The following is a 236,588-nucleotide window of genomic DNA, read 5'->3' on the forward strand; positions in this document are numbered from 1 at the left end:
TAATGACGTTGCAATTATTTAATACAATAATAGATTTATTAACTTGACGACATTGAATAGTAAATTCAACTAAACTAAATATTTCTACTAAAATCAATTAGAATCCTGAATTGAATCCTGAGTGGATTTGTAATAATACCGCATAACGATGTTTGCAAATTAGTATAAAATAAATAAATTTGACGACCTCCCTGGTGCTGCAGTGAGCGCGTCTTAAGTGGGAGCAAGTTAGGAGTTTATAACTTCTCAATTTTCTCTGGTCTGGTCTGGCCTCCCAGGCTTGGGTCTCGGCTAGTTAGCCCGTGGCCAATGGCCCTACCGACAAAGACGTTCCGCAAAGAGTTTTAACTTTCCGGAACTATGTCGCGTGGAAACCAACGGAGTTGGCGTTTAATGTAACTGCCACACCCCCGAGCCAGATTAGCCTGTTACCATCTCAGACAGCATCAACACTTACCACCAGGTGAGCTAAGTTGTAGGGGAATAAAAAAACTTACACATTGAAAACTTACTGTACGTTGAACACGACGTCAGAGTAGAAATAAAATTAGTTGGAGCACTCTCCCAATACATTTCAACCTGTACCGCAAACTATAAATCGAACCCGGGTGTTAACCAAGACAAACGCTTCGAAGCGAACTATCGAAACAAACCGACCAACTCTAAAACTTAACATTAAGAGATTTGGCACGGGATATAGGTTACCATGCTAATAATATTTATAATTTGATTTTAGCATTTAGCATTCCCAGCTCTAAGCTGTACCGAATAATTATTGGTAGAACAACATTCGTCGTTTGACCTTGAAATCCTAGCACAGTTTACAACATAATCATCAACATCACGTCAGCCCATTACCGGCCCATTATTGGGCACGGTTGGTGAGAAAAGTTTAGGCCTTAGTCCACCACGCTGACCCAATGCGGATTAGTGGACTGCACATGAGAAAGACGCCTTTGAGAACATGTATCACACATATGACACTAATATCACTAATATCACACACACTTCAGTTTAAAGTAATCAGCGCGTCTCCTGATGCCTCCTCCAGGTGTTTCCATGTGTACCGGTTCCAAGCTTCCATTGACCATAGTATGCTGCTTGATAGCATCAAACCATCGGTTTCTTTGTCTACTCCGTTTTCTTTTTGAGCCATCCCTAACTTCCTATTCAGTCAATGCTTTTGTCCATTTGACAGGAATTCTCAATTTCTGGTAAATTTCTTGTTATACAGTATTTTTGTTTTTTCAGTTCGCGGATATTTAAATATGAACCAAATTTTTTATTTTTATGGGCACCCTACAATAGCTCTCGGCTGTTAAATTTGATTTGGTTTTGGTTTTGTGGTTTCAAAATTATCCCAATGTTGCGTAAAGTTTCCTCCCGATTCCTTTATCAGAAGCAAATGATATTTTGATTGCTTAAAACGCACATACTCGGAACTTAGAAAAGTTAGAGGTGCGTGCGTAGATTAGAACTTTGCCCCCCGGAAGTGAAGTCGAGGTCCCAACCCCTAGGCTATCACAGCTCTTAGTTTGCAACAAAATTTAATAATTATCGTTAGAATCGATACAATCTTGGCTAGCACTACATGCCCATAAAACTTATCGAACGTGATGTTACGTAGAGCCACTTAAATTACGACATCAAACACTGTTGCACTTATCGGTAAACTGACAAATACTTGCATTTTGGAGACACGCTTTCGTATCGTAAAGCTTTTACTGTCAGTAAACTTATGAGTCTTCCCATTATGTTTAGTTTCATTTAAGACTTTCCGAGATAAACTGCTTACCGGTGTGGAGTCGTCATTTCTACGCCGCAGGACCTCAGCGTCTGCCTCTATCAGTTCTTGAGCTATGTGCCTCGACCATTGCCACTCCAGTGTGTGTGTGTGTTTGTTTGTGTTTGTGTACGTTTGTCTGTTTGTTGCGTCATACCGCCCAAACGGATGAGCTAATTTTAATGAATGAGGTGAATTAACGGGAGTGTTCAAAGTTGTTTCATTAAAATCGTTCTAAAAACGCCACACGAAAATGGCAGTTTACATGTTTTTCCAAAAATCCCTTCATAACTGTATACAAGTGAGAATTACTGTGCACTGTGACAAATGTAAAATCCAAGATGGCCACGAAATGGCAAATTACATTTTTCCATTTTTTTCACATCTTGCTCAATATGGCTGCCAAATTGAAAGTTGGGGTCTTTTTTTGTTATTTTTAATTTTATTAGTTATATAAATTTGTATAATGCATATAAGAAATTCGGAACCGAACTTAGTTAGAGCCATGCTGTTAGTTCTTGCCACAAAGTGTTTTCGTATGGATTTAAGATTATTAGAAAAACTAATTAATATTTTGTTTGTCTACCAAGTTTCACTTTACGAGTCTCTAAAATTTTAAGATCAGCCAAATCTGTGTCGTAACTTTAGATGACGCCTAACGTCGTTAGACATCACAAGAGTTCATGAAATGACGGCCGAGTGGGTTCGACTCCCACAACTGGAAGATGTTTGTGTGATGAACATGAACGTTTTTCAGTGTCTGGGTGTTTATCTGTATATTATAAGAATTTGTGTATATTATTCATAAAAAAATTCATCAGTCATCTTAGTACCCACAACATAAGCTACGCTTACTTTGGGGCTAGATGGCGATGTGTGTATTGTCGTAGTATATGTATTTATTATTATTTATTTAAATGTCGTCCGATTAAGGCGATTCCTAGATTTAGTGTAAACGGTCATTCTTCAAGCTATATCTGAATGCTTACTACTATAACTAAAAGGGAATTATAATCCTTATTTTAAGGAAGCTAAGGTAAAAGTTATGTTTTAGGATATTTTCATTATAAACAGATAAAACTGCTTTATACGATGACAGTAGGCCCCTCGGCACCACTGCAGCGCTTCTTCAAGCCTATAATTTGAAGGCGCCTTAATAATAGCATATTACGTTGTATAATGTGCTAATAGAGTTCCTTAAAAAGATAACGTTTCTAATAATAGCTTATTACGAGGCTCAATTTATGTAAGTGTTAGAACATTGAACACGCCATAAAAGGAGATTAGCCCGGCCGTATATCACGACCTAATTCACAAACTTTTAACAGTTGGCCCTTGTAAAAAATTCAGTGGCAGGCGAGTCTCAATAGGTTTTAGAGGAAAAGTTACAAATTACGTCGTTGGAGACGAAAATGCTTTTAAAATGTGGTTTGACGATGCACAGCTGCGACTCCGCTGCGAATTTATCTTTGGAAATTAACTGGTATTTGAGAGCCGAGCTGCGTTGTCTGGGAATATGATATGTAGCCTACTTCCTTACATTCACACTTACACACAGCACTTATATATATATTATATTATTTACAATATTAGTATCTATTTACACAACATATTAAACACTATATTATACACGGCATTCAAATCGTGCAATGGAAACACGCGCGATCGCTTCCTTAAACTCGTTTCACATACGCACACAAGCGCGCGTCGGCCACCGGCCGGGCGCGCGCGCCGTTTCTGTGGAACTTTAGTATGATCTCGATACTTTACGCAACACCTGTGTCGCTTGTCGCTATTCGTCATTGCTCTGCCATATTTTCGTCTATTACCGCTAATCTTTGCTTACAACTGTCACTCTATACTCCTTCTGCTTATTTTCTATGGTGTTTATCTTCTTCTGCCTATTTCTAACTTCTGTGCTTGTGTTTACTGTGTACCTATCACCGTGTGAACATTAAACGGATTTATCTCTGGACTACTTGTTTTCGTGAATCCCATAGAAGGTATTTATTAGAATAATTATATATAACTAACTATAGAAGAAGACAACAACCACCATAACTGGTGACCCCGATCAAACACAAAGATGAGTGATAGCAGTGATTCCGTAAAGACGGTAGGATCGCGAAAAGATACCGGGCATGTTACTACGCGACGTATGCAGCGAGCGCGCGTTTCCACTGAACGCGAGAAAAAAGACGTCCGTCATTTAAAAATTAAAGTTCCTCCATTCTCAGCCGAGGATCCTGAACTTTGGTTTGCCTTACTGGAAGGACAATTTGGAAGTTGTGACGTCACTGACGACTATTTAAAATTTACTCACGTCACAAATAATTTGGATTTGCAGTACGCGAAGACCGTGAAGGATATTATTGTCAACCCCCCGGTGAATAACCGCTACAATAAAATTAAAACCGAATTAATCAAGCGACTTTCGGCTTCTCACGAGAAAAAGGTGAAGCAATTACTCACGCATGAAGAACTTGGGGATAGAAAGCCTTCACAATTTTTAAGGCATCTCCAAGACCTTGCTGGCCCATCCGTTCCTGAGGATTTCATACAGTCAATATGGAGCAATCGCCTGCCGCACAACATTCAGACTGTACTGGCATCCCAAACGACTCATTCCCTCGAACAGCTGGCAGACCTGGCAGACCGTATACAGGACCTGACGTCATCGGGTACTATCGCCGCAGCGTCTTGCAGCCCACATGCGTCCCATCAGTCGGACGAGATTGCAGAGCTTAAGAAGATGGTGCAGCAGCTCACGTTGAAATTGGACGAGCATACCCGAGCATCATGTTGTTCCGCCGGTCGTTCTAGATCGCACGAACGACGTCGTATACCACCACGACAGAGAAGCCGTTCAAACTCGAGCTACAAGAGGTACCCCGTATGCTATTACCACAACAGGTTCGGGGCAGAGGCCCGCAGATGCGTAAAGCCCTGCGACTTCAAGAATGCGGAAAACTCCAAGGGCAGTCGCTAATGGCGACAGACGATTGTCCCTCATCATCAGGTCGCCTCTTCGTCATGGACCGCAGCACGAATACCCAGTTCCTGGTGGATACTGGCAGTGACCTTTGCGTCTACCCTCGTTCTGCGCTTCGGGACCGTCGAGCCAAAACAAACTTTGAGCTTTGTGCAGCGAATGGAACTGTTATTGACACTTTCGGCTTTATAAACCTTAATTTAAACTTAGGCTTAAGGCGCGACTTTCCTTGGCAATTCATTGTGGCTAATGTAACAAAACCAATAATTGGCGTTGATTTTCTTAGCTTTTATAATTTAATAGTAGATTGCCGCAATCAACGCCTAATTGATAATACCACTTCTTTGTCTTGTAATGCTTCTTTTGCTCAATCTGATCTTTTTTCTGTTAAGGTTTCGACAGGTGACACACGTTTTCATGATGTACTGAGTAAGTTTCCAGAAATCACTCGACCTTCAGGCACGCCCGTGATTCCAAAGCACAACACAGTACACCACATCAGAACCACGCCAGGACCTCCTATCTCAGGTACCCCTCGGAGACTCGCACCTGATAAACTCAAAATTGCCAAACAGGAATTCGAGCTTATGCTTAGTAATGGCACAGCTCGTCCTTCTGAGAGCCCTTGGGCTTCACCCTTGCATCTTGCACCTAAGAAGGACAACGGCTGGAGACCTTGCGGGGACTATCGTATGCTTAACGCACGGACTATCCCAGACCGTTATCCTATTAAGCATATCCACGATTTTTCCCACAATATTGCTGGTTGCACTGTCTTCTCAACAATAGATCTGATGAAGGCCTATAACCAAATCCCTGTTTTCGAGGCCGATATTCAAAAAACCGCAATTACCACTCCATTTGGCTTGTACGAGTTTCCCTTCATGACTTTCGGTTTGAGAAACGCAGGTCAAACATTCCAAAGGTTTGTTGATGAGATGACGCGAGGCCTAGAATTTTGTTACGCTTACTTGGATGACTTCTTGGTGTTCTCCAAGGACGAGACCGAGCACGAAGCCCACCTTCAGATACTTTTCACTCGCATGAAGGAATATGGCGTCTTGGTCAACACCTCAAAGTGCGTCTTCGGAGCATCCGAAGTAACTTTTCTTGGTTATCGTATATCAGCATCCGGCACCAAGCCTCTGGAAGCCAAGGTGCAGGCTATTAACGACTTTCCTGCACCCAAGACAGTCAAAGAGCTCAGGCGATTTCTTGGAATGCTTAACTTTTACAGGCGATTCTTACATCACTCTGCCTCCATCCAAGCACCCTTGAACGCCTTATTGACTGGCAATGTTAAGGCATCTCAATCAGTCAACCTGACTGGTGATACCCTGCTAGCGTTTGACCAGTGCAAGAAGAGTCTCGCTAATGCAGCATTACTCGCACACCCAGATAGTCAGGCTGAACTCGCTCTGGTAACAGATGCTTCTGACCTGGCAATGGGTGCAGTACTGCAGCAACTAAAAGACCAAATCTGGCAACCATTGGCATTTTTCTCACGAAAGTTGAGTCCCTCCCAACAAAAATACTCACCTTATGACCGCGAACTCCTAGCTATATACGAAAGCATCAAACATTTTCATCATATGCTGGAGGCAAGGCATTTCGTAGTATACACCGACCATAAGCCGCTCAGTTGTGCTTTCAACGAAAGGAAAGCTAACTGTTCGCCTCGACAATATCGTCATCTCGATTACATCTCGCAGTTCACCACCGATATAAGACACATTTCGGGTAAGGACAATGTCGTCGCCGACCCACTGTCACGTATCGAAGAACTGCAGATGCCAATCGACTTAGACGTGCTGGCTTCGTCGCAAGCTACTGATCGAGAGTTGACTCAAATTCTAGAAGGTGAATCATCACTCCGTCTGGAAAAATTAAATATCCAAGGCTCTCGTACCGAACTTTATTGTGACGTCAGCACCCCCTCACCCAGGCCCTTTGTCCCCAAACTTTTGAGGAGACAAATATTCGACAGCTTTCATAGTCTCAGCCACCCAGGCGCTAACGCCTCAGCCAAGCTGGTTGCTGAGAGATTCGTCTGGCCTGGTGTGCGCAAAGACTGCCGAGCTTGGTCTCAGCAATGCTTGGCCTGTCAACGCGCCAAGGTTAATCGTCACGTGTCATCTCCATTGGGCACGTTCTATCTTCCCCGCGCCCGATTTGCCTTCATTCACGTCGACATTATTGGCCCCATGCCTATTTCACAAGGCTACCGATACTGTTTTACCGCTGTGGATCGTTTCACACGTTGGCCCGAAGTCGTACCTATGGTGGATATGACAGCGGAAACTGTCGGAAGAGCACTGATATCGTGGATATCGAGATTTGGATGTCCAACAGATATTATCACCGACAGAGGGCGACAGTTTGAATCTTCACTTTTCCAATACCTTGGCAAAGCAATTGGATTCAAACACCGCCGAACAACAGCATATCATCCTGCGTGTAACGGCCTTGTCGAACGATTCCACAGGCAGTTAAAAGCGGCAATAATGTGCCATGCCGACGGGAATTGGGTGGATACGTTACCTTTGGTGCTGTTAGGAATTAGAAGCGCATTTAAAGATGACCTACAAACGTCATCAGCCGAGTTGGTCTACGGTGAGCCCTTACGTTTACCCGGAGAATTTTTCCAGGCAACAGTCCCTCACTCCACCGATATATCGGACTTTACCACTCGGTTGCGCCAACTAACATCAAAGCTACAACCCACACCTGCTTCTCGTCATAACAAACACAAAATCTTCATATATAAAGACTTAACTTCGTCTAGTCACGTATTTTTAAGGGACGATGCATTGCGTGGTTCTTTGCAGCCTCCTTACACCGGCCCCTACGAAGTACTAGAACGTGGCGACAAAACTTTTAAAATTTTAGTAAAGGGTAAGAGTGTCACTGTATCCATAGATCGACTCAAACCGGCCTATATGCAGACTGACCCATCTCCCACCCCTGCCACTACCCCAATTAACCCCGGTAATCCTAATCTCTCTTCTCCGTCTGACCCTGTTCCTTTAGCACGGAACACTCCAGTTCAAGATGACGTCAAAAAGTCACGATCAGGTCGCATAATTCGCTTCCCGGATTACTTTCGCCCGTAGTGACGGTCTCTGGAGGGGAGTGATGTAGCCTACTTCCTTACATTCACACTTACACACAGCACTTATATATATATTATATTATTTACAATATTAGTATCTATTTACACAACATATTAAACACTATATTATACACGGCATTCAAATCGTGCAATGGAAACACGCGCGATCGCTTCCTTAAACTCGTTTCACATACGCACACAAGCGCGCGTCGGCCACCGGCCGGGCGCGCGCGCCGTTTCTGTGGAACTTTAGTATGATCTCGATACTTTACGCAACACCTGTGTCGCTTGTCGCTATTCGTCATTGCTCTGCCATATTTTCGTCTATTACCGCTAATCTTTGCTTACAACTGTCACTCTATACTCCTTCTGCTTATTTTCTATGGTGTTTATCTTCTTCTGCCTATTTCTAACTTCTGTGCTTGTGTTTACTGTGTACCTATCACCGTGTGAACATTAAACGGATTTATCTCTGGACTACTTGTTTTCGTGAATCCCATAGAAGGTATTTATTAGAATAATTATATATAACTAACTATAGAAGAAGACAACAACCGCCATAGATACATATTATTAAACAGTACCTAAGTAGAGTTTTAAAATAAAAAAAAATGAGTCATGCTTTGTTGTGAGCTTCTTCTTAGATCAGGGCGTTTTGAAACCTTGTAATTTTTAAAACTCATATAAAAATATGGAACCGACAGAACCTGCGACAGTCTGGCAATCGAAAAAAAAGTGCCATCCCTTGTTTCAAAAGTATACACTGTAATATGGACCTTAAAAAGAAAATCTAAGCTAATAGATTTTCTACTAGATGGCGCTACAGTCGCTATAAGATTGATATAAAAAAGCGTACACTAAATTCGGTAACGGCGGTACGAGAGCCGTAGCTTCCTGGTCAAAGCGCTCAGACCGCGATTGTCTAAATAATTTTTTAATAGTAAAAAAGTAAATAATATTCTAAAAAGTGTTAGGCCGAAAAATATTCTTAGTACCAGCCAGGAGTTGGGGAATTGGCAGGGTCAACTCCCGTCCCTCGGGCACATTAAGCCGTCTCGTTTAATATAATATTCGTAAAGCGTGGTGGGTCTATGCACTAAAACCGTCTCGTATGAGACGAGGCCTGTGCCTGGTACGTTAATAGGCTGAAGATGATGATGAAGCTCTCAGCAAAAAAAAACGATAGGTTAAATTAAGCTAAAGAGACACTTCCGGCCTAAAAACAAACGTAACATAAATAGTGTTTCACGATCTCACATTTAACGGCCGACTGGCGCAGTTATCCTACTTTCTGCCTACGTTTCCAAACGCCGTGGGTTTGATTCCTACATCTGTAAAATGTTTGTCTGATAAACATACATGTTTTTTAGTGCCTGGGTGTTTACCTGTATATTATAAGAATTTATGTATATTATTCATAAAACAATTCATCTGTTTTCTAAGTACCTATAACACAAGCTACGCCCAAAGTAATTGGGACTAGATGGCGATGTGCGAACTGACGTAGTATATTTAAAGGTGTTCCCAGTTTAAATGTGACAAAACACTGCACAAAGTATTCCAACGTTATGTCAAGTTTACAAACAATGCCCAAAGCTTATTTTTAGCTTTAGCTGTCTAGGAAATAATAAAACCAATCGTTTATCTAAATTGCCGTCAATATATCACAAACAGGCTCCACAATGGTAGCACTAATGGCTTGTACAGCTTAAACAAAACGAGATACGGCACCTTTATCGTAAACGAGAGCTTTGTTCCCATCGGCCCTCGATACAAGAGACATTTTGAGCTAACTGCCGACTTTTGTGGCGAAGTGGCTTAAGGGTTCTTTAGAAAGCTACGTCACACCTACAAAGGGAGGGGACATGCAATCAATAGCCCTAAAGGGCAAACTAAAGGCCAAAAAGGCTGTGGATTATTGATATCTGTATTGGTAGACATGAGTAGATCGGGCGCCAGAAAAATAAATGTACTAGATACTTTATTTAAAAAATAAAACGTACCTTTCTATTTAAATAAATGAAGAGAAATTCTTCTCCAGCTCAGGCAATCCATATTTGATTATCATTTTTGACGCTTACGACGTAATTCAGAACTTTTGGCTAAAATTTATATGTACGCCTTATTCATACCTACTGGAACTATTTCCTACTGAACAATTAAATAAGAACCATTAGAAAAGGTACGTGAGTGAAGTGACTGCATGCATCGAAATAAATTCAAGGGTTTTTATAAAACTAGAAAAATTTAAAACTATAAAAGGTCCAATTCGGTTTACATAAAAGATATTTTGAAAAACAATTAGGGGAACTCTTTCTTCAAAGTATAAATGGAAGTGCTAAAGTTCGTAAAGATCGGTGCAGTGGTGGAGCTGATCATACACGTTGTTAAAAACAAATAAGCAAATGGAAAAACTTTCTCATCTATAATATTAGTACAGATACCAACGTTGATAATATCCAAAAAACAGCACTTGTATCAAGAAGTGTCAACGCCACAACAAAGACGTGTGTTTACTTATGTAAACACACGTCTTTGTTGTGTCATATTATGAGGCGCCATCTAGTAAGCAAGCGGCGCTCTATGGTATCGATAAATCACTAACAGCTGAGGCAAAACGATATTGCTTTAAGTGCTAAGTAATACCAACACACGCCAGTAAAAACACGTGTAAATGACACTTTATACACCAAATATAAAAGCTAATAATTCCAAAGCGTATCACTAGAGGGCAATATCATACTATATCAAACTGCGAACCATAAAACATGGAGGAAATACTAAATGCGCTTAACAAAATAACAAAAGAACTGGACATGCAGAGACATGAAATTCGTGAAACAGGAAAAAATGTGACGGAAAAAGTTACACAAAATATTAATCAAATGTTGGAAGAAAAATTTTTAATATTGGAGGAAAAACACGAAAAACTTAAGGAAATCGTGGAAAATCAGGAAAAACGACTCTACTATCTGGAAAAACAGGCTAGAAAACGAAATTTAGTGATTTTTGGTATAGAGGAGACTGAAACATCATATGAAAACCTGGAAACGAATATTATGAAATGGATAGATCAATATTTTGCTCTCAAGCTCACGTACAGTGACATCCAGGAAGTAAAAAGAGTAGGAAAGAAGGAGAAAAGACCACGCCCAGTAATAGTTACTTTCTTAACACTCGGCATGAAAATCAAAGTTTTAAAGCAAAAAAGAGCACTGCAAGAAACACAATACTATATTAAAGAGGATTATCCAAAATATGTACTGGAAAAAAGAAAGGAACTACAAGAGCAACTGCAGTTGGAAAGAGAACAGGGAAATAGAGCCCGAATTAAGTATGATAAACTAATTATTTCAAAAAACTTCACTAAACGAAAACTACCTATTTCACCAGAAAATGTCACAGCATCAAATATAGAGACAAATACACAAACAAATAAAAAGAACAAAATACAACAACGGAGCACATCAGTAAAAAGGTCAAACAGCATCTCAGAGGGTGTCATAAAACCGGGTATACTAAATTTCTTAGTGAATAAAGATACAACCAACATAACCAGAAATCAAGACAATAATTTGTAGCAGAAAATCCCCTCCTCCAGCAAAGATGTGACAAACAAACGTACTAAAGCAAAAAACATATATTATCCTCCAACCCGACTGGCCCTCGTGGAGGATTATGGCCAAAACCCTTCAAACGAAACCAAACTATTAAAAAGCGAGAAGAACAAATGTCATCAAATTCAGATTGCAACATATAATGTCAGAACTCTATCCTCATACGAGCGCTTATTAGAATTAGAAGAAGCAATAAAAATAATTAAATATGACGTTATAGGACTTTCGGAAATAAGAAGGCTTGGTACAAAAATTGAAGAACACAATAATTTTATACTATGCTATGTTGGTCAAACGCCTGGAAAATACGGAGTAGGCTTTATAGTAAAAAAGTCTCACAAAAACAACATAGAGAGCTTCACTGGTATAACAGAACGAGTTGCAGTACTAAACATGAACTTCCAAGGATACATGTTCACCATTATACAAGTATATGCACCGACGGAAGCAGCAAGCGAATATGAAATAGACGAATTTTACAAAGCAATAGGCAAATCATTGGAAAATACGTATAAAAATATTATAATAATGGGAGACTTCAATGCGAAGATCGGAATACCCAACAAGGAAGAGCACTTGATCATGAAACAACACGGTTATGGAAAAAGAAACGATAGAGGGCAGAGACTTGTCGACTTCGCTCTTGAGCATAAACTCACAATAATAAATACATGCTTCCAAAAGAAGAAAAACAGAAGATGGACATGGAGGTCGCCAAATGGAGAAGTTAAAAACGAAATCGACTTTATATTGTCTAACCAACCTAGAATATTCCAGAATATAGGTACTATGAATCTAAATTATCCATCAGATCATAGAATAATCAGAGCAACAATTAAACTAACAAAACATAAAAAAAGTAGAGTCAATTATACAAATAAAAAATTAATTAAATTAAATACAGAAGTTGAGATTACAAGATACAAGAATATCCTGTCGTCATTACTATCTGATCCATCTGTCCGCCAACAAAATACCTTAGTGCAAACCTTCTACGACAATATTACAAACGCTATCACCAACAGCTTAAAATTAACCCGACGAAAGAGAGGTGAACAAAAACTTCATAAAATACTATCGATACGAACATCAGCTTTATTGCAGCGAAGAAGAGAGTTACAGAAAACAAAAAACAAAACGCGGTCTATGAAAAACGAACTCTCCGCACTCTACAAACTCGTCAACAAAAACATAGTAAAAGATTATGAAAAATACAGACAGAATGTCATAGAAAAACACCTATATCACACCGGAAGCACAAAGAAAGCCTGTAGAGAACTCAGAACTAATAAAACTTGGATAGAAGGTTTGAAAAATTTAGACAAAGACACGAACAAACGAACTGACATCATCACTACAGCAACTGATTTTTATAAAAAGCTTTATAGCGACAAGACTCGAAAATCCAACAGTAACATACATGTCACTTTTGAAAACATTGCAGCAGTGGGCGAAGTAGAGATCATAGAAGCAATAAAGAGATTAAAACTAGAAAAATCACCCGGACCCGACAACATTACAAACGAAGCATTAAAAACAGCACACACAATTTTGGCTACACCATTAGCTGAACTATTCAACTTGATACTGCAAAAATCTGAAACGCCTACACAATGGTCTGAATCTAACATCATTTTATTATATAAGAGAGGCGATCCCAAAGACATAGGCAACTACAGACCCATAAGTTTGCTACCGACTCTATACAAGTTGTTCTCCACGATTATAAACGCTAGAATTAGTCCCACAATTGGAGCTAGACAACCTGTAGAGCAGGCAGGATTCAGGAAGGCTTTCTCTACAATCGACCATATACACACCCTTGAGTTAATTATTGAGAAATACCAGGAACATCAAAGACCCCTATATCTCGCATTTATTGATTACCAAAAAGCGTTCGACACTGTAACACACGCAAGTATCTGGGAAAGCTTAAAGAAACAAGAAGTTAGCGAGGTGTATATAGAGGTCATTAGATGCATATACAAAAATAATACGGCTAAAATAAAGTTAGAAAACCTGGGCCCAAGTTTCCCCATAGAGAGGGGTTTAAGACAGGGTGATCCGCTCTCATCTACAATATTTATAACCATTTTAGAAACAATCTTTAGCAAGTTGGACTGGAACAAACTAGGACTCTATATACATGACGCTTTCTTAAGTCATTTGAGGTTTGCAGATGACATAGTGATATTATCCGAGACAAGCTCACAGCTGCAATATATGATAAAATCTTTACAGTTAGCCAGCGCAGATGTAGGTTTGGAAATCAATCTCACAAAGACTATGACGATGACAAACAGTTGCAAGATACCAATATTAATTAACGGAAGCCCACTAGAATACGCAGAAAAATACATATATTTGGGAAAAACAATTAGTTTTGATAAAACAAATAATGACATAGAGATAGGAAGAAGAGTTCAACAAACGTGGAATAAATATTGGAGCCTGAAAGAAATTTTTAAAAGTAACATGCCTGTAAAAATAAAAACAAAGATCATGAACTCTAGCCTCCTACCTTGCCTGACATACGGCTGCCAGACATGGAAATTTACGGCCAAATCAAAACAAAAAATCAACACCTGCCAGCGAGGACTAGAACGCAGCATGCTCAGCATAAAAAAACTTGATAAAATACGCCATACAAAAATAAGATCCATAACAAAAGCAACAAATGCCTTGAGCTATGCATTAAAACTGAAGTGGAAATGGGCAGGTCATATAGCGAGGCTTACAGACCGGAGGTGGACCGTGAGAGCAACTATGTGGAAAGGCCCGGAAGGCAAAAGAGCCAGAGGGAGACCAGTGACACGGTGGGAGGACGAGATCAAAAAAATAGCCGGCCCAAATTGGGCTAAAGTAGCAAAGGATAGAGAAAAATGGACATCGTTGGAGGAGGCCTTTACCCAATCTGGGGTTCTTGTAATAAACTAACATTCATAATAATAAATATTAAGTAAACGAAAAATAAAATACTAACTTTAAACTATCTTAGGTATGTCAATGTAAGTTACAGGAAATAAAAGGCTTTTTTATTTTTATTTTTTTTATTTTATTTTATTTTATTTTAATGTTTTTGTTTTGTTTGTTTTTCAACGAATTAGTTTGGCCATCCAAAGGGGCAATGCTGCCAGCATCTTGGGAACTGTGCCTCGCTGCGGTGGTTTCGAGGACGTTTTAGATTTTATTTAGTTTTTAAATAGTTTATTTTAGGTTATAGTTATGTATTAATAAAAATTATATTTTATTTAATAAATACAATATGTTAATGTTTCAATTTCACTTAAACAAACGACTTGTTGACACTATCTCATAGCCAATCGGCTGCAGGTTTTTGACCAAAACTGCAGGGAAATGTCAATTATACGTTCGGCCAGTATATCTTGTGCTGAGCGAGGAGTGATTTTAAATTGAATTTCCGAGAAATACGAAAATTTTCCAGGGAAAATGGAATATATCGTGTACAATTAAGTTGTTACTCGTTGAAACTTTACGCACACAATGGTCTCGCTGAATATCAAACTTCGACCCTCTTAGATATTTTGTACTCGCTATTGTTATAAATACCTCAATAAATATATTTCTAAATGTTCACCGAAGCAACTGTGACGTTTTAACTTGTTCCTCAATCAAATTCAGAAAGCTTTTAAAAAGTGAATCCACTTAACTCGAATTTATTTTTCGTATCATTCAATTATCATTGATTTCATTCTTGCTTCTTTTGTTAATTATTTTTTAATTTATCTTCGAGATTGATTGAAATAATAACAGCATGCTTAATACTCGTATAATATGTGATAATGATCGTCAAAGCACACCAACCTACATTAGATCAGCGTTCTATTTCGTTCATTCGTTCTATTTTCTCTCTTCTCTCTCTCTCTTTTATAACTGAGGGGTCTTGTGCCCAGCATTTGGATGTTAATAGCGTGAGCGAAACTAATCAGTATCGATTTTTACTTCATTTGATAATACCTACTAATTTTTTGAGTTATTAGTTAGCGTGTTGTTGTTCTGACTGGCGACCCTGGATATGCAGTTCGTACGATATGCAGTGTCCCAAAATCACCATGGAGTCTGATAAAACCTCTGCGCCTCCCCGGGAACGCGGGGTTATCCTCACAGATAAAAGAAGCAAGGCTTTATAAGTGCTGCAATGTTTTCGTCAACCCGAGGCTTAGAAGTTGAGTCTCGTATGCCTGCAATTACACCGGCAAGTAATCCTTCCAGACCGGAACATAGCAATGCTACTTGGCGGCAGAAAAACTTGTACTAGGAGTGCAGACTCCAAGTTTCATGTTTATTAGTTTCATAATTTTTGTTTATATAACAGTAGGCATTTTTTTTTTTAATTCTTTTGATTATGTTTTTATTTTTATTATTTACCTCTTACTTAGATTTTGATTGATTTAGTGTTGTATGATGTCCTTGCGGGGTTAATAAGCTTGTGTTAATGTAAAAAATATTTTTCGTTTGTTTATATATTATATTCTATGTCATTGTCCTTTTAATGATTATTTTCTTATTGTTTAGTCCCGAGGATTCAGTGACGACGAAGATAAGGGGGCTCGCTGAAAATCAGTGCTGCGCTTTTTAGTATGAAGCTATACTGAGCCAGCTCCTTTGTCACACTTTTTTTTTCTTTAGCAAATTTATGACACAAATGTGTGACAATAAAGACTTCGACAATAAGTTTTTCTTTCTTTCTTCTTTTAAATGAATTGGGATAGTACCCAGAGAAAAGAAATGTAAAAAGTCTAGTAAATCTTATTCTACTTCAAACCCTACACTCGAGAAAGGTATAAGATAGCTTTTAGATGTAGACTTATTGGCAACTCACTGCATATTTTTGACTGCAACAGTGAGAGAATACCAATTATTTGCAAGGCCGATACAGCTCTCGCCGTGCGGGAAGCGATTCCAAATTGAATCTCCAAGAATTACGTGGATGATTTTCTGGGTATGTAACTTGTATCTACGGTTCCACGCCGTAGTGTAAAGTTGAAAACGCTTTTCTTCTGACGTATTTCATAAAATCCAATCTCGTTTTTTTCAAAAATACTCGGTTATCCAATTTTCAGCTCGAATAAAGGGTGTGGTTTACTCATATTGTAAAGCGAACTAGTTCTGACCGCGGCTCGGCTCGCGTGTACCGTGATGATTATATAGAATTTGTTTAATGTTAAACCAAAATAATTCTTCTACACATGATAATTGTTAAAACTCAAAATTGGATAACGAATGAGATTATTAAACACCAGGCTCGACTTATTTGTTCTGTATTTTTTTTTGTGTCTTATTATGTTAGAATCTTCCGATTACTTTTTAATGTGCAACACGTTTAAAAATAGAAAAAGAAACAAACGGTTTTTTACAAATTCCGTGGAAACCGTTTGTTTCCTCGAATTGAAATTAACTTATGTTATATTATCTTAGGTACTCCGGTCCATCCTTTATTAGCGCTATGCCAAAACAAGTCGATTGGTTGCTTAGGCCGAATGAAGGACAAACCAAAAAACACACTGTTGCATTTATAATACTAAGTAATCACTGGCGTGCACTTCATACATGCACAAAAGCACTGCCTACCCTAAAATTGGTACATAGAAGGAGAACTTTTGCCCTTTTTATGCAATTGACCTGCTGAATGCATACCCTGGTAAGTATCCCGATGCACGCTATGATAGTAAGGATAACAATAACGAAAAAGTTTGTACAGATTATGATCTGAGATATTACCTAAAACCTTGAAAATAGAAACACACTTCTGAAATGTAACACGGTACGATATCACGAGAGTAATCAGGTTGCAAGGGAATACTGGTGATCTAATTATTGGGGAAGTACTTATATGTTTATTTAATACCAAAACATTTTTTTTTTAATTTTATATTACCGCGAGAGTAGTTGTAAATCGAAAATTAGCTGCAATATATTAATAAAAATAAACCCCACGTCTCTATATATCATGCATCAAAAAATCATATTTGTGTTACTATATCTTGCCATAAATAAATTTGGCACTTTTTTGGATCACTAATTTATCGCGTATCTCTAGGTCTCAGGTCGGGACACACTATGCCACGATTAAAGAAGTCCGTTTGGAAAGGAGGTAGGTACATTTCGAATTCACGGACTCTCTTGCCGTGGCATGGTTATCTAAATGACAAATCAAAGGGGTCTTGGCCCCATATATATTCCTGCTCTCATTGAGCTATCAGGAATACTCCGGGAGAATGGTAAGAGACCTGTTGGATTGTCGCTGACGCAACATGCTTTGACACATTTGCCTCATCTCATCTATCAGGGAGACAGCATCAAGACCTGCTGCTGAGATGGCTGAAAACGCAAGTATGCCTCTCTTATAGAGAGCCACATATTTGTTCTGTGTGCCGTGGAAAACCTGAGGCAATGGAGTCTACAGTGACAGTCTTAAGAGCTGGTTCATTTTGTGCGCAAAGAATCAGCCTTGCTGTTCAGTGCGGAAATGCAGCCAGCTTTCTTGGCACCATTCCACCCGGATATGAGTTTTTCAGTTATTAGTACAATTATAAGTTTTATTGTAACAGGCTCTTTATAATATCAGTATCTAAGGAAGATAAGATTGTATTTAGTAACGTAATAAATCTATGGGTTACATTATTGTATTAGTCAAGCCCTTTTAGCCCACTGGGAGCTACAGTGCCATAGGCCTACACACACAAACACACATACACACAAAAACACACACCCACACACATAGAAGCGTCAAACTTATAACACCCCCTCGTTTTTGCGTCGGAGGTTGTAAAAGTAAAGGACATGCCAAATACACTTTATTTCTTTCTTTCTTGGACGGTCAAAAACTAACCCACCCTTAGGGTATTCATGGAGATAAATTTATTGAGAAGTAGATCAACCATTTTGAATAGGAACAAGGTGAGTTTATTTTACATCCATTAAATATCTCACAAGCAGGTTCAAATTCTTACCGGAATTCCGAACGGTAAATTTATATCTTTCAAATAGAAGCGAAATTGGATCTGGAGAGAATTTTTTCTTTGGTCTAGTGGTAAGGATGTTCAACTATAGATCACGAGATACAAAGTTCTATTCCCAAGACGGGCTAAGAAGGTTCACTGGGGTTTTCTGTAAAAAAAAACTCATCACCAGCCCGTAGTTAGAAAAATTGGTGATGTCCACCCCCTGTGCCTTAGACCACGTTACGCAGCCGGTCCCACGTATTTTCACTAACATGACATTCCAGCAGCGTCATTGGAGCAGCCAACAAGGGATACGAACAGTTAACATTTTGGAGTAATAGGTCCCCCAAAATACGCTATCAGCGTAGCCTTTACAACGAACAATTGCAAAGACTTGGCGATTGCACGTCCTTTTCTCTAAAGTAGCTTTTGCCCGTGCCTTCGCTCGCGTTATGATCTATTAAAGACCCCTGTTTTAACAACAAATTTTCAAAAATCCTTTCTTATCGGACGCTTACGTTGTAATAGCTATCGGCATGCAAAATTCATTCAGCTTAATATTTTATGACAGATATTTTTTTTTTTACACATCGCAACCTAGCCCCAAAGTAAGCCTAGCTTGTGTTATGGGTGCTAAGATGACTGATGAATATTTTTACATAAATACTTAGAATATACATATAAACACACAGACACTGAAAAACATTCATGCTCATAACACAAACATTTTCCAGTTGTGGGAATCGAACCCACAGCCTTGGACTCAGAAAGCAGGGTCGCTGCAAACTGCGCCAATCGCCCGGTCAATTAAAGATGTTCACTAGGAAGCAATAGGATTTTGCTTTTTTGGTCACAGATGTCATTTATTTATTGTCATTATAAGTATTATTATTACTACTGCAATTGTATTATTTAGTTTTTAATTTATTATTAGTAAAAATGAATACATTTATTACAGCAAATAATATAACTCGCTAAACTAATTAGAATAACCCTTTCATTAAAGCAATGTAAATATTTCGCCCCAAAAATTAAATTAAATTGGTAACGAACTCGGCTATCTGTTTCTATCTGCTAACTCATACATTGAGGGGCGAATGAAAGGTAAATAGGCTAGAAGCGATGTTTCAAAATGTAATGGCCGATGGGCCAGGACTTTGTACAGTAAATTAAAAAAAAATCTCTTAAAGTCACAAAATTGTCATTGGACATATTTTTGGTCTAGAATTATTGAAAGTCGAATTTCAAGAACGCGACTCGTTTAGGCTCAATTCGTTACATGAGAAAGACAAAAGATAGGCGGAATATTATGTCTTATATACAAAAATTGGTAGTGAGACGTCATTACAGACTTTACCAATTGATAAAAATGATATACTCGTACCAACGAATTTAATAAATGTTTGTGTATATAAAATATATGTGCTACTACTAGGTTCCGGTTGCGAAAAAAAGATGCAACTACTACTAACTTTGATACAAAATTTGGGTATTCGCCGTTATAGTGAATACGATAACATAACATAACAGCCAATCATGAATTATGCCTAAACATGTATAAAGAAACATCCGAATTGATAACCTATTCCTTTTTTAAGGAAGGCCATTGACAGCAAGTATACATTATACATCAACCGACACACCAACTATATTATATTTATAACCGACGCTAATACTGTATTTGTATGAATCTGACCAACATTACGCACAGTGACATGATCCGATCCGATCCAGAACGCTGAAAACTAAAACGCGACGTAAAAAGGCACGTGGCTGCCCTGCACTTTTCCTAATAAATTTTAATTTAACCTATATAATTAGTCAACCCTACATATAGTATTTTTTGACGTGACAACGTCTTATAAATTGGTTTGCCGGGTGACACTTCAAGAAACTGCGTTACGCTCCGCTCACGTTATGCGCTCACAATGAGAGCGAGTGAGAGGCACGCGTCCCTTCCACTCGGGCATGGTTAGCCCGCCTAAGAGCGAGAGAGACAGACATAAAAAGTGAAAGGCACGCGTCCCTTTGTAGTAAACGCTGTTTCATTGTACGCAAATGTATTGCAAGTTATTGTATGTATATTTGTATATAAATACGTATGTATGTGTAAAGGTAAAAATAAAATTTTGTTAATATGAAATTCAGTGCGAGATTCTTTGTATAAATTAATGTTTTAAATATAATTCTTTGTATAAATAAATGTTTTAAATTGTTACTATTATTTCATCCTTCTTCCTACTATACGAATGAATATTCACATTAAAATTATTTTACCACTCAGAGTCGTTGTCACGTAAAACTTTCGCCCGTATACCGACTTTACAGGCAACCAATTTTATTTATTATAACCATTTTTGTTTATTAAATCCTAAAGAAAACCTCTTTGCAAATTTTTACATAAGTACAGTCAATAACCTTTTGAGGCAGAAATATATTAAATACAATTTTTTTTTCATTGTAAAGGACATCATAGATAATATTTGGTTTTTCGAACCTTTTTTTAGGATACTGATCACGCACCCTCAGCTTATTGACGTCCTACTACTGGGAACAGGCCTCCTCTCTGATAGACTATTGAGGCTTTAACGATCATTGTCATAAGTCAATCATTATAACCGGGACCGATGGCTTAACGTGCTCTCCGAAGCACGGGGTTTGACACCGCCCATTAACGCTATCTTACTGATAACTGTTTAAAATAAACACCCGATACTTAACAAGTTTTAGCCCGACCTGGCATTCGAACCCAAAACCTGTTAGTTAAACATGTCTAACGGTAGACCAAAGAGGCAGAATACTCAGCATCTAGCTAGTTACCACCCTACCGACAAAGATGTGCAGCTAAGCGATTTAATGTTCCGGTGCGCGTAGAATCCGATTAGGGGGTGTGAATACCGTACTCCCTAACAGGTTAGACCACTTCTATCTCCGACTGCATCATAACTTACCACCAGATAAGATTGCAGTCAACAGCTAACTTGTAAAGTAAAAAAAAAAGTTTTAATGTGAAGGCTCACTAACTGAGTCGTCTGATCAGGCATTCAAACTTTGTTCTCATACATTCGCGCGAAGTTACCTTTGTCTGAGATCATTTTAATAATTTCCAAAGTTTAATGGCTATGTAACGCTTCTGAGCCCCGGGGCTGTAATAAAATTTAACGTGTCGTTCGTGCAGTATTGTGACTTGGCGGAATTTATTACAGCAGAACTTTTTCGCGCAATCTATTTGTTAATCTGTACGAGTTTCGAACAAAAATAATATTTGCGAAGGGTGAAAAGTTATGCAATAGGCATGATGACAGTAACAAAGAATCGCTAATATATTGTGTTTATCTAATGATTTATGATTCATGTATTATGAAACACTCATTTTTATTTATTTTCGTTGTGAGATTGGTATTTATTTTCAATTTATAAAACTGAATAATTCTAGCTATTACGTATTAGTATAACTGCCGGGGAGTAATCAGGTTAGCTCACTACCATCTTGCGATTATTAACTTTAATTTATTTAGAACCAAAAGAAGTGGCAAAATCATGACACAAACATCTTCTAGAAAATATTTAGGTAAGGAAACACTTATCTATATTAAAGATCTCTACCAGCGAACCCTAAATAGTAAATAAATAAATATATAATATACTACGACAATACACACACTGCCATCTAGCCCCAAAGTAAGCGTAGCTTGTGAATTTTTATAATTAATATACATAAATACTTATAATATACTTATAAACACCCAAACACTGAAAAACATTGATGTTCATCAAAGAAACATTTTCCAGTTTTAGGAATCGAACCCACTGCCCTAGACTCAGAAAGCAGGGTCGCTGCCCACTGCGCCAATCAGCCGTCAATTGAGGAGAGCAATAGTAGGAGAGATGGAGAGAAAAGAAGAATAGGTACAACTATACCAAGACTAACTACACTTGAAAGCGATAAGCTGCTGCCTTTAGTACTCTGCTTCTGTCTTTTTTTATCTATTCTTGGACGGCTGATTGGAGCAAAGGCCAGTAACCCAGCTTTCTGATTCCAAGGCTGTGGGTTCGATTCCCACAACTTAAAAATGTTTGTGTGATGAACATGAATATTTTTCAGTTTCTGTCGTATAAGTATTTATGTATATCATTTTTAAAAATATTCATCAGACATCTTAGTACCCAAAACATAAGCTAAATTTACTTTGGGACTAGATGGCGATGTATGTATATTTATTTATTAATTTATTGTTCTTTCATTATTATTTATTAATATCATTTCTTAACTAATAGTGTTGTTTACGAACTAGACTAATCAGATTAGATTAGAAGTGGAATAAATTAAAAAGTTCAAACAAACTAAAAAACAAACTTGGGTTAAAAAACTAAACTAATTTCTACCTTTTAGTTTAGTTTATTAAGCGATTTTTTTTAGTTTTTCTTGATCTATAATTTTTATTAGAGCAAAATTAATCGGTAACCCTTTCACCATCAAAGAGACAATTAGAGATCAAAGAGAGAAGTTAAAGATAATGGTTGGAGATTAAAATGAACATCTTACCTGCCTGATAGCTGAAAATTATATAAATTAACAAAAATCTTATTTTACATATTAAAAAATTGCATAATCTTATCAAATTAGTATTTTGTCATCGGTTTTCGATATATCTTCAAAGTTTGAAAGAAATCAGACCGTTTGAGGAGGGTCAAAATCAAGTCCAAAGGAGTCGGTTACAAAAATACCAACAAAGCTATTATAAATCTTATTTTACATATAGAAAATTGGAATAATCTTCTCAAATTAGTGTATTGTCATCGGTCCTCGATATGTCTACAAAGTTTGAACGAAATCTGACCGAAAGTGGTTTAAAATAGCGTCCGAAGAAGTTGGTTACAAACATACGAGTGAAGCTAATAAAAGCTTGTAATATAAAAGAACATATATTACATAATCATTCTAACATAACTGCCGAACTTTTATAATGTAAAGGTACTTGCCATCACAGAATCTGATAATTTCAAACGAAGAACTTGTATAAGCTTCATGCTGTACGTCAGTCCTAATTAACTCGAAACATAACCTCAGAAGTTTATAAACATTATATACATATTAATATGTAGACACCCCGCTACCATATTTAAAGCTGTTTAGCATAAAATTTGAATGTTTACGGTTAGGCGCAAAACCGGAAACATTTAAAACTTTGATGGGGTGCAATAGTACCCCATTTGTCAATAACTCTCCATGTTATGCTAATAAATAAATAATAAATATAAATATACTACGACAATACACACATCGCCATCTAGCCCCAAAGTAAGCGTAGCTTGTGTTATGGGGTACTGAGATAGCTGATGAATATTTTTTTATGAATATAATGCACATAAATACTTATAATAAACAGATGAACACCCAGACACTGAAAAACATTCATGTTCATCACACAAACACTCTCCAGTTGTGGAAATCGAACCCACGGCCTTGGACTCAGAAAGCAGGGTCGCTGCCTACTGCGCCACTCGGCCGTCAATAATCAAGTATTGACGACCTCCCTGGCGCAACGGTGAGCGCTGTTAATTTAAGTTCGATTCCCGGCAGAAGAAATTTGGGAATATATAATCTCTGATCTAGTGGGAGGCTTTGGCCGTAGCTAGTTACCACCCTACGTGACTCAGGACTACGGGAGTCGTGTGGAAACCGATTGGGGTATGACTTCCATACTCCCTAACAGCTTAGCCCGCTACCATCTTCGCTTCATCACTTACCACCAGGTGAGTTTGCAGTCAAAGGCTAACTTGTAGTGGAATAAAAAACTCAAAAAAGTTTAACAAATCTTGCATATTTGACCAAGCAAAGTGATATATCTCAGGGTATGCTCAGGGTATGCAGATGATATCAAATGAAGAAAATCTCCAGTACGAGTTATAAATACTTAAGAGTAGGCTTTTTATAACTTTTACCATGCCTATCTTAAATTTTTTATAACTAGTACTTACCTGAATTTGAACTTTGTCTATCTGTGCGACCCATGGAATAAAACTTGTGGGACCGCAGAAAAACACAATATTCTCTTGTAATTAATACGCTTTGTAATGAATTCGAAATTTTAAGTGTATGTTACTGTACGTTTTTTTCTTAATATGAATTATCTTACTTCATTTTTTATCTTGACATTTAATTAAAGATATCGTGACTGTAATAATCATTAGATTAATTAGTAATAATCATTAGATACTAAAAATTAAGGCTTTATTAATAGTGTTTTAGTCAGTGTACCTGTACGTTGCGGAATGTGGCTAACATCACATGGATGTAAAAAGCAAAAGCTGACGCTGTAAAGGTAGGTCTTCTTTACCTTCTAAAGATGTGTAATCAAATCGAGCAACTTGGTCTATCGTCACCACCACCTGACATAACCACCTGGTTTTAAAAAACATAGGTATAATGAAAAGATAATTTATATGATTTTCAAGAGATCCCTAAAAAGTTTCGTTTCATATTAATTTAAAAGCAAATCACATTCATGCCCCGATGGGCCCGAGCCGCATCTGGCCAGTTAAAAGTTGCCAGTAAATTGGTATGAATACACCGCACAACTTTGTTAACAATACGGTCTAGATTGTAAGAGAAACGCTCTATTTTTCAGAGTATAAACACACAAATAACTAAAAAATAACTAAAACTTGGTGGCTGATTGGCGCAGTGGATAACGACACTTCTTTTCGAGTCCAAGGCTGTGGTTTCGATTCCCACAACTAAAAAATGCTTGTGTGATGAACTTGAATGCTTTTTATTATTTATTATTCATTTTTTTTGCCAAAAAATGGCAATGATGGGCACTAAATATTAAAGTAAATGATTAATAATTCTTCTTTTTCTTCAGTAACCGTTGTTAGTTAAAACAAAGCCTGTATCCAACAGTAGACGTATACAAACTTATGACTTATTGATGTTTTTTTTTAAATTATTCTAGATAAGCTTTTCCAAAACGCCAAAAATAAAAACTTGCTCTTGACAACTATCATGCCTGATGGAAAGCAATGATGCGGTCTAAGTTGGAGCGCGCTAGAAAATTGCCTATTCACACTTGCCTTGAATGTATATGTCAGGAAACACCGATGCCGGAAGAGCGTTCCAAACCTTAACCACAGCGTCTTCGCCGGCGAAGACGAGGTCCCCGACTTCTAACGTCAACCGGACGTGGGCTCGCACCACGTTCTCGGAAGCGTGCGGATTAATCACCGTCCGTAACCCTTTCACTCCAATCGTCGCCTGAGCCGAGGTTCGGCCTCACATGAGGCGCCCTCAGGCCGACGATCCCTTCGCTTCTTCGAGCCCTAGGGTTCAAACTCTTCCTGGCAGAGCCCCATTCCGAGGCTCGCCAACAGTTTACGCTGTTGAAATCATTAGGGTTAATCAGCTTCACACAATCCGAAAAAAAAAAACAAACCTTAGCGGTATATATCAGATGTGATCAAAACCGCTTTCACCTATGATTTATACCACAAGCTTATATAGTATCTTGCTCAGAGTTACTTCGAAGCTTTAGCCCGTGTTGTTAGTTTGAAAAGATATGAAAATATCTTGTTATTTCAAAATATCTTAAGCCAGCTTTAAAACAAAGTATTACTTAATAATGCTTTATTAAATGTTTACAGTCATCTGTCATCCCCTGACAAAGATGCCACCAAGCAGTTTAGTGTTACACTAGCCCGGAGTTGGATTCGTGTCTTCACCCCCGTGCTTCGGAGAACACGTTTAGCTATCGGTTGCGGTTGTTATCATTCACATGTGATAATTAGATAGGTTAAGCTCGTTAAGCCGAGTTTAAAGCGGTTCTCCATAATGTTTTCCGCACTTTGCCAGCGTGGTGGACTACGGCCTAAACTCTGCTCATCCTGAGAGGAAACTCGTGCCCTGTGTACCCACAAATGTCTAATTCCCTCTCTTGAACGGGAAAGGCTTGTGCCAATAGCCAAATGACAATTTTTACTGGGGTTAAATTTTCGGTATCAAACCGGCGTTTTGAATTAACCTTGTTCGCCCTATATATACTAGATGTCTACGCCTATACTAGATGTGCGATGCGGCTTCGCCTGCGTAATTTTGGGAGGCAGCGTAATGCTACATAATCCACACCAATAGTCATATTGAGATTTTTTTCACAAACATTTTTTTATATTGCGTAATTTTTTTTTTCAATGAAAAGTATACTATATTATTTCTAATACCTCCAAGAATAGGCATACAAAGTTTCATGAAGATCGGTAAAGTAGTTTTCGTTTGAAAGCGTAACAAACAAACTTATTTTCACATTTGAATGAATGAATCAATGAATATACTTTTATTGCACACCACAAAAAGTACATTGAACAAAAAGAAAAGTATAACAACACAACGTATACAATTTACATTTATAATATTAGTAGGGACGAAAACCTTACCCCTAATCAATACAGAACACTAAATCGCTCGGTAACAGGTCTCTTTCAAAACAAAATGGTAACTCGCACGATAAAAAAAATCGCAAATGTTTTAAGTTGGTTTTTAAATGAACAATTTAATGGATGAGTTAAGTAACACCCGTTAGGGTTATTGTGTTCTGTGAGTGAGCGTGTGGTTGTACTGGAAAGTGGTATCCTCACCCGCGGCGGGTATTTTGGGTCGTTTTGAAACTCTTAAAACCGAAATTTACTTTTAAAGGGTATTTTTAGGTACTGGATACCCAATACCGTTCTAAAGTCGCAAGTGAATTAAATTCACACAAAATTAAGTTAGCTTGACATAAATACTTGGATATTATATTTAAATAAGAACAGCTTTTTGTTTATTTAAAAATTGGGTCCGCTTAGTCATAGTTTTTATTCAAGCAATCTTTTAGTTATGCTCTAGCAATTCTAAACAGAAGCAAATCGTCTAGTGTTAAAAAGCTGTAATCTAATATCATAATTATATTAGCCGTGAGAAGATGGCATATCCGATTTGAGTTGTTACAACTCCTCTTCTTCCATCGAGTGTCGTACGAGACGACTAAGGGACTAAGAACGGGGAACGGGCAGCAGCTTCCAAAGTGCTACTACTACCATTTACTGCGATCACCAAACCGTCTGCCAAACGTGGTGATTTCAGGCAAAGTCGCCCGTTTGGAAAGGCCTTTTTTGTGTTATGATTGGTAGGTTATTCATATTTTTTTATGTAATAGTTAATCAACCTTATCATCAGCAGTAGCGTGCTTAGAGGATATGCACAGAGTATAAAATGAAGAAAATCTCTAGTACGAGTTATGAAACACTTAATGATAGGCATTGTAAGAGTTATAATAAGCGTTCCCTTAAGTATTTATAACTCGTACTGGGGACTTTCTTCATATATATATCATCTGAATACCCTGTGCATACCCTCTATGCACGCCACTGATCATCAGACCTTGCTCGTTTCAGTTTTTTTGATTTCGGTTGGGAGCATTTGTAGGAGCCAACTTCGCTGTCTAGTGTCAAATCCTAGTTTAAATTTAACAGTAGACATAGAGAGTGGTCAGTTGAGTGTCGCTTGACCCAATAAAAATAACCAAAAACAATAACATTAATTTGCGTGCGTTAATATTTACGCCAACCTGAATTTCGAAAAGCGGGCTCAATAAGTGAGTGTTCGCTGTAAGTGGATTTGGACCCACGACGTTATAATTTAGGGTCATTATATTATACCTCTGTACCTTTTGATAATTGAAAAGGGTAAAAAACCCTTGAAAGTGGTCGTATTTAATTGAGTACAAATAAGGAAACTTGAGCAATTTAATCACATGTTTTACGTGTAATAATGAAATCTTTAAATCGACACAATTACGTGAAATATACATCCTTTATATTAGAAATGTCAAGCATCTGCTCATAGCAACTCTACCCACAAACATGGAAAGCAGATTCAAATGAGCCTGTGTTTTTCTTTCACAATCTCAAAATTTTTCTACATGATAATAAATATCCTACTGCACAGACCAAAAAACCCAATGCTTGCTTGCAGCTGCTATCAAATACTTTCTATGACTTCGTTTGCGTTTATTTTGGTTTTACAAAAATCCCGCAAGAACCATTTATTTTTTCTGACTAAAAAGTTATGTACGTCATACTCAGCTGTTAAGCCAGGTAGAGAAAACGCCGAGCTTTTTTTGTTAGGAGCAGGAATGTTTCCATAGTTCTTTTCCGAACTAAGTAGTATCCTACGCCCATCTAGGCAAGCTACAAATGATCCATAATTCATCTTAATTGTTGCAGTGGCACCGAACATAGGTACACGTAAATAAACGAACAGACATATTTTCGCATTTATAATTTTAGTATGGATTTTCTATCTTCTGCAAACCAATTTCTTGTGTATTTGTGCACGCCACTGCCACTGCAAATACACCCCCACTACCGTTCTTAAGCCGTCGACTGCTCTATCTTTACCCCGGCACAGCGTCATGCTCCGAAATATAGCTTGAGCCAGCTGAAAATCAGAGCTGCATTCTTATGTAGCATAATGCTGGGCTGGCAAAAGGCGTTATCCTGACGTTTCAGCTAGTTGAGCATTGAGTTGTGTTCAATTGGCTCAGGCGTTAGGTGGCATTTTAGGTGCATGGCGTTAAAACACTGTAATGTGTGGCTTTTTTAGTAATACAGATATTTTCTTTCTTTCTAACTAACAACACTTTAAAGTTGTTCTTCTTCTCTCTTTGGCCTATTTGCCCCACGTAAACGTCACATTGTACGTAAAATTCATCCTAGCTGGGATAGCTGTTAAACCTAAGCTCGTTCCAGAACCGTCCCAAATAGGCCCCTAGTAGTCGATAGCTTCAGGAAATGACACCGAGTATCCAAAGTAGATTCTGCTTTGTCTTGCTACGTCAATGTACTTACAGCAGCACAAACATTGTTTCTCTCACTTCCACGCATGCTCTGCCCAGAAGGGTCTCAATGACACCTATTAAGGGAAAATTATTAAAAAAGCTGTCTTCTGTTATTAGTCTTACCCCTTCCTATATCCAGGCGAAGTAGTTTGCTAAAAAGTTGGTGGTTTAGATGAGGGGATGACTTCCATAGTGTGCATGCAGTGACTTGCAATTGTTTAAATTTTTTCTAAAAGCGTCAGTTCAGTTGGTTTTGAACTGGCTGAAGAGTGCCGCGCCGCTAGGTTATTTTGCATTTGTTTTTTTCAAATTTTATAATGCATATAATAATTTTCGGTTCAGACAGGATTTGAACCTGCGACTCTACTCTTTCAAAGGTCCATATTACAATGAGACACTTTTGAAACAAGAGCCCATTGCTTTTTTATAATTTTATAATTTGTTAAAGTGTTGTTTTAGTTACCTAAACATGGAGGAATTATCAATTTAATAAATTTAAAATGCATATAATAATTTTTAGAACCGACATAATTTGAACCTGCAACTCCCAGGTAATCGTGGCCTCAGTGCTTTAACCAATTAAGCTATGGCTCTCCATCAGTCTAATAGTGACTGTAGCGCCATCTTGTAGGAAACATTGCAGTTGCGATGTACTTTTTTTTTAAATTATGATAATACATATGCATTTTAAATTAAAAAATTGATAATTCCTCCAAGTGTAGGTAAAAACTAATAATAAATATGAATAAATATATAAATATTATTTTGCACTATTTTTATAATAAACTACGGACTGATTTGAAGAATGAATACACTTTTACAGCATACCAATACAGAAATGTAGTAACGAAAATATGAACAGAATACAAGATAGAGTTTACATAATTAATTTTATCGTTTTTTTTTTGTGCTATCGCGATCGTTAACTTAGCTAAATGCCATTTCTGTCAAATAACACAAGATATTAATAGGTGCGCAACCCCTCATGTGTTATGTATGAACACCCTGAACGCACTTGTGGGGGCATTTCCAAATCCTAATACACAGTGTAAAATAGAAGAGGCCTAATACGTTTTTGCGCTAATGCGTGTTGCATTTATGTACGTACATTGTATACACCTAAGAAGTTATACTTCTTTGGTTTCTTTACTTTCCACTGAAGTAAATCACAATGTCAAATCAAAATCCATTTAAATTATAGATAACATAAATGACAGGAATTTTGACCGCAGAAGCGGTGAGTTGGCGGACCCCTTACGACATGATACACAGACATATCACATGATAATAATTGAATGGATGGTAGTGAGTGGTCTTAAGAGTGGGAAATCCCGAATACGATCCTCGGCAGGGTACATTCGGAATTTAAACTTTCTGACTGTTCTCTGATCTGGTCTGTAGGAGGCTCCGGCCGTAACTTGGACAGTTAAGCGATTTAGCTTTCCAGTACGGTGCCGCGTTATAGGTTACAACCGATAAAACCGATAAGGGTTATAGGTTTGATACAACTGCCATACCCGTAAAAGACAAGTCCGCTACCATCTTAGACTGCATCATCACTACTATAACATAACATAACTTGTAGAGGAATAAAAAAACAACTGCGGCTTTCTACTAAACATGTTTCCTAACCTGAGCCTGGCCTGTGTATTTCTTACCAGAAAAAAATTTACAGTTATATTGGGTATCAAGTCAACCTAAGTGAACTACATATATTTATGTAAAATATTTTTTTCTTTCAGCATGGTAGTATTTTTGGAAGTTTGTAGTAAAATACATAATCATTTGCAGTTTATGACTTAATAGGTAGATTACCTTTTAAGTCATAAACTGCAATTTATTAAGTCTTAAGAGGCAGATTACCACTGATAATAATATAACCTAGAAACTTATAACAATGTATAACTATCCAGCCAATATTCTGACAATTATCATAATCTTGAAGTGATGCGGGTTTAATACATTTCTTATATCTCTGACAGATATAGTGAAATGTTATTTGGCTCTCTGCCAATTTGTTATTTTGTGGCTTAAGCCACTTTTGTTTTATCAATGTTATATTTAATGTGACAACGTGAACTGGTTTCCCCGAGACCGTTTCGCAAATTGGTAAAAAAACAACCCGTACGCGAATATGATACGTAAATAAAATAAAATAAAGATTCCTTTCGCATAGCAAAAATAACTTATTTATATTTGAAAACCAAAAATCTTTGGAGGATTTAAGAAATAGCCTGTAAGTACATGTTATGGTTCTGTTATGCGGGTGGAATTGTGCGAAATTGAGAGAAATGTACATTTTTTATTTATCTTTAAAATTTGTGTACTGAATCACTCGACCTAAATACAGTTTTTCAAACTGTTCTCCTAGTGAAAAAGTAAATATTCGTCTCCATACTACATGAATTTGAACACCAAGCAATATCTTTGCAATATGCCAGCCAGTTGGCGCAGTGGGCATCGACCCTGCTTTCTGCGTCCAAGGCCGTGGGTTCGATTCCCACAACTGGAGATGTTTGTGTGATGAACGAGAATGTTTTCAGTGTCTGTGTTTTTATTATATTTATATAATACATTCATGCCCATCACACAAACATTTTCCAGAAGTGGGAATCGAACCCACGGCCTTGGACTCAGAAAGCAGGGTCGCTGCCCATTGCGCCAGTCGGCCGACAAAATGAAAGGATTACGTCTGTATCGCTGTAAAAACTTGGGCGAAAATACAACCAGTGATAGAATAGCGACTGTATCTTTTTGCGACTGAATTGCAACTGAATCGCTGCAAGAAGTAGCATTCTTTTAATATTTAATTTAAAGTATTACCATGATATTGAAAAAGAACAAAATCAACTAATTCCCGGATTTGATTTTAGAAGTGCTGCAAAAACTTGGGCGACTATATACGACCAGTGAAAGGATCGCGACTGTATCTTCTTGTAATTGTATCGCTACTGAATCGCTAAAATGTGGTTGTAAGCTACCTCCGTTAATTTTAAGTTAGAATTATCACCATAGTATTAAAAAGAACGCAGGTAACTCAAATGCGTGACATTCCCGGATTTGATTTCAGAACATTAAGAACTACCTATAACTGCGACCGCGATATGACGTGGCCGCTCCACTTATCAATTTCCACCTTTTTTTCGCAATTTTAAGCTGCGTGAATGAAAGTAAACATTAACAAAATAATTATTAAACTTCTATATATTAAAATTCACTTTTATTGTACACCAAAGAAAAAAGTAGTTATAGAGATATAAACATAGAGCAAGAGTGTACAATTGTAGTAGAAATATAAAGTTTTTTTTTTCAGTTTATCCAAATATTTTAATGAATAACTAAGATTGCCTTACCGCAAATTTACGTTAGACATTTTGTTCCGTCGAGAAGATTTTAATTAGTCGTGTACAGTGGATATCCTTAGAGTCATAAACCAACCTTTTTTCGCTCTAAAGAATTTCATAGATTTTATATTAGTTTATGTTGATTTACCCTCTTTTTGCTACGCTCAGCATCTCAAGAGCCCAGCCATTTGCCTATCTGATTAAAAAAGATTTGAGTTTGAATTTATCATACGAAATCCCATTATTTTGCTCTCTGAAATTATTCAACAAAACTAAAAAATCTGAGTTTAATCAGGCCCGCCAATAATAAAAAGGAAGAACTGTGCGAGAAAAAGGAAAAAAAAATAACAATAACGGGTTATTAGGGTCCGTGCGCAGGACAAAAGGATGCTTTAATGAGAGGGACTGGAAACTCATAATGCGGGCTTAGCAAATAATTTACACTAGTCCGAGCCTGCGGCGACACTTATGCGATTGCTATTTTTGTAAATGTATGCATAATTTCACCTAGTGGTAATTATAAAGTAAATTTTGTTTTCTTGGCACTTTGGTATCGTTGTGCCAAATTTCACAAGAATATTGTTTTTGTGAGACAAAAACTATATTTTGTCTATTACTAGGATGCAGGTATTTTACGCTATCAACATCGCTGCAGTGGTTAAGCTGAACGGATAATGAAACAAACAGGCAAACTTTTGCATTTGTAATATTAGCGTGGATATGAAATTGTGCTTTAACGCAGCAACAGAGCAAAGTATGACGTCATTTGTTATAAAGTTTATGGGGCGGTTTATTTCTTTTATTTGCTAGACGTTGTCTGCAGTTCCATCCGCATTTCTATCGGTTTTTGGAAAATCCGTCCGTTGGAAAGTCTGTCCGTCTCCAGGCTGTAACATCGCTTTGCAATATATATTCAAAATCTATCTGGAAATTATACCCTTGCACTTGTAAAGAAAAAAAGTATTTTTATTTCGATCTACAAGATGCAAGCTACGAAAACTCTCAAAAATTATATTTTCGTAGCTGTTCGTAGATATCATGCTACGCGCCTGCACCACATCCATGCGTCGCTTCCATTTTACACGACTTCATGGGGAGTATTATATTTATCATTCTACGAACTTATAGGTGGTATAGTGGCAACCCATTTGCCTGATTTTATTACAAGAGCTATTCAAAAATCCTAATCTATACTGTATATAACATAATCATGGACTTTCGGTATCTGTACATTACATATTTTTGCAAAAAGATATCAAGGAAACGTTAGAAATAAATTACAATTTTTGACTTAGGAAGCGTGTTTGCGCATTATGCAAATAATATTGAAGATTTAACTGAAGTTGGTGAGCGATGGAAGTATGAATTGTTGGTAGAGTACGTTGCGAAGCGTGGTAAACTCGGGTGAAATCGCTGGGCTCTGCTATTCTTAACTAATGTAATAAATGCGAATGTGAGCTTATTTGTTTGTAACGCTTTCACCTCAAGTACTAAACCGATTATCATGCTCATAATATTCAGCAAACATTTTGTCCAGGGTAAAAGACAGGTGTGACAGGTGGACTTTAAAGTACTGTTTTTAAAGAAGGGAAAAATAGCTTTTAGAAAATAAAAGCCCGAAATTAATCATCAAAATCTTGTTTTGAATGGAGCCGCGGGCAAAAGAGTATAACTGTAACAACAACATTAAGTAGTTAATTTAATCGACAGAAAATAATCGTTGGTTGGAATAATTATTCTTTTGAGTTTATGCTTACACCTTTAAATTAAGACCTGTGATGTATATTATGTGTAATGAGTTAATAAATAAATATATAAAATATAACATTTAACATTTAACAGCTTTTATATTGTTTAAAAAATCTCCCCTAAAATCTCTTAATATAGGCTTTAAACTAGCAGTGAAATAAGGCACCACGGATTCAACTTTACCAAGCTGAGGGAATGAATGCATAGTTCCTGCGAATGATTTTCGTGAAATAAAGCTTTTGCCTTTATAAAATGCCTGATGAAAAAAATAAGATATAAGCAGTAAAGTCCTATGAATAGTCCCAGATAATTAATCTTTTGACGTGAGCCACCATTCTGGCTGCGACATAATCTGTAATCTTGAGAAATGCCATCTCTTTTTATCTCTTTTCGTTTTAATGTACGCATTTAATGGAAGCGTCCGGAACAATAATGGTAAAACAAAAAGTGGTTTCTGATCTGCGTGGAGGCGAGGTTTTAATAAAAAGGGTTTACTTGTTAAAGGGTTATTCGTATTTAAGACAGATTGTGGTGCGACGAAGGGATATTATATATATATTACTTATATTTATTTTTCGACACAAAAAACAGAAATATAGACAGACGCGAGCATCTAACATGTACTCTTTTCAAAACTTCCGATAAAGACATGTTACTAAGCTATTCAACGTTCCGTTACGCCGCGTAGAACCCGATTAGGCGATATAAGTTTAATATGGCTGTCATGTCTTTAACAAGCTAGCCCGCTACCATCTTACACGAGAATAATATGATATTGGTGGTAAAGTAAATTTTTTCTTGAATATTTTTTTTTTATTTTTTTGCATGTATGTATTATATATTTTTTTATTTACCTGCAATTAGAACGTCGTTAGCCATAATGCAATTAATTTATGAAGAATTAAAGTTCTCACTCAAGTATAGTAGCGGCGATACAGTAACACTGTAAGCCCGCTGGGCATACAATGGTTGCCATGATCGCAGTGTAAGACCCACATATATTCTTAGAGATAATTTGGATAGAGACACTAGTGTATATGGCTGCTCAACTAATGGTGCCAATCGGTATCGTTGTTAGTGTATTTAAATATCTGTGTGATTAAAACAAATAAAATACACCGTGCGGATTTGTCTTATGTAGCGGATTATAGGAAATTAAGCTTTCTATTCAATGTTTATTATGAACTTTACTAAATTAGCGTCTACTGCTATGCTTTGCTCTCTGTAAAACTAAAAACAGTACCTCGAAAAAAAAGTTTCCACAACATGAAAAAATATGTTTTACAATCAAAACTGTAAACCGGCAAAAAATGTGAGGCAAAGGTCCATATTTCACATTCACAGAGGTCTGTTTAGCTTAAAGAGAACGTGAATAGAGTTATCTGTTGAAAAATTAAAAACTCTATGAAACGTACAATGTGGAGTTAGTTTTTTATAAACCGGAGCGGTAGCAGGGAGATATGGAATTGAGGCAATTACTTAAGTAGTACAGCTATAAGGCCTGCTGTATACCTAAGACAGACAATACCTTAATAATCTACGACTTTTTAATAATCTTTATCATCATTAAGAAAGTGTCGTGCCCTAACACTGAGTATGCCTTTCCACAAAAAATATATTTATAAACATGAATTTACCGTATTATATTAGCCATCGAATTGTGGAATGCGCTTCCTATGAACCTAAGAACATAATGAATGAACACTTTCGATATTCTAAAAAGCCGTTAAGTGTTATTGTATGTCCAAACTAAGGCGAGGTTTGATAGTATTTATTTACTCTTATCTAAGTATTTATTATTTTTTCCATATTTATTATAATTTTATGTATTAGTATTTAGTTATTCGTATGTACGTATTTTACATTTTGTACCACCTGCAAAGAGACTGCTACTAAGCGATTAGGCCGCCTTTTGTATACCACTTCTATTTATATGTTTTCTTCTTCTTGTATAATTCTTTTACTTCATGTAGTGTACAAATAAAAAGTAATAATAATAATAATAATCATCGTTATCTGCCCTCAGAATGAGAACGGCTTACGCTAAAGTCCACCTCTCTGGTCAAGTATGGATTGGTGGACTTCACACACATTTGAGGAAATTATGGGGAACTTATAGACAGGTTCCCCACAATCCTCGTTTATTACTGTTTACAATCCCGAGAGAACCGTTTGTTTTGTGGAAAAAAGTAGCCTATATTAATTTCCGTCCTTTTAGGTAACTCCATGTCTAAGGTCCAGTTAGTTTCTTGATAATTTAACGTGAAAAGGAAGGACAAACAAACACACTTTCGCATTTATAATAAACCCATCAAACCGCATATTCAAGTAGCGTGGAGAGTCTATGATCCAAAATACTCTTCTATGAACGAGAACTGTGACCGTTACAAGTGACGTTATTAGGCCGGTGACGGTTATATCTGGAAAGCGAATCCACGTGGATTAAGTTGCAGCCTAAAAGCTAGCAGTATCTGTATTTAACTTAATAACGACTTAACTACGCTGCCATGGTAACTCATCACGAAATGCCGACTAACAAGTTTGCAAGTAGTTCATGTGTGCTCGGCCTTAAGCTCCATGTTACAAATTAATACCGATTGCAGGAAGCGATGCAGGTTTCCAGTTATTTAACGTTCACGTGTAGATTTCATTCCATTTTGTAAAGATGTTGGAATTGAAAACATTATTTCATTACTATCGAGGCGAGAGTTTCTTATGTGTAATGCTGGAATAATGGAGGAAGTTATAAGATTTTTTAGCCTCTTTAATTTTTCAAGCCGTAGATTTATTTTATTACTTCATACGTATCGATGTCAAAGTCAAAGTCAAAAATATCTTTATTCAAGTAGGTCCACAGGTGGCACTTTTGATGCGTACATAAGAACCACACGGTAGTGAGATGATGGCGATAACCACATTCGTAAACTTAAAACTAAAGCTACGAGGGATCCAAACGCGTCCTGGTCTTAGAAGAAGCCCACAACAAACTTAGCTGGGTGTTTTTTTTTTTTTTGTTATCACCATCTCACAATGTCATTTTAAATTATTAGAAGAGCAACCTGGTTAGAGCAATAATTTACACCCAAGCTTTTTTATCGTTTACGTAGTCCTTTATACTATAATAGGACTTTTTAATAAGCTTACGTTTAAAACAAACTTTGAACTTCTTAAGAGACATCTGCAAGATGACAATTGGTAGTTTATTGTCGAATTGTATGCAATTTCCTTTAAACGAAACGAAACGAACGATGCGTAAAGCATTCAAACTTCATAAATATCCGAAAGCTTTTTCTATCTTATTGTTGTTGTCTTAGATGGAAATAAGCTGATAACCGCCTTCAAGGGTTATTGCTTCTATCTGCCGCTAAGCAGCATTGATGATGTACACAGTATTGGAACAATGAAAACGCACAAACTTACAAGAAATGGTCATAAATTAGTGACATCTGCATATCGTCTGCGAAAGGTGCAGAAGTCATTTGTGGGATTGACAATACGCTTTTATAATATGATTCCTAAGGTAATTTTAGACCTACCAATGCATAAGTTTAAAGAATGTGTTAAAACACATTTATTACAGCAAGGGTATTAAACAATTGATGAATTTCTTAATGACAAGGTTGCTTGGAAGCATCAGGCTCCGCTTTCATCTCTCACAAGATAGAAAAATTAATTTTAAAATGTAAAATATAAATTGTTGATATTGGAGAAGAGCAACTGCTGAGTTTCCTGCCGGCTTCATCTCGGTAGAATCTGCCTTCCGAACCGGTGGTAGAGTCACTACACACAGACAGACTTGACGTTTCAAAAGTGCTTATATTAAGCCTACTTGAAATAAATGAATTTTGAATTTTGAATGCTGTTCCGGTCTGCTCTGGTCTGAAGGTCGAGGTTGCAGGCACATGAGGCTTAGCACCTTCTAGGCGGCACATTACAGGACGTGCATGCTCTGCAAAGTGTTTCTCTGTTTATAGACGATGGGTTTCCACTTACCATCAGGTGGGCCATATGTTAGGTCCGTCAATTATAACTATAAAAAAATGGTTGTAACAGCTTAGTCCTAGGGCTCGAAAAGTACAAACAGCTGATCTTGCCATTACGTCGATTCTGAGTGCTTAGTGTAAGACTTTCAACTTATTCGATCGCGTTAAAGTTAACTACGATTTGTATGGAATCGAAAGAACGCCATCTAGTGATGTAGCGCCCAATACTGGGAAACGGTTTTGTCACTCGACTACACTCTTTAGATTTACCTCGCCCAACAAAATATACATACATAGATACCCAAAATTTCCACAAGCTCATTAGCTATGAACAAGGAAACAACATTAACCTGCTTGCACTGTCGAAATGAACTTGCACTACAAATATACATCCTTAACGTAACTCGTATAATTTATTATTATATTAATATCTATTGGCACAAGGGTCACAACCCAAAGGGGGGCTACAGACCTCTACATTTGGTTGGTTGGGGTCACAAGATCATGGGGTCTAACGGTTAGCCCGTTAGCCCCCGTGACCTTGGATAAAACCCACGGCTGTATGACGTCAGAAATCCGGGACCTCTACGACAAAGACGCTTGCAGAGGTCAGTATTTAATTGCCTTGGTCGTAAAGTACGCTTTGGGGCGTCTCCTGATAGCATTGAAATTGAAATCAGGAGTGTGAGAGTCGTAACCACTACCGGGTTGGGGTTAAGGGTGGATGGACGGATTGGCATCGCTCAAATCTCATTTTAATACAATTCAACTAATAAGCTAAGTCTAACTCATACCGATATTTCAGCAACAATAAATCCTATCCGAAATCTAGAAAATGGTTATTTTGAAAGCGTAGGCATCAAAACAATTATACGCAAATATGTAGGAAAGGAAAATATTATGTCCCCGACCGAACAGGTACTTAAGTATCGCTTAAAACAAAACTTAAAACCCAGATGGCGATAACTGTAACCACTTTATAACTCCAAGTCCAAGGTTATACTTGTGCTTTAGCGGAAACCGACCCAGTAACTTATCAGTAAATAAAGTATAATATTATCCAGAAATACTTATAAAATTTTGTGTCACGTGACATAAGCACTGCGTCGTTATGAATTTGACACCACCGCAATGCTGTCTTTAAAGGTGGGATCACACAACGCGTGATAGCCAGAGCCCACAGTAGCCTTGTGGCCCTGCATTTGGTTGCACATGCAGTTGGTTTCTATAATCGAGTATCAAAACACTATCAAATAAAGTTAAAAAAGACCTAACATTTCTGGTTTTAAATTACCAATTTTCTTTTGTTCTCATCTTTGTATAACAAATAGTTCCATAGGAAGTACTGACTGACGGAGGATGTGGACGTAGTGTTATACACGCGAAAAAAGGTGACGCACGCCTTACGCCTGTAAACTTGCTAAGGAATGAATTGACCGACAAAGCCGGGCTATATCAAGCCAAGCTGTTTAAAGAGCGCGCGATTTGCTCGGCTTGCAGTTTGCAGTTTATTTTGAAACCTGCCGTGGTATCACTCCGCTTTTTTCTGAAGAAAAAGCCCTGTCAAGACATCTCTTAAGGCCACAGAACCCATTGCCACCCACAATTCAAACACGTAACCCAATAAATTTCGGGAACCTTAGCATAAATCAGTTTCAGGCTAGCATGCGAGTTTTAAATACGTCGTCTGCATTGCGGCCCCGTTTAATTCCGTAATATGGTGGACGTTGTATATAAAGCATGACATCCCTCTTCCCTTCGGAATAAGGTTGAGATTTGGTTAAAACTCATATCAATCTGTGGCTTATCCTTCCACCGCATATATTATCATCAGAGAATGCAATTGCACAGGCTTGTTGGACAAAGAGCACTTCTACAAACTCCATTACAATGGTCCTATTGTTTTTGTATGCGGAACCAAAATATGTGAATCCTATTTCGCTATGGAAATTGAAATAGGTCGACAAGTAGATTTGGGGCACTGAAATATTTATTAACGTAACCAATTTGAAAACTACTTCAAATGAGATCACAATTCCAAGGATCCTAGAAATGAATTCGAGATTTTGTCTAGTTGGTTTTGGATTTAAAACAATTCACCGGCTTATTGGCCCTGACTGTCGGTGTACCCATTTGCCGTGTTATATTTATATATTAATATATATATATATATATATATTTATTATGTCAAAACTCACAAAAAGTTTGACGAATTTCTTATCGAATTCTAACGTCGACCCATTACCGCCCCTATATAGGGCACGGGTCTTCTATCAGAATGAGAAGAGCTGGAACCAAAATCTACCACGCCAAGTGTGGATGGTTTCTTCACCAATTCAAGCAAGTGCCATTTAAATTGCTTAAATTGTAAACGCAAGTAACTCCGCAGTGGTGCGTCTATTCAGTGGTGCGTGCCGGGACTTTAACTCGGTCTCCACGAAAGGAAATTTATCGCCATCATCTCACTACTGTGTAATTTTCATGTACGCATCAAAAGTGCCACCTATGGGCCTTCTTGAATAAAAATATTTTTGACTTTGAAAGCCGAAGCCTTACCCACAAGGTTATCGACTCGATTCAGCACCTTTAATGAAGAGATGAAAGCAATTCGGTTCGTTTTAATTTTCCATGTGTAAAATGGTAAATGTTTGGAAAAGAGCAACTGAAAAGTTACTTGCCAGCTTCTTCTTTGTAGAAACTGCCAGCTGAGAGTATACACAGTTCAGACACACAGACGTTTCTAAAGAGTTTGAGACCTGTAGGATAGGTCTTCTTGAAATAAATTAAACTGTACTTGTATCTATTAGTTACGAAAACGTTAAAACAAACATTAAAACTACCTATATAAAAGCAACGTTATTATCTTTAATGCGCACCACCGAATCCAATAAACCCTCGACTGTTAGATTATAGGGAACACATCGATACAACAGTTTATTACTGTACTCGTCACGTATAAAACAGGGGCCCAAAAACTAATAAGAGTTAGCCGGCACCTTGACAGCAACGAGCGATATTATGATAAACAGCCTACCCTTGTCAGTATGGGACGTGGGGGTAAAAGTAGGAGACTGCGACTAGTTGTACATAAGTCACGGCTGGAGTTTGGCCGTGGAGGAGAAATGTCGATGACCTTGACGCAATTCAACCTGAAAATAAAATACTATAACACTAAAATGGCATGATCTAGTAAAGTATATCGTCATCAACTCAACCGATTAACGTCCACCGCTGGATATAGGACTTTTGTAGGGAGTTCTACAAAACACGATCCTGGGCCGTTTGCCTCCAGTTTGGCTCCCAGCTACTCGCCTGATGTCGTTTGTCCACCTCGTTGGGGGCCAACCTACGTTGCGTTTAACGGTGCGGTGTCGCCATTCCAGCACCTTAGGACCCCAACGTCCATCAGTTCTCCGAGCTATGTGCCCTACGTATATGTTTGTGTAAGATATATGACCATTACAAATTATAGTCGCTCGAATAATCTCAACTCTATGCACTCTTATGGATGTTAATTATAACAAACTCGCAGGCATTAAATTTTAAGCAGGGCTATATTGTTGTATGACCCCTAAACTACAACTATGTAAATACCATAGCCCTCTCTCTTTTAAAAATAAACTCTTGTTCACTGAGAAACCAAACAGATCTATCCTACGGAATCTGTACAATTTTCCGCGATATCGCAGCATATGGGCTATACCATACTAACTCTGTTCCAAATTTCATCCCGTTCCGTTCAGTCGTTCTGGCAAGTAAAAATATTTATCCAAACTTTCGAATTTATAACATTAGTAGGTATACATTATTATAGATTCCACGAAAGTAGGGCTTATAAAGCTGCCAGCTCTTTCAATTCAATTCAATTCAATTAGTAGGTTTTTCTTAAAATAGTGCTGTCCTTTTCCATTAAGAAAATAATAAAAGGTGGCATTGTTTTTAGACCTTTCAATTTCGTTTCGTTTAAAGATTTGTGAACTACAAATTCGACACGAGTACGGTAGTTTAGAATTCCATAAAACAGAATGTGAAAATCCAATTTCGAATAACGCATATTAAATCTTGCATAATTCAATTTCCCTCTATACCGAAACTGCTCCAATACAAAATAAATCAAAACACTGAAATGTCCCTTGCAAGAGATATCAGATTGGCAATGCGAACAATCTAGCTGTAAATTTTTCAATAGGACACTTGATAGTCTCGTGCGAGATATTTTCAAACTCTCAGTTCTTTGATCTTGTTATGATTTATTTTTCAGCAACTTCTATAAAGTGTGATGATAAAAGTTTAGTATTAACGTTTCCCTATCAACACTTATCAACACGCTGATAAACATTTATGTCCGTCACACAAACATTTTCCAGTTGTGGGAATCAAACCCACGGCCATGGACACGGAAAGCAGGGTCGCTGCTCACTGCAACAGTCGGCTGTTAAGATAATAAAGAGGATTCAATTACTACGCCAATGAAATCTATTAGTGTACAATCACTAAATAAAACAACATAAAATTCTACCAAACGTTCTGAATTGATGCGTGTCTAAAAAATTTTTTTTTATAATCTGTTGACACAACACAAAATAGTCGAAAAAGGAGTTATTTGGCAAACGTTCATTAAGCAAACAAAGAGCGTAGCTCGGGGGACAGAGAACTAAATTCGACGCAACAACGCTCATTTCTCTACATTTACAGAATAAACTTTTGTGTACGTGTAGTACAAGAGATAGATATTTAAATTTCTTTATAATTTACTTTGAAATTAGTACGAGTATATTCGTTTTGTCAGAGCCTACCTATAAGCGGTGATAGCGCATTGGGTAGGAGCTTGACTTCAATTTCAGGTGGCCGAGTTCTAATCCCAGCACGCACCACTTACTTTTCTAAGTTTTGGTGCGTTTAAAGTATTTAAAACATCACTAGCTTCAACGGTGAAGAAAAAAATTGTGAGGGAACCTCATGCCGGAAAGTTTTGCATAATGTTCTCGAGTGTGCTGAGTCCACCAATACGCACTGGGCCAGCGTGGTGTAATACTGCCTTAACCCCTTCTCATTATAGGACGAGACTCTTGCTCTGTAGTGAGCCGGTAAAAGGTTGATGTGATGACCTACGGTTGGTTTACAAGAAGCAGACTTTTCTTGTACACAAAAAAAAATGTGAAATTAGAACACACATTCAAGTCTCCAGACTCTACAAGCCTACGGATAAATTAAGTTGAGACATGCTACGCAACAAAAATGCTAATTATGTGTAAAAAATAAATTACTAAAGTGCAAATGCTGAAGTTTTACCATAAAACAAACACACTATATATAATATATGAGCATAACAGTGACTCGCAAACACTGCAATTAACATTTTCCGGATTCTAAACCACTAACAATTAATAGTGGTTTAGAATCCGGAGCTTAATAGAAAGAAAAAAGGAAAAAAACTTTTATTTGGGTATACACACTCTAAAAATAAAATACAACTTATAGTTCACATAACAATTATAAGTACGGTGTGATCTCGAAATGGTCTCCAGACAGCATGTTTGCTGTGTCTGTTAAGACCCAGCGCTGATCTTTCTTGAAGCCAGAACTAAATATATGATACGAGATAATTTTTCTTTAAATACCTAAGATATTAAATAAGGTAGGTAAAGTGAGCAAAGGTATTTTTTTGTTATAATTAAAGGACTAAACAGATGGCCCATCGAATGGTAAGTGAAAAACTATCGCCTGATAACACAGCAACATTTCGCAGAGCATGCAAGGAACATGTCCTACAACGCGCCGCAATATGTCCATCAACCTGAGTTGCAGGTATTTAGCCTCATGTGCCTGTGATTATTCTAATAAGGCTGTAGATAAGGCTTTAAATATATTTACGTGAATTTCAGTTTTTTTTAAATCGCACGGGAATCATTTTTCAAAAGCAGCTATGGGTATAATTTATATCCATTTCCAATGTTATAAAAATTACTGAGCTAAGTAATTTTTATGTTGAAGAGTAAACAAACATTCATCGTTATCGCTTCAACCGAATGACGTCCACTGTTGGACGCTTTTTTAAAGAGTCTTAAAATCCACGGTCCCAAGCCGCTTCTTTCTAGCGACTCGTTTGATGTATTCGAAGGTAGTAGGTGTTAGAAGGCTACAGAGTGGGCGATGGAGAGAGCTAGAATCGAGAATCTGGAGATCCGTAAAAGAACCAGGGTGTTTATCTGTATATTATAAGTATTCATGTATATTATATTCGTAAAAATATTTAACCATAACACGTGTGTATTATAGTAGTATATTTTTATTTATTTATTTATTTAGAGATACCGACTTAGCTCAACGAGTCGCGAAGCTAAAGGGGCACATAATTCAGAGAACCGATGGACACCGGGTGCCAAGGTGCTGGAATGGTGGTGGTGGACCCCCAACGAGGTGTACATACGACATCAATAATCAATAAATCCTCACAAACGTTCACGTTTATAGTAGTAGTAGGCTATAGTAACCATCTCCTACACTAGAAATAGCCCAGTGATACATAATTCAAAACACATACCGGCACTGCAATGCAGTCGGTCACTAAGCGCACCTTCTGAGTATTCCTTTAATTCGCTTACCTTCCTGAGGGACATAGTATTAATTGCGGTACAGCAATCAAATTAAGATACATCGCCTCAGCCCCTATCAAGTCTCCACTGCGAGGAATTCTCTCATATTACTAATAGCCAATAACTTAGTAGGATCGCTGCGGTGGATTAGTTTTAGTATTCCTTACCGACTACGCTACCCATGTTATAGGATTTTGTATTTGGCATTTGATTGCATGTCTGTTTGTTTGTGTTTAACTACTAAGTATACTTAAATACTACGACCATACACACATCGCCCTCTAGCCCCAAAGTAAGCGTAGCTTGTGTCTGGGTACTAAAATGAGTGATGAATATTTTTATGAATAATATAAATACATAAATACTTATAAACACCCAGACTGAAAAACATTCATGTTCATCACACAACCAATTTCCAGTTGTGGTAATCGAACCCATGGCCTGAAAGCAGGGTCGCTGCCCACTGCACCAAAATAAAACAAAAATAAGCTGATGTCAGTGCGTTTTTTGCATACATTCCACTTCTGAGGTGGTTCAAAAATATATTTGTAGTTAGTGTTTTGTATTTACCTTATGATATATCTGGAGCACAGATAGAGAAAATAGCCTGTATGATCGATTTATAGACTTAGATCAGACAAAACTCTCCGTGCAAAATTTGAAGAACTAGGTATATTATTATGATATAATCTTTATAAAAAGAAACATCAGTAGATAAATTTTCATTCTGAACAAAAATTAGTTAATTGAAAACATGTTGAGTCGATACTGAAGCAAGACACCGCATCCCACTTCTCCTGTTTTCAAGGGTTTCGTACTTAAAGGGTATGGACCTGTTACAAAGACTCCGCTGTCCGTCCGTCTGTCACCAGTCCTTCATGAACCGCTATAGTTACACTTTTATAACGGTTTTTCACAAATCCCGTATATGAATCCTATGTTACTACCGGTTCTTTCAACTAACTCTATGCCAAAATTCAAGTTGATCGGTTGCTTGATACGGGCGTGAAGGAAGGACAAACAAACACGCTTTCGCGTTTATAATATTAGTATGAATTGGACTAGCAAAACTTAGTCTATCAACTAGCACTCAGCTAGTCGATTACGAAAGTTGGGAGAAACAAAACCTAACGACAATTCAAGATTTGAAAAAGGCCCGAAACTTTTCCGCTCAAGTTTGGAGACCCCGCGTTTTATGATCGCATTACCGTCAAACCTTTTGGTACTAGAATCTGGGGAGAGGTCTGAAGTTTCTCATTCGCTCCGTATTTTTATAGGGAACTATAAAATTCCCAATTTTGAGGGCGGCTGGTTTTCCTTAATACTGGCTTGTTAGTGTCTACCTGATGATGTGAGTCGTGATGCCTTAGCATATAAAAAGGTTGTGGTATCTCTGTAAGAGGACCCTCACTGTCTATTATGTTCTACATAATTGTAATACATTAATAACCACAATTTATTCTGTTACAGTCTTTGTAAGAAGAGATCTCGTCTTATGACCTCCTTACAAAGACTTTAACAGAACAAATTTCAATCTCACGCCAGTTAGTAGTATATAGATATTTAGGCAACAATTGAGAAGGGCTGAAATCCACCACGCTGGCCCAGTGCGGATTGGTGGACTCCCTCAGTCTTTACTAAGAGACCCGTGGTAAGCCGTTAATGGGTTTATATGATGATTGTGATGGAACTATTACGTAATGAGGCCGAACTAAGACAAGCTAAATTACTGTATAAAAAACCCTTTAAAACGGTATGAGAACACAAGCAGATTTGCCTTTATTTTTTTTTTGTCGGGGTGGAAATTTTTTATGGCTACCTCTGTCCTTTTGGGCAGGACAGAGGTTATGCGGGACTCGTTTACCCGAACTAAAAACCACCACGGCATGTCCCTCTCGTTGGCTTTGTTGGACGTCCGGGGAACCCGTTGTATACTTCCCAGAAAGCAGATTTAAACTAAACTAGCTGAAGCCCTCGACTTATTCCGTGTTTGTTTGTTTTTTTTTAAAGCATCGTGTGGTAAAAGTTTATTTGAGACGTGTGACATTTTTTAAGTTCTGTTTTCTTAGGTATAAAAAAAAATGGATGTAATTTTTAATAATAAATGTTTAAATACACTTAATACATAATTAAAAACAAAAAAAAACCTTTATAAAATACGGGACCCCCGGACTACAGAGGCCCCTAACGAGTGTAAGAAAATTAGTAAAATGATATTGTTACGAAAATTAGTAAAAGAGCAATCTGCTGAGTTTCTTGCCGGCTCTTCTCAGTGGAATCTGCCCTCCGAACCGGTGGTAGAGTCACTACAAACAGACTGATTTGACGTTTCAAAAGTGCTTATTAATTAAATTTCAAGTAGGCCAACTACTTGAAATTAATGAATTTTGAATTTTGACATTGTTCACTTAATCTCGTGATACCCGGGATGAAAACCAAATAAATAAATTTGTACAGCTAAAAAGTAAGAAATAAATACTTTCTGCAACATTTTAAAATCGGGGCCAAGTAAAATGTCGAAAATTACTTTAATATAGATATTTTTTACTTTGACGTTGATTTAATTAATAAATATTTATTTTAATTCAATGCAAGTATATTTTGTGTTAAATCCAAACCCTTCTTTTAGGGCCTCCCAACTAATTTTAATACAGGGCACGTCAAGGCACGCAACGCCACTGACACTGAGCTAAGTTATATTTACGTCAGACCCTATTCCGCAGAACACGGCTTCAGTCTTCGTTAATCTTATGAATACTACTAACGCCATCTTTTATTATGCGTAACGTACTAGCGCGTTTAATGAATGAACCAGCGCGCGTGCGTATTTGGATCGATCCAAAACCCGCGTGTAAATAATGTATTTGACGTCAAAAATATGGAGACGACATAATTTTAACGGAATTCAGGCCTTTGTGCCTAATAATTACATGCTTTTGTATAATAAAGTGGCTTTTAAGTGGCTAGTGGGCAATTATTCGTGTCCTAAATTCTAGATTAATTATTTATTTAACACTGCACTCTGTAACTTTATTACCCTATATTTAAAACTTTGTTTTATTTTAGCATTTGGGATCTACCACCTGATGCCCAGTGGCGTGCATAGAGGGTATGCAAAGGGTATGCAGATGATATAAAATGAAACAAATCTCCAGTTATAATAACTTAAGGGTAGGCTTCTTATAACTCCTACAATGCCTATATTTAAATTTTTTTATAACTCGGAATGGAGTATTTTTTCGTTTTAAATCATTTGTCCGCTTAGTGCATACCCTGTGCATACCCTGTATCCACGCCACTGTTGATGACAAATGGATCCTATTTGCTTGGCCGTTTTGAATTCAACGCGGGAACTGAGCTAAAGACTGTAACTCTCTTAAATTGTCTTAGTAGAGAGGTGTATCCAAGCCCTTCCACTATTAATGACATATTATAACGCACTACTATTTTTTTTAATTCCAAACACCTCATAGTAAGTGATTTATGCAGTCTAAAATGGTAACGGGTTAATCTGCCATACCCCCTGGCGGTTATATTAAATAACCTAATCGTAAACCCTAATCGTTTTCACGTAACATCGTTCCGGAACGCGCAAATCGCTTGGCGGCACTTCTTGTCGATAGGGTGGTAACAAGCACTACTTAAATAAATACACCTTTACTGTACACCAAAGAAAAAGTAACAGAGGTATATACACATAAAGCAAGAGAGTACAAAATGGTGGCTTTATCGCTACATAGCGATTTCTCGCAGGCAAACAAAGACGCAAGAGGAAAAAAATATAGAAAAGTCGTTATTCTTCAGAAATAACATTCTAATTTAATTCTAAAACACTATACCTTCATTACCATGTATATGTATGAAATTCTATAAAAATATACCTATTAACCACAATAAATTCCAAGGCATTTCATTTTAATCCTTTTTTAAAGACTTCGAACTAAATAACGAGCTGTATCGTTAACAGTTCGAACGCTGAAAAAATAAAAGCATCTCCGACTAGTCTGGGCTAATAAAAGCTGGATTCGGCGCAGAACTCAGCAAGTTAATGCTGTTTCACGCCAGTAGAGGCGCCACTTTCGCACAGTGCGGGCGTAGCTGTCAAATTTCCCATAAAAATATCGCTTTTAGTGTTTATTACAAACGATTTATAAACAACAAACTTCGGAAATGACATTCTTAATATAAACAGCGTAAGATAAACATATTTCTTGTTGTTTTTAAGAGATTCGGGAGTTTTGAGATGTCTGCAACAGTGCTATTTCTTTTTGTGGCTACAAGTGGTGTTGCTTACGCGAATCCCGATGCCAAGAGGCTGTATGATGACCTGCTCAGTAATTACAATAGACTTATCCGGCCCGTTGATAAGAACAACAACACTGTGCTTGTGAAACTTGGACTACGTCTCTCGCAACTGATCGACCTGGTGAGAATAACATTAAAAGTGAAATTAAATGAAAAGTATTTATTTGAATGAATATGTGACAAAATGTTCTTAGCAAAATAAAAAGTCGCTACATATCCGGTCAGGCAGCCCCAACATACAAAATTTGGTTAATTATATATAAACAATCTAGTTCTGAGGCTTAAATTGCAGAAATTCATCAATTGAATAAAAAAGATTCCTCAATAGCCACTTTTTCTATGTATTTTTAAATTGTTAATGCGGTAATACGGCTATTGATTTTGGAATTACATTAAATATTTTTACACACATATTCTTAGCAAAATAAGCGCTTCGCATCTTTGTTTCTGATCCGCACCGCTAGGATCTGGAATGCCCTTGCAGCTTCCATTTTCCCCAGTACCTACAATGAGTACCTTCAAATCAAGAGTGAACAGGCATCGTCTAGGAAAGCGCGCTCCACCTTAGGCTGCATCATCGCTTACCATCAGGTGTGATTGCAGTCAAGCGCTCGTCTATAAACATAAAAAAAAAACAGAAAGCCTCCTATTGGTGGCAACACTTTATGTATTCAGTATCTTTAAGCCTTTAAGTAAATAGATAAATATACTACGACATTACACACATCGCCATCTAGCCCCAAAGTAAGCGTAACTTTTGTTATGGGCACAAAGATAGCTGATTAATATTTTGATTTAATTTAACACACATTTATACTTACAATACACAGATAGACACACAGACAGTGAAAAACATTCATGTTCATCACACAAACATTCTTCAGTTGTGGGAATCGAACCCACGCCCTTGGACTAAGGCGTAAGCAGGGTCGCTGCACACTGCGCCAACCGGCTGTCAAGTGAGGGGTTTGCTGCTGTCTGCTGGGGAGTTATTTGTTGTATCTCCAATCATTTTGATCATGTCTAGACGAAATTAAGGCAAAACTAAACTACTTGAACCTATCCAGTGCAAAAAGGATTATTAAAATCAGTTCAAATATGACGGAGGTATAATGTAAAATCGATGAAAACTTTTACTATCTCTTCCAAGTCAACTGTGCTAAAGAATTTTATGTTCTCTTCTCTTCTTTCACGTTTATTTAAATTCATTCAGTAGTTAAGGCATGATGCGTAGCAAAGGTACAGACAGACAGACAGTAAGACAAAAATGTAAAATTTTACAGTTTTATAATAATAATAATAATAATTAAAAATATTATAATGAAGTATAATAATAATAATAATCATTTATTTGTGGTTTGGCTTCAATATCGATTAAACAACTACAAAACCCCAGAATCGGCTCTGTTACAGTTTTAATAAGAAGGTAGGTACGATAGATAATCTTACTTTTTCTTTTTTACGTATTTACTATAAATATGATTCGTGAAATTATATAAAAACTTTTAGAAAACTGATTGAATTCATCATATTCATCATTGATCATTTGAATTTTCATGTTTAAAATAACTATTTAAAACTTATACTATAATTTATTCCATTTTTAAATATTTTTCTCGTCAACTTCGTCAACCTCCTTGGCACAGTGATCAGAGCTGTGATTCCCGGGATCGATTCTCGGCAGGGAAAATTTGGGATTTTACGTTCTGATTTTACTCTGGTCTGCTCTACTAGGAGGATTTGGTCGTTGCTTACAGCCCTACCTAGAAAGACGTGCCGTAACGTAGAAACCGTAAGGGTATAACTGCCATACCTGTAACAGCCCGCTACCCAGTGGCGTGCATAGAGGGTATGCACAGGGTATGCAGATAATATAAAAAAAGATGATCTCCAGTACGAGTTATAAATACTTAAAGGTAGGCTTTTTAGGTAGGCTTACAAAGGCTATCCTCAAGTTTTTATAACTGGTACTGAAGATTTTCTTTACTTTATATCATCTGCATACCCTGTGCATACCCTCTATGTACGCCGCTGCCGATACCATCTTAGACTGCATTATGCCTGACCATAATTAAGATTCCAGTGAAGATAAAAATAAACATAAAAACTCAAGTAACTAACGAAGTCTGATTTTTACTAACTTAAATAATTACACCCAGTTATCCTCTGACATGGTGTCAGAGACCTTCTTTATGCTCTGAATAATTGCCAGCTCACGATTGTCGTAATATGGTTATGCTACATTGCTTTTTTTTTTTCTACTGCCTTTTAACTTTCCTTCTACTTTCTACTTATGCGTGAGTGGCGCTGTCTTCAGTAGCCCTGAGTGCTTTGTCAAATGTTATATTTATATGTTTATAATGTAAAATGATTAATTAAATTCAAATAAGTATAAACTATTTAAAAACTAAATAAAATCTAAAACGTCCTCGAAACCACCGCAGCGAGGCACAGTTCAAATAAAAAAAAATAACAAAAGTTATAAATTAACAAAAAATAAAATAGTTACATTGCATTAAAGTAATTGGTTAATAATTGTTTTTTTTATTTATTTTTTATTTTTTATTTTTTATGTTAACTGTTTTAATAAGTGATTAAGTATATTTTTTATTTTATCTGTTATAATAGGTAGTTAAGTATTCCCAGTCGATATTGATATATTTCATACGTATATATAAAAGTTGCAGTGTTCTTTTTTTTTTTTTTTGCTACATACTCTGGTTAACTTACTTAGCTAGTTTAGTAGTTTTAAATTCCCAAATTGACACAACTGGAACGATTCCAGGCTGGGCTTTGGTAATCGAAATCCTTCGTTTAAGACCAGATTGGACTCTTTGAGCAAAAAGAGATCGCCAAACTTGTTAAATGTAGACACGTGGTGAAGTTTACCGACATTTCAGTTAAATCTGTCGACTCAGTTAATTCTGAATCAGTTACCCGTTAATACACAGACAGTTCGTTACCGAGTTCCTTTGATTGCTTTCATATAATTGGCACATGACCTGATTTGCAAGTATTTGGCACATTCATCGTCTATCGGATTTCATGAGTCGACTTTCAGTTCGAGATCATCTACACTTAATTACAACTACCATCATCATTATCAACAGACATTAGAGAATATACCCACCACGCCTTAAAATGCGGGTTGGTGGGCTTTAACGACTATTGTCGGAAATAAGTGACAATACCGGCAGGGTGATAACGTATCTCGCGACAGCAATGCGACAGGCGTAAATCTTGCAATCACTGCTGTCAAACGGCACTTTTCCATACATAAGAATAGACAGCAGTGATTCCAAGATTTACGCCTGTCGCAAACCTGAGATACGTAATCGCCCTGCCGGTATTCGAACCTAGTACCTCGTGATACGAAGTTAAACATACTGACCTCTAAACACTATCGAAGGCACACCAGGATCGTGGCCTTTCAACTCAAAGACTCATCTCCGACGGGCGATAGAATCCCCGTATCTATCGCCCTCCTCAAGGGGACAGACGTCAGCTGTCTACGCCCGACTCTTCTGCGGCAGAGAGAATTAAAGTCAAGATTAGAGTTTTACTAACCAAACTTAACTTAGCCTTAAAAAGGAGAAAGTAAAGAAAGAAGAAAGGCTAGAAGAATAATTAGTAATTATGTTAACAATTAAACAAGAAAAAATGTCAGCGCATTTTTTGTTGAAGGTATACATGCGAGGTGATGCGGTGGGTCGGAGTATATAGTGTACTGTGTAGGATAGAAAGTTTATGTGGGAAACTTATCAAAATTTGTAAACAGACGAAGTCGCGGGTGGACCGCTAGCAATGAATTAAAATGCTTGCCAGCAGCTTTCCTAAACTAGTCTCTCTAAAGTTAAGACCGTAGAAAATACCTACCTACCCTCTTAAAAGGGTTATATTATCAACATATAAATTTCGTTACAAACTTAAAAGGCGAATGCCTCACGTAGCTCATCTGTAAGGTTACTTGGAGAATGTTAACTGTGGGCCCAAAGACAAAGTGGAATACAAAATATTTACTCTGTACGTACTAAACGTTGGCTTATCCATATTATATAATGTCCTACTTTATACAGCTATCCGAAATATTTTATGTGTTCCTACAAGACTGTTTTTTTATTCTACTACTTGTGGGTCGACCAACGCTGCCTTTGTAGGCCACCATTCCAGTACCTTGGGTTGGGAACCCAAACGTCCATCAGTCAAGCCAAGCTATGTGCCCCGCCCATCGCTACTTCAGCTTCGTGCCTCATTGAGCTATTTTTTTTTATATATTAACTAGCGGTTGCCCGTGACTTCGTCTGCGTTTGATTTTGATTTTTGATGTGGCATTTTAGTTGTAGTTCTAAAAAAAATTAAAGTTATCAGTATTGCTAAGCATTAAATGAGGGGTTCGCTGCTCTCTCCTCCTCAGCGGAGAGTTCAGTCCAGTATCTCCAACCACATTCATCAAATCTACACAAAGTTTGGGCAAAATTAAAAACATATTATAACTTCTATCGTACAAAAATAACCATTTAAATCGGTTACAATTTGTCGGAGTTATGGTGTAACATTAAAAATTTAATGATGTAAGTTTATTGTTTAAATAAAATAAAGCAAAAGCTAGCCCGGCAAAGCGGGCTGGGTACGCTAGTGTCACTATAAAAAACAAATATTTCATTACCCTCTGATAGTTATACTATCAAAGGTTGTTAGTTCCACATAAATGCGTGTTACTTCATAGAATATCATCCAAGTTGAATGTTTCTGTTTTTTTCATATGCCATTCAATACTGTAAGATTTGACGCAGCTTGAGGATTTCTTGGAGAATAGCCAGCTACGGTCAATCGATTGGACGGTGAAGGCAATAACACTCGGGTATTAAAGCTCTCAGGCTTTATTTACCAAAAATGTACTAACAGTATAGATGGACCTTTAACTACTATGGACAAAACATTTTGAATCGTTTAAAGTTAAACTTCAACTTTAATTACATTAGTTTTTTTGTTTGTTTTTAAAATATCTTTATTAATTAAATAATTGTATTACAGTTCATATCCTAGTAACTAGCCTAAATTAAACAAATTAATAATATATTACTTACAGTTTAGCAGGTTACAACACCTTTTTAAAACTTTACAGCATATAAACTAAACATTTTTAACAACTTATTGAGCCACATAACAGATGATAATAACTTGTTTTACGTAGAACTTAGTACAGATGTACGTTAATAATAAAATTAAATGTATTTAATTGTTAAAGATATTAATCCTATATTTATAATTTAAACGAGGGTAGAACTCGGAACTATGCAACAGTTACGTACAAAACATTCACTCAGTCGTTGAGGAAGTAGTGATGTGGTAGTTGGTACCGATTGTACTTATCGATATATGATAAGATCTTTATACCGGCTTTTGCCAATTGCGGACACAAGCGAATTTTTATGTTTTTTATTACAAACTTTTTGGATTGCCCCATTATGAAAGCTTTCAAGGTAGGTAACTTAATTAATACGATTATGTAAGGACGAAAGATTGTATAATACATTAGTAATAAACAATAATATGTAATAATACGCGGTGATAGCGAAATGGTCAAGACTTCACCTACACTTCGGAGTGCCGATTACGAATCCCAGCTAAGTTAAGTGCGTTATAAGTAATTAAAAAAGCACGCGTCAAAGGTGAACGAAAACATCGTGAGGAAACCTGCATGTCTAAGAGTACTCCAAAATGTTCTCAATGAGTGGGAAGTCCACTAATCCGAATTATGCCAGCGTGGTGGGCTACGGCCTAAACCCTTCTCAGTGTTGGAGGAGACCCGTTCCCTGTAGTAGGCCGGTAATGGGTTGATATGATGATGAAACTATAATACAAAAAAGAATACTATACTATCTCCAAATTTTATCTTCTATCTTATATATATATTACAAACCTACCTACCTATATTTTTTTTAATTTTATTATTATGACGTATACATTGCAATACCATATAATTTAAGTGAGAGTCATTCAGAGTTCTGACATAAAATAGCTGCACCTCGCAGTGGTATTCATGACGACTTCACCGAGGCAACAAAAAAGTGGCACTGTTTTAAATCAATCAAAATGAACGTTTGCTTAGTTAGGGCGTAAAGGAAGGACAAACCAATAAACAAGCACACTTTCATATTTATCATATCCTATTAGATCAATAATGTTACATGCCACTAAACTACGCCGCTTGGGTTAATATATTAAACGCATGATTAAAATGACTTTTAATTGTTACAGAATCTGAAAGACCAGATCCTAACTACAAACGTTTGGCTCGAGCACGTAAGTACTAACTCATATTTAAGTATTTATGGTATGTTAAAATATGTATTAGTATATTTATTTTTTGTATTTATCAATAGTATTGTTGTATTTGTGTAGTCTGGTTTATGTATTAGTATGTAGATATTTGTATGTATGTACTAAATAGTGTACCCCACATATTCGTTTTTCTTTTTAGTTTTCCTATTCCTAAGGTTGCCTGGCAGAGATCGCTACTAGCGATAAGGCCGCCTTTTGTATCCTGCTTCATTCTTCATGAGTTTGTTCTTTTTTTTGTCTCGTTTTTCTGAGTGGTGTACAAATAAAGAGTATAAATAAATAATTAAAATAAATAAGTATATCCTTAAAACATATTACTGTAACTAGATTAGAAATGTACCTTAATTATAGGATACGCCAATTTACGAACTCATTTAATTTTAGTAGTTATCAGTGGAGCTTTTTATGACAGCTCTACGGGGAAGTGCTACCGCAATGATTAATTCTACATCCGAGCATCATTGCTGTGTTCTGGCCTTATTAAATTACATCCCCCGATGATATCCCCTGACAGGGGATATAATTAACGTGTCCACCTGCTAAAGCATGGGAACATGGCATAGGAGAATTCTACCCCCGTTTATCACACTTATATTATTTCAACTTGTGCGCCAGTGCTCTGAGTTGATACAGCTGTGGGAGAAGATACATTTTTATCCTTTCCCCAGGAAGAGAATTGACTCCTGCCCATGCTAGCCCTGCTGAAGGATGCATGGGGCTTGACACCTACGCTTTAGGTTGATGGACACGGGGTGACACGTTGCAGCGCCGTCTTCCTTGCATATCCTGCGAATAGCTACTCTGTTTAGACGATGGTTTTGCACAAACCGTCGGTTGGTCCGACAATTCATACTTTTAAAAAACTGAAGCTATTATTTTATTGAATTAAAACAAAAACAATTTCATCCTGAGTCATGAGAGACCGACTAAAGAGAGAGAGAGAGATTTATGATAGTACGTTACGGGTGCGATAGCGATCGCGAGTTTTTTACCTATTGCTTCCCTTGCATAATGTCCAAATCGTATACGATGAAAAAATATATTATTGTAAAAGCTTATTTTAGACTCCCTTAGAGTTTTTAAGATATATTATGCGGTAGACACAATATTTTGTTTACAGAGGAAACAGCTTCACTGGATGAGGCTCTTTCTATACCATATGCATTCAAATAACTAAACTTACTCGTAGGTAGAAAATCTTAAACTTCCGGACACAAATCCTGAAGTGGGCGAGTAATAGTTTGATGATAACGACGATATTATACCACTGATTCTTTAACCAATATAATAAAGGATCAGTGGTAATTTCTTAAGCTATAAGCAATGGCTTCCGGCTCAATCAAAGCCGCGAGTCACTAAGATAATGTCTGAAATGTTTTAGGAATGGGAAGACCACAAATTTAAATGGGACCCCTTGGAATACGGCGGCGTGAAGGAACTTTATGTGCCCTCAGAGCACATTTGGCTCCCGGATATCGTTCTGTATAACAAGTAAGTGGATACAAAAAGCCTTCAGCATTTTACTTTATTTATAGTCTTAAGGCGTTCCTTTTGGGATTCGCGAGTTATGCTTGTATTATAAATCGCTTCTTTTACGCATACTCGTTCGCGGTTTTCTTTTCCTATTTACTTGTACTCTTTTTTTCTATTATAATATTATCTTTTTCTCGGCAGAATCTTTTTTCCGAACTAGTGATAGAGTCCGACAAACTTTTAGACTTAACGTTTCAAAAGTGATTTAAATATATATAAGGCCTACTTGAAATAACGTCGAGCTCCCTGGCGCAACGGTGAGCGCTGTGAATTTAAGCAGGAGTTCTGGGTTGAACTCCTGGCAATTTGGAAATTTATAATTTCTGAATTTTCTCTAGGCTGGTCTGGTGGGAGGCTTTGGCCGTGGCTAGTTACCACCCTACCGACAAAGACGTGCCGATTAGGGTTATGCCTACCATACTCCCTAACAGGTTAGCCCACTACTATCTTAGACTGCATCATTACTTACCACCAGTTGAGGTTGCAGTCGAGGGCTAACTTGTAGTGGATAATAAAAAAAAAGAATTTTGATTTTTTAATTTTATGATGTGTTACTAGAGAATACCATAAAATAAACTTTACTGTGAGAGAAAGAAGCAAATTCTTTAGTTTGGATAGAAGCAGGCGTTACTTTGCAGAAATCCATGATATTTTATCAAAATTAAGCTTAATTTGCTATACTCCGCGAAAAGCAGGAGAATCTGTGTGGTGTAATTTTGAATTTCTTCAATCCTTATACTTCACACCAAACAGATCTTCGGCAATGTACCCTCTACGCACGTTTCGCTCCGAAACCGGAGCATCCTCAGGAGATGTTGACTTCATTGTAAAGTCAACATCTCCTCCTCCTTCGTATTCTGAGCTAACGTCGCCACAACCATTTTTTTTATTAGCATCAGTTAAATATACGTGTTAAGCAGTGTCATATTATTATATTATATTAATACTTTTTATATAATTGCAACATTTTATTTATTTATAATGTAATTTATCACTTTGATTACTTTAATGGGAATAACCTGTGCTTCACTTTATTTATTTATTTAATTTTTTTTATTTATCTATTTAATTTGCCGTATCGTCACTCGGGTCTCATCTGAAAATCACCGGCATGCATGCACCTAAAATGCATGGCAAATGCTGACCTGTACACCCTTTCTGTCGGGTGTTACACACAGACATTGTTTACTGTGTTGTTACTATATTATTATAAGATGTATTGTTTGTTACACTTAACATGAATACATGTACTTTCTTTCTTTCTTTTTATAACCCTTTACAGTTTTATTATAAGTATACATTATACATTGTTAATACTTTACTTCAATTTTATTATTTGTCTATCATTTATTATTTTTCTTTTTTTTTTTTTCAAATTATTAACAATGCTTAAGAATAAATTAAAAAACACTATTAAAAATTTATACAAAAAAAAAAAAAAAAACTTCCACCCTCCGCTTGCGGGGCTTTTGAATGCCCAAGCAACAGGTGGTCAGGGCTCCAGAGTGGGAAACATTAATTAACATTGTTAATTATTATTAATAACGGACTATTTACGGCGCTTAAGCATTTGAGCAGATTCGGCAGCTGCACCCGCTTTTTGGGACGTACTCGGTACGTCACAAACTGCCAACGTATCAACGCAGGTCGCATCCTACACCAGCGCACGCTATATCGATCAACGGTACTATAGTCATTCCGTGGATGGAACATAGGATGGAAGCGGTTATAGCCCAGTGGGTAGGACTTGGACTTCACTTTCGGGGAGAGGCGAGTTCGAATCCCAGCACGCACCTCTAACTTTTCTAAGTAATGTGCGTTCAAAGCAATCAAAACATCGTGAGGAAACCTGCATGCCTGAGAGTTATCCATAATGTTCTCAAAGGTGTGTAAAGTCCACCAATCCGCACTGGGTCAGCGTGGTGGACTATGGTCTTAACCCCCTTCTCATGGTGGAAGGAGACCCGTGCCTTGTAGTGGGCCGGTAATAGGTTGATATGATGATGATGGACGGAGAGGCCAGAGCGCGACTGACGATATCATTGTTAGCTTCATGGCGATACAAACGGCCAGCACTTTGATTACAAGTAAGCCCATGGTGCCCAAATTGATGCCAATATATATGTATAACTAACAGTTAGTTAATTACTAAATTAGCCCAACTCAAAGTTATTTGTCATTCCATCAATTTTAACACAGAAGTCGATGTTACCTTTCCTAATTATAACAGTTTGAAACAAGTTAGTTGGTACAATGCAATTTGGTGCGAGGTAATGTCCTAATGAATGTTCGGGAACTAAGTTCGGTGGAAGGCTGTTACGCGCCAATTATACTCTCCCATATGCCTCACATCGGATGTTGGCGATCCAGAGCAAATTGTTTGCGAGATAAAATAATTGCTTATAAGTTCGTCAGATATCAAGATAGTCATATTATGTAGAATGGTAATAGATATTATGTACACATATATCTATAAATTGTTTATATATATATATATTTCTGGATTTTACATGTGTATGTATATATATTTTTTAAGTTATTCACTCGTTTTTTTCGTACGTCCGAAGGTTAGTTGGTAGAAAATGCTTAAGCCTTAATGCTTAAGCATCCGCCTTCTGTAAAACGTTTATTTTGGTTGTGCAATAATAAGCCTAATATGTTTGTATCCTCTCATGTGGAGTTTTAATCTGGAATTTCTCTAGTCTGGTAAGATCAGAGGCTTCGGTCGTGATTAGTTATCCACCTGCTGACAAAGACGCGTAATTTAGCGCCCGGTACGATGAAAATGTACTGACACATATTATTGCACTTAGCCTAAGCACGTTTACATTGTCGTTGAAAAAGTGGACCTACCAGGCAAACATAAAAGTAGGTAGAAGCAATAAAGTTAATTGATAGCAAGTATCGACATGAGAGCGCCGAATGATACATCATAGTGTGTCAAAACAGGCCGGCAAACTATTAATCACGGACCAGAACGAGAGACGCACGTGCGACCAATCTTATGCTGTACCGGCTCTGTGGTTGGTCTAAGCCACAGGAGTCGTGGTGTTAAGAGAGTGACATCATTAGATTCGATTTTAGAAGGTTTCTATCGAAAACGCTTCCTAAAATGCTACGTTTTAGGACGCTTTCGCATTTCCATTGAATTTTTTTTTTTTGCTATTATAGTAGTTGCATACATAAATTAGACATAACCAAGATTTTTGTGTCTTCCTTAAATTCTAATTGTAAGCTATTAGAGTTTTAATTTATTTTATCATTTTTCAGATATTTTTAAACATTGTTTTGCGCTTAACCCCAATCATGCCTGCTGTAAAGCAATGATGAAGTCTAGATTTAAGTGATTACCTACTTAGATAATGTATAATTACTCTCGCCTGGCCAAGGCAGGAAACATCGAGTGATCCACACCTTTGAATCCGCGTTTTGAATGACCAACTATATATGAAAACTACACTTTTTCTGATAGATTTTGTATGTCTACGGTTCACTATTCCATAGTTTTTTGATGGAAAACGCTTAATCATATGATTTGGCCACTAAAGTTTGCAGAGCGTATGTACTCCCATTTACGTGTGAGTTGCCTTTTGATGGCTCTAGAGCAACTGTAACGACGGGAGATCGTGAAGATATATTATGGTATTGATTCCCCTAACACACGCGTATTTTCAAATGGTGGGATTTCCAGGATAGATAGTCTATTAGACGGTTAAACGACACGCTCTTTATCTTGGGCTTTAGCGCTTTATTTTCTAGTTATATCTATTTATTATCAACCTATCCAATGGTTTTATAAAGAAAACCGCGTTCTGTGCCTATTGCGTGCTTAAGGCAGGCGATATATAAAACATAAATGCAAGATCATATATCACTTTTTTTTTATAAAAACACAGTTCTTGAATATGATAAATATCAGAAATTGTCACTTTAAAAAATGCGGAAATGTAAATAAACTTAAAAATGAAATGGATTATGAAAGGGAGACTTCATTTTGTTACCAGCGCCGACGGAGAGTACGTTGTGACAACGATGACCAAAGCAGTTCTCCATCACACCGGTAAAGTTCTGTGGACTCCGCCCGCCATCTTCAAGTCCTCGTGCGAGATCGACGTGCGATACTTTCCGTTCGACCAACAAACTTGCTTCCTCAAATTTGGATCTTGGAGCTATGATGGAGATCAGGTATTTGAAGATCATACACCTTTGTTTCATCTACTTGCCAAGCTTATCTAAGTAGGCAACACACTCAGAAATTACTCTACAATCTATATCATGAACTACTAGTATCTAAATTAAACCTTCTACACCAACTCCTTCCCAGGCATGTCGTCTTTCCAACTCAAAAAATCTTTATAACTATTATTAACCAATAAATTCAACAGGTAAGTGGTTTGCCAGAATTCGTATTGTGGAGATAAGAATTTTTAATTTAATTTTTATCACACTTCCTTTAATTTTGCGCTACCTCGCACATCGTTAATATAAAGACAGGTTACTTACACGCTATATTTTGGTTCTTTATTTATAATAAGAATGTTATCTTTTAGATTGACTTGAAGCACATAAACCAGAAGAAAGGTGATATGGTAGAAGTAGGTATCGACCTTCGGGAATACTACCCATCAGTTGAATGGGATATTCTGGGGGTACCAGCTGAACGTCACGAAAGATACTATCCATGTTGCCAGGAACCTTATCCAGGTAAGTCTTGCTGTTCTTCTTTTCTTCTGAACTAGGAGGTCCTAGTTTAGAGCAGTATGTGTTTTTTGTATTTACTTTCCACCTGGTGTTAATATGCAATTTTGAAAACTTATTTGATGACAAGCTTAACTTTTTGTTTTACTTGTCAGAAGTTACATAATTAAGCAGCAGATACCTCTCTGCTCTGTGTTATTTTAAAGTTGTTTTAGTTCAAATCATGTTAGCTAATAACGTGACAACTCATAAGCGGAATTATTAAATCGATAAAATTCAATCAAGATAAGTCACGTGCCGTTATACTTACGAGTAAGAGTGTAAACATGAACACCCCTTTACGACGTAATTTTATCATAATATTCAGGATATTATGATAAAACCTTCAACATCGCTCGGAAGACCCGTCTTTTTAATCAATCTTTTGTCGAGTTTCAATATCTAGGTACTGCTTTTTAAATGACTTCAAAAAAATTAGAAGTCGGTATTCAGTATTTGTTACACTCTAGCTAAACCGGGCGACATTTTACTGTAGCTTAATGAGATATTTTAAGCGATAAAGATATATTCTTAAAATTAAAATCCCACTTTATGTAAATACATCAAGTCAATCCATCAACTACTTTGTGAGTTTTGACATAAATCTGAATTTAATAAATATCGTACATTTAACACCGAATTCATCTAATTTCACCAATCAATCATTCATCGCATAGTTAGGTAACACAGCGTGCCAGGTTCTTAAATACCATTTGGCAGGTCATTTATATAAATAATAAATAAGTAAGGTCCTAACACGCTTCCTTGGGGTACACCGGTTCGATTGTTCTTTATCTCTGATCTAAAAGAATTATTAATGTGAAATCACGTACTTTTTGATTTCTGCGTATTGATAACCATATATATGTTATATTTCATATAACATTGGAACCATTGAAAGGGTACCATTATGTTTAAAAACAATGCTGCAAAACAAAACTAAATTTAAACATGCCCAGATCATTGGCATTCCAACTATGGTATGGAAATACTGCATCATGACTAATTTTTAAAAACTGCCCTATGTTATTTGGAATCTCAGTTTATTTTTTTTAATTAAAGGTTTTGTTAATGTAATTTGCAAATTACATTATAGTAAACTACTTTCCTCTTGTGACGTCATAGGCAAATTAGACCTTTAACAAAAGTTCTTGTTCTTTGTCCTAATTTAAATTTTTTTAGTATTTTTAACACAAAACTGAGCTAGTTTGTAATCACAAAATACTTGATATAGGTGCGTATATGAAAATAAATATCAACTTAGAAAATCAATAAAAAATACATTTTCATAATATATGAATCACATGATATCATTAGATAAATACAATATTTTAGCGATTGTCTGTTACTGTTATCACGCCTATTGTAAACAAATCATGATCATACTTATTTAATCACATAGATATACGCCGAGTAATAGCTCTTTCCATCGTCAATTGTGTAACTCTGAGCCTACAGCCAAGTCCTATAGAGTATGCTTAATAAAGTGGCAAGTGGTGTATGTAATGAAAATTTTAATTATATGCAGATATAGTGTGGGTATTTTATTTATTGTACCGCCTACCATGCGTGTATAGCATTTTTCATTACGCCTTTGGTTGTCTTCTAAAATTTAATTTTGCAATTTTTTTTATTTTTGTGTACCATAACATTGTATTCAGTCATCCATTTATTCATGTACTGAACAAAAGTTTGGCAGAACCCAATAAAAAAATGTTACTTAGCTCGATCATTTATAGAGATAAAAACAAAGAAGTGGGATTCCATTTGAAACGGTCGCGAATCCTTCGTAAATATCCTTATTTCTTTCACGCAATCCTCTACTAAAAGAAAGGAGCCTTTTTCCATTAATCAGTGACACTTGGTATCAGTATTCACGCGGCGTCCCGAGCGCTCTTTGCGGGCATTAACAAAACAACCGTTTAACCTGTTAGGCGGTGAGCAGTAACTTAGCATAGATAAGCATTGTCGACGCGCCACGGTATTTACGGCTGGTGTTAGATTACAGACTTAGTAGGGTCACGTTTTTAGAAGTACTTATTAGGGGAATTCCATCCAAGTATATCTTTTTTTTATTCAAACCCTTTATTTGGACACCACTACACAGTTAAGAAAATAAAGGACGAATAGAGAGAAACACAAAAACTGGAGTAGAACACAAAAGGCGGCCTTATCGCTTAAAAGCGATCTCTGGCAACCTTAGGATTAGGACAACAAGAGCGAGAACAAATAGGTGGTGTAAAAGTATTATCTGTCGATGGGTAGATCATTTTCAAAATTCCGCTTTGTGTTCTTTTTTTTTTTATACCACCACAAGTTAGCCCTTGACTGCAATACCATCTGGTGTTAAGTTATGATGCAGTCTAAGATGGTAGTGGGCTAACCTGTTAGGGAGTATATTGTAGCTAGTCATACCCATAATAGGTTTTTATGCGACTTCGCACCGGAACACTAAATCGGCACGTCTTTGTCGGTAGGGTGTTAACTAGCCATGGCCAAAGCCAGACCTCGCCATCTAGTGCCAAAGTAAGCGTAGCTTGTAATATGGGTACTGAGATGACTGATGAATATTTTTATAAATGAATACTTATAATATACAAATAAACACCCAGACACTGAAAAACATTAATGTTCATCACACGAACATTTTCTAGTTGTGGGAATCGAACCCACGGCCATGGACTCAGAAAGCAGGGTCGCTGCCCACTGCGCCATTCGGCTGTTTTTTTGTTTGTTTGTTTGTCCTTTTTTTATGCTCTAACTAAGGAACCAAAAAACTTGATTTTTGACATCGAGTTAGATAAAAGGATGGAGAGTAACAAAGACTAATTTTTGTCGCAGGAAAATAAATTTTTCAAGTGGGATTTGTAAAAAACTGTAACAAACACAGACGCGGACAACAGCTAGTTAATATATACATAATAAACAATTAAAATGGTATGTCCTGTCGTTCCCGTTATGCACTGGCCAAAATGCGTTTACGTTCATTTATGAAGTTTTCAAATCACATAAACCTGAGTAGACATACTCACACGTTATGTTTCGTTTCCTACGCCCGTCTCCTATCATTCCTCACCTATGTCATTTCGCGTCACATCTAATGTAATCTCGCAACCTACAAGTGACATTCGTGTGACACATTTCATAAATGTCACGTGGCTTATTCCAAAAGTTTTCGTAACAGTTATTTTAAGTTACTCTGATTTTTTCTACATTTTTTGGTATTTTACGTTAAGACGGAAAAAAACTTTAATTTATTATGGTACTACTAGCTAGCATGTTAGCTACAACCGGGGAACAAACAGGTTCGATTCCCGGGTGGGGTCAAAAATTTGATATACATAATTAAGCATAATTTGCTATGCTACGCGAAAAACAGGAAAATCTGTATGGTGGTGTTTAAATTCTCTTCACTCTTTATAATACACACCAAACAGATCTTCGGCAAAGTACTCTCGCACGTGTCGCTCCGACACAAGAGCATCCTCAGGAGATGTTGACTTTACAATCTTTACAATGAATTATTGATAAGATATAGGTAATAATTATATATCTTGGTAATCCGTAAGGTAACGCCTGCCTTGCTCCAAAATTAATAGATAGTATACCATTTTTCTGCCAAAAATTTAGTCCCAGTACCAGCTGGGAATGAATTCACATTACCAGATTTCCCTAGTCCATTCCCGTTTCTTAGCAAACAGTCGGTTCTGGACCCGTTTTTATCGCTTCTGATCATCAGCATACCAACTGGTGAATAATATTAGTTACAAATTCTACTGTACTAAAATATACGCCTTTTTTAAAGTTACAATTAAGTTACATAATAGTAATGTCTTATTTCAATCTGTCTATGTATGTTCCGGGGGCGAGGGCTGTTTATCCTTAACACAGATAAAATTTAGCTAGGGTAGCCAGTTCGTCAACTCATTATATGTGCAATTTTTATGAAAGAAATAAACGATATTATTATTATTATTAAACCAAAACAACAAATCTGTCTTCAAGTTTGAAAAAGACACGATGTGCCGACCCCACAAGAAGTGCGATAATAGCAAAAAGAAGAAACTGAAAGAGTGTAATGCTGGCAGTGCGCAACAATTTTAATAAGACTATAAGTGAAAGTGCGTCCTGCAAATCTTTGCTACCACATCATCATCATATCAACTAATTACCAGCCCTCTACAGAGCACGGTTCTCCTCCCATTATGAAAAGGGTTTAGGTAGTAGTCACCCACGCTTGCCCAGTGCAGATTGGTAGACTTCACATGTCTTAGAGACCATTATAGAAAACTCTGAAGCATTCAGGTTTGCATATTGAAAATTATCCGATATAAGCGATGTTTTCCTGTCGTTGAAGCAATTCATATTATAATTACTTAAAACACACGCAACTTAGAAAATTTAGAGGTGCGTGCTGGGAATCGAATTCGGCCGCCGAAAGTCCCCGAAGCCGAAATTCTAACCACTGGGCTACATGGAAACGCGCCAGATTGCTTGTAATCTCCGAAATCGGATTCGTTTTAGGATAAATAGGTTTCCTGGGTACCTAAGAAAGCCAACTAGAGGGACATGCCGTGGTTGCTTTTTGGGGTTTGGGGGAGTCCCATATAAGGGCCGAAAATATGACATACATCACATGAAATTAAAAGATTATCATCAGGTGTGTGCAAGGACAGCAATTTGGCATTCGTACGTGACACGACGGAATATTTACGATGCGTTAAGATAAAGATGACTAAATAGCAGTAGCTTTCCAGTTGAGTTTTATGATATCCTAGTCGCCTGCGATATTATTATGTGATTTTTTCCATACAAACATTCGTACATTAAACCCTTTTTTTCTTCCATACATTAATCTACACCCAATCCATTTGATTGATAGCGCTGATAACCCAGTGAGTAAGACTTCGACTTCACTTTCGGAGAGCCGAGTTAATGTGATATTTTGTTCCAACCTAGAAGAAAAACATTGTGAGGAAATCTGCATGCCTGAGAGTTCTCCATAATGTTCTCAAAGTCCACCAATCCACACTGGGCCAGCGTGGTGGACTACGGCCTTACCCTTTCTCATTAAGGGAGGAGACCTGTGCCCTGTAGTGGGCCGGTATGGGTTGGTAAAATGATGATGATAACTCCGATTTTTATATAAGTACATTCCATTGAATGCAAATACAGAATCTGATATCTTCGATCAGGAAGAGATAAAAAGCTAAAGACAAAATCGCGGGGTTTAAGCTTACCTACTGGTTCAATCCAATTTAACTGAATTCACCGTATTCGCATTAATAATATGAAATTTACCACCTCAAACATATTTTATTATTTTTAATGTCAGTAACTTGAAAAACATAGGACTTTCAGATCATTCTACAATCCCTTTAGGGGATTACTTAAGTAAAACCCTGTTAACCATTTTTACCATTTTGACCGGACGCTTTATACACATTTTAACTAGCTGTTGCCCGCGACTTCGTCTGCGTTTGATTTTGTTTTTTGATGTGGCATTAAATTTAGTTGTAGATCTAAAGAAATTTAAGGAATTCAGTATCGCTAAGCATTAAATGAGGGGTTTGCTGCTGTCCGTTGAGGAGTCCTGTCCTCTATCTCCAACCATAGTTTCCGCAAAATTAAACACATTATAACCTATATAACACTCACCCCCTCTCCCAAAGAAACCGAGCTTAATGTCGGGATAAAAAGTATCCTATATTACTTCTAACACTTCCAAGAATATGTGTACAAAGTTTCATGAGGATCGCTTTAGTAGTTTATGCGTGAAAACGTAAAACTTACATTGACATTTATAATATTAGTAGGGATAGGGATTAGTAGGGATGTCTTAACCGTTAAATCAAGTGATATTTTTAATTGCATAAAATAAAATGCAGCAACATCTCAAAACCTGCTGAGAAATGACACGTACATAGTGTAAAAACCACAGTCAAATTGTTCCATCCGTTCACAAATACAAAGCGATGAAGCTTATAACCCCTCATTTTGTGTCGGGTGTTAAACGACGATACAGGGTCACCGATGTACAGCGCATATTACTGTCAATTGCTTGTTTATGCTAAACAATGCAACAGTATAATGTCGGCTACATACGTTCAAGTATATTGTCCAATTTGGATAGGCTTGGCTGTTTTGAACGATTAAAATTGAAAATACTGAAACTGACAAATGCGTGTCTCAAAGAAATTCAAGATATATTTAAAAAAAATCTAATTAAGTGCATAAGGTTGAAAAATAATTATAATAATAATAATCTTTATTACAGGCATTGCCATGTTATTGGTGCAATACATTTAAAAATTACTAAATTAGAGAAAAAATAAATTTGCAATATATGTTTAAGACAGTATTGCGCAACTGGATTAAAATCTAGTTGACCTGTATACGCGGATAGCGGTATAACTTCGGCCGCTACCAATATGCGGGGTTCGGGGAGAAACAACGCGCCGAGCGGTTACTTACGAATGCTACGGACATTGCGCGTCTTACCTTCATACGCATAGCAATCACATTATTATATTTGTCGGATAACCTTATGTGAACTGTGTTACTTAGTATTTCTACAATAAACAAATCTATTACTACAGTGCTACTATTATTTGGGACAGCGAGAGGTCCCTCGAACCTAAACAGGGTACTGGCTCCACCAATATACAATATCAAATTAAAATTAAAAATTAAAGTGCATTATCAATTTATTAAGATGGCATGTCATAATTATTAACAAAAAAAATAGTACTGTAAATATTAATTATAATTAAAAAATAAAGAGTGCTAACTCGTCATCCTGTCCAGTTTTGCAAAATACTACTTTTAAGTTTATTTGTCCATCAATGTAATAATAAATATTATAAATAGTGCCATATGAAGCTTAATATTTGAATCAAGATAGAAAAGTCCTATTTTTCTTGAAGCGACGATTAAGTGGCTCCGTTTAGTGTAGATTTCTCTTAGACTGACTGCATTTCGATCCTATGTAGTCAGTGGCGTGTTCTAAGTTTCTTACCAGGGTATGCATACAGCGGAAGATTGCCAAAAATCCTCCTACAATACAAGTTATATATCAATTTTAGGGTAGGCAGTGCTTTTGTGAATGAACGCAGTGCACGCCACTGTGTGTAGTTCTAGTTGTATGTTAACAAATATAGTTCTTCTGGCCTTTTTGTGCTACGTTATTTTTACTATGAAACACTTTACAGAAGAAAGCCATCGGCAGATACAAAAACCATCAACTTCTTAGGGTCAAATATACTAAACGAAGTCTACTTGATCAATCGTCAAGCCTCACGCAAATTAGACAATATAATTGAGCGTGTATATCCATCATAAGTATACGATAATAAAACAATACCGTATAGTCAAATTGTCGGTTAGTACCCCAGTCGGAGTTTCCAATCACTTCAGCAGTTTCGCACTGCGGAAGCTATTTGAATACGAGACCAAACAATTAATATCAACAATTTCAGTTTATTGGACTTTCAAATACAGTTTGTGTTGAATATATTACCGTCATGACACAGACCACAGCTTTTGACCTTTTGTCGAAAGTTGTTTAGTGTTTGTTCTGACGATTTTGTCGTAAAATACCCATCTTACCTACATTCTTATTATATTTCTCTTTTGTATGTTTACTAATGAAGCAAGTAGCTGTGATAGCCCAATGGGTAAGAACTCCCCTACACTTTCAGGGTGCCTAGTTCGAATCCCAGCACGAACCACTTACTTTTCGAAGTGATGTGCGTTTTAAACAAATAAAATATCACTTGCTCCAAATGTGAAGGAAAACAACCTGCATGCCTGGGAGTTCTCCATAATGTTCCCAAAGGCGTGTGCAGTCAGTGGCGTGCATAAAGGGTATGCACAGGATATGCAGACGATATAAAATGAAGAAAATCTCCAGTACGTGTCATAAAAAACTTAAGGATAGGCATTGTAAGAGTTATAAAAAGCCTACCCTCAAGTATGTATTACGCATACTGGAGATTTTCTTCATTTTATATCGTCCGCATACCCTGTGCATACCATTTATGCACGCCACTGTGTGCGGTCCACCTTTGTGTCCACTGGGCCAGATTTGTGGACTATCTAAAGTATTGATGATACATAAAAAATATGTACTACATGATTAAAGTACTCATGATTACCTACGAAAAAGTCCGCGAGGGAATACATCTAACTATCATTTTAGGTAAAAAAAAGTAGCGTTTGTGTTCTAAAATTTAATTAGATCGCCGGTAAAAACAAGTATTTTTTCTTTTTAGTTCCAGGGCTTCTGGTGAAGTAGGTTTTATTTTTTAATTTATTAAAACCACATTATGCTGGTATAAGATTTCCTTAGAGATAAATTTCCGAACGAAATTATCATGCTCATTTTAAAACATTGTTTCAGATATTTTCTTCAACATTACATTGCGAAGGAAAACCCTCTTCTACACCGTGAACCTGATAGTTCCTTGTGTCGGTATCTCATATCTATCTGTCCTTGTCTTTTACTTGCCAGCTGACTCTGGCGAGAAGATCGCACTGAGTATATCCATCCTGCTCTCGCAGACAATGTTCTTTCTTCTGATTTCGGAGATTATTCCATCAACATCCCTCGCTTTACCGTTGTTGGGGAAATATCTTTTATTCACCATGCTATTAGTCGGCCTCTCTGTTGTAATAACCATTGTTATTCTAAACGTACACTATCGAAAGCCAAGTACTCATCAAATGGCGCCATGGGTCAGGAAGTTCTTCATAACCAAATTGCCGAAGCTACTCCTAATGAGAGTGCCAAAAGATTTGTTACGAGACTTGGCAGCTCAGAAGATAGCGGGGAGAAGTATGAAGAAGAATAAGTTCAAGGATGCTTTAGCTGCCGACCAGACCAACTCGAATGCTTCAAGTCCAGATTCCTTGCGTCACCACTTGCCCGGTGGATGCAATGGATTGCACTCAACTACTGCAACAAATAGGTAAAATTTATTTTTACTTCAAAACTTTAAAATACTCTCGGTAAGTAGAATTAAGTATTAGCACGCTATAAAGAAGTGGTACAGAAGGTCCACGCCTTTGATCTCGTGGTAAATGCCGACAATGTTAAGATAGCGTCACGAGTCTTATAACTGATAAGCTTTAACTGAATGATAAATTTGAGGTTTTGATAGCTTTCTTTATTGAAAACTAGCTAACCCGCGTAACTTTTTCTGTTTTTAATATCTTGAAAAAACCTAAAACCTAATTCAGCGCCACCTACCGTGTTCAGTTTTATTCCCGAATTATATTATACGCGGCCGGGCGGCCAACGGATTTATTAATGTTCTTATTTTTTTTTTTAATAAATATTTGATCAATGTATCGACATTGGATTAAATAATTGTGCAAATTCTGTCGATTTTTTTTTTAATTGTCCCTGAATTATTATATCTTTTGATATATATCAAATGCATATAAGAATTTCGGAATCAACAGGATTTGATTCCGCATGTTTCCGGTACCTAATCACGACCTGAATGCTTTGCCGACTAAGCTACGGTTCTAATGCCAACGATACCGAAATATTTATATGCGTAAATTTGATATTAAATGTGTAAATTTGATATTTCCATCAAGTGTAAATCATTTTAGTAAAAAAAAATATAGTAATGCAATCTGTCGTTTCTTGTTTTTAGTGAACCTTTAAAAAAGATGATCGAAATAGCAATGTTTTCTAATTACGCTACAGTCGTCTAAGACGTATAGATAGGACGGGTAAAAAGGCATATATTAAAGCGGTGGTATCAGAGCCGTAGCTTAGTTTGTAAAGCGCTCACGATTGCTGGAGAGATACAGGTTCAAACTCTTCCGGTTCCGAAAATTTCATAATACGCATTTTGGATTGAATTGATTGATTGTGGTGACCTAGGCAATAAAAAACTTCAGAGTTTGGAGTATCGTCACAAGGCTACCTGCTTTCAGCATTCTATAAGATATATTTCGGAGAGTGCTCAAGAACTGGTTGATCTAGTTCGCCCCTCACTTTTTAACCTTCGAACCGCGAGGCACCGTAAGGATATGCATCCCTTCGTGGTTGATATACCTGGCTTTGAATCTTCGTTTCTCATTGGCACCGCAAGGATCTGGAATGCCCTTCTAGCTTCCAATTTCCCAAGTACCTACAATAAGGTAATGCAGTCACCTACAAATCAAGCGTGAATAGGCATATTCTAGGCAAGCGCGCTTCACTTTGGGCTGCATCATTACTTACCATAAGGTGTGATATCAGTCAAGCGCTCATCTATAAATATAAAAAAAAATTAAAAATTACATGCCCTCTATGTTGTTAAAAATTGTAATGATTTATATTTTATATCAGGTTCAGCGGTCTAGTCGGGGCACTAGGTAGTCTCGGGGCAGGTTACAATGGCCTGCCATCAGTCATGTCAGGCTTGGATGACTCCCTCAGCGACATAACTCCCCGCAAGAAGTATCCGTTCGAGCTGGAGAAGGCCATTCACAATGTCATGTTTATACAGCACCATATGCAACGACAGGATGAGTTCAATGCGGTACGTATTATAATATTTATCTTGTATAAACTTATAACATAGCATCAAACAGCGCCTATCTTCTGCAGTTCAAGCGCAAATTCTTAGTTTCTTAGAAAGGTCACCGATGAGATTGACGGACCAAGTGAAGGCCACAATCGAGGCTAATCTACATGAATGCGCAAGAAAGGCAACCGTTAGAGAACCGAAGAGTGGCGAAGGATTGTAAAGCGAGCCACACCACCCAGGTGACGACCACGAACAGTCTGTCAAGACTGTAACGATTAAGAAGATACTTATAAATATCCGCAATAATGGATGGACCAAGGAAATGGCCGACCTGATTTTACGTGGAAAACCATCGCCTATACAGAGCAACTCCGCAGGAAACACATCTTGGATAGAAGCAGGCGTTACTTTGCGGAAATCCATAATATATTATGAAAATTACCCTACTTCAAGGAACATTGCCAAGGATCTGTTTGGTGTGGAGTATACGGATTGAAGAAATTATAAATTTCACCTAACAGATTCTCCTGCTGTTCGTGGAATATAGCAAATTAAGCTTAATTTTCGTAATAGAAACACGTCTATTCTAACGTTTCCCTAAATCAAGAATAACTGTTGTTACTTTTTATGATATCCTAGTACCTTCCACTTTTGAACCAGGTGTTATCCGTTTTATATATAAAGCAGATGGCCCCCAACTAATGTTAAGTGAAAAGCCTATAAATAAAGTAACATTTAAGAAACATGTCCTTCAAAGTGCCGCCATGTGTCCCATCAAACTAACGCGTAGGTGTTAAGCCACATGAGCCAGTAATTACATCGGCAACAACACCCTTTAGTCTAGAACACAGCAAAGCTGCTTGGGGCATAAAGCTAGGAAATTCGCACTACAAGATTTCAAGTCACAGTAATATACATTAGTACAGCGAACTTACTAAAGGTCTTAGCTAGCAAAACACAAGTTTCCTGACTTCAATTTAAATGATTGGATTCAACCCTTTAATTTTCATGCAAAACTTAAAAAATTGCAGACGCAAAATCGCACTACAAGATTTCAGGCCACTCACCGTAAGCGCATACATTAGTATGGTGAACTTTTTAAATTCCACGCCTAAACACGTATAACAGATTCATCTAGTTTGCCACCACTTGACCTGACACGTAAATGAGACCTTTAATGACGTAGCGTGCACTTTGAAGAAAACACTCGCGTAGGATGTTATTCAACTTCGGGTCAGGTGTATTAAGTGAAGCTTTAGAAACTAGCGTCAAAATTAGATTTCTTTCATGAAATCTTATTAAACAACCTTAAAGGTTCATTTATAGACATACACAGATTATAGACGACAAAATAAATGATAACGATAAAAACTCCAGTAGGGTAGTATACGTGCCACAAGAAGACAATGGCCAAGATGCGCATTACTCGTATTTTGTCTATAGGGATAGATGAGATAATGGTAGAGATTATTTTCTCGTGATGGCGTGCTAGCCCTGCAGTAAAAATCTGTGCGCCGCCTGAGTCTCGCAACAAGACTCAAGTGTTTCGCTAATACACACGTAATCACGTCAAAACATTCACAGACAATATCATCAACATTCGCTGTGAATAATGTAAAATTTTAATTACTTCTTGAAACTATTTAATAAAGTAATTTATATTAATATCATCACATTTATGAAAATGCTTATCAATTTAGCAAAATATCTAGCAGATATCAAGTAATAGTTATCAAAAGTTGAGTAGTAAAGTACTGAATTAAGTAACCACTTTACAAAATGATGACGATGTGTATATTTGCAATATTCATTTTAATTATTAGGTATCCTTGGCCTATTAACATCCCACAGCTGGACACAGGCCTTCTCTTAAAGAAGAGAGCGTACAAGAGCATAGACCCACCACGCTGTTCATTTGCGGGCTAGTGGGCTTTAACGACTTTTATTCTAAATTAGTGACAATTACTGATAAATTATTTAAACCCCTATTATCACCAATAGGAGGACCAGGATTGGGGATTCGTGGCCATGGTGCTGGACCGCTTGTTCCTCTGGATCTTCACAATCGCGTCCATCGTAGGCACGTTCGCCATACTCTGCGAGGCGCCGTCTCTCTACGATGACACCAAGCCCATTGATATGGTGCTCTCTTCTGTGGCGCAACAGCAGTTCCTGCCCGTGGACAGCGGGGACTCTTAGATGAAGGAACACATTACTTTAGAGGTCTTGGGTTTCGTATATCAATGAGAAGTTATGTTAAGTAAAAAAAAGTAAATACAACATTTTAGCAATTCTTTGCTACTGTCATCATGCCTTTTGATAAGAGCGTTTACTCGTAAACGTAAAAGTTATTAACAAAAGGTATGATAAATAATAATAAATAAATAAATATACTACGACAATACACACATCGCCCCAAAGTAAGCGTAGCTTGTGTTATGGGTACTAAGATGACTGATGAATATTTTTATGAATTATATATACATAAATACTTAGAAAATACATATATGATGACAGTTACAAAGAATTGCTAAAATGTTGTATTTATCTAATTATATATGATTTTGAAAAAAATCTTTTTATTTATATTCTTAGTGAGATTGGTATTTATTTTAAATAAATAAAACTGCATAATCTGGCGATCTGCCATGACAAGTTAAAAATTACTACGTTACATATAAACATAATTTTGTATCATTGGATCTACAAAAATCTCTGCGTAGGTATATCAAGTATTTATATTGATTTCCAACTATCAGTTGCTAAGTTGTTTGTTGTATTTTACGGCCGATTGGCGCAGTGGGCAGCGACCCTGCTTTCTGCATCTAAAGCCGTAGGTTCGAATCCCACAACTGGAAAACGTTAGTGTGATGAACATAAATGTTTTCCAAAGTCTGGATGTTTATATCTATATTAAAAGTATTTATGAATTCATCAGTTATCTTAGTACCCATAACACAAGCTACTCTCATTTTGGGGCTAGATGGCGATGTGTGTATTGTCATGGTATATACGAGTATTTATTTGTCTATATCAATACCAAAATCAATAATATTTAGCTATGGAGTAAGGTCTTACTAAAGCTCTAGTTTGTCTATGAGATCACGAGTGCGTCCATGACACCCGGCGAGCGTTTTAGCGGGAAACATTCATTTTGAACATAATTTGCAATTTATTTCTGCAGAATTAAATATTCTTTGGATATTTCCAAACATCATATGGCAGTAAAATCAAAAATTGTATCTCACGAATACCGTTTGCCAAAGCTTGTAGTTGTGTATGCTCGAGCTATATAATCTTTATTAATACATTGTTTATTATTACAATTGTTGGGTTCCATCATTGCACTAATACATTTAAGGATTCAGTGCGGCATTCTTATAACCTTCACTATAGGAGCCTTATAGACAAAGCAACCATCATTTTCTGTTAAAGTCAATTTATTTAACTAAACAAGAGGCCTTATTATTATAATAGGAAGCCTATCAATAAATTCCTGAAGCTGAAAAGGAAAAAATATCGAAGTACTTGTACCTTGCTCACGTGCCATGTGGAGTTTTGAGTCGACCGTTATTGTTCTGATACCGTTTCAGTCTTCTCGCGAAAAGCTTCGACCAAAATCATAAGAAGCTTTCTTGGTTTTTGGATCAAGGGTCGGACACAGAAGGCAGTTGTCTTTGAAGCGGCACGTATTGTGCGAGGTTCCTCACTCCGGAGCCCTGATCGCCAGTTGCTTCGGCATACAAAAGCCCCACAAGCGGAGGGTGGATGTTTTTTTTTACAAATTATTAAAAGTGTTTTTTTTAAATTGAGCATTGTTAAGAATTAAAAAAAATTAAAATCAATAAATAATGGAAAAAAGAGAGGGTGGGGATCCCAATCAGATATCCCATAGCTACACCGCTAATAGATTGATATATACTATTGCGACTTAAAGCGTCTTATTTTTTTATATGATTGGACAAAAAATATATACACTAGTAAAAAAGAGATGAACTTGCTAATAATTCTCTACTAATTTATCGCCTATTCATAATCTATTAAAATGTGGAATAAAACCACTACAAAACAATACTTAAAGCAACTTAAAACGGTATTCGTGAGATAGCGTAATATACCTACGCACAGTTGTCAAAATTAAATGTTTGTAAAAAAAACGATTATTAAAGCCAAAAAAAGGCTGTGATTTGTAAGCTTATTAAATATTTTAGTTATAAGTTAGTATAACATTAATAATTCAACAAAGCTCTTTTACTATATAATAAAATAACGTAGCAATAAAATTCAATAATCCAAAGTGGCAATTATAAAAGATGTTTTTAGGGTTTTGTCCGAATTTTCTTTTTTTCTGAGTCCGGCCGTGGGTTCGTCGTTCCCACAACTGGAAAATGTTTCTATAATGGACATGAATCATTTCAGTGTTTGGGTGTTTATCTGTATATTAGTATATTATTCTTAAAAATATACATCAGTCATCTTAGCACCCATAACACAAACTACACTTACTTTGGGGCTTGATGGCGATGTGTGTATTGTTTAAGTTTATTTATATTTCTTTATATATTTATTTACATCACGCCTGTATTGAGGCAATTAAGCAAAAAAAAAAAAGATCAGTCCAGCCATTTTCGCATTTTTGCTGAACACACGTATGGCAATAATTTTTCAGTGGCATTAGAGCAAAAAGGTACTTTCTTTTGGCCTTTTTACTCAGGTACTTCTTAATCCAGCGCAACCCGCGCAAAGTTGTGTAGTGTTAATGTGTTAGAAGTTTTTAGACCCCTAATTTTTATAGATATAAGAAAGCTAGTTAATTTAATCACATAATCATGGCTGTGTTAGTGTCAAAGTTTAACGTTTAGTAGTTTTAAGGGTTTATTCAAATTAGCCATAACGTACCGCCGTTTTGCTGCATTGCAGTTACAGAACTGTGGAGTGTGTACAAGTTTATATTAGTCGCGTCGCACGTTGTTGCTAGGCTAGATGTTAAGTTGATCTTGAGTTAAAACTAAGAAATGGACTTAAAGGTTTTGATTTTTAGACTTTATTTATGAATTTTGCAACAGAATAGATGGTACGACCAAGATGATGATAATGAAATGATGTCTACATAAACCAGTGATGTTTTTCTCTGGTCTGGTCTGGTCTGGATGCTTTGGCCGTGTCTAGTTTCCACCCTATCGACAAGGACTTGCTCTAAGGTGCCATACTCCCTAACAGGTTAGCCCGCTGCCATCTTAGACTGCATCATCGCTTTCCACCAAGTGAGAATGCAGTCAAAGGCTAACCTGTAGTGGAATAAAAAAAAAGAAAAAAAAATATAAATGTTAACAGTTTACATAATAAAGAAATAGTCTATGGTCCAGTGCCGATTGAAGACCCCGTATGAAAGGCGCGTAAGTGACACATTTTTTATACATATGAAACAAATTAATTAATTATTTATCTTAGAAACACGATTATATACTCATTGTTAAGGATTGCATAGACGCGGGGTCTTTAGCGCGTTACATGTTTAATCCGAATAGTCAGGATGCTTGTGACTCCTTCATGTAACAATGGCATTTGGAGAACAACTTAAACTCTGATTAAGATATATGCTGTGTTTTATTCCAAAGAAAACAAAAGTTTCCTCAGGACTTTAGCGAAATTCGATGCATACTTAGCCGCAAACAAAAGCAAATTTTTCATCTTAATCATAATCATATCAACCCATTTTTCTTCTTCTTCTTCGTCTGCTTGCGGCTCAGGTTCGTCTGGTCCCTGGTGTCACGTCGACCGGCTACGATCTATTGTGACGCCGCTGTCTAGATCTCCCAGCAAGCGTTGGTCGCCTTCAGGAAAAGCAGCCCTTTCCTTGCTGGAAGAAATTTAGCATCCTCTGGTTGCATTATGTGCTTCCCCAAAAGAGTGCTGCGTTTATGCATCAGCGCGGGGCAGGAACAGATCAAATACAGCGGCGTCTCCGCAGCCTCCTTACAGAGTCTACATAGATCTGTGTCCTGCAGCTTTAGGTTGAACATGTGTCTGTTAAGCCCACAGTTCCCCGTAAGCGCTCGCACTAGGATGCGTAGGTTTTTTCTGTTGAGTGCTAATGCCTCAGAGGTCTGGTCTTATTAGCACTCGAGAATGGTTCATTCCTTGGAGTTGTCTCCAGCGAATGAGTGTGTGGTAACTACATCAACCATCAACCCATTACCGTCCCACTAAAGGGCACAGGTCTCCTCCCACAATGAGAAAGAGTTTAGGTCGTAGTCCACTACGCTGGCCCAGTGCAGTTTAGTGGACTTCCCACGCCTTTGTGAATATTATGGAAAACTCTATGCATGCAGTTCGTTCGTTCGTTCCTTGCCCGAAAGTGAAGCCTGAAAATTTCATTTACAACAATCAATAACTTGGGAATTTTAAAAATAATGGTAATTTAATGTCAATCCATTTGACATTATGCAACTCATATTACGGAGACACACAAGCATTTCAGATAGTTGATGGTAGACTGCACTGCTACAATCTAAGTTGGACGGCCTTTATGTGATAGAGACACTTCCTTAAACTTTTATATGTAATTCATTCATATCTAGATATAACTGTAATAAATTCCCATTGTCGTTGTTAAATGGTGATATTAAATAAAAAGTATCAAAGAAATATGTATGGTTTTCTTTTTACAAAATAAGTAGTTTAAACCTATATACATCCGCTCATATATAGGTCGCGTAGAAACCTTAATCATCACTTGCCACCAGGTGAGACTGCAGTCAAGGGCTAACTGGTAGTAGAATAAAAAAACCTATAGTGAGGGAGATGTGAAAAGAAATGTGATTTGTCATTTTTTAATGGCTTCGAAGTACCATCGACAAATTTCAAATCCTCGAAGAGCCTTCGGGTATTTGAAATTTGTCAAACAGTATTCCACTAGTCAAGCCCTTTTATTTGATACACATATTGAATAAGTATTGGAAAAATATGTAATCCGCCATTATGTGTCAGCGGCCATCTTGGGCCGATTTTGATCAAACATAACTTAACCCATTCATTCATGCTGGCCAAGTGGGCATAAGTAGACTTCGCCACGCCCTTTAGAACATTATGGAAACTTCTTCGGCATGCAGAAATCTTCTTGATGTTTTCCTCCACCATTTCAATTGTTTAAACAGCTTAAATTGGAATTATGGTTTATTCCTAGGTTCATCCCTAAGGGTTTCAACCACTCCTGGCTAATTTAACCTGCAAGCAAAAAAAAATCGGGAGAAACGATGCCACTGTCACAAACACACACTCAGACACATCAAACTTATACCACCCCGTCGTTTTTGCGCCGGGGGTTTGTAAAAAGAGCATCGCAACGCCGAACGGTGACGAATGCAGGCTATAAAACTGGAATCGAAACAGTTAACGTATGAGAGATCCATTTAACTTTTCAACGCGAGAAAAATATTGCTCACCATACGTATGGAAGTCATCCATAAAATCTGTATGAATACAGAAATCATGAATCAGTGTTAACTACAACTATCTAACTGTATCTTTCAAAAGATATTGTACAGACGACCTCAATGGATTTTATATAACAGTCGACAATGAGACTTCGTTATCCAACTATCCGTCCATCTGTCCGTCTGTCAGAGTGTCTTTTAAGTTATAATTTGCCACTATGACAATAAAAATCCTACTATAGAAATAGCTCTTTGTATATATATATTTCTTGTGTGCGTGTGTCTGTGTATGTCACTGAACTCACTAAACGGCTGGACCGATTTAAATGAATTTTTCGGTATCCATTTGGATCGCACCCTGGATGGTTTAGAATCACATATCAGCCCGACAGATGGCGCTGGGGTCCGCTAATAATATTATAAATGTGTAAGTGTTTTTTACTCAATCACGCAAAAACAGCTGAATGGATTTGTATGAAATTTAGCATGCATGTAGCCTTTGACATGGAAAAGAACACCTTACCTTTTATCCCGATTGCTTAAGTAGTTCCCGAGGGAAAATTGAAAATTGTTAACCAGCTTGGCCGCGGGCAGACAACGTTGAAATTTGGTATGCATGTCACCTATGGAAAAGGACACGTACTTTCTATACCGATCACTCAAATAATTCCCGTGGTAGAATTAAAAATTGTTAACGAGCGCTGCTTAAAACCCAATTCTGAAGTCCACACGGACAAAGTCGCGGGCAGAAGCTAGTTAAAAATAAAGGAACCACAATAGATGTTTGGAACTGAAAACAGCATATGTTACTTAACACCTGTGACCTATATCTATGCAAATAACAGTTCAATCCATGGTGTGTTGAGTGAGAGATAAACAACTAACAAACCATAAAACGTACATACATTCGACAGATAATAGTATAGATAGAAATGCCGAAGTTACTAAAGATGCTTGTCAGAAACACTTGTTATATTTACAAATCTCATACAGAGTCTCAATCAACTGAGGGCTCAATAACAAAGCTTAATCAATCTGCGGTCGATGAAGAAGATGACTTTAAAAAGCTAAATTGTTCTCAGCTACATATCTCGATGAGTGACTATGAGTTTTAAAGAGGCGTTCAGCTAATGAAGGGTTGTGAGCACCTGCACCATTCTCAGACGATGAGATAAGAAACTAGAGCATACTCTAGCCTAGAGGCTATCACCGCTCAATAAATTCAATGCTCTAGTTAGTAGGTTAGTTAGTAGGGTAGGTCTGGTAGAGTAAAGCTTCAGCTCCCTTTTGGTGGGAACCGAGTTCGATACCCACGCATGCAGCTATTACTCTTGAGTTGGAGTTTTGAGGAGTTATGTGCGTTTTTTATTTAAGCAATTAAATAGCACTTTCTTTAACGGTGAAGGAAAACATCGTTAGGAAACCTGCTTGAGATTCCATAACGTTCTCAAAGACGCATGTAGTCCACCACTCCGAACTGGGCTAGCATGGATTACGGCGTAAACCCTTCACATTCTGAGAGAATTCCCGTGCCCTGTAGTTGGCTGATAATAGTTTTATAATGATGATGAATTTTGGACCTAGCAATGCATAAACTTCTAATTTACATAAAGTTAAGATAAATAGAAAAACATATTTTCTTATGCTAAGGCGATCTTATATTAAGATTCACATAAAATTTAATAAATTCCATAATGACAATGTTCTTTCGAATAATGTTAGGTAAAGTTAGCTCGGCACCTGCCGATTTTCTTGCTGCTGCTTGCTGGTCCCGTTCACCATAAACTCACCGTTCACATAAAATAAATAAATTGTAATTTGTTGGAATAAATGTCTAGTGGGAGGCTTTAGCCGTAGCTAGTTACCACCCTACCGACAAGGAAGTGCCGCTAAGCGATTTAGTGTTCCGTTGCGATTTCGCGTAAAAACCTTTTAGGGATATGACTACCATTCTCCCTAACTGTTACCCCGGATACTTCTTAGACTGCATTAGCACTTAACACCGGGTGAGATTGCAGTCAAGGGCTGACTGGTAGTGGAAAACAAAATAATAAGTCCTAGAAAAACAAATACACTTTCCGCAGTACAGAATAAAAGATACAATTGCAAACCGGTGACGAATGCACGGAATAAAACTGGGATCAAAACTGCTAACGTATGAGCGATCCATTTAACTTGTCATCGCGTGAAAAATATTGCTCACCATACGCATGGAATTCATCCATAAAATCTGTATAAATGCAGAAGTAATAAATCAACGGTGTCTACCACTATCATGTTTTTTTTTACCGGATATTGTACTGATGACCCCAATAGATATCGTAAATCATGCAGTTTCCCTTTTTTATGGTGAATGTGGAGTTATTCAAACACCAAGTAAAAAGCGTGTTTGGTTCATAACACCAAGGGGTATCATTAACAACAGATGAGGTACTGTCTCACTACTTTCTTAAATTATTGCCATAGTCAGAAAGGTTCATAGCTACTAACACAATACTGGCAGTGGCGTGCATAGAGGGTATGCACAGAGTATGCAGATGATATAAAATGAAGAAAATCTCCAGTACGAGTTAAATAAATAAATAAATATACTACGACAATACACACATCGCCACCTAGCCCCAAAGTAAGCGTAGCTTGTGTTATGGGTACTAAGGTGACTGATGAATATTTTTTTTTATGAATAACGTACATAAATACTTATAATATACATATAAACACCCAGACACTGAAAAACATTCATGTTCATCCCACAAACATTTTCCAGTTGTGGAAATCGAACCCACGGCCTTGACCTCAGAAAGCAGGGTCGCTGCCCACTGCGCCAATCGGCCGTCTAAACTTTGGTTGGTTTGGTTGGCTATAGGCCAGAGCCTGTCAATTATTACTGTAAAAAAATGGTGGCAGATTAGTTTGGTATCATTCGTATCATAATCTTTACTTCAATCGATGGTTGGGGTTCGACCAACGCTGCATATCACCGACCATCGGTTCCCAGTGCTGTGCGTGACGTTGCGTTACAGATTCGCTTTTCGTTGATCTATATCGGTATCTCTGTCATAGTAAGTGTTACTTGTATCTAAATCGTATCGCCCTACTGATCCTTACAATATTATGTGGATAACAACACTATCCATATATATAGATTACATATTCACCCCATTTTTTCTTTTTGTTAAATTTAAGAGCTATTGTTGTAATATGTATATAAATATCTGTCCCAAATAAATAAAAATAAAAATAAAATAAAATAACTCTAAGTCTTTCTTCTGATCCCCTCATTCCATTTTAGATCTCGCAGCTTGCAGCAGCAGCTAGCAGCTCTGTCTTTCACTCACTAAGTGCAAAGCACTTGTTTCAAAGCTTACAGTTAAGTTTTCTACAGTCCTTGACTACCAAATTGCATCCATTTGCATCACTTAGTCGAATAAAGTTAAATAAGCCGTCAAGACCAAAGTACGTAAGTGAAAAGTACAAAACTAACGGATTTCAAAGAACACATCCCTGATCTTTGTGAACACACACACAAAGATCAGGGAAAAAACATAAGATCTTCCTTTCCTTAGTTGGGTTGCCTGGCAGAGATCGCTTTTTAGCGATAAGGCCGCCCATTGTACCTGTGTTTTCTTTAGTGTTGTTTTCGTTTATAATTTCACTAGTTTATAATTTCATTTCTGTTAGGTTTACAATAAAGTGTATTTTCATTTCATTTCAAGATCTTGAAGACATCGTATTTTGATGAAGGAAGCCTCTATGGACACAATTTGAAAAGTTGAAAAGGCAAAAAAATGGGTGTACGAATTCCATAAGCTTTTTAAAACTAGAGTAAGTATCTAAAGGGCATTCGGAAGCAGTGTAACATTTTTTCGTAGTAGCTTATGTCCAAATAACGTCCAAACCAAACATTGGATAACCCCATTTGTGTGTGAAAGCGATTTGGAATATTGCCAGTTGCATGTACATAGTAGAAAGTAAGCTTTTTGCCGTACATGATTGAGTGTCAGCAAAAATAACTGTTCTAACTCGGTTTTTATTTTTAATAATTTTTGAACCCAACAGAAATTAAATTCATCAGAAAGAAGCTTTCAAATAAATCATTTGCAAATTCCTGCCTTTCTTTTATCTGTTATTCAATTATAGTTGTTAAAATAAGAATAATAAGATGTGGTGCGTGCTGGGATTCGAACTCCGCAAAAGTGAAGACGAGCTCAGCCCACTGCGCTATCTCAGCTTATATTTAATTATATTGTTATAATAACAATAATTAGATCTTTATTTCAACATTATCGTCATATCAACCCATTACCGGCCCACAACAGTGCACGGACCTTCTCCAACTATGAGAAGAGTCTAGACCGTAGTCCACCACGCTGTCCTAATTCGGATTGGTGGACTCCACACGCCTTCGAGAACATTATGTAGAACTCTCAGGCATGCAGGTTTCCTCACGATGTTTTGTTAGAGCCAAGTAATATTTTAATTACTTAAAACAATATTCACAATGCCATTGCAATATTTCACTTTCGGGGGGCCAAGTTCGTATCCCAGCATGCAACTCTAACTTTCCAAGTTATGTAAATTTTAAGAAATAAAATATCACTTGCTTCAACCGTGAAGGAAAAGATCGTGATGAAACCTGCATGCCTGAGAGTTTTACATAATGTTCTTACAGGTGTGTGGAGTCCACCAATCCGCACTGGGCCAGCGTGGTGGACTACGGCTTCTCATTGTGGGAGAAGATCCGCGCCCACGGCACGACTCTTTCAGAATGAGAAGAATGCTGGCCAAGTGGGAAGTGGTAGATTTTAACAAACCTTTGAGAACTATTATGGGGAACACTAAGGCATACAGCATTCCTCACTAGGATTTCTTTTACCTTTAAAGTAATTGATATTGATATGGATATTGAAATGAAAAGCTACGAGGTGCGTGCCGAGTGAATTGGGACTGAATTTTGAAATCTTAGTCCACGAATGTGATTTGTACTTGACTAGCTTTTTTGAAATAGTTAAATTTATAAATCATGGTGCATTTTTCAATGTTAATCGTACGGTTTAGACAGCTTTCGCCTATAAACCTCTGAAATAACTGGCTTTTTGCAGACATTATCTTGTCACTTCACGTTAATTTCAGAAATTAATTGAGGGATTTTTGTTCGATTTTCACCAATGAATTACGATTTATACGGTGAAGATCGCTATATTTTATAGAAGCATACTTGATTCTTCTATAAAATGTAGCTAAGCTTTACTCATTTTTTCAGTCTTCGGGCTTACTCTGCTGGATTATGTCGTCAACGGATTATGTCGTACCTTTACACCATGTGTGTCCATCTGTTTGTCCGCCGCTTAGATGAAAGAATTAGAAAATGGCGTTTTTCAGTGGCACAACACGGTCAAGATCCTGAAGCCTTCTCGTCTTTCCAATTTCTGTAGCTCTATTTATATCCCGGTTGCAAAGTTTAATGTGTAGTGAAAGGTTAACTACACCGTCTCATTCCTTTTTTTTATTCTTCTCTTAACTGATCCGGTAATGATGCAGTCAAAGATTGAAACAGGCTAACCTGTTAGGCAAGTTTCTGCGCAACATTGTGCCAATTCTTCCTACCAGACCAGACCAAATTCGCAAATTTCAGCTGCTAAACGAAGGATAAGGTGAAAAAGAAGAAGATGTAATTGATAAAGTTCTCTCTTACGATCTTAATGAAGTTCTTAATGGTCAAGCTACAAAATTTAATTCTTAAAAACGTACAAAGTAAACATGGGATTATCCCAGTCAGTAGTGTCCAAACGATTTGGAATATTGCCAATTCCATGTACATAGCAGGGAACTGGCTTTTTAGTAGTCGAAATGTCACTGACACAATATGATTGAGTGTCGCGGAAATATTTAAACCCTACTGTTTTAAAAACGTGTTAACGTGTGCGATTATTAATGTATTGTTTTGGCCTTAAACATTAACTATAAAAGAAACGAGTTTTCAAACCATGCGGGAGATATTAATGTGCACTCTGTCTTTGCTCACTCCCAAAGTCCCAACGGACAGCAGCTCCAACAAGACCAACAGGACCAGCTTAACGTGCTCTGTGAGGAACGGGGGCGGTGCGTCACCGCCAGTCAATAACTATATATAATAATAAAAAACTCAATAGGTACTTTGATTTCGATCGGCCGGGGCACAAGTGCCTCGTGATCTGCAGTCGGACATGCTCACCACTAAACTTACGAGACAGTAAGTCGATAAATAATTATTCTGTATAATTGCCAAAAAATGGCGCTGTGACCATTATACATCACGCAATCGTTTTGTTCTTTGCTATTTACAATACAGTGAAAACCGCCGCACATCTCAACCTGCTCGTAATTTTGTTGTCTTTATATTCTCGCTCCCAGTCACTCCCCTCAGGAGACTGGTGGATAGAGACAGGATACATATGTACCAAGCCAACCAAAAATAAACAGACAGGTTTTTGCATTAACACTTTATTTATTAATTTTTAAATTCAAATTCAAATTCATTTGTTTTTATTTAAATTCTTACAGTTACCTACTATTTCTTGTATTTCATGGGTTTTGCACAGTGCCTGATTAGACATAGACGATTATTTTTACTATTGTTAACCATATATTAGCTACTTTTTTACAATTACTAGTGCGAACTTATTCACCGCGGGTAACACCTATCACAAATATAATCTTCTATATATATATATATATATAAATCATAATCTTTTCACAAATCTCGTGGGAACCATATATTCTTCGGGCTATAAAGTAGCCTTTTTTTAATCTATCTCTATTTCAATCAAATTGGTTCAAAAGTCAGGGCGTCAAAAGTAATAGACGTACACACTTGCATACAAATTTCTTTATAATATTAATAGTGTGTAAACTGAAAAATAGGTTCATCTCTGAACAGCAAGTTAGTAAATAAAGTAAAAGAATTTCTATGTGAAATGTATTCAATAGATTCAAACGCAGCGATGGTTTTAAAATTTCCGGAATTTTCCAGTTTAAATAGCGGTGAGGACTCCATTAGTAATATCTTTGCGGTACGTGGTCTGAATCGTAAGTTGGGGATCTGCCTTCCTTAGTCTTAAACGTGCATCTTGGAAATTCCCCTGCTTTTACTGAATTAGACACTCAATCCAATTTGGATTGTTAAGATGTTTAGGGTTCCCCTGTAAAACCCTCAACGGCATTGGAAAAAGCTGTTCAGTGAAAGTTCTCAGCAAAACCCATGGTGTTGCTTGATCATCAATTTATCACAATTTAGGGCTACTTTGAACGTGGCTAGTTATCACCCTTTCGATGGAAAACGTTGCTTACGTCTTCCGGAACGAAGCCGCTTAAAACCAATTAGGGGTAAAAGAGATAGATAGATAGATAGATAAATTCTTTATTGCACACAATTTATAATATAAATTGAAAACATAAATACAAGAAGAATAACAATGCAATAACATGAATACAAGAAGAGGTGTAAAGAAGCCAACGAGGTTGGCCAAAAAGACCAAGAAACCTATTAATATTATTAATCTTTTAAATATCTGAATTGGCGTCAACTTCTGGACCACTTTTGTTGCGAGTTCAAAATTCCAGCTCTCTACATCTTGCTAGATACGTCTGCCGACTTAGTCGGGTCTACCAACGCTGTATCTAACCGATGCCGGATAGACATTCTAGGGCCTCGGTCTATCGGTTCTTGGAGCTATGTGACTCCGAACATCGCTATCTCGATCGTCCGCTGAGTGACTGAACCTTCCCATGAGGCCCTTCGTTAACGATGATGTTCCGGTCATGGTGAGTTATTGGTAACACGCACTGTTCGAAAATTGTGGTCTTTATCCACTGAGGGATTTTGGGTGAAAATATGAGGTTTCCCGAACCCGACCCATCCGGATTCTGAAAATACTAATTACTTAATAAATTACGACGAGGAGATATTAAATGACTTCAATTTATTTAATTCTCTTGCATCTGTGAGTAAATTTGGTTAATTATATCTAACTGCGAAATATAAGGAGTTTAAACGCCAGGGGCTGATTCCAGCTTGCTTGTTTATTAGTGTCAAGGCGTCGAGATAATTTGCCGTCCGAATGGCAAATCAGATTTCCCAGTCGGGCTGAAATAGAGATGCTACTATTTAAGGGCCCGCCAAATGAATCGATGCGACTTTTAAGGCAAATGAACATTTTAACTTACTTTTTTGTTTACCGTGACCTTAAATAATTCATTAATACATATTTGGTACCATCAAATCAAATTCCACGACTATCATAATAAATGTCATTAAAATCCCTCAAAAGCATAATATAGATTCTTAAAATACAAGAATTGTCATACGTTTACGTACGATTTGACGCAGCAATATTTGCACCGAAATAACACTTTCGCAATTATAATTTTAGTAAGTTCCTAGGATCAAACCTATTCATCATCATCATCATCATCATATCAAGCCATCACCGTCCTACTAAAGGGCACGGGTCACCTTCCACAATCAGAAGGCGTTAAGGCCGTATTACACCACGCTGTACAAGTGCAGATTGGTGGACTACAGACACCCTTGAGAACATTATGGAGAACTAACTCTTAGGTATGTAGGTTCTCTCATGGTGTTTTTCCTTCACCATTGAACCGTTAAAGATTTTAAATAATTCAAACTCGGCTCCCCAAAAGTAAACTCGAACTCCTACCCACTGGGCTATCACCAAACCAAACGTTTTCATTTAACCCTGTTTATTAAATAAAACCTGAGCACCTTTTTAACTAAAACAATTCTACACTTTTAATTGAAGGATTTTAGAGTTTCTCGGGAAAAAAATATTTCTCTTGCAATCCAATGCCAAAAATCACATCAGTTTTTTTTTTGCAAACCAACAAACACACTTTCACACTTAATATGATTTCAAATTTGATACAATTTACTCTTGCTTTGATACCTGTTTCCAAAATTCATACCTTTTTCTTTACCGTGCTCATATTCTACTTCAAAGGTAGGCCCTTAATTTGATAATACAGTTTATAAAGATTTTATAATAATAATGCTCTCCACTGTTTTTTTGCGATAAGTGATTGTTCGTTGCAATTATTTTTGAATATAAAAAATCAGTTTTGTGTCTGAAAAAAGGGTGGCGTCATACAGACGCGCGAACGGACAACCAGTCAACGGAATTATGCTATTATCAGTGTCATGGAATTTAGATTTTTTTTTTAGAACCTAAAAGATATAATATACTGCATAACCTAGAAAAAATTGTTCTTAAACAACAAAATAGAACTAATCAAACAATAAGTACCTAGGTTGGTCTCAGAAGTTGGTGACAATTAGCTAAGTCCGAGAGAAAACTTACGAAGTTAAATATCTTCGTTCAGGAAACTGACAAAAACAGAGTTCTGTTAATGACTCTTGAATCCTAGTAATTGAATCTCGTACTTTAACTTCCAATTTAAAATACTAATAACTTTCATCACACTTTTAATATTATTAGAGTATATTATAATTTTTTTAGGAGTATATGTTTTTTACGAAGCTTCTCGGGAAAATTACTGCCACTTTGCATTATATGTCGCTTAGCAGCATTAAAAAAAGGCATTATTGCCAGTTTAGTTACGTAATATTTAACTGCCTCTTACACATAAGACTTCGAAAAGTTAGAGGTACGTGATTCAAACTCGGTCCCCCGAAGGAGACTCCGAAGTTCTAGCTTTATAATTGAAATTATATAAAACTTTGTAAATAGGTTTTTTTTGCACGTTATTTTTTTCACGTTTTTTATATTCACCTATTTCTAACTTGATGTCTTACTTGGTTAACCAGTAGTATAATTAGCATAAACTCAATAAGCTATTTACGAATGCACTGCTTCAGAGATAAAGGCATTGTTCCGAAGACCTCTTCCGTTGAAGACATTGTCTTCGCATTTTTAATCGAATTCATCTCATTCAAAGCGCTGGCGAAATTAAAGACGGTTCGCATAAATTAAGAAGGCTTAGGCAAACTTCCGACCACAAACCTTATTTATATAGATGACCCCTTTTGATGGTATTCAAAGATTCCACAGACTTTATATTCACTGAGACTATTTATGTTAGCGATATCTATGCGTTGAACGAGTCTTTGAGATTTATCCTAACAGGCTAAATTAAGAAAAGAGAAAAAGAGCACCTTGGAGCAAGAAAAACAAATGATTCAACCTTATGAGAGTTGAGTGGACATAATAGGTATTACAGAAAGGGTAGTATTTAAACAAGCGGATATGAAGTTAGGAGCGAAATTACCGAATATGGCTTACTTAAATCTTAAGTGAGCGAATGTATTGCGTCGATTACAAATCATAAAACCGCTACTGTTAATTACCCAACAAAACAAGTTAAGATATTAGGTATTAGTAGCACAGGGACAGCGAGACTATACTTTCTTGGAGCACTAACTATCGCTTTGGCTTCAATCGCTCACATGGTATAATATTCGTCGACTTTGTATTTATCCATCTGTTCCGTTAATTTGCTCAGTATGCTTTTAATTATTATCAATTCAGATTCATTATTCACTAATCATTTTAATTTCATTTATTTTTACTGAAAACTAGTTTTGTTAATTTTTCGCTATTACAAATGTTATGTTATTTTAGTTAATAATTATAAGCGATTGCCCAACAATGATATGTTCGCACGATTTATAAAAAAATTCCTTCGAAAATAAAAGAAATTACAGTGTTTTCTGAGATCAATACTTTTTCAGTGTACAAACTTGTCATAAAAATATCGTGGACTTCAGCTGTGTCTCATTTATTGTCAAACGAGGTCACAGATTAGGTACTATGTCAATATTACGTCAGTGATGTCAACGGCAAAAAGTTTATGTCGATATTAAAACAATTATTCACACACGTTAAAACGCATAAAACGTGATACCATTTTCCCTTTATTTTTATTTCATAAACTGGATAGGAAAACTTACTTAGCTGATAAAAAAAAGATGGAGAAACAAGTACAGTAGTAGAGTATTGCCAATTAAAAGTTGCCACCGTTAGGTTTAAATTATTTATATTATAAAGTTTTGCTAAATCGAGAATAACTAGTATAACTTTTTATGTTATCCTAGTATCCTCTTTGAACCAGGTATCCGTTTTTTAAAATTGACGGGGCAATCAGATGGCTCAACGAATGTTAAGTAAAAAACCATCGCCCACGGTCTTGGACTCAGAGACCCTGGTTTCTGAGTCCAAGACCGTGGGTTAGATTCCCACGACTGCAAAATTTTTGTGTGAAGAACATGAATCAGTGATTATCAGCGTCTGGGTGTTTATCGGTATATTATAAGTATTTGTGTATATCTTCTGATATATATAAAAGAGAAAGTGTGTGGGTATGTTCCGTATAGGCTCCGAAACGGCTGGACCGATTTCAATGAAACTTTTAGGGAATCTCCGGATTGACCTGGCGAGTAATCCTGTAAAGTTTGTTGACGATCGGAGCACTCCTATTTTGGAAATGTCAAATTGTCAAATACAGCTTTTATTTACTATGATGATATTCTATTGTTGGTTGTACAAGGGTGTAGATCTTCACCCGCTCGAGAATAGAAGAGATAGAAGGGAATGAATACGGAGAGAAATAAATGACTTAATATATTATGAGACTTAAATTAAAAATTTAATTTATAAGTTATAAATACTTAAGGGTCGGCTTTTTATAACTCTTACAAAGCCTATCTTTAAGTTTTTTTATGACTCGCACTGGAGATTTTCTTCATTTTATATCCTCTGCATACCTTGTGCATGACCTCTATGCACGCCACTGACGCCACTGAGTAGGTAGTCACGGGCTCGAGTCATGGCAGGGGATAGTTTGGAAATATATAATTTCAGAATTTTCTCTGGTCTGGTCTGGTTTGAGGCTGGGCCGTGGCTAGTTACCACCCTAACGACAAATACATGCAAGTGTGATTTATTGTTTCGGTGCGAAACCGATAGATAAGCTGACTACCATACTCCCTGAGAGGTTAGACCGCTACCATCTTAGGCTGCATCATTACTTACTTATAGAACTTATAGTGGAATAAAAAATAACTAATATTATAAATGTGAAAGGCTGATTTTCTGTCTGTTTGTTTATATCCCCTACGCCGCAACCAAGCAAACAATCAACATGATTTTCGCGTAGAGTTAGTTGAAAAGACGGAACGTATATTGGCTAATTTTTAAACAAACGGCAGACAAAAGATACTACTTAAATAAATAATTTTTAAATCGGACACAAGAATTTCTTGACAAAAATCCCTATCCTACTAATATTATAAATGTCAATGTAAGTTTGTTTGTTACGCTTTCACGCAAAAACTACTAAACGGATCCTCATGAAACTTTGTACACATATTCTTGGAAGTGTTAGAAGTAATATAAGATACTTTTTATTCCGACATTAAGCTCGGTTCCTTTGGGAGAGGGGATGAGTGTTTGACGATTTTACACCATAACTCCGACAAATTATAACCGATTTAAATAATTATTTTTGTTTGTAGGTTAATATGTGTTTAATTTTGTGGTTGGAGATAGAGGACAGAACTCCTTAGCGGACAGCCGCAAACAACCTCATTTAAGGCTTAGCGATACTACATACTTTAATTTTTTTTAGATCTACAACTAAATTTAATGCCACATCCAAAAACAAAATCAAACGCAGACGAAGTCGCAGGCAACAGCTAGTATCCAATATTTATTACTTTTTAATCGAAGCTTGTTAATCTATATACAACGTGTAAATGAAAACTGTACTAATACTTCACAGGATTTAAAGGTACATTATTTATTGTCTCTGAAGTCTCAATATCTGTGAAACCGAGAGCACAATAGTTTTTAAGTAAACCACTGAGAACACTGAAAGAATTCAGATACAACCCTAACATCACACGCAGAATTAAAATCCTGTGACTCCTGCCACTTTATTAGATACACGTCGCGTAGCGTAGGTACTATGCGCGTGTCGGTCTTTTATATTCAATAGGGTTCTTATAAGTAAACGTTCAAAATGTTTTGAATTCGTTTGTATGGGAAAATAAATATGCTTCTTTTGATTTAAAACTATTACAGGGTGACTCCTTATAAAATGTACTTATGCATCCTTCGATATTATTTCGCAATTCTGTAACACGTTGTATAGTAACTCGTCGGCATGTTAAGCACTGCACCAATGTGAAATTTCCTGTCAGAAATTACAAATTATTATTATAAATTTGCGTCTAATTAACTCGGTTAGTAATGATTTGTGAATAAATTAATTATAGCGTTTCTACGGGGTTTTCCTGGGATAAAAAAGTAGTTTATGTTCGTCTCTTCTGCGTCCTTTCAACTAACTCTATTTTTTTCCGCTAGGCAGCATTATTGCAAATCTGTGTTTTGGTCTTTATTTTTATTATTTTATTTATTTTTCTTACAATCATAAGTAGACAGGTATACATAGGTGACTTGTCCTGAAACTCCATTGAGTTTGTATGGACATTGCACAATCCTCTACTGTTATACAAAATTTTAAAATTTAAGCGGGTAGGTGACCAAATACGCCGCCGGCAGATCTACATACCGCATCATATAATGCAATCACACCGCCAGCTGACAAGCGGCACATAGGCATATACAGGTTACTCCCAGAACACGATTTCAATATTCTTCCAATTTCTGGAAATACTTTTTGCCAACATTTTTTATATTTTCCCCTATCCCTAAGTGGTAAAGGCAGGCAATTCATTAGTCTTGGTACGAGATAGTTAGTCGTTCGTTTTCCGTAGTAGTTATTTGCTCTTTTGACAATAACTAACTCTGACTCTGACTTAAGTCAAGTCTGACTCAAATTGATGGGCACAAGGTGGCATGTTGCAGACGGTGTTCCTTGCATGCCTTGTGAGATGTTTATAGGCGATGGGGTTTTCCACTCCGGTGGGCCGTCTGCTTGGCCCGAATGAATGTATGAATGATTTTTTTTTTAATTCCACTACAACCGTCTTTGTCGGTAGGATGGTAACTAGCCAAATCCTCCCACAAGACCAAACCAAGAAAATTCAGAGACTATTAATTCCCAAATTGTCCCTGCCAGGAATTCAGCCCGAGGACTCCTGCTTTTAATTCACAGCGTTTATTAGGGTAGTGGCGTGCACAGGGTTTTGACCAGAGTATGCATAAAGAAGGAAGATGGCATAACATGGTAAAATCCTTCCCCTTTATGAATTATACAAAAATGTGTGTGCATTGCTTTTGTGCAAGTATGAAGTGCACGCCACTGCCCCAGGGAGGTCATCAAAGTATACTAAGGGCCAAGGACTAAGGGACTAACCCATTGCTGGTCAAATTTTTCGTCAAAATCTGCAATAACTTCTCTAGTAAATAGTAGATAATGCCCTAAGTCTAGAAGCATTGTTAGTATAATGCAATCTTTCCTAATCATATAATGTTATGATTTGCCTCTTACACATCATTACGCCCCTCTAGATACCATTTGCAGCCCATTGGGCTACAACACGTGGCGCAAGCTCTGCGACACGTCTTCTCTTGTGTGTAGTACCTACATTATTTCCCAAAGTATAGCGACGTCCGTTTTAAGTATTTCATTCTGAGCCAGTTCCCAGACTCCTTTGATGTGAACGCGCACTGAATTCGCAGGATTCCGCGAATTTCTAAGCACATTATGTATGAATAGTTAATAACAAGTACCGAATATTAAACTTATTTCTATTTGCTTTGTGTTTTACTTATTAATTATATTGTTATCATTTCATGAGATAGAAACGGTGATACTCCAGGACTATACCTATACCCAAGACTTTAGCTTTACTTTCGGGGGGCCGAGTGCACCTCTTTTCTTCCTTTTTCAAGTAATTAAAATATCGGAAAAATTGGATAGAAGCAGGCGTTGCTTAGCGGAAATCCATAATATATTATGAAAATTAAGCTTAATTTCTATACTATATTATTTCTATACTATACTCCGCGAACAGCAGGAGAATCTGTATGGTGTAATTTATAATTACTTCAATCCGAATACTCCACACCAAACAGATCCACGGTAATGTACCCTCTTCGCACGTTTCGCTCCGAAACCGGTACATCCTCAGGAGATGTTGACTTTACAATGAATAATTGTTAAGTGTACATTGCCGAGGATCTGTTTTGTGTGGAGTATACGGATTGAAGAAATTATAAATAACACCAAAAAAATGTAGGAACAAACTAAATTGAAAAAAATATTTTTAAATACTTTACAAGATTTTTTATAAGAATACACCACTTAAAAATATGCTTTGCTATGCTTTTAAAAACAAAAATAAACGAACACGAAGTCGCGGGTAACAGCTAGTAGTTCATAAAAAATGAGGAAGAACCAATTACCTATAGAACTAACAGTTATTCGTATGACCTTTTATTGATATCCCGTCCACGCGTCATTATATTTTACTGTGATAATGTTCCTGATCATAATTTGAACAAATATTTCATATTGTTAATTTCCTTTAAAGGACACCACAGACAAGCACGGTTAAGCCGCGCGGCTTTATTTACGGATCCGCAGCGGGACTTGGTGGACAAAAGCCTTACCCCCACCTCGTTGTGGGAGCAAACCCATGCCCTGTAGTTGGCCGGTAATGAGTTGATATGATAATAACAATGGTCGTCGGAATAAATATGCAGTGTCTAATCACACTCTGACATTTTGAAAGTACTCTAAGTTGAAGTCTGGCAAAACGATATCTTACGATATCTCATCGATATCTTCCATGACTCACCCACAGCTTTTAGAAAAAAACTCACAGAACACTTATCGGTGAGTTAAATTTTGTGTTAATTTTTTTGCAAATTAAGTTTATATGACACTTCGTCAATGCTATGTGCACTTGTCATTGACGTACATATTAGTGCATGTGTTTGTGTGTGTGCTATAAATAAATAAATAAATATACTACGATAATACACACATCGTCATATAGCCCGAAAGTAAGCGTAGCTTGTGTTATGGGCACTAAGATGACTGATAAATAATTTTAAGAATAACATACATAAATACAGATAAACATCCAGACACTGAAAAACATTATGTTCATCACAGAAACATTTTCCAGTTGTGGGAATCGAACCCACGGCCTTGGACTCAGAAAGCCAGGTCACTGGCCACTGCGCCAATCGGCCATGTTTTTAAAAAACGTGTAATATGCATGTTGTTAGTGCTCTTAAATAAATAAATAAAACACTGCGTTTCTATTCTGACTTTTCGCAATTTTTTCTACAATAATATCAATTGACGGACCAAGCAGAAAGCCCACCTGGTAGTAAATGGAAACGAATTGCCCATAAACACAGCAAACCTCCACATATATATGGATATATAGGAACATACCTTATATATCCACATATAGGAACATACATATGGATATATAGGGTATATGGGAACACTAGACTTGATGCGAAGTGCCGCCCTTTGTCCATCACCCTGAGACGTAAGTGCTAAACGTCATGTGCCTGAAATTACACGGTCAACTACGTCATTAAAACCGGAACACAGCAATGTTTAGTTCAGCCAATTTATCCGCGGCTCAAATTAAAAAAAAAATCAGGTTGTTTACCTTGTGAAGTGTATAAACAACATTCTGTTCAACAATCAATTTTAATTTTCAATAAAATGGGGAAAAAATACTAAAAAACCTAATCAAAACTGTGCCTAAACTAATCTGAATTGTTAAGGACCTATCATTTGTTTGCTTACTCTTGGTCTGTGGTTAAATTGACCGTACTTTTGGCGTTAGTATTTTTTCGGACGAGCTCTGTCACAAAAAGCTCTACTATTACTTCTTATTAATCAAATATAATAATACTACTTATTATTACTAATCATTATAATTATTAATAAGGCAGGGTAGGCTTTTATTCAGCAATAAACCATGGACTTCCGCAAAGTATCTGCTTCGATCCAATTTTAATGAAATTTGTTTCGGAGCATGGTGCAATCATATAAGGAAGATGTTTACGTGTGGCAAGGCCTTAACCTCGGTACATATAACGTTGCTGTAACGGCATCATATTATTCACAGACAATAATTAATTAACACTACTCGTTATATAAATGTGTTTTAATAATATGTATAGTTTATTGTTTTCCCTGCTCATATGTTTTCTGGGTAAGAATTATATTGTTAATGTTCTTTATTTTACAATAACTCTATAATATAAGGACTTGTGATGTGATGTTGCTGAGGGATTAAACAAATAATTAAAGAATCCAGTAATACTCTGTTCTCTAGTGTCACTGACACCAACTGATGGTATTAAAGGCCTTTAGTGTTCAGTCACCACACACACATTTTAAGCAATTAATTTTATTTGCTTAAAATGTGTGTGTATTTTTAACGCCTAAGGAAAATATGTTGTGTCCTTGTGAAAAAATGTCCTCAAAGGTGCAAAGTCCACCAATCTGCACTTGACCAGTAAGGGAAAGGAGTTAAACTACGAGGTTTCCATTCTGTATCCTGTAGTGATCCGGCAATGGGTTGATAGTGATGAGGGGATAAAGCACCGACATTAAAAACGCATTGTTTTATGCACTAAGTAATATTATTTATAATATACTAGCTGTTGCCCGCGACTTCGTCTGCGTTTGATTTTGTTTTTTGATGTGGCATTAAATTAAGTTGTAGTTCTAAAAAAATACGCTTAAATGAGGTTTAAGCGAATTTTTTTAGAATTAGTTTGCTGCTGTCCGCTGAGGAGTTCTGTCCTCTATCTCCAACCACAGTTTGGGCAAATTTTAACACATATTATAACCTCTAAAGTACAAAAATAATTATTTTAATCGGTTATAATCAAAATAAAATAAATAAAAATCGTTAAACACTTTCATCCCCTCTCCCAAAGTAACCGAGGTTAATGACGGGATAAAAAGTGTTCTATATTATTTCTAATACCTTCAAGAATATGTATAAAAAGTTTCATAAGGATCGGTTCAGTAGTTTTCGCTTGAAAGCGTAACAAACAAACTTACATTCACATTTATAATATTAGTAGGGATAGGGATTATAATGTATACACTAAGTAAATTTATTTTTTAAAAACTATCCACTTTCAATATCGTGTACATTATTCTACTAGTCAAGCCTTTTTATATGATACCTATACTGAGGCTACCACTGGTTGGGAAGGCAGACTATCGACATGAAGCTGGCGAGAAAATCTGCGGTTGCTCTTTTCCAACATCAACAATTATTCAATTTAACATACATTCTTATCAAAACGGATCCGAATACTTCCAATCAACCTTGGCATTAAGAAATTCATCAACTGTATAGTAACCTCGCTGTACTAATGTGCTTTAGCACATGGTTTAAACAAAGTACAGTTTTAGTTGAAAGGTGCACTAAGACTAGCAGTGCAGCCTCATGGAAATAACCCTGCCTAATCTAGTTGGACCAAGAGTTTTGAGTTCATTTCAGTACCCTCAGTACAAGATTTGCTCGTACGTAATCGAGGAGTCGATTTCCAGTATCAAAATACTTTAATATCAGAGTAAAATGGATTTTATTAGTATTGTACTAAAACTCAAATTTGGCTACAATGTTTCAGCTACACTATAAATTACATGCGAGTAAAATAGCGTCGGAATTACAGGTTTTGCGATTCCAGCTAGTGAAAGTAGGTCCATTTTCCTTTGACGATACAGAGTTTGATATTAAAGCGACCTATGGATTGAGAGCAAGCAAATGTACTAAAACTACTTTTATATCGTGCAGTTGCAGAAACGACGCCATTTTCAATTACAATAACAATCGACACGGATCAAAATGAAACTGTGAAACCAGTAGAAAAAAGCTTAAATGATACGAAAAATTCAAGTTTATCAGCATGCGGTCCATACGAAATACCGGACTTTTCGTCAGTTGCACCACTTATCAGCGAACAGAGTAAGTGTTTCTAGTTTTTAAAAAGTATTTTATAGGTAAGTATTTTTAAGATGCCATCATTCTAATTTTAATTATATTTTTACCATGAAAGTTAAGCTTAATTTAAGCCTAATTTGCTTTACTTCGCGAAAAGCAGGGGAATAATTTCTTTAATCTTTATACTGCACACCAAATAAATCTTCGGCAATGTACCGAAACCGAAACTATTATTGATGGTAAAGTCAACATCTCCTGAGGATGATCTGGTTTCGAAGCGAAACGTGTGTTGAGGGTACATTACCGAAATCTGTTTGGTGTGGTGTGTAAAGATTGAAAAATTATAAATTACACCACAAAAAATCTTCTGCTTTTCATGGAGTATAGCAAATTAGGCTTAATTTTCATAATACCATGTCATTTCGCAAAGTAACGCCCGCTATCCAATTTGTCTATACCAGAAAAAAAGTGTGTGCGTGTAACCTTTACGCGTAAAAAAGTAAAACTTTTATTATTATTTATTGATGATAGAGTAAAATGTCCCTGGGACTCCGCCATTTCATTTAATATTCACTTTTTTATTTTATATTCCATTTAAAATTCATAAACATCACTTTCACATTTTATATATATTTTCATTTGTTAAATAGAATAGAAAATTAAAGGTTAGATAAGCACATATCAATATAACCTTGTCATTGAATATTATAGAATGTCGCAATAGTCAGAAAATTTATTAATAATTTATTTGTTACAAAAGTAATAAATAAACAAGTATATTTAGAGATTTTCAAAAAACTTTGCAATTTAAAATATTTGTTTTTTAAAACTGTTAAATTTTTACTCACTTTGCTATTCACAATTGAAATAAATAATCCTAATTGATTATGATATAAGCCACTAGCTGGCGTATAAGTCAAGAAGCGTGGAGTATATGACATATACTTCCGACCAATCCAAATTATTATTTTTAAATAGCGGAAACTACACAGACGTTTGACGTAAGCGTTACTTCCGTCAGAAAAAAATCTGAGTTACTCCCACGCGCCTAAAGAAGTTTTACTTAAAAAAAAAGGTTTTTTTAATTCACTACTAGATAGCCCTTGACTGCAATCTCACCTGCTCAAGAAGATGGTAACGGGCTAATTGGTTTCTACGCGACATCGTACGGCTAAGCGATTTAGCGCTTAAGGACATGTCTCCGTCGCTAGGATAATAACTAGCCATGGCCATAGCCTCCCACCCAACCAGACCAGAAAAAATTCTAATATTATAAATTGCCAAATTTTCCCCGCCGGGAATTGAACCCGGTACTTACCGCTTATAAGACTATAACCAGTGCGCCAGGGAGGTCCGCAAAAATGATGAGGATGATAAAATTTAATTGTTATCTTTGTTTATTTAGAATGCATGGAATACGTATACCAAATGTTGAAAAGACAGGAAAGGGACCTGCTACGTTGTAAGTATAAACACTTTTACTATTGTTTATTTATATTAGTTGCATTTAAGCGCCATATAAAATTCACTTGAATCATTTGAACTGTTTTTTTTTCATTTTTTACATTTTCTTTTCGTTTTATAGTGTGCATCTTCATTTAGCGTCGACCTATTAAGCATGTTTTAGCTACCTGTAAGTTGAATCATATGTGTTAGAAAGCTATTACATATATATGTTATATTATATTATATTCGTGCTACGTCCTCGAATTAGTAACGTACAAATATTATTTAACACATGTAGTACCGCATAGGTGTCACCACTTCAGCACTGTAGTTTAGAGTTTTTTTTTTTTTTTTTTATTATACCCACAAAATGGACTACCTCCTTTACTCGCCTCATAGCCGCTGCTCCACCGCTTCTCATTCGCATTTTAGTGCTCAACCACTTCAGTTATTCAGTATTTCGCACGTGTTAAGTATATAAGTAACTATGTCGAAACGTGCAAACGAAAGTAGTTTGGAATTTATAGTGAAGAAATTAAGAAAACTAGAAAAGGAAGTGAAACGTTCACGACAAGAAAAACGTGACTCCTTCACGTTAAGTTCTACATCGTCATCAAGCCAATCCTCGGAATCTTTGTCAAATTCATCGAGGTCAGCCACTTCTCAGGGAATTATTGCTATTGGTAAGTACCTAATTACCTGCAATTATAACGATAAAGAAAAAACTTGAAAATGTATCAAAATTCTCTGCGGGGTTATTTCAAAACATTCGTTCTACCCTTACATGCTATGCTACGGTCTAACTAAAAATGCATCAGAATAGTCTCAGGGACTATATCGCCGCATTTAAATTACTAGCCGTAAATTGCATACATTTTAAAAAATGCATCAGATTAGTCTTTAGGACTATATCGCCGCATTTGAATGTTAACGGCTGTGATAAAGCTTTGTTTTTACAAATTGCATCAGAGTAGTCTGTAGGACTATATCGCCGCATTTGAATATTAACGGCTGTGATAAAGCTTTGTTTTTACAAATTGCATCAGAGTAGTCGTTAGGACTATCTTGCCGCATTTGTATCCCACAATAATTTGGGCTTATCTTCCATACCTTGTTTTAGGTGAAGAAGCCACCTCGATCCCTATGGATCACAATGATACAATTCCTCTCGAACAACCGACACCAGTGGAAAATAATGAGCAAAACGTTGTATCCGATAACGTATCGGGTGATCCGATTGCATCGAGCGTTCATGATGAAGGTGCTGCTAATGCCGAAATCCTGGATATATTGGGTGCAGACCCATCAGTAGCTATCGAATATGGGCCCGATATTAATAAGGATGTGGCAACAAGATTTACCCACGTGGCAACAGTGGGTTTAAACAAAGATGTCCGTAAGGAACTTTTGAAGAAATTCTTAGTTCCGGGGAACTGTACAAATATAGCTGCACCACAACTTAATGCCGAGATTAAGGCCACAGTCTCTGAACAGGTCGTCAAAAGTGACAAGGCTATTGAAGCACGTCAGAAGCAAATAGCAGCCGGCATTTCATCACTCGGAAAAATAATATCGGATCAGCTATGTGCCACCGAGAAAAACAACGATTTGATCAGAGATCTGATGGAAGTTAGTCGAATCTTATGCGACATCCAACATTCCGAGTCGGAAGCACGGCGCAGCTTTGCACTGTATTCGGTCAAGAGGGAATTAAAGGACCAGTTGTCGGCTACTAAGATTGACAAATTCTTGTTCGGAAGCAACTTGCCGGAGACCATTAAAACAGCGAAGGCTGTTTCGAAATCTAGCTCGGACTTAAAGCCCGAAATTCCCAAGAAACCAAAAGCTTCCACATCGGCAAATACATCTGGCAAGAATTTAAACTGGAAGGCGAGGGCCGCGACTCGCAGGCAGCCGACGGGCCCGCCGCCGCGTCACCATCCGCCTGCCCAGCTGAACGTGCCGCCTCGCGGGAACTCGTCGCAAGGCTACACGCAGCGACCCAAGCAGACTCGCCGCCAATAGACCCGGTACGTTATGCTGGGCGCCTGGCCCATTATTATAAGCAATGGTCTTTGATAACCTGCGACCGTACCGTCTTGTCCTGGATAAAGGGTTATCAAATAAAATTTGATAGACCAGTTCATCAAACTTGCTTGCCCAAGCCAAATATATTTACGGATGCTGAGAAACGTAATGTGATAGATACTCTTCAAAATCTATTAACAATCGGAGCAATTTCTGAATGTGAACCATGTCCTGGGCAATTTGTATCACGTGTGTTCTTGGTACCGAAACCAAATGGAAAAATGAGATTTATCTTAAATTTAAAACCTCTCAATAAATATATTAATACACAACACTTCAAATTAGAGGATATTCGTACGGTCCTTAAACTTATATCCAAAGATTGCTATATAGCAAGCATAGATTTAAAGGATGCATATTTGTTCATTAAAATTCATCCGAACTCACGTAGATATCTCCGTTTTATAATTAGTGACAAAATGTACGAATTTAATGTCCTACCATTCGGAATTTGTACGGCGCCATTTATGTTCACAAAACTGATGAAGCCGGTTGTAAAGCTATTACGCTCATGTGGGTTTATATCATCTATATACTTAGATGATCTATGCTTAGTTGGCTATACTTACCAGGACTGTATGCAAAATATTGAGGCCACTCAAAAGTTACTTTTGGCATTGGGCTTCATTATAAACGGGGAAAAGAGCAACAGGATACCTTCAAAGTCTTGTAATTATTTAGGTTTTAATATAGATACCAATAAATGGCGATTAAGCTTACCAGCACAAAAACGAATTCGTATAAAGTCAGAACTCCAAACCATCATAAACTTAAAATGCTGCAAAATTAGAAAATTTGCCAAGCTATTAGGGTTGCTGGTCTCAGCATGTCCTGCAATAGAATACGGGTGGTTATATACAAAACAATTAGAACGCTGTAAGTTTCTTAACTTACAGCGTTCCGGTGATAATTACGAAGCATTCATGACTGTGCCACAATATTTACTACCAGATTTAAATTGGTGGGTGAATGCTATTGACCATTCGGATCATAGAATCATGAATGACAATTATGTATTAGAGATATTTTCTGACGCCTCAAAAACGGGGTGGGGAGCAGCATGTAATGGTCAAACCGCTAGTGGTCGCTGGTCTTTTAGTGAGAGTCTACTACATATAAATCTTCTTGAACTTTTAGCTGCGTATTTTGCACTAAAAATATTTGCAAAAGGTTTTTACTACTGTCAAATATTACTTAGGATTGACAACACTACTGCAGTGAGCTATATTAACCGCATGGGCCGCGTTAAATACCCTCACTTGAACAAGGTCACAAAGGACATATGGCAGTGGTGTGAATCTCAGAAGATAATTATAGTAGCCTCATATATTAAATCGAAGGATAATATTATTGCTGATAGGGAATCTCGTCAAACACACCCTGACGTTGAATGGGAGTTAACGAACTTGGGCTATCAAAAATTAAGGGCAAAATTTCCAGCCCCACAAATTGATTTATTTGCTTCCCGAATAAATAGTAAATGTGATAAGTTTGTCTCGTGGTATAGTGACCCTGATGCCTTCGCAATTGACGCTTTCACATTAAACTGGTCCCAATATTTATTTTACGCCTTTCCACCTTGCGCTGTTATACTTAAAGCGTTACGAAAAATCGTAGTAGATAAAGCTGAAGGAATAATGGTGGTACCTTATTGGCCCACTCAACCATGGTACCCTTTATTCATGCGTTTGCTAAAATCAGACTTAGTCAAGTTAAATTCTAACGATGTTGTAATACCTTGTTCCAGCAATGGCAACATCCGAACCAACATTACCCTGGTTGCCGGGGTCTTATCCGGACTGCATTGCTACAGCGATGCGTGCCAGTCTCAGCCGTAGAAATTATGATGGCTTCGTGGTCAAGTAACACTCTTAAGCAATATAATGTTTACCTCAAACGTTGGTATGACTTTTGTACGGAAAATTCAGTAAACATTTACGAACCATCAATTCCAATCGTTATAGAGTTCCTCACACAGATATTTAATAATGGTGGTCAATATAGAACTATAAACAGCTACAGAGCCGCTCTCTCCTTAATTGTTGGAAATATGTCGGATGATGATAGAATCACAAGATTTTGTAAAGGGGTTTACAAGCTAAGACCACCATTACCTAGGTATAATACCACGTGGGATACAAACATAGTTTTAAATCACTTAGGCTCTTTGGCTCCTAATGACAGTCTGACACTAGAACAGCTTTCAAAGAAATGCACAACTTTGCTCGCTCTAGTTACAGCACACAGGGTGCAAACGCTGTCTAAAATTAAAACTGATCAAGTAATTTTTTCTAATGATCAAATAATGATAAGAATTACCGATTTGATTAAAACGTCCAGAGCGGGTACAAGACAACCTATCTTGTACTTGCCTTTCTTCAAGGAACGCTCAGAAATAGTCCCTGCAGAGACGCTTATTGTATACATGGACAGAACCAAAAACTTACGAAATTCTGACAAACTATTTATAAGCGTACGGAAACCTCACAATTGTGTTTCACCACAAACGCTCAGCCGATGGATTAAGGCCACCTTGAAAGATAGTGGAATTGACGTCTCTGTGTTTTCGTCCCACAGTACCCGACACGCCTCAACATCCATGGCGTTTAAGCTTGGCGTCAATTTAGATATTATAAGACAGACAGCTGGATGGAGCGGCAGTTCCACTACCTTTGCAAAGTTTTACAACAGGCCGATAGTTAATAATGATGATAACTCGGCCTTAGCAAGAACACTATGTTCACTTTAATTAAAATTAGTCACATTTTTAACATGTTAAAATTTTTAATGATTACTCTTGTACGAGTTCCTAATACTTTCTTGTTAATAATAATAAATGAAAAATTTGTTTCTTTCATCATTCTTATTTTATTGCTCCGTTTCCTCCAGGACTCTCAACATCTACATGTGTTAAATAATATTTGTACGTTACTAATTCGAGGACGTAGCACGAATATAATTAATGATTAAACGAACTTACCTGTACGTGAAGTTCTATCATAATTATATGAAGTGCTACGTCCGAAGAATTAGTAACACCCGCCCTCCCTATTAGCCCAGAATGTTGTGGAAACGTCGCATTTATCTAAACTAAATGAGAAGCGGTGGAGCAGCGGCTATGAGGCGAGTAAAGGAGGTAGTCCATTTTGTGGGTATAATAAAAAAAAAAAAAAAAAACTCTAAACTACAGTGCTGAAGTGGTGACACCTATGCGGTACTACATGTGTTAAATAATATTTGTACGTTACTAATTCTTCGGACGTAGCACTTCATATAATTATGATAGAACTTCACGTACAGGTAAGTTCGTTTAATCATTAATTATGTGCATTACCAGTGGTTTGAATAATTAAATAAATAAACTGTCGTATTCCGTTTACAGGCTCAGATGTTAGCATTATACATGGAAAAACAACGAAACCTGCGGAGTACCCACACATGGTTTGTTTGTTAAACTTTTTTATAAACTTTCGAATTTAGCGTCTTACTTTTCCTAGGCGAAGGTCCTTCCTTCTACTCCCAATAACTAATACCACTCGGCCATGACCATTACGGTAATTGCATTAGCTATAAGTTTTATTGTAACATTATAAATAAAACTCTAGTTAATTTGACTAATCATAAATTTTCAGCGCAATATACAGAAAATAGTAATGCAGAAATTACAGATATTATGTCAAATCATATTCCTTATCTGAATTGTAAATCATTTTATAAAAAAACTATTTACAAATTTATATTTTATGTAATTATTTTAGTCTATCATGTATTGATTTTCATTTTCTATTTTAATTCTTAACTATGTTAAATTATATAAATAAAAACAGTACTATATAAATTTATAAAAAAACATCCATTTCCACATCCAGTCAAGAAGCGTGGAGTATATGACACATACTTACACAGACGTCCAACGTAAGCGTTACTTACGTCAGAAAAAAATGTCCATAGAAAATTCAGCGTTACTCCCTAGTCGCACCTAAAGAAGTTTTACTTCAAAATTTAGCTTCATATTCATAATGACAGGAAACGGAGGAATTTCTTCCATAAACCCCGGAATATGAGAATATTTCAATTTAAAAATTCAAAAAAAAAAATGAAAATTCATTTATTTCAAGTAGGCCTAATTAATAAGCACTTATTAAACGTCAAGTCTGTTTGTAGTGACTCTACCACCGGTTCGGAAGGCAGATTCCACTGAGAAGAGCCGGCAAGAAACTCAGCAGATTGCTCTTTTCCAACATCATTTTAAAGTTTAACAATCTTTAGAATTTTTCTGTTTTGTGAGAGATGAGAGCGGAGTGGCCTGCTTTCAAGCAGCCTTGTCGTTTAGGAATTCATCAATCGTGTAGTAACCACGATTTATTAAATGTGTTTTAATATATTGTTCAAATAAAATGAATATATTGTTAAAGATAAGTATGTAGGCAGGTACACGAAGAAAAATAGAACAAAACGCTCACAAAAAATAAAAACAATACACAGATAATATAATATATATTATCTATGTACGACTACTGTAAATCGAACTATTTCCTGTTTTGTTTCAGGGTGCCTTGGGGTGGCTGAACTATGCAACAGGGGATTTTGATTTTCTGTGCGGTGCGTCTTTGATAAGCGAAAAATTTATGCTGACAGCAGCGCACTGTACCATTCAGTCGTCGAAGCGAGGTTTTTCAAAAAGACCGACTATAGCAAGGCTTGGTACCAGGTATCTTGAGGTCTGTACAAGGTTAATATTTCATATACTGTTGTACGTAACATCTTTCATAAGTCACAAATTGCTAGACACCTGCGCATCCTACACCAATAGACTTTAAACGAATCGACCGAGTATATGTAATATCGGTGCCAAGTATTCTAAGATACATTATTACTTGCTATTTTTTTTTTGGAATGAGTCACATAGTAAATGTTTTGACTATTTACAGGTTGTCACAGCATGCATTGAAATTTAAAAAGTCATTCCTGTAAATTATTATTAGTCTGTTAATATTTAAGACCTTTAAAAGTATAAACATAAAATTATCCAAAGCTAAGTTATAGTGAATAATTTATAGGGTTTGTAAAAGGTGACAACTTTTAACTACTGTTGTTCAATAACATCTTTGAACCAATGAACTATGGCAACAGCACCTCATTGCAGGTGTGCATTATATACCAGCACACTTAATTGAATCGGCCAAGAACTATAACTATGCTATACTGTAAGAACTATTTTGAAATGTCAATTTTTTAATACAGTTTTATGGAACGAAAGATCTATGATAAGAGCACAATGCAAACCCGCAGACTATTAACGTTCCACTACAGGGCATAGGTCTTTATCTCAGCGGTAAGACGATTTTAGAGCATGAACAACCTGCCCCAATCAGAGACGTGCACTTCATATATGCACAAAAGCACTGCCTACCCTTAATTTGTTTTTTATAACTCATTAATGCGAAAGTTTTCTCCATTTTATGCCATCTTCCTTTTTTGTGAATACCCTGGTCAAAAACTCTGTGCACGCCACTGGCTCCGTTGCAGGTTGTTGGAATTTAACGACTATTATACACGACTAAAATGGAGTGGTTTGGATGCTTCAATATTATTTAGTCGTGCAGATCTGTATGTTCTCAAGTCTCTGTCATTTGTTTCCAGGGATCTCCAATGGAAACAGCTGAAAACATAGGAATTTGGAATCTGATAGCCCACCCTGACTTTAATCCCGAACATCACTACTATGATATAGCTTTAGTCGAATTAGAACGAGAAGTCATATTTTCTAAATACATTCAGCCTGCCTGTTTATCAACCAGGGAATATGATATATCCAGCAACAAACGGTTAACAGTTACAGGATGGGGACAAAACGGTAAGCATATATTTAAAAGTCCTATTATAGTATTAAGGACTACCTCGACGATAAAAATGCTTGGGTGTGAAATATTGCTCTAACCAGGTTGCTCCTTTAAAAGTTTTAAATGACTAGACGTTACAAAAGTGCCTACATTATGCCTACTTGAAATAAATGAATTTTGAATTTGGAATTTTTGGATACCGATTAAGTTTATTGTGGGCTTATTCTTAGACTAGGGCGCGTATGGAACTTTCGTAGCTTTAGTTTTAAGGTGACTAATTTAGTTATCGCTCTCAACTCACTTATATGTCATATTTTACATTTAATGTATGCATCAAAAGTGCGATCTATGTGTATATGTATAAATAAATACTAGATTTGTACTTTGACTTTGAAATTCAAAAAGGTTTTGTTCATGTAGACCTATTACAGGCACTTATGAAGCGTTCATACATATATACCAATTACCACTAACTACACTCGTTAAGTTAAGACTAAATCTAGGAGAGTTCCAAACGCGCCCTGGTCTAAGAAGGGCCCATAAAAAACTAAGCAGGGTTTTTTTTTTATCACCATTTGACAGTCAAATAAAAATTTAGCCGTAAAGTTAGAGCAATTCATAGCCAGGCTTTTATGTCATTTTAGTAATCCTTAATATTATAATAGGATTTTTCTATAAATTTACGTTGAACACATTGAGAGACATTGAACTTATAAAGAGACATCTCAAAGATTTCATACGGTAATTTGCTATAAAATATACAATTCCCTTGAATGAATTTTAGGCAGCCTAGTCTTCTGGCCCACAAGTTTGGGGTGACAACAGTATATTGACTTGCCGTCACTGCACGGCACTATATAAATTAAATATCACAACATAATCTGACAAATCATAACTGATTTCAACTCGATAGAATTTTTAAAGCAAAACTTTAATTACTTTTGTTACAGCACCAAAGAGACCTAAAAATTCTAACCAGCTGCGTTATGCAGATATTAACATCTATCCCGAAAACGAATGTAACAAATTTTTAAATAAATATGATTTATACATGTTATCTCATCAAATGTGTGCGGGCGATAAGGATGGCTTTATGGATACTTGCCAGGTGAGCCATGATATTGCTATTTAAAGTACTTTGAGCTGCTAAATCTACAGTCGCTATAAGAGTGATGTCAAACGCATATACTAATTTCGGCATCGAGGGTAGGAGAGCCGTAGCTTAATTGGTGTAAGCGTTCAGGCCGCGATTGCCCGAGAGTCGCAGGTTCAAATCGTGTCAGCTCCGAAATTTTTTATATGCATTTTAAATTTATAAAATAGCTAAATCTAGTTGAAAGAACTTAAACTTTTATAAACATTATTTTCTCGTACAAGCTGTCAAAATGCGCTTCCTATGAGCATACAATTTATTACAAATTATTTACCCTCATTTTAATATTTATTATGATATATTATTTTTATTTTAAGTCTCTATAATATTTTAGGTGCCGTTGTGTAGATCATGGATTAGTTTGTAATTATTCGTATGTGTGTGTTTATATTTTATGCCAGGGCAGTTTATTCTCCTCTATTATCTCCTAATTCTAGTTTTGTTTGGCAGAGATTGCTACTAAGCGATAAGGCCGCCTTTTGTATTCTACTTTTATTTTCATGTTTCTATTTACTAGTGTAAAAGATAGGCACAGATTCTTACTTCGAGATTATTATTATTATTATTACACTCTCAAGATTATATTTTATTATTATTTTTAACATAGTTTCGTAAGACTGAATATAAACCAATTTTTCAGTTAGTAGAATGCCAGCCAATATTGTACTTTAAATTAGGCGCTTGCTAGGTGCTCGCAAGGTGCTTTATTTAGAAACCTAAATGATTACCAGGATATCTACAAAAATATAACTAACCCTCAATTCCGTGTTTCGATATATATAAGTTATTTATTTAAAAACAGCCTGGGTTTTTGAAATTATCAATATATGACGTTAGTAGTAGAATAAGTCGCACTGTAGTTTGGTGTTTTCGAAACTATAACAGATTACTATAGTAAACGTCCCTTTCATCTTCTTTTGTTCCTGGGTCTGTGTCTGTACTTAGCCGGAACCATCAGTTGTACGTATAGCCGCTGATGCGGTGCCTCGCTGGGTCTTATCAGCTTCAGCATATAATTACTGGTCTACGGTCTCCGGTCCCCGCTTTATGACGTCATCAGTACATGGGCCTCAAAGCACGATCTCTGAATTGTATACCAAACATACAGTATTATTACATGTGCGCAAATGCAGGATTCAATGCATAGGATACGATTTTTAGTAGAATTTGAGCTTTTTGTGATAGAACTCGCCTGGAGAAATACTACCGCCATGCTTTTTGCCGCTAAGCAGCATTTATCAATGCTGAGTGTCTGAAGGCCGTGGTATAAAAACTACGTCAACGATAAAAAAGCTTGGGTGTAAATTACGGCTCTATCGAGGTTGCTTCTTAAATAGTTTTTAATGACAATGGGTGATAGCAAAAAAAAACAGCATAGTTTGTCGTGGTCTTCTTCTAAGACCAAGGCACGTTTGGGACCCTCGTAGCTTTAGTTTTAAGTTGACTAATCTAGTTATCGCCATCAATTCACTTCTACTAGTATGTCATCTTTTACATTTAAAGTACGCATCAAAAGTGCCATCTATGTGTCTATTTGAATAAAAAAAAATTTACTGTTTGATCAACCTAAGGCGCAAAGTGTTAAGCCACATGTACTTTTTACTACAGGTGCATGAGGTTTAACACCTCGCCTTAGGTTAATGGACACCGGGCACACGTTGCCGGACGTGCTCCTTGCATGCCCTCAAAAGTGTTGTCAATACTTCATTGCATTGATGGGAATGATCACTGTATTCTATTTTGTTTATTTCGTATTCTACATATTTTTGAGGGTTCTTTTATTTTATTTTTTTATTTATTTTTTAATTATGTATTTGTATGTTCATATTTTTGTACATATGTTTAATATGTACTATGTTTTATGTTTATTTGATGTTAATTTAGTTTAAAATCCTAATATTTCACTAATGTTCATTGTACCACCTACTAGTTTCGTATAGCATTTTCTTGTATGCCTTTGGTTGCCTGGAAGAGAACGCTGTTTAGCGATAAAGCCGCCAAATCGTACGTTCTACCTTATTGTGCTGTTGTATTTGTATCTCTGTAAATTTTCTCTGTAAATAAAAGTGTATTCATTCATTCATTCATTCATACTTTGTTTGTCAATTATTACTATAAAATAAACTTCTTGCGTCTGTCTTGTTCCAGGGTGATTCTGGTGGTCCATTGCAATACGAACTTGCCAATACAACGCTGGAAGGCACTATCCATAGAATATTGTCAGTCACATCGTTTGGCTTAACCGCATGTGCTACGATGAACGCGCCCGGAATTTACACGAAAGTATCTAATTTTATAGGTTGGATTGAATGTAATGTTTGGAAACAAGAAAACAGGTGGTGTTAATACGAGACCGAATGTGTTAGCCATTCATCGTTATTCATTCTTTGGCTAGTAAGCTGAGGATGGCCAGACTGCTGGGCAAAAATCTCCTCACGTTCATCATTTTTTATTTCAACATTTATTTTCTTGTTTTGAACGTTTAATCGTGGTCACTTAATTGTTTTTTTACATTACAAGTCACCGTAATAGTAACTCCCTAAAAACACCAGCAGTTGACGTCCATTAATTGGTATGATTAATATTATGAAAGTAAAATATGCCTAAGGTACATAATATAAATTTGGAATCAGGAAAAAAATCGCGTCTATCAATATTTTTATTTTTTGCCCATGAGCTTCTGTTTTTTATTATAATATCCTCATTCTTAATCCACTTCTTAGATTTCTTGTTGCTATGCTATGCTAGGTATCTAGCGGACTAAAACTGTTTTTATTAAAACTAGAATATGATGTTAAATGTGAAATAAAATTTGTATAGACATTAATTAAATTTTTTATTTCCTCGCAACCAAACATAAAACCTGGACGGTTCTATCGTTGTCTTCTTAACTTGCTTTCGTCTAGGCTAGATGAAACAGCTTGTTTTATGCACTTGTTGTATAATCTTCTATTACCTCCTGGCAAGAATACATTTTCTGACAAAATAACGCTTCTAATTACTAAAAAGTAGTAGTATTTTAACATGATCGTTTAAAATGATAAACCCTGACGTCTCAGAAAGAAGGATTATAATTCTGAGACTAAGTAGTTAGACTAAGTTAGCCCAAGTCTGTTCTAATGGTGAAAGAATTATTAAAATCAGTCCAGTAATTTCAGAGTTTATCGATCACAAATAAACAAACTAAAGATAAATTAAACAAGTCTTTCTTCTACATAATATTACCAGTTGAACCCCTCGGGGATAACCTACGGTGATTTAGTCTGTACACGTACCTAATTGGAATAAAAAAATGAATTATTTGTCCGACTGGAAGCTTTATATGTTCCCTCCCTCGCGAATTTAATGTTAATTCAGGACCAAAAATAGCCTATGTTACTCTCCCTCCTTTCAACTAACTCTTTGCCTCAAATCAAGTTGATAGGTTGCTTAGTTTATGGCGCGAAATAAGAACAAATCCAATATATATTATTATATAAAAAAGGTCTAACACTATTTTCGTGCTGCAGAAGAGGGCTGTTCGTTCGATCTACAAAATGAGTCCGAAAGAGTCATTGAGAGATAAATTTAAAGATATTAAAACAATGAAACTGTATAATCAGTAAATATTTGAAAATTTAATATATTATGTTCATAAAAACATTCCTTAATTTAAGAAAAAAATATTACTGCAATAATTTTAACATTAGAAGTAAGAATAAACTTACAGTGCAATATACTAGGTTACATTAAATGTTTTTTTTTTTTTTTTTTAAATTAACGATAGGCCAGCGTTTGACGACAATCATGCCCGTTAGAAAGCAATGATGAGGTCTAGGTTGGAGCACGCTTGCCTAGAAAAAGCCTATTCACTCTAGCCTTGAAGGTACTTAAATTATACGTGGCAGGAAACACAGTTACCGGGAGGGCGTTCCACATCTTAGCGGCACGTATCAGAAACGTGGATAAAAAACGTTTCGTGCGTGTTGATGGGATATCAACCACATAAGGATGCCACCGCTCTCGGCGTCTCGCTGTTCTGTGGTAAAACGGGGAAGGGGGAACAAGATTGTGAAGTTCCTGAGCACACTCACCGAAGTATATCCGGTAAAAAACCGATAAACAGGCAACATTGCGTCGGTGCTGGAAACTATGTAGTTTCGCCTGCGTTAACGAATTGTCGCCTATAATTCTCCTGGCGCGACGATCCACCGAATCCAAAGCTTCAAGTTGGTACTTGGCAGAGCCACCCCACAGGTGACTACAGTACTCCATGCAGGTTCGCACTTGAGCCTGGTACAGTGCGAGGCGTTGACCTGGCGTGAAGTACCGCCTAACCTTATTGAGGATACCAAGTTTTTTAGCTGCCACTTTGGCTTTGGACTCGATGCATTTGCCAAAATTGAGATTGGATGAGATGTTGACACCCAAGAGCTCAATATGGTCGCTAATTGGAACGGATACACCCCGGAAAGTGGGAGCCAAGGTGAAAGGGCTCTTTTTTGCGGAAAATAAACACGACTGCGTCTTGGCAGCATTGAACTTAACCAAATTGGCGTCACCCCAATCAGACACCTCTTTTAGAGTCAAGTTAATACGCTCCACCAAGGACTCTCTATGCTCAAGGATATCATTAGCACTGGCCCTAGGGCTGGACAAGTACCTCTCCGTAACGGTGCTGTCATCAGCGTACCCAAAAAGATTGGGATTCAAAAGATCGTTGATGTGCAGCAGAAAGAGAGTAGCGGAGAGGACAGATCCCTGAGGAACACCGGCATTGACAGCCATAAGGTCGGAAGAGTGGCCATCAACAACCACTCGAAAAGACCGTTCCCTCAAAAAATCAGATATCCAGCTGCATAATTCGTTATAATGTATAATTAAATAATAATAATGCAGCATGTATAATTCGTTTAAAGGAAATTGCGTACAATTCTACAATTAATACCATTAACACCTTATACCATTGACACCTTGGAGATGTATCTTAAAAAGTTCAAGTTTGCATTAAACGTAAGCTTATAGAAAAGTCCTATCATAGCATAAAGGACTACGTAATTGATAAAATAGATGGCGTGATCTTTCAGCACTCCACATCTATTTTTTTCTTAGTCTGTTCACTTGTAAATAATATACTATTAAAGACCTGAAGCTAATCTGAATAAAAAAATAAACTGAGTGAACACAACATTTATTATTTTAATTGATTACAAGATTTAATAGATCAAATGATTAAAGTAACTTCCTAACACGTCTGTACACTCCGACCGTCTGTCTGTTCAGTTGCAAATAATATATTATTAAAGACCTGAAGCTAATCTGAATAAAAAAATAAACTGATTGAACACAAACTTTTATTATTTTAATTGATTATAAGATTTAATAAATCAAATGATTAAAGTAAATTCCTAACACGTCTGTACACTCCGACCGTCCGAGCAAAAGTGACTATCACTCACTTTAGCTCGGACGGTCGGCCTGAGCCGTCGAGATGCTACCCGCGCGCGGCCCCCTCGTCTCGGTGGCGTGATGTTGGCCACGCCCCCTTGCTTTGCAGCAGTTTCGTAACAATATAAATTTAAATTTAAAAAACCCCTGACTTTCAAAATAGTGTACATTATTAGGGAGTTGTGAAGATATGTAATCCGCCATTTCGTGGCGGCGGCCATCTTGGACTAATTTTCTTAATTCACCTTTCAAAGAATTGAAACTAATTTAAAACCGGTTCATCCGTCCGGGAAATGATACATACAGACACGTCAGACTTAAAACGACCCGTCGCTTTTGAGTCGGGGGTTTATACCTATGGCAATTTTGGCGCCAAATGATCGTTCAAAAACAACAAATTTAACATTGGTATAAACAAATCTTTGTTGAGTATCTATAAATAAAACTATAGCCGGAGTAATTTGACCAGGTACATTTTTATATTGCGTTTCACATATCTGTTTTTACGTATTGTTATTTCAATTATTTCGAAATAACCGAATAATTTCCTGTCCTGTAATAAATTTCCTCTTAATTATTTATGTCCTTAAAAATATTATTACATCAGTGCGTGGTACGCTAGTTTGATAACATAAGTCAATAGTTGTCAATAGTATTACTTATAGTGATATTATGTAACAAGTGAACCATTTACAGTGAAAAACAAATTCTGACGCAATTAATTCGTTAGTTATTGATGTTCAAGTGATTGCAAAATGTGGTACGATTTATATCTATTAGTCTCCATCCTCACATCGTTTTTAGGTGAGTATATCGACAATATCTGGTGCTTAATAATATTTTCCATGTGTATAGTTCGGAAATTACGTTCTTTTTGTAAACTGCGGGTGGGAAAAAACTACATTACCACCCTCGGTACCGGTTACCGGTCGGTAAAGTAATTCAAAAAGAAAACTATCGGAACAGCCTCTTATATATTTTTTTTTTTTTAATGAACAATCAAAGTCTGTTAATAAAACGTTGTAATATAATAATGCATATAAAAAATGTAAAGGTTAAACGCAAATTGCCAGAAAGGTTTTCTTTTCAGAGTTATGTGCGTTTTTAATTTACAAAATTGATATCACTACACTTGATTTACAAATTGATATAACGGTGAAGGAAATGATCGTGAGGAGACCTGCATGCCCGTGAGTTCTCCATAAAGTTGTTATAGGTGTGTGAAGTCTACCGATCCGCCCTTGGCCAGCGTGGTGGACTACGCCCTAAACTCTCCTTCTGAGAGGAGACCCGTGGACTGAAGTGGACCGTCAATGGGCTGGTCATGATGATGATGATGATGATGATGATCAAGTTTCTAGTGAAAATACCTTGCACTGTTTCAGAATCCACTTCGTTTTCGACTAGAATAATCAATCAAAATATTGGCGTTTCTAATGGAGATAGGCGGGAACTGGAATCTTCAATGGAAATTGAAGATTTACTTCCTCCCTTTGACGATCGTAAATTTGGTATGACCGACTTTTCAGACCTCACAACAATAGATAGTGGAAGGAGAAATCGTCAATTTGAAAGCGTCAGTGAAAAGAGTAAGTGCTTAGAATTAAGTTGACGTGTCGTACAGGGCGTAACCAACATCTTTTAAACAAGTCACAACTGCCTTTTTGTCTAATTTTTAGAAAGAAAGAAAGAGAGAAAAGTTTTTTGGTAACAACGGAAGAATAAACAATTTCACAATAAACAAACAAACAAATAAATCTTTCCTCTTATAATATTAATAATTATATATAGAAGTATAGTTATTACTACTTTACGTGATGGTAGTAAGAACCGAAGTCATGCTAAACACGAAGGTAGTAGAAAACAGGCTGAATGTTCATTATGCACCGTGTTAACACTTGTCTCTTTCTAATTCAGAATGCGTGGAATATGTTTCTGAAATGCTGAAGCGACAGGAACAAAGCAAATTGGGTCGTGAGTACAATTGTATATAATATATAAATGTGTATAATTGTATATATAATATGTATTTAACATGTATATATATTTATTTTACTCCTTAAAATTTTTGAACCGGTCGATTTATTCACTCTGTTGCACAACCAAAGAAACGGTTTACAAAACGGTTTTAGACACCCTACACGGCCGAGTGGTGCAGTGGGCAGCGACCCTGCTTTCTGAGTCCAAGGTCGTGGGTTCGATTCCCACAACTGGAAAATGTTTGTGTGATGACCATGAATGTTTTTCAGTGTCTGGGTGTTTATCTGTATATTATAAGTATATTATCATACTTATTCTCAAAAACCAAACCAAACTGAACTTCACAACTTAGTATTAGTATATACTATATGATTAGTATCCCGCGGGTGTCAAAGTTGCTTTTTATATATGCTAGCCCTTTACCTCAGAATGCTACCTAGCTTAGTATCTCTAGTACTCAATTTAGAGAAATGATAATATTTGAAAATAACAGGTACTTATATCAGTTTTCATATATAATTACCATTAAAGAAAATTATGTGTGAACATTCTGTGTGAAATTTTGTTTTTATACTGCACCGAAAACTTTTATGGCGTTTGTCATTGTTATTTGTAACCTCGTTTAACCTTAATTGTTAATGCAGCTGATTTACAGTTTTATTTTATGACAACTTGGTACATTGATCTCGGGTTTTTTTAATGAATGTATGAATATACTTTTATTGCACACAAGCACATAATTACAATTTGGCGGCCTTATCGCTTAATAGCGATTTCTTCCAGGCAGCAGGATAAAAATACAGAAAATAGTTAGGTGGTGCATATATAGATACCTATACCCATAAAATAAATATTTAATTGCTTAAATTAATATATATAGAACAATATTTATAACTAAAGACAAATAAATAAATAAGTAACCAATTTAAATATAATATAAAAAATTACATTTACTTAAAAATACTGCAAACAATTAAATAACATTCCCCTTTTTTTAATTAACTAATAATTAAAACTATTTTTTTTTATTATCTTTTATGTACCACAAATAGTGATAACAAACATAAGTATTTTAAGTAAACAAAAAAGCTTATCTCTATAAGAGGTCTCTTCCAGCAACTCTAGGATGTACCATAGATGAACCATAGATTTTCGGTATTCAACCATTTTGTTGATTTTCTAATTACGTGATTTAGACTATCAAAATAGAATGTAGCTTTATTAAAAAATATTTAAAACATTTAAATTGCATACTTGGCTTAATAATTACCTATTAATAGTAAAAATACTTAAACAAAAAGTTCCTAAATCTTGGATTAATGAAAGGTTAAATAATGGGTAGTTAGTTAAATGTGAGAACACGAGTTCAAAGATCTACAGTCTCATCAGACGACTCTTTGCCAATTGTCACTAATAATACTTTATGAATATCTGTTGTCCATTCGTGTTCTCCTGGTATTTTACCATTAGCTCCTTTATTGTGACTAGCATAATTTGTTTATTACTTGTAACAGAATGGCAGCTCTTGAAATAGTGTCTAGTTCCGAGTGCCATTTGGAACTTTATCACCAGTTTCACTTGACCAAACGGTGTATCAAAATGGTGTGCCTGTAGTGTTTGAAGAGCTCCCTCGCTTCTCATATATCCCACCAATAGATCGTAACCTGATCACAGTGGAACCAACTTGAAAATGTACCGTTTCAAATAATGGAAGTATTTATGAAGGTCCTGAGGAAACACACTTCAAAAAAATATACATGAACCGAATTATTAACTCCTTGTTGTGTTGAAGAAATTTTATTCATTTGATATCAATAATATTTCAGTTTCAGATCCAAATGTTACCATTATAAATGGAAAAGTAGTCAAAGAAGCGGAGTACCCACACATGGTCAGTTTTGTTTATCATATAGGCTAATGATGGTAATGTTAACGGTGGTTACGAGTGCTTCTACTGCTTAGCATGATCAACTTAAGATTACCTGGATTCGATTTTCGAAAATTGTATGGTATTTTGTATTGGTACTTTAATGACTGATGAATAATTTTATGAATGATGTAAATAAATAATGATAACATACAGATAAACACATGTTCATCACACAAAAACTGTCCAGTTTTGGGTATCAAACCCACGGCATTGGGCTCAGAAAGGTCGCTACCCATTGCGGCCATCGGCAATCGGCAATCGGCCGTCAAACTATTGATGATACATAAAAAGTATGTACCACGTGATTAAAGTAATCATTATAACCTACAAAAAAGTTCTAGAGAGAATATTAGAAGAGGTAAAAAGAATTTTGTATAAATCGCCGGTGGAAACAAAAGTTGGTCATATTAATATTGTCGTATTAATTCTTATTTATTTATTTAATTGTTTTATAATCAAGGTTATTTATATAGCAGTAAAATTGTTTTTAATTCATTCCATTGACTTTTAATTTGGTAGTCACAGCGAGTTTAAAAAAAATTAAGGACTACACTTAAACAAACCAATTATTTTTAACAACTACACCCCATTTTAAAAATACGAGTATCTGTAGAACTGCACCTTCATAATTGAAAGCAAATCTCTGAAATAAACTGTTCCTACGGGCTGCTTTAAAAACTTCTTCTTCTACACAGAAGAAAGAAACAAAAGAAAAAGAAGTTTATCTTATATCTTTAAACGAGCAATTCTTGTATATTTATAATTGGAATCTCGGAATCGGCTCCATCGATTTTCATGAAATTTAGTATACAGAGGGGTTTCGGGGGCGATAAATCGATCTAGCTAGGATTCATTTTTAGAAAATGTCATTTTATTTGTGTTTTCCGGTAATAACCGATTTAGTGAAGTTGCACGGGTCAGCTAGTTTAAATAATAATGATGGTTTCAGGGGGCTTTGGGCTGGTGGACGAATTCTGTGCCGAGGAAAATAGTATTTCTATGCGGTGGAAGTTTGATAAGCGACAGATTTATGCTGACCGCAGCGCACTGCACGTACTGCGTCCGTAAATACATTGAGCAGCCGGTACCGTACCTCGTGAGACTGGGGTCTAGATATCTTGAAGTAAGTTTACATTGGAGTCCACAAATCCGCACTGGGGCAGCGTGGTGCACTACGGCCTAAACCCTTCTCATCGTGGGGGACCCGAGCCCTGTAATAACCAGTAATAGATTGATATGATGATGATGAATTTTACATTTAATAGCAGTTAATAGATTATGAAATATTATGAAAATTAAGCTTAATTTGCTATACTCCGCGAACAGCAGGAGAATTTGTGTGGTGTGATTTATAAATACTCCACACCAAACAGATCCTCGGCAATGTACCCTCCTCTCAATGGAGCATCCTTAGGAGATGTTGACTTTGCAATGATTCATATTATTGATTTCCGCAAATTAACGCTTGCTTCTATCCAATAGTAGTAAATAGAGCTTTTTGTGACAGAACTCGTTCCAGTCCTCCAAGGAAATACTGCAGCCATGCTTATGTAAAGGTAAACGGTGATAGCCTAGTGGTTAGGACGCTGGCTTCACTTTCGAGGAGCCGAGTACGACCAAGCCTCTAACTTATTATTTCTATAAACAATCGCATGGTGCTAGCGTATTGGTAGACTTCACAAGCCTTTGAAATAATTCTAAAAAATTCTTAGCCTTGCAGGTGAAACACGATGTTTTCATCTCCATTAATGCAAGTAATTTTATTTTTGCTTAGATTAAAATACAAAAAAAAATTGCACAAAACAGAAAAATTAGAGGTCGTACCAAAAAGTTACCCATTCTTAGAATAACATGCGATAATATAGGTATAACATTACAATCTCAATTTAAATTGTAACTCTTAGCTTGCACTTTTTCCTAGTTTCATGCTCTATTAATTTTGCTATTTCTCTGTGTATAAAACAATAACAGTCATTCTTTAATTCACTCATATGTTTGATATTTTATTTCAGTCGTTGACCCATGAAGCTCCCGAAGATGTGCGCATTCGAAATGTTATAAAACATCCACGTTATAAATCTCCGAGACGATACTACGACATAGCTTTGATACAATTAGATAAAATTGTTCGGTTTACAAAATTTCTTCAGCCAGCATGTCTGTCGACCTCGCAATATAGTGCTTCTAGCAACAACAAATTTACAGCTACTGGATGGGGATCTGTGCAAGGTTTACAAATCGTAATATTTAATTTTTAAAATTTGAAGCTGTAGAATACCTTTAGCTTCCGCAAGAAATTCATCTAGCTTCCGACCGTAAAAGATATAGAAAAACTTATCCGCCCTATGAGTTCAGTAAAATGATGGGTTTCAGAATACTGGTGGGTTTACCACGTTATTGTAGTGCATCTGAAATTTTCGCGAGGCCTTATACTGATGACCTTTTTGCCTTGATGCCTTGCCATCCTCGATGAAACGAACGTGGGTAAGCAGTAAGGGCATTCTTAAGGCATTAATAAATAGATACGACTCTCCAATATACAAGCTATATATTAAACTCCATGTAGGGCTGATTGAAGGCAGAAATTCTAATTTGTAATTTTTTTGTATATTTTATATTAATATCTCATGTAAGTCTTTTGATTTCGTTTTTGATTATAACTTTTTTTTAATTATTCTGTAATATAATAGTGTAGATAGGTCGTAGTTACCAAATAAATAAAGAATTATTAATAATAAATATCCAGGATAGTGAAAAAAACATCATGGATACCTTGCCGAATTCCATGATATACAAAGAACAAAGTCAAAGTCAAAAATATCTTTATTCAAGTAGACCCATAGGTGGCACTTTTGATGCGTACATAAGAATTACACGGTAGTGAGATGATGGCGATAACCACATTCGTAAACTTAAAACTAAAGCTACGACAGAAACTTAGCCGGGTGTTTTTTTTTTGTTATCACCATCTCACAATGTCATTTAAAATTATTAGAAGAGCAACCTGGTTGGAGCAATAATTCACACCCAAGCTTTTTTATCAATTACGTAGTCCTTTATACTATAATAGGACTTTTTTATAAGCTTACGTTTAATACAAACTTTGAACTTTTTTAGAGGCATCTCCAAGATGTCAACATTGTCCAAGATGTGAACATAAAGTTTTATTTGTTTAAATCTGCAGAAACCAGGAACATTTTTACAATTTTTTTTACATTAATAATTGAAGGAACATGTAGATTATCCTACCGATGAAGACCTATCGCCTATAAACAGAGCGACACTTCACGGGGCATGCAAGGAACACGTCCTGCAACATGCCGCCCTTCATCTGTCTGCGCCTTTTCCCATCATCTGGGGTCGGCTCTCCTTGTCCGTTTCCTCCATTCAAGACGGTTTTGAGCAGTTTCCGCGTTGATATCATTTAGCTTCAGGTCATTTTGGACCGTCGTTAACCAGGTGGCGGGGGGTCTTCCGCGCCCACGCTTCGTCGTCGGTATGTCCAGGGCTACTCGTACCATGTGGTCTGCGGGTCGTCTGACAACGTGTCCATACCAGCGCAATCGTTTTTCCTGTAATTTATGAACGATGGGAGTGATTCCATAACTACCTCTAACATACTCGTTCTTGATTTTGTCGAGGCGGGTGACGCCCGCTGACCAGCGTAACATGCGCATCTCAGTGGTAGTGTAACTTTGTGCTGTGCTTTTTGGTAGCGGCCCAGCATTCCGTACCATACAGTATGGCAGGGCGGATTGCAGTTTTGTATAGTTTCCCTTTGATCTTTAGGGGCATTCTTCTGTCACACATTACGCCTGTGAGCTGTCTCCACTTATTCCAGCCAGCTGTAGTACGATAAGTCACGTCATCGTCAATTTTACTATCGTTGCCTATTATGGATCCGAGGTATTTGAATTGCTTTACTGTGGGAATACGAGTATTATTAATATAGAATTTAATTTGGGCGGCGTCGGTTGTACCATCGAATATGCAGGACATGTGCTCAGTTTTTCCTCGGCTGATTCTAAGACCATTCTCTTCCAATGATGTTATCCAGAGATTTAATTGGCTTTGTAGCTCTGCAACAGTGTCAGATATGAGCACGACATCGTCTGCGTACAAGATGTTCCAGGGTACGGGTCTTTGACAGTCTTTCGTGAGATAATCCATGGTCACATTAAATAACAAAGGACTAAGTGCGGAGCCCAGTGTGTGCTCTCAGCGACTGCCATATCAAATTTCTGGGAACATGGTCAAAGGCCTTTTCTAAATCTATAAAGATCATGTGTAGGTTGGACTTGTTAATCTTCGCTTTTTCAAGCATGATTCGAATGGTTTGTATAGCATCGGATGTACCTTTGCCCGTGACAAAGCCGCACTGATTGGGAGTTAACTCAACGATGTCTCTTATTCTATTATTAAGGATTCTTTCCCAAATTTTGAACGTATGCGACATAAGTTTTATGGCCCTGTAGTTATTGCAGTCCCTGACATCTCCTTTGCCCTTATAAAAAGGTACTAAAAAGCTTTGTCGCCATGAGTTCGGAATAGGCTGACCAATAACTAGTTTATTAAATAGTTCAAGCAACCAGAGTTCTCCCAGTTCTCCTAATCGCTTCCAGATCTCGGCTGGAATTTCATCAGGGCCTACGGCCTTATTGTTCTTCATTTGTCTGATTGCCTTTTTGACTTCATCTATAACAATGCATGGGACAGGACCTTGAACTGGTGTAGGCTTAGCGCTTTCATGTTTTATGGGGTGGGACACGTTTAGAAGATGCCGGTAGTATTCCACCCACCTATCTCTTATGTGAACGTCTTCTGTTAATATTCTATTGTTGGGATCTTTAATGTATTTTATCGTGCTGTAATCCTTGGTATTGTTGTTTCTCGTCTTTGCAATTTTATGTATATCAACCTCTGACTCTGCCGTCTCCAGCTTTTCATAAAAATCACGATTGGATTCGCATTTAGCAATTGCAACCTGTCGTTTAGATGTTCTCTTTGCTTCCTTATATAGATCTAAGTCAGTCTGATCCTCCGTGGTCTGCCATCTCTTAAAGTGCTCCTTTTTGGTCTTCACTGCTTCTTTAACAGTGTCTTGCCACCAGTGAGTTTCTTTAAAGGGGCCTTTTCTGGGCTTTGTTCGCCCTAGGTGTTTTTCGGCGTTGGTTCTACAGAAAGGTTCAAACTCACCCCACATATCGTTTGCGTTGCGATCTATATTGTTCATGGACCAGTTCAAGTTTTTCAGCGACAGTTGTAGTAAGCATGTCGCCACTTGCCTCCTCTAGGCGCCTCCATCTTATTTTAGATGATATTGTTACGTTGGATTTTAGTGCTTTTGGTAACCTATAGGTTGCAACTAATAGTCGGTGTTGGGTGGTCATAGGTTCCCCTGGTATAACCTTGCAATCTTTATACCGTCCCAAATGGTTTCGCCTTGCAAGGCAAAAATCTATTTGTGTTGTGTGTCCGCCACTCTTGTAAGTTATGAGGTGAGTGTCTTTTTTTTTAAAGAAAGTATTAATAATAGCAAGATCACAGTCAGAGGCGAACTGTAGAATGCGGTCACCATCACGGTTGCGGTTTCCGTATCCAAACCCGCCGTGACATCTATCGAAATAGTTATTACTCGCTCCGATATGACCATTGAGATCACCCCCGATATGAATGGCTTCTTTTGGCGGTATTTCCGTTACAAGCTTGTGTATGTCTTCCCAAAAAGAATCTTTCTCGTCCTCCGTACAGTTTGTCTGAGGTGCGTATGCTGTCACGATGTTAAAACATTGCTGATTATCCAAGGCAATCTTTACCGACATAAGCCGGTCACTTACGCGTTCGATATTGACGAGCCTGCTACTTAAATTACTGGACAGTACAATTCCAACTCCGTTCTTAGCTTCTGACCCATGGTAGAGCAGTTTATACCCATTACCTATTAATCTTGATTTTGATCCCCGCCACTTGGTCTCTTGAATACAGCATGCATCAATACGACGTCGCTGTAAGACGTCACTCAGTTCGGCACTTCTGCCCGTCATTGAGCCTACGTTCCACGTAGCCAATCGCATTGCGCATGTATTGCATGTGTTGCTCTGACCGTCGCTTAAGGGGTACGCCCTAACATTTAATCGCTCTCTCTTTGTTGTATTTTTCATTTTTGGACAAGGATAAGAAGTGGCTTTTTTTTTACGACCGGCTGCCGCCTGACGCCAAGGCAGTGCCTCTCGTGGAGAGTTTTGGGCGCCGCCGTTGGATCCAAAGATCTCTTCCGCCGCCATCCCTACTACACCCCCTGCCTAGAAGTGTAGATCTAATGAAGCCTGGTTATCCATTACCCAGAAGCAGCCTTCACTAGAGGGTGCCTCTTCCGCCTGTTCCGCCGTTCCGATGATCATCATCTCCGCCTTCACAGCCGTTGAGGACTTCACCCGTAACCCTGGGCATGGGTTCCATGCTATACCCCATGGTACTGGGTCCCCGACCGAACTTAGCCACCCCACCACTCCGGCCTACTGAAGTGGGGGGTGCCCACCCCCGCGACGTGGACGCGCCGGACGGGAAATACCCCAGTGGAGGGCAGAGAAGGTGACTCTGTCCCCCCTAGGGCCGGGTTAATGCCTCCGTGTAGGCCCGGAGGCAAGGGCCCTGTGTCCATCAATTTGAGGCATAGCTGCTAAGCCTCATGTGCCTATAATTACATCGGCAACCACGCCCTTCAGACCGGAACACGGCATTGCAACAATGCTGCTTAGCGGCAGAAATAAGTATGACGATAGTACTTCCCCGGACGAGCGTCACAAAAAGCTCTGCTACTACGGAATTTGTAATTTCTTCAATCTTTTTTGAAGCCTCGGCCGAAGCCTCTCGGTAGACCAGACCAGAAGAAATTAAGAAATTTTAAATTTCCAGTTTGGATATCTGCAGGGAATAGAACCCGGGACCTCCAATTTAAAACCACAGCGTTCACACCATCGTTGAGCGCGGGTTGTCAAAAATAAAAAATAAATAGATGAAAAATTGCACCCATTTATGAATTGAAATGAAATTATCACAAAATATCACATTTTTTTTGATAAATTTATATGTATCTGCATCCGTTATTTAACTAAACCTATCTATCTCTCTTCCACTCCATCGGCCGATACCGCTTAGACCGATCGTACCTCTCTATCCCTTGTGCCGCACTCTCGCTTGCACGCTCAACTCAGACGGAACGTGACAATGAGTCATGCTTTTTCGAGCGTGCAGCCAGGCACGGTCATCGTTTATCAAATCAAAATCACGGTGTGCATTATGGCATTGTAATCTTATTTTCTTTTTAGCAACATCGGATACTTGAAGTATCCGATGTTGCTAAAAAGAAAAGGAACTTAGATTTGCAGAGATTCACTTAATCGACATCGACAAATGTAACTACCTTCTAAAAAAATTACATATTAGACTCTGGAATGGGGTAGCAGCTCACCAATTGTGCGCTGGCGAGTTGAACGGAAACACAGATACCTGTAAGGTAAGTCATAAATATCATCCTCAGCCCGAAGACGGCAAACTGTTGAACTTATGAACACGAGAAAGAGATTTTATGAATGTGCCGGTTCTACATTACATTTCGCTTAACTAAACAGAATTTACATGTACATCTTATCTATACTTATAATAAAACTGTAACTGGAAGATTCCTGTACATTTAATATATTTTGATAATTTTGAACGGGGGATGCTTTATAATCGATACTGAGTCCAAAACAGATTTTTATTTCATTTTTGTCTGTCTGTCTGCCTGTCCGTCCGGGCATCACGCGAAAACTACTGAACGGATTAAAATAAAAATTGGTATAGTGGTAGCTGATATTCCGGGTCAACATATAGGATAGCTGTTATCCCGATAAACTATAAGTTTCCTCCGGGAAACGGGATGAAAATTTTTAACAATTTTACTTCGTAGCTCCGTTAAATTTGAACAGATTTTAATAATTCTTTTTTTTGTTTTAAATTTTATACTATAAAACACGTAGTGACTAATTTTAATGAAGATCTGATAAATATTGTCGGAGATAAGGGGCATAACTTAAGATAACAGCAAGTAGCGAGGCATATGGGACAACGATCGAATACATGCGTACCATACTACTTAATATTATAAATGCGAAAGTTTGTGAGGTTGGATGTATGTATGTATCAACTAAAATAATGAAAACTTATCAACTCAGTATACCACGTAAAATAATAGTAGGTACACAGCTAGCTACGATGATTGACTTATACGCAGACGAAGTCGCGAGGGTCCGCTAGTTTCATAATAAATTTAAATTATTCTTCTAGTGAAGCCCTTTCATGTGACACACACACGCACAAACGCACACAGACACTTCAAGTTATAACATCCCTCGTTTTTGCGTTTACAAGTCGGCTTTTGCCCTGTATCTGGGCGAACATGTAAATCCTTGCGCTCTGGATACTATCGTCGGCATGTGAAAATAGTCTCATTAAAGCAGCGCTGTGGGTGCAAACTTTAAAACACTCTCCCTTATTCGAATTGAAAAAAAAAGCGTGTGTGTACACGCATTAGAAGTTATATTTTGGCGTAACAAAATAAAAATCTTTTCAAAACTTTTACCTTTCGCCTTATTCTACGATAGTAGAAAAAACTAAACTAACAATAGAAAAAAGATATTTCTTACATTGAACTATTTAGTTGAATAAAGTTTATTTAAATATCACAAAAAAATATTTCTACATACTTAAAGAAATGGACAAAATAAACATAATTAAATTTGGAACACTAATAGATTATCGGAAAACCAACTTTCACTCAACATTAAAATTTGAGATTTTTGTACAATTAAGTCAACTATATCACCGGAATGAGCACGCACACTGACAATCCTAAGTATACACTACACTGTAAAAACTTATAGCTAACATCAAGATGTCGGTTTTTTTTTTGTCGCATCGTAAAAATTTACTCTTATCGTTTTTCCCTAACGTGCCAAAAAAAGTACAACTTCAAAAATTTAAAAAAAAAATTATTACAAGTAGCCTTACTCTATCGCGTCGCGTAGACACTGATTAAGGGCATGGGTTTTTATAACTATAAATACTATATTGCCATACCCCCAACAGTCCCCTGTCACCTGTCCTAGCGACCTTTCAGAGTGCTTCACATCGATGGCGGCTGTATAATAGGGCGGGTCTGGTTGATATGACACGAAAATTGCCCTGAAGCCGCCTGAACGCAGATAAATAACGATTTCAAACTAAGCAGGGTACCTAATCCTTTTGTTACAGGGTGATTCCGGTGGTCCCATTCAACAAAAACTTATCAGCTCTCCTTCGCAAGGAACCATTCACAGAATACTAGCAGTCACATCGTTTGGTCCAACCAAATGTACGACAAAACATGTGCCAGGAGTCTACTCAAATGTTTCCTATTTCGCCAAATGGATTGAGCGAATCGTATGGCCGGAGGAATACGATACGTTTAAATATAAAAAATATGTACAATAAATTCGTATACATTCATGTGTAAAGTTATTTTTTGATAAAGATTGATTAAAAAAATTGTTTTTGCTTAATAATTAATTTCTTTCAATCCAGCTAATTTAGTAAAGTTACCAGGAGGGGCAGGTTTGTTTCACTGAAATTGTGTCGTAATCGTGCTTAGACCTTATTATTAGTATTGTATTACACCCAATCGACGTAAGTCATCTGCATTCAAATATACTACCAGTTTCAAAATAACCAATATTCAGATTAAACTGTTTTTGTCATTTCAATTTCGTTATAACCAAATGGTTTGGGTAATATATATAAAACCGCGTTTAACCGATTGCACGTTTACACGAAGTATAAGAACAGTCACAAATATTATCGACTCTTCACCGTTCTCAAATGCGAGATCACGAGCGGTCAATCAACCCACTCAATGCACCCAGATTTATGCAAGGTAACTATTTATACACCATTCGTAAATTTTCTTACCTTGAAATAGTTCTCAAATATTAACTGTTTAAAGCGATTTTTTTTAAGAAGAAAAACAGTAAAGGCCGAAATATCTTTTTTTAGTGATATATAACAGACAAATATCAACCGCAGCGCCAATTTCAATTTGGCACAAAGATATCGGGCATCCTGGAATACTTGATACCCTTAAAAATTATTTGTAATACTGGCTGGAAATCTCAAATCGAATACAAAGTATGCCCAGAATTCTATACTATAAGTACCGCGGGAAAAATTAATCTCACGCGATTTAAGAACGCAGACGAAGTCGCTGGCATCCTCTAGTACAATATAATTGCCCTCAACTCCCCAATAGCTGGAAGATTAATATAATTTTTCAAATAGAAGTGATGCTTTGACGTATATTAAAGTTGACTTTCATTTTTCAAAACGCGCTCCTGATTGGACAGCCGCGTCAGGTGATGTTTTAATAATTCGGAGAATTTCATTAATTTGTAATAAAAAAGTCATCTTTTTGCCCATTGAAATATCGGGATGGTAAATGAAGAATAATGGTTCTTTTTTTTGAACTAAGTATTCTATACAGAAAGTAATGAAAGGATTTTCTGCATGATTTTCACGGGAGACTCTCTTTAAACTTCCATTTATTAGCAATGTATTGTTATTGCTGATTCAAGTTCTCTTTACATGGAACATTTGTGTCGCAAACAAAATTGGTGTAATAACTATAAAATTTAACTTTGATAGCATTAAATGACGTGCGTCTATGTAAGGCTTTACGTGTTATGCACGGTACGAAATGTAAACAGGTTTATTAACGTGTTCAACGTATTTTATCCTCAGACGAGTTGAGAGCTACCGCAGGTTCTTTATGTTACTGAGTCACATAGACAAATGAATATTATACTATGTACAGTTGGCATTACTAAACATACTGTAATATTTGATTTTATAATATCAAAAATGTTGTGGATGGGACTTTTTACGGCAACATTATATACAGGTATGTATTTAACATTTAATTCTTTTAATTTAATACAAAGTGGTTCGGTAATGCAAATAGCAGAAACGGGGTCCTTATGTTACGAATAGAATCAAAAAATATAGAGTTGCATTAGAAAGAAGAAAGAGCAACGCTATTCCAATGAAAATTGGTGGATTTATGTATCGTAGCAAATCAAAGGTAATAATTTTGATAAGAGTACGTACACACCGGCATGACGGCTTTTATAAAGCGGTAGCGGCCGAATGCGCGGTGGACTTCGGCCTTAACCCCTTCTCATTGTAGGAGTAAGTACTCTGTGGTGGCCCGGTAATGGGTTGATGTGATGATGATGTGAAGCCAAATGCGAACCTCGAAAGTCAACCATCCATCCAGCTAGTGACTAAAACCAACTTACACTAACCACGGCTTTATATTCTTAATTAAGAAATGATTCATTCAAGTATATATTATTCCACAGTGGTACAATCACAAACTTATAGCAACGACGAATTGGAAAAGTTCCTGTTAGATGCAATCCAAGTAAGTTTTTGAAAATTATTTTAGAGGAAAACACAAATTAATTAGGGGTTTCAAAAACAAAAGCATAAGTCAACAGCTGTATAAATTTGAAATTGGAATTCTTTGCCAAAGAAGAGATATTTCAAATCGAAGCGACCAGTAACACAAAACGCCAACTTCATAAATAAGGACCTTTTAGTTGTTTACCGAGCCAATGGCTTTAAGAGTACTTGTTCATAATACACGGGACCTCATGTATGATTTTACAACTGTACGAGAACGTCTGTGGTCGATCAGCGATGAAACGTAGGTAGGCCTTAAAGGACTTGAATCCAAGGCCGTAAAATAAATTAAAAAAAAAGAAACGTAACTAATGATAAAAAAAAATATAAAATATTTGTAACAGTTTTTATTGACCCCAATAATTGTTTCTACAGAAACATACAAAAAAAAGGAATATTACCTGTCTCATTTTTAACTTCCGAAGCAAAAAGTGTCTTTCTGTGGCATCATATTTCTCGAGCCGATTTTGATTATTTTTTTTTGAAAGGTGAATGAGTCCGGAGTGTCCTTAGGTATGGTTGTTAAAAATCCAAAATGGCCGCCGCCACAAAATGGCGGATTACATATTTTTCACAACTCCCTCAATATGGGTTTTAACTAACATTTTCGAGGGTTTTTTAATTTAATAATTTCTCCTGTAGTAGTATCCCTTGTATCATACAAGTGATACTATACAACAGAAATAAACTCTAAATAATTTAAAAGTCAATAAATAATAATATGGTCAATAAATAGTCCATTAACCTGAGGCGTTGGTGTTAAGCCTTATATGCCTGTAATTACATCTTCTCTCACAGCTTTATCAGCTCTCCAAGCATTAGCGCACGTGTGGAAATAATATCCAAATAATCAGTAGGGTGCACTTCATACATGTACAAAAGCACTGCCTACCCCAAAATTGTTGTATAGCTCGTAAAGGGAAAGGATTTTATACCATCGTTTTTCCTTATGCCTACCCTGGTTAAAAACCCTGTGCGCGCCACTGCAAATATTTTAAAAGTGAATAATAAATGGAGGTAAACTTCTCATATTCCCTGTTGCGGAGATTGGCAGGTGGACAGATATGTGAATTTTGTCCCTTGTCGGGGGATATGTGATCAAACCAGTGAATATGACTGTACTAGAATTAAATGCATTATTTATTTCAAATAAGAGGCCACTGTGAATCACAGCGCCACAATAACAACCGTCAACGCAGATTGGATAAACAGCATCCCGTTCGTCATAATATGCGATAGATATTGCGGTAATTTTCCTATATCCACGGAATAAAGAACGTACAGACTCCTCATTAACCGTTATATTATGCAGTGCTTTGTGTTCAAAAAAAGGTGAAAACGCCCCGCGCACGTATCACTTCACAGTCGCGGAATGTTGCTAGCTGACAAACTTTTTTTCCATTTTCCCATTCTAGGTTAAACGTTTAGAACATTAGAGGTAAAATAATTACTGTCAACTGCTAAATGGTATGATGTGACTAACAGTTGCTTGGTTAGCGGGGAATGCACAGGGTATGCATATAAATATTAAATGAAGAAAATCTTATGGTATTGTAAGAGTTATAAAAAGCCTACCCTTAAGTATGTTTGACTCTTACTATAGATTTCCTTTATTTTATGTCATCTGCATACCCTGTGCATACCCTCTATGCACGCCACTGGTAAATAAAACCTGTTCGAGAAACACTACTAAAGTGAAGTGGCTTTTGATACTTCAATATTAGTCGTGTACACGGTTTCTGTATGTTTTTAATTTTGTGCCTATATCTTCGAATTGCTACATATTTTATATCCTCGATGGTAGAATTTTACAGTAACGAGTTTTTTTTTTCTGGTTTAATTTATGCTTTATTTCTTCTTCTTCTTCTTTTCCTGGGCCGTTTCCGCACTTAGTTGGTCTGAAACCGTCCGTTTTATGTATGGCCACTGATGCAGCACCCCGCTGGATCAACCCTGCTCGCCAAGCTCACTCCGGAAGCAGGGCGTTACGTGGACGGCCGAATGACGCAGTGGGCAGCGACCCTGCTTGAATGCAAGGCCGTGGGTTCAATTTCATACAATTGGAAAATGTTTGTGTGATGAACATGAATAATTTTCAGTGTCTGGGTGTTTATAGGTGTATATAATATTGATAAAATTATTCATCAGTTATCTTAGTACCCATAACACAAGCTACGCTTACTTTAGGGACTAGATGGCGATGTGTGTATTGTCGTAGTTTATTTATTTTTTATTATTATTATCAGTGTTTCTTTTATCTTCATGCATGCTCTGCAGAGAGGACTGGCAGTTATACCTAAAATGGAAAGGTGTTTGTTTAGTAGGCAGTGCACTGTTATCACACCTGTATGCTTTATTTCGAGTACTATTCTATTTTTATTAATTAATATTATATTATAAACTACTTAGAGTTCAAATTAACTCAGTTGGAGATTACGTTTAACCGGTTATTTGCTGACAACTTTCCACAGTGGCTAACAAAATTTAGTCTCAACTGAGATATAGAATCGGCCTGCTGAACCCACTATTACATACCCTAACTGTTACAGGGCAATGACACATATGACGACATTGACTTTGGTGATTCAAAACAGAAGCCTTGCGAACCATTTGTGACTGAAATGCCCGATTATAAAATGACAGGTCGCAGGATAAGCGAAACAAGTAAGTTTATGCAATACATTAAAACCATTCCTCCTCTACATAACGGTCACTATTTTTTTTTTTTAAATGACAAGAACCTTTAAATTTCATTTATTTCAAGTAGGCCTAGTTTATACGCAATTTTAAAACGTCAAATCCAGTCTGATTGTAGTGACGCTCCTATCGGAGAAAAGCCGGCAAGTAACTCAGCAGATTGCTCTTCTATGAAAATTAAGCTTAACTTGCTATAGTTCGCGAAAAGCAGGAGAATCTGTTTGGAAGAATAATTTCTTCTATTCTTATACTCCACACCAAACACATCTTCGGCAATGTACCCTCAATGTTGCCCTCGGAGCATTCTCAGGAGTTAGGAGTCCTAACAATTCCTATTGTAAAGTCAACATCTCCTGAGGATGCTCCGGTTTTACGAGAGCGAAGTGGCCTGCTTCCACGCACCCTTGTTAAGAATTTTTTCAAATGAATACCTATTTGTTAAATTCATGAGACAAAAATGTCTCAATTTATTGTGTTATTACAAAACGAAATTGTACGTGCGACCAATTAATAATTGAGTTCAAATATTCATAAGCCTGTGTGTACTAATACACACATGCTTACTCGTCTTACTAATTTATTCATCATCATCATCATATCAACCCAATACACGGCACGGGTCCTCTCGCACAATGAGAAGAGGTTAAGTCCACCACGCTGGCCCAAATTGGTGGTGCGAAGTGCAAATTGGTGGACTCCACATAACTTTGAGAACAGTTTGTAGAGCTCTCAGGCATGCAGGTTTCCTCACGATGTTTTCCTTCACAGTTGAAGCGAGTGATGTTTTAATTACTTCAATAACTAATTTATTAATTAGATTTAATTATAACTTGAAGATTATACGTAGTTACTAAGTATAGTTTGTTAGTTTAAGTTATCTTGGTGAATTGCTAAGAAATAATATTTTTGACTGAGAATTAAGAATTTTAAATTTCACGCGCCTGCTAAATTCCTAGGTTCCTGTTGTGAAAAATGTTGTCAAAAGCATTTGTGGCCTGTTGTCATAAAATAATCTTGCTATCACGGTCTTTTGAGTTTATATTTTCATTTAAATTCGTAAATCTGAATTGTATGTTTTTATTTCAGAATGCTTAGAATACATTTGGGAAATGGAAAAGCGCGATAAAGAACAGCAATGGGGCAATAGGTGTAAGTGATTTTAAAGTTTTGAATTCATAGCGTATTTCGAAATATCATATTATAATGATAAAAAGAATTATAAATTACGCCGTAGAGATTTTTCAGGAGACAGATTACTCACGGTGGTTCTAGAGCCAGCTATAGAGCTAGGTCCAAAGCGTGATGACGGACTTTAATAACGATAACCATAAGTCAGTGATACTATAATCGAAGCATTTTAAACTGAGTCGTCGTGCAAATGTCACTGATAGTAGGAATGCGCACGCAATATAACCCGATACTTAGCTACCTGCGCACGCGGGGTAGATACATCATCGTGACCTTCATTTGCACTCTGACTTCTTATTGGTCGTTACGAGAAGGGGTTGTTGTATTTCTATAAATAATATCGATATGCTAAATTATGTTAAGTATTAAAATTAAAACCATTCCGATAGGTACGGTCGATATGCCTAATGTTAACTAAGATATGTTAAATATTAATATAATTTTGCATATCGATCGTTCCTATCGGAATGGTTTAAATGTTAATACTCCTATCCCGATATCGACATGCACCTCTACAATTCTTACGCACATCACTACACACCTCTCCATAAGACCGCAAAGAGCGAGCGAAATAGACAGATTAATATGATTTATGACCCGAAGCCGTTTAAAATGCGTCAAATATAACCGCGACTGACGGCTTTACGTGCTTAGTGAGGGTTGACACCGCCATTTTCCTAACTCTGAGCTGGTTGGAGGACAGGATAGTCAGCCCTACATCCCAGGACTCTGCTATGCGGTGAAATGTTACTAAGCAGCTGTTACTGCAGCAGTACTTTGCCCTCAACAACAGAGGTTTACCCGTTTCGAAAGAGAGGAGCTGACAACCTTAAGAATTCAGCTCCAGAATCAGTAATTTATTGTCCGTGCGAAAAATGAGTGCTACGCCAGGTATACTTTTAGCGATTCAATGAACTGGTGGTGCCATCTGTTATCACTATCCTACACTAATCCGATTAGTTTAGACTTATATGTAACCGCGTTTGTAACGGTTTATCGGAATTGTTTATTTACCTGGTATAAAAAGTAGCATAGGTTACTCTCCGTGCTTTCAACGACTTCTATGCCAAGAATCAAGTTTGATTTGATTGGTTGCTTAGTTAGGGCGTGAAGGACGGACAAACACTTTCGCATTTATAGTTCTAGTAGGGATAGAAAACTAGTTGTTTACATGTTACACTAACTTTTAATGCAAATAATGTCAAGTTATTTACAATTTCAGGTCGGATCTATCTTGTTTCGCAAATAAAGAAGGGTATTTTTCCTGAAATTTACTTCATTGTAAATTATTCCGTTATATTTGGCGGTCGCGCAGCCTTAAAAGGGGAGTTTCCTCACATGGTCAGTAGAATAACACTACCAATATAAATCCATAAACCTATTAGTAGTAGTGGAGTTTTTTGTGACAGAGCTCGTCCGGGGAAAAAGTATATAAATAAATATACTACGACAATACACACATCGCTTTCTAGCCCTAAAGTAAGCTTAGCTTTTGTTTTTTTATTTTTTTATTTGTGTTCACAAACAACAACACAGTATCTCATTACACAATGGTATACGGAGTACAAATAATTACTCACTGCGACGTCAACTGCGTAAACCACATATTACAAGAAATATTTGTTAATGGAGCTTTATCTCCTATTATTAAAACCTAATTATTTTTTTTACTAAAACATTAAGGTTGCAACAATTTCTACAAAAATACAAACAAAAAAACTGTTGGAAGGAAATCTTATAATTATTTATTAATATATTGTGATCGCAAAACTTTGTAACAGTAATTGATTATCACCCGGAATACTAGTATATAAATTGAATTTTCGGACTATTTTAAACGATCTATGACCAACTTCTTAAAGGTGCCTATTCGCGTAGAAAAAAAAATTGTTGGTGTTATGGGTATTTGGGTGACTGATGAATATTATTTATGAATTATATATATACAGACTAGCTGACCCGCGCAACTTCGTCTGCACCGAATCGGTTATTAGAGGGTTTAATATCTTAAAAAAACCTAGATACGAATTGCAGTGGTACCTACCAGGTCCAGTTTTATTTCCAAACTATGTAATTCGCGGCCGGGCGGCCCGCTGCAGCTATGCGGTGAAATGTTACTAAGCAGCTGTTACTGCAGCTGTACTTTGCCCTCAACAACAGAGGTTTACCCGTTTCGAAAGAGAGGAGCTGACAACCTTAAGAATTCAGCTCCAGAATCAGTTATTTATTGTCCGTGCGAAAAATGAGTGCTACGCCAGGTATACTTTTAGCGATTCAATGAACTGGTGGTGCCATCTGTTATCACTATCCTACACTAATCCGATTAATTTAGACTTATATGTAACCGCGTTTGTAACGGTTTATCGGAATTGTTTATTTACCTGGTATAAAAAGTAGCATAGGTTACTCTCCGTGCTAGCTTGCTTTTTGCGTTTCTATACCCGTCGCAACTTCTAAGCGATAGGTTCAATTTGAATAATTGAAAAAGGGATTTGCAGGAATATAATCAATATTAATATTTATAAAAATATTTATTTGGATAAGGATTAATATCATGATAGGAATAGAAAAATTAAACAAAAATCTGTTTTGTACTCAGTATCGATTTTAAAGCATCCCCCGATCAAAATTTTCAAAATATATTACATGTTTATTATAAGTATAGATAAACACTCGGACACTGAAAAACATTCCTGTTTACCACAAAAACGTTTTCCAATAGTGGTAATCGAGCTCATAGCCTTGGGCTCAGAAGGCAGGGTCGCTGCCCACTGCGCTAACGCCCTTTGTCGGGGAAGTACTACCGACATGTTTATTTCTTCCGCTAAGCAGTTGCTGAGTTACAGTCTGAAGGGCGTTGTTGCTGGTGTTATTATAGGCACATGAGACTTAACACCTACGTCTCAGGTGGATGGACATAGGATGGCAACATTTTACGATGCATGCCCTGCGAAATGTTGCTCTGATTTCACTACAAGTTAGCCCTTTATCTCACCTGGTGGTAAGCGATGATGCAGTCTAAGAAGCGGGCTAAGCTGTACTGGAGTATGGCAGTTATACTTAACCCTACCCTTAACTTTACCCTTAATTGGTGTCCATGTGACATCGTTCGCTTAACGGCTCATCTTTGTCGGTAAGGTGGTAACCAGCCACGGCCAGAGCGTCCCACCAGACGAGACCACCGAAAATGTAAAATTCTCAAATTGCCTTTGCCAAGTTCTTAAAACCAAAAGAAAACAACGCGAGGAAACCTGGATGCCTGAGATAATTCAAAGAACATCAAAATTCATTTATTTCAAGTAGGCCTAATATAAGCACTTTTGAAACGTCAAGTCTGTCTATTTTTAGTGACTCTACCACTCGGAAGGCAGATTCTACCGAGAAGAAACCAGTAGGAAACTCAGCAGTTGCCCTTTTCCAACATCAACTATTTACATTTTACATTCTAACATTCATTTGAGAGTTCTCCATAATGTTCTCAAAGGTGTGTGGAGTCCACCAATCCGCGCCGGACGAGCGTGGTGGACCACGGGCTAAACCCCTCCTCATTGTGGGAGGAGACCCGTGCCCTGAAGTGGGCCGGTAATGGGTTGATACGATGATGATGATTCATAAAAATATTCATCAGTCATCTTAGTACCCATAACACAAGCTACGCTTACTTTGGGACTAGATGGCGATGTCTGTTTGTCATAGTTTATTTATTTGTTTTTTTTTATTATGTCTTTATCTAGCATATAGACATAAATACGATGATAACAATGATTGTGATAACAGGGAGCCGTTGGATGGAGATCAAAAAGTGGTTCACCAGAATGGCTCTTCAAATGTGGCAGTACATTAATAAGTGAAAACTTTGCGCTAACTGCAGGTCATTGCGCAATATTGTCCTTAAGGCACTCTCGTGATATTCAAAGCCCAAAACCGGAAATCATACGATTTGGAGTTGAGAACATCGCTGATGATGAAGTAAGTTCCACCACCATAGATAGTACTATATAATAAATATATATTTAAAGAACTCTTTTCTCGAGTTCATATATCGAAAGTCACCAATGTCGTTTACAGTGATAAGTGACATTAAAACAAGATATTTCAGAGTTTATTTTAAGATGAAATTATTGGATTTTAAAGACCTGAAGCCCTTAGCTTTAAATGTTGTTTCTTGTATTTTCACAGAAACGTAATTTCGTCTTTACTTCAACTACCCATTGAAGGGAGTATTATAGACATTATTATTTATTTATTTATACTCTTTATTTGTACACCACTCAAACAAAGAAACAAGACAAAAAAAGAACAAACACATGAAGAATGAAGCAGGATACAAAAGGCGGCCTTATCGCTAAGTAGCGATTATATATAGTATTATATATAGTATTTATTTCTTTATTTCATTTTATTTATTTCTTTTGTGAACAATAACATGATTAATGTATTTTGTGAAAAATGATGAGATAATGATGATGATGATGATGCTGCCTGTCTTCATTTTCATTATCAATTCATTGCCGTTCCACTACAGGATGAAAAAGTTACAAGTTTTACGCTGCCAAGTAAAACTTGGTGGACTTCGCACTCCTTTGGTAATATTCTGGAGATCAGCCAGATTTATTCGCGATTTATCACCGATAGAGAAAATGCTATTTAATTTAATAACGGCATATAACTCCGAAACGTTAAAGGTACGGGCCGAAAATCGAACTCGGTTTCCCCAAAGGGAACTGCTGTCTTAACCACTATTCCGTCACTGCTACAGTTCATTGTAATTTATAAGCAAACTGTAATAATTAATTCCAAGTTTTTCGAATGTCTTAATCAATTCTTAGCGCAGTGGGCTAAAAATCGACTCTGGCTCGACTTCACTTTCGGGGGGCTGAGTTCGAATCTTAACACCCTCTAATTTGTTCGTTTTAAGTAATATAAGATATCACTTGCTTTAACGGTGAAGCAAAACATCGCGGAGAAACCTGCATGCCTGAGAATTCTACATAATGTTCTCAAAGGTATGTGGAGTCCACCAATCCGCACTGGTGTGGTGGACTACGGCCTTAAACACTTCTCACTGTGAGAGGAGACCCGTGCCCTGTTGTTGGCCGGTAATGTGCCGATATGATGAAATCAATTTTATTTTGTTTCATATCAGTTCACCATAAATGGTAATCCAACAGACGTTAAAATCAAACGAATAATCCGCCACCCAAGCTACGCGCCACCGAAAAAGTATTTCGATATTGCTCTAATAGAGCTAGAATCAGTAGTTCAATTTAAAGACAACCTACAACCAGCATGTCTGTGGCCCTATTCTGATATAAGTCATCTCGGCACCGAGGCCACGTTGACTGGTTGGGGATACACTGAAGCAGGTAAGTGTGCCACTGAATTTGTGATAAATAAAAAAATTCTTGGTAAAATACATTACTACAATTTGTAGGATTAGTGCAGCTGTATGTGACAGAATTCGTCCGGGGAAGTACCGCCATGCTATACCGGTCTGAAGGGCGGAGCCTCGGTTTGCTACCACCCTACCGATAAAGACGTACAAATCGTGCAAATCGATTTTAGCGTTCCGGTACGATTTCGCGTAGAAACCGATTAGGGGTATGGATTAAATATAACCTGCCATACTCTTTAATAGGTTAACCCGCTACCATTGTAGCCTGCATCATCACATGCAACACGAACGAAGAGGTTGCAGTCAAGGTCTAACCTGTAGTGATAAAACAAAAAAAAAGGTTTTTGTGGCATTTAGGTTGTATCGTGGAAATGATTGAAAACTAATAAAAGGTTGCTGGCATTGCAGGCGAACAATCAACAAACCTTCAAACAGTAGTTGTCGACATAATTGAAAACTCAAAGTGCGATAGTATTCTCAAAACATTCCGTAACCGAAACTGGGATGGATTTAGGGAAACCCAGCTTTGTGCTGGAAAACTTGTTGGCGGCGTCGATACTTGTCAGGTATGCAGTTCTTTTTACATTAAACTTCTTTGCATACGCATGGGGAGTAAGCTGGTGAACCCGTGACGAGAGCGTTCCAAAATGTGTGATCGAGAGAGGTGAACTGAAGTTAAGAGAGAGATAAGTTGGTGAAGATAGAAAGAGAGAAAGCTACGTTTCCTATATTCCTGTAGGGGCAAGAGAGACACATTTTCTTTCTCTCTTTCTATTATAGCCAAGCTTATTGTCTAGCCGGTATCCAAAGTCGTTTTTCAGCTCCAGAATGCAAACTATCATTGCACCATTTTTTTCCAATACTGGAGCTTTGATTGCACTGAAAAAGGTAACAAAAAAGTGCCGCTAGTTTGTATTTAGGACTTTAGCTTCCCTTTAGCAAGCACCTCTATCTTTCCAGAGTGCTTTTTATACAATTTAATATCACTTGCTTTAATGGTGATGGAAAATATTGTGAGGAAACCGGCATGCCGAACAGGTCTCCTTTATGTTACCAATGGCGGTCAAAGTTTACCGCACATGGATTTGGATAGCTTGGTGGACTACTGCCTAAACCCATCTTATTCTTAGAGTACTACCAAGCACAAGCTTTTCTGTGGGCCGGTGATGGCTTAAAGATGGTGATGATGGATTGTTAACGCCCACTGTTGATAAAGAATGTCTAAATGTAGACTTTTCATTTAGAGTAAGTTATTAAAGACTCGTTATATAGATTTATACTCCCGAACTAGCCATCCTCACCATAAATGCAATGTTTCTAAGAGGATGGCTGACGAAAATGTTTGTTAGAATTTAATTTGAACATCAATAAAGTTAATAAGAATAAAACCTGAGATTAATTTTACGGCCGATTGGGGCAGCGGGCAGCGACACTGCTTTGTGAGTCCAAGGCCGTGGGTTCGGTTCCCACTACTGGAAAATGTTTGTGTGATGAGCATGAATGTTTTTCAGTGTCTGGGTGTTTATATGTATATTATAAGTATTTATGTATATTATTCATAAAAAAATATTCATCAGTCATCTTAGTACCCATAACACAAGCTACGCTTACTTTGTGGCTAGATGGCAATGTGTGTATTGTCGTATCATATTTATCTATTTATAAAAAAAAAAATTAACTATAACTTATTCTAATTTTATTCCAAGTCAATTCACTCGTGGAATGATGCCAAAACTGCTGGCTGGAAACTCTTGATGATCTTTTTCTCAAAAAAATTAGCCAGGCATTGGGTCAGCAGATGAAACGATAACAGAGCTGTCGCCGTATTACCAAAAAAAAAGTACAAGTAGGTAATAATTATAACCTATATTATGCACTAAATTATTAACTTTCTAATTTGGAAATTCCAGGGTGATTCGGGCGGTCCGTTACAAATAAAGGTGCCTCTAAAGACATACGGGAACATGTACCAGATTCTAGGCGTCACCTCTTTTGGCATCAAATGCGGGCAGAAAAACCGGCCTGGCGTATACACCCGGGTCTCCAGTTTCATAGATTGGATTGAAGAAACTGTTTGGGGCCACCAAGTCCAAGACACCGCATCCGAGACAATTTGACGTAACACTGAGCTCAATATACATATTTAAGTATCCAGAAGTTTTTCATGTAAATTGTATCAACTGAATGAATAAATGAACGAATGAATATACTTTTATTTTACACCAAAGAAATAAGTAGTTACAGATATATAAACAGGATATAGAGTAAGAGGCTAGAATTTGACGGCCTTATCGCTTGTCTCACTTATTTATCTTAATCAATAATAACAAAAAAAGAGTTTTAAAAAAACCAGACCAGAAATTAGAACTTGTATAAGTTTTCGACGACCTCCCTGGCGCAGCGGTGAGCGCTGTGAATTTAAGTAGGAGGCCCCGGGTTCGATTCCCAGCACAGGCAATTTGGGAATTTATAATTTCTGAATTTTCTCTGATCTGGTCAGGTGGGACTCTTTGTCCGTAGCTAGTTACCACCCTAACGATTAAGACGTGCCACTAAGGGATTTAGTGTTCCGGTGCGATGTCGCTAGGTAACCGATTAGGGGTATGACTACGCTAACAGGTTAGCCCACTGCTATCTTCGACTGAATCATCACTTACTACCAGGTGAGATTGCAGTAACGGACTAACTTGCAGAGAACTGAAATTGTACAAAGCACACTCACAAAAGAGGATCTTTGACTTGTTGAATCGGTGCAGTGACTGCATTATCATCAACCCTTTAGCCGACCAATACAAGGCAAGGATCCCCGCATGCGAAGGATATTGGCCGTTTTTGTCGACCACGTTACCAAGCTCGTAATTGTAACCTTCATACTTTCTTAAACATAGAGACCTCTGAGGACTGCAGGCTTCCAACAAATACAGATCATCATATCGACCAATGGACACCCTTGGCTGGGCGTAGATCTCTTGTAGGGTGCCGGGAATCGAACCCGATAGATGTCGTCAAAACCACTACTACTAGTTAATATTCAACTTTATAAGCAGATCTTATTTTCGATTAGTATCAGGCTATGACTATGTCTAAGTTACCACCCTAACAACAACCACGTGCTGCCAAGCGATTCTGCGTTTCGAAACGATATCGCGTAGAATCTTATTTGGGGTATTTGTTTAATATAACTGCCATATATATATATATAATAGTAAAAGGTTAGCCCGTTATCATCTTAAACCACCCTTGACTGAAAACTGAAACTGAATTTTAAAAAGACTGCAGTAGAAAAAAAAATATGATTGTTAAAAACGCAAAGACAAACAGTATTTCAAAATATTTACTTCATAATTTGAGATGACAGTTATTTTAATTCTTCTTTATGTTTCTCTATTTTGTGCTTTTTGGTTTTGCATCACGTCACAAAAAGGAATCGGGCCTCATTATCCTCATGAGATCTAGTGATATTAATCGGCCATACAATATTTTCTATCCAGCCGACGAAACTGGCCACTCTTGTGTAAACGCTGGGAGTGTCTTTACGTGCGCATCCGAATCCAAACGATGTGACACCAACGATCTGGTGAATATTCCATGGAACAACAATGTAGTATGACCTGGGTAATGGAATTACAATTTGCAAAGGTCCACCAGAATCGCCCTGAAAAAATAGATTAAAAAGTTCACAACTAAATCAACTACACATTAAATTATTAGTGGTATGGCTAATATGTAATACTCAGCACCCTCAAAAGTAGGCGAGAAAGAGGCGATCTCATTGAAACTTATAAAATATTAAAAAAGTATTACAATATTCCAAATTTTAAGGAAATATTTTCAAAAAAGAGTAACCCCAGATTAAGGGGCTATGGTCTTAAACTTGAATTCCAGCAGGCATCGATTAATCCTTCCAAGCACTTTATCAGCAATAGAGTTATACAAATGTGGAATGCCTTGCCTGAAGATGTAATGACTGCAAAAACACTGAATCAGTTTAAAAATATACTGGATAAACATCAAAAAGACAAAGAGCACAAGAATTGATATAGAAGCATCAGCGAAAGCTGCTTAGTCTATTATATAATAATAATAATAATGTCATTTATGGACCTTTTGATAGTCCGAATAAAGTCACCAGTCTGGAGAGAAAAGTACTAGGTGACGGCTCACAAAAAGAATTTACATAGATAGATAGGTAGGTTCTTTAATAAATATTGTAAACAGTGATACAGGAAAAATAAAAATGCCCAAAGGCGGTCTTATCGCTTTAAGCGATCTCCTCCAGACAACCTTTAACAATAGAAGAAAATAAATGATTATGGAAACGGGATAGTGCCATATTTGGCGTAAGAACACCTGGTGACTCTTGTAAGACTATATTATTCTCTTCAATACACAAAATCTCTTTATATGTATATTATAAGTATTTATGTATTTCATCAGTCATCCTAGTACCAATAACACAAGCTACGCTTACTTTGGGGCTAGATGGCGATATGTGTATTGTCGTAGTATATTTATTTATTATTTATATAGCGATTTGGTCCAGGCAACCGACAATGGCTAAAATGACAAATACAGAAAATAGCTAGGTGGTGCATATATACATATACCCATAAAATAAATATTTCATTACTTAAATAAATATGTGTAATATATATTTATTAAAATAAATTATTTATTTAAGTAACGAAATGTCATTTTTCTGAGAGTTTGCTACGGCTCGGTTCGACGTTAATCTGACTGTTGGTGGACTTTTGGACTAATTATTGTTGAGTCCGAACGCCCCCGCGACCTTGGTAGGGGTGCGAAAGGTATCAGAAATTGGGGCCCACTGACTTAGTCGTGTCGGGTACCAGCTTTTATGTCGAAGGCCTAGACACTTCTGTACTCGGAAATCATAAACAGACGATCTAGAAACTTTACGAATTATGCCTCGTCTCGGAATGAATTGTATCGTAGTTCGATTTATTGACAAACACGTTAAGCAACTGTAAGGTTCTTTGCAACATTTTATTTCATCATGTTTTTAACTATTGATATTAAAGTAGCGTTAGTTTTCTAGACTCATATAACTAGCCTATTAACGACCCACTTCTGGGCACAGTCCTTCTCTTCCAGAGAGGGTCATTCCCATTGAAAGCATAGACGCCACGCTCTCGAATTTGGCGGGCTTTTTTTATTGGAGTTTACTCCTTAAGAATCGATTTTCATATATAAGGCGCCCGGTATGAGAAAAATGTGAGGAGTAAAATCTACTGATGAATGACCTCGTTACGTTTTCACTTTGCGACGTTGCATGCCCGGCAACTGTGATGCGCAAACGTCGCTTTCGTTTAATTATCTTATTTTTCCTATTTAAGTTCCTTGGTAACTTAAATAAAAATACCGAATATTATCTACGAAACAAACACGTAAATATATGGGACAGAGTGAGATAGAAAACATTATACATTTTTATTCCTATTCTTGTAATGGAAAATAAATAATAAACATTACATTTATCCTAATAGTTCAGATACTCTACATCCACCTCAATCTCCCGTAGGCTACTTTTAAGAAGTTACACTTCCGCCGTGTGTGAATAAATTGCACAGGATTTTTAATTTACCCTTTCATATGGTATTAATCTTTATTCAGCTAAATAAACTCTTTTTGTGTATTTTTCGACAATCGTACTTAAGGAGTAAACTCCAGTCGTGCGTCGGAGCTGACACAAGCCTAAACGTTCTCTTCAAGACACGGGGCTTGGTGTTCCTAACGTTAGCGTGGTACTGAGATTTTTTACTTGAAAAACCCGGTCCCAATATCGGTCAATTTATGCTTAGAACTCAATTTGAAAACGTTTCTTTATATTATAAGATAATATAAACAATATAATCATTGTTAAGAATTATATTGCTTCGGTGCCGGAGCGCAACTTGCGTAGAGAGTAGGTATTTCCGAAGTCATTTTCTGTACTTATTCATTTAGAATACTCGCCTGAGTGACCTTCTATTGATAGACAGATATGACTGAGACCTGCCACTTTAGTTCGCTAATCTTTATACACTTACCTGGCAGGTGTCGATACGGCCAGACTTGTCTCCAGCACAGAGCTGGTGACGCATAATTCCCTGCCACTTCCTATTGTGCCTGTACTTTAGTTTGCTGTCACAATCAACTGAATCTACTATTCTTATTTCCGCCTTTTGTAATATGGGAGATGTCTTCAGAGTGTCTGTAAACGACAAATATCTATATTTAATACATGAACAAAAACTTTGTTCTCCTTTTTACATATTGGATTGAAGGCGTTACTTTGCGGAAATCCGTGATATGTTATGAAAATTAAGCTTAATTTGTTATACACCGCGAAAAGCAGGAGAATCTGTTTGGTGCAATTTATAATCGCTTCAATCTTTTTTTTTTTATCTATTTATTTAAGGGACTTTTATAGGTTATCTTCAATCCTTATACTCCACACCAAACAGATCTTCGGCAATGTACCCTCTAAACATGTTTCGCATAATTTTCATAATACCCCTTTCTACGAAAATTGCGCGTACGGAGGATTATGAAATTTGTCACACACACACACACACACACACATTTCTTCATGGAGAAGAAGTGCAGAACGCATTCTTTTTAATTATGCATAAAAATACATTACACTACCATTTATTTGACACACAGGCATAGTATATCGTGATATGATTGTTTCCTTACATAAGACAAATGAACAATGTAGCCTTGGCGAGATCTGTGATTATAGTAGTAACATAGTATCATATGGCAAATAATAATTGTCTTTATTGTGTCTCATTTACAACGGATTCTTATAATCTAAGGAACGGTAACAACTGTGTTAGTTAGAAACTGTGTTACAACTATTAACGCCCACCTCCGGGTTTGCTTAAATACAAAAAAACTAAAAAAAAGAAAAATTAAAATATTACAACTAAAACAATACAATTTACAATTTAATAATGTACGTGTTCGTGTATGCGCATGCGTGCGACAGTGCGTTTGTGTATGTGTGTGAAAACCAATTGAAAATATAGAAGAAGTATCGTATAATCTTTGACAACAAAGCTTTAATAATATTCAAACTTATAATTTAATATTATAGTCGAAATTCGAGTGGCCGAGCACTAGATTATTTTAGTTATTATTATTCTATATATATATTAATCTTAGTAACAATGTACATGAGCTATGGCGATGCGATCGACCGTAACAATAGGAAGAGCCTCCGCCTAGACGATGTTGTGCTCGGTGACTGAGGAGGAGGTGACTGTATACGAGTACATAATATGGTAATTTGTGAAAACTTCCATAGCACGATGTAGCATCTTGGGGCAGCATCTAGTTAAGTAACGTGCAGACCGCCACAAAACTCAGCTATGTGGACTATAAGTCGTACCACAGTGACGCAATGTTTTTTTGGGGTATATGGGAATGCGAGAATCTACAGTCGTCGATTTTTCCTTAGCACCCACCGACGTCCAGTTGAATTTAACTCATACCATTAATCGGTTTCTACGCGACATCGTATCGAAACGCTCGACAACTCAGCGGCACGTCATTGCCGGTAAGTTGGAAACTAGCTACGGCCGAAGCCTCCCACCGGTCATTTATGAAGGTTAGTTACCTTTTTCAGTGATTCCCCAACCAGTCAACTCCCCTGTCTCCGGATTATCAAATGTAGTCCACAAGCAAGCGGGGTGCACTTTCCAATTGAAAGTGGCCTCTTCAACAAGTTCTACGAGTGCGACATCAAAGTAGTGTTGAGATGGCTTATATCGGTGATGATTGATAAATCTACGAATACCGATATCATAAGCTGGACGTCCGTCGACCTTCAACATTAAGATAAACCAATCGTGTATAACATAGATACACATATATAATATACAAGCTTCTACCCGCGACATCGTGGACTTCAGAATTGGGTCTAAAGCTTCCCTCCCAGAGATCGGTATAAAAAGTACACATCCTATTCCATAGCATTGGTAAAATGCATACCATATTTCAAAGCTGTCTGCCCGCGGCATAGCTTGTAAACAATTCAAAATTTTCCCACGGGAACTACTTAAGGAATCGGGATAAAAGGTAGCCTATGTTCTTTTCCATGTCAAAGGCTACATGCACGCCAAATTCCATCCAAATCCGTTTAGCCGTTTTTGCATGATTGAGTAAAACATTCACACTTTCACATTTATAATATTAAAGTAGGATAATATGTAAAAATATTATAAAGAGGAAATATTTCGTTTGTTTGTTTAATTTGCAATCAATAAATTTTAAAACTAATGATTTTAATAATTGTTTAACAATTACAAAACCATTGTATCTAAAAGAAAAGCATTATTCCGATCATGCTATATTTAATTACTAGCTGACCCGCGCAACTTTGTCTGCACCAAATCGGTTATTAGAGGTTTCAATATCATAAAAAAACTAGAACAAATTGCAACGCTACCAGGTCCAGTTTTATTTCCAAACTATGTTATTCGCGGCCGGGCGGCCCGCTGCATTTTATGACTTAAAAGTCACATGGCATGGCATCTTTAGAAAACATCGTTATATTTCAGCCAATTTACAGAAATAGAATGGTACGCATGCATTCAATCGTTGTGCCATATGCCTCGCGACTTGTTAGTATCTGTGAAGAGTTATGTCCTTCATCTCTAACAATATTTATCAGATCTTCATTAAAATTACACAATACATGCTTATTAGTATATACTTTCAAGTAAAAGAAGAATTATTAAAATCGCTTCAAATTTAACGGAGCTATAAAGTAAAATTGATAAAAATTTTCATCCCGTTTCTCGGAAGAAACTTATTGTTTATCGGGATAAAAAGTAGCTTATATGTTGCCCCCGAATACTAGCTACCAGTATACCAAATTTTATTGACATCCGTTCAGTAGTTTTCACGTGATGCCCGGACAGACAGACATACAGACAGACAGACAAAAATTAAATAAAAATCTGTTTTGGGCTCAGTATCGATTATAAAGCATCCCCCAATCAAATTTTCAAAATATATTAAATGTACAGAAATCTTCCAGTTACAGTTTTATTATAAGTATAGAAAATCAAATAATAATATTTCAGCCTGACATGAAATTTTAAACCAAGCCAGAATAACAAACTTTGCGATCGCTTTTATCCATCAATAGCACTGACCTCTTTTATACTGCGCTATAATAGAGGTCAGTGATCTATAGCGCTGTCAAAATGGCCAGTCATACACCAATATTATGTTCTACAAAAAAAACTACACTTTACAAAATATAAATATTTGATTGAATGATTGATAAAAATAATTATACCTTACTCGTTATAGGTCACAAGTCACAATTACACATTTTTTATAACACTCGCCCGAGAGTGGGTAACAAGTTGACAAATTATTATGTTGATGACAATAAACCGAGTTTAAGCATTTTCAGTTTAAAAGTTATGCAGAATTTGAGCTTTGCTTTTTAGTCCATAGAAAACATTTTATTTACTGGAATAATCTGTCCAGAATCTTTGATAAATTTTACTTATTCATTCGAGTAATACTCACAGTATCCGAAATACTTTTAGAGCCTAGCCTTACAATTTTTGGCTCAACACCTGAGACCGTTGGATCGGTCTTCTTCACACTGGAGCAATGGGCAGCCGTCAGCACAAACTTCTCACTTATAAGGGAACCTCCGCATTTAAAAATCCACTTTCCAACTATCGCCTTCCACCCAAGAGCACTCTGTATAAAGTCACACACATTATATACGATGTCTAACAGATTTCCAGACCGATTTTCGGCCACGACTACTCGGATATTATAGAGAACAAAAATGTATGTTCAATCACAGGTGCAAACTGTATTCCCTCACTCTCATAGTCCGATGGGAGGTAATCACGACCGCAAAGAGACCAGACGAAGGACCGACATCTTTACGTGCTCTTCGAGGCACGGGACTGAAGACCACCAAATTCCAAAATCCAGGCTGGTAATAATAATTGCTTGATGGTAGAAGGCTTCGGCCGTGGCTAGTTACAAACTCTACCAACAAAAAATTTAAATATTTATTTTTATTACCATATGCGGATATTCACCGTGTGCCGCGGCGCCACCTCCTAGTAATGCTGTTACTCCTCGTTGCATTTCACCTGTAACAAATCAGCCCATTGGCGCAGTGGACCTTGCCCGAGTCCAAGGCCGTGGGTTCGATTCCCACAACTGGAAACAATGATGAACATCAATGTTTTTTAGTGTCTGTGTTTATCTGACGGCCGATTGGCGCAGTGGACAGCGACCCTGCTTTCTGAGTCCAAAGCCGTGGGTTCGTTTTTCACAACTGGAATATATGGAAAGTATGTTGAACAGGATGTTTTTCAGTGTCTGGCTGTTTATATGTATTTTATAAGTATCATGCAGAAAATGCAAAAAAATGCAGTCATCTTAGCACCCATTTCACAAGTTACGCTTACTTTGGGGCAAGATAGCGATGTGTGTGTTGTCGTAGTATATTTATTTATCTGTATATATAACTAATAAGCATTTATGATTTGTTCATATAAAATATATTCAAATATTCATCAGTTAGTACCCATAATACAAGCTACGCTTATTGTGCGGCTAGATTGTGATGTGTGTATTGTCGTAGTCACAGATTAAAGAAGATACAGAACCCTTTATTTAGCCGTTATTGTGTCCAAAAACAGTGAAAACGCCCCGCGTTCTCTATATAATAGATTAATGCTAGATAATAAAACTTTTCCATTTTCACCCATTTTATGGTGAACGCAATAATTACTGTTAACTGCTGATTTAATGAAGTGACTAACCATCTTCGAGAAACACTACTCAAGTGTAGTGGTTTTTGATGCTTCAATATAAGTCGTGTACACGGTTTCTGTATGTTGTTAACTCTGTGATACAATCTGTGTATTTTTTTTTATTTCCATCGTGTAACCGAATTACAAAATAATGTTGAAGGACGCATAAGTATATTTCATAAGGAATTACCCTGTAAAAATATTAAATCAAATTAAGCTACGGCTCTCCTACCGTCCATGCCGAAATTAGTATATGCCTTTCACATCAGTCTTGTAGCGACTGTAGCGTCATCTAGTAGGAAACGTTGTAGTTTCGATCTACTTTTTCAAAGGTCCATATTTCAATGAGACACGTTTGAAACAAGAGATGACACATTGCTTTTTTATAATTTTTATATTTTTTATTAGTGCTTAATTGGAGAAAGCGCTCAGGCCGCGATTGCCAGAGTGTCGCAGGGTCAAATCCTGTCGGTTCCGAAATTTTTTTATAAGCATTTTAAATTTATAAAATTGATAATAAAAAATATTAATATTACAAAAGAAGCATATTTATTTTTCCACACAAACAAATTCAAAACATTCTAATTGTGTACTCATGACAACCCTATTGAAGATAAAAGACAGACACACGCATAGTAATGAATAAGTGATAAGAGTCACAGAGTGAATACCCATCGAGATAGCAGTCAAGTGCTAACTGTGGAATACAAAAAACATACGGGGCAGTCTTTGGGGACTGAGAACTGATATTGTATTATCCTCCTTTCATTATCCTCTCAGAGAAGTAGAGTAAACTATGAAAGTGAAATTCAAAGCCTCAATGATGTAATTAAACAATTGGAGGACTCACTTAAAACTGTAACCATTAAATATGAGCTATCACAAAGGCAGATTGATGAACAAATTCTGGCAGCTGATGAGTTGTTAGCCCTAGGTACCTACAACATGGCTCGCTTTGAGTCTTTAGCAAATAAATGTAACTGTACTCATGAGATACCTATGACTAACCTAAAATTATGTGATACAGTATCTTCCAACCAATTAGAAACATGCCTGGAGCAGTGCACAACTGTCATACCAGACCCTTCACCTTTATTAAAAAGTATGCCTAAAAAACAGACAATTATATTTTCCGACATGTTAGGTAAAGGTTTTGGACCTATTATGAACCATTACCTTGATCACTCAGTGACTAATAGATGTTCACCGGGGGCTAGTTTAGATTATCTTATTAATAGTTTGAATAGTGACTATTTAGATGTAAATAAAAATGTTGTTCTCTTAATAGGAGACAGTTTGAATGTCAAAAAGCATCAAATTATAAGATGCATTGATAAATTACTAGCTTTACATAGTAAAACTCAATGTAAATTCGTTATGTGTGCCTTTCCTTACTGTGGCACATTTAGTTCAAAGCAGAATGAACATATTTATAATTTAAATTTATTAATTTATAACCTGACATGCCGTCATAGTGACGCAGTTTTTTATTTTGACATCAATAAATCCATGTCATCCCTATTGTCTAGAGATAGTTTAATTTTATCTAAGAAAAGTAAGCATCACTTGGCATCTTTACTAGCTTACAACTTAAATGATACTGTTACAAGTATTGTAACTAAGTCTATTGACACCTCTACATATATTGTACTTCAAGTACCACCAATATTTCTAATATTGACCCTAGTACTTGTTCTAGTACTATAATTAATTCAAATAGTTATTTAAACTAGACAGTGAGACAACGGGGAAGCTCTGTAATCTGAACATTGTACATCAAAACATACAGAGCTTCACCGGCAAAGAATTAGAAATAGAACTGTTTGTTGAAAAAATCAATATACACATATTGTGTATAACTGAGCAATGGCTCACTGGAGCACAAATAGCAGTTAACATCAATAACTTCAAAATGTCAAGTGTGTTCTTTAGAAAGACTGCTATTCAGGGTGGATCCTTAATTTTCGTACGCAATAATATAACATGTAAGGAGCGAAAAGATATAGTTAGTCTTTCTGTGGAGCGCATAATTGAACTGTCTTGTGTGGAGCTGGAGCGTTTTATAATAGTGTGTGTGTATCATCCCCCCTCAGGTGATTTCAACCAATTCGAGGATGTAATGGAAGATGTCCTTAAGCGATTGTGTATGTCTACTAAAAATGTAATAGTATGCGGGGATTTCAATGTTGATATCTTATTACATAATACTACTACGACTAGGTTGTTAAACTTATTTAAATGCTTTAATTTGAATAATGCTTTCGATGAACCTACTAGAATCACAGCAACTTCAGCATCTTGTTTAGATAATATTTTTTTTAACTGTGATATCTTAGGTAAATCGATTTTAAACAATTTAAGGTCAGATCATTGTGGCCAACAAATTACTGTTGTTGGTACAAATAGAAATAAACATATTGTTAAGTACAGGCCGATAACTCAGAGTAAACTGACGCGATTTGAAGGTGAAATATCAGCCAAAATTCCTGCTCTCTTTTTTGAAAACTGTCATCTCGACAATCTTTATCGTACGCTTTTCAATGAAATAGAAACTGCATTTAATAAAGTATTTAATTTTAAATACATAGATTCTAATAAAAAAATGAGGTTTAGTGATTGGGCGACTATAGGCATTTACAAAAGCAGGGATAAGTTGTATGAGCTATATGATGAAAAACAATACAATCAGACTCCAACTTTCCTTGAATATGTAAAAAGTTACTCCAAAACATTTAAAAATGTTTGTAGACAAGCTAAGTCGCTATACATTAAAGATCGGATAGTAAAATCTGAAAACAAAATACAAACAACCTGGAAAATTGTTAATAATGAATCTGGGAAAACTAAATCTCGAGACGGAAATTTTGAATTTATTATTAATAATAATATGGTAACTACTGATACAGAAGTTGCTAGTACTTTTGAAAACTTTTTTCAGAATGTTCCTATTTTGTTAACAGATTCACTAAATTCCTCACCTACTGCAGCTCAGAATTTATTAAGAGGCAACATTAATGAGTGCAAAGTTTTATTTCATTTCAAACATATAGATGCATCGGATATCAGTAAAAACTTCAAGTTGTTAAAATTAAAGAAAACAGGTGATATATGGGGAATGTCGGTAAAGGTAATATCTCAAATTATTGACGTCATTGCTCCTCTTTTAGCCATAATTTTCAATGAATGTGTTGATTTAGAATGAGTTTACTATGTTTCATTAGGTTCGGGAAAGTACCTACTTTCCCGAACCTAATGAAACATAGTAAACTCATTCCTCTATTTAAATCTGGTAATAAAAATGATATAAACAATTACAGACCTATCTCAATCTTACCAGCTCTTAGTAAGATATTTGAAAAAATTATATTAAATCAACTCTTATATCATTTTAATGTAAATAACTTACTACACCCTGAGCAGTATGGCTTCACTAAAGGTCGTAGCACAACGGACGCAGGCGCTAAACTTATAAAACATGTTTATGATGCCTGGGAATGTTCACAGAACGCCATGGGTGTTTTTTGTGATCTATCTAAAGCTTTCGATTGTGTTGATCATAAAACCTTGCTTCTTAAGCTAAGCCACTATGGTATCCAAAACGTTGCACTAAATTTGGTTGCCTCTTATCTCAGCAATAGAACCCAAAGAGTTTGCATAAATGATGCAAAGTCTCAGGGTTCAAATACCTCAATGGGTGTCCCACAAGGCTCGATTTTGGGTCCTTTTCTATTTTTAGTGTATATAAATGATCTACCGTACCATGTCAGTGGAACATGCGACATTGTATTGTTTGCAGATGATACATCTCTAATTTTTAAGACTGATAGGAGTAAAGATAACTCTGACGAAGTAAACCGTGTTATGTCGCATGTGTCGCACTGGTTTACAGTTAACAACTTACTTTTAAATGCAAAAAAAACAAAGTGTGTCGAATTTATCTTACCAAATGTAAAGAAAATTGATAAAAATATAATGATAAATGGTGAAACACTAAAAATAGAGACTTCCACAGTTTTTCTGGGCGTGACCTTGGATAATAAGCTACAGTGGGGTGCCCATATAGATTCACTAGCGGGTAAACTAAGCTCGGCTGCCTACGCAGTCAGAAAAATTAGACAGATTACTGACGTTGAAATAGCTAGGCTAGTTTATTTTGCGTACTTTCATAGTGTTATGTCCTATGGAATCTTGTTATGGGGTAAAGTAGCTGATATCGAAACTATATTTATATTGCAGAAAAGAGCTGTACGGTCAATATATAAACTTAAATCACGCGAATCCCTCCGTGAGAAGTTTAAAGAAATAGGCATACTTACTGTAGCTTCACAATATATTTATAACAATATAGTATTTGTAAGACAACATATTAGTCTTTATAAACAAAAAGTGGACATAAACAGTCGACTTACAAGAAATGGTCATAAATTAGTGTCATCTGCATATCGTCTGCGTAAGGTACAGGGATCATTTGTGGGATTGAGTATACGCTTTTATAATATGATTCCTAAGGTGATTTTGGACCTGCCAATGCACAAGTTTAAAGAATTTGTTAAAACACATTTATTACAGCGAGGTTACTATGCAATTGATGAATTTTTTGATGACAAGGTTGCTTGGAAGCATCCGGCTCCGCTTTCAGCTCTCACAAGATAGAAAAATGAATGTTAAAATGCAAAATGTAAATTGTTGATGTTGGAAAAGAGCAACTGCTGAGTTTCTTGCCGGCTTCTTCTCGGTAGAATCTGCCTTCCGAACCGGTGGTAGAATCACTACAAACAGACAGACTTGACGTTTCAAAAGTGCTTATATTAGGCCTACTTGAAATAAATGAATTTTGAATTTTGAATTTTGAATTTTGAATTTTGTACACAACGCACAAATTATAACCGAAAAAATACAGGCTTTAGAGGTTTTTGACATTATGTACTGTTTCTAAGACTTATCTGTGAAACCGAAACCCTGACAGTTTCTGTATAAACCACTGCCATAGTTTTTATTGGAAGAAATCAGACCGAGCCCTAACATCACTTGCAAAATTAAAATCAAGTTACTACTGTCACTTTATTAGGTTAGCGTAGGTACTTTGGGCGGTTTGCGGTTGTGTGCGAAACCGTTCCCATAACCCAGTCACCAGGCGATGAGTTTGAACACCGTGGGGTTTTAGTCGGTAAGATTCCGGCATATAATCTCAACTAATGTTGTGCGGAATTGTATTATTATCCAAACTAACCCACATTTTTATTGCTAATTCTGGTGTATATCTCTTACTAGGTAAACTCAGAAGTTGTCTCAACTTAAAACAACGAGTAAAACCGATACCTAATTACAGTTCTCAATATAATACCGAGCAGTTTTTGCTGGCAAATTTTACAGTTTTCATCATGGTTATACTATAATTTTTACATTATTCGTTACTCTCGCAATGTAAAAATTATAGTTAATTATTATTATCATTATTATTTTAACAATTTTATTATTGTGGAATAGTTAAATATTGGATAGAAGCAGGCGTTATTTTCGGAATTCCATGATATATTATGATAATATCCATCTCCCCGTGGTAGTATCCATGAGGATTTCCCCACGAGAAAAAAAAAAGGAACTTTGGCCGTGTCGGTCTTTTATCTTCAATAGGGTTGTCACAATTATAATGTTTTGAATTCGTTGAAAAATAAATATGCTTCTATTGATTTATTATTTTTACAGGGTGATTCAAAAGTATTTCGTTATTCAGTTACAGGGTGTAAAAGGTCGGTGGATTTTTTATTTTACTAATATATAAAGCTGAAGAGTTGGTTTGCATGTTTCCTGGAGATGATCTCAAGAGCTCCATTTTGAAACAAATATTCAGTGTTAACAGAAAATTTGCTGAGGAAGGCTATAGGCTATATACTCGTATTATCACGCTAAGACCAAAAGAGGCGTAGCTCCAATGAGGAATGTTTTGAAATCGGGATTATTTTTCATTTTGCGTAAACCGTTAAACTTTCGATAAAATCATGTATCATAAAGTTGCCCCTCTTCAAAAGACCACGACAGCATATTGACATGCAGCATATATCGACCGATAGTTGTTTATGAAATGAGTTGCTTACATCTTATTCTGTTTTCATATCTTTGTTGAGCGTACTTTATTCGCCATATATATTCCATGCACTCTGCAATCGAAAAAGGAATCCTCATAAAAAATGTGGCATTTTTTTGTCATGAAATTTAATGTTTAGGTACTTATACATCAATGGTTCAATTTCAAGAAACATAATTGTATCTACACCTCGAAAAAATACTGACATAAAGCAGGAAGATGGTAAAAAACGGAAAAATATTCTATACGAGACATTAAAATTAAGGTGTCAGGGTAAAGCAGAGCTTTTGTGCATATATTAAGTGCACGCCACTGTGTACTGGATACTTACTCACTTCACTGGTTCTACGTCCCAGCGTTCTATAATCTGGCAACATAAGTTCCCGATCATCACACAGGTCATCGGGAAATTCTACTCTCACATTTTTGTATGGGTCCTGAGAATTATGAAAGAGGAAAAAATCGTTTTTGTTTTTATTCCATTACAAGTAAGCCACTGTCTAAGATAGAAGCGGGCTAACCTGTCGGGGAGTATGACAGTAAAGAGTAATTGGTTTTTACGCGACATCGTACCGGAACGCTAAATCGCTTAGCGGAACGTCTTTGTCAGCAGGGTGGCTACAGCTGAAGCCTCTCACCAGACTAGACCAGAGAAAATCAGAAATTATAAATTTCCACATTGCCCCACCTGGTGGTAAGTGATGATGCAGTCTAAGATGGTAGCGGGCTGACCTGTTAGGGAGTATGGTAGTCATACCCAGTGGCGTGCATAGTTAAGGGTAGGCTTTTAATAACTCTTACAATGACTATCCGTAAGTTTTTTTAAAACACGTACTGGAGATTTTCTCCATTTTATATCATTTGAATACCAGATGCATACCCTCTATGCTTGCTACTGGTCACACCCCTAATAGGTCCTACGCGACCACGCACCGGAACACTGAATCGCTTGCGGCAGGTCTCTGTCGGTAGGGTGGTAACTAGCCCACGGCCAAAGCCCACCACCAGACCAGAGAATCCAGAAGTTAGTTAAGAATAAAGTTAAATCATGATAGTCATCATATCAACCCATCACCGGCCCACTACAGGGCGCGATGAGGGTAGAAGGGTTTAAGCGTGCAGTCCAGCATGTTGGGCTACGGCTTAAACCGTTTTGTACTTCGCCCAGTACGGATTGCACAAAAACATGCAGGTATTCTCACGACGTTTCCTCCACCATCAAAGCGAGTGATATTTCAATTAGTTTTTACATAAAATAAATCTTAAAAGGCACATTACTTAGAAAACTCAGAGGTGCGTACGAGTGCGTTGTTAATTCGAACTCCCCGAAAGTGAAGCTGAAATCTCTACCACTAGGCTATTACCCCTTCTTTCGAAAAATAATAAAATTATATTATAAATAAATATACTTTGATAAAAAAAAAATCTAAAGGTGTTCAGGAAAATAAATTAACCTCTCCACCAGATTAGTTCTAAGCATTACTTAAGATAACTTACCTCCTTAATATAATTTTCCAACAGACAAACACCAGTAATATTTACTGCAAATATAAAATGTTTATTATTAAAGCGAATTCTGGATTTTGATCCCTACTCATATTATACACCAGCTGTTTACCGCTACACTTTTATTAATCCAGCTACAGGAACCGGAAACCGTGCATTTTTCCGGGATAAAAAACTACCTATGTTTACAATCTATCTCCATTCCAAGATTCAGTAAAAATGGGTCAGTAGTTTTGGGTAAAAGAGTAACAAACATCCATCCCTCCATCCATCCATACAAACTTTCATATTCATAATATTAGTAGAATCGGACATAGATTATGTTTATTTACTAATTTGTTCTTCTTTCACGCAGCAAGAAAGCAACAGATTTATGAGCCGGTGAGTGATAGTCATTGGGCTAATTTTTAACACGTAAAATTGTAAGTTTCCTAGACCGGATTACAAAATCAGTAGGAAAGATTGCCTATAATATATCTATATAAGACAACTCTGGTTTTACTTACCAACAAAATATATAACAACAAAAAGTCCGAAATTCGTTCTCATAATTTAAAATGTATTTCAACACATTTAAAACGTCGTCACTTATTAATGTAATACAGATGTTTATACCGTTTGAATATTATTTCCTTAAACACAATAATAATTCTTGATAACCTTTAGTGGCTAGATTAGCTTTATAAATACCTATAAAAACGACTCATATTGTTTGGTATACCTACTACATTTAATTTATTTAACATTTTTAATGCATTGATTTTAATTATCATAAGTAAGCAAGCCAGCCTCTCCAAACCCGTTTTCATAATAAAAACATAACATTTTAACAACGATAAGAAATTGTTCACTTGATATTTAGTTATTTATTAGTCCAGTAACTAGGCTAGATCGTAATAGGTAGTATAACATCTCAAAGGTGCTTTATGGGAGAAGAAAAAAAATCTATATTGACAATAAAGAGGAAACAGTTTTTTTTTTTATTTCAATGGAATGCTAATCTCTGATTTGATAGTCGAGGAAGGTTAGAGGTTAAACATCCTGTTTATGTTTCAAATTTATACTTTAAGAGGTTACTTAGAAAAGAGGGCAGGCACTTTAGTATCACAGAATTAAGAACATACAGAAGCCGTGTACACGACTAATATCGAAGCATCAAAAACCACTCCACTTTAGAGTTGTTTCACGAACAAATGATTACTCATTTCATACCATTTACCAGTTGAAGTTGTTTACCTATAATGTTCTAAACGTAAAATGGGGAAATGAGAAAACCAGACCAGAGAAGATACTAAAAATGTAAATTCCCAAATGCCCCTGCCGGGAATCGAACCCCGGACCTCCCACTTAAATTCACAGCGCTCTCCGTTGTGCCATTGTGGTCGTCGTAATCGGTCTATTAATAATGTAGTTGAAGAGGCCACAATCGTGTATGCTGGAGTGTAAGATCAAAAACAGCTACCACGTGACGCTGTTAAAAGGTCGGGTTACCATGAGTTCAAGATTAAATAAATAAATAAATAAATATACTACGACAATACACACAACGCCATCTAGCCCCAAAGTAAGCGTAGCTTGTGTTATGGGTACTAAGATAGCTGATGAATATTTTTTTTTTTATGAATGATATACACATAAATACTTATAATATACAGATAAACACCCAGACACTGAAAAACATTCATGTTCATCACACAAACATTTTCCAGTTGTGGGAATCGAAGCCACGAGATTGATAGATAACATGCATATTATAAACCCCAGGGTCAATATCAGCTATACTAATATTATAAACAGGATATTTTGGCAGGTTGCCTTGCTTTTGTCTAGCTGTCTGCCTGGCTGGCTGCCTAGCTGTCTGCCTAGCTGTCTGCCTGGCTGGCTGCCTGGCTGGTTGCCTTGCTTTCAGTCTAGCTTTATGCCTGGCTATCTGCCTTGCTGTCACCCTAGCTTTCTGCCTGGCTGTTTGCCTGGCTGGCTGCCTGCCTGCCTTCAGCAAGACTGCCTGCCTGCCTGCCTGTTTGCCTGCCTGCCTACCTGCGGTTCGCAAGTTGTACCGCGCGCGGGGAGCAGCTACAATTAAATAAGAAAAACACGATTTTTATAAAATTTATTTATCTTTATATATTGTTTTTAATAATTCCACTTATCTTATTTACGAATTATCAATTTCACTTATTTTAATAATGTCAAACATAAGTAGAGAGCAACATCCTATACTCAAATTTAAACTTAACATTAGGAAAGATATTTCAACTAAGAATAAAACAGCATCCGATTTTCAATTGTTCTATTCGATGGCCAAACTATGCTCTCGATCCAGCCTATGAAGCTCGCCACTCTGGTGTATATGCTTGGCGTATTCGGACGGGCGCATCCAAACCCAAATGACGTCACTCCAACTATCTGGTGTAATTTCCATCGTAAAAATGGACTGGAGTGTCGCAGAGGTATAAGAGTCTGCAAGGGACCTCCCGAATCACCCTGAAAAACGTCACAAGTTAATCAAGTGGCTACAGGGTTAAATAAAAAATACCAGAAAACTCTCGGCCTTGTAGTTCCTATCATTAATAAGAAATAAAAAAAAATATTCTATTCTATGATTTTTTTTTTATTCCACTACACGTTAGCCCTTGATTGCACACTGCTGGTAAACATAAAACTTATAACTTATTAAATTGCTGTTAAGGTCACAAATGAGCCGACCCACTGTCACCAAATGACGTAATTAAATCTGGCAAGAATTATTTGCGATTTTGTTTTATTCGCCAACAATTTTGCCCTTGACTGCAGTCTCACATGGTGGTCTGAAATTCTAGCGACCTAACTTAAACAACCCAAAACTCCTTATCCTTAGGGAACATGGCAGTTATATAAAATCCAAACCTCATCGATTTCCACGCGACATCGTAACAGAACGGTCAGTCGCTTAGCCGCACATCTTTGTCGGTAGCTAGCTGGCTGAATCCAACCAGACCAAATCATTTAAAAAATCAAAATTCAAAAAATATTATTATATGAATTGGGAAGAGATGATAGCGCATCGGCCGGCTCGACTTCCTTTTGGGGGGGCCGAGTTCGAATCCCAGCACGCACCTCCAACTTTTCTACGTTATGTGCTTTTTAAGTAATTAAAATATCACTTGCTTCAACGGTGAAGGAAATCATCGTGAGTTAACCTGCATACCTGAGAGTTCTATATAACATTCTTAAAGGTGTGTGGAGTCCACCAATCCGTACTAAGCCAGCGTGGTGGACTACCGCCTTTAACCCCTTCTCAACGTGGAGGAGACCCGTGCTCTGTAGTGGGCCGGTAAATGGGTTGATATTATGATGATGATGATTTGGGGATATTAAAAACTTAAAATTCCACTTATAAGACCTTAGAAAGGGACAAAGGGAGAAGGGAAAGGGACCCCATTCACACGAGTTAAGATATGAGAATGATGAAGGCTTACCCTGCAAGTGTCGATGCGACCAGCGGAGTCCCCAGCGCAGAGCTGGTGCCAAACAATACCCCACCATTTGCGCCCATTACGTTTCATCTGCAGCATATCATCGCAGTGATCGGCTTCTACGATCCTAATATCTGCTTTTTGGAGCTCAGGCGACGTGGTGAGGCTAGCTGGAAAATATATTATGTTTGAACTAATTCTTTGGTCTAGTTTTCAAGACGTTTAGTTTTATTACCATCACCTTCACGAATAATGGTAACCTGTTATACCTGGACCTGGTGGTACCTGGATGATAATTTTTAAGTGTATTCAAGTCCATAAATTTTAATTAAAAATTAAATATATAAAACATTTTTGAATTTGTACTGAATTTGAATTGGACTTCGGAACACGAAGCTGCATTAAATAAATAAATATTTATTTTATGCAGCTTCAGCTTTATTATAATATATACATAGCTTTAATAAATAAATGGATATATATATATATATATATCCATTATCTATTCTAAATATGTAACATATATATATATGTTACATATTTAGAATACATATTCTAAATGCTTCTAAATTTCTTGTGTGCGTGTGTATGTCACTGAACTCCTGGACCGGCTGTACCGATTTGAATGAATTTTTTGGTATAGGTTTAGGTGGCACCCTGGATGGTTTAGATTCACAAATTAGCCCGACAGATGGCGCTGGGGTCCGCTAGAATATATATATGTTTATATTCTAGCGGACATGTTCATCACACGAATATTTTCCAGTTATGGAAATCGAATCCAACTCAGCATTGCAATATTGCTGCTTTGCACCAGAAATAATCATGGCGGTGGTTTATTTTGGGGCTAGATGGCGATGTGTATTGCCGTAGTATACATATTTATTTTATTCTAATGACACATCGAATAACGTCATTAGCGACCGCAACAAACACACTAAAGATAACAAATGTCATTGGATGTACTTAGTTTAATTATTTTTTTCGGCAGCTTACCAGTTTCAACAACTCCCCAGCCGGTGACGGTGCCACCGACGGGGTTTTTAAACTTTGTCCACAGGCAGGCCGGGTGCACCTGCCAACGAAACGAGACCTCCTGTTCCAACTCCACGAGAGCAATGTCGTAGTACTGCCTTGGTGGGTTGTACCGGTGGTGGCTGATGAATCTGCGGATGTTTACGTCGTACGCTGGTTCTCCTCGGTCCTGCAACAATATCATGGTGATATTTATCATGTGATATGAATATTCAGATGAATATTTGGAAAAGAGCAACTACTGAGTTTCTTGCCGGCTCTTCTCGGTAGAATCTGCTTTCCGAACTGGTGGTAGAGTCACTTATAAAGTAGGCCTACATGAAATAAATGAATTTATATTTGAATATTCGGCGGGCGATGGAGATAACTATGCTAGAAGTATACTATTATTTGTACCAACGATAATTTATTTAAATTCTCTAACACTGAACGCTGAAGGAATACAAAATGATATACACACCATTTGACTACACTTTATGGCAATAGCATCTTTAATATGGCATCTAAAACCTATAATAGGTCACCAGCGTAGTTGGTCGGCAGAAACCTAAGTGTTATATCATTTTAAGAATGAAAGATTTTTTGTTAAAAAAGAGATATTTCACAATATAATAATATTTGTGTGACATTTTATAATAGGCGACATATTTATTATTATTAAACTCTTTATTTGTATACCACAACATTTAAAATATAACAAAAACAGAAACAGCGAAAGAAGTAGTAATACAAAAGGCGGCCTTATCGCTTAATAGCGATCTCTGCCAGGCAACCTTAGAATTAGGAAAAAAAAGAAGAGGAGAATAGACTGCTGGTGGTACAAATATTAAAATACATACATGCAAATAACTACATGCTAATACATAAACTAGTGTGCACAAATAGATAGTAAATAATATAATAAATAAATAAATATAAAAATAAACTAATATATATAATAACAACACTTACATAATTAAATACTTTAACATACAATAAATGAGTAAGTATATACATACTATTAAAAGTCGTTAACAATATAATGAGCCTTAACTGCTCTTTTAAATATCGCCAGTGATTTGGATCGTCGTATGCTCAATGGAAGCGCATTCCACAATTCCACAGCTCGTACGCTAAACGAACGCTTATAAAATTTTGTCCTATGATAAGGCATACACAGCGTCAGCGCACGGCACGATCTTACACCAGATTGCTCACCAAGAAAAGTGAACTTCTCTTTTAAATACGAGGGAGTATTTAGATGAAATAACACACAGTACAGAAGAGAAAGTACATGCATATCCCGGCGACGACGAATAGGAAGCCACTTGAGTTTTTGTCGAAATTCGGAAACATGGTTATATTTGCGAAGGCCAAATATGAACCGAATAGCAAGATTTTGAAGACGCTCAAGTTTATTAAGCTGATCCTCGGTCAGATTTAGAAAGCTTGCATCCGCATAATCGAGAATAGATAGAAAGAGAGAATGTGCTAGCATAACTTTGGTCGGAATTGGAAGAAATGATTGCAGCCTTCGCAACGAGCTCATCGCCACAAACACTTTCTGACTCAGCTCTTTGACATGCACTGTCCATGACAATTCCCGGTCGAGGTATACACCAAGATCTTTAACAGAGTCACAAAAAGGAATAGCGATGCCATTATAAATAACAGAAGGAATGCTCAGCCAATCAACCCTCGCGATCATTCCTGAGCTACCAATAACGATAGCTTTTGATTTTGCAGGATTGACCTTTAGCCCATATTGCCTGCTCCACTCAGAAATTGCAGCCATATCATTATTTATAGCTGCAACAGCAGAACCAAGATTTTGAAGGGTAGATGAGCGATATATTTGGATATCATCTGCATACATGTGATAGAGAGAAGAGATGTTTTGAGTAATAGAGTTAATAAAAATAGAAAAAAGTAAAGGAGATAACACGCCACCCTGAGGTACCCCAGCCGCAACATCACACCAAGACGAAAAGGACTCGTCAATCTGAATGCGCTGTCGACGGCCATTGAGGTAACTCCGAAACCAGTCTATTACTGATGGAGATATGTTAATAGAGGCTAAAAGACTAAGCAAGATGTCAAAGTCAACTGTATTAAAGGCATTGCTAAAGTCAAGCAGAATAAGAATTGTTAGCTGCTTGTTATCCATCGCCCATCGAATATCATCAGTTACTTTAGCAAGAGCAGTAGCCGTACTATGACCAGGACGAAAGCCGGATTGCAAAGAACTGAGAAGGTTATTCTTATTAAGAAAGAGACTAAGTTGTTGAGATACGAGTTTTTCAAGAACTTTTGAGAGAAATGGTAATATAGAAATGGGGCGAAAATCAGAAAACGATGAAGGGTTGTTTTTTTTAGGTAGAGGAATAATCTGAGCAAATTTCCATTCTTCAGGGAATTTGCTACAGAGAATAGAAGAGTTTAAGATATGGGTTAGAATAGGGGAAACAACGTCAAGAATTGGAATGATCATATTACGGGTAATGCTATCTACACCAACAGCATTCGATGCAATGGATATTATGCTCTTCTTAACATCACATTCAGTAAAAGACTCGAAGGTAAATGGTAAAAAGTTAGGAGTTGAGTGGGAAGAAAGAATTCTAAGAGTACGTTCTTTATCGAAACTATTAATTGTATCAGAAGTAGAAAAATGTTTATTTAGGAGTTCGATATCAACGTTAATAGAAGATCTATGAGATGATTTACCAACTCCAAGAGACTCAAGAAACTTCCAGGTTTTAGCAGTGTCACCACTTTCAACAGACTTATGAATATGGCGTCGTTGAGCATCCCTACACAATGTATTACAGCGATTCCGGAATTTTATTTAATTAAGATTAAAAAAATTACATTACGGATGAATTTAGTTATAGTATTTTAATTATGAAGCGGTGACAGCGCAGTAGGTAGGAGCTCGACTTCACTTTCTGGGGCCGAGTTCGAATCCCAGCACGTACCTCTAACTTTTCTCAGTTACTCGTATGTGAGTGTTAAGTAATTAAAAATATCACTAGGACGGTGGAGGAAAACATCGTGAGGAAACCTGCATGCCCGAGAGATACTTAATGTCCTCAAAGGTATGTGGAGTCCACCAATCCGCAATGGGCCAGTGTGGTGGACTACGGCCTTAACCCCTTCTCATTGTGGGAGGAGACATGTGCCCTGTAATGGGCCGGAATATGATGATAATGGTGATGAATTTAATTATTAGTATTGTTTGTTAATTGATTTTAAGGTATTAAACTTGCATGCCATTCCATGGCGGATTGTAGCGCTAAACTACCAATACCGACTATGTACTGTCTTAGCTTCAGGTTTAAGTTGGCGAACGAAGTTATCACCAGCCCCTTACTATTATGTAAACATATATGTAAATCACTTCATAAGTGCATGCCTGTGAAAGGCCTACATTAATAAAGAATTTTTGAATTTTAATTATGTAATAGGTACTCAATCTCTGAACTCAATGAATTGAATTGAAGTATCCCTTCGTGATCGAATCGGTTGGCTTGGTACAAGCTTGCCATTGAGAAGTCGTCTTCGAGTATCAAACTATATATCGTCAAAGTAAACATCCTAACCTCCCACTTATCTACTATCACTCTTTTTAGAGTCGCAAATCTTCAGTAGCGATGATATAAAATTCAAAAAATCTCCAGTAGTGGTTATAAAAAACGTAATCCAGCACGAATAAAGCATCCAGCTCCGCTTTTATCTCTCACAAGATAGAAAAATGTATGTTAAATTGTAAAATTTAAATTGTTGATGTTGGAAAAGAGCAACTGCTGAGTTTCTTGCCGACTTCTTCTCAGTAGAATCTGACTTGCGAACCGGTGGTAGAGTCACTACACACATACAGACTTGACGTTTCAAAAGTGCTTATATTAGGCCTACTTAAAATAAATGTTGTTTTTTTTTGTTTGGAACATTGTAAGATGTATAATAAAAAGCCTACCCTAAGCCTGTACTGGAGATTTTCTTCATTTAAGATCATCTGCTTCTACTTACTTCTACGTACTTCTGACACAGAATTCGGAGACTTCAAAAAATTAAAAGCAACTTTGGAAACCGCAATAAATCCCGACGTGGAACGTGGGCTACAGCTAGTAGCAAATAAACCTAATCGCAATGAGTCTGATGCGTAGATGAACTTTTCCGACCCGGAATGATATCATCAAGTTAAAGTAAAATTGCTCAGGAATACTGACTGACTGTCTGCGATCATATTACAACCTTCCTTTTGAACAGCAAGGTGGAGGTTATTCTACCAGCAGACTCCCTTAAGACTTCCCTGGTGCAATTTTTTTTTTATTTTTTTTTTTTTTAAATGTGTTCCTTCCTTTTTTCCTTCGACATTAGGATCGAAGACTGTTCTAGGTCGGTACTCAAATATGCTACGTGATAGCATTCTGGTTTTTTTTTTTTTTTTTATGCAACTTCTACATTGTGCAGAGTCTACAACCGGGTACTTCCTACAATATCTTAAATATTAAGACCTTACATACATATTTTTTTTTTTTTTTTTTTTTATATTTTTTTTTAAGTATTATAATTTTTTTTTTTTACTCTATATATATATATATATATATTTTTTTTTTTTTTTTTATTTTTTTTTTTTTTTTTTTTCTCTTTTTCTCCCTCCATTTTCTGTCTTTATTTAAGTACATAGTTACTTTGTTTAAAGATATACCATTCCAACAACTTCTTTTAAGTAATTTTACATGACTTTACCAATTATTCATTTTTTTTTTCTCTCTTCCTTACCAACTTTTTGCACTTAATTTTCTACTAGTAAAGATTAGCGGGTAATCATAATTATTATATTATGAGTACCTGCAATCCACGTCCATGTGGTCTTTTGTTGCTGTGTGATTTATAACATAGCAACCAGAGCCTTTACTTTTTGCAATAACATTTTTTGGTTAGTTTGGCGGGCGTTTCAATATATAGATGGTTTATATATAGATGTATATTACAGAAATATACACATATATTTTTTATTTATATAATATATATGTATTGATGTTTGGGATACATTGTGTGGTATGGTATATTAATGTATTCATTTATGTAGAAGGGTTGTTGCACTGTTCACAGATTAGTTAGTCTGGTTTTCTTTTATTATAATTCTTGCTAAGTTCTCACAATAATCAAGGAATTTTTCCCTTGTTTCAATATTGCTCATCAAATCATTAAATAGGTCTGGTTTTATGGTTTTTCCAATTTCCATTTCAGTGTCATATCTCTGTCTTCCAAATCTCGGGCATTCGGATATGATGTGAATAATATCCTCTGCTGTTTCTGGATCGCATTTACATGATGGGTTGTCCTTACATTTAAACCTATGGAGGTAATACGAGAACCCACCGTGTCCCGTAAGAATCTGCACTCTTATCGGGTTTAGTTTGGTTTGTTTGAGAATTTTGTAGGCCTGTTTGACATTTGGTAAAAATAACTTAGTTGTTCCGGCAGTTGATCCTGAGGTATATCTATTTTGCCATTTTTCGAGTGTGTCACTTCTTATAGAGTGTTTTATGTAGGAAATTGGGCATGCATCGTAGTCCGCCTTAGTTCTTTTATATAACGCTGCTTCCTTGGCAAGATGATCGGCCCTCTCATTACCCTCAACACCTACGTGGGCCTTTACCCAGAAAATATGTAATGCTTTCCCTTGTTTTTGAATGGCTATCAAGTTTTTCCTTATTGAACATGCTAGTGGATGTGTGGTTGTATGCCTTTTTATTAGGTCAAGGGAAGATTTTGAGTCACTAAATAGGTTAGATTTTTGGATATTTTTATCTTTTATATGGCGTACTGCTCTATCCAATGCATACATTTCAGCCTGAAAGACAGTGCAGAATGGTTCTAGTTTAAGCTTTATGACTTTTGTCTCCACGCCACGTTCCCAAACAGATATAGCCGCCCCTACTTTTCCATTTATTTTGCTTCCATCCGTGAAGATGAAAGCACCTTCTATGCGATGTTTTTGTATCGTTTCTAGGTTGAGACTGTCAATGCAAGAGTAGTCTATACTTTTATTAAAAGCAGGGTGTTCCGCGTCCATAAAGCTTATTCTCTGTTCTATCTCACGATCATCGGGCAGATATTCAAGTGGTCGTCCCCTCTTAGCTTCGTACAGCTTTGCTTGTTCCTGGACTCTCAAGTCCAGAGGTACCAGACCTGCTAGTAGTAAAGCCGAGTGTAATGAGACAGTTTTGTAAGCTTTACATATTTTCTGGGCAAATCCCCTTTGTATGGTATTGAGTTGTTTTTGTATACCCTTTTGTTCCGAAGATTTGGCCCATACACTAGCGGCGTATAGAACAATAGGCTCCACGGCTGCAGCATATATCGTCCTTATAACCTCAGGGTGTAGGCCCCATGAAACTTTAGCTGCTCTAGACAGCTGTTTGTATATGTTAAGTGCTTTCTTAGAGATATTAGAGATATGTTTTTTGTATGTCAGTTTTGAATCAATAGTAATACCCAAGATTTTGATTTCCTTGACGAGGTTTATATCCTTTCCGCCCATGTTAAGGTGTGGGGTATCATATTTAAATTTCCTGGTTATCAACATAGCATGCGTTTTTTGTGCCGCAAATTTCAATTTATTTAATGATCCCCATTGATTAATTTGTTCAAGAGCTGTGTTTGCCTTGATTTCTATATCTTGCGTATTGTGTCCGGAGAAAACAAGGACAACATCATCCGCAAAAGCTTGGCAATATACCCCTTGTTCGTCCATAATGTCCAACAGGGGATCCAGTAGTATGTTCCAAAATATCGGACCACCTATCGAACCCTGCACGCACCCCTTTGTAGTCTCTTTTAGACAGGACTCTCCAGCGTAAGTGACTTGTACCTTCCTGTTTTCTAAATAACTGGTCACAAGTTGATACAAGTTTCGAGGACACATTTTCTCCTTTAATTGTAACTTGACAGAAGGCCACCAAGCGCTGTCGAAGGCGCCCTCTATATCTAGAGATATTAGTATTATTATTTCTTTTTTGATAAGTCTTTCTTTTATGTAATTAGTCAGGTCATACAGTGCATCCTCCGTACAGCGCTGGGGAACAAATCCATATTGCCGTGGATTTAATTTTGGGTTTATATGCCACTTTAATCGCGAAACCATCATCTTCTCAAGTGTTTTACCTAGGATCGATAGAAGTCCGATAGGCCTATATGATTTAGGATGGTTGTAGTCCGCTTTCCCGGGCTTTCGTAAAATAATTACGGATGCCGTTTTCCAGGGCTCTGGAAAATGAGCCAATTGTAGGCACTTATTGGATATATTTAGAAATAGATTCGGATTGTGGTTAACAGCTGCCAGACAGATATCTGCTGTAAATCCATCTAGCCCTGGGGCTTTGCGTGGACTGAAACTGTTAATTGCGTTTTGGAGTTCGTTTAAGGTAAAGTAGGGGTCATCATTTCCATCGCTATTGATATCGGCTGCCTTTTGTCTTATTCTGGAGTGATCAGGAGTGTCATCTTGGATATTATCGTCCGGAAAGAACGTTTCTGTTAGTGGTCTTACAGAATCTGCGGGACTTAGTGTTTTTCCCTCCTTCATCATGGGTTTATCGTCTGTTCTTTTTCCGGTTACTTTGATTACCCTATAGATACTGTCCCACATGCTCTCTCTATCTTGCTTCGAGCAAAAGGTTTTCCAGCTCACGGTTTGGGCATGTCTGGCTTGATCTTCATATTTTTCTTTTGCTTTTATATATTCTTCTACAACGTATTTACGGCGAGATTGAGCTGCGTTCCTAATTCTTCGTTTCTTAGTTGTCATATCACTTTTTAGGCTTTCCAGTTCTCTTGACCACCAAGGTAGATTAAATTTGTTATATAGTTTAGGTGTGGGAATTGCTTTGTTACATGCATTTGTTATACTTTTGATATATGTATTGATATTATATTCTAATTCTTGTACGGTATTTATTTGTTCAATTGTATTTTCTGTAATTGCTGCTCCTTGTAATTGTAGTTTAAGTTCATCAGTGAAAATTGTCCATTTAGCTTTTTTAGTATTATATTTTCTTGTCGTGTTTTTAGTCCTACATTGTATATGTTTCCCTAATTTTATGTTAAATGTAATAGAATTATGGTCTGAACTTGTGTAGCCCTTGTCTATCATCCAATCGTCTACCTTGTCCAAAATGTCTACGCTACAAGTTGTAATGTCAACTCGGCTTGTAAATAGCTTTCCATCTCTTACCGTTTCGAATGTAGGTTCATCTCCGATGTTCAGTATGTGGAGTTCCATCTCGTTTAAGAAAGAGGCTAAATCGGCACCCCTTTGGTTTTCCTTTGAGCTACCCCACCAGGTACTCCAGGCATTGACATCTCCCCCAAGAATCAGATTCCGTGTGTTTATTTTGTTGACTATTGTTTTTACGTGGTCCAGATATGTTTCAAGTGGCTCATCGACCTCAAAATAAACCGATATAAGGTTAAGCGTTCTATTTTTAGTCTTAATGGCAGCAAACGCTATGTTTTCCGTTGTTAGTGCTGGATCCTCGTTTATTACTATTTCATCGTTATGGATTACTATCGCTGCCTTCACCGGCTTACATCTTCCCTGATGCTTTTGAACCACTCTGACTCCATTGTATTGTTTTATAAATCCATCCGCACCTACATACGGTTCCTGAACGAGGGAAATGTCAACCTTTCTACTTACTGCTTCCTTAAGGAGTTCCTGTGTAGCCAATCTCTTCCTCTGCAGATTTGCCTGTACCAGCGATATCCCATTAATAACTTTGGCTAACAGTATGAAACACTTGAACGTGCTATAGTGTCCCATTTGTACCGCGTGGGACAATCTCTATCGAAAGCACTGTGGTTAGCTCTGTCAAGTTTTGCCAAGTGGCAGTTTCTGCAACATGGGATGTCTCCGATCTCCCATGTAGGGCAGTTAGCACGGAGGTGTGGGCCAGCACAGTGACTGCAGCGGTCCACAGTATCCTTGCATAGCTTTCTTCCGTGTCCAAATCCAAGGCACCTTGTGCATTGCACTAGAGGCGACTGGTCAAACACTTGGCACCTCTGCAGGTCTATGTGGACACGCTCTGCCACCGTAAGTGCTCGCCACACCTTCGGTGAAACTTGCATTATGACATGGCATTCGTGGGGGTTTCTTGCTTTTCGTCGGTACTTAACTATTGCTCTGTAGTCTTCATCTTGGATGTCTTTTAAAGCTTCTTTGTTTTGGGTCTTTATTGAAACTTGAATATCGTCGTCGCTGTTATATGTGAGAACATTTTTTATGATGACGAGCGGGTCTTTGTTTTTGGCATCATCAATCTTCAGGTTGTCGTCTGTTTTCAATTTCTCCTTAAGCTCATTTAAGGAGTTTTTTGAAGAACAGCTTATGACTACCTTTTGGTTTTTAGCCTTTCTAATTCTTTCCACTTTGACACCACTTGTACGTGCGTTTGCAGCTTCTCTTATTTTGTGGAGGACGTCTTCACTAGTATCTTTTTCAATCTTAGATGAGACTATTATTGAGTGATTTGGCTGCTGATTAGTTGGTTTTTTTTTTTTTTTCCAGACGGGCAGCCATTTCTGCATACGAAGCACGTGTTTTGCTTTCTTCGACAATTTCAGCCAGTTTGTTACTCGATTCTTGTAGCTGCTTTGTGATTTCAACTGTTTGGGGTGGTTGCTGTTGCAGATTGTGAGATAGTTGGTCGAGAACATCAAAAACGATTAGTTGACGCAGTGATTTTACTTCAGTTAGAATTTCGCTAACTGAGGGTCGCACGTCCAACGATTTTACGCTCTCGGCCAGTTCTACTAGGCGGCTCGCGTATTCTCGTTCTTTTGCTAGTACTTGGTCAATAGAATGCGCACGTGCTTTCTCAAGTTGGATTTGGAGAGTCTGCCGCGATTCACTCAAACGGAGCACTATTTCATACATAGCCGCAAGATTTTCTAACACCTTATGCTTAGTGGCAATATCCGTGTTTCCTGATAGTTCTATTTGTTCTTTAGCTTCTTGGAACAATCGATTTGCCGTGGCAGGTAATATGGCCATCGATTGTTGGGCCGGTTCACCCATTGAGGATCTGGTAGATTGACTGTTTTTCGTTTGATGCGTGTCGCTATCGCTTGTATCCGACTGGCTTACGTCGTCCATGTTCTTTGTAAGGACTTTCTTTCTCATTGTCACTGATTTTTTTACAGGGTCTACAGCTTTTCTTGCTCCTCTACTCGATGAGCTAGATTGAGACATTCTAGGGTATGAAGAGACAGATCAAATAAGTAAATGGTGACCACGACAAGGATGGATATTAATCAACTAAAACTATTACAAATTTTTATTAATACTATCATTCAGTAGGAACTATGATTATTTACTAAACTAACCTAACTAACGCTTATTGATATTAATTTGTTAACATGTTTTGGTAATAATTATTTATTTAGTAAGTTTTCTATTGTTCACTATCTTCGGTATTTCAGGCGTGGTCTTCCGTGTTTTCCGGAGAACTTCCAACAAAATTTAAATTTTCGTAGTTTATTTTCAGGTAATTATTGCTTCCAATGACGGTAGAAGGAAAAAAAAAAAGTTTTTGTGGGTACCATAAAAATTAATTGTGTAATGTGATGCTATGATTTAACCTATTTTAATTGTACTCTTATCTTGAAAAGGGATGTTCCATTAACTATAGGTTTATTACATAAAGGTGAAATTATAAGGACACACACAGTTTTCGGTATCGATCTATACCGCACTTTCACAGGTTAGGAATACGTCACTTCTGAGTATGTAACAACTTATGTATTGATTTCTCGGTCCATTTTTCAGTTAGCACGATCCAATTAGTTCGTAAAGATAACAGTGCACGAGGTAACTTTTGATTCCGTATTTAGAAGCACAGCTGTTAAAGTTGTTATTAAGCGTTTTACTGCAGAGCGAGTTTTTCGTTACGCTCACGACGGTGGTTGGTTCGGAACTTTCGGTTGGTTCCCTGGTGCAATGGTGGTGGTTTAATCAGGAGAGCCCAGGTTCAATTGATTATTTCTGAAGAATCACTGTTCTGGTCGGGTGGAAAGCTGCAGCCGTGGCTAGTTACTACGTACCGAAGAAGATGTAGTCAGATTTCAGCGTTCCGGTACGATGTCGCTTACTAACTGATTAAGGGTATGGGCTTAATACAACTGCCATACCCCTAAAAGGTTAGCCGGTTACCATCTTAGACTGCATCACCATTTACCACCAAGTAAGATTGCGATCAAAGGCTAACTTGTACCTACTGGAATTAAAAAAACAATCCCAAGGAGCCTTGACGTCATGCAGGTCGGGCGTAAAATGTGTTTGTAAGTTTGGCTAAAACATGTTGTGCTAACCGACAAGAGTGAAAAGAAGAGAAATTAATATATATTACTAGCTGTTTCCCGCGGCTTTATTCGTGTTGTTCTGATTTTTCACTAGCTGCTCGGGAACCATAGATTAAATAATACCGGATGAAACCGAATAAAGAGTAGCTTATGTCTTAATCCAGGGTATAATCCTAAAGAAATTGGTTCAATAGTTTTTGCGTGAAAGAGTAACAACCATCCATCCATACAAAGTTTCTTATTTATATTAGTAGAAGTAGAAGTAGAATGGGATAGGATATAGAATGTTATCTATGTAATGGTAATACTTACAACATCCATAATATTACTGCATCCAAGTCTCACGATTTTCGGTTCTAAGTCGGTGACAGTTTTGTCCGTGCTGGCAACGCAAGAGCAATGTGCTGCGGTAAGCGCAAACTTCTCGCTTATCAAAGAGCTGCCACACTTGAAGATCCATGTTCCAACTTTTGCCTTCCACCCAAGAGCACCCTGTGGCATTACAGAATTATATCAGAGTAACGTCAGCACATAAACATGCCTCAAAACGCAAACTGCTTTACATTCAACTTAAAGCAATTATCTTAACTTTAATTGCCTTTTTTTGATTAATCTTGCATTTAGTTAAGATAAAACAAGGACATTAAGATACAAAAAAGTATGCTAGAAAGTTCATAAGGTTTTTACGATTTGCCAAATTTGTTTTTTTTTCATTTACGAAAACATCAGTTGAACACTATCAAGTCTAACTAATATTTGATCAATCAGTTAACTTTCTAAAACGGTTTTTGTTATGTTGCTGTATATGTCGTTTCTTAACTGACTAGTTGATTATTTTTTTCGTTTGGAAGAAAATCTCTCGAATAGATGATATTACTTGACCTTCAACGATTTCAAAGATTTTTTTAAATTACTTTTCATATATCAGGTATAGTTATTTATTAGATGGGCTACTTATACTTAAATAATCAAGAAATTGAAGAGTACAATAATTCTAAGTGTTGTTTCAATGTTTTCTATTAGCATATCATTAAGGAATTACTATTCAAATTTATTTTAGAAAAGTTTGAGCAATACATTAAGTTTTTTTAATTGTAAAACGGCTAACACTATTGACAAAAATTCTGAGAAACAATAGTGCAATCAGATTTATCTGAAATTTTCATCCACAATCAACCTACGCGTTTTTTTAAGAATAATCTGGCGCATTGGCTGGGTACAAAATGTGTCTATACAATATCCGACTATCTGACTTCGAATTAAAAATGATATTATTTTGACATTATTATGATAACATTGATATTACCTGTATAATTTAATAAATAACTTTTCAATGCTTGCTCAACAAGATTATGCAGACATGTGTAATGATTGTTCTTGTTGTGCATTTTACATTTCGCATGCTTAATAGTAGAATATGGAGGAATGATATATTATAATAAGATCCTATGTAAGCTCATATTCAGCGAATAAATTTCATTTCATTTCCAAATTTTTTAATTAAAAAAAAGGCATAGCTAGAAAACAGTTCACCAATCCCCACTCCAATTGGCCAATCACTCTGAGAAGAGAACCTGTAGTGGTGGGTAATGGGTTATAATGATTTTAATAATTCTATTTCTTGAAATTGAATTATAAATACCAACCATATGAGGGTACTCTCCATCAGAGACATCGCTTCCTCCCAATATCGGAGTTCTATCTGTTTCCTTTTTTTCACCTAAAATAAAATAAATTAATATTTTAATATTAATTTCTAATAAAAAATATAATAATTTATAACCTAAAAATAAAAATATAAATACCAATTTTAATGAGTAATTCCTTAGTAAATAAGTAATTGAAATATGTAATGTACATTTTACCTGTATAAAACAAACAGTGGAAGTCTAAAAAACCGATAAAATTATGTGAATTGGTTGTTGGGACAAGAGTTTCCGTGAGAGTTGGAAATTATTTCAGAGTAAGGACCCCCCTAAGGATTAACATAATATAACTATATATATATAACATAATAAAGCAATACTCCAAACAGGTAAGCCCGCTACTATATCAGGCTGAACTCAGGTAAAATAACAGTCTTACCGGCCCACCACAGGGCATGAGTCACCTCCCACAATGAGAAGGGGTTAAGGCCGTAGTCCACCACGCTGGCCTAGTGCGGGTTGGTGGATTTCACACGTCTTTGGGGACATTGAAGAGAACTCTCAGGTTTCCTCACAATGTTTTCCTTCACCGTCGAAGCAAGCGATATTTTAATTGCTTAAAACACACATAACTTAGAGAAGTTAGAGGTGCGTGCCGGGATTCGAACTCGGCCCCCGGAAAATGAAGTCGAAGTCCTACCCACTTAGCTATCACTGCTCTTTAGGGTTTTAGCTTGTAGTGAAATGAAAAAGCACTCCAACTCGAGGTGCCAAGGCGATAAATGGTTTTAATTATAATGTACAATTCGTATAACATTTAAATCAATTCAAAAATTTTAAATACGAATTCGAACCCGCATCTCTCTGGCTATCGCGGCCGGAGTACCTTTGACCAATTAAATTAATCAAATAATTAATTATCTGCTGTAATTAATATTTAATATGCCAATTAGAGCTTTTTTTATTATTAAAGAGCTATATAGAAAGTCCTTGTTCCATAACTACAGATTTTGACTCGGGTATACATAACACAAAACTGAGCAACTGATAGTTTGTTACCACAAAACATGAGTTGCTCAGTTTTGTGTTGATATACGCAAATAACAAGTGCAGCAATTTTCGAAGTTCAAGCGGTACAAAATTATGTTTACATAGACGTGACGTCATTTGGCGTTTCAACTGTCATGGCGGATCGTTTTTCATTATACATCAGCAATATTTATTGATTGTCATAATATTCACAGTAAAAAGCTTGAAATACTTACATTGAGTCATTCTCACGTCTTTTCCTTGTTCATATCTCATACGCCAAACGTATTCAAAGCATTCTGAAATACATTCAAATCACATTTAAGTACAAAGATGTACTTATAATACCTTTGGAAGGTTGCAGTCTATCTCCCAAAATTTAATTTAAATTCTTCAGATCGAAGATTAAACTTAGTTCTGTAGATGGCTCTAACTTAATTCATATGATACGAAGATTTTGGTTCGTGATAATATCTCTATCATCTCTACCAATATGCAACGTATGCAACTATGCAAGAACAGGTGAACATTTCTGTATCAAATTTTGGACAAGAGAGATTGTAGTCTGAAAAACGGTCCCCGTGGGATAGATTAATTTTATTTTTGACAGAGCAAGTAATCGAAATGCTATTTTGCTCAAAAATTCGCAAACGAAGTCGCGGATTAAACTTGTTTAAAACTTTAAAAGGCTTTCCACTGAGTGCCTTACAGGCAGTGACTATGCAGCCCTAACGAATGAACGTAGAAATTTTACTCTTGGTCGAGGCTTTTGTTTGAAAATTAAAAAAACACGAGTTTCTATACTTTTTAAAAATACTTATCGGGTGAAATAGGCAATGAAAAACATTCAATATATACAACGTGTACATGAAAACCGAAACAATACTCCAGGAGCTATAGAGGTATATGATTTACTTTTTCTGGGACTTATCTATGAAACCGAAACGCTAATAGTTTTTGAATAAACCATTGCTATAGTTCTTGCTGAAAGAAATTAGATACAGCCCTAACATCACAAGCTAAAGTAAAATCAAGTGACTCGTGTCACTTTATCAGCTAAGCGTCGCGTAGCGTAGGTACTATGCCCGTGTCGGTCTTTTATCTTCACTAGGTAATAAGTAAACACTTATATTTTTTTGAATTAGTTTGTACGGAAAGATAAATATGCTTCTTTTGGTTTAATATTTTGACGTGACAACGTTTTATAAATTGGTTTGCCGGGTGACACTTCAAGAAACTGCGTTACGCTCCGCTCAAGTTATGCGCTCACAATGAGAGCGAGTGAGAGGCACGCGTCCCTTCCACTCGGGCATGGTTAGCCCGCCTAAGAGCGAGAGAGACAGACATAAAAAGTGAAAGGCACGCGTCCCTTTGTAGTAAACGCTGTTTCATTGTACGCAAATGTATTGCAAGTTATTGTATGTATATTTGTATATAAATACGTATGTATGTGTAAAGGTAAAAATCAAATTTTGTTAATATGAAATTCAGTGCGAGATTCTTTGTATAAATTAATGTTTTAAATATAATTCTTTGTATAAATAAATGTTTTAAATTGTTACTATTATTTCATCCTTCTTCCTACTATACGAATGAATATTCACATTAAAATTATTTTACCACTCAAAGTCGTTGTCACGTAAAACTTTCGCCCGTATACCGACTTTACAGGCAACCAATTTTTTTTACAGGGTGATTTCTTATAAAATATACTTATGCACCCTACAACAGTATTTCGTAATTCCGTTACACGTTGTATAGCTATATTTTTAGTTATTCAGCGAATATAATAAATATATACGAGTACGTTGAGTTATTAAGCTAGTATGGTTTTATATGGAAGCGTTTATAGCGTAGTAGTTACGTCTTCGGCATTACTTTAAAACGGGGCCCTATTGCTGACTCAGCTATCCGTCCGTAAGTCACCAGGAAGCGTGATACATAGACAGTTGAATTTTCAGAGATGAGATATTTCTGTTGCCGCTATAAAAACAAATACTAAGAAGCAGAATATGATAAATATTTAATTACCATGTTTCTTATTACTATAATTACTCACTGGTTTCGCTTATTGAACGTCTTCTATCACTAAAGTCTGGCATTTCTATCTTTTCGTCATCACAGGGGTCATCCGGGAATGTGACGAATACGCTATTGTATACATCATCATCCTGAAATCAAGAATAGTATATAAATTTGTCAGACAGTGAGCCTGCTTTCTGAGGATTCGATTTCAATAACTGAAAAATGTTTGTGTGATGAATAATATGTATGATGAATGCTATAAATATAAATTTATATGAGTGGTCCAGTGGGTTCTCCCCCCCACGAAAGTGAAGTCGAAGTCATGACTTCACTTTCGTGGGGGGGAGCGAGTTCGAATCCCAGTACGCACCTCTAACTTTTTTAGTTTTGTGCGTTTTCAGCAATTAAATTCTCACTTGGCGTAACGGTAAAAAAAAACATCGTGAGGAAACCTGTGAGTTCTCCATAATGATCTCAAAGGTTTGTGAAGTCCACATATATAATATAAGTATTTAGGTATATTATTCATAGTAATATTCATCAGTTATTTTAGTACCCATAAAACAAGCCTACTAGTGAAATAGATGGGGTTGTGTGTATTGTCGTAGTATATTTGCTTATTTTTTTCAGGTTGGCATTAACCGCAATTTCATCCGGTGGTAAGATAGTAGCGGGTACCCTAGTACCCTGTTCAGGATATGACCACAGACTTAATATTACGTCAGTAGGTATAACAGTTATATTTCACCAATTACCTTAACCGGTGTCTATGGGCATCTTACAGAATGCAAAATCGCTTGCCGACATTTCTTTGTCAGTAATGTGATAAGAAGCCACGGCTAACCAGAACAGAACAGACTAGAGAAATAGTTTTTTGAAGTGAAAACTTCGTTTTGCGCACTGCACACAGATTGTTTCTGACTGTTATGTCGCTGTGTTTAGTATATTCACTTCTAACCAATAGTTGTCTTTGTTAATTAATTTAATAGATAAATAAATAAACTAAATAATTATACTACGACAATACACACATCTCCATCTAGCCCCAAAGTAAGCGTAGCTTGTGTTATGGGTACTGAGATAGCTGATGGATATTTTTTTATGAATATAATACACATAAATACTTATAATATACAGATAAACACCCAGACACTAAAAAACATTAATGTTCATCACTCAAACATTTTCCAGTTGTGGGAATCGAACCCACGACCTTGGACTCAGAAAGCAGGGTCGCTGCCCACTGCGCCATTCGGCCGTCAAATAGATAGAAAGATAGAAAGTCTTTATTGCACATACAAAAAAAGAACAAGTTGAACAAAACAAAAGGTAAATAAATATATATGCGCAAAGGCGGCCTTATCGCTTGAAGCGATCTCCTCCAGACAACCTTTGGTTGATGAAGCACGTTTAGGACGGAAAACGGGATAGTGCAACATTCAATTTAAAAATAAATAATTGATATACATTACATATACTTTACATTCTAATACTAAATAATATATAGATAAATCATATATATGAGGATTTATGTATTTAATACTTATTATTGTTCTTTTTTTTATGTTTATTGACTGCAATCACACCTTATGATAAACGATGATGCAGCCTAAGGTGTAGCGCGCTTGCCTAGAAGATGCCTATTCACTCTTGATTTGAAGGTTCTCATATTGCAAGTACTGGGTAAAATGGAAGCTGTAAGGGCATTCCAGATCCAAACGTTGGTACGTAATAATAGTTATTTTGTAATTTTTTTTCTTTTTTTTTATCGTCAATAGACTAGCGCTTGACCACAATCTCACTTGATGGAAAGTGCACATGTGGCCTAAGATGGCACACAATTGCCTAGAATATGCCTATTCTCTCTGGTTTTAAAGCTACCACGGTTGTAAGAATTACCAAACAGAACTCGGTTGGTGTTTCAAACCCCAGCCAATTCTACAGGAAAGAAGATGCAAATCGCTTAGTGCGAGTTTTCGGGATATTTTATTTGCTTACATTGTGAGGTGAACGTCTGTAGTTGCGGTTTATCGTGCTAATAATATAAAAAAAGTGATTGAAAAAACATTATAAACAATAATATATAATGATTATAAAAACAATATTATTATATTCACTTCTTTATTGCGTCTTAAGCTCACACTCTTTTTTTATCGATTCCACATAGCCCTTGTCTATCTAGTTAAGTCAAGTTAACTCAATCGTGTCTAAACATTAAACTATATTTTAGTAAACTATATTATATTATTAAACTGTCTCAAAAGTTTAAAGCATCTAAACTGATACTAATAAATAAATAAATAAATACATACCCCTTTATCATACTTCGCTAAACAGACGTTCGAAAGAATACCTGGAAAAAATTTAATCAATTTTATCATTATCATATAAACTCATTACCGGCCATACATACGGGTCTCCTCAGGAAATGAGAAGGGGTTAAGGACGTAGTCCACCACGCTAGTCCAGTGCGGATTGGTGGACTCCACACCCCTTTGAAAACATTATGTAGATCTGTTAGTGAGGAAACCCCTCACGAGGTTTTCCTTTCCTAAGCAAGTGATATTTTAATTACTTAAAACGCACATTACTTTGAAAAGTTATAGGTACGTGCTGGAAATCTGTGTTAAAAAAGGCGAGGTATTGCAGTGCGTTTGCCGATGCCGGAGTCCCCGACTTCTACGCAGGGCTTCGTAAAAGAACTGTGAGTTTCTAGCAAAACCGTCGAAATTTCTTATAATAAGCTTCTTAGAATCGTCGCTCAGGCATCCCCAGACAACGTATTTATTAAACATTGGCAAAAAATGCAGCAGATTCCAAATATTAAATAATATAAAATGGTTGAATTTTAATTGAAATTTAATTTAGTCCAATTTTAATTTTAGATTTTAATTAATTAGTTTTTTTTATATTTTTTTTAAATCTGAGTGTCTTTTATGTTAATCTCACAATTGTGTATATGGGTCCCCAACATGAAATAAAATGTTTTTTTTTTAAATCAAACTCGGCCCCCCGAAAGTGAAGTCGAGGTCCTACCCACTGGGCTATCACCGTTCCATTCAATATTGTATCATCATCAAAACCAACAACATTCACTGTTGGACGAAGGCCTCTCCAAGGTAGACTTTCCCATAATCACCACGCTTGACCAATGGATTGGTGATCGCAGTAGATGATAATAGTACCACAGAGGTCGCTGCGTTCTTTGTTGTATTCCCTCAGTCGCCTCGTACGACACCCGTGGGAAGAAGAGGGGTGGTGAAAACTGAATTCTGATGTCCCGTCACCACTCGTGACATATACCCATTTATTATTAAAGAAATAATAATTTATTTATTATTTATTTATTTATAATGGACAACCAACAATAGATACATTAAAACTTGCTTTTTTTTATTGGAATGAGTCACATAGTAAATGTTCATTATTTACAGGTTATAACAGCATGCATTGAAATGTAAAAAAGTCATTCTTATAAATTATTTACAATTAATTATTAGTCAGTTAATATAAACCTTTAAAAGTATAAATATTTAAAGCTAATTATATTAAAAAATTTAACTTAATCAATTACTAGGAGACAAAACAAAACAAAAATGAATTAAATTAAAAATGAATTAAAATACTTACAAGCATATACGAAGTATTTCAGCATCATTATTCACAAATGTTTAGACTATGCTAGTAGTTAATTCAGCAATTCCATGGACTCACAATATTTTGCCGAACGATCTTAGCTGGGAGATGTAGCTTTAATAATCCGCCACTTTCTTTTAACATTGTGTGAAATTTTTTAATAAAGCTATGAACTACTTTCGTGTTTTGCGAACAGTGACATATAGAAGCTGAATTTTAATTTAACCAAAACCTTATATTACTTAACATACAAACGTAAAGTAAACGCAAATTAATAGTGCGATAAACTATGACCTATATATAATGCGTAGTACAAAAATATACGTCCTCTAAATCACAGAACACAATTATTTATGTCATTTGTATTATGTGGTTTATTATAAATAATAAATGACAAAACAACTTGAACTATGGACAGTAATCTGTAAATTATTTTAAATACCTATTGGCTAGTCACTGTTTATGCCAAGTAGATGTCATAAAGTTTATTATTATTGTTCCAGGCTGGGAAGATCATACTGCGTGGCTTATTGAGGATCCTTTGGCCACTTACTAAGAAATCATACCAACCAACTTTTATTACTTTATTTCATCATCATCATCATAGCAACCCATCACCGGCCCACTACAGGGCACGGGTCTCCTCTCACAATTAGAAGGGGTTCAGGCCATTCCACCATGCTGGTCCAGTGGAAGTGGTATTAATTTATTGACCCCAACTATTATTATAAATGCGAAAATTTGTATTGAGTCTTTCACGCAAACACTACTGAACGCATGCGAAAGAAGCACTTCTTACACACGGGTAATCAGAAATCAAATAGGTAAATCCTACAGACGAAATCCCAGGTATGAATACTCTGGAATAATATCCCGAAACGTCGCACTAAAGATCGCCACGCCTTAACAACAACTTAGAATCAGAATAAAGCTTTTTTAAGATTCCATTAAAAATTAAAAATTGAAGTAGAAGTAAAAAATTAATGGAATACTAGAAACAGAACACAACAGAAACTTGGTGTATTTTGTTCGATTGTAATAATGAGGCTGTGTAGTGATTCATGATAAAGAAGAAGATGATAGCCTCGTGAGAATCTGCCAGAATCTGTCCAATACCGAGTAAAGAACTACAACGAGTTCCATCGCTGGCAAGAGCCTATAACTTTTCGGACGAATGTGCGATTCGACCCGACCCTCGTAGCAATAAAATATCATGAGCAAACCTGCATTCCTCAGAGCTCTCCATAATGTTTTCAAAATCGTTGAAACAAACTGCAATCGGCTAGAGTGGTGAAATCCCGGCTAAACCCTGATTGTGAGAGGAAACCCGTGCCATGGGTTGACTAGTATGATTTAGAATGCACCTCAATACGAAACCCTCAATGTGTGATTCCTACTGTAGCTTAAGTCTTAAATCACTAAATAGTATCATTTTTTTTCAAGTTAGGGTTTTAATGTTGTAAGTGCTACAAGGGTAGTTCAAAAAACAAAAGGTAATAAATCATTTTTTATTTGAATTTATCAGCTTTCAGGCCAAACAATGCCCTCAATCCAATCAACGAAGCTGGAGACCCTGGTGTAGACGCCGGGCAGGTTGGGCCGAGCACACCCGATTCCAAACGAAGTGACTCCGATCACAAAATGCATTGACCCCTCTGGTGAAGGTGGCAGAGATATTTTCACTTGCAACGGCCCTCCAGAATCTCCCTTCATAAAAAAAATATTATACTTATACAACTGTGCAAATGAAAACATAAATATTGCTGCATAGGCTTTAGAGGAGACTTCTGCTGATCAGCAGGGATTGACTGAAATATAAATTGCAGATAAATTGCAGATACCAAAAAACTTTGATAAGTGTGGGGGATTTTTCACAACTAGTTTGCCCCTGTTGGCAAATGATGTTTCAGTCTAAGTAGCGGACTAACCTATAAGAGGTGTGGGGTACTGATGAAAGATGACCTAAGCCTCCCTCCAGACAAACGCATACCTGACAAGCATCGACTCCTCCAGCTAATTTCCCTGCGCATATTTGATGTTCCTGTATTCCGCACCACTGCCGGTTGCAGGACTGCCTCAGCAAATCATCGCAAAGCTCTGAATCGATGATGTCTACAACGGCCGCTTGAAGTATTGGTGACGTTAGTCTTGTTGCTGTTTAAAAGACAAAGCAATAGGATTACAAAAACATCAGACATGCGGTCGCTCGTAAAATAATGTCAAAACCAAAGCAGTCAGTCAGACAATTGTTAAAACATATTTATTACAGCGAGGTTATTATACAATTGATGAATTTCTTAATGACAAGGTTGTTTGGAAGCATCCATCCATCATCCAAGATCCATTATCATTCATCATCAAGAAGTGCCATCTACGGGCTTATCTGAATAAAAGGATATTTGACTTTGACTATGACCTCGTCCATGATAGTGCTCCGTTCAAGCGTCCCAATATTTGGAATGAAATCAGCTGATGGCACTCGTGAGACTTTAATCAGCTCTTCAGTGAAAGGTTCCAGAACACAATTCCAATCAGTCGTAGTCCAGAATGACTACGCATTTATCACTTCAAGTTGTTTCGAATAGATGTTACTTCTCTCAGAGCAGACTGACGCAGTCGCGATAGGCGCCTGCTTTTATATCTCCTATCGTAGGTCTAAGACCTTCTGTACGAAAATCGTACACAAAATAAATGATCTAGAAACGTATCGAATTATGACTATTCTCGGAATTACTTTGTTGTTTTGTGGGTATTAGATATATACACTTTAAATACCAACACGTTACGTTGTCACGCGCGATTATTTAGTTTCTTTATGTTTCTAGTGATAAGGTTATTTGTGAGTAGCTTACCCGTCTCAATGACTCCCCATCCGGTCAAAGTAGCTGAATTCCCATGCATTAATAGTAAATTATTATAATTGTTCCACAGACATGCAGGTTGTACGTTGCTCGAGAACCACACTTCTTCCGCTAATTCTATGATAGCTATATCGAAGTATTTCTTGGGTGCTTTGTATTGAGGGTGCACAATAATTCTTAGGATCTTTGCATCAACTGGATTGATACCATTAGCATACTACAAGAAGGACATAATATTTTTTATAACTTTTATTAGTGTTTTTACCTACACCCACTACTACACACCAAAAGTAGATCGAAACTGCAACGTTGCCTACTAGATGACGCTACAGTCGCTATAAGACTGATGTGAAAGGCATATACTAATTTTCGGCAGCGCCGGTAGGAGAGCCGTAGCTTAATTGGTGAAAGCGCTCAGGCCGAGATCGCCAGAGAGTCGAAGGTTCAAATCCTGTAGGTTCCGAAAATTTTTATATGCATTTTAAATTTAAATTTATAAAAAAGGACATAATAATATACAAGGTGCCTTTTTTTCGTCATACAAAGAGTGAACCATTAGATCTGAGAGCTTAGTGTTAGACTATCTATCTACTTACGTACTGGGAAACATGATAAGATAAATCTGTCCTCTGTTTCCCAGTATTGCCACAAGATGGCACTCTTTCCATTTCATATAAATTAAAGTTAACACGCGGCTGAATAAGCAAACGTGGGTAGAAATTTTTCTCTATTTCCCCCATTGTCATCTGCAGGGCTAGCATAGGCAGGAGATAAAAATTACATTCCCCGATTTTATACCCTGACAGGGGATATAATTAACGTGTCCACCTGCTAAAGTACTGGAACATGCAATAGGACAAGTTACCCCCGTTTATTATTACACATATATTATTTGGATATTATTTCCCCCTGTGCGCCAATGGTCGGAGAATTGATCAAGCTGTAGGAGAAGATACATGTTTATCCTTTCCCCGGGAAGATAATTTTAGAGTAGGCTTTTTATACCTCTTACAATGTTCGTTATGTTTTTTATATAGCCCGGACTGGAGATTTTTTAAATTTGATATCATCTGCCCACTTAGTGTAATACCCTGTATGCACGCCACTGTTTGCCATCTATTGTCACTAGATGGTGCTCTTTAAATTCTATATAAATTTAACTGTTAAGGGATTGTGAAAGTTAACTTTTAAGGGATTGTGAACGTCTCACGTTAGTCACCCAGATCAATGATGCATTTGAAATAAATAACTTACCGTATCTATAATATTTTTGTCCCCCAGTCTAACGATTTCTGGATCAACGCTTACAATGTTGCTATCACGAAGTGTAGCTTTTGAGCAGTGTGCCGCAGTCAGCAGGAACTTGGCGCTTATCAGACTGGCTCCACACTTGAATATCCACGTCCCTACTACAGCTCTCCATCCAAGGGCGCCCTTAACAAATTACAGTTGTTTATGTTCTTCTCCGTCGCACTACAGGCAAGGGTCTAATTACAGAAGGAGAAGGGTTTTTAGGCCGTAGTCTACCAAGCTGGCCAAGTGCGGATTGGTAGACGGATTGGTAGTGCGGACTCGCCGTTGAGAAAATTAAGCAGAACTCTCCGGCTTGCAGGGTTTCTCATGATGTTTTCCTTCACCGTTTAGAGCAAGAGATGTTTAAATTGCTTTAATTCAAACAACTTCGAAAAGATTAAACCTCGAGCTCGATCTCCACGAAAGGAAAGCCGATGTTTAAACAACAAGGCTATCACCACTTCTTTAAATTAATTAATATGTTTATTCTTATAAAGATCCCCAGAAAAAATATTTTAATTAATATCCTAACCATAAATTTAAATAAAAAATCAAGCATTTTTCTTATATTATCATATACGAATGTAAGTTCGTTTCACACTTTAAAGCCTACTTACCTTTACATCAAAATGCATAGATGTATAGACATTTAGAAAAAAGAACTTTTCCCGAGAGTTGGAAAAATAACTTTTAGAAAATAGCAACCCGAATCGATTGAAAAAATGTATATCATTAGCATTTCAAGCTAGTAAGGATATAAACACTGATTTTCTTAACCGTTAATGCTATAGTGTCTATCCACAGATCCAAGGAACTTTCAAGTCATTTATTACAGTGTATGGATTCCCATCTAACGTAGTCTTTGCATTTTCATTGGCAGTGCTTATATCCTCTTTGATGAGCAATAGAATTGTAATATATACTGTATTTAAAAAGGTATGTATGGTTTATTAATAAGGAAATAATTCGTGCCACCAACTCGTTCCACCAGTAGCAAGAGAAAGAATTGTCATTGTAGTTTGCGAATAGATACTTTGAATGTTTACCATATGAGGGAACTCTCCCGGCAAAGCGTTCCTGCCGCCTATGGCAAAGTGAGGAATATTGGGCCCTTTCTGCGTCAGCCTGTACGCCAAGCCTGTGAAAAAATCTTCTCTTAGATGACATAATATATAAAAGTAATTATGAATGAATGAATACACTTTTATTGTACACCAAAGAAAAAAAGTAGTTACAAAGATATAAATACATATAAAGAGAGTACAATTTGGTGGCCTTATCGCTACATAGCGATTTCTTCCAGACAACCAATGGCGTAAAAGGAAAAAACATAGAAAAGAGGTAGGTGGTTCCTGCCGCCTATGGCAAAGTGAGGAATATTGGGCCCTTTCTGCGTCAGCCTGTACGCCAAGCCTGTGAAAAAATCTTCTCTTAGATGACATAATATGGCAAAAAATCATAAGTCGTAAAGTGTCGCACCAAGAATACAGCAATCATCGTTTTGATCACTCTATCGTCATCAGAATTTAATTTTATATCGAAAATGATATCAGAATACACTATGAACATCATTGGAAATTTGGAAATTATGAAATTATAAATTCCCAAATTGTCCCTGCCTGGACTCGAACCCAGGACATCCAGCTTTAAACAACAGCGCTCACCACTGCACCTGAAGGTAGTCATTTTTCATTTGACTGTATCTTACTGTTTTATCACAATGGAGTGTTTTTCCAAATCCCGCATAAATGGATGTGACGTATCTAATAATAATGAATATATTCGAATTTAGTATTTAGTTTTGACAGCCATTTGGCGTAGTGGACAGCGGCCTTGGTTTCTGTTAAAGGCCGTGGGTTCGATTCCTACAACTGGAAAATGTTTGTGTTATGAACATGAATATTTTTCAGTGTCTGGGTTTTTATCTTCATATTATAAGTATTTATGTGTATTATATTCATAAAAATATTCATAAGCTATCTTAGTACCCATAACACAAGCTACGCTTACTTTGGGGCTAGATGGCGATGTGTGTATTGTCGTAGTATATTTATTTATTTGTTTAAAGTAGCGGATTCAATAAGCTTTTACATACAGATAGGCTATCTCTTAGATAGCATCTTATCTCTTAGATAGGACTCTTCTTGGTCCCACGGGAAAAGAAATCAATATCGATGAAGTTACTAGCGGTAAGTAGATTATCAACGTCAGATAAATAAATAATGTTGTTATTGCGTTTACACATCAATAATAAACAACAGTGACGGCTGTAATCCCCTCTAGCGATGTCGAAATTGCCATAAAGAAGTATCGACATCGATTTCTTTAGGAAAAAATTATATACCTAATTACCTACGCCTTGATTTCTCTATCGTTCAACAGCACCTTAAAACTATTTGTTCTACAGTTAAATAAAAAAAAAACAAAATTTTATTTCATGTAGGACTAATATAAGCGCTTGTGAAACGTCAAGTCTTGTTTCTTTGAAATTACTCTTTAACCAATTCGGAACGCAGATTCTACTGAGAAGAAGCCGGCATGAAACACAGCAGTTGCACTTTTCCAACATCAACTATTTACATTTTACAATTTAATATTTTAATTCTTCTACCTTATTAGAGATCAAAACGAAGCCGGATGCTTCAAAGCAACCTCAAGTCATTAAGAAATTCATTAATTGTATAGTAACTTCGCTGTAATAAATGTGTTTTAATACATTATTTAAACTTTTGCATTGGTAGGCAAAATTACATTAGGAATCATATTATAAAAGCGTATACTCAATCCCACAAATGACTTCTGTACCTTTCGCAGACGATAAGCAGATGTCACTAATTTATGACCATTTCTTGTAAGCCGACTGTTTATATCCACTTTTTGTATAAACTGTTTATATAAACTACTAGTTGATATCTTGGAGATGTCTTTTAAAAAGTTCAAAGTTTGTATTAAACGTAACCTTATAGAAAAGTCCTATTATAGTATTAAGGACTACGTCAACTATAAAAATGCTTGGGTGCAAACTATTACTCTAACCAGGTTGCTTCTTTAATAGTTTTAAAAGGCAGTGTGAGATGGTGATAACAAAAAAAAACAACCGGCTACGTTGTACGTATGATTTGTTGTGGGCTTCTTCTTAGACCAGGACGCGTTTGGAACCCTCGTAGCTTTAGTTCTAACTTGACGAGTTTAGTTATCGCCTTCAACTCAATTCTATGTCATATTTTACATGTAAAGAACGCATCAAAAGTGCCATCTATGTGCCTATTTGAATAAAAAAATATTTGACTTTTGACTGTAACTTACAGTTAAATAAAAAAATATATTTATATCTACTATATGAACATCGTCACATCGATATTTTTTGCAACAATTCTTATCCCGTCTCGTCAAATTAGGTAACCATTAGGAAAACAGAAATAAAATGTATTTTTTTTGGAATGCGCTTATAAAAAAGCCTGTATTTTCTCAACCGACATCTAAGAAAAGGTGGTTATTTACACCGCTTGTACATTTATATAAGTTTAAAATAATTTCAACCTTATGGAAATGCCCTGACGGGATTCATGTTCATATGCTAACTACTCAATAATGTCAACAGTATTGTGTGCTGTAATGAATGTAACATGAAAGCAATAAATATATAATTGAATAGAATTGAATATTCTTTACTACTTACATTTATTGTTCCTCAAAGTTTGATCTTCTCTATTTTTTCTTTCCCAGATATATTCTAAACATTCTGTAACAAATAGCAGTAAGATAGTTTACCGAGATTTTCTTCTTTTCATAAATGTTTGATGTAAATTGTGATTTATATATAAAAGTTATTATTTATAAATATAAAAAAGAAGTATTCAAAAAAGAAGTAATCATCATCATATCAACCCATTAACGGTCCTCTACGGGGCTAAGGTGTCCTCTCACAACGAGAAGGGGTAAGGGGGCGTAGTCCGCCACATTGCGCCTCAAGCGGCAAGCGGAAAGGAGAAAAAAACCCTGATTTTGGAACATCTTCATCGGTGCCCTGCTCTTATTGGTCTTAGCGTATTGATATATAGCCTAAAGCTTTCCTTGATAAATGAGCTATCTAACACTGAAAGAATTTTTCAAAGCGGACCAGTAGTTCCTGAGATCATCGCGGTCAATTCTTCAGCTAAATATATTAGTATAAGATTTTTGTTAATCAGTATGGGTGGAAAGAATTGCAGTAGAGTGGAGAGTCTAAGCGAGACTAGTTGTTGGTGATGCTCACTTGTTTCGCTGATTCTGCGGCCCGGTGCTCTGAAATCAGGCCTCGGCGGTTCGTAAAGGCTACATGGATTGTCACTGCTCTCAGTGGTCGGCTCCTCTGTTGTATGCGTAGCCCCTAGCCCACTTTTACTCTGAAAATAAAATCAAACATCTTCAGCGTTTTCATTGGAATCAATCTTTTAATAGCCCAAGCGAGCCCAAGCGAGCGAGTGGAAAGGGCTCCGGTTTCGCTTTGGGGGTGCGGAGTTCGAATCCTAGCACGCACCGTTAACTTTTTTTAAGCTATGTGCGTTTAAGCAAATAACTCACGATGTTTTCCTTAACCGACTTGAAGGGCGCGTGAAGTCTACAAATATTTCCTTCTCATTCTGAGAGGAATTCCGTACCATACAGTGGGCCACTAATAATCATAATAATAATAAATAATAAAAAATACTTTATTTCGTTTCTTACATTGTAAATGATACATGTTGTGAAGACCTCCCAGTAAGCATCAAAATACCTGTGTCAGGAGGCCTTACTCTTCCATAGCAAAACAAGATAAAATAAAAATAAAACGATTGAGTAGTGTGTCTTGGTGTGTATGGTGTGTTATGTTTGTGTGTGTGCGCGCGCATGTGTGTGTTTGTGTGTGAGTGTGTGTACATGTTATTAAGTGCGTCTATATCCATTACATTTTAAATAGAAATAAACTGAAGAAGCGCTTCAGTTTCTTCATAGGTTAGTGTCTTCAGCCAGGCTGTCAATGTTTTGTTACATTCAAAAAACTTTTTTTGGTATATAGCAAATTCTTTGTTTATTTTATTGTAAAGCGTGGTGGCTTGCGTGATGTATTGTCGACGAGCAAAAGCAGTCCTTATTCTATGACTGAGTAAAACATTGCATATTCTTCTATTCCCACTTAGTCGACTAGTATCAAACTTTGTTGTTTCATGCATTTTCAAAATAGAGTTTAAGATATACAATTTTCTGACAGTTAATAGGTCACAAAGCTTATAAAGATTATCAGCGGAGAAATGATAACGCTTAAAATACATGGTTTTAAGTAAGGCACGTTGGGCCCTTTCTACATTTCAAAACTTTACTTTAGTAGCACCACCCCCAACGGGGATGCAATAGGTTATAATAGATTGAGCTAAAGCAAGGTAAATTGTCTTAAGTATGTTAGTTGAAGCAACGTGCCTTAATTTCTTAAAAATCCAAATAAGTTTTCTAATACGCGTACTTAATAAATCAATATGAGTATGCGATGAGAGTCGCTGATCTAAAACTATACCTAAGTATTTAGTTTTTTCCACTTTTTGGATAACCGAACAACTGCAATCGCAACCGTATTTATGAATTTTCATAAATACGGTTGCGATCGCAGTCCTGGGACCCCCCACTTTTAACAACACGGTGCTAATCACTGCACCAGCGAAGCCTACAAAAAATTTTGCCTTGGGGTACTTACTTTGGGTGTTACTTCCTCTGACCAAACCCATGGTTGATCTAACTGGAAAAAACATGAAAACGTTTCTATTTTTAATTTTGAAATACATAAGAATGTAACATACATATATATTGTAAAAAAAATTGATTTCCTACCCGTTTTATTCCTGACGTTACATTTAACTGTAATTCAGCTTCTATGTGTATGTTAGTTACTGAAAATAAACAAAAAATATATATTTAACTCTCTATGTTCACAGTATAAAATAACATAAAACTATTTATTAACACTTAAAATGCTGATTATTAATTTTAAACTTTTTGAATAACTAGATATTTAAGTATCGTACATCCCTAATAGATTTAAAAAAAAAAAGCTAGATTCTTAAGATACACAATAGTAGATTGTACAAACAACAATTTTATACCAGACATTTAGATATTATTTCACGGCCGATTGCCGCCGTTTGTAGTGACTCTGCTTTCTGAGCCCAAGGCCGTGGGTTCGATTCCCACTACTGGAAAATGTTTGTGCAATGAACATGAAAGTTTTTCAGTGACAGGGTGTTTATATGTATTTTCTAAGTATTTATGTAATATCGAATAATTCATAAAGATATTCATCAGGCGTCTTAGTGTCCATAACACAAGCTACGCTTACTTTGGGGCTAGATGGCGATGTGTGTATTGTCGTAGTATATATTATTTTTTTTATTATTTATTATTTATTATGGTCGAAGATAAAATGGGATATAATATGAAAGATTTATAAAGTTTGCTTTTTTTTCATCCGTTGCACTTTTTTCAGATTACTTTCAATTTGATTTAAAGCTTTGTGCATACTAGTACTGGCACCATTATCTAGGTAAACTAAACTATTAAAAATCAGCTTTTGCCCGCGGCTTTGTACGCGGTTTTTTGGTTTTTCATGGTTTTTATAAAACCTGTGGGAACTGTAAATTTTCCCTGGATAAAAAGCAGCCTATGTGTTAATCCAGGTTCATCAATCTATCTCCAATCCAAAATTCGATCAAATTGGTTCAGTAGTTATTCCGTGAAAGAGTAACAAACACCCATCCATCCATCCATACAAACTTTTGCATTTATAATATCAGTAGAATTTAAAAAAATCCCCGCTTTTCAATAAAGTGTACATTATTCTACTAGTCAAGGAATTCATTTGGTACCTATATTGAGGGTGTTGTAAAAAAATATGTAATCGAAAATGTGTCGGAGGTTAAAAAATAGTGCTATCTTTTCCACTCCTTACATAGTGAAAAGTACAGAACTACTGAACTGACAATTTCGTTTACTTTAGAGATTTGCGTACACTGAACTTAGCATTAATTTTAAATATTTAGAGGGTTTATTATAATGCAATCAATGGTGCATATATCATGCTACTGGCACTCCAGGAATTCCGTAATAAAAATAATTTTCTAGTTTTAGGTAAACTAGAGTTTGATAAAAAAGGCAAACTAGATTTGAATTTGATGAGAAAAAAGTAGAACGAAACTAATTTGGTAATTATATATAATTTTTATACAAATATAAATTATATATATGTATCTATACTTGTAATAAAACTGTAACTGAAACGGTCTGTCCGGGCATCACGTGATAACTACTGAACGGATTTAAATAAAATTTGATATGGTGGTAGCTGATATTCCGGGTCAATATACAGGATACTTTATTCCCGATAAACAATAAGTTTCCTCCGGGAAATCCGGGAAACGGGGAATTTTAGTTCATAGCTCCGTTACATTCGAGCCGATTTTAATAATTCTTTTTTTATTTCAAAGTGTGTACTATCAAACACGTATTGTCTAATTTAAATGAAGATCTGATGAATGTTGACGGAGATAAAGGGCATAACTCTTCACAAATAACAGGAAGTCTCAAGGCATATGGGACAACGATCGAATGCATGCGTACCATCCTACTAATATTATAAATGCGAAAGTTTGTGAGGATGGATATGTGGATGGATGTATATATGTACGTATCAACTAAAATAATGACAACTTATTAACTCAGTATACCACGTAAAATAATAGAAGGTACATAGCTAGCCACGATGATTATGATGTTAGCATTAGATCTATTGTAGCTTCTAGATTGACTAGTACGCGGACAAAGTCGCGAGGGTACGCTAGTAATTAATATAATAATGAAGTATAACTCTACATTACCTATTATAAAATATATTGCACAAATCCTTTTATGCCACATCTTTGATTCCTGTGCACACTAATACGAACACATCATTATAAAAAACCGGATAATTATTGCGAAAGCCGGTTTTAATTGAACTTTATTAAAACCTTCAGATGACATGTCATATATCGGTCGAGCTGTGGACGAGACTATTAACAACTTTGCATACACTGACTGTTTTCTGTTCAAAAAACTGATCCACGCTGGGCGTTTTTATAAACGTTCATAATCTTAATTTCTAATATGTAAGGTAACTATGAAGTATTTACTTCTCAATTTCGATTCCAGGATCAGGCCAATTTTTTTCTTAGTGATAGATGGCTAACCAAGCAGATGGCATATTTGATGGCAAATGGGAAACCATCGCCTATAACACAAGGCAACACTAAGCAGGCCATGCAAGGAACTCGTCCTGCAATATGCGCCGTCTAAATTATCAAGATACCGAAAATATAATTCGGTTGTTAATGTAAATTTACAAAATTTATGTCATATTTTTTGAATATTAATCGACCATCACTCACTCACACACACACACACAAACTCACACACTCAAACACACGCATACACTTATACACATAATAACCTGTGGCTATATGCAAAAATCGCTATTATCTTCTACTATGCTGAAATAAATCCCAGGATGATGATGGTGATTTGAGCGGTTCAAAACGAGCGTCTAAACAGTGAGTCTGTATGAGGCATTTAAAAAACCAGTTCCGCATACATTATGTGACGTCATTATGTAGTGTCTTACGTTTTCTTGAGATGGGAACTCCCGAAGCAGAAAACTACCTCACTTGAATAATCACATATTCAATAAATCATTATTTATTTACGCGAATGTCGTAAGAATAGCTATTAATATCTAATCATTTTAATTATTGACTAACTGTGCCCGGCGGTTTCTCTCGCGCTAACTTGAATCACTTACTCGAATATTACAGTAGTGTAAAGTAACATGCTATTTTTCAATTGTTGTGTCAAAATGTTGTGTTTTTCAATCTATTTTTATTTTTAGTAGCACACCTAAACTTAACCAAATGGCATCAAGAAAAATACTGACTTCGATGTATTCTTCCTTACTCTTCAATGCTAGTTTCAGAATCTCATACTACTCATACATTTTTACACACTCATACCATTTTACTACTCATACATTTTTATACACTCATACATTTTATACACTAGTGTACAAGCGAGTGAGTGAAATTGTATGAATTAAAAAGATAAACTATATTTTATTTAATAAGTAGGTACCTACACTTTATTGTATATACCGAAACATAATAAAATGTTCAACACGAATAAAATTCTGTCATTGTTGCCAAAAATAAATACTAAAATGTGTATTTGGGGTGTAAGTAATTTTATGTTTTTAAATTAATAAATGGTTTTTTTTCTTTTTTTTATGTGTGCACGAACCATCAGTTCAACTCTTTGTTCTCCTTACCTTTAGTGGTTGCCTGGAAGAGATCACTACCATTGATCACTATCATTCTTACGCCCTATGCTACTTCACCACTTTTTTTTGTTTCGCACTCAGTTATCCTCTGACATGGTGTCAGAGACCTTCTTTATCGATTTTGCTCTGAATTGCCAGCTCACGATTGTCGTGATATGGTTATGCTACATTGCTTTTTTTTTATTGTCTTTTAACTTTCCTTCTACTTTCTACTTATGCGTGAGTGGCGCTGTCTTCAGTAGCCCTGAGTGCTTTGTCAAATGTAATATTTATATGTTTATAATGTAAAATGATTAATTAAATTCAAATAACTATCAATTATAAATTAACAAAAAATAAAAGAAATTACTTTGTTTTTTTTTTTTATTTTAATAAAGAGTTTTATTATTAAAATGCTACCGTAGACCGGGAAAATGAATTATACATTCTTCGTAATTGCTTTATGTATCTCAGAATACAGGGGATCGGAGCGGGGTCTAGAGGGACTGAACTATACGTCTACTAGACAAAGCTCTCTCTAAAGTGGAAGATTACTGCAAAGCTGACCACGTAGGTATGACATGGCCACGTAACGCGTCGTGAATAAGAAAAATTTATAAGCAAATTTTTCAAATGTGTGTTATAAAGTCTGTCTCAAGAGAACGCCTTGTTTGTGCGGCATTCCACGCACGTTTCACTTCGCCACTATTTCAGTTATATCAAGCCATGATAGCCCAGTGGGACCTTGACTTCACTTTCGTTCCGAGTTCGAATCCCAGCTTAACCAATAAGCTTTATGTGTGTTTTAAGTAATTAAAATATAACTTGCTTCAAAGGTGAAGGAAAACGTCGTGAGCAAACCTGCATATCTGAGAGTTCTCCATAATGTTCTTAAAGATGTGTGGAGTCCGCACTGGGCCAGCGTGGTAGACTACGACCTTTACCCTTCTCACTGTGAGAGACCCGTGCCCTATAATGAGTCGGTAATGGGTGCAAGGAGCGGTGATAGTCTAGAGAAGCGGTGATAGCCCAGTGAGTAGGAGCTCGACTTCACTTTCGGGGGGCCGAGTTCGAATAACCTTAAACATTTCTAAGTTATGTGCGTTTTAAGTAATTAAAATATCACTTGGTTCAAAGGTGAAGGAATATGTAGTGAGCAAACCTTCATGCCTGAGAGTTCTCCATAATGTTCTCAAAGATGTGTGGAGTCCACCAATCCGCACTGGGCCAGCGTGGCGGTCGGCCTTTACCCTTCTCACTGTGAGAACCCGTTTCCTATAATGGGTTAATATAATAAATAAATAAATATACTACGATAATACACACATCGCCATCTAGCCCCAAATTAAGCGAAGCTTGTGTTGTGGGCGCTAAGATAGCTGATAAATATTTTTGTGAATATAATACACATAATTACTTATAACAAACAGATAAACATCCAGACACTGAAAAACATCCATGCTGTGGGAATCGAACCCGCTGCCTTGGACTCAGATAGCAGGGTCGCTGCCCACTGCGCCAACCGGCTGTCAATGTATGATGAAACTATGACACGTTCTGGACTTCTGGTATTATGTAGTGAGAAGTTGTTTTTAATGCCATGCTTATTTTTTGTAATTACAGGCATATGAGACTTTAGACTTAAGATCGTCGTCTCATATCGATGGACACACAGGGTAGCACATACCTCATAGGTTGATACCTCCTTCCCTGTTCTCTGACCGCACCTCACGCCGTAGAAATAAATTCCACCCTCATCATCTGGATGCCTGGTATTCTTCTACTGTTCGAAATACCAGATCATTTCTACCGCGCACTTTCAAATTATGGAACAATATCCCATCTGATGTGTTTCATTAAAAATACAAACTAGGGTTATTCAAGGGGCGGATAAACAAATTCCTTAAAAGCCGGCAACGCATCGGTGGCTCCTCTGGTGCTGCAGATACCTACGCAGGCTCTATATTCAGAAGACGTGTTTTATAAAAAGGTAGAACAATATCCAAACAAGATGGCGGCGGACGCGGCGTGACGTCACGGACGCTGTGGGTCACGTAGCGTTGCAATTTGCCGCCGAAATGGAAAAAGGTTCTGCACGTGCTCCTATGCTTTACGTTTACGCCACATTATCTAGTTAACTCTGGAGTTATTCGGTGACTACTAGTTTAGCGAAAGGTTGTGGAAAGTTATAATTTTTCTATAAAGGGGAATGGTGTGAATGAATTTATTTTGGAACCTACTGTAAGTTCTAGAACATGGTCGGTTGGCAGTCAGTCTAAAAAAATACAGATTATGGCGACAATTTATTTTTATTACCACAGATTGAGGGTAAACTAAACATGTTTCTCAGAATAATTTATTTAATACAAGCTGTTACCCACGACTTCGTCTGCGATTGTTTTTGTTGTTTTGATGTGGCATTAAATTTAGTTGTAGTTCTAAAAAAGTATTCAATATCACTAAGCCTTAAATGAGGGGTTTGCTACTGTCGCTGAGGAGTTTTGTCCTCTATCTCTAACCACAGTTTAGGAAAAATCAACCTCTATAGTACAAAAGTAATTATTTAAATCGGTTATAATTTGTCGGAGTTATGGTGTAAAATCTTCACTCATCCCCTCTCCCAAAGGAACCGAGCTTATTGTCGGGACAAAAAGTATCCTATATTACTTCTAACACTTCCACGAATATGTATACAAAGTTTCATGAGGACCGGTTAAGTAGTTTTTGCGTGAAAGAGTAACAAACAAACATACATTGACATTTATAATATTAGTAAGTATGGATGAGGATTTGTTTTTTTTTTAATAAATTATCGGCTTAAGCATATAGCCCATCTGATCGTAAAACCATTGCCTATAAACTGAGCAACAGTTCGCAGAGCCTGCAACAAACACGTCATACAATTTGCCGCCCTGTGTCCATCAACCTAAGCCGTAGGTGTTAAGCCTCATCTGCCTGTAATTACACCGGCAACCACGCCGTTCAGAGCATGGCAACAATGCTGCTTGGCGGAAGAAATAAGTCACAGAATCAAGTCAAAGTCAAAGTCAAATATATCTTTATTCAAATAGGCACATAGATGGCACTTTTGATGCGTTATTATATACAAAATGTGTACATAGCAGTGAGTAGTGATGGCGATAACTACAATCGTAAACTTAAAACTAAAGCTACGAGGGTTCCAATCGCGCCCTGGTCTAAGAAGAAGCCCACAACAAACTTAGCCGGGTGTTCTTTTTGTTATCACCATCTCACATTGTCATTAGGAAATATTTAAGAAGCAACCTGGTTAGAGCAATTGTTTACACCCAAGCTTTTTTATCGTTTACGTAATCCTTTATACTATAATAGGACTTTTCTATAAGCTTTCGCTTAATACAAACTTTGAACTTCTTTAGTGACATCCCCAAGATATCAACCGGTAATTTATTGTAAAATTGTATACAATTTCCTTTAAATGAATTGCTTATTTTGTGTAGTCTAGTGTACTGCACTGCAAGTTTATTTTTGCTTCTAACGTTCAAATTATTGCAGTCACATTTTCTTTTAAATTTTGATATATTTTTGTGAACATACATTAAATTTTCAAATATGTATTGGCTATAGAGTGTCATTATTTTAACATCTTTAAATTTATCTTTCAATGACTCTCTCGGACCCATTTTATAGATCGCACGAACAGCCTTCTTCTGCAGCACGAAAATAGTGCCAATATCAGCAGCATTACCCCATAGTAAAATTCCATATGACATAATGCTGTGAAAGTAACTAAAATAGACTAGCCTAGCAGTTTCTATGTCTGTCAGGTGGCGTATCTTCTTTACTGCATAGGTAGCAGAACTAAGCCTGTTCGATAAATTATTTACATGAGGGCCCCATTGAAGTTTAGCATCTAACGTTATTCCTAGAAATACTGTTGTATCCACCGGGTTCAATTCCTCATTATTAAGTAGTATAGTGGTTTTTACATGTTTAACATTTGGTAATGTGAATTTTATGCACTTAGTTTTATTTTCATTTAAAACCAAATTATTAGCTTCAAACCATTGTACTACTTTAGCGAGATAGTTGTTTACATCGTCTAAAGCTAATTCACGTCTCTTAATTTTGAACATAAGTGATGTATCATCAGCAAACAATACTATCCCGTGATTGTCCTTAACAAGGTAAGGCAGGTCATTAATGTAAATAAGGAATAGAAAAGGTCCTAATATAGAACCCTGTGGAACACCAATTTTCACAAATGACCCATTAGACCGCTTTCCATTAACGTCTACCATTTGCACCCTATCACGCAAGTAGTAACTAATCAAGTCGAGAGCTACACCCTGAATTCCATAGTGGTGTAGTTTTCTGACTAACGTTTCATGTACAACACAATCAAACGCCTTAGACAAATCACAGAACACACCAAGTGCATCATGTGACTCCTCCCAAGCTTCAAATATATTATGTATTAGCTCAACACCAGCGTCGATAGTTGAGCGACCCCGTGTAAAACCAAATTGTTTAACGTGGAGTAAATCATACTTATGAAAATAGGCAAGTAACTGATTTAAAATAAGTTTTTCAAAAATTTTACTGAAAGTGGGCAGTACTGATATTGGTCTGAAGTTAGTGGGGTCAGAAGTACTACCCGATTTAAACAAAGGAACTATTTTACTATGTTTCATTAAGTCAGGAAACACACCACAATCTATACAGTTATTAAATATTAATGCTAAATCGGGTGCAACGATATCAATTAGTGATTTGAGAAATTCAACGGAAATGCCCCACAAGTCACTTGTTTTTTTATTATTTAATAATTTAAAGGCTTTAATAACGTCAGAGCCACTAACATGGCTGAATTTAAAAGCGTTTTTACACTCGGGCACGTTATTCTTCAATAGAGAGAGAGCAATATCTGGTGAAGAGTTCAATGATTTAGTGGTGGAGATAGGAATGTTAGTAAAAAAGATTTCAAAAGCAGTAGCCACTTCGAAATCAGATGTTAAGTCTTTATTATCTACATTAAGTTTAAAGTTATTATGCCGCGGTGGTACTCTTCCCGTCTCCTCATTAATTATTTTCCAAATAGTTTTGATTACGTTATTGCTATTTTTTATTTTATTCTGTATGTATCGGGACTTTTCCAAGAAGCAATCGCGTTTAAAACTACTGGAACATAATTTAACACAATCTCTAAACTCAGCATCAGTATTGTATTGACGTTCTGCATAAAGTTCGTACATTTTTTGCCTACTCTTATGCAGTTCAATTGATGCCCACTCACTAAAAACTAAAGCATCAGTCACCACAACCGACTTACTAGTGAATATAGAATTAAATAGTCGTTGAAACGTGTTGAAAAAACAGCTGTACATCTCATTCGGACTTGTCCCCGATTGTAAGAACGGGAGGTCTTTGACGAGGCTAGTTCTCATTTTTTCTATGCGGTTTGATGTCACTGGTACAAAAGTAATTTTATGTTTGGAGACATTTTTCTTCACATTTTCAAATTGAATTAATTGACCACAATGATCAGAATCTAATTTATTAATTATGTGTTTACTTATTGGAATTATATTCGTAAAAATGTTATCCAAACATGTGGCGCTAGTGGCAGTAATTCTTGTTGGTTCCATGAACATATTTGTAAGATTGTATGTTTTAAATAAATTTAATAAATTAACACTTAAACAATTACGTTCTAAGATGTTTACATTAAAGTCTCCGCAAACTATTAACTTTTTATTTGACTTTGATATTTTAAATAACACTTCATCCATTACCTTTTCAAAAAGTTCAAAGTTAGACAAGGGTGGTCTATATACAGTGACAATTATTAATTGCTCTAATTCGACCGAGGCTAGCTCTATTGTCCGTTCAACAGACAGGCTCACAATATCATTTCTGTTTTTAAATTTTAAATTTTTATTTAATAGTATTAAAGAGCCTCCATGAATTGCAGTAACTCTGGTGAACGAACTACCAACCTGGTGGTTACCAAAATTAAACAAGTATTCATGAGTCTTCAACCAGTGTTCAGTTATACATAAAATATTAATGTTGAAATCATTCAAAAATAATTCAATCTCTAAGTCCTTTCCTTTAATACATTGAATATTTTGGTGAACCAAGTTGATATGATTAGAATTAGATTTTTTGTATATTTTTTGGTTTACTTTTAAATTGTGCAATGCCTTAATATAATTTATATTGTATATGCCAGAGATAGTCTCAGTTGTCTGTTTATCTAAGCAAGAGGAAACCTCTGTTGTCTCCTTAACTAGTTTAAAGTAGAATGACTTGGAATGATTTCCAAGGTGTTAATGTCAGAATTATTACACTGCTCAATAAAAGCAGCTTGTTTAGCCAAGTTCTTGGCTGTAATTGTAAAAAAATATGATAGCGAAACAGCTATCTGTCGTTTAAAATAGTGTGATAGGTAATACCTATCTCGGTACAAATTATAAGAAGGACTAGCACACTTGCTAAAGTCAATAATATGAAATTTTTTATTATATGTACATAAGTTGTACAAAGTCATGTTTAAATTATATCTAATAGTATTTTCTTGGTGTGGCAAACTATCACAATAAGGAAATGTGTACAATACTATACTATTTACATTTAAAGTATTTAGAGAATCAAAAAGTTTAATTAGATCGGGTTTGTTGACATTTCCTCTATTTCCTATTAGGATAATTAAATTAGTTTTAGTATCATACAAATTCCTATTTTTACAAATAGCAGCTACAATACTTTTAAAATCTGATTTGGGTAAACAGAAGTTCAAAACTGTGTGTCCGTTTAACTGTGAGTTAAGATATAAGCCCATGTTACATCCAATTTCATCGCTGTACATAAATGTTTTTGTTGAGTTGGTACTATGAGTAACAGATGGAATAAAGGAATTATTAATATTTATATTTGGTTTTGAGTTACTTAACCTGACACACATATTCCTTACACAAGATGGTGATGATACTGGTGACACAGACTGTGGATGACTACATTTACTATGAAAACTATGGGTGCATAATTAAGTGGCTTTACCACTGTTGTGTTCAGGCTGATTTCTAAGTTCATCTGAAGTCTGCGTGTACTCAGATATCAGTTTCCTTTTATATATGTCATACTTCAAGAACATACAGAATCCTCATTCAGCCATTATTGTATGCAGTGCGTTGTGTTCAACAGTGAAAACGCTTCTCGCACGTCTCACTTTACATCCGCAGAATGTTGCTAGCTCACAAACTTTTTATGTTAAACGTTTAGAACATTGGAGGTAAAATAATTACTTTCAACTGCTGTATGGTATTACTGACATTGCAAGTCAGAGCGTGCTACACAAAAGAAAAGACTTAATTTAATAGCACTTCCTCGTTGGTCTATTGATATGCACGTTTGTCCACAAGAGACGGGTTCGAGTCGGGCCGAAAACTGTTAGGACGAAATTGTTCTTACCTTAGTGTACGATCCCCTTTTGGGGTAATTTGTATTTAATTTATTTTGTCATAGATAGGTACCTTATATTGGTATTGTTTTTTTATTATATTATAACATAAATAATTCGTTTTTGTATTGTAGATTTAGATGGGTACTGCCTGAAATAAATAAGATTTTTAAGAATAGATACCGCATTCAAGGAATTGTAAACACCTGTTGTTATATGATAAAAATCGTATAGTTATTTGTGGTTTGACCCTCCATATCCCCTCTTATGAAAGGCAAGTCATGTAACATACTTGTATTCCAGACAAAAATTTCCTTTATAAATAAATAAATATACTAAGGCAACACAACCATCGCCATCTAGCCCCAAAGTAAGCGTAGCTTGTGTTACGGATACTAAGATGAATAATATACATGAATACCTATGATCCAGCGGGGAGCCGCATCAGTGGCCATACGTACAACGGACGGTCCCAGACCAACCAAGTGCGGATAAGGCCCAAGAACAGAAGAAGAAGAAGTTATAGCCCAACTTCACATGCAAAATCAAAATCACGTGACTCCTGTCTTTATTAGGTACACGTCGTATTATGCGCGTGTCAGTCTTTTATCTTCAGTAAGGCTGTCATAACCTAACACTTGGAATGTTTGTGTGGAAAAATAAATATATTTCCTTTGATTTATTATTTTTCAGGGGATGAAATATACTTATGCAACAACAACTTTATTTAGTAATTCGGTTACGCGATGGAAAAATGAAGAAAAATAGTAAGGTAGCAGGAGATATGACCAAACTAATATTAATATTTACGTGTTCTTTAAGTAAGTGTGGGTCATGAATATCCTAGAAAGTGGAAACATGCATGTGGTAATAGTAAAAAGAATATTTGAATATCCTTTGAGGAGATTTGCATGTTTTTCACGGGAGCGCATTAAGATTAACCGTTTTTTTCATATTTAATTTACATTTCGGGTAAGCCTAATACGAAACTTCGTGTAAATTTAAATTCAAATTAAACCAGAAATGCAGAATTTGTTATTATATGAAGGATTTCATACACGTACATACCAGAGGTACATAACATAATCAGGGGTAGAGGCCGCTCCCAACGGGAGGGTTTGCCCTTAATCACCACGCTAGATGGTTTGGTGATTGCAGAAGACGGTAGAACGAACAAACAGAATCCTTATTCAGCATGCCGTGCATTGTATCCAAAAACAGAGAAAACGCCCCAAACACGTCTCCTTTCACACCCGCGAAATGTTGATAGCTCGGAAACTTTTCCAATTTTCCTCATTTTATGGTAAACGTTTAGAACATAAGAGGTAAAATAATTATTGTCTACTGCTAAATAAATAAAGTGCCTAGCCACCTGTTCGAGACACACTAAAGTGGAGTGGTTTTGGATGCTCTAACTTCATAGCTCAACATTAACTAGACTGTGAGATGGTAATAACAAAAAAAACCTGGCTAAGCTTGTTGTGGGCTCTTCTTAGACCAGGGCGCGTTTGGAACCCTCCTAGTTTTAGTATTAAGTTAACGAATGCAGTTATCACTATCACTAACATTAGTGTAACATGTTAAATGTATGAACGCTTCATAACTGCCTGTAATAAAGTCTACATGAATAAAACATTTTGGAATTTGAATTTGATGCTTCAATATAAGTTGTGTACACGGTTTCTGTATGTTCTTAATTCTGAGTACTAACACATAGTACACCGAAGCCCGTTCTCCGTAATATTCCCTTAGCCACCTCATACTACGCCCGCGGGAATAGGATACGGTGACAGCTGTATTGTAATCTGCCGTCACCACATGCACATACTTTATTTGTAAAGTGCTCATATTTAAATAAAGTTCTGATAACTATTCCCCGGGTCCCGAGTTCGATCGCAAGTGGCAATTTGGGAATTTATAATTTCTGAATTTTCTACCATACCCATCTACATACCCCTAAAGGGTTAGCCCGCTACCATCTTAGACTGCACCACTTACCACCAGGTCTTGCAGTCAAGGGCTAACTTGTAGTGTAATAAAAAAAAAGTATAACTTGAATTGATGTGCTCGATAATTTATTAATTGGACAGAATTCAAAATGAATGTGCTTATAATGTTTATTTCCTTAATGAATAGTTTAAAAGATTTTTTTTTTTTTTTTTTTTATTTATTTATTTTTTTTTTTTGTCTTTTTTTTTTTTTTACTACGACAATACACACATCGCCATCTAGCCCCAAAGTAAGCATAGCTTGTGTTATGGGTACTGAGATAGCTGATGATAATAGTATATAGAGATAAACACCCAAACACTGAAAAACATTCATGTTCATCACACAAACATTTTCCAGTTGTGGGAATCGAACCCACGACCTTGGACTGAGAAAGCAGGGTCGCTGCTCACTGCGCCACTCGGTCGTCAATTAGAATTAAAATTATTTACTTGATTCACAGCCAATGCTCATAAACATTGTGCCGGTAGTTATTTTGATATAATTACGCTTGCACTTTCGAGTCTTGTGAGAGACTCAGACCGTGCAAATATACCTCATGGTTTGTTAGTCTTTATTGTATGTTAGGGTGGCGACGAATAGTAAATGTATATCCATATACCCACATCGCAGGTGGTTTCGGAGATCGCAAACAATCCGTCGAGTTTCCACATGCATGTGTATTAGCTTTAATCTTGCGCGACTTTCTTGGTATTTACATAACGTTCGTTAACATATCGCACATGTTACTGTTGCAAGCTACTTGCACAAGCGACTGTTATATTTTATATATATGAATCTCCTGTCACGATGTTTGTCCGCGATACTTAACCGATTTTAAATGAATATTGCACCGTGAGCAGTCTGATCCAACTTAAGAGATAGGATATCTTAGATGTTTAATTATAGTAGCAATTTTATTTTATTGCAAATTATTTGTCTATAATTAATTGACAGTCAGTCAGACAATTGACACTGAGTGGGAGGTCCCTTGCATGGGCGTACCAGACTATCTGCAAATAGAGAGAAGTTGCAAATGATCGTGAGACAAAGAAGAAGAAGAATTATGTGGAATTTATTACTACTCTCATCTCTGACAAGATAGTGCATTTAAAATGATGTTGAAAAGAGCAATCTGCTGAAGGATCACCAAGAAGAGCCGTCAAGAAATTTGTTGCCGGCTCTTCTTGGTGGAATCTGCCTTCCGAATTTGTGGTAGAGTGACTATAAACAGACTGACTTGACGTTTCAAAAGTGTTTATAAACTGGGCCTACTTGGAATTAATGTTTTTTTTTTTTTTTATTTATATAAACTTGATTATTTTCAAACAGCGGCAATGATAGTAGGATCAAAAACTTCTATATGCATTTAACTTTCGCGAATGTGATCAGTATAATGCTCTTAACTCCCGAGTCGTGTCTTAAAGGCTTCCCAGCCTCATAAGAAACGGCCGTGTATCACACCTATACGTATACACTACATTACACGAATTTCCTTGTTAAGATTATTTTTTTTTCACTACAAGTTAACCCTCATTTCATGGATCCAAGCTGCACAGAACCGTGGAATTTGGAACTCCCTGCAAAAGACCTATATCCAGCAGTGGACGTCTATCGGTTTGAAATCTCACCTGGTGGTAAGTGATGATGCAGTCTAAGATGGTAGCGGGCTAACCTGTTATTGAGTATTGTAGTCATATATAGTATAATCAGTTACTACACGACATCGCACCGGAGCACTAAATCGCTTAGCAGCACGTCTTTGTCGGTAGGGTGCTACTAGCCACGGCCAAAGACTCCCACCAAACCAGACCAGAGGAAATTAAGAAATCATAAATTTCCAAATTGCCCCTGCCGGAAGTCGACCCCGGGACTTCCTGCTTAAATTCACAGCGCTTAAAAGGTTGTGATAAAGTGGAATATAGGCATGCTGTCTCTGGAGGAGGCCTTGACCTTGAAAAAGGGTTCTTCATAACGGAGTTTTTTTTATTTAATTATTATAACTATTATAATTATTATTTTTTCACTTTATATACTTAAAATTAAGGATAAATATGAAACTATGTAAATGTATGAAGAAATAAAAGGCTTTTTTATTTTTATTTATTATTTCATTTATAAAGTGGAATATTATTATAACAAGGCTAAAATTGACGTTATAAATAATTTGAATTATTATTAGTACCTAATTACTAGCATTTTAATTATAGCAATTATTATGAATGACATAAATTAAAAAAATTCAAAAAAAAACTTCCACAGTTTTAACAAGATTGTAAGTTTGGAACCTTCTTCTAGATGGAGTAGTACTACACCGACACCTGTATCAGAAGACTCCGCACCTCCATAACAAAATCCGATATAAGCTTTAAAGATGTGTGTGTGTGTGTGTGTGTGTGTGTGTGTGCAATGAGTGATAGTGTGCATGTGTGTAAATTATAAATAAATTATTGATTTTTATCTATCATTTATTGATTTGTTATTACAACACATTTAATATTTTGCCTTTTTGTATGTTGAATGAATGTAGAGATTTGTTGGATACTGTAAGGTGGAATTTGTCTGCGCTTATAAATTTTTCTCTTTAAATATTCAAACCATCCAAATTCGCGATAAAGAATCTTGAGTTTGTATTTGAATTTAGAACTTGTCGTTACGATTCGGTGCAAATGGGAACGGACGGCGATTGTTCGCGAGCACGTGACTCTGCATTAATTAAACCTCCACGTTAGCGGGACACGGATAAGGTAAACCTGCGCTTAACTTTTATAAGCCGCCGATCAACAATAAACGCTAAGTAGTAGTAGAGCTTTTTGTGTCAGAACTCGTCCGGGGAAGTACTACTGCCATGCTTCTTTCTGCCGCCAAGCAGCATTCATCCTATATCATCACCTCGACCGATTGAAGTCCACTGCTGGATATAGATCTTTTGTAGGTCCAAAACCCACGGTCGTGGGCCACTTGTTTCCAGCGGCTGCCAGCGACTCGTCTGCCCACCTCATTGGGGGCCGATTCACTCTGCGTTTACCAGCGCGGGGCAGCTATTCCAGCACCTTGGAACCCCAACGTCAATCGGTTCTCCGAGCTATGTGCCCCGCCAATTTCCACATCAGCTTTGCGACTCGCTGAGCTATGTCGGTAGCTCTGGTTCTTCTACTGATTTCCTGAGTTCTGATTTAATCACGTAGAGATACTCCGAACATTGCTCTCTCCGTCGCCCGCTGAGTGACTCTGAGCCTTCTTATGAGGCCCATAGTAAGCGAACACGTTTCGGATCCGTAAGCCGTCACTGGCAACACGCACTGTTCGAAAGCAGAGTTGCTGTGTTCCAATCTGAAGGACGTAGTTGCCGGTGTGATTGTAGGCACATAAGGCTTAACACCTACGCCTCAGACAGATTGACACAGGGCGGCGCTTTGCAGGACCTGTCCCTCGCATACCTACTGTAGCGGTCTCCACATTACAGAACTAGATGGCGCCGCAAAAATCCTGCAGCGCGCTAGCGAAGTGTTCACGAAGAATGCCTATATATACAACATCCAAAACTGAATGTTCGGACCTTGGTCCCCGAGCACAGCAATATATTCTCTCTATTCTTGATTATGCGGACGGAAGCTATCTTAACCTAACCGAGAACCATCTGAACAAACTTGAGCGTCTTCAAAATCTCGCTATTCGGTTCATATTCGGCTTACGCAAATATGATCATGTATCTGAATTTCGACTAAAGCTGAAGTGGCTCCCTATTCGCCGTCGCCGGAATTGCACGTTCTGTTGCTTATGTACTGTGTGTTATTTAACATAAAAACTCCCTCTTACCTAATGGAGAAATTTAATTTTCTTGGAGTGCAGTCAGATTTACGTTCTTGTCGTACGCTGACTTTGAGCTTGCCGTTTCTTAAAACTAAGTTTTATAAGCATTCATTAATTTTTCAAGCTACTGATCTGTGGAATGCACTCCCACAAATCTCACTAGAGATTTTCAAAAATGCTGTTAAAGCCCATTATCTTGAGCAATAAAGACGACAGTGATTAACTCTTACTCATATTTAGGTATGTTTTAGTATATAGAATACTTTATTGGGCACAAAGAAACAAGCACAATTATAATGGTATACAAAAAGACACATTAGTTATTAGTTAAATGATCCAAGCAATTGTTACAGCAATCTGTGGTTAGATAAAAAATTATCGATATGTAGAAATTATTAGTTTATTATATATATTAGTTTATTATTTTTTATATTTATTATTATTAGTATTTTATGTGTGTAATCTTGATAAGTATTAGTTCGTAAGTATGTATATAAGAATAATACACCCCTTGGTTTTCCTAACCCTAAGGTTGCCTGGAAGAGATCGCTACTAAGCGATAAGGCCGCCCTTTGTATCCTACTTTTTAAGTTTATTTTTGATGTGTCCATTGTTTTTTTTCTTTTTGTGGTGTACAAATAAAGTAAATAAATAAATAAATATCACTTGCTTTGAACGGTGAAGGAAAACATAGCGAGGAAAACTGCATGCCTCAGCGTCCGCCATAACGTTTTCAAGGGCGTGTGAAGTCTACCAATCCGCACTTGGCCAGCGTGGTAGACTACGGCCTGAACCCTTCTCATTCTGATAGGAGACCTGAGCCTTGTAGTGAGCCGGTACGAGGTTGATGATGATGATAATGTTTTGGCGGGCAGCCGATTGGCGCAGTGCGCAGCGACCCTGCTTTCTGAGTCTAAGGCCGTGGGTTCGATTGCCACAACTGGACACTATTTGTGTGATGAACATGAATGTTTTTCAGTGTCTGGGTGTTTATCTATATATTATAAGTATTTATGTATATTATTTATACAAAATATTCATCAGTTACCCATAACACAAGCTACGCTTACTTTGGGACTAGATGGCGATGAGTGTATTGTCGTAGTATGTAGTATGTAAAAAAATATGTATTGTTGTTAGCGATAAAAGCTGACACCGACGTACAATAAATTCTCTTCAAACCTCCAAATACCTCCGTATGCATTTAATGACTCCAGTTAAAATTGCGCACGCAATGGACAATCTTTTGCTGCTTCTACTGCCTCACAATTTTCAAATAAACTGTTGCTAAGAGATGCTTTAAAAAACGCTTTTGCTAACGACCTGTAACGGATTATACGTAAAAATGTTTTTTTTTTTAAATTCCACTTTAAGTTAGCCCTTGACTGCAATCTCACCTGGTGGTAAGTGATGATGCAGTCTAAGATGGTAGGGAGCTTACCTGTTAGGGAGTATTGTAGTCATAATATAGGCATAGACAATTAAGTCTCGTTACCGCAAAGTCTAGATTTGATACTTATTGCCTGAATCCATGCATGGAAATTTCTAAATTATTGGGAAGTACCTAAGAATGCTTCATACCTATTATTACTTATTCCCCTAATCGGCTTCTACGCGACATCGCACCGGAACACTAAATCGCTTAGCGACACGTCTTTGTCGATAGGGTGGTAACTAGCCACGGCAAAGGCTCCCACCAGACCAGATCAGAGAAAATTCAGAAATTATAAACTCCCAAATTGCCCCTGCATGTATTCGAACCCGGGACCTCCTACTTAAATTTACAACGCTACAAAATTTAAATCCCTAATGTATTACAGGCAGAAAACCATGAAGACAAAAATACAAATCTGACTATATTCAAAAATAAGTGCAGCCGATCGCCTTGGTGCTATTACAAAGAAAACATTTAGACGAGTAATATCCAATCGGCAAAATGGACTCGCAGAGGGATTTGGGAATTTTAACGAGAGATTATCTCTTCAAAAATGGCTGACTAAAATGGATTCTGTACAGAATACAGATAACATTCGATGACCATTCGATTAAATTGTTAATTCCAGAGTCTTTGCCTTCCGGGATTCGATTCTTGCCGCACCACGTAATATCATTTTAGCTAGAATGAATTTCTCTCCCTCGTTTTCTTTTAGACAGAGATAAATATTTAACAAGGTGATAATTTTATTAAAATTATTTGATATATCAGCTACATGCTGCATGCAGCATGTTCTTGCATGTAATAAGGACAAAAACATGGTTTTATTGTGTAATGTGTAACGTTTCAAGACACAAAATTAACTGAAGTATTTTTATTACATAAATAAATATGTTTATTTAAATATAGATATTTATTAATACTACGGCAGTACACACATCGCCATCGAGGCCTAAAGTAAGCATACCTTGTGTTTTGGGTACTAAGACGACTTATGAAATATTTATATGAATAAAATATCAACAGTGAATACTTATAATAGACACTGAAAAACATTCATGTTCATCTCACAAACATTCTCCAGTTGTGGGAATCAAACCCACAGTCTTAGACTCAGAAAGCAGGATCTCTGCCCACTGCGCCAATCGGCCGTCAAAATCCATAATAATAATAATAACTTTTATTTCGGATAAAATTCCATAGCTTGTAAGAATTATCTTTTTAACTAATTTATTAACTAGAATTGACCAAACATTTCTCCTAATTAAGGTACCTCTTGAACACTTGGTGTATGAGTGTGTACCAACTGAGTGCTCCATAAAGGGATTTTCCCATTGGTATCTAACACATAATAAAAGAAATGCAATTTTGACAAACGTGCCTTTTGGAATGAAAGTAACAATACTTATTGGAGTTATATATATCTTTTTACTGACCAACTTTCGATAAAAAGTACTTACCAATAAAAAGTTCATTAATTTCAAGTAGACCAACATTATAAGCACTTTTGATACGAACTACAAACCCCGTATGTCAAGTTACAGTATTTTAAATTAAAATTTGTCAGTAACTCATATCCCGCAAGGCTAGCCCGCCGAATTCGTGATGAAATGGTTCCAATAATGCAAATTACTTTCAAGTTTTTGTTTATTATTCTCTATGGAGAGCAATGTCGCTGCGTAATTGTTTCGATTACAATATTAATTCACATCTTGTTGTATTTTTGCCTCGTTATTTATTCATTAACGTGTTTTACCACGGTCCATACATTGGATAGAAGCAGACGTGACTGTGCGGAAATCCATAATATATTATGAAAGTTAAGCTTAATTTGCTATACTCCGGGAACAGCAGGAGAATCTGTATGGTGTAATTTATAATTTTTTCAATCCGTATACTCCACACCAAACAGATCCAAGGCAATGTACCCTCTACGCACGTTTCGCTCCGAAACCGGAGCATACTCAGGAGATGCCAACATCTTAACAATTATTGATTGTAGAGTCAACGTCTCGACTTCGAGTTTCAATACCCTACCCTGTTTATTTCGTTATAAATACTTCATTTAAAAATGCCACTTAATAGCAAATCAGGAACTTCAAAAACACCTTTGAAAAAGATAAATAAATTAATATACTACAACAATACGCACATCGTCATCTAGTCCCAAATTAAGCGTAGCTTGTGTTATGGGTACTAAGATAGCTGATGAATATTTTTTTAAATAAAATAAAACACAATTTCATAGTAAGAAGACTAGCTCTTCTTACTATGAAATATTAAACTTTTGCCCTGGGACTCTCACGAAATCAAGCTGACGTTCTCATTTCCCCGCGACAGATATAAATTGCGCATTAATAACTTGTCTGCCTAATGGGGCTAACTAAACTGAAACTACTGTCAAAGTGTAGTGTGCGATAACCCCAAACTATTTCGTTTCTAGTGAGCTTCTTGATACAGTACCTAAGAAACTCTGCAGGCAACGGATGCGGCACTCATAATACACAATGAGGTATATCTTGCATCGTCTGAGTCTCACACAAGACTGGAGTGTATGGAAAATGTACCCGTATTTATATGAAAATATCTACACAAGGTACATTCATTGCCATTGACTGTGAATCTTATATAATTTCGATTGTATCGTGAAAACGTTTTATTAATTAAACAAGAATTTTTCACACATTTACTAAAATTTCATATAAAATAACTGGCACTTATGAAGTTATAGTATTAAGTTATGGTAGTGTGTAAATCCAATCCGCTCCCTACTAATATTATAAATGTCAATGTAAGTTTTTTTGTTAAGCTTTCACGCAAAAACTATTTAACCGATCCTCATGAAACTTTGTACACATATTCTTGGAAGTGTTAGAAGTAATATAGGATACTTTTTATCCCGACATTAAGCTCGGTTCCTTTGGGAGAGGGGATGAGTGTTTGACGATTTTACACAATAACTCCGACGAATTATAATCGATTTATATAATTATTTTTGTCCTATATAGATTATAATATGTGTTTAATTTTGCCCAAACTGTGGTTGGAGATTGAGAACAGAACTCCTCAGCGGACAGCAGCAAACCCCTCTTTTAAGGCTTAGCGACACTGAATACTTTAATTTTTTTAGATCTACAACTAAATTTAATGCTACATCAAAAAAAAATCTACTATACAAGCACTTGAAGCAGGCGGATCAAAAAAAAATATTCAAAATTCATTTATTTTAAGTAGGCTTTTATAAGCACTTTTGAAACGTCAAGTCCTACTTAACCCCATATACAAATTGAATAAATAAGTAGATCCTTAATGTGTAATTTAAAGTTATAAAGGTGAATGCCACACATCTCCGAAATAAACTGTTCGGATGCTTTAAAAACGTAAAAACGATAAGTAACGCGGATGAATTCACAGGCAACAGCTATCATATAATCTTATTTATGTTGTCTTATATTAAGTAAACGAATGTCCAATGTTGAAGTTTTGTACCTACCTCCAGGTTCGCTTGTTTGTACATAGGATATTATAATAATGATGAAATTCTTGGCCCGATTCCTAGTTTGACGTGTAGCTCGCAGCGTTTAGCGCCTAATATATTGCTAATACAGATTATATAACATTAAACGAGTTATAAAAATAATACTGTGACAGCCCAGATAGGGTAAGGCACGGGAACCCCTTACCTCTCTTACTTTTCGGAGTTTACGACGTGAAGGAAAACATCGTGAGGAGACCTGGATGCGTGACAGCAGTGGCGTGCATTTCATATACACCATTTTCCAGCTTTATGCCTACCCTGGTAAATAATCTTGTCAGGGTACATTGAAGAAGATCTGTTTGGTGTGGAGTATAAGGATGTAAGAAATTATAAATTACACCAGACAGATTCTCCTGCTTTTCGCAGAGTATATTAAATTAAGCTTAATTTTCATTATATTTTATGAATATTATACATAAATACTTATAATGTACATAGAAACACCTATACACTGAAAAACATTCATGTTCATCACAGTTTTCCAGTTTTGAGAATCGAACCCACGGCCTTGGACTCAGAAAGCAGGGTCGCTGCCCACTGCGCCAGTCGACCGTCCAGTATCTACCTATATATATATTTATCTAGGAGTTCCGCTTACCATAAGGTGAGCCTAGTCTGTGTGCTTCTGCTCAGTCTGTCAAAAAACTGCTACATGGGAAGCCAGCTTTACACCGCTTAGCTAATCTGCACGTTCTTGAAGGAACGGCAAACTAAATAGCATAGAATAAAGAACATACAGAAACCATGTGCACGACTTATATTGAAGCATCAAAAGCAACAACACTTTAGTAGTGTTTCTTGAACAGGCGGCTTGTTAAATTATGCCATTTAGCAGTTCACAGTAATTATTTTCCCTCTAATGTTCTAAACGGTTACCATAAAATTTGTGAAGTGGGATGTGCTCGGGGCGTTTTTAATGTTTTTGGACACAATGCACTGCATGCAAAAATGCTGAGGCTGAATGAGGGTTCTGTACGTTCGTAATTCTAAGCTAAATAGTCCCTAAAGTTGGAGACAATTTGCATCGTACAATACCCCATCAATCTTGGCCACTCATTCGGTGCTAGTTACTCTAATGCCCTTAAACTTGGCGAATTAACAACTTAAGGGTGTTGTTTCCGCCCAGGAACTGTGAACCAACCCTCGGGGATCGCATAATTGATTTTGACCGTTATATTGTTTCGGATCTGAACCCTTAAATAAAGTTACGTTGTAATATGTTTGAGCATCAACGTAGTAAGGAGCCCTACTTCCCTACTTCCCTATCCCTATCCCTATCCCTATCCCTATCCCTACTAATATTATAAATGTCAGTGTAAGTTTGTTTGTTAGGCTTTCAAGCAAAAACTACTTCACCGATCCTCATGAAACTATGTTCACATATTCTTGGAAATGTTTTTTTTTTTTTAACGATAGGCCAGCGTTTGACGACAATCATGCCCGTTAGAAAGCAATGATGAGGTCTAGGTTGGAGCACGCTTGCCTAGAAAAAGCCCATTCACTCTAGCCTTGAAGGTACTCAAATTATACGTGGCAGGAAACACAGTTGCCGGGAGGGCGTTCCACATCTTAGCGGCTCGTATCAGAAACGTGGATAAAAAACGTTTCGTGCGTGTTGATGGAATATCAACCACATAAGGATGCTACCGCTCACGGTGTCTCTCTGATCTGTGTTGTGTTAGAAGTAATATAGGATACTTTTTATCACGACATTAAGCTCTATTCCTTTGGGAGAGGGGATGAAAGTGTGTAACGATTTATACCTCAACTCCGACAAATTATAACCGATTTAAATAATTATTTTTGTACTATAGAGGTTATAATATGTGTTTAATTTGGTCGAAACTGTGGTTGGAGATAGAGGACAGAACTCCTCAGCGGACAGCAGCAAACCCCTCATTCAAGGCTTAGCGATACTGAATAATTTAATTTTTTTTAGAACTACCACTAAATTTTATGCCACATGAAAAACAAAATCAAACGCAGAATAAGTCGCGGGCAACAGCTAGTAATATTATAAATTCGAAAGGTTGTATGGATGGATGTTTGTTACTCTTTCAAAACAAAACTGCTGAACAAATTTCACTTAATTTTGGAATGGAGATAGGTTATACCCTGGATTAGCATATAGGCTGCTTTGTACCCCGGGAAATAAAATAAATAAAAAAATTCATATACAATGACAATACACACATCGCCATCTAGTCCAAAAGTAAGCGTAGCTTGTGTTATGGGTACTAAGATAACTGATGAATAATTGTATGAATAATATACATAAATACTTATAAAATACAGATAAACACCCAGACACTGAAAAACATTCGTTTTCATCACACCAACATTTTCCGGTTGTTGGAACCGAACCCACGGCCATCGACTCAGAAAGCAGGGTCGCTGCCCACTGCGCCAATCGACTGTCACATCGGAAAATTAACGGTTCATGCAGAATTCGCGAAAAACCAAAAATCAGCGTGCGAAGCCGCTGGGTTGAAGGGCAGCCGAAGGGCTGGTTAATTATAAGTTAAAAATAGTAGTAGCAGAGCTCGTCCGGGGAAGTACTAGCGCCATAACTATTTCTGCCGCTAAGCAGCATTGTTGCAATCCTGTGTTCCGTACATACCCCGTTGTGGGTTAAATATCGAAGAGAAGTCGAATGAAATGTTAAACTTTTACCCTGGGACTCTATTGAGCGAAGAATTTAACGAAGAATATCTTTCTTTAACTTTTGAAATTTTCAAAACATGGATGCTTTTAAAGAGAAAGAAGACGAGGCACATAGGATGATGGTGTTAAAACGCAAAAGGTTGAGTTTCGTTTTCAAAATGTAATGATATTTGAATTACCTAGTTATGAAATTGTACACTTATAATTTTTTTTGTTTCTTCACTATATTCAGTTCAAATTATCCGAGAAGCATTCCACTTTGTAACTCAGAGGAGGACTCTGTCATAATATGGAGGGTAGAGGTAAGGAGAGTCATCTTATATGGGAGAAAAGTTGAAAAAGTGTCCAGTGTATGCGCTAAATAACAGTTCAAAAATCCTCCACAATGGCGCTGGTGGATGCACAGGGTATGGTATGAATGTAGCAATCGTAGATGAATAGAAGTATGCCGAGTTAAAAAATGTAATGTCATTATCAACTAAAGTAGTTAATTATTGAGAATTTCAACAACTTACGTTGTACAAAATATTGTGGTAAATATAACCTTACTTCCTTGTATCTCCATACTTCCTTGTTTATTTTTCAAGCCTACTCTAACAATATATATATTTGGCGCTTCTTTTACTTCGAGTTACCCTGATGCAAATGTGGCGCCATCCTAATTTAATACATTTTGACGACACTTTTTCATATACACAGATGACTCTCCTTACCTCTACCCTCCATATGTCATAAATACACAGATTTCCACAGATGTCAATACACAAAAGACAGATACAAGAAAGAACATGCTCCGTTTTGAGTAGGGCAATATAATTTTCTGTACTAGTAAAATTTCAACTATCATAAAATTGTTTAATTATTTAATTATTTAGTATAAACACTTTATTCACTTAAAATAACCAGAAAAGCATTTTCACGTTGTAAATCTCGGAGCGCGGAATGCGGACACGCGTCGCCGCCATGACAGTTTAGTAATTAGGCGTCCAAAATGGCGGTGCAAAGTTCCCGCGACAATGATTTAGCTCGGTGACTTGCTGTTAAAGTTTAGGATGTCGGATCGGTGCGGAGATACCAAAGAACTCATTTAAACTCCACAAAAACGCTTTAGTTGATTGTGTTAGGGTCGTACAAAAACGAAGACACTGCATGTTTTACATAAGCTACCTATTTACTACATGTAGTTTAGCCTCAGTGGCCTATACTCAGAAACATGCGATTTAGAGGTCCAAACGATTTTGTTCCTTGCGTGCTGGCCATTCGCGTCGCGCCGATCATCGTGCGGCGATTTAGGTATTAATAAATAATTAAATATATACAGAAAAAAAATGAAGTGTTATGGGTACTAATGTGACGGATTTATATTTTTGTGGAAAATATACAGAAGTGCTTATAAAATACAGATAAACACCCAGACACTGCACAACATTCCTGTTCATCATACAAACATTGTCCAGTTGAGCGAATGTTGTTTTGTCTCCCACCGAAAACTGTTCACTTTAACATATACCGAAGTTAGGTTCTTATCCATTACAACCTAATTTTCATTTGAATAAACACTCCGAATATTAAGAAGCTAATAATATAAAAATGAAAATGGGTGTGTAGTTGGTAAACGAAAAAATTGAATATTAATATATTCGAATTGCAAGAGGGCTCTTAAACCATTTCTTAATCCAATTTCGTTAAAGCATACCTTTTAAAGTTTCAGCTTCTCGCAATATCCAATAGCATGCAAATGGAATGCATTACTGATATTGGAATTAAATCGGTCCAATTCATATGCGGTATGGAAATAATTTGTCCTTTTGGGCTTTTAAGGGATTACAACCAGAAACAATGAATGCCTTTTTTATTAACAACAAGTCATTCCTTCGAATTCTGTGCGTACCTAAGTTTTTTTTTTCTGTAATACAGAATTACCTTTTAAATATCAGAGCGTGATAAAACTAATTAGTAATTTCCACTTTTTTCCACGTTTATTCAAGGTCATCATAGAACTAAGAACATACAGAACCCTCATTCCGCCATTATTTTGACGGCGCTTTTTGCAGCGACCCTGCTTTCTGAGTCCAAGGCCGTGGGTTCGATTACCACTACTACTACTGGAAAATGTGAGTGTGATGAGCTTCAATGTTTTTCCGTGCCTTGGTGTTTATATGTTTCCAACCAAAAACATTCTGTAAAAAAACTAGCCAAGTCTCGATGTAGCTGCTTGTTAGTTCTAAAAAGTAATGAAATCTGCCGCTGGATTCCAGCGGCACAAAACCGTGGAATATGGAACTCTACAAAAGACCTATGTCCAGCAGTGGACGTCTATCGGTTGATATGATGATGAAAGAAATCTACTCGACTTGGTGTGCTGCCATGGCCCTCGTTGTTCTAAGTATTTATGTATATAATTAATAAAAAACTTCATCAGTTAACTTAGTACCACAAGCATAACATAACGTACGCTTACTTTGAGGCTAGATGGAGATGTGTGTATTATATATTTATTTATTGCATTCAGTGCATTTTGTTTAAAAACGCCCGCGCACATATTACTTTACACCAGCAGATGATGATGCTAGCTACCAAACTTTTTCTATATCCCATTACATGGTAAACGTTTCGAACATTAGAGGTTAAATAGTTACTGTCATCTGCTAAATGGTATGAAGAGACTAACCACCTGTCCGAGAAACACTACTAAAGTGGAGTGGTTTTTAATGCTTTAATATCAGTCGTTTACACGGTTTCTGTATGTTCTTATTAGTCTGTGGGGATCATAAATGTTTATAGGAGCAAAAATGCGGGATTGCTTAAGATCTAAAAATATCTTACTCTAAAATCTCAATTTATGTTCTCACTATCTTACAATTACCGTCATGGGATAACTTCTCTTAAACACGAATCAATTCAATGTTTTACGTGCATGAACTACGCGACAGTCTTTTACAAGATAAGGGCACATTAAGGATCAATTTGAGCTCAACAGACTAGACTTGGGCTATGACCTTTCGTAAGTGAAGGTATTTCGTTTTGCAGGAGAAGTAGTTATGCCCTCGTCCTCAAGGGAGAAGAGGAAGAAAGTATAATTTCATCAGTGTGAACACGACACATTGATAATAATCTTCTGGCAAACCCGACGTCTGAACGTATGCTATATTATATCTATAGCACATAGCTTACCCCCTAAATACAAACAAACAGATTTTAACTTAGTAGATTGTAGTAGTCGAGTTGCAGGAGATTAGTAGGAGATTACCGGATTATTAAAGGAAATTTGATAATTTTTTAAATTCAGAAAGTTGTCTGGTCTGATCTGGTAGGAGGCTTTGGAAGAGTCCACCCCGTTCCAAGTCGTCCTGCGAGCGATTTAGTCAGGTAGGGTTAATACATTTACCATACCCCTAATTTTTTTATAGTTTTTAATGTTTTTTAAATATTTAACAGAACAATCGGATGGCCCGCTTGCCTATAAACAAATCAACAGTTCGCAGGGTATGCGAAGGAGACGTCTTGCCAACGGTGGTGTTAAGACTCGTGTGCCTGCAATCATTATATCACACCTTTTGGCGGAATTAATGCGAACTTTCGAATTAAGGAATTTTATCACCTGAGGTTACTCTCGACTATTTTGTTACGGTCGCCTGCATCGCCATAGGTCCCGTACAAAGATATATGCGTACAATCTTCGCTTCGGGTCGTACCACAGCCTATAATACTCATCGCTGCCGGCGAAGAGTGCGTGATCAGAAACGTTACGAAGCGAATCATCCCCGACAATGCCTCCGCCACTTTGTACCGAAATATCGGATCGACATTTGTTACCACGCCTTTGTATTTCCCATACAATACAACTTATTTTTCTTTATTAGGACACTTGATATACGAGGTCCTATATTATTAGTGAGCCTCTCAATCAGGATCGTCATCAATATTTCTGTTTCAAGTAAGAAGTAGTTGTTTTTTCTTTTCGCACTCAATATTATGTTCAAAAAAATTGTTTGTCTGTAAAGTCGGCTTACTGACGATAGTTGAGCGTGACAACGTCGTAAGAAAATACTGATGGAATGGTTGCATTTTTCAAAAGAAAATTTTAATTTTATTTGTTTGATAGATATTATCGTTTCTATAAATAATTGACACCACATTCACTTTTCACTGCACTTCATCCTTGCCGAAAACATGTAAATGTATTATTGTATAGAAGCTGTCCACGCGGACGCATCGCTCACTCAAGTAGGAGAGAGACAGATGTTGAACGCGGAGGCCGACTATGCCTCATTGTCGCTCGTTCCGCACTCTCGCTTGCACTTCAAGCCTTGAATGGAACGCCTCAGAGCGAGGTAACGCCGCATGCGTCATGTTTTTTTCGTGCGTGCAGCCGGTTCCATCGAATTATAAGACATTGTCACGTCAAAAATATTGTTTGTTCACCTTGTGTTTTTATCGCGAGGTTTGCTATGAAAATGTGAAGAAATCGCTATACAGCGATAAGCGGTGTAATTACATTCAATAAGGCTTCACATCTACGCCTCAGGTTGATGAACACAGCACAATACTTTGAAGGATGTGTTCATTGCATGCCCTGCGAAGTGTTGCTTTGTTTAAAGGCGATGGTTTCCCACTTTCCATCAGGTGGGCTTTCTGCTTGATCCAACAATTAACAACTATGAATTAAAAGAAAATATACTTATGAAAAATAATTAAATAAAAGAAAGTAAGAGAAACCTTTCTTAAAATTATCGTGCCGAAAAATTAAATCTGCTGAGTTTTGAATGAGAAAACATGGGAATACGGAACGTTGATCTCGTCAAATTTTTATACTTAAAATCGTTCTGAGCTGCATGCCTTTCGCACTCTACGTAGGAAGATATGAAGAGATAGGGCTCGGTGGAAAAGTTTTTTCAAATACCTATTTATCCAGTTTATCGCAGCTTAAAGACAAAAGAAGATATTCAAATAACAATTAAAACTTATAATCACAATCCTTAGCCTATTTTATAATAACGAAATAAAAACATTGAGACAAGTGCCCTTTTGTACGGTTAACAAACCAACAAAACTATTTAGGTCGCTGACAATCCCGCGGGTCTATTATGAGAATGACAATCTAAATAATGAATGTTGTGAGTCCACACCTAAGTTGGATCGTTAGGGCGACCCTGTTCTGCCTCAACAATTTACTTACTACTTACTTAATGAATTATTTTACTTTGACTAGTAAAGATTTCCTCAGTGCCTGAAGACCAAGGTCTTTGAACAGTTCGTTTTTGGAGTATCTTTACGTGAGCAAATCAAAAATAGTAATCGTAATAGTAATCTGTATTAGTCAGCATAATAATTGTCTTTATTAGTTGAGTCGACCTTTATTTTTCCGATCGTCGTTTCAGTCAATGGTCTTCTCGCGAAAAGCTTGGACCAACATCTTAAGAAGCTTTCGCTTGGTTGTTGGATCAAGGGTCGGATACAGAAGGCAGTAGTCCTTGAAACAGCGCGTATTGTGAGGAGGTTCCTCACTCTAGAGCCCTGACCGCCGCGTGCTTGGGCATTCAAAAGCCCCGCAAGCGGAGGGTGGATGTTTTTTCTTATAAATTTTTAATAGTGTGTTATAATTTTTTAAGCATTGTTAAGAATTAAAAAAAAATGAAAATCAATAAATGATAGAAAATTAAAAATCTTTATTTAAAAGTATATTAAATAATCGTGTACTTTTTCACTCATTATTGTTTTTAAACTTATCTTGGGTACGAATGGTTATAGATGTTGCATTATTTCTGTTTACTTATTTAACATACATTTTATGCGAGAAGTTGATACGCACTATTCATCTAGCTTGTGAACAGCCGCGCCAGAAAAAAAACTGTGACCAATTGCTAACAAAGACTCAGCTACTCAGTTTACAGCACTAGTGCATTGTTGTATCTAACTCGCTTTTAACGTATTTTTCCCCGTTGCCGTTTACCACATAACAGTTTTCTGATTCAAACCGCTATGGGCACCTTTCGAGAATAACTTAAGTGTTATCCTCGTCGTCGTAGTACCCGAAGCCGAAGCCCTAAACTCTAGGCTATCACCGCATCACCAGCACCGCTCCACACCGCACCAGAAACTTCCTCCCGGAGGGTTTTTTTGCTTTATTTTAACCTCCAGGGAGGTTTAAATAAAGCCTCACCATCATCATCGTCAGCCTATTTAGATTAACGAGGCTGTGGCAGACCTTCGAAGAATGGCGAACAAAGTTGCCAATGGCATAAGCTTCACTGCGTAACGTTGGATAGTAAAATTTGATGAAGCAACGAATCCTCGTAAATTTAACCTGTCACCTAGAGATTTTTGATAGGATTGACTTCGGACATTCAGGTTCTCTAAAAGACCAAGCAACTTACCCAACTGGATATAGGATGGATACTGCGGTCAGAGAATAGCTACTTGACAGATAATCTAAAACCTTAACAAATTTTGGCCCAACCCAGATGTTACACTTCTGGATGCCGTTCCTAAACCCGTAGACGAATACGCTAACTACTAAACTCACGCAGTACTTTATGTTGCATGTCATATATTATTATCATTGCTTGCCACCTTCGAAACGGAGCTTTCCTGTTTTCAGCAACTGCCTTCAATTTACCTCTCAGCTCGATGTTTCGTGCAAATAAATTCTTCACCTCCATGTTTCGTGCAAATAAATTCTCTAAATTTTTCCTGACCTTTCCTTCCAAAATTAATCTTGACATCGAATATCGCGCTCGTCTTTTCAGGAAAATTGGGCAGTAGGTACCTACGTGTCTAGAACGGTAACAGAATTCCATTCGCCTCCACAATTCCCAGTTGGCGGTCGTGATAACATTCCGATTGGTCGTGTCCCACTAGAATGGAAATACTTTATCCTTTTTATTATTCCCTTGAGAAGAAAACGCGTTTTCTCCATCTTGCGGTGTTACAGCTATGCCTATTTCTTAATCCGTATAAGCATTGCAGATGCCTTTTCAGCTCATAATCAAGCTAAGAGTCGTTCCCTTTTTCAGCAACTGAATTCAATAATTATTCAAATGAATTGAAATGCATTTGGAAGAAACATTGTAAGAGGATGATACAAATACAATATCTTATATCTTAAAACGAGCAATTCTTGTATATATATAATTGGAATCTCGGAATCGGCTCCGACGATTTTCGTGAAATTTAGTATACAGATTTCGGTTTCGGGGGCGATAAATCGATATAGCTAGAATTAATTCTTAGGAAATGTCATTTTATTTGTGTTTTCCGGTAATAACCGATTTTGTGCAACGAAGTTGCACAGGTCAGCTAGTTATTGTAATCTCACGATGGAGTTTTTGATAAATTCTGCATGAAAGATAATAATTAAACAACACTTAAAGTTCGTCGGGTACGGCGGTCATATTTTCTTTCTTAAAAGACCATATAACTCAGCAAATATGAGAATTGATAAAGACACCAATCTAGTACGTTAATTAAAAGCAGTATAACTCATCAAACAAACCAGGAGAACAAGATGCAGATTGGCGCAACATCAAACATACATAACTCATACATAAGCAATTAATCCGAACAAACAGCCAAGTCAATCGCATGTGTCAATTACCCTACTCCACCAAACTGCAGCTTTGAGGTTCGCTCATTTCGCTCAAACTTTAAACTTTCCGGCTTAGAGAACGTAAATACCAGGCTTCCGACTGTACGATCTAAGTTTTTAAGTTAACAAAAGTCCGTTCAGTGAAGATGCCCCTGACATTTTACTACAAATCCGCAGCTTTTAAATTAAATCCTGCACAAAGAATGGAGATATAAAATTTTGAACATAATTTAATGATGAATAAATATGAATGAACAAATTAATTAATATCTACACCTTAACTGTACCTTCACTTTTTGAAAAAGGTATTTTTTTATAGTAATCCTAACCCTACCTTTTACCTTTGACTGCGTGGTCTTCAGAAATGCTTCACTCAAATAAATAAAAACTACCTAGGTTATCACCGCTTCATACAGGTAGTTTAACATTAACATCTTAAGTATTAATTAAGCGTAGAGTTTCGGTTATTCTTGCTGAAACTTTTAACCTGTCAGAGTTACAAAACGGAATAACAGGCGTTGCCGCCGGAAATTCTACTTGATTAAACGAGACGAGTCATCATTTTTGTGTAAGAGCAATTTCAATGTTGGTAAAGTTGCGAATAACTTAGGAAACAGGTAACCTTGTTACAATCACGCTAGGTACCTGCTATCCCAATTCTTACTTTGTGAGATCATTTTCTCCAACGTATTTTCCATAAATACCTATATACTTACTTCGGCTATACTTTCATAGGAACCGAAATCGAATCCCAGCGCGAACCTCTAACATTTCTAAGTTATGTGCATTTCAAGCAATTAAATATCACTTGCTTTAACGCTGAAGGAAAACATTCTGAGGAATGAAAAATTGATAGCCGATAGCGCAGTAGTCGATACTAGTCTAAAAATTGTACTTTTTCTACTTTTTATGTTTTATAATTCGTTTTCACATGTCGCGGAGACGATGTGCGGCACTATGCTGGTCAAATTTAGGTTTATAGACTTCGCACGCCTTTAAGAACATTATGGAGAACTCTCAAGCATGCAGCTTTCCTCATGATGTTATTCTTCATTCGTCGAGGCATGTGATTTATTAATAGCTTAAAACGCACATAACTTAGAAAAGTTAGAGGTTGGATTCGCACTCGGCCCTCGGATAGTGAAGTCGAAGTCCTGGGCTGTTACAGCTTAATGGCCACGATTAGTGATCACCTTTTGTTTATATAAAATTAAACTGAAGGAAATCTGACCTTTACCTATTAAGTTTTAAGATACAGTTTACCACAGCTGTGGGATAAAATATCCTTGGCAGCTAATAATTATACATACGGTATATCAGTAAGCCATGTTGATGCAGGCGGGTAGGGTTGCTTAAGTTCATTAACTAATTCTTGAGACACCCAGTTACCCGGAGTTGGCTACAAGAAACAAAACTAATGGCGGCGGCAACCCGAGAACTGAAGGGTTAGTGGTATATTTAATAAGCGACAGCGGGTACTTCGTAGAATCTAGACTATTCTTCCAGCTAAATGCAACGCATTTTTACCTTTATATGGAAGGTTCATGTATTTTAAATTTTAACTAAAATGAATCAAACCAAAACCAAAGACGTCACAGAATGATGACCTTAGAGCGAGTTTCATCTTCACACGCTTACAAGCAATTGTGTTTTCCTTTACTGTTTAACAAAATTAATAAAGTTATTCCAATTACTTCCTAACACTTACAAATGCAAAAAATTCCTAACGGCGACCAACCACGGTTTGCAAAATTACTTAAAATTGCGTTTCCGCCGGCTCAAATTTAACCAAACTCAAACGCTCATGCCTTTAGGCCATTGCACTACCCACTGCACCAAAACAAAATTTACATTTACCGGCCAACAGGTTATAGATTGTGCTGCAGTTTAATTTATGGTTGGAAGCTATAAGTAAGCCTAATTAAATAAGGTTGACCGCTATTTATAATTCTGTTTTAAACAAATACGTAAATTATGTTATTTTTGATGTGAAACATCTTTCAGGTTAAACCTGTTTGTTGGCGTGGCGACACAGACCGTAATGGAATATATGTACTATACGTAGTTGAGTTGTCGCAATTTAAATTTTGCTTTGTCTTTTTACTTTTTTTTTTTAATAAAAATTTAATATACAGTTTTTTTTTTTTTGAACAAATTTGTAATGCTATATCTTTTCAGTACCCTTTATCTTATTCCTGTGGTAATATATATCGTATTTTATGCAAATCACTAAAAAAAAAGTTTCAACGTTTCACATTTGCCAAGCGTCCCGTGACGGCTCACACATTTTTTCATTGTCTGTATTACTAAATGTGCGTGCTGTAAAGATTACAAACAAACAAAGCAAAACACTTTCACCGCCGTCAGTTTATAGCTTGCGCTGCAATATAATTTATGGTTGGAAGCTTGGACGGAGACGCCGCAATTAGCTGCCTTAACGAACGCCTCAAATAAATATCATTTCGTGATTAATGCCGGCCTCTGATTAATATGATGATATTTATTTAAACTGGACATGTTTTGTGGTCAGACTATTATTTAGAAATAGCTCTTGCCCGCGACATAAATTATTTTGGTTATATTGTAAAAAAAACGTGTGTGTACTTTTGTACAAGCGTTAGAAGTTATACAGGACTGGGAGTGTCTAAATCTCTTTCTCTTAATCAATAAGCTGGTTATCAAATATAAGAACATCCTAACTGCACTGCACTAGATTTCCTTTGGCTCTATCTAATCAATACACTTCCCGACGTCTTTCTCAGCTTCAAACCTTAGGATTTACATTCCGTAAATTTTTGCGTACCCTAAGAAAGTCCAAGCGTTGCACGTGGACGTTTTGACGAACCTTTGCTCTTCGCATAACATAATTGTCAGTTTATTGGTGCGTCAGATCACCACCCCTCCTCTTCCCGCAGACATTCATCTCCCCGGGATAAAGATAAAAAATTATCTTCCCCCACAGCTTTATCAACTCTCAGAGCACTGGCGAACAAGTGGAAATAATATAGAAATAAATATATGTGTAATAATAAACGAGGGTAAACTTCTTCTATTCCATGTTTCCGAGCTTTAGCATGTGGCCACGTTAATTATATCCCTTGTCAGGGGATATAATCGGGGGATATAATTTTTGTCTCCTGTCTGTGCTAGCTGTGCAAGTGTCGACTGAGAGAATATAACAGAGAACGGGCATCAACGTCCGCTGTGTAGCCTGTAGTCAAGCTATGGACAATAGACTATTGATGGAGATGTTAAAAAACTCAATTGTCCAAGTTATGTGTCCTTCATAGCCGTTGAGCTAAGTTTTTGTATAGCTGTTTCCATCACCCACTTAGTTCAACCTATATCCCATCTTTAACCCACGGTTAACAATTTCATTAAAAAGCCACAAGTCCTCGGTAACAACGCACTCTGTGTGTGGGCATTGGTCTTCAGGCCAAATTTCCTGATATAATGATTACGTAGATACTCGTTAGTTGTATCTACTAAAAGGTAAGGAGGTAGCGTACGTCTCGAATTATATGTCAAAGAGATTTATTTACTTGATTTTTGTTAGTCTGGCATTTTTCCAGCTCAGTCGTGTAGGTATGCGGACTTTAAAATGCAGTCCCATTAGGCTCTCAACCTCTCGAGTCTCAAGAAATCTTTGGGCGAAGCCAAAATTTACTAAGCTTAAATCGCAGCCTTGTACATACTTGATGCTATCGTGCCTAATCCATTACTCTACCTGCGGCCCACTTGTATTAAATAACTCAAGTTCGACAGGTATCGTGCTAGAAAAAGTTGGTAAATCCATCCCTACTTCATTTTATTATAAATGCAGTCTGCATTTATACAATTTTTTTATACAAATACAAATTCAAAATTTCTTTATTCATGTAGGCCTATGACTTATGAAGCGTTCATACATATATGTTTACATAATTTACATAGTTTGCAAGGGGATGGTGATAACTTCGTTCGCCAACTTAAACCTAAAGCTACGAGGGTTCCAGCTTTTTTATCGTTAAAGTAATCGTTAACATTATAATAGGATTTTTCTGTAAGCTTACGTTTTACATAAACTTTGAACTTATTGAGAGACATCTCAAAGATTTCATTCGGTAATCTATACTTATAATAAAACTGTCACTGGAAGATTTCTGTACATTTAATATATTTTGAAAATTTTGACCGGGGATGCTTTATAATCGATACCGATACGGGATGAAAGTTTTTATCAATTTTACTTCATAGCTTCGTTAAATTTCAACCGATTTTAATAATTATTTTTTATTCAAAAGTGTATACTATCAAGCATGTATTGTCTAATTTTAATGAAGATCTCATAAATATTGTCGGAGATAAAGGCCATAACTCTTCACAAATAACAGCAAGTCGAAAGGCATATGGAACAACGATCGAATGCATGCGTACCACTTATGTCAAAAATGCGAAAGAAATAAAAGAATATAAATATAAAGATTGATTATATACCTGCAAAATCGTTTTTAAATTATTCCTATTGAACCTATCGCTGAGAAGTTGCGACGGGTATAGAATAATACGTACGGCGACGACGCGACGGGCCGCAAAAAACATAGTTTGGAAATAAAACTGAACTACCGCTACCTACCAGTAGCGCTGCAATTAGTTTCTAGGTTTTATTAAGATATTAAAACGATTTGGTGCAGACGAAGTTGCGTGGGTCACCTAGTCTCTATATTTATTAGAGATTTCCACCTATATATTGACTCATAACGATATTTCTGGAACCATAAGGCGTAGATACTTTAAATTTGGTAGGAATATTCCTTTCGCCGAGTAAAGGTCAGCTAAGAACGGATTTTACGAAATCTATGAATAAAATTAGGCTTAATTTGCTAATCTCCGTGAAAAGCAGGAGAATCAGTATGGTGTAATTTATATTTTTTTCAATGTTTATACTCCACACCAAACATAGTTTTGCAATACCGGTCTGCAGGTCTATCCCGGTGCATTGTAAACTGCGTTAGAAACTATAGTTAGTTACCTTAGTTGCCAACCGAGATACAGTGCCAAAGATGTCAGCTCGGTTGGCTACTGATATTAAGTACATAGTACAAAGTTAGAGTGCCGGTATCTCCTGAGGATTCTCCGGTGTCGGAGCGAAACGTGCGTAGAGGGTACATTGCCGAAGATCTGTTTGGTGTGGAGTATAAAGATAGAGGAAATTATAATTTACAGCTAATTTCATTCGGTAATTTGTTATAAAAATAAAATACAATTGCCCTTGAAAAATGGAAACTTGGTGATTGGGAAAAAAAGCTAGTATTTTTATGCTTCTGAAACTAGGTAGCAGTCCGATTTCTCTGGGTCTTATTATTGTCTATACTTTATACTTACCACTATTAGTTTTAGATACATTCGTGTCACATTGGGCGCTTCATATCGAATGGAGGCAAAATTTAAGCTGCCATTTGTATAGAGACATCCAGTCTAATTTTTAAGTTATGTCCCTTCTTCTTACGGTGCCGTCTCCTTACGAAGGTTGGCGATCATTATGACTATCTCTACGTTGGACACCGCTGCTCTAAATAATGATTTGGTGCCCTTTACAAACCATTGTCGTAGATTTTTGAGCCATGATATTCTTCTCCGGTAGGCCTTCTTCTGCCAGTCTAAGTTATGTCCAGTCGCTGTTAATTATAAAACCCAATTGAGTAAGTTATCATTTTAATCGAAGAGCTATTACTTTTATCAAAAATAAAATAATTTTATTTTCCTAGTATTACTTTACACGAACTTTATTTATTTCAGAGTTATTCTATTCTAACCTCATAATATCGGTTCATTTTTCAAAAGACAGGAGACAAATTTATTTCTCACGATTATATCCAGAGGGAAATGGTGATGGCAAAGTGATCAGGACTTCGGCTTCACTTTCGCAATGCAGAGTTCGAATCCCAGCCTCCTCCTAACTCTTTTAAGTTATGTGCGCTTCAAGTAATTCAAATATAGCTTGCGTTGACGGTGAAGGGAAACATCGTGGAAAAACCTGCATGCCTCGGAGTACGTCATAATTTTGACAAAGTCAAAATTCAAGATTCATTTATTTCAAGTAGGCCTAATACAAGCACTTTTGAAACGTCAAGTCTGTCCATGTGTAGTGACTCTACCACCGGTTCGGAAGGCAGATTCTACCGAGAAGAAGCCGGCAAGAAACTCAGCAGTTGCTCAGATCCAAAATCAAAAATTTACATTTTACATTTTAACATTCGTTTTTCTATCTTGTGAGAGATGAAGGCGGAGCCGGATGCTCCAAGCAACCTTGTTAAGAAACTCATCAATTGTATAATAACCTCGCTGTATAAATGTGTTTTAACACATTCTTTAAACTTATGCATTGGTAGGTCCAAAAATTACCTTAGGAATCATATTATAAAAGCGTATAGGTACTCAATCCCACAAATGACTTCTGCACCTTTCGCAGACGATATGCAGATGTCACTAATTTATGACCATTTCTTGTAAGACTGTTTATATCCACTTTTTGTTTATAAAGACTAATATGTTGTCTTACAAATACTATATTGTTATAAATATATTGTGAGGCTACCGTAACTATACCTATTTCTTTAAATTTTTCACGGAGGGATTCACGTGATTTAAGTTTATATATTGACTTTTCTGCAATATGAATATAGTTTCAATATCAGCAGCTTTGCCCCATAATAAGATCCCGTAAGACATCACACTATGATATGATGCTAGTGTATCTATATGGGTACCCCACTGAAGCTTACAATCGAAGGTCAAGCCCAGAAAAACTGTGGAATCTTCCATTTTTTGTGATTCTCCATTTATTATTAAAGGCTTGTTAAGTCCACCAATCCGCACTGGGCCAGCGTGATGGTCTCAACCCTTTCTCACTGTGGGAGACCCGTTCCCTGTAGTGGATCAGTAATGGGTTGATGTGATGGAATGTTCGAGACAAAGGTTATGGGCCCATTTAAATAAACAAAAAAATCTCCGAGAAAATAAAACCACGTTGTCGATGTCGCACGCAAAAGCTACAGATTCAATAAAACAATACTTCATTGTAAAACGGTTTTATTTATTTTTCTATATTTTTCATAACACTAACAGAATCGTGTTTATTAGTCATGGTAACCTAGATACCTAGTATTACCTTATTTTAATGCGATGTTCCATCGAAAGCGTAAAGAGATGTTGAGCTATATATTAACGATTTTATTTAACCAACTCTTAATATAATAATATGTTATTAATAATTTGGGATGACAATATCGAGCATTAATATATAATTTTTTTTTCCATACCTGCTTTTGTAAAATTTTTGATTTGTCGGTTAGGCTAATTCGGCGGGTAAAGGTAATAAACTAACGGCAAAATGAGATGTCAATGTGTGCGTTGATCTACTTCCTTACGGCAAAATAAAAAGGATCATTGTTTTTTTGAGTGCAGTGCAGTCAAAGTCTATATTGTTATGACGTCATGGTAAAACAAAACATCACAGACATAAAAGAAAAACAACACTTTGGTTTCAAAGTAAAAAAGTAAGAAAGTCTCTGGACTCTCTTAGTTATTAACAGTTATTAACTTTATTTTTAAAACATTAGGTGGTCATATTTTTTTAAAAGTGGACTATACCCGTTGAACCTATATTTAAGAAACACTGCATAGCTATTCCGACATTATGACAACTTCATTTGAAAGGCCTAAATTACATAAATTTACCAAGTCCAGTTTTCAAAAAATATGACCACCATTAGGTTTTAAAAAGACTAAGTCCACTATATTTAAGAAATGTTGATTAACCACGAACATCTTAGTTTGAAATCTTTAATAGCTATTCAGTGTTTTATCACACTTCAACTGACAGCACCTTTAAATTAGAAGGTCGTGAAAAAACACGGCTCTAATTTTCCGGTGTAAATCAACGTGGGTTGATTTATAATATAAAACAATTTAATAATTTTTTGCTTAAATTCGGATCAGGTTAACGATGGAACACCACAATTTATTAATAAAACTATAATAGACGACATACTTTATTACTAAATATATAAACATAGTTATATAACAATATAGTCATCTGAAAATTTTCAGGTTCTGAAGGCCCCTAGCATTGTCGTCAGCAAAAATAAGGTTAACAATTGTCGACTTTTTGCTCATATACCTTTTATACATATTATTTTTCATAAAAACATGCTTATAATAGTTTCGCTAGCTGTAAGAGGAAAGTCGGCTTTAGTTTTATTAGCCAGTTTCAGGTGACACATGGTATTTGTGATTTATTTCATACATTTTAAAGCTTGCGCATCTTTGTTTTGATAAAAACTATTAAATGCTATATATTTTGCGGCTGGTATAATTTGGTACATACAAGTTAAAAGATATACAAACATTTAAAACTTTCATCGAATTATAATATTTTATTGGATAAGGTAACGACGCTTCAATAGTTTTAATTAAAACTATAAGCTTAAATAATCTATTCATCTCCAGAACTCTTACTTGATAACGTCGGCGTACTAGTAGAATATAGCAATATAAGCGTGCAGTACGCCGTCTTTGGCGTACTGCACGTTATAATATAGTATAGAATTTGCACGCTCACAATAACAGAGTCGTTTCACCCTATCAAAACACTAACGTTTAAGCAAAATGGACCTAATTTTAATAGTTTTTTAAGTGACAAACTCTGCAATCCTGTTCTTTATTTTACAGTAGCACTTGCTGTAGAAGTGTGGACGAATTTGAACGTTATAGCAAACTACATAAATTCCATTTTACAGTGTACATATAGATTGTTGAAACCGACATTAGATTAGTAACGTACAAATCTTATACTTAAGTCTAGAGTCAATAGCTTTTGAGTTTTCTACAAGACTGTTTATATACATAAACCAGATTTATACAACGATAGGTATGTTTTCAACTTTTCATCACATTGTTAGTAGAAAATTTGAAGTCGCCGCATTTAAAAAGCACATGCTCAATGGTAGATAATATTGCTCTATAGTAGAGCTATCTTTAGTTTGAACGCAGATGATACAGATTATTAATTTAAGACATAAACTGAGTTGTAAAAAGGGATGCGAAAAAGTCATTTAAAAAAAAACTTTCGTACAGACATTTACGTAAAGTTAATTTTGTACAAAGCTAAAATTCCATCGAAAAATTCTAGCCTTATGTAAGAATCGAACTAGGAAAAATTCGTAACAATTAGTAGAAGTCAAAAGTCAGCATGTCGCCATCGCATAAGCCACATTTTTTTTAATAACCGTTATTTTTCATAACGTTATTAGCATATTAATTATCTATACAATAAGGGTCGCACACACCCTTCGCTGACTCGAGACCTTGTAACGCGACCCTTCATAATCAAAAAGCTTATTTTAAGCGATAGAAAATATAAAGTATATATTCATACATAATAATATATCATACAATTTTACATTCAATCAAATAAGGTTTTAATTTTTCTCTCAGTATTAGAGTCTAAATAGAGCAAAACCTCTATCTATGAAAACAAATCCGACATTAAAGAACATTTTTATTCAAATAAATTGTTTCGAACGAATAATTGAAAAAAAAAAAAAAGTTTTGACAGACAGACAGGTGTTTTTTTTTTACTAGACAGGTTTGCGCTTTACTGCTATCACGCCTGGTGAAAAGCAATGATGAGGTCTAAGTCGGAGCGCGTATAATCTGTAGCCTTAGTACAAAATTTGCTTGCTCGCAATCGACTAATCGTTTTAGTTTATTAAACTCTGTATCGTCAAAGTAAAATGGATCTAATGTCAATGGTGTTAGAGTCGCAAATACTGTTTTTTTATTTTTGTTTTACAAACGTTCTGTCGAAATGCAGAGCTAAAGAAATGCAGGCAGATTTGTGCTTCAATGCAATATACTAATATATAATACGACGATACACATCGCCATCTAGCCCCAAAGCAAGCGTAGCTTGTGTTATGGATACTAAGATGACTGATGAATATTGTTATGAACGATATAAGTACTTATAATTAACATACCCAGATACAGAAAAACATTCAAGTTCATCACACAAACATTTTCCCACCGAATCGAACCGACGCCCTTGGACTTCGAAAGCAGGGTCGCTGCCCACTAAGAAAAATAAAAATAAAAAAAAAAAAAAAAAAAAAAAAAATCCCACTACTGTAAACAATGCAAATAAGATCCATTTTACTCCGATGTTCAACTATGTCCATCGAACGACTCCACGATTGTACTTGAGCTGCAGGTTGAACGTGGCAGGAAAAACGGATGCCAGAGCGTTTCAAAATGTAACGCGTCCGTTGATTTCCTTAATTGCCGCTAAAAATCTACTCTATATTGGTAAAACTTTATTGCGTTAACCCGTTTCCCTAGATAATAATTTTATTTTCTTGATTAGACTGCTATAGAACGCGATATTAAAAAACCAATTATCTATAGATAATATTATTATTATAAAATAATAATAAATAAAATAAATAAAAAATAAAAAAGCCTTTTATTTCTTCATATATATTATTATTTTATAATATTATTATTAAACAGGCTATCGTGGGTTACCTCTTTAATCAACAACAGGGTAACTCTTTTAGACACCGATCACCGTAACCTGATTGATTGCGCCTGAAGAGCATAAACCGTACGTTGCATAATGATACAACAAAGATGCGAAAATCGTTATTGAGTCAATTGTACTAGAGGTCAATTTCTTTTATAGAACTGGAAAAAACTACCGCTAATATCTTTTGTCTAAGTCATCTTCTGAAACGCGACATGGTTCTGGTAGAAACATACATTTATTTCACTAGATAAAATCTTTTGTTTTATTACAGATTCGCGCTGTCACTAATTTGGCTTTCGCACTCCATAATAAATCGACACAACACCAGAGTAAAATGTTAAAAAAAAATCATTTATGACACATAATATGATTGTCTTGTGACATACATTTTTTGTCAGAAGTGTATGGCGACGGTGGGTAATTCGTTGTTTACATATCGTAAGCTACTGGCACAAAAATATAAAAAGTTTATATGTCTGTTTATGACCGCTCCTTTATCTTCAAACAGCACTATGACAGAGAATATAAACATATCAAGTGTCATAATAGAAGGTACACTAATCCGCACTGGGCCTGCGTGGTGGACTACGGCCCTAACTCCTTCTCATTGTAGGGGGAAACCCGTGCGTTGTAGTGGGCCGGTAATATCATTAAAACAAATTGTCCAACTGTAACAAACTTAATCTGCTGAGTTTCTTGCCGGCTCTTCTCAGTGGAATCTGCCTTCTGAACAGGTGGTAAAGTCACTACAAACAGACTTTACAAAAGTGCTTATAAACTAGGCCTCCTTGAAATAAATGAATTTTGAATTTTATTAACGTTCGTTTACTTTATGCTTCAAATTAAATTCTTTGATATGAGTGGAGTCGGAGTATAGTCGATATGGTGTGCGAAGAGCTCGATCCGAATATCTACCTGATTTGACTCAAATGTGAAATGAATCCTCTTATATTTATTTAACAATTTATATAACGATCACACAATCCAAAACATTAAAATTAAAAACACAGAATCCAAAATAAGATTTTAAGACTTACTATATTTACATTCCATACCAATTTATCTTCATTTAACTGTGAACCGTGAAAACATCCCAATACTTAATTTTTTTACTAAACGGTTCTACTGTGAAATAATCATTTTTGAATTGTGCCAAATCTTACGCAGCGTAATATATAGATTTCCAAATTTTTTATTAAGGTGTATCGAAGGATTTATGCATTTCTATTGTTATACAAATACCGTAGACTAACCCTATGTTATAAAGGCTAGCGCATTAAAATAAAAAAACAGTTTATATTCCGTAATATTTGCTAGGCCTTTTAATTTAATGCAGAACGGGCAAATTGTATTTTTGTTCCCAACAGAACACGTTGCTTCGTATTTCGCATTTAAGCGAGCAAACGAAAAAATACAAATTGTTTAATAATTTTTCCAATTAAACATTAAAAACCCAATCTTATTATAAAATGCCATTTACAGATTAAAAGCCACCTTACATTTAAAGCTATGTCATAGGAAATAGTAAGTTTATCACATGTTATTTAATTTCATTGTATTTTACAATAGAGAAGTTTATAATATTCAGATTACATTTGGACTGGTAATGGGCAATATATTCACATAAAGAGATGTAAGATTTAATGTCACGTTGTGGTGGTTATTATACTAAAGGAAATCTGAAATAAGAGCCTTTCTACTGTCAGTCCGCTATTAAATTTATGTGCCTGTTTGAATAAAGAAATATTTGAATTAGGCTTTGAATTCTATTCCAAAATAGCGACCACTCATAAAACCCTTATTAATAAGTAGCTGTCATCAATACAAAAAACTTAGTCAATTCCAAAACTAGGTTCCAACGATAAAGCTATCAAGTTTTACTAGTCGTATTCAATGAATTAACTTATACTAAAATTTTACGTACAAATTGGCTTATTCACTGTTGCTCCAGTATTACTGACCGTAGCTTGAT

At 36.5% G+C, this 236,588-nt stretch overlaps 10 protein-coding genes across 12 annotated transcripts; 6 read left to right on the forward strand and 4 right to left on the reverse strand.

Annotated features, from left to right (window-relative positions):
• Positions 1 to 3,869: 3,869 nt before the first annotated feature.
• On the forward strand, positions 3,870 to 4,772 carry LOC120632903. Its single transcript, XM_039902940.1, has one exon. The coding sequence runs from the start codon at positions 3,870 to 3,872 to the stop codon at positions 4,770 to 4,772; it is 903 nt and encodes a 300-aa protein (XP_039758874.1).
• A 2,152-nt stretch (positions 4,773 to 6,924) lies between these two features.
• LOC120632682 lies at positions 6,925 to 8,123 on the forward strand. The gene has a single exon (XM_039902644.1). It carries the CDS (start codon positions 6,980 to 6,982, stop codon positions 7,886 to 7,888), a length of 909 nt encoding a protein of 302 aa, XP_039758578.1. The 5' UTR covers positions 6,925 to 6,979; the 3' UTR covers positions 7,889 to 8,123.
• A 40,997-nt stretch (positions 8,124 to 49,120) lies between these two features.
• Positions 49,121 to 74,722, forward strand: LOC120632513 (acetylcholine receptor subunit alpha-like 2). Its single transcript, XM_039902331.1, has 8 exons — positions 49,121 to 49,438; positions 55,579 to 55,623; positions 57,044 to 57,153; positions 61,200 to 61,380; positions 61,746 to 61,899; positions 70,334 to 70,901; positions 72,281 to 72,473; positions 74,463 to 74,722. The coding sequence occupies exons 1-8, from the start codon at positions 49,256 to 49,258 to the stop codon at positions 74,658 to 74,660; spliced, it is 1,632 nt and encodes a 543-aa protein (XP_039758265.1). The 5' UTR covers positions 49,121 to 49,255; the 3' UTR covers positions 74,661 to 74,722.
• A 22,256-nt stretch (positions 74,723 to 96,978) lies between these two features.
• LOC120632515 (serine protease snake-like) lies at positions 96,979 to 111,954 on the forward strand. Its single transcript, XM_039902333.1, has 8 exons — positions 96,979 to 97,064; positions 98,670 to 98,840; positions 100,222 to 100,278; positions 105,733 to 105,791; positions 106,901 to 107,071; positions 107,994 to 108,207; positions 109,144 to 109,301; positions 111,495 to 111,954. Exons 1-8 carry the CDS (start codon positions 97,010 to 97,012, stop codon positions 111,690 to 111,692), a joined length of 1,083 nt encoding a protein of 360 aa, XP_039758267.1. The 5' UTR covers positions 96,979 to 97,009; the 3' UTR covers positions 111,693 to 111,954.
• Positions 111,955 to 115,467: 3,513 nt separating this feature from the next.
• LOC120632906 (serine protease snake-like) lies at positions 115,468 to 128,196 on the forward strand. The gene is made up of 9 exons (XM_039902943.1): positions 115,468 to 115,577; positions 116,159 to 116,362; positions 116,691 to 116,747; positions 118,580 to 118,644; positions 119,633 to 119,806; positions 120,696 to 120,912; positions 126,012 to 126,023; positions 126,072 to 126,199; positions 127,978 to 128,196. The coding sequence occupies exons 1-9, from the start codon at positions 115,529 to 115,531 to the stop codon at positions 128,194 to 128,196; spliced, it is 1,125 nt and encodes a 374-aa protein (XP_039758877.1). The 5' UTR covers positions 115,468 to 115,528.
• LOC120632518 lies at positions 122,021 to 122,360 on the reverse strand. The gene has a single exon (XM_039902334.1). The coding sequence runs from the start codon at positions 122,358 to 122,360 to the stop codon at positions 122,034 to 122,036; it is 327 nt and encodes a 108-aa protein (XP_039758268.1). The 3' UTR covers positions 122,021 to 122,033.
• A 1,311-nt stretch (positions 128,197 to 129,507) lies between the features above and the next one.
• LOC120632514 (serine protease snake-like) lies at positions 129,508 to 141,703 on the forward strand. Its single transcript, XM_039902332.1, has 9 exons — positions 129,508 to 129,655; positions 130,116 to 130,177; positions 132,768 to 132,882; positions 134,002 to 134,064; positions 135,326 to 135,444; positions 137,881 to 138,072; positions 139,250 to 139,469; positions 139,907 to 140,064; positions 141,409 to 141,703. Exons 1-9 carry the CDS (start codon positions 129,547 to 129,549, stop codon positions 141,613 to 141,615), a joined length of 1,245 nt encoding a protein of 414 aa, XP_039758266.1. The 5' UTR covers positions 129,508 to 129,546; the 3' UTR covers positions 141,616 to 141,703.
• Positions 141,704 to 142,872: 1,169 nt separating this feature from the next.
• Positions 142,873 to 158,505, reverse strand: LOC120632596 (serine protease snake-like). 2 transcript variants are annotated; one of them, XM_039902522.1, is made up of 9 exons: positions 158,407 to 158,505; positions 157,892 to 157,935; positions 156,726 to 156,831; positions 156,405 to 156,467; positions 149,570 to 149,640; positions 149,054 to 149,233; positions 147,126 to 147,333; positions 145,549 to 145,712; positions 142,873 to 143,153 (listed from the first exon to the last, which is right to left on the reverse strand). In XM_039902522.1, exons 1-9 carry the CDS (start codon positions 158,447 to 158,449, stop codon positions 142,908 to 142,910), a joined length of 1,125 nt encoding a protein of 374 aa, XP_039758456.1. In that variant the 5' UTR covers positions 158,450 to 158,505; the 3' UTR covers positions 142,873 to 142,907. The 2 variants fall into 2 exon arrangements, with proteins under 2 accessions (XP_039758456.1, XP_039758457.1); XM_039902523.1 differs by lacking the exons at positions 156,726 to 156,831; positions 158,407 to 158,505.
• Positions 158,506 to 160,037: 1,532 nt separating this feature from the next.
• On the reverse strand, positions 160,038 to 182,393 carry LOC120632693 (serine protease Hayan-like). The gene is made up of 9 exons (XM_039902663.1): positions 182,073 to 182,393; positions 180,755 to 180,795; positions 178,477 to 178,588; positions 176,654 to 176,716; positions 175,389 to 175,462; positions 174,055 to 174,234; positions 162,352 to 162,559; positions 161,359 to 161,525; positions 160,038 to 160,384 (listed from the first exon to the last, which is right to left on the reverse strand). Exons 1-9 carry the CDS (start codon positions 182,098 to 182,100, stop codon positions 160,157 to 160,159), a joined length of 1,101 nt encoding a protein of 366 aa, XP_039758597.1. The 5' UTR covers positions 182,101 to 182,393; the 3' UTR covers positions 160,038 to 160,156.
• Positions 182,394 to 183,578: 1,185 nt separating this feature from the next.
• On the reverse strand, positions 183,579 to 194,269 carry LOC120632692 (serine protease snake-like). 2 transcript variants are annotated; one of them, XM_039902661.1, is made up of 11 exons: positions 194,113 to 194,269; positions 192,074 to 192,132; positions 191,940 to 191,981; positions 190,488 to 190,617; positions 189,912 to 189,974; positions 187,592 to 187,645; positions 187,279 to 187,316; positions 186,194 to 186,373; positions 184,931 to 185,156; positions 184,069 to 184,232; positions 183,579 to 183,785 (listed from the first exon to the last, which is right to left on the reverse strand). In XM_039902661.1, exons 1-11 carry the CDS (start codon positions 194,150 to 194,152, stop codon positions 183,600 to 183,602), a joined length of 1,182 nt encoding a protein of 393 aa, XP_039758595.1. In that variant the 5' UTR covers positions 194,153 to 194,269; the 3' UTR covers positions 183,579 to 183,599. The 2 variants fall into 2 exon arrangements, with proteins under 2 accessions (XP_039758595.1, XP_039758596.1); XM_039902662.1 differs by lacking the exon at positions 187,592 to 187,645 and having other exon boundaries at positions 187,279 to 187,370.
• Positions 194,270 to 236,588: the final 42,319 nt, after the last annotated feature.

This window comes from Pararge aegeria, chromosome 20 (assembly GCF_905163445.1).
Source record: "Pararge aegeria chromosome 20, ilParAegt1.1, whole genome shotgun sequence".
NCBI lineage: Eukaryota > Metazoa > Arthropoda > Insecta > Lepidoptera > Nymphalidae > Pararge > Pararge aegeria.

Coding starts and splice junctions, on each gene's coding strand:
- LOC120632514 (XM_039902332.1), top strand. CDS start 129,547: ATGAATATTATACTATGTACAGTTGGCATTACTAAACATACTGTAATA. Junction 132,883..134,001: donor TCGCAGGATAAGCGAAACAA/GTAAGTTTATGC, acceptor TTTTTATTTCAG/AATGCTTAGAATACATTTGG. Junction 135,445..137,880: donor AAGGGGAGTTTCCTCACATG/GTCAGTAGAATA, acceptor TTGTGATAACAG/GGAGCCGTTGGATGGAGATC.
- LOC120632682 (XM_039902644.1), top strand. CDS start 6,980: ATGCCTATTTCACAAGGCTACCGATACTGTTTTACCGCTGTGGATCGT.
- LOC120632692 (XM_039902662.1), bottom strand. CDS start 194,152: ATGTGGCATAAAAGGATTTGTGCAATATATTTTATAATAG. Junction 189,975..190,487: donor CCGCAGAATCAGCGAAACAA/GTGAGCATCACC, acceptor TATTTGTTACAG/AATGTTTAGAATATATCTGG. Junction 185,157..186,193: donor ACAAAAATATTATAGATACG/GTAAGTTATTTA, acceptor TCCTTCTTGTAG/TATGCTAATGGTATCAATCC.
- LOC120632903 (XM_039902940.1), top strand. CDS start 3,870: ATGAGTGATAGCAGTGATTCCGTAAAGACGGTAGGATCGCGAAAAGAT.
- LOC120632515 (XM_039902333.1), top strand. CDS start 97,010: ATGTGTTTTAATAATATGTATAGTTTATTGTTTTCCCTGCTCATATGT. Junction 98,841..100,221: donor ACCACTTATCAGCGAACAGA/GTAAGTGTTTCT, acceptor TTGTTTATTTAG/AATGCATGGAATACGTATAC. Junction 109,302..111,494: donor GCTTTATGGATACTTGCCAG/GTGAGCCATGAT, acceptor GTCTTGTTCCAG/GGTGATTCTGGTGGTCCATT.
- LOC120632513 (XM_039902331.1), top strand. CDS start 49,256: ATGTCTGCAACAGTGCTATTTCTTTTTGTGGCTACAAGTGGTGTTGCT. Junction 55,624..57,043: donor CAAACGTTTGGCTCGAGCAC/GTAAGTACTAAC, acceptor GAAATGTTTTAG/GAATGGGAAGACCACAAATT. Junction 72,474..74,462: donor GACAGGATGAGTTCAATGCG/GTACGTATTATA, acceptor TATCACCAATAG/GAGGACCAGGATTGGGGATT.
- LOC120632518 (XM_039902334.1), bottom strand. CDS start 122,360: ATGCGCATGTTACGCTGGTCAGCGGGCGTCACCCGCCTCGACAAAATC.
- LOC120632693 (XM_039902663.1), bottom strand. CDS start 182,100: ATGATGCTGAAATACTTCGTATATGCTT. Junction 178,589..180,754: donor TAGCGAAGTATGATAAAGGG/GTATGTATTTAT, acceptor TCTTGATTTCAG/GATGATGATGTATACAATAG. Junction 176,717..178,476: donor ACGTTCAATAAGCGAAACCA/GTGAGTAATTAT, acceptor AATGTATTTCAG/AATGCTTTGAATACGTTTGG.
- LOC120632906 (XM_039902943.1), top strand. CDS start 115,529: ATGTGGTACGATTTATATCTATTAGTCTCCATCCTCACATCGTTTTTA. Junction 115,578..116,158: donor CATCCTCACATCGTTTTTAG/GTGAGTATATCG, acceptor GCACTGTTTCAG/AATCCACTTCGTTTTCGACT. Junction 116,748..118,579: donor GGAACAAAGCAAATTGGGTC/GTGAGTACAATT, acceptor ATAATATTTCAG/TTTCAGATCCAAATGTTACC.
- LOC120632596 (XM_039902522.1), bottom strand. CDS start 158,449: ATGAGAACGAATTTCGGACTTTTTGTTGTTATATATTTTGTTG. Junction 149,234..149,569: donor ACGGTGAATATCCGCATATG/GTAATAAAAATA, acceptor GACTTTATACAG/AGTGCTCTTGGGTGGAAGGC. Junction 147,334..149,053: donor CTAAAAGTATTTCGGATACT/GTGAGTATTACT, acceptor TTAATGTTGAAG/GTCGACGGACGTCCAGCTTA.